At 45.4% G+C, this 288358-nt stretch overlaps 4 long non-coding RNA genes across 4 annotated transcripts; 3 read left to right on the top strand and 1 right to left on the bottom strand.

Moving 5' to 3' along the window:
• Window positions 1-71042: 71042 nt before the first annotated feature.
• LOC139041254 (uncharacterized) lies at window positions 71043-231394 on the top strand. The gene is made up of 3 exons (XR_011496074.1): window positions 71043-71106; window positions 221019-221210; window positions 227629-231394. It is a non-coding gene; the product is annotated as an uncharacterized lncRNA (long non-coding RNA).
• LOC139041257 (uncharacterized) lies at window positions 181367-193121 on the top strand. The gene is made up of 3 exons (XR_011496077.1): window positions 181367-181497; window positions 181682-186315; window positions 189667-193121. It is a non-coding gene; the product is annotated as an uncharacterized lncRNA (long non-coding RNA).
• Window positions 195325-197070, bottom strand: LOC139041260 (uncharacterized). The gene is made up of 2 exons (XR_011496079.1): window positions 196804-197070; window positions 195325-195995 (listed from the first exon to the last, which is right to left on the bottom strand). It is a non-coding gene; the product is annotated as an uncharacterized lncRNA (long non-coding RNA).
• Window positions 200081-207093, top strand: LOC139041242 (uncharacterized). The gene is made up of 2 exons (XR_011496064.1): window positions 200081-200343; window positions 206423-207093. It is a non-coding gene; the product is annotated as an uncharacterized lncRNA (long non-coding RNA).
• Window positions 231395-288358: the final 56964 nt, after the last annotated feature.

The raw sequence follows: 288358 nt of genomic DNA, 5'->3' as shown, positions 1-288358 counted from the left end.
GCATCTTGCTTCCAACTCTTTTGGAAGCTGAGAAACAACTCGCTCTGCACAGTGCTCTAACAGCCTACCGGGAACATCTCTTACAAAGGCCTGTGAAACGCAGTTTCTTTGCAGGCCTGATCTGGCTGAAGTAGATCTTCTGCTCTGGGTGTGATACATTGCCTTAGAGCTGCAAGGCACAAAGTGCTGCCTTCTTGCCAAAGGGTGAGAAGGGCCCCAAAGCATCTTGCTTCCAGCTCTTTGGGAAGCTAAGAAACAACTCGCTCTGCACAGTGCTCTAACAGCCTACCGGGAACATCTCTTACAAAGGCCTGTGAAACGCAGTTTCTTTGCGGGCCTGATCTGGCTGAAGTAGAACTTCTGCTCTGGGATTGCCACATTGCCCTAGAGCTGCAAGGCACAAAGTGCTGCGTTCTTTCCATAGGGGCAGATGGGCCCCAAAGCATCTTTTTTTTTTTTGTTTGTTTATTAATGTTATGATGGATTACAAGCTTGTGAAATTTCAGTTGTACATTTTTGTTAGTCATGTTGTGGGAACACCACTTCCCCCTCCGTGCCCTCCCCCCACCCCCCCTTTTCCCTCATAACCACCGATCAGATCTCCTTCTCAATATACTAATTTCCACCTATGAGTGGAGTCATATAGAGTTCGTCTTTCTCTGACTGACTTATTTCGCTTAACATAATGCCCTCGAGGTCCATCCACATTGTTGTGAAGGGGCCAATGTCGTCTTTTTTTATGGCTGAGTAGTATTCCATTGTGTATATATACCACATCCTCTTTATCCAATCATCAGTTTCTGGGCATGTAGGCTGGTTCCACGTCTTGGCTATTGTAAATAATGCTGCGATGAACATAGGGGTGCAACGGACTCTTGAGATATCTGATATCAGGTTCTTAGGATAGATACCCAGTAATGGGATGGCTGGGTCATAGGGTATTTCTATTTTTAACTTTTTGAGAAATCTCCATACTGTTTTCCATAGTGGCTGTACCAGTTTGCATTCCCACCAACAGTGTATGAGGGTTCCTCTTTCTCCACAACCTCTCCAACATTTGTCGTTCTTGGTTTTGGATGTTTTTGCCAATCTAACGGGGGTAAGGTGATATCTTAGTGTAGTTTTGATTTGCATTTCCCTGATGATTAGCGATGATGAACATCTTTTCATGTGTCTATTGGCCATATTCATATCTTCTTTGGAGAAATGTCTGTTCATGTCCTCTGCCCATTTTTTGATCGGGTTGTTTGTTTTTTTGTTGTTAAGCAGTGTGAGTTCTTTGTACCTATTCTCCTCAAACTGTTCCAGAAAATTGAGAAAGATGGAGAACTCCCTAACACATTCTATGAAGCCAACATCACTCTGATCCCCCAACCTGACAAGGACAACACAAAGAAGGAGAACTACAGGCCGATATCACTGATGAACATAGATGCAAAAATCCTCAACAAAATTTTGGCAAACCGATTACAGCAATACATCAAAAAGATTATACACCATGATCAAGTGGGATTTATACCAGGGACACAGGGATGGTTCAACACCCGCAAGTCAATCAACGTGATACACTACATCAACAAAATGAAAAACAAAAACCACAGGATCATCTCAATAGACGCAGAGAATGCATTCGACAAGATCCAACACCCATTTATGATAACAACCCTCAGTAAAATGGGTATAGAAGGAAAGTACCTCAACATAATAAAGGCCATATATGATAGTCCCACAGCCAACAGCATACTCAATGGACAAAAGCTGAAAGCCATCCCTCTGAGGACAGGAACAAGACAAGGGTGCCCACTTTCACCACTCCTATTCAACATAGTACTGGAGGTGCTGGCCAGAGCAATTCGGCAGGAAAAAAAAATAAAAGGAATCCAAATAGGTAACGAAGAAGTAAAACTCGCGTTGTTTGCAGACGACATGATCTTATACATAGAAAACCCCAAAGAATCCACAGAAAAACTATTAGAAATAACCAACAACTACAGCAAATTAGCAGGGTATAAAATTAACGGGCCCCAAAGCATCTTGCTTCCAGCTCTCTGGGAAGCTAAGAAACAACTCGCTCTGCACAGTGCTCTAACAGCCTACCGGGAACATCTCTTACAAAGGCCTGTGAAACGCAGTTTCTTTGCAGGCCTGATCTGGCTGAAGTAGAACTTCTGCTCTGGGTGTGCTACATTGCCCTAGAGCTGCAAGGCACAAAGTGCTGCCTTCATCTCAAAGGGGCAGATGAGCCCCAAAGCATCTTGCTTCCAACTCTTTTGGAAGCTGAGAAACAACTCGCTCTGCACAGTGCTCTAACAGCCTACCGGGAACATCTCTTACCAAGGCCTGTGAAACGCAGTTTCTTTGCGGGCCTGATCTGGCTGAAGTAGAACTTCTGCTCTGGGTGTGCTACATTGCCCTAGAGCTGCAAGGCACAAAGTGCTGCGTTCTTTCCATAGGGGCAGATGGGCCCCAAAGCATCTTTTTTTTTTTTTGTTTATTAATGTTATGATGGATTACAAGCTTGTGAAATTTCAGTTGTACATTTTTGTTAGTCATGTTGTGGGAACACCACTTCCCACTCCGTGCCCTCCCCCCACCCCCCCTTTTCCCTGGTAACCACCGATCAGATCTCCTTCTCAATATACTAATTTCCACCTATGAGTGGAGTCATATAGAGTTCGTCTTTCTCTGACTGACTTATTTCGCTTAACATAATGCCCTCGAGGTCCATCCACATTGTTGTGAATGGGCCAATGTCGTCTTTTTTTATGGCTGAGTAGTATTCCATTGTGTATATATACCACATCTTCTTTATCCAATCATCAGTTTCAGGCATGCCTTGCATGTGATTCCGAGTATCCGCCAAATGGTTATTGCTTAGCCAACAGGTGATTTTGGCATGTCCGGCAGGCGGGTCCAGCGAGTTGAGCAGGTGGTTCCAGCGTGCTCGTAAGGTGGTTCAGGCATGTCCGGAAGGTGGTTCCAATCTGTCCAGGACGTGGTTCCGGCATGTCTGTCACGTTTTTCAGGCACGTCTGAGGGGTGGTTACGGCATGCACAGCAGGTGATTCCACAGTGTCCGCCAAGTGGTTCCCGCCTAGCCGGCAGGTGTTTCAGGCGGGTCCGGCAAGTGGTTCTGGGGAGTGGATCAGGTGGTTCCGGCATGCTCGGCAGGTGCTTCCGGCATCTCCTGCACGTGGTTCTGGCACATCTGAGAGGTGGTTCTGACATGCCCGGCAGGTGATCCCGGAGTCTGTGGCATGTGGTTCTGGCACATCTAAAAGGTAGTTCTGGCATGACCTGCTGGTGATTCCGGAGTGTCTGGCAAGTGGTTCTGTCATAGCTGGCTGGTGATTTTGGCGTGTCCAGCAGGTGGCTCCCGCAAGTCGAGCAGGTTGTTCTGGCGTGCTCAGCAGGTGGTTCAGGCGGGTCCGGCAGGTGGTTCCGGTCTTTCCAGTAGGTGGTTCCGGCGTGTCCGGCACGTGCTTCTGGCACGTCTGAGAGGTGGTTCCGGCATGCCCGGTGGGTGATTCCATAGAGTCCGCCACGTGGTTCTGGCCTAGCCGGCAGGTGATTTTGGCGTCTCCGGCAGGTGGTTCCGGTGAGTCGAGCAGGAGGTTCCAGCGTGCTCAGCCGGTGCATCCCGTGTCTCTGTCACGTGGTTCTGGTACGTCTGAGAGGTGGTTCCAGCATGCCTGGCAGGTGATTCCGGAGTGTCCGCCAAGTGTTTCTGGCGTAGCCAACAGGTGATTTTGCCGTGTTCGGCATGTGTTTCCGGCGACTCGAGCAGGTGGTTCCAGCGTGCTCGGCATGTGGTTCAGGTGGGTCCGGCAGGTGGTTGTGGACTGTCGTGGAGGTGGTTCCGGCATATCCAGCACGTGGTTCTGGCATGTTTGAGAGGTGGTTCCGCCATGCCCGACAGGTGATTCCAGAGTGTCCGGCAAGTGGCTCTGGTGTAGTCAGCAGGTGATTTTGGCGTGTTCAGCAGGTGGTTCTGGGGAGTGGAACAGGTGGTTCCGGCATACTCGGTAGGTGGTTCCGGCATGTCCGGCACGTTTTTACGGCACGTTTGAGAGGTGGCTCCGGCATACTCGGCTGCTGGTTCCGGCGTGTCCCGCACATGGTTCTGGAATGTCTGAAAGTTGGTTCCGGCATGCCCTGCAGGTGATCCCAGAAAGTCCTCCTAGTGGTTCTGGCGTAGCCCGCAGGTGTTTTTGGTGTGTCCTGCAGGTGGTTCTGGCGAGTTGAGCAGGTGGTTCTGGTCTGCCGGGCAGGTGTTTCCGGTGTCTTTGGCATGTGGTTCTGGAATGTATGAGAGGTGGTTCCAGCATGCTCGGCAGGTCATCCCGGAGAGTCCTCCAAGTGGTTTTGGCATAGCCGGCAGGTGATTTTAGCCTGTCTGGCAGGTGGTTCTGGCGAGTCGAGCGGGTGGTTCTGGTCTGCTGGGCAGGTGTTTCCGGTGTCTTTGGCATGTGGTTCTGGAACGTATGAGAGGTGGTTCCAGCATGCTCAGCAGGTCATCCCGGAGAGTCCTCCAAGTGGTTCTGGCATAGCCGGCAGGTGATTTTAGCCTGTCTGGCAGGTGGTTCTGGCGAGTCGAGCAGGTGGTTCTGGTCTGCTGGGCAGGTGCTTCCGGCGTGTCCGGAACGTGTTTTTGGCATGTCTGAGAGGTGGTTCCGGCATGCCCGGCTGGTGGTTCAGGCGTGTCCATCCAGTGTTTCCAGTCTTTCCAGGACGTGGTTCCAGCATGCCCGGCAGGTGATTCCAGACTGTCTGCCACGTGGTTCTGGCATAGCCGGCAGGTGATTTTGGCATGTCCAGCCGGGGGTTCTGGTGAGGCGAGCTGGTGGCTCCGGCATGCTCGGCAGGTGGTTCTAGAATGTCCGGCGGTGGTTCCGGTGAGTCAAGCAGGTGGTTCCGGCGAGACCAGCAGGTGGTTCTGGTCTGTCCTGGAGGTGGTTCCGGCGTGTCTGGCTCGTGCTTCTTGCACGTCTGAGAGGGTGTGCCGCCATGCCTGGAATCTTATTCCGGCTTGTTCGTCAGTGGTTCTGGCATAGCGGCAGGTGATTTTGGTGTGACCGGAAGGTGGGTCCGGCGAGTCAAGCAGGTGGTTCTGGCGAGTCTGGCAGGTGGTTCCGGTCTGTCCGGGAGGTGTTTCCGGCGTGTCCGGCACATGCTTCTGGCACGTCTGAGAGGTTGTGCTGGCATGCCTGGAACATTATTCCGGCTTGTCCGCCAAGTGGCTCTGGCATAGCTGGCAGGTGATTTTGGCGTGACTGGCAGGTGGGTCCGGCGAGTCAAGCAGGTGGTTCTGGCGAGTCTGGCAGGTGGTTCCGGTCTGTCCGGGAGGTTGTTCCAGCGTGTCTGGCACGTGCTTCTGGCACGTCTGAGAAGTTGTGCTGGCATGCCCAGCAGGTGATTCCAGAGTGTCCGCCAAGTGGTTCTGACGTAGCCCGCAGGTGGTTCCGGCGTGCTCAGCAAGTGGTTCAGGCATGTCCAGCAGGTGGTTCCGGTTTGTCCAGGAGATGGTTCCGGAGTTTCCGGCACCTGTTTCTGGCAGTCCTGAGAAGTGGTTCCAGCATGCCCGGCAGGTGATTCCGGGATGTCCGCCACGTGGTTCTGGCATAGCCGGCAGGTGATTTTTTCGTGCCCAACATGTGGATCTGGCGAGTCAAGCAGGTGCTTCCGGCGTGCTCGGCAGGTGGTTCAGACGTTCCGGTAGGTGGTTGCAGTCTGTCCGGGAGGTGCTTCCAGGGTGTCTGGCACGTGGTTCTGGTGCGTCTGTGCGGTGGTTCCGGCATGCCTGGCAGGTGATTCCAGAGTGTCTGCCAGTGGTTCTGACATAGCCTGCATGTGGTTCCGGCGTGCTCAGCAGGTGGTTCAGGCGTGTCCGGCAGTTGGTTCTGGCAATTCTGAGAAGTGGTTCTGGCATTCCCAGCAGCTGATTCCGGAGTGTCCGCCAAGTGGTTCTGGCATAGCCGGCAGGTGATTTTGGAATGTCCGGCAGGTGGTTCCGGCGTGTCTAGCACATGGTTCTGGCACGTCTTAGATGTGGTTCCGACACGCCTGGCAGGTGATTCCGTAGTGTCCGCCAAGTGCTTCTGGCGTAGCAGCCAGTGATTTTGGCATGTCCGGCAGGTGGTTCCGGCGAGTCGAGCAGGTGCTTCTGGCATGCTCGGCAGCTGCTTCCGGTGTCTCTGGCACGTGTTTCTGGCACGTCAGAGAGGTGGATCTGGCATGCCCGGCAGGTGATTCTGGATTTTTCACCAAGTGGTTCAGGCGTAGCTGGCAGGTGATTTTGGCGTGTCCGGCAGGTGGTTCCGGCAATTCAAGCAGGTACTTGCGGTGAGCTCGGCAGGTGCTTACGGCATCTCTGGCACGTGGTTCTGGTACGTCTGAGAGGTGGTTCCGGCATGGCTGGCAGGTGATTCCGGACTGTCCCCCAGGTGGTTCTGGCATAGCCGGCAGTTGATTTTGGCCTGTCCGGCAGGTGGTTCCAGCGAGTCGAGCAGGTGGCTCCAGCGTGTTCGGCAGGTGTTTCCGGCATGTCCGGCACGTGGTTCTGGCACGTCTGAGAGTTGGTTCCGGCATGCCCGGCAGGTGATTCCAGAGTGTCCGGCAAGTGGTTCTGGTGTAGCCGGCAGTTCATTTTGGCGTGTCCGGCAGGTGGATCCTGCGAGTGGAGCAGGTGGTTCCGGTGTGCTCGGTAGGTGGTTCAGGCGTGGCCGGCAGGTGATTCCTGTCTTTCCAGGACGTGGTTCCAGTGTGTCCAGTACGTGGCGCTGGTACGTCTGAGAGGTGGTTCCAGCATGCCCGGCAAGTGATTCCGGAGTGTCTGCCAAGTGGTTTTGGTGTAGCCAGCAGGTGATTTGGGCATGTCCGGCCGGTGGTCCAGGCTACTCGAGCCAGTGATTCCGGCGTGCTCTGCAGGTGGTTCAGGCATGTCTGGCGATTGTTTCCAGTCTGTCCTGGGCTCGTTCCGGCGTGTCCGACAGGTGGTTCTGGCACATTTGAGATGTGGTTCCAGCATGGCCGGCAGAGGATTCCGAAGTGTCTGCTAAGTGGTTCTGGCGTACCCGAAAGGTGATTTTGGCGTGTCCGGCAGGTGGTTCTGGGTCGTGGATCAGGTGGTTCCGGCATGCCTGGCAGGTGATTCCGGCGTGTCAGGCACATGGTTCTGGCACGTGTGAGAGGTGGTTCCCGAATGCCCGGCAGGTGATTCCGGAGTGTCCGCCAAGTGGTTCTGGCATAGCCGGTGGTGATTTTGGCATGTCCGACAGATGGGTCCAGCAAATCAAGCAGGTGGTTCTGGCGAGTCTGGCAGGTGGTTCCAGACTGTCCGGGAGGTGGTTCCGGTGTGTCCGGCACGTGCTTCTGGCACGTCTGAGAGGTTGTGCCAGCATTCCCGGCAGGTGATTCCAGAGTGTCCGCCAAGTGGTTCTGACATGCCCGCAGGTGGTTCCAGCGTGCTCGGCATGTGGTTCCGGTCTGTCAGGGAGGTGGTTCCGGCATGTCCGGCAAGTGGTTCTGGCACGTCTGTGAGGTGGTTCCGGCATGCCCGGCAGGTAATTCCAGAGTGTCCGGGAGGTGGTTCGGGCATAGCTGGTAGGTGATTTTGGCATGTCCGGCAGGTGGGTCCTGCGAGTCGAGCAGGTGGTTCCGGCGTGCTCGGCAGATGGTTCAGGCATGGCCAGCAGGTGGTTCCAGCGTGTCCGGCACGTTGTTCTGTGACGTCTGAAGATGGTTCCCGCATGCCCGACAGGTGATTCCAGACTGTCCGCCACGTGGTTCCGGCATAGCCGGCAGTTGATTTTGGCGTGTCCGGCAGGTTGTTCCGGCGAGTCGAGCAGGTGGCTCCAGCGTGCTTGGCAGGTGGTTCCGACGTGTCCAGCAGGTGCTTCCGGTCTGTCGGGGAGGTGGTTCCGGCATGTCTGGCATGTGGTTGTGGCACGTCTGTGAGGTGGTCCCGGCATGCCCGGCAGGTGATTCCAGAGTGCCCGGCAAGTGGTTCTGGCATAGCCGGCAGGTGATTTTGGCATGTCCGGCAGGTGGGTCCTGTGAGTGGAGCAGGTGGTTCCGGCGTGATCGGCATGTGGTTCCGGCATGCCCGGCAGGTGATTCCGGACTGTCCGCCACTTGGTTCTGGCACAGCGGACAGTTGATTTTGGCGTGTCTGGCAGGTGGTTCCGGCGATTCAAGCAGGTGGCTCAGGCATGCTCGGCAGGTGCTTCCGGCGTGTCCGGAACGTGTTTCTGGCATGTCTGAGAGGTGGTTCCGGCATGCCCGGCAGGTGGTTCCGGAGTGTCAGGCATGTGGTTCCGGGCGGTCCGGTAGGTGGTTCCGGGGTGTCCGGCACGTGGTTCGGGCAAGTCTGAGAGGTGGTTCCATCATGCCTGGCAGGTGATTCCAGAGTGTCCGCCAAGTAGTTTGGCATAGCCGGCAGTTGATTATGGCGTGCCCAGCTGGTGGTTCCGGCGTGCTCGGGAGGTGGTCGAGGCAGGTCCGGCAGGTGGTTCCGGTCTGTCCGGGAGGTGCTTCTGGCGTGTCCGGCACGTTGTGCCGGCACGTCTGAGAGGTGGTTCTATCATGCCCGGCAGGTGATCCCCGAGAGTCCTCCAAGTGGTTCTAGCATAGCCGGCAGGTGATTTTAGCCTGTCTGGCAGGTGGTTCTGGCGAGTCGAGCAGGTGGTTTTGGTCTGCTGGGCAGGTGTTTCCGGTGTCTTTGGCATGTGGTTCTGGAACATATGAGAGGTGGTTCCAGCATGCTCGGCAGCTCATCCCGGAGAGTCCTCCAAGTGGTTCTGGCATAGCCGGCAGGTGATTTTGGCGTGTCCTGCAGGTTGTTCCAGAGAGTCAAGCAGGTGGTTCCGGCGTGCTCAGCAGGTGGTTCAGGCATCTCCGGCAGGCGGTTCTGGTCTGTCCAGGAGGTGGTTCCAGCATGCTAGGCAAGTAGCTCAGGCGTGGTTGACAGGTGGTTCCAGTGTGTCCTGTAGGTGGTTCCGGCGTGTCTGGCACACCGTTCTGGCACGTCAGAGAGGTGGTGCCAGCATGCCCAGCAGGTTATTCCAGAGTGTCTGCCAAGTGGATCTGGCATAGCCAGCAGGTGATTTTGGCATGTCTGGCACGTCTTTCCGGCTTTTTGGGCTAGTGGCTCTGGCTTGTAAGACAGGTATTTGTGGCATTTCTGATCCCCGGTTCTGACATACTCCACAGGGGGCTTTGTGTTTCTGGCACCTCTTTGAGACATATCCAACAGATGTTTCCAATGTGTCTTTCATGTGGTTGTGCTACGTTTGTAAGCTGGTTCCATCGTGTCTGTTGTGTGCAGCTGGCATGTTGAAGAGGTGGTTCTGCAATGTCAGAATCGTTGTTCCACTGTGTCCAGCAGGTGGTTACAGGTGGTTCTGGCATGCAACGTGGGTGCTTCTGGTGTACCTGTTTGGTCGTTCTGGCATGCATGTGTGGTGGTTTGAGAGTGTGTGGAGGGTGTTTTTGGCATGTCTCCCAGGGTTTTCTGGCATCTAAGGGGCATGATTCCTTTGTATATGTCAGGTGAGTTTGTTCTCAACTTCCTAAAGAGATGGAAGAAAGATGGTCTGTGGCTTGTCACCCCTTGAGGGGTGGAGCAATGCATTGTGCATTCCACTTCTAGAGCAATGGATGGCACGGCTGAGAGTAAATGGGCCGTTCTGACATTGGTGCTTTCTGACACTCTCCCAAACATTGCTCAAGGGTGGTTTGTTAAAAGTGTATTCTCTCTCTCCTCCTCAGCATGTGGAAGCACAGTCATCCGGGCCTCATCCCCATTGCTTAATGGGAAGATGTAGGCATTTCGTCTGAGCTGCCTTGCCAAGGTGGAAATGTGGCAGATGCAGATGTTGCAGATTGGAGAGTTAGGGCTGAAAAGAAATGACGTTCAGCTGCCTTTGTATGAGATGTACCCAGGACACCGTAAGAGCACTGTGGAATGCGACTTCTTTCTCAGCTTCCTAAAGATCTGGAAGCAGGACAGTTTATGGCTTGTCTCCCATTGAATGATGGAGGCTGTGCTTTGTGCCTTACACCTCTAGAAAAATGGATGGCATGGCTGAGAGCAATGTGGACTCTCTGCCATAGGTGCTTTCTGACACCCTTCAGGGGTGGAGCCAGTGACCTGTGCCTTCCACCTCTAGAGCAATGGAGGGCCCGGCTGAGAGCAAATCAGGCTCTCTGACATAGGTGCTTTCTGACACCCTTCAGGGGTGGAACCAGTGCCTTGTCACTTCCAACTCTAGAGCAATGGATGGCACGACTGAGAACAAAGGGGCCTTTCTGACATAGGTGCTTTCCGACACTCTCTCTACCAATGCACAACAGTGGTTGGTAAAAAGCGTTTTGTCTATCTCCTCCTAAGCACATGGACGCTCAATCCTTTGGGACTCAGCCCCGTTGCTTCAGGGGAAGATGTAGGCATTTCGTCTGAGCTAGGGTGGCAAGGTGGAATTGTGGCAGAAGCAGAAGTTCTAACATGTCGAGTTAAGGGCTGGGAAAAAATGGTGTTTGAGCTACCTTTGTATGAGAGTTTCTACGTATGCTGTAACAGCACTGTGGTAAGCGAGGTCTTTCTCAGCTTCCTAAAGAGCTGGAAGCAAGACAGTTTATGGCTTGTCTCCCATTGAAGGATGGAGGCAGTGCTTTGTTCCTTCCACCTCTAGAGCAATGGAGGGCACGGCTGAGAGTAAATGTGCCGTTCTGACATAGGTGCATTCTGAGTCTCTCTGCACCAGTGCACAATGGCGGTTTGTAAAAATCCTATTGTCTGTCTCCTCCTAAGCATGTGGAAGCACAGTCATCCGGGCCTCGTCCCCATTGTTGAAGGGGAAGATGTAGGCATTTCGTCGGAGCCAGGTTGGCAAGGTGGATATGCGGCAGAAGCAGAAGTCCTAAAGTGGCGAGTTAAGGGCTGGGAAGAAATGGCGTTTGAGCTGCCTTTGTATGAGAGGTTCCTGGTATGCTGTAACAACACTGTGGAAAGCGAGTTGTTTGTCAGCTTCCTAAAGAGCTGGAAGCACGACAGTTTATGGCTTGTTTCCCATTGAAGGATGGAGGCAGTGTTTTGTGCCTTCCAGCTCTAGAGCAATGGAGGGCACGGCTGAGAGCAAAGGGGCCTTTCTGACATAGGTGCTTTCCAAAACTCTCTCTACCAATGCGCAACAGTGGTTTGTAAAAAGGGTATTGTCTATCTCTTCCTAAGCAGGTGGATGCTCAATCCTTTGGGACTCAGCCCAGTTGCTTCAGGGCAAGATGTAGGCATTTCGTCTGAGCCGGGTTGGCAAGGTGGAATTGTGGCAGAAGCAGAAGTTCTGAAGTGGCGAGTTAAGGGCTGGGAAGAAATGCCATTTGACCTGCCTTTCTATGTGAGTTTTCCAGTAGGTGGTTCCTGCGAGTCGAGCAGGTGGTTCCAGAGTGCTCGGCAGGTGGTTCAGGCGTGTCCGGCATGTGGTTCTGGTACATTCAGAAGACGGTTTCTGCCTGTCCATTGAGTGCTTGTGGCATGGCCAGGAGTCAGTTCTGGCATGTCAGAGTGATGGTTCTATTGTGTCCGGTGGGTGGTTACAGGTGGTTCTGGCGTGTCCAGTGGGTGCTTCCGGTGTGTCTTGTGTGTCGTTCTGCATGTCTGGTGGTTCCAGAGTTTCTGGCACGTGGTTCCAGCATGGAGGTCAGGCTTTTCCAGCATCCAAACAGCAGGGTTCCCACATATCCAGCAAGTGGTTTCGGCGTGTCCGGCAGGTGGTTCTGGGGAATCAAGCAGGTGGCTCCAGCGTGTTTGGCAGGTGGTTCAGGCGTGTCCAGCCTGTGGTTCTGGTCTGTCTAGCAGGTGGTTAAGGCGTGTCTAACAGATGGTTCAGGTCTGTCTGGGAGGTGGTTCTGGAGTGTCCAGCACATGGTTCTGGCATATCTGAGAGCTGGTTCTGGCTTGCCCAGCATGTGATTCTGGAGTGTCTCTGAAGTGTTTCTGGTGTATCCAGCAGGTGATTTTGGCATGTGAGTCAAGTGGTTCTGGTGTGTCCTGCAGATGCTTCTGGCTCCTACTGGACCTTATTCTCCTGTTTCCACAGTGTCCAGATGATGGTTTCAAAGTGTCCAACAGTTGGTTCCAGTGTTTCAGGCAGGTGGGTCACACATGTCCTGCCTGAATCATTCAGCTAAGGCATGAATGATTGTGCTTCCACATGCTTAGAAGGAGATAGACTATAGGATTTAAATCAACTGATCTTTTGAAGTTAATAAAGAACTTGCTTTCCACAGTGCTATTACAGCATACCGGCCACCGATCCTACTGTGTTTGTACACTGGTGGAGAGAGTGTCAGAAAGCACCTATGTCAGACAGGCCAAGTTTGCTCTCAGCTATGTCTGACGTTGCTCTAGAGATGGAAGGAACAAAACAATGCCTCCATCCCTCAAGGGGAGACGAGCCACAATCCATCTTTCTTCCAGCTCTTTAGGAATCTGAGAAAGAACTCGCTTTCCAAAGTGCTCTTAAAGCATACTGGGAACATCTCATACAAAGGAAGCTGCAATGCTGTTTCTTTAGAGCCCTTAATTCATTGCTTCAGAACTTCTGCTTCTTGGACATTTGCATCTTGCCACCTGGCAAAGACGAAATGCCTACATCTTGTCCTTAAGCAACAGGGTTGAGGATTGAATGATTGTGCTTCCACATGCTTAGGAGGAGACAGACAATAGGCTTTTTGCCAACCACCATTGTGCACTGGTGGAGAGAGTGTCAGAAAGCACCTATGTCAGAAAGGCCCCTTTGCTCTCAGCCATGACCTCCATTGCTCTAGAGGTGGAAGGCACAGGCACGGGCTCTGGCTCCACCAGTCAAGGGGAGACAAGCCACAAACCATCTTGCTTCCAGGTCTTTGAGAAGCTGAGAAAGAACTCGCTTTCCACAGTGATCTTACAGCATCCTAGGAACATCTCATACAAAGGCAGCAGGACGCCATTTCCTTTCAGCTCTTAACGCACCGATTTTGAACTTCTGCTTCTACCACATTTCCACCTTGCAAACCCAGCTCAGACGAAATGCCTACATGTCCCCTTAAGCAACAGGGACCAGGCCCAGATGATTGTGCTTCCACATGCTTAGGAGGAGACAGACAATAGGCTTTTTGCCAACCACCATTGTGCACTGGTGGAGAGAGTGTCAGAAAACACCCATGTCAGAAAGGCCCCTTTGCCCTCGGCCATGCCCTCCATTGCTCTAGAGGTGGAAGGCCCAAGGCACTGACTCTGGCTCCACCACTCAAGGGGTGACAAGCCACAAACTGTCTTGCTTCCAGCTCTTTAGTAAGTTGAGAAAGATCTCACTTTCCACAGTGCTCTTACAGAGTCTGGGGGAACATCTCATACAAAGGCAGCTGAAGGCCGTTTCTTTTCAACCCTTAACTCGCTGATTTTGAACTTCTGCTTCTGCCACATTTCCACCTTGCCAATTCATCTCTGACGAAATGCCCACATTTTCCCCTTAAGGAATGGGGATGTGGGCTGGATGATTGTTCTTCCACATGCTTAGGAAGAGAGAGACAATAGGCTTTTAACCAACTGCCGTTCTGCTCTTCTGTAGAAAGTGTCAGAAAACACATATGTCAGAAAGGCTCCTTTGTTCTCAGTCATGCCCTACCTTGCTCTAGTGGTTGACGGCACAAAGCACTGTCTCCATTTCTCTAGGTGAGACAAGCCACAAACCATCTTGCTTCCAGCTCTTTAGGAAGCTGAGAAAGAACTCACCTGACTTATACAAAGGAACCATGCCCCTTAGACAGCAGAAAACTCTGAGAGACATGCCAAAACCACCCAGTGCACTCTGTCTAACCACCAAACAGTCATGCCAGAACGACCCACCAGACACACCAGAAGCACCCACAGTACATGCCTGAACCACCTGGAACCACCTGCCAGATACAGTGTAACAATGATTCTGACATGGCAGAACCTTCTCTTGGACATGCCGGCAGCACACAACAGACTATCTTCCAAACATAGCAGAACCACATGCCAGACACATTGGAAACACCTGTTGGATATGCTTCAATCAGGTGCCAGATACAATCAAACCACCTGTCAAATACATCAGAACGAGGTGTCAGACATGCCACAAACACCTGTCATAAAGCCAGAACCACCAGGCAAACATGCTGGAACAACCTGCCGGAAATGCCAAAATCACCTGCCAGATACACCGGAACCAGGTCCTGATATGCCAGAACCAATTCCCAGAAAAGTCCAGAACAAGCTGCTGGAAACACTGGACTCAACCACCGGACATGCGGGAATGAAGAGCCAGACACATCGGAGCAAACACCTGAACACTCTGAAAGCACCAACTGTACATGACGGAATCACATCTCGGATACACGGTAGCCACCTGCCGGACATGCCGGAACCACCTTCAGGACATAGCAGAACCACATGCCAAACACACAGGAACCACCTGCCAGACACCATGGAACCAACTGTCAGATACGCCGGAACAAGGCACCCAGTACGCTGAAGCCACCTGCCAAATTGCCAGAACCATGTGCTGGACACACCAGAATCATGTGACGGATACATCAGAAACAGGTCCCACAGAGGCCAAAACCAGGTTCCGACATGCCAGGACCACCTGCTGGACATGCCTGGACCATCTGTCAGTCTTTGAGAACCACCTCCCGGATGCACTGGACACAGGTGTAGCACACGCCAAGACCAGGTGCCAGACAGGACTGACACACCTGCCAGACATGCCAGAACCAGGTACCAGACATGCTGGAACCACCTGCCACACACGGTGAAATCACCTGCCAGATATGCCGGAACCATGTGTTGCACACGCCAGAATCACCTACTGGACATGCTGGCACCACCTGTTGGATATGCTGGAACCAGGTGCCTAATTCACTGAAACTACCTGCCAGACAAGCCAGAACCAGGTGTCGGACATGCCTGTTCAACCCTCAGGACATGGCAAAATCACCTGCATTATACCCCATAACCATGTGCCACACAGAACGGAACTGCCTGCCAGACACGCCAGAGCCACCTGCTGGATACGCCAGACACAGGCACAGCACACTCCAGAACCAGGTGCCCCACACAACTGATCCACCTGCCAGACAAGACTGAACCATCTGCCGGACATGCCAAAACCCCTTCTGGATGTGCCAGAACCATCTGTGGAAAACACCAGAACCACCTGCCACACATGTGTGTCTGGAATACCTGCCAGAAGAACCCAACATTCATGCCAGAACCACCCGCCAGACACTCTGGAACCACCACACAGACATGCAGAACGACCCACCAGACACACCAGATGCACCCACCGGACACAACAGAACCACCTAGAAGCACCCGCTGGACACACTGGAACCATCACTCTGACACGCCAGAACTGACTCCCGGCAATGCCGCAAGCACTCAACAGACAGGCCGGAACCATCTTCCAAATGTACCAGAAAATCATGCCAGACACACAGGAACCACCTGCCAGAAACTTCGGAACCACCTGTTGGATATGCTGGAAGCAGGTGCCTGATACAGACAAACCACCTGCTGAATACGCCAGAACCAGGTGCCGGACATGCCACAAACACATGCCAGACAAGCCGAAACCACCAGCCTAACATTCCAGAACAACCTGTCGGACATGCCAAAATAACCTGCTGGATACACCGGATCCAATTTGAGACTCCGCAACCAATTTCCACAAAAGCCTAGATTAACATGCTGGATATGCCAGAATCACCCACCAGACATGCTGGAACCAACACCTGGACACTCTGAAAGCACCAATGGCACACAACAGAATCAGGTTCCGGAGACACGGTAGCCACCTGCCGGACACGCCAGAACCACCATCAGGACATACTGGAACCACATGCCAAACACACAGGAACCACCTGCCAGAGAGCATGAAACCAACCGTCAGATACATCGGAACCAGGCACCCCGTACGCTGAAGCCACCTGCCGAATATGCCAAAATCATGTGCTGGACACGCCGGAACCATGCGATGGATACGTCAGAAACAGGTCGAGCACAGGCCAGAACCAGGTGCCAGACATGCCGGGACCACCTGCTGGACATGCCTGGACCACGTGCCAGTCTTGTGAGAACCACCTCCAGGATACACTGGAAACAGGTGTAGCACATGCCAAGACCAGGGGCCAGACATGACTGAACCACCTGCCAGAGATGCCAGAACCAGGTGCTGGACATGCTGGAACCACCTGCCAGACACGGCAAAATTGCTTGCCAGATACACTGGAACCATGTGCTGCATACAACCAAATCACCTTCCAGACATGCCAGGACCACCTGTTGGATACGCCGCAACCAGGTGCCTGATTCACTGAAACTACCTGCCAGACAAGCCAGAACCAGGTGTCGGACATGCCTGGACAACCCACCAGACACGGTGAAATCACCTGCATGATACCCCGTAACCATGTGCCACACAGAACGGAACCACCTTCCGGACATGCCAGAGCCACCTGCCGGATATGCCAGAAACAGGCGCAGCATATGCCGGAACCAGGTGCCCCACACGACGGATCCACTTGCCGGACAAGACTGAACCATCTGCCAGACATGTCAAAACCACCTTCTGGATGCGCCAGAACCATCTGTGGCAAAAGCCAGAACCAACTGCCGCACATGTGTGACCCACCTGCCTGACATGCTGGAACCAACTGCTGGAAATGTTGGAACCATCATCTGGACACTCTGGAACCATCCACTACTGATGCGAGAATCAGGTCCAGAATGCACTGGAAGCACCTTCAGGACATGCCAGAACCACCTGACTCACATGGCAAAATCACCTGCCGGATACGCCAGAACCACTTGACAGACACTCCAGAATCACATGCCGGGCATGCCGGAACCACCTCTCAGATATGCCAGAACCATGTGCTGGACATGCCAGAACCACCTCCTGGACAAACCTGAACCACCTGCTTGACTCGCCAGAACCACCTGCCAGATATGCCAGAATCACCTTCTGGATACGCCACTTGGACGCCCGGAAAAACCTGACATCCATGCCAGAACCACCCGCCGGACACTCTGGGACCACCAAACAGACATGCAGAACGACCCACCAGACACACAGGAAGCACCCACCGGACATGCCAGAACAACCTGGAACCACCCACCAGACACACTGCAACCATCACTCTGACACACAGAACTGACTCCCGGCCATGCCACAAGCACTCAAGCAACAGGCCGGAACCATCTTCCGAATGTACCAGAACCACATGCCAGACACAGAGGAACCACCTGCCAGAAACTTCGGAACCACCTGTTGGATATGCAGAACCAGGTGCCAGAAACACTGAAACCACCTGCTGAATATGCCAGAAGGAGGTGCCGGACAGGCCACAAACACCTGCCACACAAGCTGAAACCACCAGACTAATACGCCAGAACAACATGTCGGACATGCCAAAATCACCTGCTGGATACACCAGAACTAGGTCCAGGATACTCCAGAATCAATTTCCGGAAAAGGCTGGATCAACATGCCGGACATGCTGGAAACACCCTCTGGACATGAGGGAACCAACTGCCAGACATGCCGGAACCAACACCTCGACACTCTGAAAGCACTAACAGCACACAATGGAACCACGTGTGAGCCATGTGCCTACCTTGTGCCAGTGGACCCTGAATAATGAGCCAACATCTCTCGACCTTGGTACAGCCTTGCTTGAACCACATGCCATCCGCATCTGAACCACAAGCCAGCCACACCTGAACCACATGTCAGCCACACTGGACTCACACATAAGCCACATGTCAGCCACGTCTGAGCCATGTGTCACCAACACTTGAACCGCCTGTCCCCCATTGCTGCCCCATGCGCCAGCCACACCAGAACCTCACACCAGCCACACCTGAGCCCCATGCCAGCCATGCCTGAACCACGTATCAGGCACACCTGAACAATGTGTGAGCCAAGCCTGAATCACAAGTCAGGCACAACTAAGTCACGTGTGAACCATGCCTGAGTGATGAGTCAGCCACACCTACACCACGTGCAAGACATGCCTGAGTCACGTGTCAGCCACAGCTGAGTCACGTGTCAACCATGCCTAGGTCAAGTGTCAGCGACAACTGAATCACATGCCAGACATGCCTGAATGACCATTGAGCCACACATGAGTCACATTCCAGCCACTCCTGCACCAGACGTCAGCCATGCCTGAGTCACATGTGAGCCAGGGCTGAAGAACATGCCACACAAGCAGCCTGAATCACATTTGAATGACACATGAGTCACGTCATAGCCACACGTGGGCCACATGTCAGCCACGCCTGAGTCACATGTCACCAACACCCAGCATGTTTCACACATGCCTGAGTCACATGTCAGCCATGCCTGAACCACCAGTCACCCATGCCTGAACCACGCATCAGCCACACCTGAACAAAATGCATGCCATGACTGAGACACATGTCAGAAACACCTGAGTCTCGTGTCAGCCATGCCTGAGCCACATGCCAACAATGCCAGAGCCACGTGTGAGCAAGGCTGGAGCAACGCCCCAGCCATTTGTGAGCCTCACCTGAGACGTGTGTTAGCCAGGTGTGACAAACTCCTGAATCATGTGTCAGCCACACCTGACCCCAGTATGAGGAACGCCTGAACTATGTGTGAGCCATGGCTGAGCCATGGGTGAACCACCTGTAAGCCACGCCTGAATCACAGGTGAAACCCTCCTGAAATATATGAGACCTCCGCATGGGCCATGTGTGAGCCACACCTGAGTTACACCTGAACCATGTGTGAGCCTCCCTGAACCATGCCTGAACCACATGTGACACACTCGAGCCACATGTGAAACACGTGTGAAGCACGCATGTTCAATGCTTGAACCACACATGAGGCACATGGGAACCACACATGAAACATGGCTGAGCCATGCGTGAGCCACATGCCAGACACGCTTGAGTATGTGGGAGCCACGTGTCAGCAACGTGTGAGTCACGTGGGAGCCACATATGAACGCCATGTCACCCATATGTGAAGCAAACATCTGCCACGTATGGATACTGTGCGATGAATGCCTGAGTCACGTGTCAGCCATGCCTGAGACATGTGTCAGCCACACTGGAGTCATATTTCACATATGCCTGAGTCACATGTCAGCCACACCTGAATCACCTGCCACCCATGCGTGAACCATGCACTAGTCACCCCTGAACCACACAAAGGCCATGCATGAACCATGTGGGAACCACATCTATGTGACGTGTCAGGCACACCTGTGTCATGTGGCCACCTCACCTGAGTCATGTGCCGGCCACTCCTGAATAACGTGTGTGCCATGCCTGAGTCACGTCTCAGCCATGCCAAAGTCACCTGCCAGCCAGGCCTGAACCAAGTGCCAGTCACACTTGAACCACAGGTCAGCCTCACTTGAAGCACGTGTCAGCCATGCTGGCACAACTTGCCTGCCATCCCTGAACCACGTGCCAAGCATGCCACAAACACATGTGAGCCATGCCTGAGCAACACCACAGCCATGCATGAGCCACACCTGAGCCATGTGTGAGCCATGCATGACAAAAGCCTGAATCATGTGCCAGCCACATGTGAGCCAGTTCTGTGGCATGCTTGCATCACGTGTGAGCCATGTCTGAGCTATGCCTAAATCACGTGTGAAAGTGTCCTCTACCATGTGTGACCCACATGAGTCATGTGTTAGCCACGCCTGAATTACACCTGAACCATGTGTGAGCCACACTTGAACCATGCATGAACCACATGTGAGACACCCTTGAACCACATATGAGCCACATGTGAAACACACATGTCCGATGCTTGAACCACACAGGAACCACAGGGGAGCCACACATGAAACAGCTGAGCCATGCATGAGCCACGTGCCAGCCATGAATGAGTATGTGGGAGCCACATTTCAGCAACGTGTGAGTCACGTGGGAGCCACACATGTATGGCATGTCACACACACGTGAGCACATGTCTGCCACACATGGATAATGTGTGATGAATGCCTGAGTCACGTGTGAGCCATGCCTGAGTCGTGTGTCAGCCATGCATGATTCACGTGCCAGCCACGTATGAACCACGTGTCAGCCATGCCTGTGCCATGTGTCAACTTCAACACACCAAGTGTCAGCCACCCAGGAATCACGTGTCACTGAGGTCTGAACGAAGCATCACACACCACTGGAACACGTGTCACACACACCTGAATCACATGTCACCCACACTAGACTCACACATGAGATGCATGTCAGCCACTCCTGCACCAGGTGTGAGACACGCCTGAGTCGAGTCAGCCACAACTGAAGCACATTCCAGGCACATCTGAATGACATCTGAGCCAAGCATGAGTCACGTTTCAGTCATTCCAGAGCCACGTGTCAACCACGCCTGAGTCACATGTGAGCCATGGCTGAAGCACATGCCAGACAATCCAGAGTCACATTTCAGCCATGCAAAAGTCCCATTGTGACCACACCTGATCCACTTGTCAGCCATGTCTGAACCATGTGTCAGCCACAAGTGAAGCACATGTCAGCCACGCCTTAGCTATGTGGCAACTGCACCACAACCATGTCTCAGCCACACCCGAATCACGTGTCACCGATGCCCAAACCACGAATCCCCCACCCCTGAAACATGTGTCAGACACACCTGAAACACATGTCAGCCAAACCAGAACCACGTGGCAGTCACACCTGTATCAAATGAAAGCCACGCCTGAAGCAAGTTCCTGCCACACCTGAACCACATGGTAGACCCAGAGGAGTCACGTGCCAGTCACGCATGAGCCACATGCCTACCTTGTGCCAGCAGACTCTGAACAATGAGCCAGCATCTCTCGACCTTGGTACAGCCTTCCTTGAACCACATGCCATCCACATCTGAACCACAAGCCAGCCACACCTGAACCACGTGTCAGCCACACTGGACTCACACATAAGCCACATGTCAGCTATGTCTGAGCCATATGTCACCAACACTTGAACCACTAATCACCCATGCCTCAACCACACACTAGCCACACTTGAACCATAGGCCTACCAAGCCTGAAACACGCATCAGTCACACCTGAACAACATGCATGTCGTGCCTGAATCCCATGTCAGGCACGCCTGAGTAATGTGTCAGGCATGCATGAGCCACGTGCCAGTCACCCCTGAACCACCAGAAGGCCATGCATGAACCATGTGTGAACCACACCTATGTCACGTGTCAGGCACTCCTGTGTCATTGCCTGCCTCAGCTGAGTCATGTGTCAGCCACACCTGAATCCCGTGTGAGCCACACCTGAATCATGTCTCAGCCATGCCTATGTCACATGCCAGCCAGGCCTGAACCAAGTGCCAGTCACACTTGAACCACATAGCCTCATGTGAACCATGTGTCAGTCACGCTGGAACCACTTGCGTGCCTTCCCTGAATCTCATGCCAGCCACACCAGAACAATGTGCAAGCCATGCCTTGGCAACACCCCATCCATGCGTGAGCCATACCTGAGCCATGCATGAGCCATTGGTGATAAACACCTGAATAATATGCAGCCACCCCTGACCCATTTCTGAGACACGCCTGGATTACATGTGAGCCATGGCTCAGCTACACCTCAAGCACGTGTGAGCCACACCAGAATCACATGTGAAACCCTCCTGAACCATATGTAACCCACACATGAGTCATGTCTGAGCCACACCTGAATTACACCTGAGCCATGTGTGAGCCACACCTGAACCACACCTGAACTGCAGGTGAGAGACCCTTGAAACACATCTGAACCACATGTGAAGCACACACCTTCGATGCTTGAACAAGACACGAACCACATGTGAGCCACACATAAACCATGGCTAAGCCATGTGTGAGCCAGGTGCCAGCCAGGACTCTGTACATGGCAGCCAAGTGTCAACATGTGAGTCACGTGTGAGCCACACCTGTACATCATGTCACACACACGTGACCACACGTCTGCCATGCATGAATTATGTGCAATGAATGCCTGGGTCACGTGCCAGCCACACCTGAATCAACTATCACCAAAGTCTGAACCACCTGTCATCCACACCTGAGCCATGTGTCAACCACGACACACCAAGTGTCAGCCACACGGAAATTATGTGTCACTGAGGCCTGAGCGAAGCATCACACACCCCTGAAACATGTGTCAGACACACCTGAATCACGTCAGCCACACCAGAACCACATGCAAACCATGCCTGCATCACTTGCCAGTGCATTCCTCCCACGCCTCAACCACATGCCACACCCACCAGAATCACATGCCACTCTTTCATGAACCATGTGTGAGCCATGTGCCCACCGTGTGCCAACCAACCCTGAATAATGAGCCAGCATCTCCTGACCTTGGTCCAGTCATGCTTGAACCACATGTCATCCACTTCTTAACCACATGGCAGACACACCTGAACCATATGACAGCCACACTAAACTCACACATGAGCTACATGTCAGCCACTCCTGCACCAGGTGCGAGACATGCCTCAGTCAAGTGTCAGCCACAGCTGAGTCATGTGCCAGCCACACCTGAGTCGTGTGTCAGCCACAACTGAAGCACATTCCAGACACATCTGAATCACGTTTGAGCCAAGTATGAGTCACATTTCAGTCATTCCTGAGCCACATGTCAACCACACCTGAGTCACATGTCACCAACACCTGAGTCATGTGTCGCACATGCCTGAGTCACATGTCAGCCATGCCTGAAGACCTGACACCCATGCCAGGACCATGCACCAGCCATGACTGAACCACACACTTGCCAACCCTGAAACACGCATCAGCCACACCTGAACAAAATGCGTGCCATGCCTGAATCACATGTCAGAAATGCCTGAGTAATGTGTCAGATGTGCCTTGAGCCACGTGCCAGCCATGCCTGAACCATGTGAAGGCCATGCATGAACCATGTGTGAACCACACCTGCATCATGTCTCAGGCACTCCTGTGCCACATGGGTGCCTCAGCTGAGTCATGTGTCAGCTACACCTGACCCCAGTGTGAGGCATGCCTGAATCATGTGTCAGCCATGCTTGAACCATGTGCCAGTCACGCCTGAGTCATGTGTATACCACCCCTTAGTCACATCTGAGCCACGCCTGAGTCACGTGTCAGCCATGCCTTAACCACGTGTCAGTCACTGCTGAAACATGTCACCCACACCTGAAACACATGTCACCCATGCCTGTCACTGTGAACCATGCCTTAACCACATGTCAGCCACCTCTGATTCATGTGCAAACCATGCCTGAAACACATACAAGCCACACCTGAATTGTGTGCAGGCCACGCCTGAACCATGTGTCAGCTACTCCTGAACCACATGCCAGCCACACCTTAATCACATGCCAGCCATGCCTGAACCACGTGTCAGCCACTTCTGAACCTTGTGTCAGCCACAGCTGGACCTTGTGAGTATGCCTGAACCATGCATCAGCCACACCTGAGCCACACCTGAGCCATGCCTGAACCACATATGTGCCACACTTGAACCACACCTGAACCATGCTTCAACCACACCTAAACCACATGTGAGCCATACCTGAACCACATCAGAGGCCTTGTTCCCATTCAAATACCACAGCGTGGCCCATGCACACTGGCTCAACTCATGCTGCTGTCACTGAACACCAGATGTCACCACTTGACCGTCTACCTCAGCAGATGGACTCCACAGATTCCTGCTTCTGATTTGATGCTTGTGCCACTGATTTTTGAGTTAACAATTCACACCTGTGTCTGCTTGGTGGTGCCAATAAGGTGCCTGTGCCTGCAAGGGAGGCTGGGAGATCCAGCTTCTGACCTCTGCCCAGAGGAGCCTTTTTTTCTGTAAGGAAGACTGGCCCTCAGCTAACGTCTATTGCCAATCTTCCTCTTTTTTCTTGAGGAAGATTGCTGCTGAGCTAACATCTGTGCCTATCTTCCTCTACTTTGTGTGGGATGCTTCCACAGCATGGCTTGATGAGCACTGTTAGGTCTGTGCCCAGGATCCAAAGCTGTGAGCTCCAGGACACTGAAGCAACACGTGTGAACTTAACCACTACAACACCAGACTCGCCCCCAAGCCTAAACTCTTAAGGTGGAAAATTCCCAGCACAAAAGAAGGGTGTTCAATGGTGTCAGGTGGTCAAAAATGTTTGAAGAGTTAGGGAATGAGCAGAGAGATCCAAGATGGTGAGGGCTGAGAAGAGCCCATTTGCTTTTGTAGTTAGGAAGGCTTTGTTCTTGGGGTCCTTTATTGACCGTGGCCAATGCCTCCCCACAGGATTTGAGGCAGCATTATGTTCAAACCTGAGGACATCTGCAAATAGGCCAGAAGCCACGAAAGGAGAGGGGAATGATTGTTCTGCATTCCAGGAAAGCCCCCATGAGGGGAGGCTGCCAGGCTTGGAGCCTGTGGGCTTGGGCTTTCTCAGGATCGGAGGGACTTGGGTGAGTGACTGGCCTGGGGAAAAGAGAAGGGAGGATGAAAAGCCAGGACCCAGTGACACAGTCCCACCCTGGGGGCCCAGGGTTCTCAGGAGGCATTTCCCTTTCCCAGAGCTTGAGGAGCTTCTGAGCTGTGACTGGTGGCTTTTCTCCAATAGGCAGGATGCAAAATATGGCCTGTTGGGATCAAAGAGAAAGCCTCCTCTGCCCACGGGCACAGAATACCCATGCTGACACGGAGCTGGGCAAGAGGAGCAGCTGGGGAAGGAAAGAGGTTTTCTGAGGAAAGAAAGAGAGGCCTGGTCAGCCCGTGTTTGGCCTCAGTTCTGTGCTAAGAACTGTGTGGCACCACAGGAAACAGGACTGGGACCCAGGCCTTCCCTGGAAGGGCTCGGCCTAGTGTCCTCTATGGACAGCCATCCCAGCCATTCAACAAGACTGGGATGTGGAGCTGGGCACAGGGGCTCTGAGAGCACTGAGGATGGAGCATGCCTGTGGTCGGCAGGGTGGGCCAAGCCATTGGGGAGGATATTCCACAGGAGATGCCATAGGCGAGTTAGCTTGGTGCTGCTCGTCTTGCAGGGCAGCAACATTTCCTTAGCTTGGAGGTGAGTTGGGGGAAAGCAAGACGTTTAGGACCAAGCTGGGGTGGGGGCTGGAGCCTACACTGCTCCAGCAGGAATGGAGGGCAGCAAGGGGTTTGCACTTGATCCAGCAGTGGTGGGAAGCTGGTCCAGGTGGGAGCTGAGGACTGCAGGGTCCCTCAGCGGGGGGCATGCTGGAGGAGGCCAGGCCAGTGGGGAGATGGTTGGTGGGATGGCCACGGGAGTCCACACTGTGGATGAAGAGGGGCCTGTGGGTGCCAGGGTGTCCAGGCTGGGCCTTCTTGCCCAGGGGACCTCTAGAGTCTGCTGGCTGCCCTCATTATGCTACTCACGGGCAGGGGGAGGCATGAGCAGCAGGTGATGCCAGGTGCCTCCTGCTGGTGTGTGGAGCACCAGGCAAAGCACGATATCACATCTCATGCATAATCTGCACCCGAGAACAAAATTAGATTGAGAAGTAACTGGAGCCAAAGATTTCCAAAGCATTTCCCGTCAAGAAGCTGTTTGATTGCATGTTTTAATTCTCTGAGTCCTCTTCCCAGGTGAAGTTCATTTTGTGGGGGATAGCTGGAGCAGGAGGAGCTGTGATGGGAGGGGAATGCTGGGGACCTGGTGCCTGGCCAGAAGGGAAAGGAGAGGCCTTCACCACTTGGTGGCCATGAGTCCTCTATGCAGCTTCTTCTCCCAGGTGACCAGGTTCAGACCTCAAAGAACCCTGTGAAGAGGATGTCATTGTCCCCATTTTGTAAACAAGGACACTGAGGGGCAGAAATTACACAACCTGCTGAGGCCACATAAATCATGCATAGTTGGCTGAGGTGGCAAGTGCTGGCCCATTGGACTTTAAAACTCAAGCTGATACCACATAAGGCTGCACAGTGAATATTTCCATTTTTTCACCAGAAGGCTCTGCCTTATTCCTCCTTCTCTTCTTCATTCTCTCCCTCTGTTCTTTGTCCATTGTCAAAGCCCAGGAACTGTGGGGGACAAGGGGCATATCCCCATTTTGCAGATTTGGAAAGCAAGGCTCAGTGAAGTTCAGTCATTTGTTGCAAGCACATAGGGAGGAAACCAGTGACAAATTCTGTGAAGTGTGATTCCTGTGTGTGGTCCCTACCTGGCTGGGACAAGCAGGGTCAATAAACACAAGGATGTGACAACACCCCCTTCCACAATGTGTACATGGCAGGTTTTGAAACAGAAATACCAGGTGTCTGGAGGGAAGCCGGTCTGTTCCATCAGTGCCCGCCCCTCAGCCCCAGCCCCCTCCCGAGGAGGGCCTCCTCCAGCTCCACTCAGAGCCCTGATGACTTCGGGCAGCCTGGGGGTGAGGGTGCTCACACACTTCCAGCTACTCATGGAGGAGAGTATTCTGTTCCTTCCTCAGGACCGTTCATGTCCTGGACTACCGGAAGAAAAAAACAAGAACCAATTTCTTGAGCTTGAGGGGTGTTCTGTGAAGAGAGAGGGAAGAGGCAGGAAAGGAATAGAGAAAACCAGGAAAGAAAATGTGGCAGGGGGCCATGGGGTCCTAGGGCTCAGGCCTGGCTGTGCACGGCCTTCCCGGCAGCCCTCGCCCTTGCAGGGCCTTCTTCACTAGCTTCACTTATATAGGCAACAATTATTCAGTTTTTAATTTTTTTTGTCAAGAAAACTTTTGCTCAGATAAAACCTCTCTGCAAACCCCTTTATGTAAGCCAGTCAGAAGGACGTTCAGTGGCTGAGGGAGCGGGAGTCCCAGAGACCCCAAAAGTCCCCCAGGAGGCCCAGAGGGACCAGGTGGAGCCCCCCTGGCGCCCTGCGCACTGGCTGACCTTCACTGCCCTTCTGGCTCTGGTGCTCCCCAATTCCAAAATGACTTTCAAGCCACACTGACACTGGCTGCTCACAGAACATGGTGTTCTCTTCTAAGCCTGTCTCTCAGGTCCCACCTCTGGGACCCTGGCCCTCACATCTTATGCCCCAGCCAGCCACCCATCTCCTGACCTCGGCCTGTGCCTGAGGAAGCTGTGACCCTGTCCCAAGCACACTGCCCCTCGAGGCTCATCGACTGGTGTGACAGGACCCAACTGTACCGCCTGTTCTTTGCTAATGTGGGACCTTGGGAAGGACATGTCGCCTCTCTGAGCCTCAGTTCACCTGTCTGTGGGCAATAAGATGGTGAATAACCAGCAAAGTGAATCCAGGCCTGACTTGTGCACCTGTTCCCACATGATGCCCCTGGCTCAGTAGAGCATGAAGCACTGTCACTTCTGTGGTCTCATTTGGGGCCCCCAATGGCCCATGAGGGAGGCAGGACAGGGGTGATCCCAGAACTGGTGATGGCTTGCAAGCAGGAGCCCCAAGTCCACTGGTCTCTCGGCAGCATGGGACTGCTGCAGCCTCTCGGCTGGGAGGGCTGGCTCTTCAGCAGCCTGCAGGGCTGGCCACAGCTCAACTGACTGGGCATTCTCTGCAGCACATCCAGTCTCTGTTCTCCCAGAGGGTGCCTCTGCAGGGGCTTGGTTTTCCTTGGCGAGCAGCCCACCTACCTAGCCTGTCTCTCATGTGGGCCTCTCAGCAGTGACCACCCTGCCTGGCTGCTGGGGTGGGGAAACAACTGGTGGAGCGGGGGCTCACATTGCTGGGCCTTCTTGGTTCTAGGCCTGGCTCTCTGTGACACCTACCATCCTGCTGCCCTCTGGACCAGAAGTGGACAGGCCTGGTTTAGGAATTCTGATGGTCCCCAGGCCCTTTGCAGGAGCTCAGAAGCCTATCCAAGGCTTTTCTGGCTGACATACTTAGCTGTTGACCATGTCTTAAAGTAAAAGGGCTGTCAGCCAGACCTAGGCAGAGAGCCCCATGAGGTGCGTTCCTCCCGTCTCTGGTGCTGTTTGATCTCCCCCAGGTGGGTGGCTTGGGATTGGGACTCAGGTTCACAGAGGAGAATGTTCAGAGAAGGCAGGGGACCTGCCTGAAGACACAGTAAGGAGGTGAGTGGCTTTCTGGCTCCCAGTCCTGGGCTGGCTGTGCCTTGGTGGGCCTTCAGACCTGGTCCTCCAGCCCTTGCTAAAGGACCTTACCCCTTAGCATGAAAGGTCCAGTAGGTCCCTCCCATCATGCCTGATGTCATTTCAGACACTGCCTAGGTCCACGCCCCATGAAGGGCCCTGCTCAGTGGACTTTGGTGGTTAAGGGCACAGGCTGCCTGGGTTTCTAGTCATGCCCCCACTGTCCCCAGCCTGAACCATCTTCTGCCTGTGCAACCCTGAGCAAGTTACCTCACCTCTCTCAGCCTCAGTGGCCTCCTCTGAATACAGGTGGTACTGCCAGGCACAGCTAACAGTGGGGAGCACTCCCATGGGCCAGGCACCTTTCCAAGTGCTTCATGGGCACTAACACTTCAGTCCTTTCAAATAGTCTCAGGAGGTGGTGTTATTAGCCCCATTTTATAGAGGAGGAAACTGAAGTTACAAAATAACCAGTAAGTAGCAGAGCTGGGATTGGAATCCTGCAGCAGTTCCCAGAGCCTGTACTCAGCCACCCAACGACAACGATAACAGTAACTAACAATTTCGGCCTCACAGGATTGTTCAGCTGTTAGATGAGGGAGCGTGCATAAGACATGGAGACGAGGCCTGGTGAGTGGCGGAGCTATAGAGCCAGCCTCCGTCACCCATCCTGACCACTCCCTGCCTCCACCGTCGGGTAACCCTCCCAGCATCAGGGTGGATGTGGGGGCAGCAGCATGCACGGAGGACAGGAAGTGGGAGAGTGCAGCACATGCACGTGTGCATGCATGTGGGAAGCAAGGGGGCTGGAAGCCAGGCTCATCCCTACGGTCCTTGTGGTCACCCCACTGGAGCAGGACTAGTGGGGAGACTTCCCCTCCTTCCACACATGAGGAAAGCGAGGCTGGGACCCCTTCCCAGGTCGCTCAGCACATAAGAGGCTGCACTGGACTTTGGGCCCCCATGGGTGGGCTCCATGCTGTGCTCCCAGCTGACAGTGGCCTTTGCTGTGCCAGCAGTGGGAGCCACTCAGGTTTCTCACAGCGGCTTGGTGTGAGCAAGGCCGTGCCTTCAGACTGACCTGGCTGTGCTCTCAGGGGCGCTGTGGAGCACAGTGGCATTCCTGAGTGTTCTCTCTGTGCCAGCCCTGTGCTAGGGACTCTACATGGATTTCTTAATTTAATCCACACAACAGCCCTATGGGGCAAATGGGGTTGCCTTCACTTATGGATGAGAAAACTGAGACAGAGAGGTTAAGCAACTGGCTCAAGTTCACACAGCCAGCAAATGTGGTGCTGGGGTCTGGATCTAGACTGCCAGCCTGTGGCCCTCATCGCTGACTACCGTGTCACACTGCCCACTTTTACAAAGATTTAATGTTTCCCAGTCTGGAAGGTTGCCTTGGGGGAGTGTGATGCATTCTGCATGTTCATTTTCCCTTTAGCAATCATCTGGTTTATGTAGACTCCAACTCTTGGGAAGGAAGACTCAGCTATTGGATTTGGAAAGTGTGTTCTTCATTAGCAATCTGGAGTGGGCAGATGTGATGAGAATACTGTCAGCCCTGTGTTGGGGGGACTGGGTCACCTCCAAGTTTCATTCCAGCCATGGGACCCCATGATTCTGAAACGTCATGAGGCAAAAATACATTGTCAATATTCTCCAGCAAGCTTGAGTTGCACGTGTAGCATGACCAGGAGTGGAGGCGTGGTGGGTCTCCATCAGCGATCTAATCTCCTGGTGGTCTTTTCCATTGTCGTGCACTGTCCCGGGGCTCCACAGGGACCTGTCCTGGACCGAGATGGGCAATTGGGCTTTTCTCCATCTGCTACTTATGATTACATCGAGCCCAACCCACTTTAAAAACACTGGTTTGTCACACAGGTTTCTCAGATAAGAGATGCACATAGTCGTGTTGGAGTGACAGAAGTTCGCCCTCCTGCAGCGACAGCACCCAGGTCCACTTCTGTGAACCGGCATTATTGAACCTCGTGCTGTACAGCGGCGCAGCCTGTGGAGGTCTGTAACAGGCGGCTCGCCCTTCTGCCAAGTGCCTGTGCTGCTGGGGTTTGGACTTCCTATGTTTGAGTATATTGTTTTCCTGTCTCCATCCTTGCTGCTCACCTGTCACTTCTCCTAATGTCAGTATGCCTGGCTCTAGTAGTCTCTTTCCCCCTTCTTATTTTTCTGTTTTCAACCTGCTGGGGGCTGGGAAGCCAAGCCACCGAGCTCGTCGGAACTGTGAGCAAGGGACGGTTGAGCCTGCCAGAGCTGGTGCTCAGAGGGTCTCTAGGGACAGGCTTTGTCCCCATCTTCAGCCACTCACAGTCCGAGTGTCAGGGATGAGTTGCTGGATGGCATGTTTCAGATCAGCGGGACATCACTGTATTTACTGTTCCTGTGAGGGCTGGATGCTGGCAGGGGGAGGTCTGGTGGTACCTGGTGACTGGCAGGAATATGTGACTTGGCCAAGGTGCTCCTGGCATTCTGATCCTGTGTCAGACTTCCCCTGGTGTCTCTGACTGCGAGTATAACAGTGACCATGACATCTCTGAATTCGTGTCTCACACTTTCCCTGGCATCTCTGACTTTGAGTGTAACCCTCACCGTGCACCTCCCACTTCATGTGTCACACTTAACATGGTGTCTTTGACTTCACATGTCTCACTGTCTGTGGCTTCTCTGACATCTGTCACACACACCATGGTGTCACAGAGTTTCTGTGTCATACTACCCCTGGTGTTTCTAACTTCATGTATAACAATCCCCCTGTTGTGTCTGAGATCGTGTGTAACACTTCTGTCATATCTGACTTCATCTGTAACACTCCACCTGGCGTCTCTAACTTCATCAGTCACAATGCCTCTTGCATCTCTGACTTCATGTCGCACTCCCCCAGCATGTGTGACATTGTGTGTCACAATCTGCCTGGCATCTTTGACTTCATGTATAACAATCCACATTCTGCATCTGACTTCGTGTGTCACATTACACCTGGTGTCCCTGAATTTGTGTATCACATCCCCCATGCTGTCTCTGACTTCATGCTTTGCACACCACTCATGTCTCTTAATTCATGTGTGACACTCCCTGTGGCATCTATGAATTCCTCTGTCACACATGCCCTTGTGTTTCTGTCTTCCTGTGTAACACTACCCCTGGCATTTCTGACTTCGTATGTCACACTCCCTCTGGTTCTCAGACTTCATGTGTAGCAGTCCATGTGGCTTCTCTTCAGTCATGTGTAACACTCCCCCATGGTGTCTCTGATTTCCTGTATAACACTCCCTGTGGTGTTCCTGACTTTGTTTGTCACACATTCCATGTCATCTCTAAATTCGTGTGTCACTCTCTCCCTGGTGTCTTCGAGATCTTGTGTAACACTCCACGTGGTGTCTCTCACTTTGTGCTTCACATGCCCCTTGCATCTCTAAAGTCGTGTGTCACAATCTCTGTGGGATTTATGACTTCATCTGTCACACATGCCCTGGTGTTCTGTCTTCCTGTGTCTTCCTACCCCTGGCATTTCTGACTTTGTATGTCACACTTCCCTGGTTCTCAGTCTTTGTGTGTAACCCTCCAGGTGGCAGGTCCTCAGTCATGTGTAACACTCCCCTGTGGTGTCTCTGATTTCCTGTGTAAAACTCTCAGTCACGTTACTCACTTTGTGTGTCACCTCCTCGTGTCATTTATGACTCTAAGTAACACTGCACGTGGTGTCACTGACTTCATATTTAACCTACCCCCAAGGTGTGTCTGATTTCATGAGTAATACTCTCCCTTGTGTCTGTGAATTCATGCATGATGCTTCCCCTGGCCTAATTTACTTCGTGAGTAACACTCATTCAGGCATCTCTTACTTCATGTTTCACAGTCCACCTGGCAGCTCTGATTTAGTATGTAACAGTCCTCATCTCCTCTCTGACGTCATGTTTAACATTCCCCATGGCATCTCTGACTACATGTGTAACACACACCTTGGTGTCACTGACATCATAACAATTCACTTGCTGTCTCTGACTTCATTTGTCACTCTACCTGTGGTTTCTTTAACTTCATTTGTAACATCTCTGACTTCATATGTCATACTCCCCAGTGGTTCTCAGGTTTAGTGTGTAACAGTCCACCTGTTGTCTCTGATTTCGTGTGACACTCTCCTCCTTGTGTCTCTGACTTCTTGAATCAAACTCCCCACAGCATCTTTAAATTCATTTGTAACACTCTCACTGGCATCTCTGAGTTCATGTGAAACCCTCACCCTGCTGTCTCTGACTTTGTGCATAACTGTCTCACTGGCTTTTCTGGGTAACACTACCCTGGTGTCTTTGACATCATTTGAAAGACTCTCCCTGGTGTGTTTGACTTTGTGCCAAATACTATCCAGTGTCATCTTTGACATCGTTTGTAACAGTCCCCCTGCCACCTTTGACATCGTACGTAACACTCCCCATGGCATCTCTGACTTTGTGCAGAACTTCTCCTGTCATCTCTGACTTCATGTGTAACAATCCCTCTGTCATCTCTGACTTCGTGTGTCACACTATCTTCGGCCTCTCTGACATCCTGTGTAACACTCATCCTGGTGTCTCTGACTTTGTGTGTAAAAATCCCCAGTGGTGTCTCTGACTTCAGGTGCAAATCTCCCCCAACTGTCACTGATTTCATATGTAACACTCCCCCTAGCGTCATTGAGTTCATGTGTCACAGTACCACTGTCATTGCTGACTTCATGTGGAATACTGCCCATGTCATCGGTGACTACGTCTTTCACACTTCCCCTGTTGTATTTGACTTTTTGTGTAAAAATTCCCCTGTGGCCCTGACATTGGGTGTCACACTCTTTCTGGCATCTTTGTGTGTCACACTCCCCAAGGCATCTCTTACTTCATGTTTCACAGCCCACCCTGGTGTCTCTGACTTCATGTATAACCATCGTCATACCCTCTCTGACTTCGTGTTTAACTCTACCCATGGCATCTTTGACTCCATGTATAATAAAACACATTTTTGTCTGTGGCTTCTTGTCTAACACTCCACATGCCATCTGTGACTTCTTCTGTCACACTCCCCATGGTGTCTGTGCCTTTGTGTTTCCCAGTCACCCTGGCATTTCTTACTTTGGGTGTAATACTCGCTCTGGTCTTTCTGACTTTGTAACACTCCACCTGGTGTCTTTCACTTTGTGGGTAACACTCCCAATTGCATCTCTATCTTCCTTTCTAACACTCCCACCTGTGTCTCTGAGTTTGTGTGTAACCCTTGATGTGGCCTCTCTGATTTCATGTGTCACATGTCCCATGTTGTCTTTGATTCATGTGTCACTATCTCTCTGGGATCTTTGACTTCTTGTGTAACACAACCCGTGACATCTCTGAATGTGTTTCATACCCCACCTGTTGTCTCTGACTTCATATTTCACACACCCCATGGCATCACTTTCATCATGCATCACACTGTGCTTGTCATCTCTGATTCGTTTTTCACTCTCCCCCTGGTGTCTTTGACTTTGTGTTTAGCACTCCTCTTCTCTTCTCTGACTTCACGTTTCACAATCCCCCTGTCATCTCTGATTTCATGAGTCACTGTCCACCTGGTGTCTTTGACTGTGTGTGTACCACTCCCCATGGAGTCTCTGACTTCAAGTGTAACACTCTCATGTCTATGACATCATGCGTAATACTTCCGCATTGTGTCTCTGACTTCATATGTGAAACTCTCTGTGGCATCCCTGATGTTGTGTGTAACACTACACCTGTCATCTCTTAGGCCTTGTGCAACACTCCCCCTGGCATTTCTGGCTTCATGTGTCACACTCCCCCTGTCATATGTGACTTGTGGTTAACACTCCATGTGGCATCTCTGAATTTGTGTGTAACATACCCCCGTTGCTTCTCTGAATCTGTGTGTCAAAAACTCCAGTCGTCTCTAATATCATGCATCACAATATCCCTGGCAGGTCTACTTCGTGTGTAACACTCCACCTGGGCTTCAGATTTCATCTGCAACACTTCACATGATGTCTTTTACTTCATGTGTCACAGTCCCCTGGAGTCTCATACTTCCTGTTAGAATCCCATTGGCATCTCTGACATTCCCTGTGGCATCTACAACTTCGTGTGTAAAAATTGCTGTGGTATCTCTCTCTTCCTGTGTAACACTCCACGTGGCATCTGTGACTTCATGTGTAACACACCCCTTGGTGTCTTTGACTTCATGTGTCACAGTGCCCTGGCGTCTCATACTTCCTGTGTAACACTAAATGTGGCATCTCTGACTTTGTGTGTAACACTCCCTGTGTTGTCTTTTACTCTGTGTTTTACATCCCACATGGCACTTCTCTCATGTGTAACACTTCCCTGCCGCACCTCAGAAATCATATGTAACATTTTTCATGATGTCTCTGGTTTTGTGTGTCACACTCTGCCTGGTATCTCAGATGTCGTGTGTAACAATCCACGTGGGATCTCTGACTTCCTGTGTCACACTCCATGTGGCCTCAAGCCCCTTATGGTACACACACCCTGACATCTCTGACCCTTAGTATAAAGCTCACCATGGTGTCTCTGACTTCGTGTGTCACAATCTGCCTGTAGTCTCTATCTTTGTGTGTCATACTTCCTGTGGCATCTCTGACTTACCATGTAACACTCCCCATGGTGCCTCTGATTTCATGTCACACTTCCCCTGGCATCACTGACTTGTGTCACACTCCTTGTGGTGTCTCTGACTTCATGTGTAACACTCTTCATGGTGTCTGTGACTTCCTGTGTAATACACCACCTGCTGTCACTGACTTCATTTGTAAGACCCACTGTGGCATCTCTGAGTTCATGTGTCGCACTCAACTCTGCTTCTTGGGCTTCATGTGTAACACTCCCCATTCCATCTCTGATATCGTGTCTCACAATCCCCTGTCTCTGATTTCTTGTGTCACACTCTACCTGGAGTCTTCGACTCTGTGTTACACTCCCCATCATGTATCTGACTTCGTATCTCACAATTCCCCTGTCGTCTTTGATTTCGTGTTTCACACTCTACCTGGCATCTTTGACTGTGTGTAATACTCCCTGTAATGTCTCTGACTTCGTGTGTAACACTCTGTTGTATCTGATTTCGTGTATCAAACTCCACCTGTGGTCTCTGACTTTATGTGTATCACTCCCTCAGTTGTCTTTGACTTCGTGCATAACACCCGCCCATGACATCTTTGACTTTGTGTGTAGCTCTCCCCATGGTGTCTCTGAATTCATGTGTTAAACTCGCCATGGCATCTCTGACCTTGTGCCTAATATTCCCCATATCATCTCTGAATTTGTAACACTCACCCTTGCTTCTCTGACTTCATGTCTCACACTCTCCCTGGCGTCTCTTGGACCATGTGTTACACTCCTAGTGTTGTCGCTTACCTCATATGTACCTCTCACTGTGGTGTTTCTTACTTCATGTGTAACATGCCCCCTTGTCTCTCTGACTTCGTTTGTAACTCTCTGCTTCATGTCTTTGACTTCCTGCATAATACTTCCCAATGGTGTCTCTGACTTCGAGTGTAACACTTCCCATGGAGTCTCTGAATTTTTGTGTTACAGTCTCCCAGTTGTCTCTGACTTCGTGTGTCACAATTCACATGTCATCTCTCACTTCGTCTTTCATACATCCAGTGGCATATCTGACTTCATTCCTAACATTAAACATGTCTCTGACTTCGTGTTTAACACTATACCTGGTTTGGACTGAATGTAACACTACTCAGTGGCATCTATGATTTCATCTGTAACTCTTCCTTTGGTGTCTCTAATTTCCAGTGTCACACTCCCACTATTGTTTCTGACTTCATGTGTAACACTCCCCCTGGTGTCTTTGACTTCCTGCATTACACTTCCCCCTGTCATCACTGACATCATAAGTAAGACTCACCCTGACATCTCTGACTTAGTTTGTAACACTCCTCTTGTCGTATCTGAATAATTGTGTCTCACTCCACCTGTCATTTGCGACTACATGTGTCACACTCTCCTTTGCATCCCTGATTTCATGTGCAACTCTCCACAATGTGTCTGGCTTCCTGTGTAACACTACACGTGGCATCTTTGACATCGTGTGTAATACTCACAGTGGCATCTCTGACTTCATTTCACAATCCACATGGCATCTCTAACTTCCTGTTTCACACTACCACTAGAGTCTCTGATTTTGTTTGTAACCCTACCTGTCTCACCTCTGACTTTGTGTGTCACTCTTCCCCTGATTTCTTTGATTTCATGTGTCACACTTGCCATTAGATCTCTGACTTCTTGTATCATACACACAGTAGTGTATCTGAATTCCTTTGTAACAATACCACTTGTGTTTCTGACTTTGTGTGTCACACTTGCCCTGGCATTTCAGACATCATGTGTCACAGTCCACCTGGTGTCCCTGACTTCCTGTGTCACAGTCCCCCTGATGTTTCTGACTTCATGTTTAACACATCTATTGCCATTTCAGAATTCGTGTGTCACACTTCCCCTTCTGTCTGTGAAATCGGGTGTCACCTTCCTCCTGCTGTCTATAAATTTGTGTGTAACACTCTCACTGGCATCTCTGAATTTGTGTGTAAAATTCTCATGCCATCTATGACTTCAAGTGTAACAGTTGCGCTGTCATGTCTGACTGCATCTGTCACACTCCCACTGTTGTCTCTGACTTTGCAACACTCCCTGTGTCATCTCTGACTTTGTGTGTCACACACTCCCTGGCATCTTTGACGTAGTGTATAACACTCACCATGACATCTGGGATTTCATGTGTCACAATATACCTCTATGTCTAAATTTGTGAGTCATGCTCCCACTGGCATCACTGACTTTGCGTGTAACACTTCCCATCTTGCCTCTGACTTTGTGTGCAATGCTTCCCCTGGCATCTCTGATTTCCTGTTTCACACTCCCCATGGCTTCTCTCACTTCATGTGTAACACACTCCCTGTTGCCTATGACTTCCTGTGTAACACTACACCTTGGGTTTTTGACTTTGTCACACTCCCCTTGATGTCTCAGACTGTGTGTAACACTCCCAGTGTCATCTCAGATTTCGGCTGTAACACTCCTCCTGGTGTGTGCGACATCATGTGTATCACTCCATGTGGCCTCTCTGACTTCGTGTGTCTCAGTCCCCCTGGAGTCTCTGACTACGTGTGTAACTCTCCATGTGACATTTCTGACTCTGAGTCTAACACTCTCCCATGGCCTCTCAGACTTCTTGTGTAATACTCACCCTGGCAGCTCTGATTTCATGTGTCAAACACCCCCTGGTGTCTCTGACTTTGTGTGTAACTCTCATGGTTGCATCTTTTCCTGTGTAATGCTTCCCCTGGTGACTCTGACTTCTTTTGTCACAATCCCCATGGCATCCCTGACTGCATGTGTAACACTTCATGTGGCGTTTCTTCCTTCGTGTGTAACACTACCCAGTGGCTTCTCAGAATTCTTGTGTAACACTCCAGATGTTGTCTCTGACTTCATATGTCACAATACCCCTGGTGTCTCTGACTTCATGTGTTACATTCAGCCTTGCATCTCTGACTTTGTGTATCACACTCCCCATGGCGACTGTGACTTCATGTGTAACAAAACCCATACTACCTTTGACTCTGTGTGACACACACACTGTGGTGCCTCTGATTCCATGTGTCACACTCACACTGGAATCTATAACTTTGTGTGCAACACTCCCAAGGACATCTCAAACTTTGTGTATAACACTCCGTATGGCATCTCTAACTTCATGTTTAAAACTCACTCTGATATCTCTGACTTTGGGCGTAACACTCCCCATTGTTATGTCTGAATTTGAGTCACACACTCCCTGCAGTCTCTGACTTCGTGTGTCACACTCCCCCATGGAATTTCTGACTTCCTGTGTCACACTCCCCCTGGTGTCTTGGAATTCCTTCATCACACACCCCCAGGAGTCTCTGAGATCATGTTTCAAACTTCAGCTGTGGTCTCTGTGTATCATACTCCCCATGGTGGTTGTGACTTGGTGTTTCACACTCCCCCTGTCATATCCTACTTCAGGCATAATCATCCCCCTCCTGTCTGTGGCTTTGTGTGTCATGCTCCCCTTGGTGTCTCTTGTTTCATGTGTAATACTCCAACTGGCCTCTCCAACCTTGCATATAACTCACCCACTGGCATCTCTGAAATCATGTGTAACATTCCCTGATGTGTCTCTGACTTTGAGTGTCACACTCTACATGTCATCTCCATTTTCTTGTGTCACACGCGCCATGGATTCTGACTTTCTATGTAACACTCACCCTGATGTCTCTGATTCATGGGTAACACTCCCCCTGTAGTCTGTGACTTCTTCTGAAACTAGCTGTGAGCTCTGACTTCGTGTGTAACACACTACCATGGTGTCTCAGGCTTCATGCATAACACTCCTCCAGGCATCACAGAAGTCTCGTGTAACATTCTTGCTATCATATCTGACATCTTGCATAACACTTCCCACTGGCGTCTCTGACATCATGTGTCTCACTCTCCTTGGTTTCTTGGACTTCTTGTGTTAAACTCCACATTGTGTCTCTGTCTTCATGTGCCACACCTGCCTGACATCTTGGACTGCATGTGTGACTGTCACCATGGCATCCCTGATTTCATTTGTAAGACTCCCCCTGGTGTCTATGGCTTCCTGTGTAACACCACACATGGTGCAACTGACTGGGTGTGCAACCCCTGGTGTCTCTGACTTCATATGTAACATTCCACGTGATGTTTCTGCCTTTGTGTGCAACACTCCCAAGTGGTGTGTCTGAATTCCTATGTAACAGTGCCCCAGGCATCAAAACTTTGTAACACTCCCTCAGTCATCTCTGTGTGGCACAATACCCCCGTCATCTTTGATTCAGGTGTCACTCTCCCACTGGTATCTTTGACTTCATTTGTCACACTACAGCTTGCATCTCAGAATCTTTGACTAGCAATCACAGTGGCATCTTTGACTTCGTGTGTCTCTCTCCACCTGGTGTCTGAGTTGTTGTATCACACTCCCCACGTCATATCTGATTTCATGTGTAACACACCAGGTAGCATCTCTGACTTCAGGTGACACACTCCCCCTTGTGTTTCTGAGTTCATATTTCACACTCCCGCTGTCATCTATACTTAGTGTGTATCACCTCCCCTGGCATTTCTGACTTCCTGTATAAAACACCACTGTCATGTCTGATGATGTGTGTAGCATTCATCATGACTTCTCTGACTTTGCGTGTAAAACACCTCGTGGTGCCTCTGACTTCGTGTGTCACACTCCCCCTGGATCTTTTACTTTGTGTATAATAATTCATGTGCTGTGTCTGAATTTGTGTGTCACACTCCACCTCGCATCCCTGACTTCATGTATCACACTCCCCCTGGAGTCTTTGCCTCTGTGTCACAGTTCCCATCGTGTCTCTAACATTGTGTTTAACACTCCACATTGCCTCTTTGACTTCTTGCGTAACAGTCCCCCTGGCTTCTCTAACTGTGTTTCCCAGTGACACTGGGTTCTCTGAAATCTTGTGTCACAATCCCCCTGTCATCTCTGACTTCATGTGCAACACTGCACATATAATGTCTCACTTCGTTTGTCACACTCCTCCTTTTGCCTCTGACTTCATTGTAACATTCACCCTGATGTCATTTACTTCATGTCTAACAGATGCACATGGCATTTCTGACTTCATGTTTCACACCACTCCTCTTGTCTCTGTCTTTTTGCATAACACTCTCTCTGCTGTTCTTGACTTTGCCTGTAACACTCCCCCATGGTGTCTCTGACTTTGTGTGTAATGCTCCCACTGGTCTCTGTGACTTCGTGTGTCAAACTCCCCCAGTCATCCCTGACTTGATTTGTCACTCTCCCAGTGGTCCATTTAGGTTCGTGTGTCACTCTTCACCTGGTGACTCTGACTTCATGAGTAACACTCCCCCTTGTGTCTCTGACTTTGTGTGCTACAATCCTTCTGGCTTCTCTGACATCTTGTGTAACACTCCACGTGACCTGTCTGACATCATGTGTCATACTGCCCATGGCATCTTTGACTTTGTAGGTCATAGACCCCTGACATCTCTAAGTTCATTTGTAACAGTCTCTTTGACTTTTCTGACGTTGTGTGTAACACTCCCCTTGGTGTCTCTGACTTCATGTTTAACATTCCCCAGTGGTTTCTCTGACTGTGTGTAACGCTCCCATTGACATCTGACTTATTTTGTCACACTCCACCTGTTGTCCGTGATTTTGTGGGTAACACTCCTCTTTTCATCTGTGACTTCATTTGGAACACTCCCCATGTGGTCTCTGACTTCATGCTTAACACAACTGGCATCTCTGTCTTCACCGTAACAGGTCCCATGGCTTCTTTGATTTTGTGCATAATATTCGCCTGTTGTCTCTGACTTCATCCATCTAACACTCCCTCTGGCATCTCTGACTGTGTGTGTAACACTCCCCCTTGTGTCTCTGACTTCTTAAGTAACACCCCACTCTGTCATCTCTGATTTAGTGCTTAAGTCTCCTCCTGGCAAGTCTGATTTCTTGTGTAACATTCCCCCTGCTTTCTCTGATCTTGTGCATAACACTCCAACATGGCATCTCTTACTGAGTAGCATTCCCCAAAAGCATCTTTAAATTCATGCATAACACTCACCCCCTGGCTTCTCTGACTTCGTGAGTAACACTACACACGGTGTCTCTGACTTGATGTGTAAAACTCCCTGTGGAGTCTCTGACTTCATGTGTAACACATCTCGTGATGCCTCTGACTTCGTGTGTAACATTCACCGTGGCATCTCTGATTTCATATGTAATACTCCCCCTTGTCTCTGACTTCATGTTTCACTCTACCCCGGTTTCTTTGACTTTGTTTGAAACAATCACCCTTCATCTCTGATTTTGTGTGTAACACTCACTCTCTCACCTCTCACTTCAGGTGTCACACTCCACCTGGCTTCTCTAGCTTCATTTGTAATTCTCCCACTGGTGTTTCTGAGTTTGAGTGGCCTCTCTGACTTCGTGTGTCACACTCTGCTTGATATCTCTGTCCAATTGTGTAACAATCACTGAGGTGTTTCAGACTTTGAGGATACCAGTCACTGTGGTACCTCTGAATTCTTCTGGTGTCTCTGACTTTGTGCATCACACTCCAGGTATCATCTCTGACTTCATGTGTAACACATTCACTGGTGTCTCTGACTGGCTTTGTAATACTAACCCTGGTCTTTCTGACTAGTGTCACATGGCTCCTGGCTTCTCATATTTTGTGAGTAACACTCCATGTCATCTCTAACCTCATTTGACACACTCAGACTAGCATCCCTGACTTTGTTTATCACAGTAACCCCCTCATCTCTGACTTTGTGTGTAACACACTTGATGATGTCAGTGACTTCATGTGTCACATTCCCCTTTGTTTCTCAGACTCCATGAATCACACTCACCCTGCTGTTTCTGGCTTTGTGTGTCACACTGCACCTTGGGTCTCTGATTTAGTGTGTCAAAATCCCCCTAATGTCTCTGACATCTTGTATCACACATCCCCTGGCATTGCAGAATTTGTGTGCAACAAACCACATGGTGTTTTAGACTCTGTGTTAAATACCCCTCCTGTCTCTGACATCATGTGTAACATTCCATGTGGCATTTCTTCCTTCGTTTGTAAGATTCCACTGTGTCAGGCCAGAATTTGTGTGTAATACTCTATGTGGTGCCTCTGATTTGGGTGAAAACTCTCTCTGGTGTGGCATACGATGTCAGAGGTGACATTTGGAGAGTGTCACATGAAGTCAGAAGCACCATGAGGATTATTAAACACAAAGCCAGAGATGCCAGAGGGAGTGTTACACAAGAAGACAGGGAGGGCATGTGGAGTGTTACACACAATGTTAGAGAATCCATGAGGACTGTGACACACAAAGTCAAGGACACCAGTGTGAGTGTTACACAGGAAGTCAGAGACACCAGGGGGGTGTTACAGAGGAAATCAAAGACACCATGGAAAGTGAGACACACAAAGTTAGAGATCAGAGGCCATGTGTGACCCACAAAGTCAGAGATGCCAGAACTATTGAGACACATGAAGTCAGAGATGCCAGAGGGGTTGTGACATGAAGTGAGAAATGCCAGGGAGAGTGTTAGGAATGATGTCAATGCCAAGAGGTGCAGTGTTACAAACGAACCCAGAGACTACAGGGGAAGTGTTACAAATGAAGAAGAGACACCAGGGCGAGTGTTACACATGAAGTCAGAGACACACAGGGTATGTTACAATTGAATTCAGAGAAATCATGGCATGTGTTACACACAAAGGCAGAAATGTCATGAGGGTCATTATCCATGAATTCAGAGATGCCAGGGGGAGTGTTATACACGAAGTCACAGTCACCACAGGGACTAAAACATGAAGAATGAGATGTCATTGGAAGTATTACACATTAAGTCACTGATGCCAAAGGAATTGTTGGGAACTCACTGACACCCCTGTGAGTGTTACATGAATTCAGAGATGCCACAGGTGTGTGTAACACACAAAGTCAGAGACACCACATATAGTGTTACCCATGATGTCATAGATGACTTGGGGAGTGTGACACACGAAGTCATAGATGACTTGGGAAGGGTGACACATGAAGTCAGAGATGCCAGTGGCAGAGCAATACAGGAAGTCAAAGAAGACAGGTGGAGTGTTACACACAATGTGAGAGAATCCACAGGGAGTGTGATGCATAATGTCAGAGACACAATGGAAAAGTGTTACACACGGAGTCAGAGATGATGGGATCTGTTACTCACAAAGCCAGAGATACCATGGGGAGTCTTACGCACAGAGGCATCAAATTGAATGTGACACACAAAGTCGGAAGAGAAAGGGAGATTGTGATGCATGAATTCAGAGACGTGAGGGAGAGTTTTACACATGAAGTCAATGACAGTAGGGGGTTAGTGATGCACAATTTCAGAGAGGACAGAGTGTGACACACGATGTTAGAGCTGCCATGGGGGTGTGTTATGCACAAAAACAATGATACGAGGGGGAGTTTTATGCAGCAAGTCAGAGAAGACAAGGGTACTGTGATACACGAAGTAAGGGAAGCCAGGCAGAGTGTGACACAAAGTAAGAAACACCAGGGGTACTATTACATAGGAAGTCAGAGACACCAGGGAGTGTGTTACACACAAAGTAAGAAACACCAAGAGGAGTGTTTTACATGACTTCATAGACGTGCCAGGTAGTGTCACAAATGAAATGGGAGATACCAGGGAGAGTGTTATGAAGTAAGAGACACATGAGGACTCTGACACATGAAGTCAGAGGTGACAGTTGGCATGTGACACACGAAGTCAGAGACACAATGTGGAGTCTTATCCACGAAGTCAGAAATGCTAGGGGGTGTATGACACACAAATTTGGAGACAACAAGTGGAGTGTGACTTGTGAAATCAGAGATGCCATGGAGAGTGTAACATGTGAATATGGAGATCGCAGGGTGAGTGTTACAAACTCAGAGTCCTCAAGGGAGAGTGTTACACAGGAAGTCAACGACAACAGGGAACTGTTACACACCAAGTCAGAGAGGAAGGGGTAGTGTGAGAAACAAAGTCACAGACACCAAGGGGATTGTGACACAGGAAGTCAAAGAGGCCAGTGGAAAGTGGAACATGAAGTCTGAGAAGTGATGTAGATTGTTACACATGAAGTCAGAGATGACAGGAGTAGTGTTACACAGGAAGCCAGAGACACAATCAGGAAATTGACACGAGAAGTCTGAGATGCCAAGGGGAAGTGTGACACACAAAGTCAGTAACACAAGGGGTAGTGTTACACAGGATGTCAGAGACACCAGGGAGTATGTTACACACAAAGTAAGAGATGTCGCATGGTGTGCTACACATCAAGTCAGAGACCCAAGGTGCAGTGTGACACATGAAGTCACAGACAATAGGGGGAGTTTTATAAAGAAAATCAGAGATGCCATGGTGAGTGTGACACACGCACTCTGAGACAACAGGCAGATCGTGACATACAAAGGCAGAGATATAATGTAGAGTGTTACACATGATTTCTGAGAGAACAGGGGAAGTGTGACACAAGAAGTCAGAGGCACAAGGAGCACTGTGACACACAAAGTCAGTGACACCATCTGGAGTGTGAACCACAAATTCAGAGAGGCTAACCAGACTGTTAGACATGAATTCTGAGATGCCAGGGGGAGTGTTACAAATGAAGTCAAAGACATCAGGGAAAGTGTGATACATTAAGTCCAAGAAACCATGGGGAAAGTAACACATGAGAAAAGACAATGTGGGGAGCGTGACACACCAAGTCATAGAGGCCACATGGATTGTTACACATGAAGTCACAGAGGCAAGTGCAAGGGTTACACACGAAGCCAGAGAGGCCACATGGAGCATTACACACAAACTCAAAGATGACAGTGGGAGTGTTACAAACGATTTAGAGAACCCAGGGGGAGTGTGATGCACAAAGTCACACATACCAGTGAGAGAGTGTCACACGAACTCAGAGTCAAGAGTGACACTGTTACACCCTCAGCCTGAGGAAGCATATGGAAATTTTACACATGAAGCAAAAAACACCAAGGGGTGTGTTACGCAGGATGTCAGTGATGCAACAGGGACTGTGACACACAAAATCAAAGACAACAGGTGGAGTGGGACACACGAAGTCAGAGATGCCACAGGAAATATTACACACGGACTCAGAGATGCCAGGGCATGTGTGACAAATGAAGTCACCCATTCAGAAAGAGTGTTACAAATGAAGTCAAAGAAATCAAAGATAGAGTAACAAATGGAGTCATAGATGACAGGTGGTGTGTGACACACAATATCAGAGACCACAGGTGGAGTATGACACACAAAGTCAGTGACCTGAGGAAGAATGTGACTCACAAAGTGAGAGACACCACAGGAGAGTATTATGCATGAAGTGAAACACACCACTGGTGTGTTACACATGAAGTCAGAGAGATCAAGGCTAGTGTTATACATGAAGTCAAAGGTGACAGTGTGACTGTGAAACATGGAGGCAGAGATGCAATGGGGATTGTGACACACGAAGTCAGAGATGGCACATGGAGTGTTAGACAAGAAGTCAGAGACACCATGGGCTGTGTTACAAATGTAGTCAGAGACGCCAGTGAGAGTGTTACACACGAAGTCAGAGAGGCCATGTGAAGTGTGACACATGAAGTCAGAAACGCCATGGGGAGTGTTACACAAAAAGTCACTGATGCCAGGGCAAGTTTCATGCACAAATTCACAGACACCCAGAGAGTATTACTAAGGAATTCAGAGACACCGTGTTGGTGTGCTACACAGGAAGTCAGAGACACCACATGCAGTTTTACCCACAAAGTCATAAATATCATGGGAAGTGTGACACACGAAGTCAGAGATGCTAGGGGGAGGGATACACAAGAAGTCAGAGATGACACGTGGAGTATTACACACAACATTAGCGATGTCATCGTGAGGTTGGCAAGCAAACTCAGAGACACCATCGTGAAGTGTTACACAAGGAGACCTAGATGACAAGGGAGTGCTACGTACAAAGTCGGAGATGCCAAAGGGAGTGTTACACAAAGACACACCAGGTAGAGTGTGACTCACGAAATCAGGGGTATTGTGACACACAAAGTCAGATAAGTGAAGGGGAGTGTTACACATGATGTCCAAGACACCAGGGGCTTTTTGACAGATGAATTCATAGATGACAGAAGGAATGTGACACACAAAGTTAGAGATGCAATGGGCGTGTGCTATGCATGAAAACAATGAGACCTGGGGGAGTGTTACAGACAAACTCAGAGATGAGAGGGGGAGTGTGAACCGCAAAGTCCGAGAGGTCATGCTGAGTGTGACACAAGGACTCAGAGATGCCATGAGGAGTGCTACACACAAAGTCAGAGACAGCACGTGTATTGTTACACACAAAGTCTGACACACCAGAGGGAATGTAACACATGAAGTCATAAATGCCAGTGGGAGTCTTACACATGATGTCAGACACGATGATACTGACCCTGATATCAGTTTCCCCACATTAAACCCAGCATATATGGGGTTAAAACTAAAATACTCATTCCCTGCTTATTCTTTGGCTTCCTGGCTCCAGAACCCTCCATGGAGACAAACACCATCAAGGACAAGCACCTGGACTATCTCCTCCTGCAAAGAGATACAGGCTGGTGGGAAAGCTCAGACCAGCAAGGTCATATGCTCCCCCTCCAGTACCTAAAACCCCAAATAAAAATCCTTCCTTTTAGCTCTTCGGGGAGCTTGGGATTTCAGCATTATCTGCCCTCTCTCCTTTCTCAACACTGTGCAAAAATAAAATTCCTACTTTCTTCCACCATCCCCTGTGTCAGAAATTGGCTTGCTGTGCAACGGGTGAGCGAACTCACTTCAGGTTCAGTAACAACAACAGGGTGAGTGTTATGCATGAAGTTAAAGACACCAGGGGGAGTGTTACACAAGAACTCAAAGACGAATTCAGAGACCAGCAGTGTGTGACACACGAAGTCAGAGATGTCAAGGGAGAGTGACATGCACCAAGTCAAAGGCACCCGAGGGAGAGTGGCACATGAATCCTGAAATGACACAGAACTATGACACACAAAGTCATAGATGCCACAGGGGATTTTTGAGAGTGAAGTCTTTCACACCATGGGGTTTGTGACAAACAAATGAGAGACGCCACTGTAAATGTTTCACATGAAGTCAGAGACAACAGGGAAACTGTTACACGATGTCAGAGATGACACAGGGAGTGTTAGACATGATGTCAAAGAGACAAGGGGGAGTATTACTCAGGCAGTCAGAGTGGCCATGGTGAGTGTGATACACGAAGTCACAGATGAAAGGCCAAGGGTGACACAGAAAGTCAGAGAGCCACCAGGACAGCTACAGAAGATGTCAGAGATCCCTGGGGTAGTGTTATACAAGAAGTCAGAGATTCTAGTAGAAGTGTAGCAAATGATATTATAGACAGCAGAGGGAGCGTGATCCATGAAGTGAGAGATACCAGGGGGATCGTGACACACGATGTCACAGACTACAGTTGGAGGGTTAAACACGAAGTCAGAAATGTCGGGGGTTTGTTACAAACAAAGTTAAAAACAACAGGAGGAATGATATGCGTGAAGTTAAAGACAGCAGGTTGAGTGTTATACGGGAATTCAAATGCACTAGGGTTAGATGGACACATGAAGTCAGAAACGATATGGGGTATGTGACACATGATGTCAGAGATGCCACGTGGAGTGTTACACACTAAGTCAGCGACACCATGGTGAGTGTTACACACAAAGTCCTCATCAACACAGGGATTGTGATACACAATTTCAAAGATGCCAGGTGTTGTGTGACACACAAAGTCAGAGACACCACTGGCTGTGTGACCCATAAAGTCAGTCATGACAGGGAGAGTGTGATACATGAAGGCAGTGTGACACATGAAGACAGAGATACCAACAGGACTGTCACATAAGAAATCTAAGAAGCCAGTGGGAGTGTGAGAAAAGAAGTCAGAAACATCAGGCATAGAGTTACACAAGAAGTCAGAGACATGAGGGAGTGTGAGACACACCAGGTGACAGATGCCACAGGGAGTGTGACACAAAGTCAGAGATGCCAGGGGAAGAGTGACACAAGAAGTCACGGGTGCAATGGGTAGTGTTACACACAAAGAGATGCTGGGGTTGTGGTAAACAAGAAGTTAGAGAGGCCAAACGAATTGTGACACAAAGTCAGAGACATCAAGGTGAGTTGCACACATGAAGTTAAAGATGGCACGTGGAGTGTTACACACAAAGTTCATGATGCCAAGTGGAGGGTGACACATGAAGCCAGAGATGCCATGGGGAACTGTTAGACATGCACAAAGAACTGCCAGGTGGAGCGTTACAAGAATTCAGAGACACCATGAGGAGTGTGACCATGAAATCAGAGACACCAGAGAGAGTGGTATACACAGAGTCAGAGACTCAGGGAGAGAGTGACACACAAATTCACAGATGCCAAGAGGGAGAGTCACACATCTAATCTGAGAGGACCAGAGGTTTGTGACACATGAAGTGAGAGTTGACAGGTGGCGTGAGACACACGAAGTCAGAGACACCAGGGGAAGTGTTACTCACACAGTGAGAGACACCACATATACTGTTACATACGAATTCAGAACACAAGGGGGACTGTGCCACACGAAATGTGTGGTGACAGTGGGAGTGTAACACACAAAATAAAAGATGACATTGTGTGTTACACGCAAAATCAGAGATGCCAGTGGGAGGCTGACATACAAAATCAGTGCTGCCATGGTGAGTATTACACAAGAAGTCCAAGACACCATGAGGTAGTGTTAGCCTCAAAGGTAGAAACACAACATGGAGTGTTATACATGAATTCAGAGATACAAAGGGGGATTATACAACACAAAGTAAGAGACACCACATGGAGTGTTACACACATTGTCACAGACAATGGGAATGTTACACACAACGTCAGAGATGCCACATAGAGTGCTAGACATGACGTTTGAGACAGCAGGTGGAGTGTTACACACAGAGTTAATGACACCAGATAGAGTGTGATAAACGAAGTCAGAGAAGACAAAGGTATTGTAACGCATGAAGTCAGAGACATGAAGTGGAGTGTTATACATGAAGTCACAGACACCAGGGGCTTAGTGACACACAAATTCAGAGATGACATGGGGAGTGTGACACAAATTTAGATATGCCACGGGGGTGTTTTATTCACAAAAATAACAAAAGCAGGGGTAGCGTTTCACACTAAGTCAGAGATAACAGAGGAAGTGTGAAAGATAAAGTCACAGACGCTAGCAGGAGTGTGATACACAAAGTCAGAGATGCCAGGGAGATTGTTACACATGAAGTCAGAGATTCTAGGGAGAGTACAATGTCTGAGACACCAGGGGGAGTGTGACACAAGAACAGAAATGATACATGGAAAGCTACACACGAAGTCTGAGCCAACACTGGAGAATGTTTCATTTGAAGGGAGAAATGCCATGTGGAGTGTTACACATGTAGTCAGAGATGACAGTGGGAGTGATATGCATGGTCAGAGATGACATGGGATGTGTGAAACATGAAACCACAGAAACCAGGAGGAGTATGACACAAGAAGACAGACTCACCAGGCAGAGCCTTACATGTGAAATCAGAGACAACATGGGGAGTGTGATACAATAAGTCAGAGATGCCAGACGGATTCTGACACACAAAGTCAGAGATTCCAGGTGGAGTGTTACAGATGCAGTTAGATTTTCAAGGGGGATTGTAACACACGACATCATAGATACCAATGAAGTCATAGGTGCCAGAAGGAGAGTGACACACGAAGTGATAAACAGCAGGGGGAGTGTGACTCAAGAAATCAGAGACGCCAGTGATAGTGTTATACAAGCAGTCCATGACACGATGGGGGGGTGTTACACACGAAGGCATAAGGGCCATATGGAGTATTAAACATGAAGTCAGACACAGCATGGGGCGTGTACCACACGAATTTCGAGATGCCAGGGGTAGTGTGACATGTGAAGTCAAAGACGGCAAGTGAAGTGTTACACAGGAATTCTCAGATGCCAGGGAAGTGTGATACACGTAATTGGAGATGCCAGGGGAGCATGACACATGAAGTCAGAGATACAATGAAGAATGCTAACATGAAGTCACAGACACCAGGATAGTGTTACACACAAATTCAGAGACACCAATGGGAATTGTTACACCCAAAGTCAAAGACATCTTTGTTGTGACTGTTACAGAGGAAGTCTGAGATGCCAGGGGGATTGTGACACACAAAGTCAGAGATGCCAGTGGGAGTGTTATAGACGATTTCAGAGATGCCAGGTGTTCTTTGACACATGAAGTGACAGATGACAGGGGGAATGTGATACACGAATTCAGAGACACCACGTAGGAGAGTTACACATGAAGTCAGAGATGCAAATTTGGGAATTACACATGAAGTCAGAGACAGCAGAGTGTGTGTTAAATGAAATCAGACACCCCAAGTGAAGTGTTACATAAGGAAGGCAGAGACACTATGGGAAGTGTTACAAATGGAGCCAGAGACACCAGGAGGGTTGTTACACATGAAGTCAGAGATGCCATGTGGAGTGTTACACACAGAGCCAGAGATGCCAAGGGGAGTGTTACACATGAAGTTATTCATGGCACAGGGAGTGTGGCACAAGAACTCAGAGACACAATAGGGAGTGTGACATGAAGTCAGAAAGGCCACAAGGTATGTAACACACTAAGTCAGAGACACAAGGAGTGTGATACACAAAATGAGGGACCCCTGGAGTACTGTGACACACCAAGTAAGAGATGGCATGGCGATTATTATTCATGAAGTCATGATGAAAGATGGAGTGTGACACATGAAGTTACACATGCCAGAGGAAGTGTGACACACAAAGACAGAGACACCAGAGGGATTGACACACAAAGTCAGTGATCCAAGACGGATTGTGACACACGAAGTCAGAAATGCCAGATAAAGTGTTACTGGATGAAGTCATAGATGCCAAGGGAGTGTTACCCAAACTCAGAGAAGACAGCTGGTTTGTTACACAAGAAGTTTGATATTCCTGGGGGAGTGTGACACATGAAGTCAGAGACACCAGAGGTAGCCTTACACAAGAAGTCAGAGACACCAGTGTGTGTGAGAGATGAAGTCAGAGATGCCATGGGGACTGTGGCACACGAAGTCAGAGACACCAGGGGAATTGTGAAACACAAAGTCATAGATGCCAGGGGGAATGTTATACACAAAGTCCAAGATGCCATTGTGAGTGTGCAACAGGAAGTTATAGATGGAAGGGGAAGTATGATGCACCTACTCAAAGAAACAAGGGTGAGTGTGACAAACGGAGTCAGAAATGCCACAGAGCATGTTACACACAAAGCAAACATGCTAGGGGGAGTTTGAGACTTGAAGTCAGGGACACTAGATGGAGTGTGACATGAAGACTGAGAAACCATGGTGATGATACAACCGAAATCTGTGATGTAAGGGAGATTGTGACACAAAGTCAGAAAAACAAGGGGAGTGTGACCCAGGAAGTCAAGAGACACCAGGAAGTGTGTTACACACGGAGTCAGAGACACCAAGGTGAGTGTGACTCATGAAATGAGTGAGAGCAGGGGAAGTATGACATACGAACTTAGAGGTGCCACAGACACAGAGTGTTACAGACAATGTCAGACATGACAGAGGGACTGTGACACACAAAACTGAGCACCAGGCGGATTGTGACACATGAAGTCAGAGACGCCAGGGGGAGTTTGACACATGAACTCAGAGACCCAAGTTGTGTAACAGATGAAGTAGGAGGCAACAGGGGAATTATGACAAACTCAGTGATGCCAAGGGAGAGAGTTATATGTGAAGTCAGAGTTGCCAGGAGGACTGTTACAAAGTCAAAGGAACCAGAGGCCAGGGGAAGTTCAACTCTTGAAGTCTGGGCGACACATGGAGTATTACACACAAAGTCAGAAATGACAATGGGATTCTGACAACAAAGTTAGACACACCAGGCAGATTGTGACACACAAAATCAGAGATGCCACAGTGAGTGTTACATCCAGTCAGAGACACCAGTGTGAGTGTGACACACAAAGTCACAGAGGCCAATGGTAGTGTTGCACGTGAAGTCAGAGTGAATGTTACACATGCAGTCTGAGATGCCAGGCAGTGTGTGACACAGGCAGAGACACAACATGCAGTGTTACACACAAAGTCTGAAATGCCAGAGGGAGTGTGACACATGAAGACAGAGAGGCAAGTGGGGCTGTTACACAAGAAGTCCACATGGGAGTGTTACACTCAAAGGCAGAAAGACCATGTTGAGTGTTACACATGAAGTCAGAGACACGAGGGGGTGTGTACAAAATAAAGTCCAAGACACCCCATGGAGTGTGACAAACGAAGTCAGAGACACCATAGGGAGTTTCAATGAAGTCAAAGAAACCAGGGTTAGAGTGACAAACTAAGTCAGACAGGAGAGGTGGTGTGTGATACCACAGTGGAGTGTGACACACTATTTCATTGCCACCTTGGGGAGTGTGAGACGCCACAGGGGATTATTATGTATGAAGGGAAACACGTCAGGGAGAGTGTTACACATGAAGTCAGAAAGACCGGGGGAGTGTCATGCATGAAGTCAGAGACACCAGGGTGACTGTGAAACACTAAGGCAGAGATGCCATGGGCAGTGTGACCCACGAGGTTAGAGACAGGATGTGAAGTGTTACACATGAAGTCAGAGACACTAGGGGTTGCTACACACAGTCAGAGACACCAGGTTGAGTGTTACCCAGGAAGTCAGAGAGGTCATGTGGAACGTTACATACAAATTCAGAAATGCCACAGGGACTGTGAAACACAAAATAAGCGATGCCATGGGGAGTGTTACATACGATTTCTATGACACCAGGGGAAGTGTTATGCACTAATTTGGAGACACCCAGGGTAGAATTACTCATGAATTCATGGACACCACAGTGGTGTGTTACAACAAAGTCAGAACACCTCATGCAATGTTACCCACAAAGTCATAAATGACATTGGGAATGTGACACACATAGTCAGAGATGTCAGGGGAAGAATCACACAAAAAGGCAGAGACGACAGGTGGGGTGTTACACACAATGTGAGAGGTGACATAGGGAGGTTGAAAAATGAACTCAGGGACACCACGGGAAAGTGTTTTACATGGAGTCAGAGACGATGGACGGAGTGTTACACACGAAGTCAGAGACGCTAGGGAGAGTGTTACACACAGTCAGAGACACCAGATAGATTATGACATGAAATCAGAGAAGATAGGATGATTGTGACACACAAAGTCTGAGATGTGAGGGGGTGTCTTACACATGAAGCCAAAGCCAAGAGTGGCTTAGTGACACAGGAATTCAGATACAACTGGAGGACTGTGACACACAAAGTTAGAGATGCCACAGGGGTATGCTATGCAAGAAAACAATTACACTAGGGGGAGTGTTACACACAAAGTCACAGATGACAGTAGGAGTATTAAACACAAAGTCACAGACCCCACGGGGGTTGTGATGCATGAGGTCAGAGACAACAGGGGAAGTGTGAAACACGAACTGAGAGATACCATGAGAAGGGTGACAATAAGTCAGAGATGACAGTTGGAGTCTTCCACATGAAGTCAGAGATGACAAGGTGAATGTACACACGAATTCAAAGATGTCAAGCGGGAGAGGTACACACAAAGTCAGAGATGCCAGTAGGATTGTTACAAAGTCAGAGAAACCAGTGGTAGAGTGACACAAAAAGTCAGACATGACAGGGTGTTTCTGATACACGAAGTCAGAGAGGACAGGTGGCTTGGGACCCAAGAAGTCAGAGACATGATGGGAAATGTTACTCAGGACACCAGAGATGACATGTAGACTGTTACACGTGAATTCAGAACACAAGGGGAGAGTGACACACGAAATCCATGACACCAGTGAGAGTGGGACACACAAATTAAGAGATGCAATGGTGAGTGGTACACTCAATGTCAGATATGCCAGGGGGAGTGTAACACATGATATCAGAGCCACCACTGTGAGTGTTAAACATGAAATTCAAGATGCCACGGGGGAGTGTTGGACTCAAAGGCAGAAACACCAAACAGAGTGTTACAAATGAAGGCTGAGATACCAGAGAGAGTGTACCACACAGAGTAAGAGACACCACATGGAGTGTTACACAATGTCACAGACACCAGGAGGAGTGTTACACATGAAGTCAGAGATGTGAAGTGGAGTGTTAAACACAAAGTACGAGATGCCAGGCAGAGTGTGACACACGAAGCCAGAGAAACCATGTGGAGTGTGACACAATATGTCTGAGACACCAAGGGAGAGTGTTACACATGAATTCAGAGATGGCAGGGGGAGTGTTACACACAAAACCACTGAAGCCACGTAGTGTCTTACACACAGAGTCAGAGATACCAGGGTGGGTGTTACACAGGATGTCAGAGATGCTACCAGGAGTGTTAAACTCAAAGTCCTTGACACCATATGGATTGTGAAACACAACCTAAGAGAAGCCAGAAATTGTGTGAAACAAGAATTCAGAGACTACAGAGGGAGCATTATGCACTAAGTCAGAGATGACAAGGGGAGTGTGGCACACAAATTCAGAGATACCACAGTAGAGGGTTACTCATGAAGCCAAAGATGTCACATTAAGTGTTCCAACTGAAGTCAGAGACAGCAGGGGTAGTATTACATACAATGCAGGAGAGGACATGGGGAGTGTTATGCATGCCATCTGAGAAACCAGGGAGACTGTGACACACAAATTCAGACATTCCAGGGGGAGTGTAACACACAAAGTCAGTGATGCCTGTAGGAGCGTTATGCATAAAGTCAGAGGTGCCACAGGGCTGTGACACACCAAGTGAGAGACGCTTGTGGGAGTATTATACACGAAATATAGAAAGCAGATGTGATGCACATACTCAGAGATGCCAGGGGGAGTGTGACACACGAAGTAAGAGACGCCAGGGGTGTGCTATGAACGAAGAGAGGCAAGGTGGAGTGTCACAGACGATGTCAGAGATGACAGGGAGACTTTTATGCTCGAAGTCAGAGAGGACATTGGAAATGTGATACATGAATTCAGAGACGCAATGTAGGAGAGTTACACACAAAATCAGAGGTGCCAGGCTGAGAGTTACACATGAAATCAGAGATGGAAGAGGAAGCAGTAAATGAAGACATAAAAACCAAGTGGAGTGCTACACACGATTTCAGAGACACGAGTAGGAGTGTTGCACATGGAGTCAGAGATGCCAGTATGAGTGTTACACACGATGTCAGATGGGGCATGTGAGTTGTTACACACGACATCAGAGAATACAGGGTGTGTGTGACAGATGAAGTCAGACTCCACAGAGAGAGTGACACACTAAGTCAGACACCACAGATCCTGTGTGATATTTGAAGTCATAGACACAACAGGGAATGTTACACACTATGATAGAGACACCACTGGATGTGTGACACACAAAATCTGAGACAACAGGTGGAGTGTGATACATGAAGTCATGGACACCAGACTGATTGTGGCACACGAAGCCAGAGACGCCAGGGGGACTGTGACACATGAATTCAAAGATGCCACCTGGAGTGTTATGCATGAAGTCAGAGATGCCACAGTGGAGTGTAACACATGAAGTCAGAGACACCAGATGGAGTGTTACACGCAAAGTCTGAGACTCCAGGGGCACTGTGACACAGGATGTCAAAGAGGCCGGGGGAGTGTTACACACAAAGTCAGTGATGACCGGTTGAGTGTTATACACAAATTCAGAGCAGAAATGGGGTATTTTTGACACACGAAGTCAGAGATGCCATGAGGGAGTGTTACACACAAAGTCAAAGAAACCAGGGGGATTGTTACATAGGAAATCAGAGATGCCAAGAGTAGTGTGAAACATGAAGTCAGAAACAGGTCGTGTGTGACACTTGAAGTTAGAGACACCACTGGGAATGATACCCATGAAGTCAGGGAAGCCAAAGGGAGTGTTATACATGATGGAAGAGATGCCAATGTAAGTGTTACAAATGAAGTTATAGATGGCAGGCTGAATGTGGTGCATGAACACAGAAACACAAGACAGAGTATGACACACAAAGTCAGAGATGCCACAGGCTGTGTTACACACGAAGTCAGAGATGCCATGTCGAGTGTGGTAAACGAAGTCCGGGACAACAGGCAGAGTGTGATGCATGAATCACAGATGCTGCAGGGAGTGTGACACACGATGTCAGAGTCACCACTGGGAATGTTCCACAAGATGTCAGAGACAACAAGGGAATTGTAACACACGAAGTCAGAGATGCCACAAGGGAGTGTTAGACACGAACTCAAAGACAAGAGGGAGTGTAACTCAGACAGTCAGACAGTCAGAGAAGCCACAGAGAATATGATACACTAAGTCAGAGACCAAAGGTCAAGAGTGACACACCAAATCAGACATGCCAGCAGGAATGTTACACACAAAGTTGAGACGCCTGGGATAGTGTTACAAATGAAGTCAGAGACATGAGTGGTAGTGTAACACAGGAAGTTATAGACAACAGGGGGTGTGTGCTGCACAAAGTCAGAGATGCCACAGTTGCACATGAAGTCAAAGACACTACAAGGAGTTTTACACATGAAGTCTGTGACACCGGGCCAAGAATGATACATGAAGTCAGACAAGCCACAAAAATGGTTAAAAATGAAGTCAGAGACACTATAGGGGAATGTTATACATGAAGGAACAAATGCACATGGAGAGTTACACAAAAATTCAGAGACACCAGGAGGAGTGATACACATGAAGTCTGATATGACAAGATGAGTGAAACAAGAAGGCAGAGATGGCAGGAGGAATGTGACACTTGAAATCAGAGCTGCCAGGGTGAGTGTTTCTCAAAAAGTCCGAGATATCATGGGGGAGTGTTAGACTCAAAGGCAGTTATGCCGTGTGGAGTGTAACTTGAAGTCGGAGATGCCACATGGAGTGTTACACACGATGTTACAGACACCAGTGGTAGTTTTACACAACAAGTCAGAGACACCACATGGAGTGTTAGACACAAAGTTCAAGATGCTTGGCAGAGTGTGACACATGAAGTGAGAGAAGCCACATGGAGTGTGAGACACAATGTCAGAGACACCATGAGGGAGTGTAACACATGAAGGCAGAGACAAAAGGGGGACTGTGACACACAGAGTCAGTGACACCTGGAGGAGTGTGATACACGAAGTCAGAGAGGGCATGGAGATTTTTATACACAAATTCATCATGCCAGGGGGAGTCTGACACACGAAGTCACAGATGCCAGTCTGAGTGTGAGATATGACGTCAGATGTCAGAAGGGTTATAACACACGAAGTCAGAGACACCAGAGGGATTGTGAAACATAAAGTCAGAAACACCAGGGAGAGTGTTACGAATAATGTCAGAGCTGACAAGGGCAGTGTTATGGATGAAATCCCAGACTACATGGGGAGTGTTGCACATGATTAAGTGACATCAGGGTAGGTGTTACACACGAAGTCAGAGACACCATGGAGCATGTTTCACTCAAAGTCAGAGGCCCGAGGGAGGTGTACTACACATGAAGGGAGAAACGTCACGAGGTTTGTTATACAGGAATTCAGAGATGCCTGGGGGAGTGTTAAACACCCAGTCAAAGATTCCAGGTGTGTTACACAAGAAGTCATAGACACCAGAGGGAGTCTTACAAAGGAACTCAGAGATGCCATGGTGAGTGTTACACACGCAGTCCGAGATGCTAGGCAGCATTGACATATGAAGGCAGAGACACAACATGGAGTGTTACACATGAATTCTGAGATGCCAGTGAGAGTATAACACACGAAGTGAGAGACGCCAGGGGGAGTGTGACACATGAAGTCAGAGGTGCCAAGAGGAGTTTGGTGCCCCAAGTAAAAGACGCCAGGGAGTGTTTAACACACAATATCAGAGATGACATCAGGAATGTTACACACAAAGTCAGAGACGCCATGGGGAGTGTTATGCAGGAACTCAGAGAGACTCCACAGAATGTGACACACGAAGTCAGAGACAATAGGTAGAGTGTGAAACTTAAAGCATGAGACAGGTTGGGAATGTTACACATGAAGTCAGAGAAACAGGCAGGAGAGTGACACATGAAGTCAGATACAACATGGGGAATGTGACATATGAAATCAAAGAGTCCAGGGGGAGTTTTACACATGATGTCAGAGATGACAGGGGTAGTGTATCACACAATGACAGACAGCATCGGGTGTGTGAGACCCAAAGTCAGATTTGAAATTTGGGGTGTGATACATGGAGTCAGTGATGCCATGGTGAGCGTGAGGCACAGAGTCAGAGACAACAGCTGGAGTATTTCAGAAAAGTCACTGACTACAAGGGGAGTGTTACACACGAATCAGAGACACCAGCGCAAGTGTTACACAGGATGTCAGAGATTCCACAGGGAATGTGACACATGAAATCAAAGATGACATGTAGAGTGGGACTCAGACTCAGAGATGCATCAGGAAAAGATACACAGGCAGTCAGAGATGACATAGGGGAGTGTGACACATGAAGTATGAGACAACAGGGAGCATGTGATGCACAAAGTCAAAGATGCCAATGGGTGGTGTTATGCAAAAAGCCAAAGGAAACAGGGAGAGTGTTAAACACAAAGTTGGAGGTGCCAAGTGGAGCATTATACAGAAACTCTGAGAAGTCAGTGGCATTCTTACACACGATGTTATAGATGACAGGGGGAATGTGACACAGATACTCAGAGACACCAGAGGGAGTGTGACACATGGAGTCAGAGGCACCACACGTTGTGTTACATACAAAGTCAGAGGCACCAGGGAGAGTGTGATACACAAAGTCAGGGATGCCAGGCAGAGTGTGACTCATGACCTCAGAGATGGCATGTGGATTGTTATACACAAAGTCAAAAATACCTGGGGAATTGTGATACAAGATGTCACAGACTCAAGGGGGAATGTAACACACAAATTCATAGATGCCAGAGGGATTGCGATCCACGTAGACAGAGATGCCAGGTGGACTGTTATAAACAAAGTCAGAGATGCCAGCGGGAGTGTAACACACACTCACAAACAACAGGGGGACTATTATACATGAAGTCTGAGAAAACAGGGGAGTGTGACACACGAATTCAGAAATGCCAGGGGCAGTGTGGCACAGGAAGTTAGAGACATTACGGAGTATGTGAAAGAGGAAGTCAGAGATGCCACAGAATTGTACACACGAAGTCAGAGAAGATAGATGGAGTGTCGCACAGGATGTCAGAGAAGAAAAGAGAAGTGTTACACAGGATGACATACATGTCAGGAGGTGTGTTAAGCATGAAGTCAAAGATGCCATGTGGAGAATTACACATGATGTAAGAGACACCAGGTGGAGTGTTACGCACGAAGTCAGAGATGCCACACAAAGTGTGACACAAGTCAAAGACGCAATTGGGAGTGTTACATATGATGGTAAAGAGGGCAGGGACATTGTGACACATGTAGTCAGAGAAACAAGGGGAAGTGTGACACATGAAGTCACAGATACCAGGAGGAGTGTGACAGACCAAGTCAGAGACACCATAGGGAGTGTGGCACACAAAGCCAGAGATGCCAGGTGGAATTTTACCCATGACATCAGACACGCAAAGGGGAGTGTTACATAAGAACTCAGAGGCAACGAGGAATTGTTACAATAAATCTGAGAAGTTAGGGGGTCTGAGACAGGAAGTTAGAAACAAACACCAGGGGTGGTGTTACAAAGGAAGTCAGGGACAACAGGTAGTGTGTGACACAGAAAATCAGTGAACCCATGAAGTATTACACACAAAGTCAAAGATACCAGGTTGAGTGTTACACAGGAAGTGAGAGACACAACATAGAGTGTTACACAAGTCAGAAACACCAGTGGGAGTATTACACATGAAGTGAGAGAAGTCACATGAAGTGTGAACACAGTCATGGACAACTGCAGGAGTGCTACACACTAAGTCAGAGACGGCATATGGAGTGTTACACATGAAGTCTGAACATCACGGGGAGTGTTATTCATGAAGTCAGAGATGACTCAGTGATTGTTACACATCAAGTCAGTGACCCACCCTGGTGTGTGACGCAAGAAGTCAAAGATGCCATAGGTAGTGTGACACATGATGTCAGAGACGCCGTGGGTTATTTGATGCATGATGTCAGAGATGCCATGTATAGTGTTACACACGAAGTCAGAGACACCAGTGGCAGTGCTATGCATGAAGTCAGAGATGCCTTCGGGAGGGTTACACATGAATTCACAGACCTCATGATGAGTGTGAAACATGAAATCAGAGACACCACAGGCAGTGTTTCAGATGACTTCAGAGAAACCGAGCGTATCGTGACAAATGAAGTCAGAAATGCCACAGAGGGTGTTAAGAAGTAAAAGATGCTACATGGAATTTTAAGGACGAAGTCAGAGACGCCACAGGTAGCTTTACAAATGAAGTCAGAGACACCAAGTCGAGTCTTACACATGAAGTGAGAAATGCCAGGGGGTGTATGACACACGAAGTCAGAGATGCCAGGGGGCATGTTACTCCCAAAGTCAGGGTTGTGAATGGGGCATGTTACATATGAAGTCAAAGACAAAAGGGGAAGTGCTATACGCCAATTCAGAGATGAAGGGGGAGTGTGACACATGAAGCCTCAGATGTCCCAGGGATTGTGACACACAAAGTGAAAGAGGCTAGGGGGATGTGACACATGAAGTCAGAGATGTGATGTGCAGTGTTACACATGAAGTCATAGATGAGAAGGGGAATGTTACACACAATTTCCAAGACACAAGTGGGAGAGTGAGACATGAAGTCTGAGACTCCAGTGGAGTGTGACACACAAAGTCAGAGATGTCAAGGGGAGTTTGACACATGAAGAGAGACCCAAGTTGCCATGTGGTACATGAAGCCACAGATGACAGAGGGAGTGTGACTCAGAGACACCAAGGTGGAGAGATACACATGAAGAAAGAGTTTCCAGGGGGAGTGTTACAAAAAACATCAAAGAAACCAGGGGGATAGTGACAGGAAGTAAAAAATGACAGGGGTTTGTGACACACGAAGTCAGGGATGACAGGAGGGGTGGGTCAGAAGAAGTCAGAGACCCCAAGGAAACTGTTACTCATGAAGTCAGAGATGCCAGATAGAGTGTTACACATGAATTCAGAACACAAGGGGGGGTACGACACAAAATCTGTGAGGCAAGCAGGGGTGTGACACCCAAAGTAATAGATGCAAAGGTGACTGATATACTCTAGGTCAGAGACGCCATGGGGAGTTTGATACAGGAAATCAGAGCATCCAAGGTGAGTGTTACACAAGAAGACCGAGACGCCACAGGGAAGTGCTATACTTGAAGGCAGAAACACCACACGGAGTGCTGCACATGAAGTCAGAGATGCCACGTGGAGCTTTACACAAGATATCACAGACACCAGTGGGAGTGTTATGCAAGAAGTCAGAGATGCCAGGGAGAGTGTTACACACAGAGTCAGAGACTCCAGGTAGAGAATGGTGCACAAAATCAGAGAAGACGAGGGAATTGTGACAACAGTCAGAGACGTGAGGATGAATGTACACGAGAAGTGAAGACACCAGGGGATTAGTGACACATGAGTTCAGAGATGACACAGGGAGTGGAACACAATAATTTAGAGAGGCCATGGGGCTGTTTATGTGCACTAACAAAGATACCAGGGGGAGTGTCATGCAGCAAGTCAGAGATTACAAGAGCAGCGTGAAACATGAAGTCCGAGATGCCAGTGAGAGTTATATACAGGAAGTCAGAGATGGCGTTGGGAATGTTACACATGAAGTTATAGACGGCATGGAGAGTGTGACACACATACTCAGAGACACAAATGGGAGTGTGAAACACGAAGTCACAGATGCCACAGAGTGAGTTACACACGATGTCATACATGACAAATAGAGTGTGATAGACGAAGCCAGGGATGCCAGGCAGAATGTGACACAGGGTTCTGTGACATTACCGAGAGTATTACACATGAAGTCAGATACACCAGTTTGAGTGTAACACACGATGTCACAGATGCCATGTGGAGTGTGACACCCAAAGTCAGAGATGCCAGTGGGAGTATGACATATATAGTCAGAGCCAGCAGGTGGAGTTTTAGACACGACTTCAGAGATGCTAAGGTGAGTGTTACACACATACTCAGAGAACAATGTGGATGGTTACACACAAAGTCTGAGATGCCAGACGGTGTGTGACACACGATGTCAGAAACACCAGGGGTTGTGTTACACGGGGATTCAGAGACACCAGGAAGTGGTTGACACACGAAGTCTGAGACACCCATGAGGAGTGTTATGAACAAAGTTAGAGACAAGAGGGGGAATCCTATACATGAAGTCTGAGACATCAGTTGGAGGGTAACACACGAATTTATAGATGGCAGAGGGAATGTGATGCAAGAGCTCAGAGACACCAGATGAAGTGTGACACAAGAAGTCAGAGACACCATGGGGATTCTGATACGTGATGTCAGGTGCACCAGGTGGAGTGTGACACATGAAGTCAGAGATGACAAGTGGAGGGTTACACACGAATTCATAAGCACCAAGAGGAGTTACACATGAAGGTGCAGATGCCACATGGAGTGTTAAACATGAAATAAGAGAGACCACATGTAGTGATACAGACGAAGTCAGATATGCCAGGGCTAGTGTTACACACGAGCTCAGACACATAAGGGGGATTATTATAAACACAGTCTGAGACACAAGGGGGAGTGTGACACACTAATTCACAAATACCAGGGGTAGTATTACACAGGTAGCCAGAGATACAAGGGTGTGTCTGACAGGTGAATCCAGAGATGCCATGGGCAGTGTGACATATGAAGTCAGAAGTGCCATGGTGAGTGTTACACTCAGAGTCAGAGAAGCCAGTGGGAGTCTGACACAAGAATTCAGAGATGCCAATGTGAGTGTCATAAAAGAAGTCTGAGACACCACAGAGGAGTGTTACACTCAAAGGCAGATAGGCTGCATGAAGTATCACACGTGAAGTCAGAGATAAAAGATGGCGTGTACCACAGCAAGTCTGAGCTGCCAGGGGAACTGTGACATACGAAGTCAGAGAGCCTAGAGGGAGTGTTACACACCAAATGAGAGACTCTAGGTATAATGTGACCCATGGAGTCAGAGATGACATGGGGATTGCTACACACGAAGTGCGAGATGACAGAGGGAGTCTGACACACAAAGTCAGAAATGCCAAGAGTAGTGTTACACAGGAAGTCAAAGACACCAGGCTGTGTGTGACAATGTCAGATATGCCATGGGGAGAGTGACACATGAAGCCATAGAAACAAGGGGAAGTGTTACACAAGAAGTCAGAAGCACTACAAGGTGTGCTACACACAATGTCAGAGAACCAGAGGGAGTGGGACACACAAAGTTAGAGACACCAGGCAGATTGTGAAACAAGATGACAGAGACTCCATGGTGAGTGTTACACAAAAAGTCCAAGGCATCATGGGAGATTCTCACACTCAAACTCAGGAATGTCACATGGACTGTTACACATGAAGTCACAGACACGAGGGTGAGTGTACCACATGATGTCAGAGATGACAAGTGAAGCATTACACACAAAGTTACAGATGGCAGTGGGAGAGTGATGCACGTATCTGAGACACATGGGAGAGTAACACCCATAGTCAGGGATGCAAGGCAAGTATGACAAATGAGGTCAGAGAGGTGTAGGGGAAGAAGACATTTCCGCTTCCCAAATGTGGGTTGTGGGTTCGTCTGGCCGGAGAATGAATCAAATTCACATGAGACAGAATAGCAAGAGAAAATTAAACAAGCTTTATGAAGAACCATGGCCTGGGGCCTTTCTTCCTGAAGGAAGAAAGGGCACCGAAGAAGTGGGGTGCACATAGTGGTTATATACCCCCAAACAGGTGTTTCACATGTGATTGAAATGTCCCTCCCACAATAGTCACAAGATTGCCCTGTCGCAACAGTGCTTGATGGACACAGCAGGTAATGGTCTGCTATCTCGGTGGGCGTAGCAGGAGGCAAGTCTATTGTCTGGAGCTGGGCGGTCACAGGTGAGCCCAGCAATCAGTTCCTAGCCTAAGGAAAGATGCTTAATCCTTAAAGAAATGCCAACGTTGGGAGGGGGAGGGAAGTCAGTTACAGGAGGAAGTCAGTTACCAGACAAGCACAATAAAATGCAGATTTAAGTCCTTGCCTTTGGTATTGATTAAGAGTCTTTAGAGAGAAGGTCATCGTTTTTCTTCTTCCTGGTACAGAGAGGGAGCCACCTTTTACAGATAGAGATTTACCTTACAAATGTAAATGTGTGCTAACAAAGGGCAAGTTCCATTCCTCAGAGCCTCCTTCCCTGTCCCACTTTATCAAAAGCAATCAGCCTCAAATAATCCTGATTCCAAAGAGACATATCTTGGGGTGGCCAATTCCAGGTACCCACAGTCCCGCCTTTGAAACTAAAAGTTTCACAATCCAGAATCTGAGTGGTAGATTGTTTCATCTCACTGAACACATTTCTTAGTCCTGTTAATAGATCAGTCCAGCTAAAGACATTTTAAAAGGCGGCGATGCAGGTGGGCTCCCAAAGTTAGGCCTATATTTTGGAAGCAAGAAATCAGGTATTTGATAAGTATTTCTATGGAAATAAAAGAAGAACAAGGCTAATGGTTGGAGCAAATTATAAACTAGTTCCTGAGTCCAGGAGGCAGCCAGTCAAGAAGACTTCTAGATGTCAGAGTGAAGCCTCTTTAGCAGCTTGAAACATCTCTGATGATGTCATTGGGCAGTCAGGTATCTTTCTGAGTGGCTTACAGGATACGCAGCAACAGACAGAAATCTCTGTTAAGTTTCTATCAAGTTGTCCAGCTTTAGTTAGCAAGGCTTCAGGAAAAAGAACAGGTTCAATTCTCAATGATTCCAAATGAAAATGAGGTAAAAAAAATTGAAAACATTAGTTTGGAGATTTGTAACCAGGTATTTCAGCAGAAGAATTCAGGATCCAGTCCAGTTCACAGGTAGGAAAAAAATCAAAGACAATTAACAGAACTAGGATCTAACATCCACAAATGTGTCTTATAGTTTTTCACTGAAATATAGTTCTTCTCTCTAAAATCACCCTCATTTTTACCAAAGATAGCCAAATTAAGGCTAATTGGTTTGCAAAATAAGTTTAGTTTCAAGAAACTTGGCCCGATTATTTACATAAATGCAGCAAGAATAGCAGTTGATCATATAGGCGCTTAAATCTGCTTTGCTGGAATTTTTTTATGAGGAATCTCAGATTGAACTTTAAAGACCTCTCGAGACCAGGAAAGCCAAGCCAAGGACTTGCCGTCGGATTTTGCCTGCAGTACCTACAGATTTGGGTGGATTCCTCTCTTCTCGAGGTCCCCCAAAATAGTCCAAGGTTCCTTGCACCTACCAGATGAGCAAGCTTCCTTACTTACCAAGTAAGATTGGCAGAATCTCTGTACACAAGGTACCAGGCCCGTATTTCCAAGTGGCTTATTTCCAGAAAGTCAACCTTATTCCTCAAAGGCAGTATTGTCATATCCAAGTCTGTATGTTTCTCTCAAACATGACATTCCAGTCAAAGCCTTGGTAATACAACCAATGTGTCATGTTATAATGAGAACAGATTCTTATTGAACTTATGCAAATAACTATTGTCAACGAAACTAATCCACAACCAATCTGTAAATGAAAATTTGGGTGAGTTTATTCTGAGCTGAAATCTGAGGACCATGGTCCGGGGCCTTTCTTCCCAAAGGAATAAAGGGCACCGAAGAAGTGGGGTGCACATAGTGGTTATATACCCCCAAACAGGGTGTTTCACATGTGATTGAAAAGTCCCTCCCCCAATAGTCACAAGATTGCCCTGTCGGCACAGCACTTGATGAACACAGCAGGTAGTGGGTCTGCTATCTTGATGGGCGTAGCAGGAGGCAAGTCTATTGTCTCGAGCTGGGCAGTCACAGGTGAGTGCAGGAATCAGTTCCTAGCCTAAGGAAAGATGCTTAATCCTTAAGGAGACACCAACGTTGGGAGGGGCAGGGAAGTTGCACCTTTACCTCAAGGGCCTTTGTTCTTGCCATAGGGAAAATCTAAAGTAGATATACAATGCATGCTCAACGGCCACAGTCAGGCCCTTTTGGAAAGACAAGGTCAGGCTGAATTAGGTTTATACCAAATGGCTTCCTCATATTCTCCAATATATCCTACTGCTTGCCATTTTTATTTGTCACTATATTTCCATGAAATAACCATACTCACAAAGAGTTTCCAAATTCTGGAGGGATAAGGTAGGGAGAAAAAGATAAATGTTTCAGTTTGCACACAAAGGTATAATTTCACCAAATTGCTAAGTGATAGTTAGCACAAGAACAAGAGAAAAAGATTTCCTTCAATCTGAGCAAACAAAACATCAAAAATCAGCAATATTTCAAATAAAAGTCATAAAAATTACAATCATCCTCAGTTCATTCAGTCCTGTATAATCAGTTCTTGATCTTAATCTTCTGTTAGCAGTTTTATGAGGTCATCAGTTTCTCCATTAGATTTCTGTAATTTCTTAACCAGAGTTCAGTTCTACCATCTGAAAGTTTATCAGAAAACTGTATTCCAGAGTAAGCGTCAGAGTCCTTTTTATGAATCTCTCTGAAGATGAGACATATTTGCAAAAGCAAAAAGCATCAGAGTAAAACAACTGACTGTAAACAACAAAAGACTCAAAAATGACAATTGACAGAGAAACTTATTATTTCTGTGATATACAACACCTTAAAATAATAATTAGAATTATGGCTGATAGCGAGGACAGATCAGAATTTAGGAATGTTATATAATTTTCAAAACACTTATATCAATAACATTTACCCACATAATACCACCTAAGAAAGATTATCATCACTTTATCTGACAATGCTTCCAATGTAGGTTAACAGACTAAATAAGCCTAATTAGTTTAGAATCTTCCACCTTATAGGAAGAGATCAAATTTCTCTGTGAAGTCCCAGTGGCCCTCTGAAAATCCCCAGAGAAATCCTCTTCCTTCATCCAGGTCAAAAGAGAGCCTTTATTCAGGACCTGAATATTTTTGAGGGAGAAACTTGTCAAAAATATCAAAAGGTTTTAAAACACTTACTTAAAGTAAACAAGATCAAGAGGTTGCTGATTTTGTCATTGTAAAACAAGGGTCACTGAAACAATGCTTCATTATAGTTAACCAAAGTGACAACAGCAAAAAACCTTAATAGAGAGACCTCTGTCTTTTTCTGAACCTAAGAAATTATTTTAACAAACCAGATTCTGTCTTTTCAGAAGACTTAGAGCAGGCCAATAGTTCAAGAAAATTATCCTTTTGAGAGAGAAAGCCAAATTCTAATTTTTGTACCAGTTTACTTTTTCATATTAAAATCAATTTACCTAATTAGATTCATTGCAATCGCAACCAACTTGACCAGGTACAAAATTCTTTTCAGAATTTCTTTCACAAACCTTCTATAACTTTCTTTTTACATTCAGAATTTGTCCCATGCTTTCTTTCTTCCTTTCTAGTACTTTAGGACAAATTTATCTTTCTTAACCCATCAAACAAAATATTTCCATTCTTTATACCCTCTTTACTGAAAACATACATTTTACTTTCCTTGAATACAGAAACATTTTCCTTATTAATTTCCAGTAGCTTAAATTACATGCTAATCAGAACTTTTAACCCTTACAGACCCTAGTGAAAACTAAAAACTAAGCAATTATGAACTGTCTTTTATATGAACATTCTAAACACTTTTCATAATTTCCAGAAACATGCCACTTTACAATAAAACACGAGGCATACTTTCCAATAGACCCAAACGCTTTTAGCCTCCTTGCAATAAGAAGCCAAAAGTAGACAAACTTACATTTAATAATTAATGTCTAATATCTTATTTGGAAATGATGTAGTTACTCAACGAATTTTGTCATTTAAATTAACCTAGCAAAATTTCAAAGTTTCCAGTTAGCAAAAATATTTTGGAAATCATTTTAAATATACATACCATAAACTATAATTATTGCTAAAAATTTATCTATAAACTCTTATTTCATTTATATCTAAATCATTTGTTCCCAATAATGATCTTTAGATTACCCACAAAATCTTTGAGACATTAGAAAAAACTTGCTGTCATTCAAAGCTATCATGCTGACAAATTTGTAACAGGGATAACATAAGCTTTTATTTATTTATTTATTTTAATCTAGTAAACCCAGGCTGCATATTTGCATCATATACAGTGCTAACTCTGGAGGACATATCCCAACATTTTAATCAAACCAACAAACTTAAACTTTCATTAACCAAAGATTAATCCATATCACATTAACTTGAAAGACATTGGATTAATTTCTACTACATTTAGAATTTATGTAAGCGCTTACTTTAAGCCAATTAAACAGAGCTCTTAGTTTTGGCCATATCACCCAGGGCTAAAAATATCACACACATATAGACACACACAGACACAGTGGTTCCACAGCTATTGTTTTAAAAATCACTCCATGAATCTGGTACAATAATATAAAGCTCCCCAGTTGTGAATCTGAATTTTGTTCTGAGCCTTTTTACTAATATTTGTGGAGAATACACTCAAGATGCTAGTTTTTTTTTTCTCGGCAAGGGCAAGCTTATGACCTTTCCCCTCTTTTTTTTTTCAGTCTTAGTAATTAGTGATGGGCTAGATAGTAGTTCCTGGGGCGGGGGGAGATGATAATCCTTTTTGAGATAAAGGAACTGGGTGGAATCTGAACTGCCTCTAGAGCTGTATGTCCAGTCTTGCAAGGACTTTCCAAGGACAGTTGGAAGTTACTGGGTTTAACTTAATGACATTCTAGATCGACCTACCTGTCCAACTACATCACAAAGGCACAGAGAAACTCCTCATGTTTTCTCCAAGCTGGAGTTTCTGGGGCATAACCCATCCAATTGAAAGCGTTTCCAACTAGTTAAAATGCACCCAAGGGGTGAGTCTCTGGGGCTGCTTGAGGCAGGCCCCATGGTAGTAAAGCTGGTGTCTGACTGACAGCAGCCAGAGAAAGGATGCAAAGGCACCTGACTGCAGGCATCAACATAGTTATAAGATCTAGTCAAGTCCCACTTAGCCCAGGGCACTTAGTCCCTGAGCCAGTACAGGTGAGCCAGGCAGGGAAGCAGGAGACAAAGGCCTGGAGCTGGCTAGGGGCTGGGACTCCCTGTGTCTGGGGCTGAGAGTTAAGTACAGAAGGTCCAGGTTCTGGTTAGGTCCACCCTGAACTTAACCTCCACTTGGTGACAAGAGAGGAGGTGACAAACAAAGGAAAAGAGATCAGGCCTCACCCTCATGGCCTTTTCCCCAAGGGTTATCAAGATAGAGGTCACACAGCAGTTCCCGTACTGGGGCACACAACACCATCAGGACAGTTCACAGAATAAATCACAGGTCTCCTGTTGTCATAACTGATTCAGTAGACCACCTAAAATGCTTAAGGAGTCAATCGCCAAGAGAAGGCACGTGGTTGCCGGGGTGGTCAGGCCCGGAAACCAGAGTTGGGACTCCCAGGAGTGGAGCCTTTGACACTTTAAAGATTTCTTGGTTTCTCAATTGCAAAGCTTAAAAGGAGCCCCAAAATGGTCACTGTCACTTTAAGAGAGAGGAAAGAAAAGGGTCCATTACCTTCAAAATCTCCTAAACCTAGGGCAGTATCCTATCCATTCTGCCTGTGGGGTTCCTATAGCAGGGGGCGATAGGGGCGTCCCTCTGCATTACATCCCTTGCACACCTTCCCTATTATGCCTGGCAGTCATAAGTGGCAGGTGAATTGTCCCAAAGATAAAAGAACAGAGAAAGAACAGTGAAGAATTTTTCCGCTGGTCTGGGGGACGTTCTACCCAATTGCATCCTGGAGCCGTTCTCCCAAGAAGGGGTACCCATGCTCAACCAAAGGTTAGAGTTTGGTACTTGCCTTGAACTGGAGTCCCGATTGGGACTTTCACGCAGTTCAGAGAGTGGTCAGGTGCCAGAGGAAGGGACCCCAATCCAGCCTTAGGAAAAGAAACGTTCCATAAGAGTCTTGGAGATTGGCGGCTGTCCAAATGACTTAAGTTGCCGACCCATGCCCATGTAAAATTTGTCTATTAGAGGTAGAGTCAGGAAGGAATGGATTAATTCATTTTCCATCACCCTCAGGCTTAAGGTACTGATTCTCTTCAGGCTGAATGCCACAATTTGCCCCATAGAGTAGCCATGGGCAGCAAACGTGGATTCATACAGCTGTTTGAGAAGGTTCCCAATGGAGCAGTTAATTTAGATCCATCCTTGAAAAAGAGAAAGGCACAAGGAAAACTAGAATTTGAGCTCAAAAGCCGGTGAAGCAACCGGGCTCAGCAAGCCAAGGAGTCAAAAGAAAGACTTCCTGGACTCAAGGTCTGGAAGTAGCACTCCTCTATTCAAATAGCATGGGGACAGGGCCTATGGGCAGTGAAGAGCTGCAGCATGGCAACAGGACCCATGGCCAGGACTTAACAGGTCTTAGTCTAATAATATTGCATAAGGAAGCATTCCCAGAAAGAGGTTTTAAAACATACTCAGGCAAAGTTGATATAACCTCTTCATAAAAAGAAAATCAGCTCAAGAATTCCAACCTTTATAATCTTATCAACACTTAGACCTTTATATTTCACCAATTCAATTATAACCCGAATCAGGGTTTAAACCTAGTTGCCATTTTCTTGTGTTTCCTTTTTAATTTAGCTTTTTTTCATAGATACCAATAAAAATTATCATGAGAGCTCTCACAATTTTTTCCCCAATTTAGAAGTTTTCCGAATTTAAATGATCCATCGTCTGGCCAAATTGACAAGTAGGATCTTAACAGGAACTCAAACAAAGCTTAACCAAGGACAAAGAGGCGTCCCCAAAAGAGATCCAGAAAATTCACTCCAAAAAATAGCCTAAGAAAGTAAAGGCAAGCAACAAAGGTTGAGATGACAAAGGCCCCTTATGCAATTGGGACCTCTTATGACAAACTCCCCAGAGAGCTAACACAGGCGGACAAAGAGAGCCGAGCTTCAAGACATCTAAATTTTCACAGAACCCCAGTCTACTTGACTGGTCGCCAAGATGCGTGCCAGTACATGCATCCTCCAATGGCGGAGATCAGAAAGGTCACAAAGCCAAGCTCTGAAGACATAGAACAAGACAAAAAGCCCAGACAATAGGCTTATAGAGACACCTGTGTCTTATGACAAACAAAAAGACAGAGACAAGGAAAAGTCTATCTCTGGGAGGAAAAGGATCTACAACCAGTGAGTACTCAAATCCTAGAGTCGTTGAATCCGAGAAGCTAGCCTCACCAACATTTTCTCCTGCTAATCTAAATTTAGAAGAGAAAAAAAACTCACCACTCTTGCTTCCATTGGAGCCTGCAGGCAGAGATCCAGGAGACTGACATGGTAATAACTCTTACCTCTTGCCGGCTCTCGTCAGGAGTCCAGGATCTCTCAGCCGCAGCAGTCCAGGAGCAAGCAGTGTCCAGCCAGTGAAATTTCATCCTGCCGACTACACCAAAACTGTAGGGGAGGAAGAGATTTCCTCTTCCCAAATGTGGGTTCGTCTGGCCGGAGAACGAATTAAATTCACATGAGACAGAATAGCAAGAGAAAATTAAAGCTTTATGAAGAACCATGGCCTGGGGCCTTTCTTCCCAAAGGAAGAAAGGGCACCAAAGAAGTGGGGTGCACATAGTGGTTATATACCCCCAAACAGGGTGTTTCACATGTGATTGAAATGTCCCTCCCACAATAGTCACAAGATTGCCCTGTCGCAACAGTGCTTGATGGACACAGCAGGTAATGGTCTGCTATCTCGGTGGGCGTAGCAGGAGTCAAGTCTATTGTCCGGAGCTGGGTGGTCACAGGTGAGCTCACCAATCAGTTCCTAGCCTAAGGAAAGATGCTTAATCCTTAAAGAAATGCCAACGTTGGGAGGGGGAGGGAAGTCAGTTACAGGAGGAAATCAGTTACCAGAGAAGCACAATAAAATGCAGATTTTAAGTCCTTGCCTTTGGTATTGATTAAGAGTTTTTACAGAGAAGGTCATCTCCTTTCTTCTTCCTGGTACAGAGAGGCAGGCAACTTTTACAGATAGAGATTTGCCTTACAAATGTAAATGTGTGCTAACAAAGGGCAAGTTCCATTCCTCAGAGCCTCCTTCCTTGTCCCACTTTATCAAAAGCAATCAGCCTCAAATAATCCTGATGCCAAAGAGACATATCTTGTGGTGGCCATTTCCAGGTCCCCACATTGGTTAAGAAAGATAAATTTGTCCTACTGTACTAGAAGGGAAGAAAGAAAGCATGGGACAAATTCTGAAGGCAAAAAGAAAGTTATAGGTTTGTGAAAGAAATTCTGAAAAGAGTTTTGTACCTGGTCAAGTTGGTTAAGATTGAAATGAATCTAATTAAGTAAATGCGTTTTAATATGAAAAAAGTAAACTGGTACAAAAATTAGAATTTGGCTCTCTCTCTTGAAGGGATAATTTTCTTAAACTCTTAGTCTGCTCTTGATAATGAGATTATAAAAGGTTTTTCCTTCTGAGTAAGTTTACAAAAGATCTATGTTTTGTTGTATCTATGTTTATGTTTCCTACATGCAAAAAGACAGAGGTTTCTCTATTAAGGTGTTCTTTCTGCTGTTGATACCTAAGCATTGTTTCACAGTGAGCATTGTTTAAATAAGTGTTTTAAAAACCTTTTGATATTTTTGACAAGCTTTTCTCTCAAAAAAAATATTCAAGTCCTAAATAAAGGTTTTCCTTCGACCTGAATGAAGGAAGAGAGTTTCTCTGAGGATTGTCAGAGGGCCCCTGAGACTTCACAGAAAAAATTTGCTCTCTCATCCTATAAGGTGGAAGATTCTAAACTAATTAGGCTTAATTTGTCTGTCAAATGTCATTGGAAGCATTGTCAGATGAGCGATGATAATCTTTCTTAAGTGGTATTATATGAGTAAATGTTACTGATATAAGTGTTTTGAAAACTATATAACATTCCTAAAATTCTGATCTGTCCTGGCTATAAGCCGTAATTCTAAATATTATTTTAAGGTGGTGTATATCAGAAATAATAAGTTTCTCTGTCAATTGTCATTTTTAAGTCTTTTGTTGTTTACAGTCAGTTGTTTTACTCTGATGCTTTTTACATTTGCAAATATGTCTCATCTTCAGAGACATTCATGGAAAAGACTCTGACACTTACTCTGGATTACAGGTTTCTGATAAACTTTCAGATCACAGAACTGAACTGGGTAAGAAACTACAGAAATCTAATGGAGAAACTGATAACCTCATAAATCTGCTAACAGGAGATTAAGCTCAGTAATCAATTATACAGGACTGTGTGAACTGATGAGGATGACTATGACTTTTTATGACTTCTGTTTGAAATATTGTTGAGTTTTGATGTGTTGTTTTGTTTTCTCATATTTAAGGAAATCGTTTTCTCTTTTCTCTTGTGCTATGACTTATAGCAATTTGGTGAAATTATACCTTTGTGAGCAAAACTGAAACATTTATCTTTTTCTCCCTACCTGATCCCTCCAGAATTTGGAAACTCTTTGTGAGTATGGTTATTTCATGGCAATACAGTTATTTGCATAAGTTCGATAAGAATGTGTTCTCCTTATAACAGGACACATTGGTTATCTTGCCAAAACTTTGACTGGAATGTCATATTTGAGAGAAACATACAGACTCGGATATAGCAATACTGTGTTTGAGGAATAAGGTTGACTTTCTGGAAATAAAGCCACTTGGAAATATGGGCCTGGTACCTTGCTTTACAGAGAGATTCCAGCAATCTTACCCGGTAAGTAAGGAAGCTTGTTTATCTGGCAGGTGTGAGGAACCTCGGAATATTTTGGGGGACCTCAAGAAGAGAAGAATCCACCCAAATCTGTAGGTACTGAAGGCAAAATCTGACGGCAAGTCCTTGGCTTGGCTTTTCTGGCCTCGAGAGGTCTTTAAAGTTCAATCTGAGATTCCTCATAAAAAAATTCCAGCAAAGCAGATTTAAGAGCCTATATGATCAACTGCTATTCTTGCTGCACTTATGTAAATAACCAGGCCAAGTTTCTTGAAACTAAACTTATTTTGCAAACCAATTAGTCTTAATTTGGCTATCTTTGGTAAAAATGAGGATGATTTTAGAGAGAAGAATTATGCTTCAGTGAGAAACTAAAATACATATTTGTGGATGTTGGATCCTAGTTCTGTTAATTGTCTTTGAGGCTTTTTTTTTCTACCTGTGAACTGAACCGGACCCTCAATTCTGCTGAAATATTTGGTTACAAATCTCCAAATGAATGTTTTCAATTTTCTCCTTCATTTTCGTTTGGAATCATTGAGAATTGAACCTGCTCTTTTTCCTGAAACCTTGCAAACTGAAGCTGAATGACTTAATAGAAACCTAAGAGAGATTCCTATCTGTTGCTGTGTAAGCTGTAAGCCACTCAAAAAGATACCTGAATGCCCGATGACATCATCAGAGACCTTTCAAGCTGCAAAAGATGCTTTGACTCTGACATCTAGAAGTCTTCTTGATTACCTGCCCCCTGGACGCAGGAACTAATTTATAATTTGCTCTAACCATTAACCTTGTTACCTTGCTTCCAACATCACAAGAGAGAGAAGACCAGGACCACAATCTATTGTTTAATTTGGTTTACAAATGAGTCTTACTTAAATGATAAGTGAGGATGTTATCAAACTGGATGTGCTGTCCAGCCTCAAGAATGCCTGCTACTTTCTGTTAACTCTGCTAACTCAGTAAAAGATTTCCTTCTACCGGCTCCAGAAATTGCCACAGAACAAGATAAGCAGATATGAGAGTCAAAAGGGGGAATTTTTGACACCCCCTCGCAGATGTGGCTCGGGCCCAATAAGAAACCCACTCCTTGGGTCACAAGGCCACTTTCCCTTCCTAAGGTACCCTTTGAGGTATGACAATTGGACATTGTCCAAATGCCACCATCTCAAGGATAAATATGTCTTGTAATGATCTGCATGTTCTCACATTGTTTTGAGGCCTTTCCTTGCAGAAGAGCAATGGCTTTAACAGTAGGTAAATTACTATTAGAGAGGATAATTCCTCTTTGGGGAATTCCTACTGAGTTACATAGTGACTGGGGAACTCAAATCTGTTTGTAATGTTTGGCCAATATTGCAGCATTTCCACTGCGCTTACCATCCTCAATCCTCAGGACTGGTAAAACTAATGGCACAACTAGAACTTAATTGACAAGCTTTCAGAAGCATTTACTCGTTGCCAAAAGCTCTTATGCTAGTGCTCTTTGATCTTAGATCTATACTTTTTGTAAACATCGGCTGTCTCCTTTTTAAATAATATAACAGCCTACGCAATTAAATGAAGAAATATATGAACCAGCTTTGCTTAAGGGATGTATTACATTGTTTTCATGGTCTTATTGTGGTGCTTAAAAGAAATGAAAGATTTGTAGCTGATTCTTTCACAGAGAAGTCCCAGAACTTAAGGATCATGGACTGTAACCTGAAGAATTTATTTATTGAAAGAGACATCAAATAAGACTCTTTGCAGCCCTGTTGAAAAGGACCAAACCAGGAGGAGAAGAAGACGACATCTTTTGTAGACAGCTGTCCCAAGACTCCAGACCAGGCCTGTATTCCCAACCTTATATCTCCTCATTTAAACATTTGTTATGCTTAAACTGTATACCTATTTTATAATTTGTTTGAAATGCTATCATACTTAAAGTGATTAATTTGGAATAGACTTGTCTTGAAGGCCAGGAATTTATCAAGTGACTCCTAATGGAACTCAGTGGTTATGTGGAACAAATCTTTGGCCTTGGCTACTGCCTGGATGGCTAAAACACTTCACCCTGAGTTTCCTTTAAAAGCAGGGAAGGAGTCAGGCTGAGTTAAAACCTGGTGTCAGTCTTCCTCTCTTTAAGGCCAAATGGGCTTGTTCAGTGTTCCACTGGTATGGCTATATTTTCAACTATATTTGCTTCTTCTTTGGGGCTAAAAGATGCCATTATTACATTTGGAAGCTCTGACTAAATTTACTCAAGAAGCCCTTAATGATAGTCAAGCAGGAATAACCTTATTCAAATACTGAAATGTGTTTAATGAGAAGGGCTGTCCTTCAAAACAGAATGGCTTTAGACATTATTACTGCATCCCAAGGAGGTACATATACAATCATTCAGACTGGATGCTGTGCTTTGATAGGTCATGAATCTTCCAATGTGTCCTTTCTGCTAAAGCACATGAAGAAGCAGGTGGATGCCTTATGCGATCCTGCACCTAGTTTGGTTTGTTTCGTTGGCTCCCTTTTCAGTATCAGTTCCCTTTTTCAATCCGGATTGGAATTCTTATTTCCATTATTTGGAATCCTTGTACTGGTCATAATATTAAAACTAATTGTTTTCTTTACTCAGTGTTGTAAGAGTAGCATACAAACTAGAGTAGTGATTGCTCTATGGCTTGAGATGGTCAATCTGTCTTATAACCCTGGACAAATTTCCTTTTCTGAAAGGGACTATGACTAAGAATTCACTTCAGACTAATCCTTTTAAAAATTCTGAGTTATTATCGTTACTGTGCTTTTCCTATAATCATATACAATGTAAATGTGAAGTGTCGTAAAAAGCACATATACAATGTTTGCGCAACAATCTAAAATTAATTGGAAATTACATGACATATGAAATGCTTCCTCTGTTAATATACATATAACTCTATGCTTGTCCACTATTTCCCCCAATGTGGACGACTAGGCAAATAAATGAAATAAAAGTCTAGCACCGAGGGACATGATGGACCCAGGGCAGGCAGCAGCCACCCTGGCGCTGAGGGACAATGTTTTGATCATCAATGCTTTCTATCGAAAGATTAGAGATCAAAAGGGGAAAATGACAAATAAAAATGGCAAGCAATAGGATATATTGGAGTATATGAGGAAGTCATTTGGTATAAACCTAATTCGGCCTGACTTTGTTTTTTCCAAAAGGACCTGACCGTGGCTGTTGAGCACGCATTGTATATCCACTTAGACATTTCTTATGGCCAGAACAAAGGCCCTTGAGATAAAGATGTAACTTCCCCGCACATTAGCATTTCCTTAAGGATAAGCATTTTTCCTTAGGCTAGGAACTGATTGCTGCACTCACCTTTGACCACCCAGCTCACCTGTCACCACTCAGCTGGAGACAACAGACTGCCACCCTGTGGCGTTCACTGAGGCAGAAGACCTACCTGCTGCTTCCAGCAATTGCTGTGCTGACAGAGCAGTCTCACGACTATTGTAAAAGGGACATTTCAATCCTATGTGAAACATCCTCCCTGGGGGTATATAACCAGTCTGTGCACCCCACTTCTTTGGTGCCCTTTCTTCCTTCAGGAAGAAAGGCCCCGGGTTATAATCCTCAGATTTAAGCTCAGAATAAACTCACCCAAATTTTCATTTATAGATTGGTTATGGATTATTTTCGTCGACACACGTAACACTCCCAATGGTGTCTCTGACTTTGTGTGTAACACTCCCTTGGCATCTGTGACATCATGAGTAACACTACATGTGGCATCTCTAACTTCATGAATCACACGCTCCCTGGTGTCTCAGAATTCCTGTTTAACACTATTCCTGGTGATTCTGACTTCACAATTCAGATTTCACCTGTGGTCTCTGACTTTGTATGTCACATTCCCCTTGTGTCTCTGTCATCTCATCTCACACTTCACATGGTGACTCTGATGTCATGTGTAACACACCCCTTGGAGTCTCTGATTTCCTATGTCTCAATCTGCTTTTGTCTTGTACTTCCCGTGTAACACTAAATGTGTGTAACACTCCCCCTGCTGTCTCTAACTTCATGTGTAGCACTCCCCCGGCATCTCTGACTTTATGTGTGACACTCCCCCGTTGTCTCTGAGATTGTGAGTCACACTTGCCCTGGCATCTCTGATTTAATGTGTCACACTCCCTTAGCATCTCTGAATTCTTGCATCACTCTCTCAGTGGTCTATCTGACTTTGTGTGTCACACACCTCATGGCATCTCTGAATCATGTCTGACAATCACCCTCTCATCTCTGATTTTGAGTGTCACACTCCACCTGGCATCTTTGACTCTGTGTGTAACACTCCCCATGGTGTCTGTGACTTCATGCATAACACTCCCTATGTCATCTCTGACTTCGTGTGTCACACTCCCTGTGATGTCTCTGAAGTTGTGTGTAACACTCCACCTGTCATATCTGACTTCTTGTGTAACTGTAAGCATGGTCTCTCTGAATTCGTGTAACACTCCCCCTGTCGTCTATGTCATTGTGGATAGCACTTCCCTGTGGGTCTCTTACTTCACGTGTAACACTCAACCTGGCTCCTCTGACATCATGCACAAGACTCCACCTGTCATCTTGGACTTGGTCTGTAACACTACCATTGGTGTCCGTGACTTCACTCTCTCCACACTGTCTTTGTGTGTAACAGTCCCCCGGCATCTCTGACTTTGTGTGTAAAACTGCCCCTGTCGTCCCTGACTTCATGTGTAAACTCCACATGCCATTTCTGCCTTCATGTTAACCCTCCCTCATGGCATTTTGGACTTCATGTGTAACACCCCACTTGGTGTCTCTTAGTTCATGTGTCACACTACCCATGACTTCATGGACTTTGTGGGTAACACTCTCACTGGCATCTCTCAATTTCTGTGTCACAGTCCTCCTGTCATCTATGACATCACCTGTAACACTCCACATAGCCTCTCTGACTTCGTGTGTAAAACAACCCCTGGTTTGCCCTGCTTCATGTGTAACACTCCCACAGTATCTCTCACTTTGTGTGTAACACTACACGTGGTATCTCTGAGTTCATGTGTCACACACCCCCTGACACCTCTGACATCATGTGTAACACTACCAGTGGTGTCTCTGACTTCATGTGTTGCATTCAACCTTTCATCTCTGAGATGGTTTTTCACAGTCCCCATGGCGTCTGTGACATCCTGCATAACATTTCCCTTGGTGTCTTTGACTTCATGCCTAACACTCCCCAGTGGCCTCTCTGACTTCTTGTGCAGCTCTCCCCCTGTTGTCTCTACTTTGTGTGTAACACTCTGATTGACATATCTGATTTCGTGTGTCAAACTCTACCTGTTGTCTATGACTTCATGTGCCATACATACCATGATGTGACTGACTTCGTGTGTAATACTCCCCTATGGTATCTCTGACGTGTGTCACACTCTCACTGTCTTGTGTGACTTCATGTGTAACACTCCCTTTGTTATCTTTCAGTTCATGGGTAGCACTCCTCCATGGCATCTCTCTCTTCATGAGTAAAACTCTCCCTGTTGTCTGTTGACTTTGTATTTAACAGTCACCTGTGACATGTCTGACTTCATGTGTCACACTTGCACTGTTGTCTCTGACTTGCTTGTTACACTCCCCTGGTGTCTTTGACTTCATGCATAACACTGCACATGGTGTCTTTGAATTCATGTGTAATACTCCCCCTGGTGTCTCTGACTTCATTTGTAACATGCTCTGTGGCATCTCTTACTTAGTGTGTAACACTCACCCTGTCACCTCTGAATTTGTTTGTCACAATCCACCTGTCGTCTCTGACTTTGTGTGTCACAGTCCCTGCTGTGTCTCTGACCTGGTATGTCACACTACACCTGTTGTCTCTGACTTCGTGTGTCAGTAACCCCCTGATGTCTTTGACTTCATGTATAAACACTCCACTTGACGTCTCTGACTTTATGCATCACAATGACCCTGTACTCTGACTTTCTGTGTCACATTCTACCTGGAGTATCTGACTCTGTGTAAAACTTCACGTGGGATCTCTGACTTTGTGGATAACACTCCCCCTGTCGTTTCTGATTTCTTGTTCATCATTTCCCAGTTGCATCACTGTCTTCCTATGTCACACTTCTTTTAGTGCCCCTGACGTTGTGTGTAACACTCGCCCTCTAGTCTCTGATTTCTTCTGTAGCTCTCCTCCGACATCTCTGCTTTCAAGTGTAACCCTCCACCATTTGTCTCTGACTTCATGATTCACAATTCCCCTGTTGTTTCTGATTTTGTGTGTTCAGAATCTATTCGGTGTTGATGATTATGTGTGTAACACTCCTCGTGGCATCTGTGACTTCATGTTTAATGCTACCTCTGAAGTCTCTGACTTCTTGATTCACAATCCCCCTGTCATTTATGAATTCGTGTGTAACAATCTATCTAGTGTCTCTCTTTGTGTAACACACCCTCTTGGTGTGTCTGAATTCGTGTGTTACACTATGCCTTCATTTCTGACAGTGGCTAATAATCCAAATTTTGTCTCTGACTTTATTCGTAACACACCTGCTGGCATCTCTGACTTCGTGTGTGACACTCCCCATGGCGTATCTGACTTCACCCATCACAATCATCCTGGCATCTCTGACTTCGTATGTAACTCACCCCCTGGCATCTCAGACTTTGTGTGTAACAATACCCCTTTTGTCTCTGAGTTCGTGTGTAGCACACCACTTGTCATCTCTGTCATCATATTTAAAACTCCACCTGGTATCTTTGAGTTCATGTGTCACACTGTCTTTCATGGCTCTGACTTCATGTGTCATGCTTCCCATAGTGTATCTAACTTCGTGTCACACTTGCTGTGGCATCTCTGACTTTGAATGTCACACATACTTGTGACTCTGACTCCCTGTGTACCACTACACCTGGTGCTTCTGACTTCCTGTGTCACATTCCCCCTGGCATCTCAGAATTCCTGTGTAAAAATCCCACTTGTGTCCTGAGTTCATGTGTAACAGTCCCCTTGCATCACTGACTTTATGTTTAACACTCCAAATCGTATCTTTGACTTCATGTATTATAGTCCTCCTTGTCTCTCTGACCTCGTGTGTAACAATTCACATTACACACCTCCATGACTTTGTTTGTATCATGCTCCTGGTGACTCTGACTACTTTGTCACAAACCCCAGGGCATCTCTGACTTCCTTCATAACACTAGGGGGATTGTGAAGCAGAAAGTCAGAGACACTATGGGGAGTGGTACACACGCAGCCAGAGATGCCAGGGGAAGTGTTACAGAAGAAGCCAGAGAGGGCACATGATAGGTCACAAAGAATGAGAGACTCCAGGGGAACTATGACAGATGAAGTCAGAGAATGCCAGGGGAGTGTTACACACAAAGTCAGTGATGTCTTTGTGAGAGTTATACATGAAGTCAGAGACACCATGGGGTGTTTACACACGAATTCAGAGATGCCAGGTGGAGTGTGAAACACAAAGTCAGGGATGCCATGTGGAGTGTGAGACAAGAATTCAGAGATGACATGGGGTTGTTATACGTGAAGTCAATGATGCAGGGGTTGTGACACACTAAGTCACAGACACCAGTGGGAGTCTGACACATGAAGTCAGAGACACCAGGGGGATTGTTACAAATGCAGTCAAAGAAACCTGGGGTAGAATGACAAACGACATCGGAGATGACAGATGTTTTGGGACACAAGAAATCAGAGACCACAGGTAGAGTGTGACACATGAAATAAATGACACCAAGGAGTGTGTTACTCACAAAATGAGAGACGCCATGCAACAGTATTATGTATGAGGTGAAACACACCAGGGAGAGTGTTAGACACGAATTCAGAGAGAATAGACAAAGTGTTACACATCACATCAGAGATGCCACGGTGACTGTGAAACATGAAGTCAGAGACAGCATGTGGATTATTACACACATAAGAGAAACCAGGGGTTGAGTTACACACAGACTCAGAGATGCCTGGGGGAGTGTTACACACGAAGTCAAAGAGGCAATTTGGGGTGTTACACACAAAGTCAGAGATGATGGGGGACTGTGAAACAGGAAGTAAGAGATGTCATGTGGAGTGTTACACACAAAGTGACTGATGCCAGAGGAAGTGTTACACACAAACTCAGCACCCTGGAGAGTATTACTCATGAATTCAGAGATGACATGGAGGTGTGTTATACACGAAGGCAGAGATGCCAGGTGCAGTGTTACCCATGAAGTCATAGATGACACAGTGGGAGTGAAACACAAAAACAGAGATGTAAGGGTGAGAGATAAGAAGTCAGGGACCACAGGTGGAGTGTTACACAAAATGTGAGAGACACCACAGAGAGATTGACACACAAAGTCAGAGACACCACTAGGAAGTGTTACACTTGAAGCCAGAGATTACAGCGGGAGTGTTATGCATGAAGCGATAGATGCCATGGGAAGTGTTACACAGAGTCATAGACAACAGGTAGAGAGTAACATAAGAAATCGGAGAACACAGGGGGAGTGCAATGCACAAACTCAGAGACATGAGGAGGAGTGTTATATATGACCTCAAAGACACCAGGGGTTTTGTGACACATGAATACAGAGATGACAGAGGGAGTATAACACATGAATTCAGAGACGCAATGGGGGTGTATTATGCATGAAAACAAGGATACCAAGGGGAGTGTTATGCACAAAGTCAGAGACACCATGCAGAGAGTTACACACTAAGTCCAAGATGACATGTGTGTGTAACACACAAAGGGAGAAATGCCACGTGGAGTGTTACACACGTAGTCAGAAACACCACATGGAATGTTATACATGAAGTCAGAGACACCAGAAGGAGTGTTACATGGAGTCAAAGATGCCATGTGGTGTGTTACACAAGAAGTCTGCAACAACAGGGGGAGTGTGACACACGAAGTCAAAGATACCATGGAGGGGTTGGCTTGGTGGTGCAGCAGTTAATTTTGCATGTTCCACTTTGGCAGCCTGGAGTTCACCCGTTCTGATCCCAGGTGCGGACATGACACCACTTGGCAAGCCATGCTGTGGTAGGCGTCCCACATGTAAAGTGGAGAAAGATGGGCATGGATGTTAGCTCAGGGCCAGTCTTCCTCAGCAAAAAGAGAAGGATTGCCAGCAGATGTTGGCTCGGGGCTAATCTTACTCCAAAAAAAAAAAGACTCCAGGGTGAGTTTGACACAGGAATTCAGAGACACAAGTTGCAGAGTGCTACATGAAGTCAGAGACAAAAGGGGGAGTGTGATGGATGACCTCAGAGACACAAGCAGCAGTGTGACACATGAAGTCAGAGACCCCACTGGTTATGTTACACACAAAGTTAGAAACTACAGAGATTGTGTGATACATGAAGTCACAGATGCAAGGCAGAGTGTGACACATGAACTCAGAAGCAAAACAGGGAGTGTGACACATGAAGTCAAGACTACAGGGAGTGTGAAACACAAAATCAAAGACATCATGAAGATTATGATACAAGAAGTCAGTTGCCAGGGGTAGTGTTACACATGAAGCCAGAGATGCAATGGTGTTTGTTACACACAAAGTCAGAGATGCCAGGAGGTGACACATGGAATTAGAGCCACCAGGGTTACTCTTACACAAGAAGACTGAGATGCCACAGGGAAGCATTACACTCGAAGGCAGAAACATCACATGGTGTGTTACAGATGTAGTCAAAGACTCCAGGGGCAGGGACACATGAAGTCAGAGAGTCCACATGGAGTGCTACACATGACGTCACAGACACCTTGGGGAATGTTACAACCAGTCTCTGAGACTACACAGAGAGTGTTACACACGAAGTCTGAGATGCGAGCAGCAACATTAGACATGAAGGCACAAACGTCATGTGGTTTGTTACAAATAGAGTCAGGGACCCCAAGGGTAGTGTTACACACCAGTCAGAGATGACACCTGTGGTATTACACAGGAAGTCATAGACACCAGGTGGAGTCTTACAAATGAAAACAGACGTGTCACGGGGAGTGTTACACAAACTGAAATGTGAAGGAGTATGTGAAACCCAAAGGCAGAGACACAAGGTGGAGTGTTACACACAAAGTCCGAGATGTCAGGGGGAGTGTGACATAGTCATTTGTGAATTTGTATGTCACACACCCCGTGGCATATCTAAGTGTGTGACATTGACAGAGGTGTCTCTGACTTTCTGTGTCACAACACCCTGTCGTCTCTAACTTTGTAACACTCCACCTGGCATCACTGACATCATGTGTAGCACTCCTCCTGGTGTCTCTGACTTCTAGTATGACACTCCTCTTGTCATCTCTGATTTCCTCTATAGCACTCACCCTGGTGTCTTTGACTTTGTTCATAAAAGTTCCATGTGACATCTCTGACGCATGTGTCACACACTCCCTGTTCTCTCTCACTTCCCGTGTAACACTATTCCTGGTGTTTCTGACTTCATGTGCCACACACTCCCTGGTGTCTCAGACTCATGTGTAACAATCCCCTTTGTGTCTCTGGGTTCGTGTGTAACACTCCCCTTTGTATCTCTGACGTCATGAGTAAAATTCCAAGTGACATCTATGACTTCCTCTGTCCTACTCCCTTTGTTGTCTTGACATCATGAGTCACACTGCTCCTGGCATCTGTGACATCATGTCTCACACTCCCCCTTTTTCCTCTGAGTAGGTGCATCACACTCCCCTGCCATCTATCACTTCTTGTGTAACAATACCAATGGTGTCTCTGATTTCATGTCACACTCCATGTGGTTTCTCTTAGTTCATGTGTAACACTCCACGTAGAGTCTGTTTTCGTGTGCAACACTCCTCCTGGCATATGTAATTTCTTGTGTAACACACTACATTTCGCCTCTGACTTCGTGTCTGACAATCCACCTGTCATCTCTGACTTCATGTGTCACACTTCATGTGTCACACTTCATGTGGGATATATGACTTCTTCTGTCACACATACCCTGATGTCTCTGACTTCCTGTGTAACACTACCCCTCCTGATTCTGACTTGCTGTGTCAGACTTCCACTGGTGTCTCAGACTGTGTGTGTAACCACCAAGCATCTCTGAGTTTGTGTGTCACACTTCCTCTCGTGTCTCTGAGTTTGTGCTCACATTCTCCCTGCCATCTATAACTTCATGTGTAACACTCCAACTGCCATCTTAGACATTTTCTATAACACTCCCCCGTTGTCTCTCACTTTATGCATAACACTCCCCATTGGCATCTCTGATTTTGTGTGTCACGCACTCCCTGATGTATGTGACTTCCTGTGTAACACTACCACTGGTGTTTCTGCCTTCATGCGTCACCACCCCTGGCCTCTCAGACTGCGTGTGTAACAGTGCAAATTGTGTCTTTGTGTTCACGTGTAACAATCACCCTGGCATCTCTGATGTCATGTGTGAAACTCCACCTGGCATCTCTGACTTCGTGTGTCACAATCCCCATGGCGCCTGTGACTTCATGCATCAATCTCAACCTGGTGTCTCGGAATTTATGTGGAAGACTCCTCCTGGCATCCCTGACTTCGAGTGTCACATTTGCCTGGCCTGTATGACTTCGTTTGTAAATCACCCCACGATGTCTATGACTTCGTGTGTCACAAGCCCCTTTTGTGTCTCTGAGTATGTGCATCACACTTCCCCGTCATCTATAACTTCCTGTGTAAGATTTCCAATGCTATCTCTATCTTTATATATAACTCTTCCCCTGGTGTCTCTAACTTCAGGTTTAATACTCCACCTGTAGGCTCTGACTTCATGTTTCACACTCCCCCTGTCATCTCTAACTTAGTGAGTAACACTCCCCAAGGTCTCATTATTTCCATGCATAAAACACCCCCAGGCCCCCTCTAAATCCGTGCCATAATGCCCATGTCATCTCTGCATTCGTGTCACTAAACCCATGGTGTCCTTGACTTCATTTGTAACATTTCCCCCTCAACTCTCTGGCTTTGTGCATCACAATCCCCGTCTTTTCTGATTTCATGAGTCACCCACTATCTGGTTCTCTGACTCTGTGTACAACACTTCCCCTGGCTTCTCTGACTTCTTGTGTAACACTCCCCATGGCGTCTGTGACAGCATGCGTAACACTCCATGTGACATCTCTGACTTTGTGTGGTATACTCCCCCTAGTGTCTCTGACTTCCTGTGTGACACTCCTTGTGGCATTTCTGCCTTCATGTCTAACACTGCCTTGTGGCGTCTCAGACTTCTGATGTAATGCTCACCCCGGAGGCTCTGATTTTGTGTGTCAAAATCCCCCTGGCATCTGAGACTTTGAGTGTATCACTCACCGTATTATCTCTTACTTCGTGTGTCACACTCCCACTGGCATCATGGATTTTGTGTGACATACTCTCCATTGTGTTCTGAATTCGTAACAGTTCATGTGGCATCTCTGATTTCATGAGTAACACTTCCCCTGTTGTATCTGACTTCAACAGAAAGACTCACCATGGTGGCTCTGATTTCGTGTGTCACAGAGCCCATGCCATCTCTGACTTCATATTTCACACACACCCTGCTGTCTCTGGCTTCCTGTGTAACACTAACCCTGGTGTTTCTAGCCTCGTGTGTCACCCTCCACTTGGTATCTCAGAATTCGTGTGTAACAACCCCCTAGTGTAGCTGAGTTCATGTGTAACACTCACCCTGGCATCTCTGACTTCTTGAACACTCCATCTGTCGTTTCTGATTTTGTTTCATAATCCCTTTGGCCTCTCCGACTTTGTGTGTCACTGTGTCCCTGCCATCTATAACTTCCTGTGTCACACTTCCACTGACATTTCTAACTCCGTTTATAACACTACCTCTGGCATCTCTGAATTTGTGTGGAACATTCCCCAAGCATCACTGACTTTGAAGATCACACTTGGCCAGTAGTGTCTGACTTCGTGTGTCACATTGCCCCAGTTGTCTCTGACTTGGTGTGCTGTGCTCCCCTTGGTGTCTCTGACTTTGTGTGTCACACTCCCCCTGTCATCTCCGACTTATTGTGTAACACTCACTGTGACATCCCTGACTTCGTGTGTCACAATTCCCCTGGTGTCTCTGACTTCATATTTCCCACTCCCTCTGGCATCTCTGACTTGGTGTATAACAATCCCCAGGCATCTCCAACTTCATGTGTAACACATGCCCTGGTGTTTTTGACTTCCTATGTAACATTACACCTTTTGTTTCTGACTTTGTTTCACACTCCACCTGCAGTCTCAGATTTGGTGTGTAACACACCCCATGGCATCTCTGTCTTCGTGTCACATGCTGCCTATCTTCTTTGAGAAGGCATATCACACTCCACATGTCATCTCAGAATTCATGTGGAACAGCCTCATGGCATCTCTGACTTGGTGTGTCACAATCCTTTTGGCATCAAGGATCTCACCTGTCAAACTCCACCTGGCATCTCTGACATCCACTGTGGAGTCTCACAATTCTTTTGTAACACTCATACTGACATCTCTGATTTCCTGTGTCACACTACCCCTGGCATCTCTGATTTTGAGTATAACACTCATCATTACATCTTGCACTTGTTTCACAATCCACCTGGTGTCTCTGTCTTCATGTGTCACACTCCAACTGCCGTCCCAGACTTCGTGTATCCCACTCCCCACTTCATCTCTGCTTCCTTGTGTAAAATAACTGGTGGCATCCCTGACTTCATGTGTCACTCCTCCCCTTATGTCTCTGTGTTCATGTTTCACACTCCACTTGTTGCTGACTTGGTGTGTCACACTGCAACTTGGGTCTCTGACATCATGTGCCACACTGCCTCTGGCATCGTGGATTTCTGTGGAACACACCATGTGGCGTTTCTGACTCTATGTGTACCATAAACCCTGGAGTCTCTGACTTCTTGTGCAAAACACCACTTGGCGTATCTTTCTGTGTAATGCTCCCTCTGTTGTCTTTCCCTTTGAGTCTAACACTCCCCTGTGAAGTCTCAGACTTCTTGGGTAACACTCACACTGGTGTCTCTGATTTCCTGTGTCACACTACCCCTGGTGTCTCTGACTTTGACTATAATGCTCACCATTGTGTCTCTGACTTAATGTGTGACAATCTGACAGGTGTCTCTAACTTCACGAGTCACACACCCTTGGGCATCTCTGACTCTGTGTGTAACACATCTTCTTGCGCCTCTAACTTCCTGTGTCACAATTCCCCTGGCATCTCTGACTTCACATGTCACACTCCCTTTGGCATCTGGGACATCATGTGTCACACTCTCCTGAAATCATAACTTCGTGTATAACAATCACTGAGCTGTCTCAGACCTTATGTATCACATTACACCTTGTGACTCTGACTTTGTGTGTCACTCACCCTATGACATCATGATTTCATATAACAATCCCCTTGCCACCACTGTATTTATATGTCACTCTCCACCTGGCCTCCCTGACTTCATGTATCAACTCACCATGTTGTCTTTGATTTTGTGTGTAGCACACCCCTTGGCCTCTTTTCTGTTTGTCACATTCCCTCTGGTGTCTCTGAGTTCATGCTTCACTCTCCTTCCACCGACAATAACTTCGTGTTTAAAACATTCCCGCTGGCATCTCTGCCTTCATGAGTATCAATCCCTGTAGCATCACTGACTTCAAGTATCACACACGACTGCAGCTTGAGTGTCTGACTTTGTGTGTCATACTCCCCATTGCATCATCAACTTTGTGTGTAACTCACCACATGGAGTTTCTGACTCCATGTGTAACAATCCAACTGTCATCTCTGAGCTCGTGTGTAACACTCCACATTGCATCTCTGACATCATGTTCACATCCCTCTGGCCTATTTGACTTTGTGTGTGACAGTCCCCATGGCATCCTGACTTCGTGTGTCACACTACCCCTCTCAACTCTGACTTCATGTGTAACACTCCCCATGGTGTCGCTGAATTCCTGTTTCACACTCCACAAAGCATCCCTCACTTTGTGTTCACACTCCCCCTCAAGTGTCTGACTTCACGTTTAAAACTCCCCAAGGTGTCACTGACTTCAGGTGTCACAATCACCCTTTCTTCTATGACCTTTTTGCTAACACTGCACATAGTGTCTCTGAATTCCTGAGTAACACTCTCCCTGGTGTCTGTGAATTTGAGCCTAAAACGAACCCTGGCATCAGTGTCTTTGTGTTTACACTCTCCATGGTGTCTCTGATGTTGTATGTCAAACTCCTGGTGGTATCGCTGTCTTCTTGTGTAACACTTCCCCTGGTGTCTATGACTTCTTATGTAACACTCCCCCAAGATGTCTCCTAGTTCGTGTGTCACACACCCTATGTTGTTTCTGACTTCATGTGTCACACTCTCCCTGGTGTCTTTGACTGCCTGAGTAGCAGTCTCCCATGTGTGTTTTATTTTATTAAACTTTTTTTGGAGGATAATTAGCCCTGAGATTACATCTGCTCCCAATCCTCCCCTTTTTGTTAAGGAAGACTGGCCTTGAGCTAACATCCGTGCCCATCTTCCTCTACTTTATATGTGGGATGCCTGACACAGCATGGCTTGCCAAGAGGTGCCAAGTCTGCACCCAGGATCCAAACTGGTGAACCCCGGGCCACCAAGGTGGAATGTACACACTCAACCACTGTGCCACCAGGCAGGCACCCCATGTGTGTTTTGATTCCTGCCTAACACTCACCTTTGGTGACTCTGATTTTGTGTGTAACACATCCCGTGTCATCTCTGACTCCATGTGTCACACTCGCTCTCATGTCTCTGACCTCGTGTGTGACACTACCCCATGCATCACTGACATTGTGTGCAACACTCCCCCTTGCATCTCTGACTTTAGGTGTTACACTCCACCTGTCATCTTTGACTTCATTTGTCACACTCTCCCTGTTATCTCTGAATTATTTCTAACAATCCACCTGCTGTCTCTGAGTTCGTGTGTGACACTCCTTTGTCATCAATGAATTTGTCTGTAACACACTCCTGGCAGATCTAACATTGTATGTAACACTCCATGTGGTGTCTCTGACCTAGTGTGTCACACTCCACCTTGTGTCCCTGACTTCATGTATCACACTCTGCCTGATGTCCCTGATTTCATGTATCAACTCACTTTGGTGTCTCTGAATTCATGTGTAACTCTCCCAATGGCGTCTATGATGACTTTGTGTGTCACCCACGACCTCTTGTCTCTCAATTCATGTATAGCAATCCCCATGTCATCTCTGACACTGTGTCAGACACCAGCTGTCATCTTTGACTTCATGTGTCACCCGCCTGGTGGCTTCTCTGACTTCGTGCATAACACTCATTCTTTTGTCTTTGATTCCATGCATTACACTCCCCCTGGTCTCAGATTTCATGTGTCACACTACCCCTGGTGTCTCTGACTTCCTGTGCAACACTCCACTTGGTATCTGTGAATTCGTGTCACACACAGCCAATGGCGTCTATGACTTGGTGTGTCACACTCCCCCTGGCAACTCCAAGTTACTGTGTAACACTAACCATGGTACCTCTGACCTCGTGTGTTAGAATGTCTGGTGTCTTTCTCTTCTTGTGTCACATTCCAACTAGCGTCTTTAACATTGCATGCAACACTCCCTGTGGTATCCCTGAGTTCATGAGTCACATTTCCCCTAGTGTTCTGACTTTGTGTGTCACACTTCCCCTGGAATCTCTGACTTCAGTGTCTCACTTCCCCTAGCATCTCTGACTTCATGTGTCACACTCCCATTGGCGTCTCTGACTTCATGTGTAACATACTCCATGATGCCTTTGAATTCGTGTGTAACACTACCCTGGTATTTCTGACTTCGTGGGTCACACACCCAAGGACATGTCAGACTTCATGTGTAACACTCTCTGTGAAGTCTCAGAGTTCGGGTGTAAAAGTCCCCCTGGTGTCTGTTTCATCTTGTTCAGCACTCCATGTGGTTTCTCTGACTTCATCTCACAGGTCCCGTGGATTCTCTGACTTTGAATGTAACACTCCCCTATGGTGTTTTGGACTTCTTGTATAACACTCCCAATGGCATCTCTGATTTCGTGTGTCAAACTCCTCCCAGCGTCTCTGACTTCAAGTGTATCACTCACCCTTGCATCTCTGGCTTTACGTGCAGCACTCCCCCTGGTGACTGACTTCTTGTGACAATCCCCATTGTGTCTCTGACATCATGTTTTACACATCACCTCTGGTCTTGACTTTGTGTGTCACACTCTACATGGCATCTGTGACTTCCTGTTTCACACTCCCCCATCGTATCTGACTTCTGCGTAAAAATCCAATTCTTGCCTCTGAAATAGAGTGTCACCCTCACCATGGTGCCTCTGAAATCATGTGTCACTCACACTGCTTGTGGCAGCTCTGATTTTGTCTCTCACACACCCTGGTGTCCCTGACTTCATGGGTAACACTCCCACATGGCAACTCTGAATTCGTCTGTAACACCCCCCCTGACATCTCTGACTTTGTTTTTCACGGTTTTCCTAGAGACTCTGATGTTGTGTGTGACACTCCACGTGCCCTCTCTGACTTCATGTGTCACACTTTGCCTGGCATCCATGGCTCTGTAACACTCCCCCTGGGTCTCTGACTTCTTCTGTCACATTCCACTTGGCATCTCTGATGTCATGTAACACCTCCACTCCCATGTCTGAATTCTTGTGTAACACCCAATGTGGCGTCTCTGACTTGATGTGTAGCTCTCCTACATGGTGCCTCTGAATTCGTGTATCATACTTCCAATGTCCTTTCTGACTTTGTGTGCCACACTCACCTGGAGTCTCTGAGTTCCTGAGTAACACTCCCTCTGGTGTCTCTGACTTCATGTGTAACACACCGTCATGGCAGCTCTGAATTGGTGTGTAACACTCTCACAGGTATCAATGACCTCGTGTGTAACTCTCCCACTGGTGGCTCTGACATCCTTTCAGTCCCCCTAGAGTCTCTGTTGTCGTGTGTAACACTCCACATTCCTACACTGATTTCATGCTTAACACTCCCCTGGATTCACTGGCTCCATGTGTAACACCCCCTTTGGTGTCTAAGACATTGTGTGTCACAGTTCCCATGGCATCTCTGACTTCCTGCATAACACTACCCCAGGTCTTTCTGACATCTTGAATAACAATCCCCCTGGCTTCTTTGATTTCATTTGTACCATACCTCCTTGGAGTCTTTGATTTCGTGTGCAACATTCCCCCAGACATCAGTGACTTTTTCTGTTACAATCCCCCTGATGTCTCCGAGATCTTTTGTCACAATCCCCCTGATGTCTATAATGTTGTGTGTAACACTCCCTTTGGCCTCTCTGACTTCGTGTGTAACACTCCCACTGGCACCTTTGGTTCTGTGTGTAACCCTTCACCCGTTGTCTAGGACTTCATGTGTAACACTCCATGTGGCATCTCTGTCTTCGTGTGTAACACTCCCCCTGACTTCTCTGACTTCATTTGGAACAACCAACGTGGCATCTCTGACTTCATATGTAACGCATCACCATGGAATCTCTGACATTATGTGTCACAATTCCTGTGGTGTCTCTGACATTGAGGGTAACACTCACCATTTTGTATATGAATTCATGTGTAACTCTCCCCCTGGATTCTCTGACTTCATGTGTCAAACTCCCCCTGTTGTCTCTGATTTCATCTGTCACTCTCCCACTGGTATCTCTGAATCTGTGTGTAAAAATCCCCGTCATCTATGACTTCGTGTGTCACACTTTCCATTGTTTCTCTGAACACGAGTGTCACACTCCCACGTCATCTACAACTTAATGTGTGACAATCCCAATGGCATCTCTGACTTCATGTGTTGCATTCCCCATGGCATCTCTAACTTCAAGTGTCACACATGACCTATTGTCTATGACATCGTCTTTAACAGTCCCCATCGTGTCTCCGACTTTCTGATGTTATGCATAACACTGCACCTGGCGTCTCTGACATTGTGTGTAACATACACCTGTGGTGTGTTTGACTCATGCATAACACTCCCTCACTGTCTTCATGTGTTACACTCCCCCTGGTGTTTCTGACTTCGTGTTTCACAGTACTACTGGCATCTGTGACTTTGTGTGTCACACTCCTCTTGGTGTCTTTGACTTCATGTGTAACATGCTACCTGGTGTCTCTGAAATCCTATGTAACACTACCACTTGTGCTTATGACTTGTGCCTTGAACCCACTGGCATCTCAAATTTTGTGTGTAACACTCCCTCTGGCATCCGTCTTCATGAGTCACACTCTGCCTGGCGTCCCTGACTTTGTGTATCATACTACCCTTGTCGTCTCTGACTTCACATGTAACGCTCTCAGTGGCATTTCTGATTTCATGTTTCACACTCCCCATTGTGTCCCTGAGTTCATGAGTCATACTCCCCATGTTGCCTCTGACTTCTTGTGGCACACTACACCTTGGCTGTCTGGATTCTGTGTCAAACTATGCCTGGTGTCTCTGACTTTACATGTCACAATCCTACTGGCCTCCGGACTTTGTGTGTAACACACCATGTGGAGTTTCTGACTTAGTGTGTAACACTAACCTTGCTGTCTCTGACTTCATGTGTAACACTCCACGTGGCCCCTCTGAGTTTGTTTTGTACACATCTCCTGGTGCCTTTGACTTCATTTGTATCACTCAACATGGCCTTTCTCCTTTTGAGTGTAACACTTAACCATGAAGTCTCAGACATCTTGTGAAGCACTCAAACTGGGGTCTCTGATTTCATGTGTCACACAACCCCTAGAGTCTCTGACTTAGAGCATAACACTCACTATTGCATCTCTGACTTCGTGTTTAACACTCCCTCTGGTGTCTTTGATTCATGTGTTACACTCCACATCTTGTCTGTGACTTCCTGTGTACTGATTCCCCTGGCACCTCTGACTATATGTAGAACACTCCACATGGCATTTCTGCATACATGTGTGACACTTTCCCATGCCATCTCGTACTGCCTGTGTAATACTCCATGTGGCTCATCTGACTTTGTGTGTCTCATTCTGCCTGGCATCTCGGAATTCATGTAAAACACTCCATGTGACATCTCAGACTTGGTTTGTCACTGTCCCCCTTGTGTCTCTGACTTCACATGTAACACTCAATGTGGTATTTCTGCCATCCAGTGTAACACTCTCCAGTCCATTCTCGGACTTCTTATGTAACAAACACACTGGAGTCTCTGATTTCTTGTGTCATACTACCTCCTGAAGTCTCTGATTTTGAATGAAACACTCACCGTGGTATTTCTGACTTCGTGTGTCACAATCCCCATGGCACATCTGACTTCTTGAGTCAGCCTTCCCCTGGCATCTCTGACTTTGTGTGTCACACTCCCCATGGCATCTCTGATTTTGTGTTTAATACACTCCCTGGCTTCCCTGACTTCCTGTGTAACACTAGCCCTGGGATTTCTGACTTGTGTCACTTTCCCCCTCATGTCTCCAATTTTTGGTGTAACACTCGCAGTGGCAATTCTGACTTCGTGTGTCACAGTCGCCCTGGAGACTCTGACATGGTGTATAACACTCCATGTGCATTGTCTGACTTCCTGTGTAACACTATAACTGGTGTCTCTGCCTCCACGTGTAACACTCCCCCTGGCACCATGACTTCTTGTATAACAATCCCCATGCCCTCTGACTTCTTGTGTCACACTCCACCTGGCATCCCTTACTTCGTATATCACAGTATCCTTGTCGTCTCTGACCTCATGTGTAACACACCTGGTGGCATCTCTGACCTTATATGTTTCACTCCCCATTGTGTCTCTGAGCTTGTGTGTCACACTCCCCATGTCGTCTCTGACTTCTATTGTCACAAACCCCATGGTGTGACAGACTTCTTGCACTACAATACCACATGGCATCTCTGAATCCTGTGTCACAAGCCCTGTGTCATCCTCCCCTGGGTGTCTTTGACTTCATGTGCATCACTCCCCCGTGGTGTCATTAAGTTTGTGCGGAATACCCCCCGGTGTCTTTGCATTTGTAAGACTCCCCTTGGCGTCTGTGCCTTTGTGTTTAACACTCCACCTGTAGTCTCTGACTTCGTGTTTTACATTCCCCATCATGTCTCTAAGTTCCTGCATCTCACTCACCCTAGTGTCTCTGACTTCATGTGTTACCTACCTGGCATCTCTAAAATGTCTAACTCTGCCCTTTAGCATCACTGACTTGGTGTGCAACACTTCCCCTGGTGTCTCAGGCTTCATGTGTCACAGTCCCCCTGTAGTCTTTGACATCATGTGTAACATACCACGTCCCATCTCGGACTTCTTCTGTAACACATACACTGGTGTCTCTGGCTTCATGTGTCACACTACCTGTGAATTCTCTGACATCGTGTGTCACACGTGACCTGTCTTTTCTGACTTCCTGTGTAACACTTCCCATTTTGTCTCTAGCTCCATATGTAACACTTACCCTGACATCTCTGACTTGGTAATTAACAATCCACTATGCGTCTCTGACTTCATCGAACACTCTCCTGCCATCTCTTTCTTCCCGTGTAATTCCCAACATCACTTCTATGAACTCGTGTATCACACTCCCAAAGTCGTCTCTGACTTCATGCATAACTTTCCCCTTGTCATCTGTGACATTGTGTGTCACATTCCCCTGGCTTCTCTGAATTTGTGTGTAGCACTCCATCTGGAGTCTCTGACTTTGTGTGTGAAAATCCCCCTTGCATCTTGGTCTTTCTGTGTAATGTTCACCCTGGTGTCCTTGACTGTGTGCATAACACTCCCCATTGGCATCTCTGACTTCATGTGTCACACACTCCATGTTGTCTCTGACTTCCTGTGTAACACTACCCCTGATGTTTCTGTCTTCGTGTGTCAATCACCCCCTGGCATCTCAGCCATCATTTGTAACTATCCAACTTGTGTTTCTGAGTTTGTGTTAAACACTCCCACTTGCATCTCTGATGTTGTCTGTACATCTCCAACTGGTGTCTCGGATTTCATGTCACCACCGCCCTGGAGTCTGTCACTTCATGTGTCACACTCCCCCTGGCATTTGTGACTTCAAGTGACTCACTGCTCCTGGAATTTGTGACCTCGTGTTTCACACTCCCACTTGCATCTCTGACATCGTGTGAAACACTCTTCCTGGCATCTGAGTTCGTGTGCAACACTTCACCTGGTATCCTTGACTTCCTGTATCACAATACCTCTTGTGTGTCTGACTTCATGTGTAACACACCCCATGACATCTCTGACTTCGTGTGTCACACTCTCCTTTGTTTCTCTGAGTATGCTCATCACACTTCCCCTGCCATCTATAACTTCGTGTGTCACACTCACAAGGGCATCTAAGACTTCGTGTATAACACCATCCCAACCTCTGACTTCGTATGTCACACTTCCTCTGGTGTCTCTGATTTCATGTGTCATACTCCCTCTGGCATCTCTGACATCATGTGCGATACACTCCCTGATGTCTCTGACTTCCTGTGTAACATTGCCTCTCGTGTTTCTGACTTCATGTGTCACACTCCCCATGATGTCACAGACATTGTGTGTAACACTGCCTATGCCATCTCAGAGTTTGGGTGTAACACTTTCCTTGGTGTCTGTGACATCGTGTGTAACACTCCATGTGGCATCCATGACTTCATGTGTCATTGTCCCTCTGGAGTCTCTCATTTCATCTGTAACAATCTATGTGGCATTTTGGCCTTTGAGTGTAATACTGCCTCATTGCCTCTCAGACTTCTTGTGTAACACTCAGCCTGGAAGCTCTGATTTTGTGTCTCAAACACCTCCTTGCATTTCTGACTTCAGGTGTAACAGTCATATTTGTGTACCTGTATTCGTGTGTGACACTGCCCCTGGCAACTCTGACTATTTGTGTCACAATCCCCATAGTGTCTCTGAATTTACGTTTCACACTTCACCTCTGGTCTTGATTGGGTGTGTCACATTCCCATGGCATCTGTGACTTTTTGTTTCACAGTCTGCTTGTAGTCTCTGACATCATGCGTAACAGTCTTCATGTCATCTGTCTTTGTGTGTCAAATTCCATCTGGTGTCTCAGATTTGGTGTGTAACACTCTAAGTGGAACCTCTGACCTCGAGTGTCACACTGTCCCTGGAATCTCAGACTTCTTGTGGTACACAACCCCTGGTGTCTCTGACTTCATCTGTAATGCTCCACATGGTCTTTCTGCTTTTGAGGGTAACACTCCCCCTGTGATGTCTCATAATTCTTGTATAACACTCACTGAATTCTCTCATTTCCTATGTCAGACTCTTGCCGGTGTCTCTGAATCTGAGTATAATACTCAATATGACATCTCTGACATCATGTGTCACACTTCCCCTTGCGTCCCTGACTTTGAGTGTAACTCTCATGTTGCTTCTCTGACTTCATATGTCACTCACCCAATATCGTCGCTGAATTAGTGTGTCACTCTCTCCATGGTTTCTTTGAATTCTTGTGTAACCCTCCCCCTGGTGTCTTTACCTTTGTGTGTAATACACCCCTGGTGTCTTTGATTTTGTTTGTAGGACTCCCCTTGGTGTCTCTGACTTTGTGTTTAACACACCACATGTAGTCTCAGACGTCGTGTGACACACTCACTGTCATGTCTCTGACTTCATGTGTCACACTTATCCTGGTGTCTGACATCGTGCAAACAATCTCCATGGCTTCACTGACTTGGTGTGTAACACTAGCCCAGACGTCACTGACTTGGTGTTTAATACTCCCCGTGGTGTCTCAGACTTCATGTGTCACAGTCCCCCTGGAGGCTCTGAGATCATGTGTAACACTCCATGTGCCCTCTCTGACATCTTGTGTAATACACCCATAGGCATCTCTGACTTAGTCTTTCACATTTTACTTGTGGTCTTTGATTTTGTGTGTCCCACTCCCCATGGCATCTGTAAATTCGTGTTTCACACTCACCCTGTTGTCTCCGACATAGTCATAGTGTGTCACACTGCACCTTGGGTCTCTGGCTTCATTTGTCACACTTCCCCAGCAATTTGTACTTCATGTGTACCACAGCATGTGGTGTTTCTGACTCCGTGTCTAACACTCCCCCTGGTGTCTCTGACTTCATGTGTAACACTCCGCATGGCATCTCAGACTTCATGTGGTACACACCTCCTGGTGTCTCTGACTTCTTGTGTAACACCCAACCTGGAATTTCTGCCTTTGAGTGTAACACTCTCCCATGGACTCTCAGACTTCTTTTGTAAGACTCTCACTGGCCTCTCTGGTTTTATGTATCACACTATCCCTGACATCTTTGGCTTCAATTCTAACACTCACCGTGGTGTCTCTGACTGTCTGAGTCACAATCAGCCTGGCATCTCTGACTTCATGTGTAACACTACACTTTGCATCTCGGACTTTGTGTAACACTTGGCCTGCGGTGTCTGACTTCATGTGTATCTCTCAAAGTGGAGCCTTTGACTTCGTAAGTCTCCTACATGGCATCTCTGAATTCATGCATCACACTCCCCATGTCCTTTTTGACTTCGTGTCACAATCCCCTTAGAGTTTCTGACTTCCTGTGTAACACGCCCCCTGGTGTCTGTGACTTCATGCATACCACTCCTTCTGACGTCTCTGACATCATGTGTAACACTCCCCCTTGGCATCCCTGAATTCATGCATAATACTCCCCCAGGCATCAATGACTTCATTTGTCACAGTCCCCCTGGAGTCTATGATATCATGTGTAACACTCCACGTGCCCTCTCTGCCTTCCTGTATAACAATCCCCATGGTGTTCACTAGCTCCATATGTAACACTTCCCCTGTTGTCTCTGACTTCCTGTGTCACACTCCACGTGGTTTCTCTGACTTTGTGTGTCACTAATCCCTTGGTGTCTTTGATGTCATGTGTAACCTTCCCCTGTCTTCTCTAATTTTGTGTGTGACAATCTAACTCGTTTCTCTGACTGTGTATGTAACACTCCCAATGGCATCTCTCACTTGATGTGTAACAGTCCCCCTCCTCTCTCTGACTCTGTGTATAACACTTCTCTGTGGTGTCTCTGACTTCAAGTGTCACACTCCCTCTGATGTCTCTCACCTTGTGTTTAACACTCCACTTATTGTCTCTGACTTCTTGTGTAACTCTCCCCCTGGCTTCTGACTTCCTGTGTCACACTCCCCATGTCGTGTATGACTTCGTGGGTAACACTGCATGTGGTGTCTCTGACTCCATGTGTAACATCCCCAGTGGTGTCTCTGAATTCATGTACAATACTCCCCACTGTGTCTCTGAATTCATGCTTAACATTTTGTGTCATGTCAGTTACATCATCTGTAACACTCCCCGTGGCCTCTTTGACTGTGTGTAACTCTCCCCATGGCATCTCCGACTGCATGTGTCAGACCTCCCTAGGGGTCTCTGACTTGGTATATCATCCACCAGCTGTTGTCTCTGACTTCATTTCTTACTCTACTCCTGGTTTCTTTGACTTTGTAACACTCCCCTTGTCGTTTCTGATTCATGTGTCACACACTCCATGTCATCTCTGAATTCATGTGTCATTCTTTCCCTGGTGTTTGTGAATTTGTGTGTCACACTTCCCCTGGTGTCTTTGACTTCATTTGTAACTCTCCCCTTGGTGACTCTGAGCTTGTGTTTAACTCTCTACCTCTAGTCTCTGACTTCCTGTGTTAAACTCCCCTTCATGTCTTTGATTTCGTGCATCACATTCACCTTGCCATATATAACTTCATATGTAACTCTCCCACAGGCATCCCTGACTTCACGTGTAACACTCCCTCGTGTGTCTCTGACATCATCTGTAACATTCCATGTAGCGTCTCTGACTTCCTGCATAACACTCCATCTGGCATCTCTGGCTTCCTGTATCACATGAATCCTGTTGTTTCTGACATAGTGTGCAACACACCCAATGCCAACTCTTACTTCGTGTGTCACACTCCCCAGTTTGACTCTTAGTTTACACATCACACTCCTCCTGTTGTCTCTGACTTCGTGTAGCACACTACACACTGGGTCTCTGACTTTTGTGCCATGCTCTCCCTATCATCTTTGACTTTGTGCATAACACTTCCCCTGCCATCTCTGGCTTCATGTGTAATTCTTCTACATGGCATCTCTGACTTTGAATGTAACACTCACTGTGGGGTCTCTGACATCATGTGTCACACTTCCCCTTGAATCTCTGACTTTTCGAGTATCACTCACCAGGGCACCTCTGACTTCCTGTGTCACACTTCTGGTGTGTGGGAAGCATTCCCCCAATCTAGCTGCCATTGCCTTGTGACAAGGTCTGGCAATGGAAGGAGAATCGTGCAAGGCACTTCTCCAGGGAACATAATTCTTTAAGCAGAGTCCTTTGTCCTCCTTTCTAAAGCCTATTACTGATTAACGTCTTCCCTCTGTCCTGGAAGCCTTGTAAAAACAGGCAGAACTAGCAATAAACATATCTCAAAGAACAAACAGCAGCCCCCAAGGAGGTGGGGGTCTATAGTCCGTTAATTATATGCTCGCTGCCCTCCTAACTTCTTTGAAGACCCTGAAACTATGTAACCTCTTCCTAAACAATCGATATGTATGCTGCACATCTGGTATGTAGATAACCACCTTTGATTATTACCTTTAGTCACGCACTGCCCCTCACCTATTGTTCCCATGACGACAATAGTTAGACCACCTCGTGTGATTTTTTTCTATATAAGTGTACCCTGTCCCCGAAATAAATTGGACTTGCTTACAACTGCTTCGAGTCTCACGCTAGCACTTACACTTTCGCTGACGCCGTCTCTCCCACGGGACTCTGGACTCTGCCGAGGCTGGACCCTGGCACTGGTGTCTCCGACTTCGTGTGTGACACTGACCATGACATCTCTGACTTAATCTGTCACACATACCTTTTTGTCTCTGACTTCCTGTGTGTAACTATCCCCAGTGTTTCTGAGTTCCTTGTAACACTACCTGAGTTGTTTCAGACTTCCTGTGTCACACACCCCCTGGCACCTCAGGCTTTGTTTGTAACAATCTACCTTGTGTCTCTGAGTTTGTTTGTAACCCTCCCCCTGGCATCTCTGATGTCATGTGTAAAAGTCCACCTGTTGGCTCTGACTTAGTATGTCACACTACCCCTGGCATCTCTGACTTCATGTGTCACACTCCAGATGGAATCAGTGACATCTTGTGTCACTCAACCTGGTGTATCTGACATCGTGTGCAACCCTCCCCTTGGCATCTCTGAAATAATGCCACACTCTGTCTGTCATCCCTGACCTCCTGTATCATGATACCGCTGGCATCAATAACTTTGTGTGTTAACTCAACCAGTGGCGTCTACGATTATGTGGGTCATACCCCCGTTTGTGTCTCTGAGTATGTGCATCACACTTCCCTGCTGTCTAGAACTTCACGTGTAACACTCCCAATGGCATCTCTGCCTCCATACATAACACTCCCACTGGCATCTGTGATTTTGTGTATTAGACACCCCCTGGTATCTGTGACTTTTGTGTTTCACATTCTCCATGTTGTCTCTGACTTGGTCTGTAACACTCCCCATGATATTGTTGTTTTCATGCGTGACACACACCTGGTGCCTCTATAACTTTGTGTGTCACACTCCCCCTGTCATCTCTGAATTCATGTATCACTAACCCCACTGGTCTCTTCGATTTCATGTGTAACACACTCACTCACATCTATGACTTGGTGCATCAGAAACCCCCTGTCATCTCTGATTTTGTGTGCCACAATGTACCTGGTGTCTCTGATTGTGTGTGTAACACTTCCACATGGTGTCCCTAACTTCATGTGTCACGCTCCCTGTGGTGTCTCTAACATTGCGTGTAACACTGCACCTGTCATCTCTGATTTCCTGTGCAACACTCCCTGTGGTGTCGCTGACACCCTGTGTAACACCACCCTGGTGTCTCTGACTTCCTGCATCAGACTCACCCTGGTGTCTCTGACTTCATGTGTCTCACTGTGCCTGGTGTCTTGGACTTCATGTGTAACACTCCACTTGCATCTCTGCCTTCATGTGTTATATGTTGCCTGGCATCTCCAACTGTGTGTGTAGTAATCACTGAGGCATTTCTGATTCCAGTGTCTATGACTTCCTGTGTAGTACCACATCTGGTGTCTGTGACTCGGTGTGTAACAACCCCCCTGGCGCCTCTGACTTTGTGTGTAACAAACCAAGTAACCTTTCTGCATTTGTGTGTAACACCCCTCAGTGTCTTCTTTGACACTGAGTGTAAAACTTGCCCAGGTGTCTCTGATTCATTTGTAACACTCCCTCTGTCGTCTGTGACTTCATCTGTAACACTCCACCTGTCATGTGTGACATTTGTAAAACACCACGTCACATCTCTGACTTCATGTGTAACAAACCAAGTCACCTTTCTGCCTTCATGTGTAACACTCCCTCATGGAATCTCTGATTTTGAGTGTGAGACTCCCCGTGGCATCTCTCACTTCATGTGTCATGTCCCAGATGTTGTCTCTGACCTCGTGTGTCACACTCCCAATGTATTTTGTGTCATTGTGCAATACAATACCTGTCATCACTGACATCGTGTGTCACTCTCCCACTTCTGTCTGTGACTTAGTAACACTCTCCCTGTCATCTTTGACTTCATGTGTAACACTACACGTGGCATCTCTGACTTCATATGTCACCTTCCCCTAGCCCCTTTGACATCATGTGTCACAATCCCCAGAGCATCTCTGACTTTGTGTGTCACACTCCCTCTGGCATCTCTGACTTCATGTGTGACACTCCCCATTATGTCTCTGACTTCCTGTTTCACCATCCACAAGGGCTCCCTGACTTCGTGTATCACAATCCCCCTGGCATTTCTGACTTCATGTTTCACATTCTATGTTGTGTCTGCCTTTGTCTGCCACACGCTGCCTCGCATCTGGGACTGTGGGTGTAACACTCACCATGGCATCTCTGACTTCCTGTCTAAGAAGCAATGTGATGTTTCTGAATATGAGTGTAACACTCCCCTGTGACATCCTTACTTAGAGTGTAACATTCCTCACAGAGTCTCTGACTGTGTGTAGCACTCACCCTGGTGTCTCTGATCCATGGGTAACATACCCCATGTAGTCTGTGACTTCATGAATAACACTCCACATTTAGTATCTGACATTGTGTGTAACACTCCCCCTTGTGTTTCTGGCTTCATGTGTAAGACTCCCCATGGCACCTCAGACTTCATCTGTCATGCCCCAAATGTCTCTAACTTTGTGCATCTAACTCCCAATATTGTCTGTCTCATCGTGTGATAAAATACCCCTGTCATCATTGACATACTGTGTAACACTACTCCTGGTGTCTTTGACTTCGTGGATAACACTCCTCCTTGGCATCTGTAAATTAGTGTGTCACATGCCCCTTGTTGTCTGTGACTTTTCATGTCATTCTCCCACTGGTGTCTCTGAAGTTTTGTGGAACAATCCCCCGTTGTCTCTGATTTTGTATGTGACACTCCCCCTGGCATCTCAGACTTCGTATATAGCAGTTCCCATGGCATCTCCGCTTTCATGTGTCACACTCCCCCTTGCGTTTTGGACTTCGTGTATGACACTCCCAATGTCTTCTCTGACTTTGTACGTAACACTCACCATTTCATCTCTGAATTTGTTTGTCACACATCCCTTGGTTTCTCTGACTTCATGTGCAACACTCCTCTGCCATCTCTGATTTCATGTATTACACCCAACATGGTGTCTCTGACTTCGTGCATAACTTTCCTGGATGATGTCTCTGAATTCATGTATCACAGTCCACATGTCATCTCTGACTTCGTGTGAAACACTCCTACAGTTGTCTCTGACTTCATGTTTAACACCCCACCTGTAGGTTCTGACATCGTGTGTCACACTACCACTTGTGTTTCTGATGTCAAAAAACACACTCACCCTCCGGTCTATAACTTCATATGTAATGCTCATATTGGTGTCTTGGGCTTCGTGTATAACACTCCACATGGCATCTCTGACTTCAAGTGTCACATTCCCCCTGGAGTGTCTGACTTCATGAATAACACTTCCCTGTGTTTCTCTGACATGGAGTCTCTCACTCCCCATGGCCTCTCTGACATCATATGTAACACTCAACCTGATGTCTCCCACTTTGTAACATTCACTGTGGCATCTCTGACTTTGTATATCACAATCTATCTAGCATCTCTAAATTTGTATGTCACACTCCCCTTGGTGTCTCTGACTTTGTGTGTAACACTCCCCATGTGCCTCTAAATCCGTGTGTCAAACATCCTGTGGCATCACTGACTTCATGTTTATTGCACAAAAAGTTATAGATTGCAGAGGGAGTGTGACACATGATGTCTGAGGATCCACAGTGAGTGTTACCCACAAAGTCAGAGATGCCAGGGGTAGTGTTATGTATAATGCCATAGACACCAGGGAGAGTGTGATACATGAAGTCAGTCATGCCACATGGAGTGTTAGACACAAAGTCAGAGATGCCAGGAAGACTGTTACACACAATGTCAGAGACATCCAGGGGATTGATATCGCTGATGTCAGAGACACTAGGGTGAGTATGACACTTGACATCAGAGATTCCATGTGTACTGTTATACACAAAGAGAAACAAATTTCAGTGGTACACATGAAGTAAGAGATGCCTGGAGAAGTGTTACAAATGAAGTCATAAACACTAGAGGGATTGTTACACAGGAAGCCAGAGATGCATTGTGGAATGTTACATACGAAGTCAAAGACTAAAGGTCAGGTGTGACACAGGAAGTCAGAAATTCACTGGGGAATGTTAGGCAATGTCAGAGATGTTTGGGGGATTGTTGCACACGAAGTTATAGAGGATAGGGTGAGTGTGATGCATGAAGTCAGAGACAGGGTAAGGAGTGTGACACACGAAGTCAGAACCTACAGGTGGAGTGTTAAACACAAAGTCAGAGATGCCAGGGGGAATCTGACAAAGTCAAAGACACGAGGGGAAGTGTTACACATGAAGTTAAAGACATCAGGTGGGGGTGTTACATAAGAATTAAAAGACACTGGGGTGAGATTGATACACGAATTCAGAGATGACATGGCAGGGTGTGACACAAAAAGTCAGAGAATACAGGGGAAGTGTGAAACACGAAGTCACAGACACCATTTTGAGTGACACACACCAAGTCAGAGACAAGAAGGGGACTGTGACATGAAGTCAGGGATGCCAGGGGAAGTTTTACACATGTAGACAATGACAACGGGGAAAGAGTGACACACAAATTCAGAGACGGTATGGGGTGTTATAACACAGAAAGTCAGAGATGCCATGGGTGAGTGTTACATAAGAAGTCAAAATACTGGGGAAGTGTTACACACAAAGACAGTGACACCACAGGGAGTGTGACACGTTAAGTCTGAGATGCAACTGGACTGTGACACACAATGTCAGAGATGCCACAGGCAATATTACACACAGTCTTGCCACATCAGGCATTGTGTGAAATATGAAATAATAGATGTCAGAGGCAGTGTTATGTACTTGGTGTCACTGACACCAAGGGAAATGTTATGCACGAATTCACAGATACCAAGAGGAGTATTACTCACAAATTCAGAGACACCACGTGCAGTGTTACCCACGAAGTCATAGATGAAATAGGATGTGTGACACAAGATGTCAGAGACGTGAGTGGGAGAGTTACACAAAAAGTCAGAGATGAGAGAGGGAATGTAACACACAACATCAGAGACACCACAGGGAGTGTGACACAGGAATTCACAGATGCCATGGGGAAGTGTTACACACGAAGTCATAGATGACAAGTGGTGTGTTATGCATGAAGTCAGAGACATGAGAGGGAGTGTGACACATGGAGTCACTGATGCCAGAGGGAATGTTACAGACCAAGTCAGAGCACAAAGATGAGTCAGAGCACACTAATTCAGAGATGCCAGTGGCACTGTGACACAAAGAGTCAGAGAGGCCAGGGGCAGTGTTACACAAGAAGTCAGTGAGACCCTGGAGGATCTTTCACCCAAAGTCAGAGACACCATGGAGGTTATTACATGCAAAGTCAGAGATGCCAGGGTGAGTGTCACACAGGATGTCAGAGACACCAAAGAGTGAGTGACACATGCATTCAGAGATGATGTGTCAAATGTGGCACACAAAGTCAGAGATGCGACAGGGAGAGTTACAAATGACATCAGAGGTGCCAGAGGGATTGTTATGCATGAAGTCAGAGAGATAATGGGCACTTACGCACAAAGTAAGAGACACCATGCGGTGTGTTACACACAAAGTCATAGACGACATGGGGACTTTTACACATGAAGTCAGATATGCCACGTGTTAGTGTCAGGTATGAAGTAAACAAAACCAGGGGGAGTGTCCCACAGGACGTCAGAGAGACCAGTGGGAGTGTTAAGCACAAAGTCTGAGACCACAGGGGTTATATTATGCAGGAACTCAGAGACATCTGGGGATGTGTTAGACATGAGGTCTGTTATGCAAGTGGGAGTGTTCCACATGAAGTCAGAGACAACAGGGAGAGTGTTACCCAAGAAGTCAGAGATGCAATGGGGAGTGTGATACATGAAGTGAGGGACGCCAGGTGGAGTGTGACACATGAAGTCAGAGATGCCAGGGGAAGTGTTAGAGAAAAAGTCAGATTCCAAGTGGAGTGTTACACGTGAACTGAGACTTCAGGTGGATTGTGACAGACGATGTCTGAGACACCAGGGTGTGTGACAAATGAAGTCAGATATGCCAGGGGTACTGGTATACAGGAAGTCAGAGACACCAGTGTGTTTATGACCTAAGAACTCAGATGCCACAGGGAGTGTGACAAAGTCAGAGATGCCGGGAGAAGTCTGAGACACAAAGTCAGATGTGCCACGTGGAGTGTTATACCCAAAATCAGAGATGCCAGAGGGACTGTCACACATGAAGTTATACAGGCCAGCCATATTGTGACACACGAAGTCAGAAACAGAATGGTGAGTGTTACACTTGAAGTCAGAGATGCCAGAGGGAGTTTGACACATGAAATCAGAACCATCGTGGTGAGTGTTACACAAGAAGTCTGATGTGCCACAAGGGAGTGTTAGAATCAAAGGCACAACCACCATGCTCTGTTACACATGAAGTCAGAGATGCCAGGGGGAGTGTACCCGACTGAGTTAGAGAAGCCACGTGGAGTGTGATGCAAGATGTCCAAAATGACATAGAGGTGTGTTACACATGAAGGCAGAGAAGGCAGGGGGAGGGTTACACTCGACATCACTGAAGCTACATGGAGTGTTACACACAAAGTCAGAGACAACAGGGAGAGTGTTACACGTGAAGTCAGGGATGCCATGTGGAATGTTACACATGAAGGCAGAGACACCAGTGAGATTGTTACACAGGAAATCTCAGACTCCACTTTGTAGTTTTCCACACAATGATAGGAATGCCACATGGAGTATTACACATGAAGCCAGAGACACCAGGGTGTATGGCACAGATGAAATTAGAGAGATCACATGAAGTGTTACACATGAAGTCAGAGACACCAGGGGTGTTACACACGAAGCCAGAGATGCCATGTGGGGTGCTACAGAAGAAGACCGAGGTGCAAAGGGGGAATGTTAACACACAAAGTCAGACGCAAAAGGAGGATTGTGAAACACAAAGTCGGAGATGCCAGGGGGTGTATGATACACAAAGTCAGCAATGCCAGGTCAAGTGTGACGCACGAAGTCATATGCCATGGGGAATGTTAACACAATGTCAGAGATGTGTTATACATGAAGTCAGAAATGCCAGTGGGAGAGCTACACATGAAGTTATAGACGGCAGAGGGTTTGACAAATGACCTCAGAAACACAAGGGGGAGTGCTGCACACGAATTCAGATATGCTACCAGGTGTGTTATAAGAAGACATCAGATATGCCAGAGGGTGTGTGATACATGAAGTCAGAGACCTCAAGCAGAGTTTGACACACTATTTCACAGACACCATGGGGAAGTGTTACCCAGGGAATCAGAGAGATGAGGGTGAGTGTCACACTCAAAGTCAAAGGTGCCATCAGTACTGTTACACACAGAGTCAGAAACACCAGGTAGAGTGCGACACACGAAGTCAGAGATGACAAGTTGATTGGGACAAAAGAAGTCAGAGACATGAGGGGAAGTGTTACTCACAAAGTCAGAGATGCCATGTAGAATGTTACACACTAATTGAGAACAAAAGGGAGAGTGAGGCACACGAAATCTGTGACACCATGACAGTATGACATATGAAGTAAAAGACATGAGAGGGAGTGTTACACAAGCACTCAGAGACCCAGTGGGAATGTTATATGAAGTCAGAAAGGCGACATGGAGTATTGCACACGAAGTCAGAGACACCAGGGAGACTGTGACACAGAGTCAGAGATGACAGGGGAAGTGTTACACATGAAGTCACAGACACCAGAGGGAGTGTTTTACACGAAGTGAGATGTGCCACGGGGTGTGTTACACACACAGTGAGAGACAACAGAGTGGAGTGTTATGCACGAAGTCAAAGACGCCAGGAGGAGTTTTACATATGAACTCAGTGACTCCATGCGGTTATTTACAAATCAATTTACAGACACTGGGGGGAGTGTCATGCACAAAGTCTGAGACGACTGAGGGAGTGTTACACAAGTAGTTAGAGATGATAGGGAGAGTATTACACACAAAGTTAGAGACACAAGCGAGAGAGTTATACATGAATTCAGATACAAAGGGGGAGTGTGATGCACAATGTCAGAGATGCCACAGGGATTGTGATTCACAAAGTCAAAGATGCCATGGGTGTGAGTCACACACTAAATCAGAGACGACACGTTGAGTGTTACACATGAACACGGAGATGGCAGCAGCAGTGTTACTCATGAAGCCAGAGACGCCAAGGGGAGTATTACACATGAAGACAGAGACACCAGACGGGGGTATTACACACTAAGGGAGAAATGCCACTTGGAGTGTTACACAAAATGTCAGAGATGCCAGGAGGAGTGTTACACACGTAATCATATACGATAGGGTGTATGTTACACATGAAAGTAAAGATGGCAGGGAGAGTGTGATATATGAAGTCAGAGAGGCCACATGGAGTGTTAAACATGATGTCAGGACTCCAGGGGAACTGTGGCACATGATGTCAGAGATGCCAGGGCATGTGTTACACATGAAGCCAGTAATACCTGGGGGAGGGTTACACGTGACATCAGAGATACCACAGGGGAGTGAAACACAGGAAGTCACAGAAGTCAGTGGGATTATTACTCAAGAAGTCAGAGAAACCAAGGGAGTGTTACGGAGGAAGCCAGAGATGCCATGGGGAGTTATACACATGAAGTCAGAGAGGCTACGTGGAGGTTTTCACACGAACTGAGTTATGCCAGAAGGAACATTACAAACGAATTCAGAGACACAAGGAGGTGTTTGGTGCATGATGTCAGAGATACCATGGGGAGGGTGTCACAAGAAATCAGAGAAAACGGGAGACTTTTACACACTAAGCCAGAGAAGCCATGGGGCAGTGTGACAAATGAAGTCAGAGATGCCAGGGGCAGTGTTACAAAGTCAAAGAAATCACAGGTAAAGTGGCAAATGAAGTCAGAGACAAGAGGTGGTGCGTGACTTATGAAGTCAGAGGCCACAGGTAGAGTGACTCACGAAGTCACCAACACAAGGGGGATTGTTATTCACAAATTGAGAGATGCAATGGTGGAGTATTACACACAAAGTGAAACACGCCAGGGGGACTGTTACACATGAAGTCAGAGAGACAAGGGGGAGTGTTATGCACAAAGCCAGAGACTCCAGGGTGTCCGCGAAACACGAAGACAGACGCCATGGGAAGTGTGACACAAAAAGTCAGAAATGGCACATGAACTGTTACACATGATGTGAGTTACACCAGGGGGTTTGTTACACATGGAGTCAGAGATGGCAGGGGGAGTGTGACACATCAATTTAGAGAGGTCAAAGGTGAGAGTTACACACGAAGTCAGAGTTGCCAGGTGAAGTGTCACAAATGAAATCAAAGAAACTAGGGGTAGAGTGACACATGAAGTCAGAGATGACAGAATTTTGTGACACGAAGTCAGAGATGAGGGTGACATGTGACACAAGAAGTCAGAGATAACAGGGGAAGTGTTAATCACGAAGTCAGATACACCATGTAGACTGTTTCACAGGAATTCAGAACACAGGGCTAGTGTGATATAAGAAATTCATGATGTAAGTGGGAGCATGAAACGCAAAGCAAGAGATGAAATGTGGAGTGTTACACTCAAAGTCAGAGATGCCAGGGGGAATTTGACAGATGAAATCAGAACTGTCAAGGTGATTGTCACACAAAAAGTCCGAGAGGACACACAAGAGTGTTAGACTCGAAGGCAAAAATTCCACGTGGAGTGTAACACATGAAGTCAAAGACAACACAGTGAGTGTATCACACAAAGACTGAGACGCCACATGGAATGTTACACATGATGTCATGGACCTTAGGAGAAGTATTATGAAAGACATCAGAGATGTCAGGCGGTGTGTTACACGGAGAGTCAGAGACACCAGGTATAGTATGACACACAAAATCAGAGGCGGCAGGGGCATTGTGAATTATGAAGTAAGAGACGAGAGGGGGAGTGTTGCACATGAAGTCAAACACCTGAGGGTTTTAGTGACACACAAATTTAGAGAAGATATGGGGATTGTGATACACAAAGCTACAGAGGCCACGGGGGTGTTTTATGCATGAAAACAATGATACCAGGGGGAGTACTAGTCACCAAGACAGAGATGACAGGGAAAGTGTGAAACACGAGGTCACAGATGCCAGTAGGAGTGTTATACAGGAAGCCAGAGATGGCATTGTGACTGTTACACACGAAGTTATAGATGGCAGGGAGAGTGTGACGCACATACTCAGAGATATAAATGGGAGGTTGACGCACGAAGTCTTAGACTCCATGGGGTGAGTTACACTTGAAGTCATACATGCCAGGGGGAGTGTGATACAGGAAGTCAGGGATGCTAGGGGGAATGTGACACACAAATACCAAGACACCATGTAGAATGTTGCACACGAAGGCAGATACACCAGGTTGGGTGTGACACACAAAGTCAGAGATGCAATGTGGAGTGTGTCACAGTTTGTCAGAGATGCAAAGGGGTGTGCTATGCACATGCACAATGTCTGAGACACCAGTGGAAGTGTGACACAGGAAGTCAGAAACACGGGGTAGTGTTGCACAGGAAGTCAGAGGCACCATAGTGTGTGTGAAAAAGTCATAAATGCCATGGGGAGTGTGACACATGAAGAAAGAGGCAAAGGTTAGTGTGAAACAAGATGAAGAGACAGCAGGGGGAGTTTTACACAAGAATTCAAAGACACCAGGGAAAGAGGGACACAGGAATTTAGAGATAACATGGGGTATGTGACAAATGAAGTCAGAGACACCACGAGGGTGTGATACACATGAAATCTAAGATGACATGGGGGAGTGTGACACATGAAAGCAGAAATGCCAGGTGGAGTGTTACACTCAAAGTCAGAGACACAAGTGGAACTGTTACACCAGATGTCCTTGATGCCATAGGGATTTTGACACATGAAGTCAGACACCAGTGGGTGTGTGATGCACAAACTCAGAGAAGACAAGGGGAGTGTTACACAAATTGAGAGATGACATAGGAAGCGTGATACAATTCAGAAACACCATATAGGAGAGTTACACACGAGGTCAGAGACATCGTGTTGTGTGTTACACATGAAGTCAAAGACAGCAGCGGTTGCTTACACACAAAATCAGAGATGCCAAGTAGTGTGTTACGAATGAAGACAGAGACAACAGGGGAAGTGTTACACATGAAGTCAGGGAAGCCACATGGAGTGGTACACGTAATGTTAGAGACACTAGGGAGACTGTGAAAAGCAAAATCAGAGATGCCATTGGGAGTGTGATACATGAACACAGAGATGCCAGTTGGAGAGTTACACATGAAGTCAGAGACAAAAGGAGGATTGTGATAGAGGAATTTACAGATGCCACCTAAGAGAGTTACACACGAATTCAGAGACACCAAATTGGGTGTTACACATGAACTCAGAGATGGCAGTGGAATGTTACACACAAAGTCAGAGACACCTGTGGAAGGGTAACACGTGGAACCAGAGACTCCAGGACGTGTGCTACAAATGAAGTTAGAGAGGGCACATGTAGTTTACCACATGATGTGAGAGATGCCATGAGACTATGAAACACGAAGCCAGAGATGCCAGTGTGAGTGTTACACACGAAGTCAGTGATGCCTGGGGTAGTGTTACAATGAAGTCAGAGACATCACGAGGATGTGTTACACATGTAGTCAGGGATGCCAAGGGGAGTGATTTGCATGACATCTGAGATGCCACAGGGAGTGTGACACACGAAGTCATAGATGCCACCAAGAATATTATACATGAAGTCAGAGAGGCCAAGGTGAAAGTTATACACTGACACAGATGCCAGTGGGAGTGCTACATATGAAGTTATAGACAACAGTGGAATTGTGACCCATAAACTCAGAGACACTAGAGGAAATGTGACACACAAAGTCAAAGATGCCATGTTCAGTGTTACAAAGTCAGAGATGCCAGAAGGAGTGTGATATATGAAGTCAGGGATGAGAGACAGAGTGTGACATGAGAAGACAGCATGAGGATTATTACACATGAAGTCATGATGACAGGGAGAGTGTGACACATGAAGTCACAGACACCAGGGTTACTGTGACAAATGAAGTCAGATATGCCAGAGGGATTGTGACACATGAAGTCAGAGATGCCATGTGGAGTGTTACAGAAGAAGTCAGAGTTGCCAGGGGAGTGTTACACACGAACTCAACACCAAGGGGAGTGTGATACAGGACGACACAGACACCATGCAGAGTGCTACACTCGAAATCAGAGACACCAGGGGTAGTGTTATAGACCAAGTCAGAGATGCAAGGGAAGTCAGAGACACCATGTGGATTGTTACACATGAATTCAGAGACATCAGGGGGAGGGTCACAGATGACATCAGAGACTACAGGTGGAGTGTTAAAACATGAAGTTAGAGACACAAGGGGGAGTGTTACAAACAAAGTCAAACATACCAGGCAGAGTGTTATGAACGAAGTTAAAGACACCAGGGGGAGTGTTATGCATGAAGTTAAAGACAGCAGGTGGAGTGTTACACACGAAGTCAAAGACACCAGGGAGAGAATTACACCCAAAGTCAGAGATGATATGGGGTGTGTGAACACGAAGTCAGAGAAGCCATAGAGGAGCGTTTTGCAAGAAGTCAAAGGCACTAGGCAGAGTTTTATGGGTAAAGTCAGTGATGCCACAGGAGGTGACACACAAAGTCAGAGATGAAACGAGGAGTGTGACACAGGAAGTGAGAGACGCCATGGGGAATATTACACACCATCTCAAGACACAACACAGAGAATGTGAAACATGAAGAGGCACAAGGGGGCGTGTTACATCCTTAGTCACTGACGCCAGTGAAAGCATTAACGTGAAGACATAGACCACAGGGGTCTGAAGTGTGACACATGACCTCAGAGACGCCAGTGGCACTGTGACACACAACGTCAGAGTCGCCAGAGGGAATGTCACACACGAAGTCAGTAAAGCCTGGGGGAGTCTTGTGCCCAAATTCAGAGACACTATGGTGGATTGTTAGGCACGAAGTCAGAGATGCCAGGGAGTGTGTTATGCATGATGTCAGAGATGCCAATGAGGTTGTTACATACAAAGTCAGAGACGACTGGTTGAGTGTGACACACAAAGTCAGATACGCCATAGGGAGAGTTACACATGAAGTCAGATACAACAGGGAGATTGTTATGCAAGAAGTCAGAGGGGACAGGGGGAGTTACACAAGAATTCCGAGAGGTAATGGGGACTGTGATAAATTGAAGTCATGGAGAGCAGGAAGAATGTGATACACGAAGTCAGAGACACTATGTGGAGTGCTCCACATGAAATCAGGGATGCGACTCAAAGTATTACAGACAGAGTCAGAGATGCCAGGGGAAGTGTTACACACAAGCTCAGAGACACAAAGTGGATTGTTACACATGAAGTTTGAAATGCCAGGAAGAGTGTGACACACAAAGTCAGATTCGCTGGGGGGAGTATTAAACAGTAAGTGTGAGACACAAGGGTTTTTGTGCCAGACAGAATCAGAGACACCCCGAGGAGTTTGACACACGAAGTCAGATTCGCCAGGGGTAGTGTTAAACAGTAAGTCTCAGATAGTGCTTTTGTGCCAGATGAAATCAGAGACACCACAAGGAGTGTGACATACAAAGTCAGAGATGACAGGGTAAGTATGACAGATGAAGTCACAAGTACCACAGGGAGTGTTACACACAAAGTCTGAGACGTCAGAGGCAGTGTGGACACACAAAGTTAGAGATGACAGGAAGATAGTGAAACATGAAATCAGAGATGCCAGTGTGAGTGTTACAAAAGAAGACCCACACTCCACATAGCAGTGTTACATTTGAAGGTAGAAAGGCCACGTTCTGTATTACACGTGAAATCCGAGACACCAAGGGGTGTGTACCACATGAATTCTGACACACCACATGGATTGGTACACACAGAGTCAGAGACACCAAAGAGAATGTTACACAAGAAGTAATAGAAGGCACATGGAGTGTTTCACACGAAGTGCAAGATGCCATGGGGGAGTGATAATTACCAAGGAATAAATGCCATGTTGAGTTTTACACAAGAAGTCAGAGACACCAGAGGGAGTGTTACACAAGGAGTCAAAAATGCCGCATGATGTGTTACACACAACGTCCACGATGCCAGGGGAGATTTGACACACGTAGTCAGAGATGCAAGGTGCAGTGTGCCAAATGATTCCAGAGACTACACGGGGAGTGTGATGCAAGATCACAGAGACACAAGGGGTTCCATGACACATGAAGCAAGTGATGCCACTGAGTGTGTTATCCATGATGTCAGAGCAGGCCCAGCAAGTGTTACTCACGAAATCTGAGACGTCAGTGTGTTGCACAAGATGTCCGAGACTCCACGGGGTACTGTTACACTCAAAGGCAAAAAGACCTAGAAGACTGTTACAAATGAAGTCAGGGAGAATGAGGGTGTGTACCACACGAAGTCTGAAGGGCCATGTGGAGTGTTACACATGAAGTCAGAGACACCAGGGGGAGTGTTACTCACAAAGTGCAAGATGACACATTGAGTGTGAACCTTGAATTCAGACACCACAGGGAATGTTACACACAAGGTCATAGATGCCAGGGGGAGTGTTATGCACGAAATCAGAGAAGCCAGTGGGAGTGTTACACATGAAGGTATAGTGGCAGAGGGAGTGAGATGCATGAACTCAGAGTCAAAAGGGGGAGTGTTACAAAAGAAGTCAGAGACACCATCAGGTTTGTTACACCCGAGGTCATAAACACCAGAGGGAAGGTGATACATGCAGTTAGTGATGCCAGGCTGAATGTGACACATGAAGTCAGATACACCACAGTAACTGTTAGACATGATTTCTGAGTCACCAGGGAGAGTGTTAGAAATGAAGTCATAGACACCAGGGGAAGTGTGACACATGAAATCAAAGATATCAGGGGGAGAGTGAGACATGAGTCAATGATGACAAGGGACGTGTGACACACGAAGTCAGAGAGGCCATGTGGAGAGTTTCACAGGAACTCAGAGATGCCAGTGTGAGTGTTAAAAATGAATTTAGGGACACTAGGGAGAGTTTGATGCACAAAGTCAGAGACACTAGGGGGAGAGTATCACACAAAGTCAGAACAACAGGGAGACTGATACACACTAAGCCAGAGAAGTCAGGGGGGAGTGTGCAAAACGAAGTCAGAGATGCCAGGGGGAGTGTTACAAATGAAGTCAGAGATGCCACAGGGTGTTTTACACATTAAGTCAGAGACACAATTGTAAGTGTTACTCACAAGGTCAGAGATGACAGGGTGAGTGTTACACATGAATTCAAAGATGCCACAGGGAGGGTGATACAGGACATCACAGATGGCAGGCAGAGTGCTACACGAGAAGTCAGAGATTCCAAGGGAGTGTTACACAGGAAGTCAGAGACACCACGTGTAGTGTGACAGATGAAGTCAGAGAAGCCAGAAGCCAGGGGCAGTTTGACACCTGAAGCTATAGACGGCAAAGGGAGTGTGATGCACAAACTCAGGTACACTATGGGGTGTGTAACACAGGAAGTCAGAGACTCCACCAGGTGTGTTAGACATGAAGTCAAATATATCAGGGGGTGTGATACACGAATTTAGAGATGCCAGGTGGAGTGTGACAAAAGAAGACAAAGATACCACAGTGGGTGTCAGACACAAATTCTCCAGATGGAGTGTTACAAACGAAGTAAAAGACACCAGCGGGAGTGTTACACACGATGTCTTAGACACCAGAGCAAGGGTGACAAGCGAAGTCAGAAACACAAGGGGTAATGTTGCACAAGATGTCAGAGATACCAGGGAGTGTGTGACACACGAAGTCAGAGATGCCAAGGAGAGTGTGACACACAAAGTCACTGATGACAGGGAAGTGTTACATTGGAAGTCAGAGACGACAGGGCTAGTGTGGCACATGAATTCAGAGTCACGGGTGGGACTGTGACACAAGAAGTCAGAGACACCAGGGGGAGTGTTACACATTAAGTCAGTGATGGCTGGGGAGTCTTGTGCCTGAAGTCAGAGATACCATGTGGGATTGCTACACATGAAGTCAGAGTCTCTAGGGGCTGTGTTACACATGAAGGCAGAGATGACAGGGGGACTCTGAAACATGAAGTAAAGTGCCATGGGTGTGTTGCACAGGAAGTTAATGATGCCAGGTGAAGTGTTATGCACAAATTCACAGACACCAGGAGGAATATTACTCACGAATTCGGAGATACCACATGGGTGTGCTACACACCAAGTCAGAGACACCACATGCAATTTTAATCATGAAATTATGGATGACATGGAGTGTGACAGACAAAATCAGATGCTGGGAGAGGGTTACACACAAAATCAGAGATGCCATGTGGAGTGTAACACACCATGTCATGAAACATGAATTCAGAGATGCCCCATAGCAGAATTACACACTAATTCAGAGACGCCACTTTGGGGGTTACACATGAAGTCAGAGATGGAAGGGGGAGTGTTACACACGAAGTCTAAGATGTTCAGAAGCATGTGACACAAGAAGTCAGAAATGCCATGGGCAGAGACACCAGTGTGTATGTCACTGATGAAGTCAGAGATGCCACCTGCAGTGTGACACAAGAAGTCAGATACACAAAGTGAAGTGTGACACACAAAATCAGAGGCACGATTGACAGTGTTATACACAAAGTCCGAGATGATGGTAGTGTGACACTCGAAGTTAGAGATGGAAGGGGCAATGTGACACACATACTCAGATAAACAAGGAAGAGTGTGTCAAATGAAGTCAGAGATGCCAAGGGGATTGTAACATACAGAGTCAAAGACGTCAGGGGAAGTGTGACACATGAAGTTAGAGGTGCCACAGAAAGTGTTACCCATAAAGTCAGAGACAACAAAAGGACTCTCTACACGAAGTTAGAGACGCCATGAGGATTTGTTACACACACGAAGACATAAACACCAGGGGGAGTGTTACACACAAACAGAGAGAAGGAGGGTGAGTGTTACACACAGAGTCAGAGACACCATAGGAAGTGTGAGAAATGAACAGAAAGACACTAGTGGGAGTGTTAGGCACGAAGTTAAGAGACAAGGTGTAGTGTTAGACATGAAGTCAGAATCACCATGTGGCGTGTGACAGGAGAAGTTAGAGTCAGCACAGGGAGTGTTACAAATGAAGTCAAAGATGCAGCCTGGAGTATTACACAAGGAGTCAGGGACACAAGGTGGAGCATTACCTGAGACATCAGACACCAGGGAGAGTGGTACACACAAAGTCATAGGCGACAAGGGGAGTGCAACACACGAAGTCAGAGACACCAGTGGGACTGTGAGACACTATGTCAGAGACGCCTGGGGGAGTGTTAAATATGATGTCAGTGATCCCTGGGGGAGTCTTGCACCCAAAGTCAGAGACACCACAGGGGATTGTTATGCACAAAGTCAGAGATGCCAGGGACAGTGTTATGCAGGATGTCAGAGACTCCAAGGAGCGTGTGACACACGAAGTCAGAGATGACTGGTAGAGTGAGACACTCAAAGTCAGAGACGCCACAGGGAGCACTACACATGAAGTCAGATACAACAGAGGGATTCTTATGCACAAAGTGAGAATGAACAGGGGAAATTTACACACGAAGTGAGAGAGACCATGTGGAGTGCTACACACAAAGTAAGAAATGCCAAGTGGAGTGTGACACACAAAGCCAGAGATGCCAGGTAGATAGTGAAACAGGAAATTAGAGACGCCAGTGTGAGTGTTACACAAGAAGTCCCAGACTCCATGAGGGAGTGTTACATTGGAAGGCAGAAAGACCATGTTGCATGTTACACATGAAGTCTGAGACATGAGAGAGTGCGTACCACATGAAGTCCAAGATGCTATGTAGATTGTTACACACTAAGTCAGAGACACCAAGGAGAGTGTTACACATGAAGTCATAGATGGCACGTGGAGTGTTTCACATGAAGTCTGAGGCACCACAAGGGATTAATACACATGAAGGAAGAAATGTCACTTGGAAAGTTATACTCGAAGACAGAGACACCAGGGCATGTGTTACCCCCAAAGTAGAGACGTCACATGGAGTGTTACACATAAAGATCAGAGACACCAGGGGGAGTGCTACACACAGAGTCAGAAATGCCATGTGGTATGTTACATAAAAAGTCCGTGACACCAGGGGTAGTGTCACACACAAAGTCAGAGATGCCAGATGAAGTCTGACACACGAAGTGATAGACCCAAGGTGCAGTGTGCCACAAAGTCAAAAATCACATGGGAAATGTGACACACGATCTCAGAGACACAAAGTGTTGTGTGACACACAAACTCAGAAAAACCACCTGGTATGTTACACCCAAAGTCAGAGATCACCCGGGGAGTCTTACACAGGATATCTGAGATGTCAGGGGGAATGTTACACAGGAAATCTGAGATGTCAGTGTGAGTGTTAGGCAAGAAGTCCGACACTCCACGGGGACTGTTACACTCGAAGGCAGAAAGGCCACGATGACTGTTACAAATGAAGTCACAGACACCAGGAGATATGTGCCACACCAAGACTGAGAGGCCATGTGGATTGTTACACTCAAAGTCAGAGACATCAGGGGTGTGTTACACATGAAGTCAGAGACTCCATGTGCAGTGTTACACAACAAGCCTGAGATGACAGGTTGAGTATGACCATTGAGTCAGACATCATGGGGAATCTTACACACAACATCAGAGACACGAGGGGTAGTGTTATACATGGAGTCAGAGACAACAGTGGGAGTGTTACACAAGGAGTTATACACGACAGAGGGAGTGTGATGCATGAACTCAGAGTCACAAAGGAGAGTATTACACAAGAAGTCAGAGATACCACTGGGTGTATTACACACGAAGTCAGAAACACCAGGGGGAAAGTGATACATGAAGTCAGTGACTCCAGGCTTAATATGACACACCAAGTCAGAGACGACAAGTGGGGTTTGACTCATGAGGGCAGCTATGCCAGGAGGAGTGTTACTCATGAAGTGAGAGATGCCACCGTGGAGTATTATACACGAAGTGAGACATAACATGGGGAGTGTTACACACCAAGTCAGAGGGCCCAGGGTGAATGTAATACATGAAGTAGAGATGCCAGGGTGACTGTGAAACACGAAGGTAGAGATGCCATAGGAAATGTGACACACAAAGTCAGAGATGGCATGTTGATTGTTACACATGACATCAGTGACACCAGGGGGTGTGTTACACATGGTGCCAGAGATGCCATGGAGAGCGTTACACACGAAGTCAGAGAGGCCATGAGGAGTGTGACACAGGAAGTCAAAAATGTCAGGGGCATTGTGAAACACAAAGTAAGAACTGCTTTGGGAGTGTTACACACGAAGTCACTGATGCCAAGGGAACTGATATGCACAAATACACAGACACCAGTGGGAGTATTACAAAATCAGTGAAGCCATGGGGATGTGTTACACACGAAGTCGGAGATGCCTAATGCAGTGTTACCCAGGAAGACATAGATGACATGAGGAGTCTGACACGCAAAGTCAGAGATGCCAGAGGGAGAGTTACACCAGAAGTCTCAGACAATAGGTGGAGTATTACACACAACATGAGATGTCACAGGGAGTGTGACACATGAAATCAGAGGCACAATGGGGAGTGTTACACACAAAGTAGGAGATGCCAGAGGGAGTGTGACACATGAAGTTAGAAACGCCAGGTGGACTATGACACACGATATCAGAGATGCAACAGTGAGTTTTACACTCAAAGTCAGGGTCGCCAGAGGTATTGTGACATAAGAAATCAGAGACACCAGTGTGAGTTTACACAAGAAGTCCGAGACTAAATGGGGGAATTTTACAAAAGCAGAAAGGTGATGTTGAGTGTTACGAAGTAAGACACGCTGGGGGAGTGTTGCACATTAAGTCAAAAATGCCACATGGAGTGTTCCAAAAGAAGTCCAAGACACCACAAGGGAGTGTTACACATGGTGGAAGAAATGCTACATGCAGTGTTACACACAAAGTAAGAGACAGCAGGGGAGTGTTACACATGGAGTCAGAAATGCCACATGGTGTGTTACACATGAAATCAACGATGCCAGGGTCAGTGTGATACACGAAGTCAGAAATGATTGGTCGAGCATGACACTCGAACGCAGAGATCCCACTGGGATCATTACACACGAAGTCAGAGATGCCAAAGGGACTATACAGATGATGTCAGAGATGACAGGGAGAGTATTACACACAAACTCAAAGACAACATGGGGAATGTGATACACGAATTCAGAAATGCCATGTAGGAGAGTTACAAACAAAGTCAGAGACACCATATTGGTTGTTAAATATGAAGTCAGAGACGCCAAAGTGATTGTACAGATGATGTCAGAGATGACAGGGGGAGTGTTACACACAAGGTCATAGACGCTACAGGGAGTGTGACACAGGAAGTCAACAATGTCATGGGAAGTATGACACCCGAAATCAGAGGCATCACCGCGTGTTACATACAATGTCAGAGATGAAAGGGGTAGTGAGAAACAAGAAGTTAGAGACAGGAAGCAGATTCTGACATGATGTCTGAGATGCCATGGTGAGTGTTACACAGGAAGTCAAAGACACCACATGGAGGGTTACACACAAAGTTCGTGGTGCCAGGTGGAGACTGACAAACAAAGTCAGAGGAGCAAAGGGAGGGTTACACACGATGTCAGTCTTCAGGGGGACTGTGACACACAAAGTCACAAATGCCAGTGGGAGTATTACACACAATGTTTGTGAAGCCAGGGGAGTGTGACGCAAAAAGTCAGAGACACCAGGGGGAGTGTTACACATGAAGTCAGAAATGGCCCTGGAGTGTTATACATCAAGTCTGAAATGTCTCAGGAGAGTGTCACACATGAAATCAGAGACACCAAGTGGAGTGTGAAACGTGAAGTCAGAGACACTAGGGACAGTGATACACACGAAGTCAGAGATGAAAGGGGGAGTGTGATGCATGAACTCAGAGAAACAAGGGGGAGTGTGACATATAAATCAGAGACATCACTGGGTGTGTTACACACGAAGTCAGAGGAAACAGGGCTAGGGTTACACACGAAGTTGGTGACACCACAGGGAGTATTAAACAGGAAGCCTGAGATGCCAGGAGGAGTGTGACACAAAACCGAATACCCAGGGCTAGTGTTACACAGGCAGTCAGAGATACGAGTGAGTGTTATTACACATGAACTCAGAAGTGCCAAGGGATATGTGACACATGAAGTCAGAGACATGAGAAAAGTGTGACTCATGGTGTCAGAATTGCCAAAAAGTGTGTTACACACAAAATCAGAAATGCCAGGTGGATTGTGACAGATGAAGTCAGAGATGCCAGGGGGATTTTTCTATACGAAGTCAGAGACACGGTGGTGAATGTTGCTCTCTACGTTGGAGATACCAGGCTGTGTGTGACAAAAGAAGTAAGAAATGACAGGTCGAGTGTGACCTATCAAAGTAAGACACCATGTGGAATATTACACAGGTCAGAGACGCCATGGTGAGCATTAAACATGAAGTCAGAGAGGCCAGGGGGACTGTGAAACAAGACATTAGACATGCCACGGGGAGTGTTACACACAAAGTCACTGATGCAAGGGGATAGACCTACACACGTATTCAGAGACACCTTTGTGTATATTACTCAGGAATCCAGACAGGCCACTTGGGTGTGTTACACACGATGTCAGAGACTCCACGTGACGTTTTACTCTCGAACTCATAGAAGAAATTGGGAGTGTGACACACGAAGTCAGAGACTACAGGTGGACTTTTAAAAAGGAAGTCAGAGATGCCAGGGGAAGTGTTACACACCCAGTCATAGATGCCATGTGTGGCACTACACAGGAAGTCATAGACACAAAGTGGAGTGTTACAAATGAAATCAGAGATGTGATAGTGTGTGTTACACACACAGTTTGAGATGCCAGGCAGCATGTGACACATGAAGGCAGAGACACAGCATAGAGTGCTACACACAAAGTAAGAGAGTCCAGAGGTATTGTGACACAAGACATCAGAGATGCCAGTATGAGTGCTACTCATGAAATCAGAGAGGTCTCGGGGAGTGTGACACACGAATTCAGAGATGTCACTGGGTTGTTATGCATGAATTCTGAGAAGCCAGGGGGAGTGTAATGCAATAAGTCAGAGACACAAGTGTGAATGTTATGCAGGAAGCCAGAGATGCCACAGGGGGTGTGACACATGAAGTCAGAGAAGCCAGGGACTGTTAAACACCAAGTCAGTAACAACAGAGGGAGTGTGACAAATGAATTCTGAGATGCCAGGAGAGTGTTACACACGAAGTCAGAGATGCCACAAGGGTTGTTGCACATGAAGTCCAAGACGTCATGGGGAGTGTGAGAAATGAAGTGAGAGATGCCACATGGGGTGTGACACAGGATGTCTGAGAAGCCACAGGGAATGTTTACACACAAAGGTAGAAACACCACGTGGAGTTTTTAACGTGAAGTCAGAGAGGCCATGGGTTGTGTCATACACAAAGTAAGAGATGCCACATGGAGAGTTACATACGATGTCACAGACACCAGGGGCAGTGTTACACAAGAGGTCAGAGATGCCATGGGGAGTGGGACACACAAAGTTAGAAAAGCCAGGTGTATTGTGACACATGAAATCAGAGATCCCACAGATATTATTACACACTAAGTCAGAGACGCCATTGGTAGTGTGGCAGAGGAAGTCAGAGGTACAATTGGGAGTGTTGCACACAAAGTCAGAAACATCAGGGATAGTGTGACACAGGAAGTCAGAGACAACAGGTTGAATGTGACCCTCAAAGTCACAGACACCGTAGGGAATGTTACACACAAATTCAGAGATGTCAGGGGGAGTGCTACACACGAAGTTATAGATGACAGGGGTAGCGTATCACACAAACTCAGAAACACAAGGGGAAGTGTGACACATGAAGTCAGAGAAGCCACCAGGTGTGTTGCACAGTAAGTCATAAACACCAGGGAGAGTGTGATATACAAACTCAGAGATGCTAGGTGAGGTGTGACACACAAATACAGAGATGACAGGGGTACTGTTACACTGGAAGTCAGAGATACAAGGGAGTGTTTTACACACGAAGTAAGAGATGCCATGCGAAGTGTGATACATGAAGTCAGGAACACCATGGGGAGAGTGACACATGTAGTCAGAGATGCAATGGTGAGTGTTACACACAAAGTCAGAGATGTGAGGGGTACTGTGAATCATGAAATTAGAGATGCCAGGTGGATTGTGACACATGAGGTCAGAGATGCCATGTGGAATGTTAGACATGAAGTTTGAGATGCCTGGTGGAGAGACGCATGATGTCAAAGATGCCACACGTTGCTTTATACACGAAGCTAGAGAAGCCAGTGGTAGTGTGACACACAAAGTCAGGGACACCAGCTGGAAAGTGACTCACCAAGTCAGAGGTACAAGGTGATGTGTGACACGTGATGTCTAGGATTCCATGGCAGAGTGTTACAGATGAAAGCAGAAACGCCATGTGGAGTGTTACACATTAAGTGAGAGACACCAGTGGGAGTATCCCACAGGAAGTCACAAATGTAACATGGAGTGTTACACACAAAGTCAGAGACACTAAGGGAAGGGTTACACAACAAGTCAGAGATGCCACTGGGACTGTGACACACAAAATCAGAGGTGACACAGGAAGTGTTACTCATGAAGTCAAAGACGCCAGGGGGAGTGTTACACACAAAGTCAGAACTGAGTGGGGGTGTGTTATGCATGAATTCAGAGATACCAGGTGGAGTGATACACACAGAGTCCGAGATGCAAGGGGTAGTGTTATGCAGGAAGTCAGAAAGACCAAATGGAGTGTTAGACTAGAAGAAAGAGAAGCCAGGGTGTGTGGGGCACAGGAAGTCAGAGACACCAAGGGGAGTGTTGCACACAAAGTCAGAGGTGACAGTTGGTGTGTGACACATGAAGTCAGAGACGTCATGGGGAATATTACCCACAGACTCAGAGACACCAGGGGCAGTGTGACACACGACTTAAGAGATGCCAGGGGGAGCATTACAAATGAAGTCAAAGAAATGAGGGGTAGAGTAAAAAACAAAGTCCACAGGGGGAGTGTGATACACTAACTCACTGACACCAGGTGGAGTGTTAGTCACAGGAGGAAAGACACCACATTGGAGTATTATGCACAAGGTGAAACACACCAGAAAGAGGTTACACACAAAGTCAGAAAGACCAAGGTGATTGTCACACATGAAGTCAGAGACACCAGGGTGACTGGGAAACACGAAGGCACAGACACCATGGGGAGTGTCACAGAAGAAGTCACAGATGGAACGTGGAGTGTTACACAGGAAGTCAGAGAAACAATATGTTGTATTACACATGAACTCAGAGACGCCATGGGTAGAGTTACACATGAAGTACAAGAGGATATGATGAGTGTTACACTTGATTTCAGAGATGCCAGGGGAATTGTGAAACACGAAGTAGGAGATGCCATGGGGAGTGTTACATACGAAGTCACTGATGCCAGAGGAAACGTTATGCGTGAATACACAGACACTCCTCTGAATATTACTCACAAATTTAAAGACGCCACATGGGCTGTTACACACAATGTCGCAGAAACCAGGGGTAGTGTTACACAAGTCAGAGATGCTACATGGAATGTCACATATGAAGTCCTCGACATGGTGGGTATTGGGACACAAAGTCAGAGATGCCAGGGGTGTGTGACACAAGAAGTCAGAGATGCCGCCTGGAATGTTATACAAGAAGTCAGAGAGGCAAAGGGAAGAGTTAGACAAGAAGTCAGAGACATCACAGGAAGTGTTACACATGAAGTCAGAGACACCAGGGTGACTGTTACAGACAAAGTCAGAAATGCCACAGGGAGTGTTACACACGAAAGCAGACACAGCATGGGGAGTGTTACACATGAAATCAGAGACATCAGGTGTATTGTGACACACAAGAGCAGAGAACACTGGAGGAGTGTGACACAAAGTCAGAGACACCAAGGGTGTTTTTACAAATGAAGTCAAAGACACCAGGGGGAGTATTTCACACAAAGTCAGAGAGGCCAGGGGACATGTTAGACATGAAATCAAGATGGCATGGGAAGTGTTACACGTGAAAACAGAGTCACCAGGGCAATCGTTACACGCAAAGTCAGAGATGCCACAGGGAATGTTACACATGAAGTCAGAGATGGCAGTGGGACTGTGAGACATGAATCCAGAGACGTCAGTGGGAGTATTACACAACTAGTCAGAGATGCCTGGGGAGTTTTACACATGAAGTCACAGATGCCACGGGAAAAGTTTTACACACAAAGGAAGAAATAGCACGTGTAGTTTTACACACAAAGTCAGAGACACCTGAGGGAATCTTATACATGAAGTCAGAAAAGCCATGTAGTGTGCTACACAAAAATTCTGTGATGCCAGGGGCACTATTACAGACAAAGTCAGAGATGCCACAGGGCAGTGTTAGGCACAAAGTCAAACACACAGGGGGACTGTTAATCAGGCATTCAGAGACCCCACAGTGAGTGTGACACTGGAAGTGACAGTTGAAAGATCGAGTATGACATGGGAAGTCACAGATGCCACCTGGAATGTTACACCTGAAGTGAGAACACATGTAGGAGTGTAACACAAGATGTTATAGATAGGAGGGGAACTGTGACACATGCAGTCTGACACACCATAGGGAGAATTACACTGGAATTCAGAGACTACAGGTGGAGTGTTAAACACGAAGTCAGAGATGCCAGGGCAAGTGTTACCCACCAAGTCAGAGACGCCGTGTGTGGTGTTACAGGAAGTCAGACACCAGGGGGAGTGTTATAAAGAAAATCAGAGATGCCATGATATTACACATGCAGTTCAAAATGCCAGGAAGTGTATGACACATGAAGGCAGAGACACATTGTAGAGTGTTACACACGAAGTCCAAGAGGCCAGGGGGAATGTGACACAAGAAGTCAGACATGCCAGTGGGAGTGTTACACACGAAGTCAGAGATACAGGGGGAGTTTTATGATTTCAGGGATGCCATGGGGAGTGTTACGCATGAAGTCAAATTCACCAGGTGGAGTGTAACGCACGAAGTCAGAGAAACCAGGGCAAGAGTTACACACAAACTCAAAGACACCAGGGAGAGGGTGACACACGAAGTCAGAGACCAAATGGGGTGTGTGACAAAGTCAGAGATGCCACATGGAGTGTTACATACAGAGTCCGGGACAACATGGGGGACTGTTACATGGGGCCTGGGGGAGTTTTACATATGACGGCAGAAACGCAATGTGGAGTGTAACACAGGAAGTTAGAGACGCCATTGGGAATGTGCCACATGAAGACAGATACACCAAGTGTGTTGTGCATGAATTCAGAGACACCAAGTGTAGTGTGACACACGAAGTCAGAGATGATAGGTCAAGTGTGAACCTTGAAGTTAGAGACACCATGGGGAATGTTACACACAAATCCAGACACCCCAGGTAGAGTGTTATACACAAAGTCAGAGACTCCACTGGGAGTGTTGGACACAAAGGTATAGACGGCTGAGTCAGTGTGATGCATGAATTCAGAGACACAAGGGGTAGTGTGTTACATACAGCATCAGAGATGCCTCCAGGAGTGTGGCACACAAACTCAGAGACACCAGAGGAAATGTGACAAACGAAGTAGAGCTGCCACAGGAAGTGTACCAAAGTCAGAGGTGACAAAGGAAGTGTGACACCTGAAGTTAAAGATGCCAGGCAGATTGTGACACACAAAATTAGATGTGCCACAGTGAGTGCTACATGCAAAGTCAGAGACGTTAGGGGTAGGGTGAAACAGGAAGCTAGAGATGCCAGGTAGATTGTGACACACAAAGTCAGACACATCATGGAGTCTTACACTCAACGTGAGAAACATCTGGGGAAGTTTGACACACGATATCAGAGATGACAGTGTAAGTGTTACATAAGTTGTCCAAAACTCCAAGGATGAGTGTTACACTCAAAGGTGGAAAGGTCTTGTGGAGTGTTACACATGAATCAGAGACACCCGGGGGTGTGTACCAAAGTCTGAGGTGCCCCATGAAGTGTAACACACGAAGTCAGCGATATCAGGTGGAGCATTACACAAAGTCCAAGATAACACAGGGCAGTGTAATACACAAAGGAAGAAATGCCATGTGGAGTGTGACACAGGAAGTCAGAGACAACAGGTGAAGTGTAACGCATGAAGTCAGAAACCCCAGGGGGCATGGGCAGTGTTAGACACAAAGTCCGAGATTCCAGGGCTTGTGTGACACACAAAGTCTGAGAATACAGGGGGAGTGCTACACATGAAGTCAGCAACACCAGATGAAGTGTGACACACGATGTCAGAGACGATGGGGGTAGTGTGATGCATGAACTCATAGACCAAACAGGAAGTGTGACACGGACGTCACAGACGCCACTGGGTGTGTTACAAACAAACTCAGAAATACCATGGGGAGTGTGATACGTGACGTTAGGGATGCCAGGCACAGTGTGACACACGAATTCAGAGCAGCCACAGGGAGTGTTAGAAACGAAGTCAGAGACACAAGGGCGAGTGTGACACACGAAGTCAGAGACACCAGGGGAAGAGTGATACACGAAGTCAGAGGTGCTATGGGGAATGTCACACACGAAACCCATTATGCTGTGCTGAGTGTAACACAGGAATACAGAGACACAATGGTGGAATGCCACAAGAAGGAAGAAATGCCTCATTGAATGTTACACACAAAGTCAGAGGCCCCAGGAGGAGTGTTACACGTGAAGTTATAGACACCACTGGAATTGTAACACACGAAGTCAAAGAGGCCAGGTTGGGTGTTACACCTGAACTCAGAGATGCCAATGGGAACATTACAAACGAAGTTAGAGAAGCCAGAGGGAGTGTGATGCAAGAAGTCAAGAGTCAAGAGGGAGAGTGTCGCATGAAGTCAGAGACAGTGGGGGACTGTTACACACAAAGCCTGAGTAGCCACAAGGAAATGTTACCCACCAAGTCGAAGACATCAGCAGCAGTTTGTGCAAGAAGTCAGAGACCACAGTTGGAGTGTGACACAGGAAGTAAGAGATGTCATGGGGCATATTACACACAGCCTCAGAGATTCAAGGGGAAGTGTGACATGAAGTCAAAGATGGCACAGGGATTGTTATATACAAAATCATGATACCAGGGGAATCGTGACACACGAAGTCAGTGATGCCAGGGGAGTGTTACACACGAACTCAGAGACACCATGTGGAGTGTGATATATGAAGTCAGAGATGAAAGCTTGAGCATGACACATGAAGTCAGAGACAACAGGGGGAGTGTTGCACACAACATCACAGACACTAGAGTGTGAGACACAGGAAGTCAGAGCCACCAGGGGTAGTGTGACACACGAAGTCAGAGACACAAGGGCAATGTTACACATGAAGACAGATACACCATGTAGAGTGTTCCAGACGACATCCGAGATGCCAGGCAGAGTGTGACAAACATAGTCAGAGATGCCATGGGGAGTGTTACAAAGTTAAAGAAACTAGGGGTAGAGGGACAAATGAAGTCAGAGACGACAGAGGCAGTGCTACACAAGAAATCAAGATGCCATGTGGAGTGTTAAACACAATGTCACAGACTCTAGGGAGAGTGTTACACACAAAATCAGAGATGACACATGGAAAGTTACACACAAAGTCCGAGACAACACAGGAGAATGTTTCATCTGAAGATAGAAGCACCATGTGGAGTGTTACACACGTAGTCAGGGACGACAGTGGGAGTGATACATACAAAGTCAGAGACGACATGAGGTGTGTGAAACATGAAGACACAGAAACAAGGAGGAGTGTGACACAAGAAGAGTCATCATGCAGAGTGTTACACAAGAAATTCGAGAGGACATGGGGAGTGTGATACAAGAAGTCAGAGACGCCAGAGGGATTGTGACACACAAAGTCAGAGACGCCAGGTGGAGTGTTACAGACAAAGTCAGATTTGCAAGGGGAACTGTAACACACGAGCTCATAGGTACCAAGGAAATTGTTACCCACGGAGTCAGAGATGCCAGGGAGAGTGTGACACACAAAGTGATAGACGGCAGGGGAAGTGTGACACAAGAAATCAGAGATGCCAGTGGGAGTGCTATACAAGCAGTCCAAGACATCATGGGGGAGTGTTACACATGAAGACAGAAAGGCCACCTGGAGTATTACACATGAAGTCAGACAGCGTGGGATGTGCACCACATTAATTCTGAGATGTGAGGGGTAGTGTGACACATGGAGTCAGAGACGCCAGTGGGAATGTTACACACCAAATCAACAACGCCAGGTGAAATATGACAAACGAAGCAAGAGACACCATGGGTATTGTGACAAAAGAAGTCTGAATCACCATGGGGAGTGTTAGACATGAAGTCAAGATTACATGTGAGTATGAAACACGAAGTCATAGACACCATGGAGATTGTCACAAAAGAAGTCAGAGTCACCAGGGGTAGTGTTACACAAGGAGTCAGAGATGCAACAGTTTGAGTGTTACAGTCAAAGTAGAGACAGCAGGAGTTGTTGGACACTCGAAATCAGAGCTGCCAGTGTTAGTGTTACACAAGAAGTCTGAGACGCCATGGAGGAGTGTTAAACTGGAAGGCAGAAATGCCACATGGAGTGTTACACATGTAGTCAGAGACTCCAGGGGACCATGACACACGAAGTCAGAGATGCCACGTGGAATCTTACAAACGATGTCACAGACATCAGGGGGAGTGTTACACCCAAACTCTGAGATGATATAGGGAGTGTTCTACGTGATGTCTGAGACTCCAAGGGCAGTGTGACACAAGAATTCAGAGATTACAGTGGGACTGTGACACACGAAGTCAGAGAAACTACCAGATGTGTTAGACATGAAGTCAAATATGTTGAGGGTGTGATACACAAATTCAGGGATACCAGGGGGAGTGTGGCAAAAGAAGTCAGAGACACCCCAGTGAGTGTCAGACACGATTTCTGAAACTCCAGTGGGAGTATTACAAACGAAGTAGAAAACACCAGGGGGAGTGTTACACACAGTCTGAGACACCAGGGCGAGGGTGACACACGAAGTCAGACACACAAGGGGTAGTGTTGCACAGGATGTCAGAGACACCAGGGAGTGTGTGACACACTAAGTTAGTGACGCCAATTGGAGTGTGACACGCAAAGTCACTGATGACAGGGGAAGCGTTACACTGGAAGTCAGAGACAACAGGGGGAATGCGACACGTGAATTCAGAGTTGCCAGTGAGACTGTGACACAAGAAGTCAGAGACGTCAGGTGGAGTGTTACACACTAAGTTAGTGACAGCTGGGAGAGTTTTGTGCCTGAAGTCAGAGACACCATGAAGGATTATTGCACATGAAGGCAGAGATGCCATGGTGAGTGTTACACTGGATGGCAGAGAGGCCAAGGGAGTGTTACACACGAAGTCAGAGACACCATGGGGAATGTCACACACGAAGTCAAAGACAGCACTTGGAGGTTTACACACAAAGTCCGAGAGGCCACTGGGAATGTGACACACGAAGTCAGAGGCACCAGGGAGACTGTTACACACGAAGTCAGAGAAACCAGTTGGAGTGTGACTCACAATGTCAGAGACGACAGGATGAGTGTTATGCACGAATTCAGAGATGACGAGGGAGTGTGAAACACTAAGTCACAGAAGCCAAGGGGAGTGTTACACACGATTTCAGAGATGCCATGGGGACTGTCATACATGAATTTAGTGACGTCACATAGGAGAGTTACACATGAAGTCAGAGATGCCACAGTGTGTGTTACAGATGAAGTCAGAGATGGCAGGTGGAGTTTGACATATGAAGTCAGATATAACAATTGGAGTGTTATACACGAAGTCAGAGAGACCAGGTGAGTGTTACACACAAAGTCATTGATGTCACCAGTTGTGTGACACACAAAGTAAGAGATAACAGATGGAGTATTACACATGAACTCACAGATGCCATGGGGAGTGTTACACACTAATTCAGAGATGCCACGGTGCAGTGTTGTGCATGAAGTCAAAGACATGTGTTGGAGTGTTATACACACAAAATTCGAGACATGAGTGCAAGTGTTACACACGAAGTCAGAGGTGCCACATGGAGTGTTACACATGAAGGCAGAGTCACCAGTTGGACTGCCACACAGGAAATAACAGATGCCACGGATGAGTATTGTGCACAAATTTACAGACAACAGGGAGAGTGTTATGCATGAAGTCAGTGACACCAGAGGAGTGTCACATGCAAAGTCAAAAAAGACAGGTGGATTATCACTGATGAAATCACAGACACCACAACTAGTGTACCACAAAGTCAGATACGCCAGGGGGAGTGTTACACATGATGTCAGAGATGCCAGGTAGAATGTGACACATGAAATCAGAGACAACATGGGGAGTGTGAAACAAAAAGTCCAAAATGCCATGTGGAGTGTGACACACAATGTCAGAGACGCCACTTAGACTTGACACACAAAGTCTGAGATGACTTGGGGGAGTGTTAAACTAGAAGGCAGAAATGCCATGCTGAGTGTAACACATGAAGTGACAGACACCATGATCAGTGTTACACAGAATGTAACAGATGCCACTTGGAGTGTCACACATGATGTCAAGGATGCCAGGGGAAGTGTTACATAGACAGAAAGAAACACCAGGTATCTTGTGATATACAAACACACTGAACACAGGGTGATTGTGATGCATGAAGTCAGAGACGACAGGGAGTTAGTGACACCTGAATCCAAAGACAGCTGGGGGAGTGTGACACACGAAGTCAGAGAAGCCACGGGGGGGTGTTCTGCATGAAAACAATGATACCAGGGGGAGTGTTATGAGCAAAGTCTGAGACAAGGGGGATTGTGAGACACAAATTCAGAGACACCAAGGGGGAGAGCTACACATGATGTCAGAGATGCCAGGAGCAGTGTTACAAGTGAATTCAAGGAAACCATGAGAAGAGTGACACATAAAATCAGAGACGACAGGAGATTTGGGACATTTGTCAGACATGACAAATTGCGCAGGACACAAGAAGTTAGAGACGCCAGGGGAAGTCAAACATGGCAGGAGGAGTGTTACATGCGAAGTCAGAGAGACCAGGGGGAGTGTTACAGCTGAAGTCAGAGACAACAGAGTGAGTGTTACACATGAAGGCAGAGACGCCATGGGGAATATGACACATGAAGTCAGAGGCAAAACCTTGTATGTGACAGTTGAAGTCAGAGGTGCCGGGGGAATGTTGCAAATGAAGTCAGAGGTGCCAGAGGGACTGTTATACACAAATTTATAGACAGCAGAGGGAGTGTGATGCACATACTCAGAGACACACGTGGGAGAGTGACACATGAAGTCAGAGTGGCCACAGGGTGTATTACACACAAGTTAAACAGAGCAGGGGTAGTGAGATCCACGAAGTCAGTGACACCAGGAGGAGTGTGACACACAGAGTCAGAGACACCACTGGGAGTGTTACACACGAAGCTCATGATGCAAGGTGGAGAGTGACACATGAAGTTTCAGATGCCATGAGGAGTGTTATACATGAAGTCAAAAACACCACAGGGAGTGTTACACATGAAGGAAGAAACGCCAAGTGGAGTGCTACACATGACATCAGAGACGATGGGGGAGTGTGACACACAAAGTCAAAGATACCAATGGGAGAGAAACACGTGAAACAAAGACAACAGGGGAGTGTGACACACAACGTCAGTGAAGTCACTCAGATTGTTTCACACAAATTCATAGATAACAGGGCAGTGTCACACATGATTCCAGAGAGGGAACATGGAGTGTTACACACGAACCCAGAGTCACCAGTGGGAGAGTTATGAATGAAGTTAGAGAAGCCAGGGTGAGTGTGATGCATGAAGCCTGAGACACCGTGAGAAGAGTGTCACAAAAAGCCAGAGACAACAGGGGGACTGTTAAACACTAAGCCAGAGAAGCCACAGAGGAGAGTTATCCACGAAGTGAAAGACCCAGGGGGAGTGTTGTCCTGGAAGTCAGAGATACAATGGTGAATACTACACACAGACTCTGAGATGCCAGGGGGAATGTGACACATGAAGACACACACCTAGGGGACTGTTACAAAGGAAGGCAAAGAAACCAGAGGTAGAGTGGCAAATGAAGTCAGAGACGACTGGTGGAGTGTTAAACATGAAGTCAGAGATGCCAGGGGTAGTATCACAAATGAAGGCAAAGACACCAAGGGAGGTGTTATGCCTGATGTTAAAGCCCAGGGGGAGTGTTATACAAGAATTCAACAAAACATGGGAGCAAGTGACAAAGGAATTACCACCTACTGTCAAATTGCATTCAGCAGGGACCTATTTCTTTCCATGACAGAGAGACTCTGTCAGTATGCCCTGAACTGCCAAGCTAGAAAAGTCCAATTCAAGAGATCCTTGGGAGCTGTAAGCAAGCGTTTTAGGTCAAACTCTCCTCTCATGCATTGGATGTCATAGATATTTTGACCCTGTTTCTAAGTCTAAAAAGGCCTCAAAGACTGGCCCTGTGGCCGAGTGGTTAAGTTCGCGTGCTCTGCTGCAGGCAGCCCAGTGTTTCATTGGTTCGAATCCTGGGCGCGGACATGGCACTGCTCATCAGACCACGCTGAGGCAGCGTCCCACATGCCACAACAAGAAGAACCCACAACGAAGAATATACAACTATGTACCGGGGGGCTTTGGGGAGAAAAAGTAAATAATAAAAATCTCTAAAAAAAATAATTAAATAAATAAATAAAAATAAAAATAAAAATGCCTCAAAGAAGATCTTCCTTAGCTCCAAAGGTTAAGCCGGGTTCCACAAGACCTCTCTTTCTAGGAGACAGAGTCTCTATCGGTAAGCTGTGAACTGCGATTTTGAAAAGGCAGTTTCAAGATGATCTTTCCCATCTGCAAGCAGGAGTTATTCTACACAGAGGTCTCTCCTGTCACGGATGGTACAGACACCCTGTCCTAGCTAGAGAGGAAAGATTTAAAAATCTGAAAGGAAATCTTTCCATTAGAGGCATGGCAAACTGTGTTCAGTAATGCCTTCTCTCTTTCTATGTGGGAGAGACCCTTTCAGTGTGCCTTGAACTGCAAAGTTAGAAAAGTCACTTTTCTAGATGATCTTAAGCTGCTCAAAGGGAGAGTTTTAGTCCACCCTCTTCTTTCAAGGACCGGATGTCACGGATATCTTGTCACTGCTGTAAAGTCCAATGTCGCTGCATGGAAGATGTTCCTTTCCGCCTAATGCGACGCTGCATTCAGTGAGGCCACCTTCCTATGTGAAAGAGCCCCTGTCTGGACGAAGCGAACTGCAAAGTTTGGAAACTCATTTTTCAAGATGGTCCTAAAGAGCTGCAAGCAAGAGTTTTTGCCTGCAGTGTTTTCTCATTGAATGGATGGTATAGATGGTCTGTCCTGGCTATAGGGAAAAGGTTTTAAAACTCAAAAGGAAGATGTTCCTTACCTGCTGTTGGCCAGCTGTGTCCAGCAAGGCCTTCTTTCTTTCCCTGTGAGTCCGAGACTGTCAGTTTGCCGTGACCTGCAAAAATTGCAGTCACTTTTCAGGATGATCCTAAAAATCTACCAACATCACATGTTCTCCACACTCTTCTTTCCTTGAGCAGATATCATGGATATTCTGTCCCGGCTGGAGGGGAAAGTTTTAAAAGTCTGAACAGATGATGTTCCTTAACGGCCACTGGCACACCGAGTTCTGCCTGAGTGTTCCTTCTTCATATGTAAATCAAAGCCTCTATGATACTGATGTGGATTAAGGCTGCCCCAGCTAGAGGAGCCCAAGGTGACCTGGCCGACATGCCAAACTATGTGACCCAGTGGACTTTTTTGATGGTATGAATTAGGACTGCTCCAGGGAGACAGGCACAGGGCATCCTCACCTGCATGCCAATCTATCTAAAGGGCCAGATTCGTATCTAAAGTTGTATGACCACACAATAACCGGACCCCATCTGCACTGAAATCATTTAATGACTTTTTACATCGTCTTTTCTTCTACCAGTAAAAATAAGTCACGTACCCATGCTTATAAAATTAGCCCTAACCCTCAACTCAGGGCAGCAGCAGGAGCTCTGACTGCCCATGGGCCCTGTCCCCATGCTCTTCCACACTATTCTCTAAATAAAAGAGCACTACTGCCAGATCTTGAGAGTCCATGAAATCTTTCTTTCAACTCCTCAGCTCACCAACCCCGCATCAGAGAGAACAAATGTTTTCTGGAGCCCCTTGACCTATGAAACAGGATGAAAAAATACTTGTGTTTCTTTCTGTATGTACCAAAATGTTCTTTTCCCCTCTAGGGAGGGACAGGCTATATAAGTTAGGGGCCTCAATAAGCTGGGAAAAAGATAAAGTAGAGATCCAAGACCCAAAAAGTTGGGGAGTTGAGCTTATGGCCCTATTACAGGATACACCAGCACCTGAGATGGAAGAGATTCCCCTAAATGTTTTAAGTTGAGCTAACTCAGAATTATAGGCACAAGGACAGGTGGAGTGAGCAGCCAGTGCCATCTCAGTTAAGGCAAAACTGAAGCAGGTAGATTGCTGGCCCCGGGTAAAACAATACCCCTCGAAACCAGAAGCCATAAAGATGAATATTTCTTATGATCAATACGTTTTTAGAATTGGGGAATGTAGATTTGTTCAAGACTGTAGTGCTGTCAATGCTGTACAGTACTGTATTTATAATAATAAATATCTTCATTTTGTTTCCGGGACAGTGCTCCAAAAACTTTTGTAATTTCCCATATAGGAGCCATAGAAGCATATTTTGTTATAATAATTACTTTAGTCCTCGGTTCCTGAAATAACTCCAGAGCAATAAAGGGGAAAGAGGTGCTTTTTGTTATTCCTAACAAGGCCCTTTCAACCACACCTGCATTTATGCTAATAAGGTGACATTTGGAAAACCCCTAAGGGTGGGGGCTGGTGTGTGGGAAAATAGGGAAACCTATTGTGTGATTCGGGGTTGGAATTTTCAGCCCCATCCCCCTCTCCACAAGTCCAGGATGAGGAGAGAGGCTGAAGATTGAGTTCCATTGCCAAAGGCCAATGACATAATCAACTGTGCCTATGTGGGGGGGTTCCATTAAAACCTAAAGGGATGGGCTTCAGAGAGCTTCTGGGTTGGTAAACACTCAGGGAGATTTGGGGAGAGTGGCATGCCCAGAGAGGGTCTGGGATCTCCACAGCCCTGCCCCATGTATTTTACGCTATGCACCTCTTCTATCTGCCTGCTAAATAAAATGTTTTCCTGAGCTCTGTGAGCTGCTCTATCAAAGTAATCAAACCCAACAAGGGGCTGTGGGAACATCTGCTCTGTGGCTGGTTTGTCAGAAGCACAGGTGACAACCTGAACTTGCAATTGGCATCTAAATTGGGAGGGAAAAGGTAATCCTGTGGGACTGAACTCTTAACCTGTGGGATCTGATTCTATCCCCAGGTAGTGTCAAAACTGAGTTAAAATGTTAAACTTCTTAGCCAGTAAGGGATATAAAGTGTCTAAAGGGAAGGCACAAATATCTCAAGAGACTGTAAAGTACTCGGGGTTCATCATTTCAAGGGGACAACACAGCCTTCCCCTAGAGAGGAAAATGGTAATACGTCAACTTGCTTCACCAAAAACTTATAGGCAGCTCTGAGGATTCTTGGGGATGGCTGGCTTTTGCTGCATTTAGATCCCTAACTTTGATTTAATTGCTAAGCCTCTCTAGGATACACTACCAGGGCCAGAAATAGACCACTTTGAATGGGATAAGCTATGTCACCAAACTTTCAATAAGCTTAAAACTTGCTAATGGAAGCATCTACACTGGCCTTACCAGACCTGAACAAAACATTTGACCTATGTGTCTGTGACAGACAGGGAGTAGCTACAGGACTGCTAACCCAAATGCTGAGAACTCCTAAAGGCGTGGTAGCCTATTACTGTGGCAAAATGATGACTCCCATGCTTGAGAACTGTAGCTGCCATCTGCCTATTAATCAACAATGCAGAAAAAGTGATGATGGGGCAAACTTTGACTGATGTGGAACCCCCATCAAGTCTCTAGCCTACTGATGTCGACAAAAATAATCCATAACCAATCTATAAATGAAAATTTGGGTGAGTTTATTCTGAGCTTAAATCTGAGGATTATAACCCAGGAGAGTCTTTCCACAAAGGAACAGAGCACTCCAAAGAAGTGGGGGTATACAGGATGGTTATATACCCTCAAAGAGTATGTTTCACGTATGATTGAAATGTCCCTTACAATAGTCACAAGGCTGCTCTGTCAGCACAGTGACTGATGGAAGCAGCAGATAGGCCTGCTGTCTCAGTGAACCCCGCAGGGTGACAGGTCCATTGCCTCGAGCTGGGCGGTCACAGATTAGCGCTGCAATCAGTTCCCAGCCTAAAGAAAGATGCTTAATCTTTAAGGAGATGCCAACATTGGGAGGGGGTTGGAAGATGCACCTTTATCTCAAAATGTCTAAGCAGATATACAATGCATGCTCAATGGCCACAGTCAGGCCCTTTTGGAAAAACAAAGTCAGGCCGAATTAGGTTTATACCAAATGGCTTCCTCATATACTCCAATATATCCTATTGCTTGCCATTTTTATTTGTCACTAGAGACTAAAGGACATCTCTGGCTATCCAAGAATAGAATACTACAATATCAAGCTATGCTGTTAGGGTCCCCTTGGATTTCTTAAAACCTTGTCATACCTTAAACCAAGCTACCCTGCTCCCTGATTCCAAGGGGCCTATTACCCATGCTTGCCCAGAAGTGATTGATCAGGTTTACTCTAGCCACAGAGATCTCCAGGTTGAACCATCGCCTAATGCAGAGGAAGTATGATTTGTAGATGGGAGCACCTTCATGAGTAACAGATAAGGAAGAGCAGGTTATGCAGTAGTGTCTCTGCATGCAACCATAGAAGCCAAGGGGCTGACACTGGTCACCTGGGCCCAAAAGGCAGAAATAATTGCATGAATCAGAGCTTTGGAATTGGGACTAGAAAAAACAATAACAATATACACAGGCCCTAAATATGCTTTCTCTGTAATTCATGCTCATTGCAAAGAAAGAGGACTTTGTAATGGCAGCAGTAAAAGATATCAGACGTGAGCCAGAGATCCTCTGGTGCACGGCCCCAAAGAAGTATCTGTGGCCATTGTAAAGGCCATCAAAGTGGGGAATCAGAGCATATAAAAGGGAATGATTTGGCAGATGCAGCTGCAAAAAGGGCTGCTATATCAGGAGAGCTTCTCCAATTATCATTAATTCCCATTCTACCCTTCTATGAATTTACACCAGTGTAAATTCCCCTGACTAAGTAAGGGAAGCCACTACACAGGGTTACCTGTGGTCCCCAATAGTCAAGAGCTGGATGATGAACCCATGAGGGAAGATTTGGGTGCCCAAACAGCTTGGGGGCTCCTTAAGAGTGCTCATGATTCTACCCATTATGGAAAAGAAACCTTATATACCTATGGCTGACAAAGGTCATAAGCACCCCAGGTATAAAAGAACTTATTGAAAACAATAACTGGACAGTGCATTTATTGCCAGAAGAATAATGCATAAACCAGACCTCCTGTACCTCCCCTGGCCAAAGAAATGTAAATTGGGGGAACTTTAGTGGGGGAAGACTGGCAAGTTGATTTTACTGTTATGTCCATGGCCACTGGAGGGTACAAATTCTTCTTGGTGTTTGTGGATAAATTCACTGGATGCATTGAAGCCCTTCCTTGTAGGTCAAAAATTGTGAATGTGGTAATAAAAGTGTTAAAAGAAATAATTGCCCATTTGGGGTAGCCTAGATCAATTCAGAGTGACAACAGGCCAACTTTTATATGAAAAATAACCTCCAAAGTAGCCAGAGTTTTAAAAATTAAACGGAGGGCTACATGCTGCAAAGAGACCACAACTTCTGAAAAAACTGAGTGGGCCAATCAAACTTTAAAGAAAACGTTAGCAAAACTGGGCCAAGAGATGCAGGAAAATAGGCTAAATTACTGCCAATAGCCCTCACTCAGATAAGGGCAGTTTCAAAAGGCAAACTGAAGCTTAGCTCCTTGGAAATCACCTATGGGGGGCTGTTCTCTAAAGACTCAGATTCACTACAAACCCAGACAAAGAGGTTTCCATGGCAATCAAACACATAACCAAACTGAAGCAGGTGGTAGAAGTACTCAATAAATATGGAAACTTCTGACTTCCCTTGTCCATGGAGGTCAAACTCCACCCATATGAGCCAGGAGATTGGGTCTTCCTTAAAACAGTGAGTTGTCCCAAGTTGAGCTAAATCCTATTTGGGTAGAGTCTTGGTTGGTGTTACTAACCACACACTCTTCCCTAAACTAAGGAGTCGCCCCTTGGATCCACCACACAGGAGTTAAAAGTGCGCCCACGCCTGAACATTAAGAGAGGTCATCACAGACACTTGATGACTCGGAGTTTTCCTGGAAACCCCTCTCTGTTTTGAACCTCTCGTTTTGGTGACACTATACAGATTAGTAATGACTCCCTACTCACCTCAGGCTCTTCCCTGGATCCTAGCCAACCCCACACCAATTAGGGATGGTATGCTTCTAAGGAGGTGGCATGTTCCTAGGCAGCAAGACTAGGTCCATCAGAGAAGGATAGACAACTCATTAACCAGATTATAAAGAACTGGTGGAATCGGGGGCAAGTATGCCAGATCCTAAACATATACTAAACACATTGAGGGCATAAAATTACAGGTGGTTGTTATGAACAACTTGGGGCTATGCCTGTGGTGAGCCATAAACCTATTTGAGAGTAGCTGGAAATTCAGCTCCTCTTCTGGTCCCTATGACAATGCCCAAGCTCAGCAGTCACAGAACATGGACCTTCGACCTGTGCCCCTCAAGAACAAGGTGCAGGATTAAACCAGAGGAGGGATTTGTGTCACCGACTAGTTACCCTGTGAAACTCAAGGGTGGGTATGGATATTTTAACTGTTTTTCCAAGTTGTTACTGTTCCTTATGTTAAGGAGATGCAATCACCAAGCTCCCTGAATCAGACCAAGCCTCATCACAAAAGAAATGCCTATGACCTTTGCCTTATTTTTAACGCTAAGATCTCTCCAGGAGGAGCTTAGGCCTTATTACCATAGCCTACAGTGTATGTGGAAGCATGTTTTCAAACTGAGCCTGTGCAAGGAAATACCCATCTCTCCCTTTTAACTATTCACTTCTTATCTGAAATAAATGTCCCTTCTTCCCTTTGTTCAGGGAGGCCATGACTTGGGAGATGATTCTTCATAGTCACCTATTTGCTGCAAATGTACCTTAATTTGTGAGATAAATACTTCTGATGGAGAGCCTGATTTAACTCACCAGGAGCAAACCCATATTGGTTTGGTAAAAAAGGGAATCCTGAGAATAAAATAACAAAGATGGAGGTACCACACTCCCTGATTTCAAAATATACTACAAAGCTATAGTAATCAAAACAGCACTGTAGTGGCACAAAAAGAGACACACAGATCAATGGAACAGAATTGAGAGCAAGGTAAATAAACCCACACATCTATGGACAGCTAATTCTTAACTAGGGAGCAAAGAGCATACAATGGACAAAGGAAAGTCTCTTCAATCAATGGTATGGGGAAAACTGGACAGCCACCTTCAAAAGGATGAAAGACCATTATCTTACATCATACACAAAAATTAACTCAAAATGGATTAAAGGACTTGAACGTAAGACCTGAAACCATAACACTTTGAGAGGAAAACATAGGCACTATCCTCTTCAACATCGATCTTAGCAGTGTATTTTCAAATGCCATGTCTGAACAGGCAAGGGAAACAAAAGAAAAAATAAACAAATGAGAGTATATCAAACGAAAAAGCTTCTGTACAGGAAAGGAAACCATCAACAAAATGAAAACTCAACCTGAAAATTGGGAGAAGATATTTTCAAACTCATGCTTATCACATATATGGTATGAGTAGTTAATATCCAAAATATATAAAGAACTCATACATCTCAACAGCAAATAAACTAAAAACCCAACTCAAAAATGGGCAAAAGACATTTCTCCAATGAAGATATACAGATGGCCAGCAAGCACAAGAAAACATGTTCACCATCACTAATTATCAGGGAAATGCAAATGAAAACTATCATGAGATATCAACTTATGCTCATCAGAATGGCTATAATTAACAAAAAAGGAAATAAGAAGTATTGTGGAGGATCTGGAGAAAAGTGAACTCATATCCAGCTGGTGGGAGTGCAGCCACTATGGAAAACATTATAGAGATTCCTCAAAAAATTAAGTATAGTAGTTCAGTATGATCCAGCTAGTCCACTGCTCGGTATTTTTGCAAAGAACATGAGTAGGTAAAGACATATTCACCCTTATGTTCACGGCAGCGTCATTCAGAGTAGCCAAAACTTGGAAGCATTTAGGTGCCTGTTAAGAGATGAATGGGGGCCAGCCCAGTGGCACAGCAGTGAAGTTCACACATTCCGCTTTGGTGGCCTGGGGTTCACCAGATAGGATCCCAGGTGTGGACATGGCACTGCTTGGCAAACCATGCTGTGGTAGGCATCCCACATACAAAGTAGAGGAAGATGGGGATGGATGTTAGCTCAGGGCCAGTCTTCCTCAGAAAAAAGAGGAGGATTGGTGGCAGATGTTAGCTCAGGGCTAATCTTCCTCAAAATAAAAAAAAAAAAGAGAGACAAATGGATAAAGAAGAGGTGGTATATATACACAATGGAATACTACTCAGCCATGAAAGAGAATGATATCTGGCCATTTGTGACAACATGGATGGAACTTGAGGGTATTATGCTAAGTGAAATAAGTCACAGTGAGAAAGTCAAATACCGTATGATCTCATTCCTATATAGAAGATAAAAATGAGAACAAAGACATAGAGACAGAGATTGGATTGGTCCTTACCAGAGGTTAGGAGGGAGGCAGGAGGGTAAATGGGGTAATTACACACTTGGGTATGGTGATTCATTGTAATTAGCCTTTGGGTGGTGAATATGATGTAAATTACACCAAAATCGAAGGATAATCATGTACACTTGAAGTTTATATAATGTTATAAACCAATGTTACTGCAACAAATAAATAAAAAAGGAATGAATATGGTAAAGTTGCAGGATGCAAATCAACATGAAGACATATGTTAGGTTTCTATACAATAACAAGGAATTTGCTGAAAGAGAAATTGCAAATGCAATCCCATTTACAATTGCAGCAAAAAGAATAAGCCACCTCGGAAGAAACTTCTCTAACGAGATTAAAGAACTTTGCATTCAAAATCGTAAAACATTGTTGAAAGAAATGGAAGACGCAAAGAAATGGAATGATATTCCATGCTCTTGGATTGGAAGAATTAACATAGTTAAAATGTCCATACGTCTTAAAGCAATCTACAGGTTCAATGCAGTCCCTACCAAAGTTCCAATCACATTTGTCACAGAAATAGAACAAAGAATCCTAAAATTTATATGGCACAACAAGGGACCAAAAAGACCCAAAGGAATCCTGAGAAAAAAGAACAAAGTTGGAGATATCACACTCCCTGATTACAAAATATACTACAGAGCTATAGTAATCAAAACAGCACTGTACTGGCACAAAAGCAGACACACAGATCAACGGAGTAGAATCACGAGGGCAGAAATAAACCCACATATCTATGGACAGCTAGTTTTTCACAAGGGAGCAAAGAACATACAATTGACAAAGGAAAGCCTCTTCAATAAATGGTGTTGGGAAAACTGGAGAGTCACTTGCAAAAGAATGAAAGTAGACCATTGTCTCACACCGTATACAAAAATTAACTCAAAATGGACTATAGATTTGAATGTAAGACCTGAAATCATGAAAATTCTAGAAGAAAATAAAAGCAGTACTGTATTTGACATCAGACTTAGCATTATATTTTCAAGTACTATGTCTGACCGGGTAAGAGAAACAGTAAAAAAATAAAATAAACAGATGGGACTACATCAAACTAAAAAGCTTCTGCACAGCAAAGGAAACCACCAACAAAACAAAAAGACCACCTAACAATCTGTAGAATATATTGGCAAGCCATATATCTGATAAGAGGTTAATATCCAAAATCTATAAAGAACTCATGCATATAAACTAGAAAAAATTGAAAAGCCCAATAAAAAAATGGGCAAAAGACATTTCTCCAAAGAAGATATACACATGGCCAACAGGCACATGAAAAGATGTTCAACGTAACTAATTATCAGGGAAATGCAAATGAAAACTACGATGAGATATCACCTCATGCCCGTCAAAATGCCTATAATTAGCAAGACAGGAAATAAGTGTTGGAGAAGATGTGGAGAAAACAGAATTCTCATACACAGCCAGTGGGAGTTCAAACTGGTGCAGCCACTATGGAAAAACTTTGGAGATTTCTCAAAATAATTATGAGTAGAACAACCATACGATGCAGCTATTCCAACAAAGGATATTTACCCAAAGAAGATGAAAACATGAACATGTCAATATGTATGCACCCCTATGTTCATGGAAGCATCATTCACACTAGCCAAGACTTTGAAGCAAACAAGGTTCCTGTCAAGGGCCAATAAGTAAAGAAGATGTGGTATACAACTAGACAGACACACAACTAAAACTGCACGACTATGTACCTAGGGGTTTTGGAGAGAAAAAGGAAAAATAAAATCTTTAAAATAGAAAAAAGGAGATGTGGTATATATACACAATGGAATACTGTTCACCATAAAGAAGGATGAAATCTGGCCATTTTGTGACAACATGAATGGAACTTGAGGGTCCACTGTGCTAAGTGAAATAAGTCATAGTGTGGAAGTCAAATATTGCATGATCTCATTCATAAATAAAAAACAATAAACAAACACATAGAGACAGAGATTAGATTTGTGCTCACCAGAGGGTAAGGAGGGAGGAAGGATGGTGAAGGGAGTGATGAGGAACATGTGTATGGTGATGGGTTGTAATTGCCCTTTGGGTGGTGAGCATGATATACTCTACACAGAAATCGAAATATACTGATTTACACCTCAAATTTACATAACGGTGTAAACCAATGTTACCACAATAATGAATGAATGAATGAATAAAACAAATAAATAAATAAGAAACGAATATGGTAAAGTTGTAGGATACAAAGTTAACGTGCAGAAATCAGTTGCGTTTTTAAACACTAACAAGGAAGTAGCAGAAAGAGAAATTAAGAAATAAATCCCATTTACAATTGCAGCAGAAAGAATAAAAAACTTGGGAAGAAACTGAACCAAAGAGGTAAAAGACTTTTATACTGAAAATGATAAAACGTTGTTCAGAGAAATAGAAGAAGACACAAAGAAATGGAATGGTATTTGGTGCTCTTGGATTGGGAGAATTAACACAGCTAGAATGTCCATACTCCCTAAAGCAATCTACAGATTCAATGCCATCTTCATCATAGTTCCAATGACACTTGTCACAGAAATAGAACAAACAATCCTAAAATTTATATGGCACAACAAGATTCCAAACAGCCAAGGGAATCCTGAGAACAAAAAACAAAGCTGGAAGTATCACACTCCCTGACTTGATGTAAGTTGAAGAGATTGGAAACATTGGCTGAGCCGGTGGCTGGTGTCTCTGATGAGCTCCTGTGGCTCATCTTTGATCTGAAAGTCACTGACATGCTTCCCATTCTCCCCTACATCCCTAATCCTGCCGTCTCCTTCCATAGGTCTCAGGGGTGGGAAAAGCATTAAGCCCCAACATCCACCTCCTTCAACTCTTCCTGGCACTTTTGGCAAATATCAGCCCAATAATGACATTGACCATGGCCAAGCTCCCTGCTGAGCACTTTCATTCATGATCACCTCATTTAAATCCCATAGAAGCCTCCATGAGGTGGATAAAATGAACATTCCTGTTGTTCAGATGGGGCAACTGAGGCTCAGAGAAGTGAAGCAAATGGGCCAAGAAGTGCACATGGGTTTGAATCCAGGTCTCTGAGGGATGGGTGGAGAAACTAGGACATCCACACAGGGGAAGAGGGGCATCATGGGACACAGAGCTATCTTGGAATCTTTCTAAACTTCAGTTCCTTTGTCTTTAACATGGGGATAATCATAATAATACTTTCCACCACAGTAATGGTGAGAGAATGTGTAAGTCACTTCTCAGAAGTGCTCAGTAGGTGTTCATTATTGTCGCTGTTACTGCTTCTATTCCCAACTCCAGGAAGCCTTTTCTTTCTGGTCAGGATCTCTTTCCCAGCCTGGGAGAAGAGACAGCCAGATAACCCCGCACTGCTTGTCCCTAGGTCTCTGGCTGTATAAAGCAGGACCTCAGGAGTTCCCTTGGTCTCTGTCTCTAGTTTGGACTACATGTTGGCCACCATCCAGGCACTGTTCTCCTCCAATCTGGACCACCTCATGGTGAAGCAAGTGCTTTTAGACAACATCCTGAATGCCTCATCCCACTGCCTGGGTGCAACTTAACTGGTTGTTGATGTGCACGTGACAGGTGCTAGATGGGGTCTGGTTTCATGGCTCGAAGAGATGGGTCTGTGAGGAAGGATGGGTTTTCTCAGTAGCAATGTAATGGATGGAGGCTCTGGAGGTGAAAGGGGGTCTATCTAGATACCCATGGAAGTGTGCCATCCAACAGGAGGCAGGAAGACGACGTCAAGCAACTGCACCCAAGGGAATGGTTATTATTACACATCAATTTTTCCAACTCAAAACGTGAAGGATCCTGAGTTGACTTCTTAGGTTCCTTAGTTATGAGTCATGCATTGTTTCATTCTCATTCATTTATTCAACAAATACTTAAGGGGAGTAAATAGGCACTGATGGTACATTTTGATGGTTGCTATAATCAGAGAATTTCAAGAGCCTGTGGGAACCTAAAGGAGGGACACACAGCCATGTCTTGAAAAGTTTTCTGAGGAAGTGATGAGGAAACAGAGATGTGATGTGGAACAGGACCTAGAAAGGGGGAAGAGATGGGGAGTGGTGCTGCATGTGTCTATAACCTAGAGAGAAAGATCAGGGCATATTTGGGGAAGCTGTTAGAAGTTTAGTGAGGCTGAACCATACAGTTTGACACAGGAGAGGTGACAGTTGAGGCTAAAGGTGTGGGCAGGGTCTTTGGGCACTGGAATAGTTCATGGGGGGACACTACACATTCAGAGTCCTGCTTTTGAAAGCTCACCTTCTAAGTGATGTTTGGAGAGTGGATTGGGAGGGGGAAGAGGACCAGAGGCAGAAAGCCCCATTATGAACCTAGGTCAGAAAAGGTATGTGACAGATGCCCACTGGGATGATCAGCAACTGCACTTATTGACTATGCCCCCCAAGAGGCCCAATCTCCTCTTCCCCCATCCTAGTGAACTTTCATAATTCTTGGTTGAGAGTTGGACAGGTAGACATATGAATGGGTTCAATGTGGGCAGGGAGATGAAGGGTCTTCTGCAGCCCACCCTTAAAAACCCAGCTCAGGTCATGTTGCCAGGAATAAGTGGACCTGGCTGGAATGACGTCTTTGTTAAAATCGTCTCCTGATCGAGGAGTTTTATACTTTCTGTTTATTCTAGGAGTGGAGGCACCATTTCAGCTACTGACAGACAAGCCAAGAAGCGATCCCAGTCACCAGCATTTCCAGCTGAATTTCACTGTCACCAACCTACTCTATTCCCAGGACATAACCCAGCCAAGCACCACCAAACACCAATAGAACAAGAGAAGTATTAAGGATGCGGTGAGAATGGAGTTGCTTGGCCACTCTGTTCTCATGTAAGGACTGACCTTTGGGCACTGTGTGGTCAGAGTTTGACTTTTCTTAACAATTCATGAAGACACGTCCTTATTCCTGTTTTACAAATTAAGAAATAGGCACTGAGAGTTTCAATAGCTGGCCCAGGGTCACATAGCTAAGTCATAGCCTGGAACAAGACATCCTTTGGTACACATACCTGGTCTAGTGTTCATTGAGACAAGAAAAAATAAATGGGGAAATTCATTCAGTAGCTGAAAACTCTCAGAGGCCACGGAGCCTGGGATTCTGACCTCGGCAATATTGCCGTGTCTTTCAGCTCAACCAGCTCTTCTGAAATAGCAGTGGCAGGAGCTATTTTTCTGACTGTTAAGTTTTAGCATTCAGTTGAGTTTCAACTCAGGACCTAATGACTCTGGGAAGTTCTCCTTCTGTAAAAGTATTCCCATTCCATAGTCTCTCAGTTCCAGCTATTATGGAAGAGAATCCTTGGAATATAGAACTGTTACCTAAAATCCAGCTTCTTCCTAAACCAGTGAGCCCAACAGGTTTAGAACCTCAAGGAAGCCTGTGTAAACTCAGAAGTCATGGAGGTACCTAGTGCTGGGAGCCATGGAATATAGTGTGTAGGAATCATGCCTTAGTCAAGATTCATGGAAGATGGGGGCCTAGAACCAGTTGATTTAGGATCCAGCAGTCTAACTGTGCTGTTCAGTAGTGTATCCACTAACCACATGAGGCAATTTAAGTTTTTATACACCTGTTGGGATAGATTCACATAGCGTGTATTCATCTGCTTATCTCTTAGGATTTCCTATATATGATATGTCATCTGCAAAAGGAAATAGTTTTACACCTTCCTTTCTAACCTGGATGTCTTTTATTTCCCTTTCTTGCCTAACTGCCCTCATTAGAACCTCTAGTACAATGTGGTTACCACATGAGATGAGGGCAGACCTTGCTGTCTTGTCCCTGGTATTAGGGGGAAATTTTCAGTCTTTCACCATTGAGTATGTTGTTAGCTGTGGGCTTTCCAAGGATGATATTTATCAGGATGAGAAAATTACTTTCTATTCCTAATGTGTTGAGTGATTTCTTTTTTAATCCTGAAGGATTTGTATTTTGTGAAACCTATATTCCATGTGTGTATTGAGATTATGTGGTATTTGTCCTTTACTCTATTAATATGGCATATTACGTTAATCAATTTTTCAGATAAACCAAACTTTCAGCTAAAGGTGAGGGATTAAGACCTTCTCAAGTCTTTCCTGGTTATGCACAGAGCCCTGCACACTTACAGCCTTCTAGATAACCACAAATCCACTGGAGCTTTCCAAAGCCCCCTATGGACATTTCATTCCCACAATTTTTCTTTTATGCTTCTGCTCACCTCTTGCCTGCCTCAACTGGTATAGCTCACTCAGGCCTCTGAAATGTAAAACACTTACCACTGATGTTTTTTCTTCAAGTGCTCTGGGCTAAAGCTTTCCTTACTGAGCAAGCTCTGAGTCAACTACAGAGAAGCCCTGAGAGTGAGGCTTTTTCAAGGAGCTGCCAGACAGGTCAAATAGTGACAGTTCATTGGGGATGGGTCTTTTGGGAGCTCCAAATCCATTATGGCTGCTAAGGTGTTGGTTTTCAGAGCGACCATGGTTCTGCGACTGATGGTTTTCAAAGTTATTGAGAATACTGTGAGGGCAGGATGGGAATAGTGCAAGTTATAATGCCACAGAGCTTACTCGCTTCACCAAGAATCAAGTTTTTCTTAACCAAACAGTCCTCAGATTGCTGTAAGCCTTTGGTTCATTTCTAGACTTCTGAAAATATTGATTTTGACCATTTTGACCAGTCTTCTCTCTTTTTTTTTTTTTTTGGATTTTCAGAAATCCTTTCTCCAACATTTCCCTGTGACTACTTATTTATAAATCAATTACTTTAAAGTGCATGAGAAATTTAGCTCCTTGTCCATGCCCAGTAGGCACATTTTAACTGCTCAATAACAATATAGGACTAATAATGACTGTATTGGGTAGGGCAGACAAATGTTCACATCCTTACAGAAAGTTCTCTTGAACAGGACCTAGAACCTAGAATCAGGGTAGAATTCCAGACACACTTATGCATCCCTTGTGCCCTTCTAGGTCTGTCCCCACAGTAACCACACTGGGGGACCGTCTGTGTAACTTCTCACCATTGATGTGGAGACTGGACAGAGTTGCCATCTGTGAGGAATTCCTGTGACTGATGCAGAATGGTACCCAGCTACAGAGCCTTACCCTGGACAAGATCAGTATCTTTGTGGATGGGAAGGCTTCCTGGTCACTGGGGCTGGAGTAGGTTTCCAACTTCTAAACCTGAGGTTGTTCCTGGGAATCTGGAGGACTGGAGCAGAGAGAGCATGGAAACTTCTCAGGCTAGTGGGAGGTGGCATAGGCCCCCAGGCTTTACCTACCATTGAGGGAGAGAAAAGGAGACCCAGTGGAATATAAGAGGCCTTCTCCTAGACAGCTCTGTGAGCTCAGGCTAGTCACCTCCCCTCTCTGGACTCTGTTTCCTTATCTCTGCACTGAAAGCCACTTGGCCAGTTGGTCAGTGAGGGCCTCTAGCTGTGTGTGACCCAGCATTGACAAGTGTGGCAGGGTGGACCTGTTTCCACATCTATAGGCTGTATAAAAATAGGAATGAGCCTGATTTGGCCCACAGGCTGTAGTTTGCCAAGTCCTGCTCTAGATCAGCACCATGAACTCGAGCTTTCTGCAATGATGGAAATGTTCTATATCTGTGCTGTCCAGTGCATAACTACCTGTGGCTATCGAGTACTTGAAGTTACATTATTGTGACTAGGTTTTATGATTACGGATTTCTAATGGTACTGAGGTACCAGATTTTTAATTTTACTTAATTAAAATTAATTTTAACTTAAAAAGGCACTTGTTGTAACTCCACATTGGATGACACATTGGCTGGAGAGAGGTCGCACAAGTACAGGGACCTGAAACCCTCCCCCCATGTACAACAGGTGCTGTGTGTCCAAACCCTCCTGGAGTTTATGTTGCAGTTGGTAACAACAATGATAGGTGATTGAAAATTATAAATTAGGTGATGCGAACCAATCCATGATTGGGAGTGGTAATCTGAGAAGGCTTCTTGGAGGAAATTACAAGAGAATCCTTAAAAAGTAGTATAAAACAACTCAGTAAAGGAGAAGAGGATGAATATTTTTCTAGGCAGAGGAGAAAGCGTTTGAGTGAGAATTTACAAATTTAGAGAGCTCCCATGGGCTTGCCAGTTATGATGACCCATTGTTCCCACGACCATCATGAGATGGCCAGGCCCAATTTCAGTTCTCCGTGCCCAGAGGTATAAGTTTGATTTAATTTGTTACTCTCTTGTCGTGCGATAGTGGCCTTGAATATGTAGCAAAATTCCCTGATTTTTCAGAGGTGCAAAATGGGGTTGAAACCCCACGATGTCTACTTAACTTTAGTATTTCAAGGAAAATATCCATTTTCATTGAAGCAAGGGTGGCAAGTGTTAATAATTTACACATTGGAAGAAACATTGTTTTAATTGGCTAAAATATACATTGTTAAATCTAGGTGATGGATGTTCCTGATATTGTTCTACTTTTCTGTGTTTGAAAAGTTTTACTTAAAAAAGTAAACTACACATGCATTCTCCATTCCATTCACTTCCAGGGTATTCTCTCAACAGAAATGGTGCCTTGACTGACAGTTCTAGTCAACCTCAAGGAAGCCCCAGCCCAGGGTGGGGAGGGAATTTCTTGATGCTCTGACCCATAAAAGATAACCATGCAAACAGGGCCTTGGGTGATGATGAAAGTTGGCCAACCCATGTCAAGGAGTGTTGCAACACAGTGAGGGGTCAGCAGCAGCCCTGGGGGAATTACAGGAGGTTCCTCACACCAGGAATTGTCTGCCCATATCTCCCCTTCTAGACCATCGTTCTCATTTGATTGGCAGGATTCATGGTGCTCATCACATGTCTGATCTGCTGTCTCCTGGTAAGCAAGGAAGTGTTGTTTGTCTTCTTACTTTTGGGTTGTAAGAACTCTTTATATTTATAAATACATGTGCTTTGCTAGGAATATGTTTTGTTTTCTCCCATTGACCACTTGGTATGCAGAGCTCCTTTAGAGCTTAAATTAATAGTGAAATTATCTACCTGACTCTTAGTGACTCACTCCCACATCCCAGATATTTCCATCAACCCAAATGGTCTTGTGCAAAAATAAATAACTCAGAAAACATATCCACCCCCCACCAATTCCTGATTTCCAGTTTTTACTCAAATGCTCATACAATAGATACTCTTTCCTCAAGATTGGAAGTGATGCCAGATCACCACATCCTCACCTTCATTTCTCTTCTCCTCTTCATTCTCCTCTCCTATCATCCCAGGATTCCATGGGCTATGATCTCAATAATTCCCTTGGAATGATCCAAACTTTGTTACTGCTCATATCTGTCTTGTAAAACTTCAAACCCAGAAGATCCTGGTTATCTGCCATGCCTTACCTGCTGCTGGTCTTATGTTAACTGCTGAGAAAAGCACATAACATATGTTGGTACCACTATATATCCAATATCACCTACCTCAGCTGGGAATTATCCATAAAGCCTGGACATTTTACTTTCTTTTTATGTGTCAGTAATTTACTCCTTGATTTTCCACACAGCCTGTTTTTAATATTCCCCACTTTCCTTATTCCTTCATACATATTCAAAGTCACTTAAATTTCCTCATATTTCACAGAGAAATTGCAGTCTATAACTCCTTCTCTGTAGTGGTGAACCATTGAGAAAAGGTCATCTATATTATGTGTGTCTGTCCCACCACCTCCTCAGACCCCCCACACTCCATCTGCCCTCACTATTCTATGGGTGATTCCCTTGGTAAGGCCATACTGACTCCTTTCTTACTAGACCCAAGAGAAACTTTTCATTATTCATCCTACGTGATGCTTAAATGGAAATCTTTTAAGTATGTTTGCAACAACTTAGAGATGTGAATCTTATGTTACAACTGTGAAGGTTATAATATCTCAATACATAGAATATATATCTGAAAAGATTCAAGTTACAAATGGAGATTATGCTACAGCTGGAAGGTGCAAACTGGATTTGTGGAACCAATAAAAAATCCCAGAATGTAAACTCTCTCATTATTAATTTTTATATAGATTGCATGCGCGAATGATAATATCATGGTTACCATGGGTTAAAATATACTATTAAAATTAGGTTCAGCTGTTTGCTTTTATTTTCTTAAATGTGACCACTAGAAAGTTTTGATTTTACGTTATAGAGTGTTAATGCTACTATTGGACAGCACCAGTGAAGCAATGAATGAAAATAAAGCACAGAGAAAGTGGTTAGGGGGACCGGCCCAGTGGTGCAGTGGTTAAGTTCGCACATTCCGCTTCTTGGCAGCCTGGGGTTCACCGGTTCGGAACCCGGGTGTGGACTTGGCACCGATCTGCAAAAGCCATGCTGTGGTAGGCATTCCACATATAAAGTAGAGGAAGATGGGCATGGATGTTAGCTCAGGGCCACTCTTCGTCAGTGAAAAGAGGAGGATTGGCAGTAGTTAGCTCAGGGCTAATCTTCCTCAAAAAAATGTGGTTAGGGAACATTTTTCCCAAGAAAAGGAGTATACGCTGGCCCACACTGCAAGAGGCAGTAAACACTCTCATTCTCACACACACACACACACACACAAAATGAAACAAATGTCATCCTAGAGTCCCACCACTACTTCTCAAGTGGCATGAAGTTGCGCTCCTACATAGTCCTAAATGTACTAATCTCAAGAAAGTAATCAGAAATCAAGATAATTTACCAATTAGGAAGATCTAAAACCAGAGTCTAAGGGTCAAAAATTTCTTTGTGAATTTTCCATCAATGGCTTCTGTTATTAATTCAATATGCTAGGGAGACTCTTTCAAGGAGAGTTGTTTTAAAACTCACTTTTTCTTTACTATGTAAATATATACAAGATATGTAAAGAATAATTGAATTACACCAGCCAATCAATGAAAAGGAGATGATAGAATACAAACATCACTACTATAAATCACTATTGGATTAGCGAATTGGTCAGGGTACAGATGACGTTGGATTAATTTGGACCTCTTTAGGATGATTCTGATTTCATGAACCATCATATTGCAGGTATTATGCTAGGAACTATGAAATAGCCATCCCCCCACACACAATTTAACTATCAAGGCCCACCAGCAGGACCAGTCCTTGCTGACAACTCTCCTGACTCCACCCCTCTGTCAACACCTGGGGAGTTTTACACAAATCCCACCCTGTCACTGCATGCTTCTACCTGCCACAGGCCAGGGAAACATTTCTAGAAAGCTCATGCTCTGTGCATGCCCAGATCTGGGGATGACACTTGTCATTAGTGTGAAGAAAAGGATCAGAGTGCAGACCCTGTGAGCTGCAGCAATTAGGACAAGGACTGGGGTTGGTGACAGAGAGAAGAGAACCTTTAGAGGGTATCATCACTATGGTCCAAGAAGCCCCAGTGATTCCTGGATAGACTCAAAGAAGACGCTTAAGGACAGAACACATAGGTTTGGGTGTGGTTCTGCTTGGGAATGCCTGTAGGATGACATATGTGACAGTGGTAAAGCATTCAACAGTGCTGTTCATTCTTTTATTCATTGTATGTCATGGAGTGCTTTCTACTTATATCCGGGCACTAGCCTCACCCTCTGGAGCTTATGAACAGGGTCAGAAGATTTTTTTAATTTTATTTATAATGCATAGATACAGTGCTTATGATATGCTAGGTGTTCCAAGCATTTTACAGACATTAACTCCTATAATACTTGGCATGATTTTACAAAGTGGGTGCGCTTATCATTATTGCCAACTGACAGATGAAGAAACTGAGGCACCAATGACATAGTAATTTGCCCAATACACATATCTAGTAAGTGACTGCGCTGAAATTTGAGCATGAGATGTTTGCTCCATTTTCTATGCTCCTAATAATGATATTTGCCCTCCAAAGACTTCACACATTGAAAAGATTTGATCAACTTATCCATTTTCTTGGTATATTCAATAGCCTAGTTTATCTGTTTGAAAAATATAATAGCTGCATAGAAACTATTGCACATACACACCCAAATTACTTCTAACAATATCCCCTGTCCTTGAAAATTAATACAGAGAACACTTCAAAACATTTCTTGCCCAGGCTGGGCGGTCTCTGAGGAAATCCCAGTGTTACTCTAATAAGCCAAGGGCAGGCTAGGAGTTGGGTCTCAGGGGAAAGGTGACTTCAGAAGTTACCACTCAATTACAAAATAGATGGGTAGGTCTCAGCAGTAACTGAATTCAGGATCTGGTGGAGTTTCAATCTGGCGCTTGTTTTCTGGCTTGGGTTTAAGGGCTGGTGCTGCATTACAGGGAGAGGGGATGGATCACTGTGTTCTTGGGGAAACCAGACCCATGAAAGAGAAGAAATGATGGTTTTCTTTCACAATGGACTTGTAGTGAGAAAAATTGGGCCTGGAAGAGATAATTGTGTGCTCAGTGTGACCAGAAGGAATTGCACCTGCTTCCGCCAAAGCAGACAGCCCTTCCACATGAACACATCTTATGTAAATAAGACCAAGAAGGAGGAAATAATTTAATGTTCTTCTGGATGTGAAATGTGTGATGGTAGAGATCTGCCTAGAAGGTTCCAAAAAGCCTCACTGAGGTGACATTCGCTGTGACCAGAGTGACAAGGGTAAGCCAGCCCTGCCTTTGCTGGGAAGAGTTCGTGTGTCAGGGAGAAGGCTCCACTGGTGAAGAAACTCACAGGAAGAAGTGAGTTTAACCAGAGGAGGTCAGAAAGGCAGCAGTGTGGCTGGAGGGATCCTGAGAGGAGAGAGCAGGGGAGAAAGGATGGCAGGGCCAGATCCCGGGACCTGGTAGACTATTTCCTTTTACTCTTTGACAACATTGCTCTAAAATCTTGCACCTATAAAGCACAAATATTTAATATCTTATAACTTCTGTGTCCCAGGCTTCAGGCATGGCTTATCTGGGTGCCTCTACCTCAAGGTCTCTCTGAAGTAGGGGCACCAGTTACTATTGAGGCTCAACTGGGGGAGAATTTGATCCCAAGCTCAACACTCACAGGAGTGTTGTCAGAATTCATTTGGACTGACAGTCTGAGTTCCTATCCTTCTGTTGGCTGGGCGCTCCCTCAGGTCTCTCCTATGGAGCCTCTACATAGGGCAACTGAAAACATGGGCATTTGCTTTTCCATTTGCAGAGATAGACAGAGAGAGAGAGAAAGATGGAAACAGGGAGAAGGAAAGAGGGAGGGAACTCAAGAAAGCAAATAAGAAGGAAGTGACAGAGTTGAAAACTTGGACATGGTGGCCAACCCCATGGCTGAGTGATTAAGTTCACACACTCCATTTTGGGCACAGGGTTTTACCAGTTTGGATCCTGGGCACAGACATGGCACCACCCATCAAACCATGCTGAGGGGGCGGAGCAAAATGGCGGAGTGAGCTGACCCGGGATTCTCTCCCCTCCAAAATACAACAAAAGATTGGAAGAACTGAATTTCAGAGAATAAACATAATGCCAGCTCATTAGAGACCTACAATACCAAGAAGGAGGAGATCATAAACCTAGCTTTACACCTTCAGAGGTGCCGGAACGGTAGGAGGGAACATCGCTCCCTCCCCTAGAGTCTGTGGCGCGGGTCGAGAAGGAGCAGGGGAGGGGCCGCACGACCAGGGGATCATCCAGGACTCCTGCCGCTGATTCAGTGGAGACCTGCTGAAGGGGGGGAAAGCTTCCATCCACGGGAACCCTATAAATCAAGGGCCTTGGGAGACCAGAGAACAGAACTGATCTGAACCCAGACCGGCACGTGTGAGTAACAGCCCCTCCCCCACAGCAAAGCCAGTGGGTGCAGCCATCTTGCCCCAAGGCAGAGAGCTAACATGCCGCTCTCGACCCCCATCTAGTGGCGACAGGCTGTAACTGCAACTGAATTCTACCACCATGAGAAAAAACCGCTCCTCTACCATCCAGCAATTTATAAAAGCCCCAGACCAGAAGGAAAACAATAAAAACACAGAATTAAGTCCTGAGGACTTGGAATTAGGTAAACTAAGTGATAATGAATTCAGAGCAGCTATAATCAAAAAACTCAATGAGGTAGAGAGAAAGATAGAGAAACAAGCCGAGTTCTGGAGTTGCTTCACAAAAGAGATTGAAATCATAAAGAAGAATCAAACAGAATTAGCTGAGATGAAAAACACAATGGACCAGATAAAACAGAATATGAATTCCCTGAATGCCCGTGTAGACAATATAGAGGAGCAAATCAGCATAATCGAGGACAGACAGGCTGAATGGCACCAGACAGAGGAAGAAAGAGAACTAAGAATTTAAAAAAATGAGGAAAATCTCCGAGTGATAATGGATTCAATGAGGAGTAAGAACATAAGGATCATAGGAATTCCCGAGAATATGGAAAAGGAAAATGGAGCAGAAAGTGTGCTTAACGAAATTATTGAAGAGAACTTCCCAAATCTAGGGATCAACGGAGAAATGTGTGTAGAGCAGGGTTTTAGATCTCCTAGATTTGTCAATGTAAAAAGACCCACCGCAAGGCACATAATAGTAAAGTTGGCAAATAGGAATGATAAGGAAAGAATACTCAGGGAAGTAAGGGAAAAAAGAGAATAACCTATAAAGGAGCCCCTATCAGACTGTCAGCGGATTTCTCTACAGAAACCTTACAAGCTAGGAGAGAATGGAGTGATACATTCAAAGCTTTAAAGGATAAAAACCTTCAGCCAAGAATACTCTACCCAGCAAGAATTTCCTTCAGATATGAGGGAGAAATTAAATCTCTTCCAGACAAACAAAAGTTAAGGGAATTTGTAACTAAAAGCCCTCCATTACAAGAAATCCTCAAGAAGGCTCTCATACTTGAAAAAAGAAAAAAGGGAGAAAGGGGACACAAGCCACAGACTAGGGAGACCGATGGAGAGAACCAGAACAGGATAGCAAATATTCAACTATAGCATTAGGGTAAAAATAAGGAAACTACCAAAACAAGGACGATCTTAGCACTCTAACTACAAATTAATAAGACGAGTTGGAATAAAAAATGAAAATAATTATTTAGGAGGGGAAGAGCAAAGGGTCTAAATCAGTATTGGTCAAGTAAGTAAGAGACCACCAGAGAATAGACTATATTATACACGAGATTCTAAATACAAACTTCAAGGTAGACACTAAAATAAAGTACAGAACAGAGTCACCAATCATAGATAAGGAAAAATCTAAGAAACCCAGCATAAGAAATCGCAGTATTAAATGGATAGTCTAAAGCACACAGGAAAAGAAACACAGGAAAAAAGATAATGAGCGACAGATTGACAGCATTAAGTCCACATGCATCAATAATCACTCTCAATGTGAATGGATTGAACTCTCCAATAAAAAGACACAGAGTGGCAAAATGGATTAAAGAACAAGATCCAACAATTTGTTGCCTCCAGGAAACACACCTCAGCCCCAAGGACAAACACAGACTCAGGGTGAAGGGGTGGAGGACAATACTTCAAGCAAATAGCAAGGAAAAAAAAAGCAGGTGTTGCAATTCTCATATCAGACCAAGTGGATTTCAAAATAAGACAGGTAAAGAGAGACACAGAGGGACAATATATAATGATCAAAGGGACACTTCATCAAGAAGAAATAATGCTTATAAATATCTATGCACCCAACACAGGAGCACCAAGATTCATAAAACAACTATTAACAGACCTAAAGGAAGATGTTAAAAACAACACAATAATAGTAGGGGACCTCAACACCCCACTCACATCAGTGGACAGATCATCCAGACAAAAAATCAACAAGGAAATAGTGGAGCTGAATGAAAAACTAAAACAATTGGACTTAATACACATATATAGATCACTCCACCCTGAAGGAGCTGAATACACATTCTTCTCAAGTGCACATGGAACATTCTCTAGGATAGACCATATGTTGGGAAACAAGGCAAGCCTCTACAAATTTAAAAAAAATTGAAATAATAACAAGCATCTTCTCCGATCATAGTGCTATAAGGCTAGAAATTAATTACAAGAAAAAAGTTGAGAAAGGCACAAAGATGTGGAGACTAAACAACACACTAGTGAACAAGCAATGGATCATTGAAGAAATTAAAGAAGAAATAAAAAAATACCTGGAAACAAATGAAAATGATAGCATGCCATACCAACTCATATGGGATACAGCAAAAGCTGTATTAAGAGGAAAATTCATCACAATACAGGCACATCTTAACAAACAAGAAAAATCCCAAATAAGCAACCTTAAAGCACACCTAACTGAACTAGAGAAAAAAGAACAAATGAAGCCCAAAGTCAGCAGAAGGAGAGAAATAATACAAATCAGAGCAGAAATAAATACTATTGAAACGAAAAAGGCAGTAGAAAGGATCAATGAGACAAAGAGCTGGTTTTTTGAGAAGATAAATAAAATTGACAAACCACTAGCCAGACTTACAAAGAAAAAAGGGAGAAAGCTCAAATAAACAAAATCAGAAATGAGCGAGGAGAAATAACAACAGACTCTGCAGAAATACAACAGATTATAAGAGAATACTACAAAAAACTATATGCCAACAGAATGGATAACCTAGAGGAAATGGATAAATTCTTGGACTCCTACAGTCTCCCAAAGCTCACTCAAGAAGAGGCAGACAATTTGAACAGACCAATCACAAGGAAAGGAAAAACATCCCAAAGAATAAAACCCCAGGACCAGATGGCTTTCCTGGGGAATTCTACCAAACTTTCAGAGAGGATTTAATACCCATCCTTTTCAAGCTATTCCAAAAACTTAGGGAAGATGGAACACTTCCTAACACATTCTATGAGGCCAACATCACGCTGATACCAAAACCTGACAAGGACACCACGAAAAAAGAACTACAGGCCAATATCACTGGTGAACATAGATGCAAAAATTCTAAACAAAATTTTGGCAACCAGAATTCAGAAATTCATCAAAAGAATCATACATCAGGATCAGGTGGGATTCATACCAGGGACACAGGGATGGTTCAACATCCGCAAATCAATCAACGTGATACACCACATCAACAAACTGAGGAATAAAAACCATATGATCATCTCAATAGATGCAGAGACGGCATTTGACAAGATCCAACAGTCATTTATGATAAAAACTCTGAACATAATGGGCATAGAAGGAAACTACCTCAACATAATAAAGACCATATACGACAAACCCATAGCCAACTTCATACCCAATGGGCAAAATCTGAACCCCATCCCCCTGAAAACAGGAACGAGACAAGGATGCCCTCTATCACCACTCTTATTTAACATAGTACTGGAGGTCCTGGCCAGAGCAATCAGGCAAGAAAAAGGAATAAAAGGAATCCAAATAGGGAGGGAAGAAGTGAAACTCTCGCTGTTTGCAGACGACATGATCTTATATATAGAAAACCCCAAAGAATCCATTGGAAAACTGTTAGAAGTAATCAACAACTACAGCAAAGTTGCAGGGTATAAAATAAATTTGCATAAATCAGTAGCATTTCTATACTCCAGTAATGAACCAACAGAAAAAGAACTCAAGAATACAATACCATTCACAATCGCAACAAAAAGAATAAAATACCTTGGGGTAAATTTAACTAAGGAAGTGAAGGACCTATATAATGAAAATTACAAGGCCGTTCTGAGAGAATTGGATGACGACATAAGGAGATGGAAAGACATTCCATGTACATGGATTGGAAGAATAAACATAGTTAAAATGTCCATTCTACCTAAAGCAATCTACAGATTCAACGCCATCCCAATCAGAATCCCAATGACATTCTTTACAGAATTAGAACAAAGAATTCTAAAATTCATATGGGGAAACAAAAGACCCCGAATTTCTAAAGCAATCCTGAGAAAAAAGAACAAAACGGGAGGCAACACAATCTCTGACTTCAAAACATACTACAAGGCTACAGTAATCAAAACAGCATGGTACTGGTACAAAAACAGGTGCACAGATCAATGGAACAGAATTGAAAGCACAGAAATAAAACCACACATCTATGGGCAGCTTATCTTTGACAAAGGAGCTGAGGGCATACAGTGGAGAAAAGAAAGTCTTTTCAACAAATGGTACTGGGAAAACTGGAAAGCCACATGTAAAAGAATGAAAATTGACCATTCTTTTTCACCATTCACCAAAATAAACTCAAAATGGATCAAAGACTTAAAGGTGAGACCTGAAACCGTAAGGCTTCTGGAAGAAAACGTAGGCAGTACACTCTTTGACATCAGTATTAAAAGGATCTTTTCGGACACCATGCCTTCTCAGAGAAGGGAAACAATAGAAAGAATATACAAATGGGACCTCATCAGATTAAAGAGCTTCTTCAAGGCAAATGAAAACAGGATTGAAATAAAAAACAACCCACTAACTGGAAAAAAATATTTGCAAGTCATATATCTGACAAAGGCTTAATATTCTTAATATATAAAGAACTCTCGTAACTCAACCACAAAACATCAAACAACCCAATCAAAAAATGGGCTGGAGACACGAACAGACATTTCTCCAAAGAAGATATACAGATGGCCAATAGACACATGAAAATATGCTCATCATCGCTGATCATCAGGGAAATGCAAATCAAAACTACACTAAGATATCACCTTACACCCGTCAGAATGACAAAAATATCTAAAACTAATAGCAACAAATGTTGGAGAGGTTGCGGAGAAAAGGGAACCCTCATACACTGCTGGTGGGAATGCAAACTGGTGCAGCCACTATGGAAAACAGTATGGAGATTCCTCAAAAAACTAAAAATAGAACTACCATATGATCCAGCCATTCCACTACTGGGTATTTATCCAAAGAGCCTGAAGTCAGCAATCCCAAAAGTCCTGTGCACCCCAATGTTTATTGCAGCACTGTTTACAATAGCCAAGATGTGGAAGCAACCTAAGTGCCCATCAACAGACGAATGGATAAAGAAGATGTGGTACATATATACAATGGAATACTACTCAGCTGAAAAACAGAACAAAATCATTCCACTTGCAATAAAATGGATGGACCTTGAGAGAATTATGTTAAGTGAAATAAGCCAGCGAGAGAAAGATAATCTGTGTATGACTCCACTCATATGAGGAATTTAAAACTATGGCCCAAGAACAGTTTAGTGGATACCAGGGGAAAGGTGGGGTTGGGGGTGGGCACAAAGGGTGAAGTGGTGCACCTACAACATGACTGACAAACATTAATGTACAATTGAAATTTCGCAAGATTGTAACCTATCAATAACTCAATAAAAATAATAATAATAATAAAAAAGCCATGCTGAGGCAGCATCCCATGTAGCACAACCAGAATGCCCTACAACTACAATATACAACTATGTACCAGGAGACTTTTGGAGAATAAGCAAAAAAAAAAAAAAAAAGATTGGCAACAGATGTTAGCTCAGGTGCCAATCTGAAGAAAACAAAAACTTGGACATGATCCCATCACCTTGGCTGTATTAAGTTGTTCAGAAGCCAGTAACTAACCACATCATCGTTACACGAGGATATGCACACCAGGAGGCAGGAAGCATTGGGAGCCATTGTGGAGGCTGCCCAACACATAGGCCAACATGAGGCACTTGGGTCCATAAAACAGGGGACTCTGGAAGGTTTAATGCCAGTGGATGATATTAGATGAATATCTGAATTTCATCTAATTTCAACACTTTAAAGATGCAGGACTGAATATGAGGCCTGGAGAGGCAGTGAATTTCCCAAGATCACACAGCTGAAACCCAGGCCAGCTTTGAGAGATAGTCTGTGGTATATCCCACGCTTTCTTGTAATTATTTCATCCGTAAGTTTGTGCATCAGACACATGTGATGCTAGCCCACAGGTGTTGTAGATGTGATCTCATATACACCTAACCATGTGCCTAGGTAGTAGTTTTGAGCATCATCACCATTGTGCAGGTTGAGAGAGTGGGGAAGCCCTGAGAGGCACAATGGCTTTTCCAGGACACAGAACTGGTAGAAAAAAGGAGGTCTAAATTCAGTTCTGCCTCCTCAAAGCTGGAGCCCTGGTTTCATCCCCAAGGAGCTGAGGGCAGGGTTGTGATGGATATTTGTGTACAGTTATGGAGATGACATGGGCAAGGAGGATGAGCAGTCAAGAGCCCATAAGGCTCAATGCCTAAGCACAATGCCTTGGGAACATAACACAATCTCTGCCTGTTTAGCACTCAGCAGAGTACTGTCCGTTTGTGCATTCAGCACAGTGGCTGGTGAGCACTCAGCATAACGTCTGCATGTTGAGCACTCAGCACTGTGTCTTCCTGTGAGAAATAGAAATGGCAAGCAATAGGATATATTGGAGTATATGAGGAAGCCATTTGGTGTAAACCTAATTTGGCCTGACTTTGTTTTTTTCCAAAAGGACCTGACTGTAACTGTTGAGCATGCATTGTATATCTGCTTTAAAACATTTACTATGGCAAGAACAAATGGCCTTAAGATAAAGGTGCAACTTCCCCCCACATTGGCATTTCCTTAAGGATAAACATCTTTCCTTAGGCTAGGAACTGATTGCTGTGCTCACCTTTGACCACCCAGCTCACCTGTGACCACCCAGCTCAAGACAGCAGGCCTGCTACCCTGCTGTGTTCACCAAGACAGCAGACCTACCTGCTGTTTCCATCCATCACCATGCCGACAGAGCTGTCTCACGACTATTGTAAAAGGACATTTCAATTCTATGTGAAACATCCTGTTTGGGGGTATATAACCACTCTGTGCACCCCACTTCTTTGGTGCCCTTTCTTCCTTTGGGAAGAAAGGCCCTGGGCCATGGTCCTCACATTTTAGCTCAGAATGAACTCACCCAAATTTTCATTTATAGATTGGTTATGGGTTATTTTCGTTGACACCTGTGAGAACTCAACACTGTGCATGGTGCTCACTCAGCCTAGTGCCTGCCTGGTGAGCACTCAGCATAATGCCTGCATGGTGAGCTCTCAGCACAGTGCCTGGTGAACATTCACAAAGCTCATGCCAGGTGAGTGATAAGCACAGTGTCTGCCTGGTGAGCATTCAGCACAGTGACAGCCAGGTGAGTACTCAGCATAGTGCCTACATTGTGAGCATTCAGCAGAGAGGCTGGTGAGCAGTCAGCACAGTTCCTATCTGGTGAGGACTCATCATATTGCCTGTCAGGTGAGCACTCAGGACAGTACCTGGTCAACACTCAGCAGACTACCTGCCTGTGCAGCACTCAGCAAAGTGCTTGGAGAGCACTCAACACGGTGCTTCATGAATGCTCAGCACTTCTCATATTTGTATTCCTAGCCCTGGCACCTCCATTCCAAGGTCTCTTTCTCTGAGGCCACCAACAGAGTTCTTCCTCAGGCACCTCTGCTACACATTTCCTATGAGGGGAAGAGGGAAAGATTTGAAGACACTTTTTCCCTCTCTGACTCAGTACCCCACACTTCTTCACTCCTATCTCATCCCTCCTAGCCCCCAGCATCCAGAGAAAAAAAATTGAACCCTTTTGTCTGGGGCTCTCCAAACAGTGAGATGACCCACATATCTGTGCTGATCCACATGACCCTCAACCAGTGAGCCATTCCGTGGGAGAAAATTAAATAGGAGGAGACTAAAATTCCAGTTCTAGTTTCTTGCTTATACCATCACAGTAAGTGGTTAAAGGCTTAACTCCTTCATTTTGAGTTTGTTGTTTTAACCAGTCACTCTGACACCTGGCAGTTCAGCTGTCTCTCTCTCAGCCCAGCTGATCTCCTGACACTAGCTTTATATAATTGTGTTACAAGATTCAGGAGGATAAAAGACAAGTTTAAATGCTCTGGTGGAAGGGCTGGCCCCGTGGCAGAGTGGTTAAGTTCATGCGCTCCACTGCAGGTAGCCCAGTGTTTCGCTGGTTTGTAATCCTGGGTGCGGACATGGCACTGCTCATCAAACCACACTGAGGCAGCATTCCACATGCCACAACTGGAAGGACCTACACTGAAGAACATACAACTATGTACCGGGGGGCTTTGGGGAGAAAAAGGAAAAAAATAAAATCTTTAAAATAAATTCTGGTGGAGAAGTGGAACATATCTTTAAAAAAGACAAAGTAAATTTGGAGAAATGAAAATAAAAATTCTAAAACTGACAAGTAAAATAATATTAAGAAGTCAATTGATGTGTTTGAAAGTGCACATCTTAGAGACAGCTAAGGAAAAATTAAGAAGCAGGATAGATTGTTGGAAAGAAATCCAGAATAAAGTCTAAAGAGGCAAAATTTTGAAGAAGAGAGAGAGAGTCCATGAGAATGAAATAGAAATAATTCTAAAATGCATTCAGCTATTACCACAGGTTAAAGGGACAAATGGGCAGCAGCAAGATTGAACTGAAAATGACTAAGCATTTTTAAGCTGATGAATGATTACTCCATAGAGACAGAAGCTCAGTGGATCAGAAGCACAATAAAAAACAAATTCCACATCTACAGTGATTATAATAAAATCACAAAAAAGAGAGGAATGAAAAGACAAAGAGAAAACCTGAAAGCAGTCAGGAGCGGGCAAAAACAAGGAGAGGAGGAAATAAGGAAAGAGAGAAAGAACAAATTCAACTGATATCTCATTTTTCAACAGCAAAAATGGGAGCCGGATCACAGTGGGGAAAAAATAGCTTTAATGTGCTGAAACAATACAATGACAAACCCAAGAACTGTAAACAAAACGATAATATCTTTTGAAAAAACTAGAAAACAAAAACGTTTCTAGAAAAACAAAAACTGAAATTTATCATTAACGTATTGTGGGAGAGCAGAATTTGCTAACATAAAATGTGTATTTTTGGCTTGATTATTTTTAAGAACTAAAGACCAAGAAGATCATTTGACTTTCCCCCTAACTTCCTAAAGGAATTTAAGATAGAAGGCCTGTTCCAGGAAGGAGCTCTCACCATAGATAACTATAGAGTAATATGTATTAGGTGTGGTAGACAGAGAGGAGCCTAGCAAGGCCCATTTGATCAAAACCCTCCTCATGTCCCACTGTCTCCGCCAAACATGGCAAACATTTGATGACCAAACATTTGCTTTTCCTTCTCTTATTGAATTGCCTCCCTCCCCTTTGAAGTCTCAAAGCACTACCCACAAAACGCTCATTTGTCTTTAGCTGTAGTATTTAAGGTATTTAAGGTATTTAAGGTGGTGGCTCCAGCCATTTTGGGGAATTACTCAGTTTTCCTGGGCTTCTCCCATGTATACATGTTCTTAACTTTCTTTGATTTTCTCCTGTTATTCTTTCTCATGTCAATTTAATTCTTAGACCAGCAAAGAAGAACCAAGAAGGAAGAGGAAAATTTCTTGCTCCCCTAAAATATCAAATTAAAGGATAATAGTGAAGGATATTTTTTGAGAGAAAGGGAGGAAATCTCAGGATTGAGAAGTAGGAACAACTTAGGAACAACAAAATTAATAAATATGTGGGTAGCTCAAAATAAATAATCTATAAAACAATGATAATATGTGATAGGCTTCAAATATATATTTTCATATATTACATTTATAGTTTTATAGTTATATGAAAATTTCAGCACACAACAATAATAATCTAGAAGTCAGAAAGAGGTAAATGGGATTCTTGCACTCTCTGGGTAGAAGGTATAAACACTAATTAATGTTAGACCTTGATAAACTAGGGTAGCCACTAAGGTAATAGGAAAAATATTTACTCCTCTGAGAAGAGAGAGCACACAAGAACGAGAAGGGAGTATTACTAGAGATGTGGTGGAGGAGCAGGAGCAGGAGGAGGGAGAGATAGGGGGAGGGAATCCAGGAGAGAAGGGGTGTCTGGAAATCCAGAGGAAAGTGTTTCAAGAAGGAAGGAGTGTTCAATTGTATAATCGGTGTCAAATGCAGCTGAAAGGTTGAGTGAGATAAAAGCAAAAACTTTAGCTTGAATTTAGCAAAATGGAAATCATTGGTGACCTGGAAAAAGCCATTTCAGTGAAGTGGTGTGGAGAAAACTCCTGAATTGGTTCAGGAGAGAACCTGAGGAGAGGCAGCTTGAATGGAGCAGAGAAACAGAATGGGAAATGGAGAGGAATCTCGGGTCAAAGGAGGTCTGCCTGTTTAACACACATTAGGGCATGTTTGTTGGCAAGGAATCATCCCAGATAGAGGACTACAGCACTCTGAGATGCAGCCTGAAAGGACTTCCCAGCCCAACTTTACTCAAAGTTACCACTTTAGGTCAAGATGGTGGCATAGGCAGACTCTGAACTCACCTCCTCCCGTGGACACAACAAATCTACAACTACTCTTGGAAAAATTACCCCTAAGAGAGAACTGGAAACTGGATAAAAAGAACCCCCACAAAAAGGGACAGGGCTGACTGAGGTGGAAGAGGCAGAAGTTCCTTTCTGGAGAGAAAAAGACCACCTTCTAGCAGAGATGCTTCACGGCCAGCTGGGAGCAGCCTTAAGCCTAGCCTCCCCAGGCACCTGCAGCAAGAGCAACACGAACAGAAGGGCACATATAGCACACAGAGGGGACACTCCTGCAACATTTGGAACTGGTGATGAGAGGGAAGCAAACTGCTGGACCTCATAAGGCATCTCTTACATAAGCCCACCTCTCCAAGATCAGGAGATGTAGCTGGCATACGTGATACATAGATATAAGCACAGAGAAAGAGGCAAAATGAGGAGATAAAGGAATACATTCCAAGTAAGGAAACAGGATAAAACCCCAGAAAAAGAACTAAATGAAACAGAAATAAACTACCTGACAAAGAGTTCAAACAAAGAGTCATAAGGATGCTCGTTGATCTTGGGAGAAGAACTCAGTGAGAACATCAACAAAGAATTGGAAAATATAAAAAAGGATCAATCAGAAATGAAGAATGCAATACAACAAATGAAACCTTCACTAGAGGGACTCAATAGCAGAGTAGATACAGAAGAATGGATCAGCAAGATGGATGAAAGACTAGAGGAAATCACACAAGCTGAACAGATAAAAGAAAAAAAATTTTAAAAGAGTGAGGGCAGTCTAAGGGACCTCTGGGACAACATCTAGCATACTAATATCTGTGTTATAGGTGTCCCAGGAGAAGAGAGACAAAGGGGCATAAAATCTATTTGAAGAAATCATAGCTGAAAACTTTCCTAACCTAAGGAAGGAAACAGACATCCAAGTACAGGAAGCACAGAGAGCACCAAATAAGAGAAACCCAAGGAGGCCCACATCAAGACACATTATAATTGAAAGGTCAAGAATTAAAGATGAGAGAGAATCCTAAAAGCCACAAGAGAAGGGCAACAAGTTACATACAGAGGAAACCCCATAATGCTATCTGCTGACTTCTCAGCAGAAACTTTTCAGGCTAGAAGGGCGCAGAACAATATATTTAAAGTGCTGAAAGGAAAAAAACCTACAGCCAAGAATACTCTACCCAGCAAGCTTATCACTCAGAATGGAAGGAGAGATATTTTCCCAGACAAGCAAAAGCTAAAGGAGTTTATCAGCAAGAAACTAGTTTTACAAGAAATGCTAAAGGGACTTGCTTAAGTGGAAAAGATAAGACCACAAATAGGAACAAGAAAATTAATTTTTAAAAAAGCAATAAAATCAGTGGTAAAGGCAAATGTAAAACAAATGTAGCAGCTGATATGAAGGTCAAAAGACAAAGGTATTAAAATTACCTCTTTCCATGATAAGAGGGTAATGGATACACATGCACCAAAAAAGTGGTTAGATATGATATCAAAAACAGAAAATATGGGATGAGGAGAGTAAAAGAGTAGAGCTTTTAGGGCCAGCCCAGTGGTGCAGTGGGTAAGTTCACATGTTCTGCTTCAGTGGCCCTGGGTTTACCAGTTCAGATCCCAGGTGTGGACCCATACACCACTTGTCAAGCCATGTTGTGGCAGGCGTCTCACATACAAAGTAGAGGAAGATGGGCATGGATGTTAGCTCAGGGCCAGTCTTCCTCAGAAAAAGAGAGGAGGATTGGCAGCAGATGTTAGCTCAGGGCTAATCTTCCTCACACACACACACAAAAGAGTAGAGCTTTCAGCAAGAGGTCAAATTAAAGAGACCAGCAACTCAATATTGATCATGATACATGTAGGCTATAATATATGAACCTCGTGATGATGACAAACCAGAGACCTATAATACACGAATAATTAATAGAACGGAACCCAAACATAATACTAAAGAAAGCCATCAAACTATAAGGGAAGAGAGCAAGAGAAGAAAGGAACTGAGAAGAATTACTAAAATACCCAGAAAAAAAGCAACGAAATGGCAATAAGTACCTTCTTATCAATAGCTACTTTAAATGTCAATGGACTAAATGCTCCAATCGAAAGGCATAGGGTGGCTCATTGGATAGAAAAGTCAGTGGATACAGAGGAAATTATTAATAAATGCTATTTTGTATCAAGAAAGAAAAAGTACCAGCTCTAAGAGATAACACGAACACCTTCCCTGTTAGCTCTTTCAAGAACGCGTTTAAGATAAAAGCAGTGCCCATGCCCACAAGTTCCTTTAGCTCATTATCAGAGCACTGCACACTATTTGTTGACCTTCACTGGAAGAATGGCTGCAGTGGACTTGCCGGGATGAGTTCTCTTACATATGAAGGGGGATCAGAATAAATAGTCTTAGTTGCAAAACGATATATTCTCCTGGTAAGAAAATAGATTCTTCATCATAGTAAATGTGGTGGCCACAAGATCATACCAGCTACAGGGAGCAGAACTGACCAATGGCCCCAGCCGCTGCTCTGAAATCCATCACTTCTTTGTGCTGAGGCCACGCCTCCCACAAGCTCTTCCCAGCCCATTACTGAGCTCAGCAGGGATAGCTTGGCTGCCCTCTTCCTGAAAGATGTGAGCTGCAGGGTTCCTCTATTGGTTGACTTTGGTTCAAGGTTGTCCCCCCTTTCCTCAAGTCAGACCTCTATTACAGTGTGAGAGCCCTGCCAGCTTCTCTAACTTCTACCACAATTTCTCTCTGAAATATTTCCCTGCCAAAATCCTTGTCATCTCTTGGAGGATCCAGATTTTCTTTAAGCAAAACAAGAAAATACTCAGTTTTCAAAAAATTTTTGCATCTATAATAACATCTATTCCTTATAAATATCCAATACATTACACAAAATGGAAATTGTAACCCCCACAGTTTGGATGAGGAAACGAGTTAAGTGATTTAGCCACGGTCCATTACCTTATTTTTGTTCAGTAGCTTCTCCATTTCCTAGTCTTCCATGATCAGTGTTCAGAAAAGAACTTTGAGTCTGCTTTCCCTTTTGATTAGTATTTCCCTACTATGGATAACAATAACACCTATAGTTTACTAAGCAGGCACTGTGTAAGCACTTTGCATATATTCAATTTTTCATTTAATCCTCACAACAACTCAGGGAGGTAGATACATCCCCCTTTATATATATGTGAGGAAATAGCTCCCAGGAATCAAGTGACCTGCTCAGGTCACTCACCTACTAAGCAGAAGGCCTAGGACCAGCCCCTGACTCTAAATCTAGTGCCATTAGCACTTATCATAACACGTCATATCTGTCAGCATTTTACTAAGCACACCTACATTCATTAGGAAGTGGGATGGGCACCCACCAGCAACTCCCCCTGCAGAGGTCTGGAGATGACAAGAGCCAGGGAAAGGAGGAGGTGGTGATAGGAGGTGACAAGGTACAGGCAAAGGTGAAGATGAGTAACCTTCTCCCAACTGCTCCATCTCAGGTTGCAGAAGAGTTGCTCATGGCCACCTGTACTCCAAGGGGTCTTATTTCAAAGAAAGTATGGGGGGAAGTAAGCTTTTATTTAAGAGGTTGCAGCAATTATTTTCGCAAATAATTCTCATAAAAATGTTAGGAGATGGGACCCAGCTCCCTCCCACCTGCCAGCCATGGAATGGGGAAGAAAGTATTAGACACTCAAGCTTCTCCATGGTCCAATCTTTAGCCTCCTCTCCAGCTTCATCTCCCCTCATACTCTGTTTTACTTGATGCTTCAATACAGCAGCATCCTTACCGTGCTGTCACATATCACTGTACATTCAGTCATGAAGTTCACTGTCTAGTTCACCCTTACTTCCCTTCCCTTGGCGAACTCTTACTCATTTCTCCACATCTCAGCTCAGCCACCATATACTTCAGGAAGTCTTGCTCAACAACCGAATTGAGAACTCCCAGAGGACACCTCCTCTGTGTTCCCCTATCCTACCCTCAGTGCTTACCTTGCCTCAACATTTCCCTTATTACGTGAGATTATCTCACACTAGAGATACAAACAAAATTTTCTCCTTAAAACCTCACTCATACCACATCACTCTGGCCCATAAAGTGCTTCAAGAGGCATCCTATGGAAGGTAAGAGAAGATACAGGTCCCATGCTCTGACCTTTAAGGCCCTAAATGGCCTGGTCCCTGACCTTCTCTCCAAACTCCTCCTTTGTCCTTGCTTACTGTGATGCCACTGTCTGTTTTCAGATCCATCACCCTGCCAAACCGTCTCATGCCTTAAGACTTATTTCCTGAGCTCTTAGCACAGTTGTTCCTTTTTATTCTCCAGGGCTTTGCTTGAAAGTTGCCTTCTTACAGGCACCTTCCATCTCCACCTCTAGAACTGTCATCCTTTCCCACTGTTCCCTATTTCTTTTCTTCACTGAAACCACAGAATTTTATAATTAAGATATTTATTGACTTATTCATTTATTGTTTTCTTGTTATTTAAATCTCTAATTTAGTGGAAAACACACCGTCAACTCTTCATGCTACTGGAAAGCACAATCCAGACTTTTTAATCTGTATCCTTCCAGGGTGTTTGGTGCACTGTTACATCCTCAAACGTGCCAAGTAAATGAATGAGCAAGCAAAGTTCAGGAATGACATAAAAAGAGAGGGAATTACAAAATAGCAGAGATTTAAATAAATTAAATATTAGTGTTAGTTTCCATAATAACTTGCATTGAGGGAACTCTGAGTGCTTTAAAAACACTAATTTACACTCTGCTCACAGGAAGAACTCATTATCTCTAACTTACGAGCAAAGAAAGTCAGCCAAATGAAGCGACTTTTCCAAAAGGAATATAATGCATTAAATAGGGAGCTTGGTCTAAACTCTGAATAGCTTTATTTTATACCCTGTCTTGTTCCCAAAGGATTTTCGATGGCTTTGAAAGACACAGACAGTTACACAATTTAGAGTGTTCACAAAAACAAAACAAGCCAGTTGCTCAGGAGAAGCACGATTATTCCTGGTACAAGGTCTGAAAGAAACTTCTTTCTTGGGTCCACACAAAGGACAGAAAACCACATCCTCAATCACATCCTCCAGGCAAGGAAGCAGTGGGGCTCACGGGGTTGTTTGCGGCACTCCTCAGTGTGGGCCAATGGCGCGGGGCCAAGGCTCAGATCCACAGAGCAATTCTCCAAGGAATCAGATCAAGACAGCCCAGGTGTGCAATTCTCTGATGGCCTGTCTTAATCCAAAAAGAACATCTGGAGATTCTGGAGGAATCATTTAACAGCACACTCTTCATACGCTGGGCTCTGTGAATTTTACTTTTCACCCAAAAACTTCTAATAAGTACTACCTAACAGTGAAATTGAATGTGACAAGCATCTGGAACACGGTCAATGTTGTGTAACAATGAAGATTTCCATCTGATTTATCAGTCAGATGACCTGGGGAAGGGTATATTAGCTAAGGTGTAGGTTAAGCTGTTCTAACAAAGAGACCCCAAAATACAGTGACCTAGATAAAACCACACTAACATTTTGGGAAAAAACACTGGGAACTTCTGGTCCTGTTGCCTGTGTTAACTAGGCCAAGAGGCCCATGGTGGGTAAGGAGGTCCTGTGGACCCACTGAGTGGGGCCTCAGAGAAGGGGCTTAGGGGGTCACTTACTGGGCTTCTGCGTTTCCTGTCTATAGTGCAGGAATTAGAGCTGTCCACTGTGATGTTTCCTCCTTTTAATACTATGGCTGGGGCTGTTCTTCTATGAGGCATGACCAAAGTGTAGACCCCTCAGCCAGGAGTTCTCCACTGTGAGGGTTCCAGCAGCCCGACCAGATGGAGGGGATGGAGGGAAAGGTGGCTTTGAAAATGCAAGTTCCACCTACCCGGGTCCCAGTATTTCCATTTTAGCCACTGAGCTTTTATCAGCCAGGGAGCTTTTGCTGGGTTTCAAGCTGCCTCAGGAGCCCTCAGGAGCCGGCCTCAGGCGCCATTAATTAAACCCGCTTTAGCCCGGCAGCATGGCTGCAGGGTCAGAGTGTGGAGGATGCCGGGAGGAAGGGGAGGGTCGTGAAGAAGGAAGGGGAGGGCCGTGAAGGAGCACAGAGCGTGGTGGGCGTGGGGAGGGGTGTGGGAAGGGGTGTGAGGGGAGGGGCTTGAAGGAGCGCAGAGCGTGATATGCGTGGTGACGGGCATGATGGAGGAAAGGGTGGATACATCGGTGCCTTCCTAAGAGCTGTAAGCAGCAGTGACTGTGACTCCTTTCAGCCCTCAGGCCATGGAGCAGTGGGCCTTTTGCTGCAATTTGCGCTTGCCCTGAATCTTTGGGGTGGGGCCTTCAGCCTGGGTGAGGCGTGAAGGGGGCGTTCCTGACGCCACAGGCGTCCAAGTCTTATGGCAGGCACCACTGTCACGCTCAGACTTCTCAGACTTGGTCTCAGGCTCACCTGCTGTCTCTATGGGGCGGCTGTGGACTCTTCAGGTGGGTCGGACTCACTTTGGGGGGCTCAGAGCTGGGGTGGGGTGAGCACAGCTCAGCAGGCAGGGGATGAGGGGCAGGGTGGGGGATGGGGTGGAGGGTTCTGTGGCCATTTGGGGTCTCCTGGAGTGACCATATACAATTGAGAGGCTGCTGTTACCTGTTATCAGATGCATAGGACTAAACTAAATGATAGCGGATGCTTGGAGGTCCCAGAGAAAATTCACAATGGAAGCCTCACTGCAGGTGGGGCAGGCTAGGGCCATCCTTCTGTATAGAAGTATCAGGGAACCTTGGGTTGTGTTTCTGGACCATCTGTCCTTCTACCTTGTAGTGAACACAGGGAATGTGTACAGATAAGAGACAGAGGCTGTACCTGCCGATCCGGGTTCTCTAAGTCTGTTCCATTCTGCAGAATGGTCAGCATGGCTTCATTCAAATAACATACTTATTACTTATATGCATTGAGTGTTTGATGCAAAAGAAGTGCTTTGCAAATTAGCTCATTGGGTTGGTCAACATTTGTAAGAGGTTGTTAAACCATTTCACAAAGGAGAAAGGTAAGGTTCCTATAGGGGAAATGTTTACACATAATCACAGTTATATGTCACAGGCAATTGATATTGCCTGCTGTGTGATGAGTCTGTGATTCACTTTAAATTGGTGAGGAGAATCTAGTTATGTATTCTTAAGTTGACAACCAATAAACTGTATTAAGCGTGCCAGTCTGTAAATGAGATTTACCATATTATTGCACATCGTGTGATATTCCTTAATAATGAAGCTAGTATGTATTAAGGCTGTGTACAGACTGTATATACGTTTGCGGTTATGCAAGAATAACACATGCCAGATCAGCACAGGGAAGCGTTTGGCTAGAACCCCAAAGAGGACTTCAGCTTTATATACCTACAGCCTCATTTCCCCAACTCTATCATGTCAACTTTCTGCCCCTGGACTCTGGTAGAGATGTCCCTGTCTGAACCAGAATGTCCACAATGTTTTAGGAATCAGCGACCTTCATGGATGTGGTTCTGGGCTTCACCCAGGAAGAATAGGCCTTGGTGGGCGCATCCTGGCAAAAGCTACACAGAGATGTGATGCTGGAGAACATCATTCATCTTCTCTCTGTTGTTGAGTCTGTCAATAAGGATTTATTTACTCAACAAGTATCCAGAGAAGTTTCCACATATCATGCTCCCCTCAGCTCTCATTTTTATTCTTTCATAACACAACTACGAGAAGGTAACTCTGTTTATTGATTTAATGACATGTAGTTTGCCCCTTCACTAGAATATAGTCTTCTTGACCACAATTTTATGTCTTTGTTGCTGCTCTATTGCCAGCACCCAGAACAGTGCTGAAAACTCAATGGATTTTTTTTAATAACTAAAAAATAAGATTAAACAGTTCCTAAGTAATTATTCTGTTCTAAGCAGTAAGCCCAAAGTTTGAGGCCACAGTAGAAAAAACCACCAGGCAACATAAATTTAGGTTATTCTGGATTAACTAGAAACATTTAATTCCTCATTTGTTGAAAACACTGGGAATCTTTACTCTGTGAGCTTGCTCATGCACATCCACGAGTTCCTCAATGCTTTTGGCTTGGTGTCATGGTGTTCCTCCTGCTCTGCTCAAGGACTTACAAGGTTTTCTTCAATGCTCACTTAGTCGTTCATTGAGATCCTGTCCTTTACTTGAGGAATATGTATGGTTCCTAAAAGACAGTTCAAAATTCAAGTGGCTTTTCCCCATGAACAGGGTGGCAGGTCTGCAAATAAGACAGAATTTCCCATTGGAGCAAGGAGAGGAGTTGTGGAGGGAAGAAAGGGGATTCCCACAAGGCCTGAGGCTGGGTAAGCTCCAGGCATGTGTGTTCACTATGAGGAAAAGCCTAGTCAGTGAGGGATCAGGACCTTGGTAATGCCAACTGCAGATTTCCTTAAGTCCATGGTCTTTTCAGGAAAGTATGGGAATCCAGTGGGGAAAAATTCTCAATGTTGTCATTATTCCTAGCATTTATCAATGTCTTTTATTCATAGTTTATGTCCTCTTTGGATTGAAAGTTTCATATTGTGAACTTTGCCCTCATCCCTTCCCCTTGATGATTTCTTCTCTCATAACCTTACCAAAATCCGTCTTAGTTTTCTCTTCAATCTTGAGAACATTTTGTAATTGACAGTGCCCTAAAACATGTTTCTAGACACTAGTGCATTGCTCCATTTCACATTCTTGCCCTGTGTAAGGGTCAATATTTGCCTTGCATGCTGTACAACACTTTGGTTCCCTAATGCCTCTTGAGAAATTTATTTTTTAATTGACTTTAGGCAGGAGAAGTAACCTTTAAAACCAAGAAATGGTACCTATACCAGGAAGGATCCATCTAACTGCACAGTGATGGTAAGTTTCTTGGGTTGAACCCTGGTCCCCTACGTTAGAGGCCTGGGAATGGGATGATTACTAGTAAAGCACAATAACGGGACTATAATTTGAGTTGGGAGTAAGTGCCATCCCAGCAGAAAGTTTTGCATAATTTTAATTTAGGAAAGATATTGACCTGAGCTCAGAGCTACAACCTGAGTTCTTATAAAAGGAAAATTGTATAAACACGGCTCAAATACCTAGTCTATGAAACACAATGATGTTACAAAATTAACCAACTGTACAGTTGAGGTGTTATAAAGAGGAAATCTCTGGGCTGGTCCAGTGGCACAACAGTTGAGTTCACACGTTCCACTTCAGTGGCCCAGGCTTCACGAGTTTGGATCCCCAGTGCAGACATGGGACCACTTGGCAGGCCATTCTATGGCAGACGTCCCACATATAAAGTAGAGGAAGATGGACACAGATGTTAGCTCAAGGCCAGTCTTCCTTAGCAAAAAGAGGATTGGCAGCAGATGTTCGCTCAAGGCCAGTCTTCCTTAGCAAAAAGAGGATTGGCAGCAGATGTTAGCTCAGGGCTAATCTTCCTCAAAAAAAACAAAACAAAACAAAAGAAGAAGAAATCTCAATGCATGCAAGAGAGTAACACACCGTGCATATGTAACTTACATAGGGAAGGTTTTTAACCAGGAACTATGACTGACTGATTAGCCTAGAATTCATACATAGAGAAAAGAACAAATGAACGTCTGTGGGCAGTCTTTTAAGTGCCTCTTATCTCCTCCAATAAGCAGAAATCTCACGTTGGGGAAGAACCCATTGAACAGAACTAGTGTGAGATGTTTTCACTCACAGATTCACAGTGACTTAACATATGTGAAGTCACGTGGGCCCAGGAGGCCCACCTCTGTAAGCTGTTGGACCAACTGAGGCAGCAAAGCCATGAGGAAACACTGAAGTTTCACCTGGAAAATACCCAAGATATTCTCCAGAACATGAAATACTGGTAGGCAGACCAGATTCAAAAAGACAGAAGGGGATGGCCTGAAATCCATAATTAACGTCAGATGAAGCCTGCTTAGGAGCCCAGGGGTGTGCCCAGGAAGTTCAAGATGAAAATCTTGCCTCTAACTTTGGAGAATGTTGTGGACTTTGCTGCTCTGTTCTCAGCCAACTCAGGAGGTTCCAGGGAGAATTTTGATCTGAATAACTTATGGAGGGAGGTTTCAAGGTCATGTAATTTAAACAAGTGCAGTCAAAGAGATGGCTGTAAGTGAGGAAAGCAGGGCTCCTGGAGTGGTGAGAGTCACTAGGCCAGATGGGAGAGATGGGGGGCTGGGGAGGGTGTGGGTACACCAACGATGCACTCCTCGGGTCCCCAAGATGCCAGATGTCTGGGAAGCAGCTGCCACCATGGCCTTTACTGCTGCAGCCACCGCCAGTGCCATTTTCCCAACCACCAAGAACACCACCACAGTAGGCTGGACAGGGAAGTAAGAAGTAGGTTCCAAATTCACCACTGTGGTCTCAAATCTGGACGTGGGAATGTTGGGATTGGGTCTGATAGGAGTCGTTGGGCAAGAGGAATTATCCTGAGGCAGGGGCATGAAGATCCCTGAGCTCCTCTCCAAGTGTCATTTGTTGTATTTGCCTCTGTTGAGCTGAGGTGGATCCCTGCCCCAGAGGTGACCAGAGTCAGCCCACTCCACATGCCACACCACAGGGGGCGCCACCCCACCCAATGCATCCCAGGAGGTTGTGGGACACCACCCCCCGCTGCTGGTGCCCTTGCACCGGCTGCTGCCAAGTTCATCATCCTCCCTCAGGAGCCCGGCCTGGGCTGGAAGGAGCCAGAATGTGGAGGGGCTGAGACACAGTTTGGGCACACTAGCTGCCTGGCAGCCTCCTGCTCCAACCAGGCTGATGACAACTGCCAGGGTACTTTCAGGTCTCAGGGCCCTTTTCCCCATCGTAGACCCCAGACAGAGACTCATCCCAGGAAGCTGGAATGGCTGGCCTCCTTAAGACAAAGCAGGCTCCTACAGAGGATACACCTCTCCCCGTGCCCTGCCACAGTGCACCCAGGGAGATGGCCAGGGGAAGGCCTGCCTTGGCCCTTAGTCATGGATTTCTCTCAAGAGTAGAGCTCTGGGCAGCAGGAGGGCATGGCTTTAGTGACTCCAGAGTGAAGGGAGGTGCCTGCCCCTGGAAGGGCAGGCCTGCCAATTTCCCCACTATTTCCACAGGGGGCGTGGCATGCCTAGTGTGGCCAAACTCCTTTGGCTAGCATTGTGAGCCCTGTTGACTTGTCAAACATTTACTGCTCCCTGTGTTGAAAAGTTCCTTCCTGATGGGAGGCCTTGTTCTGTCAAACAATAAAGGAGGCCCCGGATGATCAGCATGCAGGAGGGATAGCCTTGCCCTGCCCCCTGGCTCCTGATGGGCAAAGAGGGGCAGAAAGCTATTTTCAAAGGATGGGAGTGGGACCTGAGCAGAAGGGGAGAAGGGGATGTGAGACACAGTTGTAGAAGTTGGGAATCCCAGTTCACCAGCAGCTGCACCCAGCCACCACCAGTGGGCTCCCCCACACTTTCAGTGCCACAAGGACCTGTCCCTCAGCAAGCCCAAGGGCCTTTCTGAGGCCAGTCACCTTTGCTGTGCATGCGTAGATAGAAAGGAGGGTTTTCCCTCCATGGAGTGGCGCTTCCAGAGTGCTAACAGTCAATAAGACCCATGGGATTTGTCAGTCAGTTGGGGAGGGGCGGGTGCACCCACCATCCTCTCTTCATTTTCCTGAGATCCTAGATCTGGTGAGAGTCACTTGAGGTTTCCATGAAATTAGTGGAGTTCTCACTGTGTTGTAGGGGATCTTGTTGAGGTAATGGCTGGCCTCTGTGATATCGGGTCTTGGTGAGGTCAGAGGGGGGTCTCTATAATGTCACTAGAGGTTTCTTGGAGGTCATGGGAGTTCTTTGTGTGTTCAGGGAGTTCTCTGTGAAATCAGGAGACCTCACTTTGAGGGAAGAGGGGTTCACTATGAGGTCAGTGGAGGTCTCTGGGTGGTCAGACAAGTCTCTGTGTGGGCATGGGATGTCTCTGTGTGGTCAAGGGGAGTGTCTAAAGTGTCAGGGGATGACTCTGTTAGGTCAGCTGAGATCTCTGTCTGTCAGTGAGGGCAGAAGGGGTCTCTATGAGGTCAGAGGTGGTCTCTGTGAGGTCACGGTGTTACCAAAATCAAAGTGGGTTGAATCCTTGCGAGTTAAGTTGGCATGAGCACACTAAAGCTATTTGGGGACATAAACCTTCCCTCGTTTGTTTGTCTTCCAGCCCTTGACTATTGGGGGCAACTGAGAATGCTGTGTAGTAGCTTCCCTCACTTCATCTGTAGTAAGTTCACAGAAGGTGTCAGTTCACACAAGGGCAGTGTGGAAATTAATGGTAACTAGAGAAGCTCTCCTGATGGAGCGGCCATTTTTGCAGCTGCAGCTGCCACGTTATGTCCTTTGAAGGGCTTTACCATGGATCCCAGCTACTTTCTGGGGGACCTGTACCACTTCTAACAGTTTAAGCATCTCTGGCCCATGTTTAACGTCCATGATTCACTCTGGAGACCTCTGTGGCTGGAGGTCACTTCTGGGCAAGCATGGCTTAAAGACCCATTGGAATCAAGGAAAAGGGCAGCAGAGTTTAAGATATGACAGGATATTAAAGAAATCTGAAGGGTCTCTGGCATCATATCTTGATACTGAAGTATTCTATTTTGGGATAGCCAGAGGCCTCATCAGTCACTGGTAGACTAGAGAATTGATGTAGGAGTCCAAACCCTCATAGGTAGGTCCATAGCCGATTTTTTTGCTTTCTTGATTAACAGGCAGATGGCAGCTACTGCTCTCTTGGGGGCTACACTTTAACCACGGTGTCCAGCTTGCCCCACTCAAAAGCGTCCGTTTATGGTCGCCGTAGTTTATCAGAGAAGCTGATAGCCCTGCATCCAATGTAAAGAATCCAAGGAAGAAAAAACAGAGCCATCCCTTTAGACACATCATATCCCTTACAGGTCAAGAAGCTGAACATACTTAGCTCACATCTGACTCTATCCTCCTGGGGATAGAATCACACCCTGCAGGATTACCCTTCTCCCCGCCCCCATTTTCGATGCCAATTGCAAGTTCGGGTCGTGACCTGTGCTCCTGACAAAGCGGCCGCGAGACCGCAGGTTCCCACCACCCCCTCCCTGGGTTTGAGGGCTCTGATAGAGCGGCTCACACAACTCGGGAGAACCTCTCCCTTCTGAACAGCCACAGGGAAGAGGTGCATAGAGCAAAACATGTGTGGCAGGGAGGAGGAGCTCCCGGGGCCTCTCTGGGTGTGCCACTCTCCCCGAACCTCCACGTGTTCGCCAACGCGGCAGCTGTCTGAGCACCGTCCTTTCGCAGTCTGACGGAGACTCCATCGCCTGGGCATAGTCGATTACGGTCATTGGCCGTTGGCTACTCAGCGTGACCTTCAGCCCCTCTTGCCCCCGCCCCCACCCCAGGGCTGGGGGTGGGGATGGGGACGGGGACAGGCCTGAAACTTCCAAGGCCCGAATCGAATCGCACAGTTGGTTTCCCCGGCACCCAGCCCCCACCCTTAGGGCTTCTCCAACACTCACCTCGTTAACACCAGTTCAGGTGGCGTTGAAAGGGGCTTGTTAGGAATAACACCAGACAAACCACTTCGCCTTTCTGGCTCTGGACTCGTTTCAGGAACTGAGCCCTAAAGTAATTCTCCTAACCAAAGATGCGCCATGTGGCTCTCGTATGGGCAATCACAGGACTTTTAGGCACTCGGTGCCAGAAACCAAGGGAAGGCATTTACTGTTATAGCCCCAGGAGCGCACAGCATTGAGAGCACTAAGGTCACGGGCAAAGCTAGATTCCCCTGTTCTGAAAACTTACTGATTCCGGGAAAGCTTCCTCTTTATGGCTTCTGGCTTCAAGGGGCATATGTTTTACCCGGGGCCAGCCACCTACCTGCTTCCGTTTTACCTTTCCTGGCGTGGCACCAGCTGCTCACTCCACCTGTCCTTGGGCCCATAGTTCCGAGTTAGCCCTGCTTGAATCATGTAGGGGAATCTCTCGCTTCTCAGGGGCTGCTGTATCCTGCAAGAGGGCCATCAGCTCACCTCCCCCACTTTTTGGCGCTTGGAGCTCGGTTTTCTCCTGTTCCCGGCCTGTGGAGGCCCCTAACTCACAGCGCATGTCCCTCCCTAGAAGGGGGTGGGGAACGGGGCATTCTGGTACACACAGTGAGGAATCCTTCAGCAGTCTGGACCCTGTTTCACAGGTCCAGGGCTCCAGACGTCTTCCGGTCTCTCCCTTTCCTGAGACCTCCTTCAGTTCACACTTTCCTTCAGAAAGGTTTCCCTTGTGGGCATTCCACACCAAGAACACGGCTCCACTAGGGAGCAAAGATTCAGCCTGCTCTCCTCCTTCCTGCCGAGGTCACCGGGGCCTCCCGGAGCCAACCGGGGGAGGGGGCTGTCCCTCAGCCCCATCACGTCTCATCTGTGGTCAAGGGAAACTGCCACGGCTCGGTCTTCTTCGATCCCTTCCCTCCCTGGGGACGGTTCGGACAATCCTGCCACCAACGCCCTTCCTCTTGGCAGTCCGCACACCGATTAGCCCCCGACATTGTGGGTGGCCTCCTGGCCCCTCGGTGGGGGCCGGGGTTACTCACCCATGGCATATGCCCCCTCTCCCTCAGGATACCTTGAGGAGACTGGCGGGCCACAGCGAGCAGGGCGGCCTGCCTTTTCATCATCTTGTCTTCCTTTGCATCCTCAGCTTCAAGTCGGTTATGGAGCACCCTCCGTGCAGCCACTCGTAGCTGTGCGGGACTGGTAGCAGGACGGATCGCCAACTTTTGGAGTTTCCCACGGGTGTCTGGAGCACTTCTGAGATCTGAAACACGGATTCGGGATCACTGTACTGCCCCGGGCCTCCAGGTCCCAGTTTGTGTATCGCCTGAGGCAGTCCTGCGGCCTCTGGAACAAAGTGTGTGGGTGTGGTGGGGTGGGGGTGGGGGGGGTGGGCGCGGGGCGGGGAGGGGCGGCTCGGCTTTCCCCAGGGCCCTATTGGACCTGTCTGAATTTAGGCCATTTAATGGGTGGCCGGCTTACTCTTTTCATGGCTTTCAGAAGCAGACCCCGACAATATCCTCCCTTTCCTCCATCCCCAGGATCATTGGGATTTCACCCTGCCTCGCTCTCTGGCACAGCCTGTCCACCAGGCCTGCGGATGTCCGATCCTGGGTCATCTGCCTTACCCGCTTGTTCCCTGGCTTCGAACGGAACGGATGACTTTGCCTCAGGCATGCTAACCTTCTCCTCCAGAAGCCCACAATTCGTATGGGGTGAGAATTCATATGGAGTAAGTATAATAATATTGCTCATAATGTTATTTTTATTATTAATAGCTAACAATTATATAGTGCTTCCTATATTCCAAGCAATATTCTAAGTGCTTTCTCAATGTTAACTCTTTGAATCCTTGCAATTCCCCCATGAGGTAGGTATTATTTCTTTCAAATGAGGAAACTGAGGCACCAGAGAGAGGCTAAAACCAATATGTAACTGATAAATGAATTCCTCGATAAGGCTGAGTAAATGCAGGCTCTTTGTGTTCGGAGTCTTGGCTCTTGATACTCTATACCTGTTCTCCTGCAAGTCCTATGAAACTCAGAAGCTTGTACCGTGGTGGTGAGGCACAGGGGCTTTAAGCACACTGCTGAGTTCCAGAGCTGACTCCACCCTTGGCTTGGTAGTGAAAACAGTCCTGGATTTGAGAAGCTCAGTATCTACTGCCCTCTCCTCTAGGACCCAGTAGAGGTGGGGGATACAGATGCAAATGTTGGGAGACTTTTAAGTTCTAGGGGCAGGTTGTATCCAAAGAAGCTGAGGGCCTGCAGGTAACTTCTCCTCGCCAGTTTAGCACCTCCCCTACCCCTTCAGCCCCCATCCATGCAGAAAGGCAGCATGAGCCTGGAATCACTCAGGCCTAGATGGAAATCCTGGCTCTGAAATGCACTGGCTTTGGGTAACAACTTAGGCTTCATGATCAAGAAGGTAAAATCAGAGGAAGATGGTGCTGTTGAGTGAGCATCCCAGCAGCTGAGTTAAACGGTAACCAAAATGACTGCCTGACTCAGGGGCATAAGGCTTTAATGCACACACACTTCACATGTCCCAGGCACAGGCTAGACATTCTACACGGCTCCTCCCTTTTCATACTCCCAATAGCCCCAGGAGTTGTGTTGTTCTATACCCACTTCACAGATGAATAAACTGAGGTTCAGAGACCTTAAGTAAGTTGTACCAAAAGTTGGGCTTCTTTGAATCCTTGTTACCATTATGGGCTTAACTGTATCCTCCCAAAATTCATATGTTGAAGACCTAACACTTAGCACCTCGGAAGGTGATTGTATTTGGAGACAAGGACTTTAAAATGGTGATTAAGTTACATGAGGCCATTAAGGTGGAGCCCTAATCCTGTCTGACTGGGGTTCTTGTAAGAGGAGGAAATTTGGAATCACAGGGAGACATCAGGAATGCGCTCACACAGAGGGAAGAACATGTTAGCACAGTGAGAAAGTGGCCATCCACAGGTCCCCTACTATCAGCACATAATCAGGAAGGGCAAAGAGGTTTTCTGGTGCCATTTTGTCCCGAGGCTTTATCTCATATTTCGTAACTCCTAGCAGCTCTGAAAAATAAATGTTATGAATGTGGAAATATCAATGGATCTGGGACTTTTTCTTGCATTATTGTCATTTCTCAGAGGATCAGAAGATGTCATAGGCATAAGCCTGTCTCTCCTAAGAAGGCCTGGAAAGAAATTACAGAAAGTGTAGAAGGCAGGAGCTACTTCTACTATAGCTCATTTCCAGATTCGGGCTAATATCAGATCTTCATTGGATTATTAATGTTTCTTGAGAGTGCAGCTTCATCAAATTTCTCTTCCCTGCCTGGGCCTTCAGCAGCTGATACGGTCATCAGCTGTCTAGCTTGTGGCCCTGCATACCTATGCCTTACCTATTCATATGTCCAAAGTGACATGAAGCTCAGGACGCCATATTTTCTGATTTATGGTATCATTTTTGGAAAAGTTTTATGAGGTATAAACAAAGCAAACTAGTTAAAAATCTAACAATCCTTTTTATTTGAAGAGAATAAGATTATATGCCATTAGAACTCCTCTGCAAAACCCAGGACATATATCTCACAACTTGCTTGACATTTTTTTTTAAAGATTTAATTTTTTCCTTTTTCTCCCCAAAGCCCCCCGGTACATAGTTGTATATTCTTAGTTGTGGGTCCTTCCAGTTGTGGCATGTGGGATGCTGACTCAATGTGGCTGGATAAGCGGCGCCATGTCCGCACCCAGGATCCAAACTGATGAAACACTGGGCCACTTGCAGCAGAGCACGCTAACCTAACCACTCAGCCACGGGGCTGGCCCCCTTGCTTGACTTTTGATAGGTAAGAAGGAGATAGAAATTCTTACCAGTGGCTATCTGGTTGCTAGAAACAGAAACTGCCTTTTGTTAACATAAGCAAAAGAAATATCTTTAAAGGCTATGGAATGACATATAAAATTGAGGGAAAATAGAACTTCAGGAAGAACCAGAACCAAAAAATAATGAGAGATACAGAGACAGAGATAGAGAGTGGGGGGGAAGGGAAGAAGGGAGGGAAGGATGGGTGGAGAAAGTGATAGAGTTAATTGAACAAGGTGGCCACAGCATAGGCTAAGGGAGGGGATGGGAGATTGACAGTAGTCCGTGATCCCAGAGAAGAATGTATTTATATACAAATGGAGGAAGGATACTGGACAAGCAAGTATAAGTGATTTTCACTAACAAAGCATTCCTAAATTACTCATAAGCATTACGTGACTCCCTGATTGTCACATGCACAAGTATTGCTCCATGAAATTCCTGCTTGGGGACTTCACCAAATGTCATCTATTTACACTCAACACCCATTTCCATCTCCTTGTACATTCTTTCTTGTGTTGCAGTACTTCCCATACTTGAGAGGGCTAAAAAGAACGTTTCCAAAACTCCCTTGATGCCACGGTTCCAGAATTGATTTAAGTTCCATCAATGTAATGCAGTTGCATGAGATTTGAAAGGCAGAAGGGGTAGTGAAGGGCAGCAGGGACATTTCGTATATTTATTTTCCGGCATTAGTAGGAACTCCAGGCCCTGGCAGGCATCAGTTTTTCCAGTGGCCAAAAGGCACTTTGCACTGCCTAGTCACCAACCTCATGGTCAGGGGCACGGAGACATCAGCCAGAATTTCCTGCAGTTCCCCCATCTCTGGACTACATCTGCTGAGGCCTGACCCTGAGCCTGAGCCTAGCAGCAGACACCAAACTCCATTCTACTAGCCCTTGCAATAATTCTGTGGATGTCTAATTTCCTATAGTAAAGCCCTTTCTAGTGGAGATACTTAAAGTAGTTTCTGTTTCCTGCATGCACCCTGAATGATACAAGTATCAAAAAGCTCCTTCAGTATCAATTTAATTTCCAGCTTTATTGCACCTTCTTTCAGTGCAATGATATGGTTCACCCATCTTATGGCTCCTTTCCTTGCACAGATGACAGAGTTTTCTTGAGTAATTGAGCAGAGCTTCCTCTGACTTTCCTACAGGTGAGTTGAGTTATTTTGTTCCTTGAGATCACTCCCATTTCCCAGAACTATTGTTGACTATGCTGCTTAGCTTCAGTGGTTTCTTTGTTGTGTTTCATCTCATTACTCCCAGAAATGTAGATGCCTCACCAGTGAAGAAAGACTAGGAGTGATGATTGCCTTGATGGCTGTTCTTTTAGGCCAGTTGGATCATAAAAGGCATACTTCTCCAAATATTATTATATCATGAAGCATTCTCTGGTGATAGCCCTTTGATAGGTACACTTATGGAAGAAGTTAGAGTTGGTATTATGCATTAGAATTTCAGTCACATAGTCCCTTGGATCTAGGAATCCCAAAGCTAGGGACTTATGTTACTGATATCTCACAAAAAATCCTCTCAGATTTACATATAAGTTTAGTGCAGGAATTTTTTTTGGTAAGTGTTTTTAAAAATGAAAACAGCAAAACGATCATTCAGGGACCATTTAATTGAATTACAGTATATTCAATTGATAAAAGTATTCAGCTGTAAAATAACATGGTTGGCCCAATACAGGAACATTTCCAAGATGTAATATTAAGTGAAATGATAAGGATGAATTGCACAAAATATTTAGCATTTAGCAAGTTTTAAGTATGACAGGTGAAAAAATATGCATTGGTGTCAACTACACATCAACTGTTCACTAATTCCCCTTGGGATCAAAATACTAGGTTCTGAGGGTTTAGAGTGGGGGGGTGGTATATCATTTTGTGTTTCAGTGGAGAAAGAGAAACATTACCAGGTATTTCAAACAGAGGGAATTTACAACAGGGGATTGTGGGTTGGTTATGCCAGGATTGGACGACTGAGAATGAGGGTATTCATTTCCTAAGGCTGCTGTAGCAAATTACCACAAACTTGGAGACTTAAAATAATAAGCATGAATGAAAAAAGAGAATGAAATATACAAAAAGAAGTGTATATGAGACATATAGGAAATGCTGACAATACTCAGTACACATGTAATCAACGTTTCAGAAGGACAGGAGGAAGAGAACGGAGCTAAAGCAATATCTGAAACAATTATGGCTGAGAAATTTCCAAAAGTGATAGAAGACTTCAAGCCACAGATCCAAGAAATGCTATGGATTCCCATGAAGACAAATACAAAACATTTAGAGCCCACCAAACATGGTATGGTCTAAGGTCTAAAGGGGTATTTCACAATAAGGAAGTGTGGGCCCAACTTTGCATCTCTTCATTGTGGGGCCTGTGAGTGAGGGAGAGGAAGAAGCAGCAATCATGGAGCAGGGCTATAGCATGGCTGCTGATGGGGGATAATTAGGAGGGAATGAAGGTGGCCTCAGAGGCTCATTGATCCCCTCAAACATTGCTTGAAGACCTGTAACTCAAGATTTGACAGAAAAATGGCTAAGAGTTTGCCTTCCCTTTTATCAAGGAAAAAAAATAGCTATAGTAATTCTTACTTACAACTACTTATACAAAGGGACAGAAAACCCAACTCAGTGGGTATAGACCATGAAGAGATTTTGTTTTATGTAAGTGCAAAGTCTGGCAGCAGCAAGCCTTACAGGTGTGGGTTGATCTAACCATTCAGGTGTCAAAATCAAGGATCTGCTTTCATTCTGGCTCTCTGTTCTGCTTTACTTGGTGTTGGCATAATCTCTAGGCTCTACGTGGTAGTCCTCCAACTTCTCCAGGTGGGCACTCCTCTGCAATAGCAAAATAGCCATGGCAGCTATGTCATCATATCTGTACAGCTCCCTCTTTTGGTAGGTCCTTCTAGGAAGGAGAGAACATTACTAGCTAAGAAATTATAGCAGATATCTCCTCTCACCTCTGAGGCTCAGATTGAGTCTTATGCCCATCTTTGAACCAAGATCGTGATTGAGATACCACGTTAGTCTTCAACTAAGCAGAGACCAGGTTTAGAGTTGGAATTGGGGGTTAATACTACCAAACCACAGCACTGGGATGGGGGAGGAGTGGTCTCCACAAAGCAAAATATAGTTGCTAACAGTAGAAGTGGGTAATCACCAGAGGAGGAACAAATGCTGAAAGCCAAAAAAAAAAAAAAAAAAAAAATTAACTCAAATCACATGGCATGACACTTGACCCACTTCTCTTCCCTTTTCCTCCTGGGTTAGCTCGGCTCTGTTCTCAACTGTTGCTTGAATGCACCAAACACCACGCCCTTGAGGCCTTTGCTCTCCCCAGAGCTTTATCCTGGAATGCTCTTTCCTCAGACATTTGCTTGGCTTTCTCCCTTGTTTTTCTATTCACGGCTCTATTTAAATGTCACTTCAAAGAGGCCTTTGGTGAATTCCCTATCAAAAATAGCAACTGCATTTCTATATACCCCCATAATTGGCTTTGGTTGTGTTTATAGCATTTATCACTATTTGACATTATTTTATGTCTCTCTTTGTCCTCACCACTGGAACGCACTCTCCCTGAGAAGATTCTCTCTTGCTCATTGTTGTATCGTGGTGCCTAAAACAGTGCCCAGCATGTAGTAAACATTAAACAAATGTTTGTTGAATGAATGAATGCGTTAGAATCCAAGACCTAACCCCACTTCTGTAATCTTAAGCAGGGAACTGAAGCCTTTATTGCCTCTGTTACCTTATCTGTCAAATGGAGATGCTTTCTACCACAGAGCATTATTCTTCAAGTAAGAAAATGTGTGGGAAATGTCTGGCATGTACAGATCTTTGATATATATTATTCTCACAAACATATATATTGATGTATATATATATATATATATATATATATATATATTCTCACAAAGCTTCATTCAGTGGACCCAATGAGGCCAGAATCCTTTATTTAAATCAGTTGTTATCGACCCTGGTGTCACTTTAGGATTACCGAGGGAATTCTTCACAGGTGCTGAGCTTGGTTCTCACCCTGAGTCTCTTATTTAATTGGCCTGGTGTGACGCCCAATCATTGGCAATTTTTAAAGCTCCCCAGCGGGGTCTAATATGCAGCCAGTGCTCAAGACCACTAGTTTCTAGTCATTGGTGGGCTGATGGCAGGGCTGGATGTGTAACCATCAGACTCATGGAAGCATTGTAAAACCTGGCCCTTCCAACACCTGGAAATCTCTAGAAGCCAGCTTGGCTTATTTTCTCCAGTACAAACCTTCAACTGGCAGACTACACAGATGATCCTTCCCACTGTGTTAGAAAGAAAAAACATCAGCCCTGCCTCAGATTTCTCAAATGATTTTTACATGTGCAAACCATGACCTGTTTCCACGCTTGTAGATGTTAGGGGGGAGAAAGGGAAGCTTAAAGGAGACCAGGGAGACTAGTGTGTATTTTCTTCTAAAGAAACTTTTAAAAGTGCAGAGAAACTGGCCTGGGACAGGGTCTAGGATCTAGATCTTATACTAACAGGGATGATGCATGTGAACAGTGCCCAGGACAATTCCTGGCCCATCGTAATTAGTGTTCAATTAAGCAAACTAGACTTGCCTAAGGTGTTATGATAATAATGACACAACAAACAATGAATCCTTTTTTTGAGCATCTTCCCTGTGTTAAGTATTTTAGGTAGGTAATTTTTTATCTCTACAACATTACGGTAAATCACTGGTTTTCTCCCCTTTCACAACTGGCAAAATTAGGATCTGAAAGCTTGCAGCTGGGAGAGGGAAGACTCAAGATTAGCATTCAGGGCTGACACCAAAGTTCATCTTCCTGCCTGTATACTCTATACTGTTTCTAGAATCCCCTTAACTCTCAAACTCTATGACTCGGAGCAACTTGGACCTTTTTCACCTGCAGTAAACAGAAAGCTTTTCCTTCACTTAAAATAATGTAAATAGTGATAAATGCTAGGAATACAACCGAAGCCAATTGTGGGGGTACTGGGTTAGAGATGCTGTTCAAACCTCATCCCATTCAGACCCTCTGACTATTGATAGGAGAGGGAAAGTGGAAGAGAGAGGTTTTGCCTGATCTTTGAGGCATACACCTGTGTGGAGAGAGGGGGCAGAAATGCCTGGTTTTCTGTTAAGAGGTAGGGCCATGGGAGGAAGCTGCTGCCCACTCCTCAAACTGTGCAAGTCCTCCTGATTCAGGGCAGTTCTACAGGCTCTTGTCTCTGCTTATCTGGAACTCTCTGCTCCTTGTGAACACCCACCATCACCTTTGCCTAGAAATTCCTATTCACCCTTTGGATCCACAGTTTAAGTGTCACTTCCTCCAAGAAGCCTCCTCTGGTTCTCCACCACTCCCACCCCTACCCTAAAACAAAATATTTTCACATCTTCTTTTGTTGTGTTTATGGTAGTTTGTAATTAAATAATAATTTTGAGTAATTGTTTAGCGCCTACCTCCCCTTTGTCAGCTCCATCAGGGCAGGAACCAGATCTTTCTGATCTACCTCCATATCCCCATCGCCTAACACAGTGCCAAACACATAGAAGGGCCTCAACATTTTATTTGCCTGGCTGTAAGTGTTACAATGAAGAGACCAAACTTAACCCTTCCATTTTTTCTATCTTTCTCAGGAAACAGAGGAAAGGGAACCTCTGCCACTCCAGTGCAGCCTGACATTCCTGAGATGACTCAAGACACAACTAAACAAATGGTATGCACCTGGGTATGTGGAGCTTGAGGAAGAGCTTCACTCATCTTTCACCTTCTATTCTCTGATGCTGGGTAGGGTCCTCCTTTCTGGTTTTTTTTTTTTTTGGTGTTGTTCATTTATTTTTTTAATGATTGGCCCTGAGCTAATATCTGTTACCAATTTTTTGTTCTTCTTCTCTCAAAATTCCCCTAGTACATGGTTTTATATTCTAGTTGTAGGTCCTTCTGCTTCTGCTATGTGGATGCTGCTTCAGCATGGCTTGTTGAGATCCATTCCCAGGATCTGAACTGGTGAAGCCCTGGGCTGCTGAAGCAGAGCATGTGAACTTAACCATTCGGCCACGGGGCTAACCCCCCCTTCTTGGTTTTTGGTTTCCACCCACCACCGTGATGTCAGACTCTCTTTGACTTTGAGAATCTCCTCTGGCAGAGAAGGGAGGTAGAAACCTCTTCAAGTGTGGGGTGGTTCCTGCCTTAGCTGATATCGCTGCAGAAACCTCTCTCCACAACCTGGTCATGGGCTTGGCACCTGCCGCAAGAAATTGGACCTGTAGCATGTGCAATGGTTCTGAAGCCTGTGACCAATCCTCCCACTGCCATCAAAATAAAGGGTGGTTCTGAGACCTATTTCAACTTTTTTTTTAAAGATTTTATTTTTTTCCTTTTTCTCCCCAAAGCCCCCGGTACATAGTTGTATATTTTACTTGTGAGTCCTTCTAGATGTGGCATGTGGGATGCTGCCTCAGCAAGGTTTGATGAGCAGTGCCATGTCCGCACCCAGGATTCAAACCAACGAAACACTGGGCCACCTGCAGTGGAGCGCACGAACTTAACCACTTGGCCACAGGGCCAGCCCCCTATTTCAACATCTTAAATTCAGCTTCCAGAGACTGAGGGTGACCTTTTCCCCAGACACCACATTTTAAAATGTAATGGGCTCTTTGATTTTGCAAACAAAATCTTGCAAGCAGTTAAATTACATTTTTAATATTCCCAGCACTTAGCCAGGAAAAGATGCAGACAGAATTGAAAAGCATCCTGAGGTTTTCTGTCGTTGTTTTTATTTAAATGCCCAGATTAGACCATAATTCATCTCAAAATGGCAGGAGGCCTCTTCAGGCACTTCACACTTCAAAATGTCTTAGAAAATCATGTCAATTTTGGCAAGCCTCTTGCCATGCCAGAAACAACAGCAGATGCTTTTCTCCTTGAGTATCATCTATTGTGAATCAGATTATTAAAAAATACACCTTGCTCTTTTATTTTTGCCACTGTTTTGAGGATTTTATGGCATCTCTGCAGTAATTGATTTGTGTCACATTCCTGCATAAGTAGCATTCATTGTCCCACTTTTTAGAAGGGGGAATTGAAGCAGAGGTGTGGTAAACCAACTTTCTTATGATCCCGGAGAAACTCACTCATTCATTCACTTGTTCATTCAGTAACCATGTCTTGAGAACCAGCTATGCCCTGGTCACTAACCAGACCTTGAGGATACATAAACGACTATCTCACAGGCCAGTCTCCAGATCTCTGGTAGAAGAGAGAGTCAATAAATGATTACAACATTCCACGATAAGTGCTGAGGTGGATAAAGGGGCCACAAAGAATCGCCCCTCAGCCAGCTTGTCTGTAAGAGAAGGCTTCCCACAAGAAGTGAAATATGAGTCAAATCTTGAAGGATGAGTAGGACCCCAACCATCCAAGGCCTGAGTGGCAAGAAGGGCTTTTACAGCAGAGGGAGCAGCATGCACAAGGCACAAAACAGCTTCGTGTTTTCTGGTTTTAGGTGGTTGGAGAAAAAGATGTATATGTGGGATTGAAAGAAGATAGGCAAGAACGAGAACGAGAACAGTCTTACATGCCAATCACGGGACGTGGACTTCCTCCTGACACAGTGGGACGAAAACAGTATAGAGTGTGTTAGTACTCACTCACTTACTTAGTTCAGCCTAATTCAGGTTCATACAAATTCCCCCTTTCCCTGTCTTTAGTGGTCAAAGAGAGTGTTGATCTATCTGAAGAAATATAAAATTATTAAAATCACTTTTTCAGATCCAAGGACCTCTTTGAACTGTCTAAAGTCATCCTGCATGCAAATGTGCATTTGCCTGGGTAGATTATCTAAAGCCTTCGTTGGATTTCTCAAGTGATCTAAAGCTCTAAAAAGTATAAGAATCACTACTCTGTTTATTTTATGAAAACTTTCAGCCCTTCCCAAAGTTGATTTTATCCAAGTAGAATTCTTTTATATCAATCTCTTAAAATTTACTGGTTGCTTGTTATCCATGTGGGTACCATATCATGTACCATTCTATTATTTCAAACAAAACAATTCTTCACATTTCCCAGCAGCAGGTTAATCCATGTTTGTTAACCAACTAAAACTGGACTTCTAATCTCAATTACTATTCTTTAGACCTATGGGATTTTCATACTTTCTATGTGAGAAGTTTGAGACAAAGGTACTATATTGGAGAAATACAGGTATTTGAATGTTGGGGGAAGCACAGATGATTTTCAAAAGTTAGAGTCATAATTCTATGGTGAGTTAGTTAAGATTATTTGGATTGAAATTAAGAGAAGAAACTCTACTAAATTTATTGGAAGGAGAGAGAAGCGTATTATGCTACCTAAGGTTAGAAATGTAACAAGTAACAGTGAAGTAAAATCAGGGACTTGAACTTCATCATGACGTCCTATATCTTTTCTCTTCTCTCTGCTGTTAGCTTCATTCTCCCTCTCTCTCTCTCTGTCCGTCTCTATCTTTCTGGACAGATCAGCCTTTTCTCATTTCCAGTACACAGTGTGTAAAACCCGTGAGAGTTCCTACCTCTCACACAGAATGATCTCTGTTTGTATATCCCTCTGTCTTCATCTCTCACAAATCGTTCCAAAATCACTGAACAATGAGTGCATTGGTCCCTTTGCATTAGATACCCAGTCCTGCACTGTACACTTAGATATGGCTGTTCTGTCCCTAACCATATGGCTCGGCAGGAGAGAAAATTCCTGGAAAAATGAAGTTGTGAAGATCAAACAATGGATGCCACTCTGTACATGGTAGGTGACAGAATGCCTGTCATGGCTGCCGGGACTAGGTTGTCCATTATTCTAAAAACATCTCTATTTTGCAGTAGACATGAGATTAGGATGCCAAACTGAGCTAGACATAACCTCTACATCTCCTTATAGTTCTGTGTCTACCATTCACTGCCTGATCTCAGTAAGTCACTTCCACTCTCTGGGCCTCGTCTTCCTTAGTTAAATTAACAGGACAGACAGAACTAGAAGTTCTTTATGGTCCATTACAAGGAGCCCATGAGCCTAAGACAACGTCACTATTCTTTCAGTCATTCTTTGTCAAGAACCTCAGGCTCATTGTCCAGAGGTTATTCCGTGAAGTTATAAGCAATTCCTGAAGACCCTCCTCCATGAATCCCACTAGTATAGAACGTCAAGAAAAATCTCAACCAGTTACAAAAACCTTTTCTTTGTGAAAATCAGAAATGCAAACTGATTAAAGTCATGATTTCACCCTTCTCTTAAAAACATAGAAAACATTCAACACAGTAATTTACATCCTGGAAGGCTTCACAGATGTAGTCCTATAGCACTCAGGACTTGAAACCCATCCTCCAAGCTTTACAAAGCCAGACATTACAGTAAATCTCGCTAGCTGTATGGCCTCATCTTTGGCCAAGAGACTGGAGAAGATCTAGGTGGTGAATGTGTTGCCAGTGAGATAGTTGTGTTGTTTTGGTAGAAAACTCTAGAAGAGGATCTGCAGCCAGAAAACCCTACTGCTGAGACTTCAGCCTCCAAAGATCCCCCAAGCTCTTTGAAAATCAGGCCAGTCTCACAGCCTTTCCTGAACCCAGTGATGAAGAACGAGTCTGAAGAATCGGAGACATGGATCAAAAGGTTCAGGAAGCTAGAAGATGCCCTATACTTGTGTGATCTGAATAATGCAGGTGAAGTGCGAAGCTTAAAGCTAATAAACTTCTGTTTGTGTTTTAGTCTGAAAGTGGTGATCTCATTTTCTTTCACTTGTTAACAAACACAATTTGTATATAACCCACGTGCCTGGCACTGTGCTGGGCGCAGTCAGGGAATACAAAGATGGATCAGATGTGTAACCTCCACCAGGTTGCTTAAAGTTTCTCTGTGTCTCTGGAGGAATCCACTTCACCACCTGGGTCTAACCCACAGTCCAATCTTGCAATTCCCTTGATTGACATTTTCAGCATGCTTGCTAACAGACTGAACTCCAAACTTCTTAGCAAAGCAAAACCTGATCCTTGTCTACCTGACCAGTGTCTTCTCCTTCAGTTGCTATTCTCTCAGCATACCCTATCCTGTCAGAGTCAACAACGTGCCTTCCTCAAATGTGATTTCTCCTGTGGCCATGCCCTCCATCTGTGCTGTCTGCCTCTCCTTTACCTACCTCACCCCCTCCCAACTCCCCGTCTTGTCCAACTGGCTAATTAATGCCTAAACATATTTTACGTTGGAACTCCACTCCACTCCTCTGAGACTCCACAGACAGATCTAGGCCAACCTTTATCTGATCACTTAGAGTTCATTAACATCCAGTATCATATTTGATATATTGTATTTTTTCAATCGAGGGCTTGTTACTATCTCACCAGTAGACTATATTCCCTTTTTATCCCCAGCATCTTGTGCAATTCTGTTCAACACTTTTTTTGAGGCAATAAGTAAATAAATAAATGTACATAAATAACTAAATCCAAGATGGGAGGTGATAAATGCCATTAGGGTGTGCTACGTGGGCATTCAGAGAAAGGAGGTTCCTTCCCATAAGGTGATCAGGAAGTCTCTGGTAATATGGGACTGATCATTAGAGATCAAGCGCAGTTTGTATACAAAGGGATGAAATGGAGCGCCCTCTCTGGCAAAGGTGCAGGTTAGCCAAGCAAAGTTATGTATGAAGCTCAAGGCAAGGAGTTTGCTTTGTATAAAATGTAAGGACTATTAAGAAGAATATCAAACGGTAGAAGATGGGACCAGATCCAGGAGGATCTTAGATGCCAGACCTGGAGATGAAGATTTCATTCAAAGATAGTGAGTAGTAGTGAGGGTTTCTAAGCAGGGGAGTGGTATGATCAAGTTGTACTCCAGAAAGTTGGTGTTTCTGTGCAGAATGAAGGAGAAATTGAAAGCAGGAAAAGGAGGAAGGAGGCTATCGGAGTGTCCAACTGAGAGAGAATGTAATCCAGAACCAGGTCAGAGGCCTGCAGAAGGGAGGAGCACATACAAAAGCACATGGGCTGAAATTGTTGTACTTAATCACACGCTGTGGCTCGTGAAGACTTAGTGTCCCCTATGTGGCTCTGGAAACATGAAACTTGTAGAAACAGAGATAAGAGTGGTTGTTTTCAGGGGACAGGGGGAGATGTTTAAAGGGTACAAACTTTCAGTTTTCAGATGAATAAGTTCTGAGGATCTAGTGTACAGCATGGTGAGGCTAGTTAATGTAGGGGAGGAAGACATTTCCTCTTCCCAAATGTGGGTTCGTCTGGCCGGAGAATGAATTAAATTCACCTGAGACAGAATAACAAGAGAAAATTAAACAAAGCTTTATGAGGAACCATGGCCCGGGGCCTTTCTTCCCGAAGGAAGAAAGGGCACCAAAGAAGTGTGGTGCACAGAGTGGTTATATATCCCCAAACAGGGTGTTTCACGTATGATTGAAATGTCCCTTTTACAACAGTCACGAGCCTGCTCTGTCAGCACAGCCCTTGATGAAGGCAGATAGGTCTGCTGTCTCAGTGAACGCTGCGGGGTGGCAGGTGTGTTGCCTCGGGGCTGGGGGATCACAGATGAGCGCAGCAATCAGTTCCTTGACTACAGAGAGGGAGGCACCTTTACAGATAGAGATTTACCTTACAGATGTAAATGTGTCCTAACAAAGGGCAAGTTCCACTCCTCAGAGCCTCCTTCCCTGTCCCACTTTATCAAAAGCAATCAGCCTCAAATAATCCTGATGCCAAAGAGACATATCTTGGGGTGGCCAATTTCAGGTCCCTACAGTCCCGCCTTTGAAACTAAAAGTTTCACAATCCAGAAGCTGAGTGGTAGATTGTTTCATCTCACTGAACACATTTCTTAGTCCTGGTAATAGATCAGTCCAGTTAAATTCATTTTAGAAGGTGGCGACGCAGGTGGGCTCCCAAAGTTAGGCCTTTATTTTGGAAGCAAGCAATCAGGTGTTTAAGAAGTATTTCTATGGAAATAAAAAGAAAAACAAGGTTAATGGTTGGAGCAAATTATAAACTAGTTCCTGAGTCCAGGAGGCAGCCAGTCAAGAAGACTTCTGGATGTCGGAGTGAAGCATCTTTAGCAGCTTGAAATGTCTCTGATGATGTCATCAGGCATTCAGATATCTTTCTGAGTGGCTTACAGCTTACACAGCAGCAGACAGGAATCTCTCAAGTTTTTATCAAGTCATTCAGCTTTAGTTTGCAAGGCTTCAGGAAAAAGAGCAGGTTCAAATCTCAATGATTCCAAATGAAAATGAGGAAAAGATTGAAAACATTAGTTTAGAGATTTGTAACCAGATATTTCAGCAGAAGAATTCAGGATCCAGTCCAGTTCACAGGTGGAAAAAAACCCTCAAAGACAGTTAACAAAGCTAGGATCTAACATCCACAAATGTGTCTTATAGCTTTTCACTGAAACGTAGTTCTTCTCTCTAAAATCACCCTCATTTTTACCAAAGATAGCCAAATTAAGACTAATTCGTTTGCAAAATAAGTTTAGTTTCAAGAAACTTGGCCCAATTATTTACATAAGTGCAGCAAGAATAGCAGTTGATCATATAGGCTCTTACATCTGCTTTGCTGAAATTTTTTATGAGGAATCTCAGATTGAACTTTAAAGACCTCTCGAGGCCAGGAAAGCCACGCCAAGGACTTGCTGTCAGATTTTGCCTACAGTACCTACAGATTTGGGTGGACTCCTCTCTTCTTGAGTTCCCCCAAAATATTCCAAGTTTCCTTACATCTGCCAGATAAGCAAGCTTCCTTACTTACCGGGTAAGATTGCCATAATCTCTATACACAAGGTACCAGGCCCATGTTTCCAAGTGGCTTTATTTCCAGAAAGTCAACCTTATTCCTCAAAGGCAGTATTGTCATATCTGAGTCTGTACGTTTCTCTCAAATATGACATTCCAGTCAAAGCCTTGGTAATACAACCAATGTCCTGTTATAAGGAGGACAGATTCTTATTGAACTTATGCAAATAACAATATTGCCATGAAACAACCATACTCACTCACTTACTAGGTTTCCAAATTCTGGAGGGATAAGGTAGGGAGAAAAAGATAAATGTTTCAGTTTTGCTCATAATGGTATACTATCAGTAAATTGCTGTAAGTCATAGTCAGCCTAAGAGAAAAGATTTCCTATATCTGAGGAAACAAAACAAAAACAAACATCAAAAGAATCAACAATATTTCAAATAAAAGTCATAAAAAGTCATAATCATCCTCATCAGTTCACACAGTCCTGTATAATTGATTACTGTGCTTAAGCTCCTGTTAGGAGGATCTATGAGGTTATCCGTTTCTCCATTAGATTTCTGCAATTTCTTACCCAGTCCAGTTCTGTGATCTGAAAGTTTATCAGAAAACTGTAATCCAGAGTAAGTGTCAGAGTCTTTTCCATGAATGTCTCTGAAGATGAGTGTATTTGCAAAAGCAAAGAGCATCAGAGTAAAACAACCGACTGTAGGCAACAAAAGACTTAAAAATGACAATTGACAGAGAAACTTATTATTTCTGATATACAACACCTTAAAATGATAGTTAGAATTATGGCTGATAGCCAGGACAGATCAGAATTTTAGGAATGTTATCTAATTTTCAAAACACTTATATCAGTAATATTTACCCACATAATACCACTTAGGAAAGATTATCATCGCTTATCTGATAATGCTTCCAATGTAAATTAAGCTACCAAGGAAGCCTAATTAGTTTAGAATCTTCCACCTTACAGGAAGGGAGAACAAATGTCTCTCCGAAGTCCCAGGGGCCGTCTGAAAATCCACAGAGAAATCCTCCCCCTTCTACCAGGTTAAAAGACAGCCTTCATTCGGGACTTGAATATTCTTGAGGGAGAAGCTTGTCAAAAATATCAAAAGATTTGAAAACACTTGTTCAAACAACGCTCACTGTCAGACAATGCTCAGGTGTCCATTTAAAGTGACAACAGAAACAATCAAAAGTCTTGAGTGACCTCAGTCATTATACTAACAAAACCGATTTGTCTTTTATGTAGACTTACTCAAAGGAACACCTTTTATAACCTCTTTATCAAGAGCAGACCAAAAGTTCAAGACAATTATCCTTTGAGAGAAAACCAAATTTTAATTTCTGTACCACTTTACTTTTTCATATTAAAACCCATTTACTTAATTAGATTCATTTCAATCTTAGCCAACTTCACCAGGCATAAAACTCCTTTCAGAATTTCTCCTTCACAGACCTTCTACAACTTTCTTTTTGCCTTCAGAATTTGTCCCAAAGTCTTTCTTTTTTTTTTTTCCACCTAGTACTTTAGGACAAGTTTATCTTTTCTTAACCCATCAAACAAAAATATTCCATTCTTCATACCTTCTTTACTAAAAATTTACACCTTACTTTCCTTAAATACAGAGCTGTTTTTCTTATTAATTTCTAGCAGCTTTAATCACATATATTAGAACTCTTTAACCTTTAACAAACCGTAGGAAACACGAAAATGGTAAGCAATTATGAATTGTCTTTTATATCAGCCTTCTAAACACTTTTCATAATTTCTAGAAACACCCCACACTTTACAGTAAAAGACCCAAAGACTTTTAGCCTCTCTGCAATAAGAAGGCAAAAGTAGATAAACTTAGATACGTCTGGCAATAATGTTTCAGTGTTCTATCCAATCCAAAAATGACCCAGATACTCAGATTTTTTATCATTTAACTTAACTTGGCAAAACTGAAGATTGTTACCAAAAAGAATTTCGAAGCTGTTTTTTTTCCCCAAGTATACAAACCATAAAACAGTTATTGTATCCACTTTTATCTATTTAAATCATTTGTTCCCAACAATTATATTCAGATTACCTACGGAAACCTCATGAGACATCAGACAAAACTGATCATTTATATCTGTTATTTTGCTGACGAATTTCTAACAGACAACCTGAGCTTATTTGACTAGTAAACACAGGCTTGCATGCCTGCATCATATGCAAATACCTACAACTCTTGAGGGCATGCATTTTCAATCAAACCAACAACTTAAACTTTCATTAAGCAAAGATTAATCTATGTCATGTTAACTTGAAAGACATTTGGGTTAATACTTCTTAGAGAAACTTTTTTGTAAGTGTTTACTTTAAGTCAAAGGAATAGAGCTCTTTAGAAATTGTACCATCTGGAGGTAAAGTATCACACATTTGTAACATATATAGATACAGACAGACATATAGAACAAAGATTTTCCTTAGATTTGATTTAGGTGTTGTCATAGCAGACCACGGTGAAAAAACTTGTTTTCCCAGTTTTTTTTTTTTCCTTTCTCTCTTTCTTTCTTTCTTTTCGCCTTAGCAATCTGGCTTGGGATACCCCCTTTGTTAAGCAATTGCAATCACAGCACGAAGCCAACCAGAGTCTGGAGGAAAGGCTGCAAATTCGGGAACTGATTCGGGCCTTTTCAGAAGCTCAATTTCCCGTGTCTCTTTTGATTTTCTTTTGTTATTGTGGGGACCTGGAATTGGCCACCCCAAGATATGTCTCTTTGGCATCAGGATTATTTGAGGCTGATTGCTTTTGATAAAGTGGGACAGGGAAGGAGGCTCTGAGGAGTGTAACTTGCCCTTTGTTAGGACACATTTACATTTTTAAGGTAAATCTCTATCTGTAAAGTTGCCTCCCTCTCTGTACCAGGAAGAAGAAAGGAGATGACCTTCTCTCTAAAAACTCTTAATCAATACCAAAGACAAGGACTTAAAATCTGCATTTTATTGTGCTACTCTGGTAACCTCCTGGAACTAACTTCCCTCCCCCTCCCAACGCTGGCATTTCTTAATGATTAAGCATCTTTCCTTAGGCTAGGAACTGATTGCTGAGCTCACCTGTGACCGCCCAGCTCCAGACAATCGACTTGCCTCCAGCTACGCCCTCTGAGACAGCAGACCACTACCTGCTGTGTCCATCAAGCACTGTGCCGACAGGGCAATCTTGTGACTATTGTGGGAGGGACATTTCAATCACATGTGAAACACCCCGTTTGGGGGTATATAACCACTCTGGCACCCCACTTCTTGGGTGCCCTTTCTTCCTTCTGGAAGAAAGGCCCCGGGCCATGGTTCCTCATAAAGCTTTGTTTAATTTTCTCTTGCTATTCTGTCTCATGTGAATTTAATTCGTTCTCCAGCCAGACGAACCCCTATTTGGGGAGAGGAAATGTCCTCCTCCCCTACAGTTTTGGCGTAGTTGGCAGGCTGAAATTTCCCTGGCTGGACACTGCTTGCTCCTAGACTGCTGCGGCTGAGAGATCCCAGACCCCTGACGAGAGCCGGCAAGAGGTAAGAGTTCTTACCACATCAGTCTCCCGGATCTCTGCCTGCAGAGTCCAAAGGAAGCAAGAGTGGTGAGGTTTTTGCTCTTCTAAATTTAGATTAGCAGGAGAAAATGTTGGTGGGGCTAGCTTCTCGGATTCAGCGACTCTAGGATTTGAGTACTCACTGGTTGTAGATCCTTTTCCTCCCAGAGATAGACTTTTCCTTGTCTCTGTCTTTTTGTTTGTCATACAACACAGGCATCTCTATAAGCCTGTTGTCTGGGCTTTTTGTCTTGTTCTATGTCTTGAGAGCTTGGCTTTGTGACCTTTCTGGTCTCCGCCATTGGAGGATGCATGTACCGGCATGCATCTTGGCAGCCAGTCACATAGACTGGGGCTCTGGGAAAGTTTGTCTTGAGAGCTTGGCTCTCTTTGTCTGGCTGTGTAAGCTCTCGGGGAAGTTTGTCATAAGAGGTCCCAACTGCTTTCATAAGGGGCCTTTGTCGTCTCAACATTTGTTGCTTGCCTTTACTTTCTTAGGCTATTTTTGGGAGTGAACTTTCTGGATCTCTTTTGGGGACGCCTCTTTGTCCTTGGTTAAGCTTTGGTTGAGTCGCTGTTAAGATCCTACTCGTCAAATCAGCCAGACGATGGATCATTTAAATTCGGAAAACTTCTAAATTGGGGAAAAAAATTGTGAGAGCTCTCATCATAATTTTTATTGGTATCTATGAAAAAAAGCCAAATTGAAAAGGAAACACAAGAAAATGGTAACTAGGTTTAAACCCTGACTCAGGTTATAATTGAACTGGTGAAATATAAAGGTCTATGTGTTAAGATTGTAAAGGTTGGAATGCTTGAGCTGATTTTCTTTTTATGAAGAGGTTATATCAACTTTGCTTGAGTATGTTTTAAAGCGTCTTTCTGGGAATGCTTCCTTATGCAATATTATAAGACTAAGACCTGTTAAGTCCTGGCCATGGGTCCTGCTGCCATGCTGCAGCTCTTCACTGCCCATAGGCCCTGTACCCACGCTATTTGAATAGAGGAACGCTATTTCCAGGCCTTGAGCCCAGGAAGTCTTTCTTTTGACTCCTTGGCTGCTGAGCCAGCTTGCTTCACCAGCTTGGGAGCCGAAGTTCTAGTTTTCCTTGTGCCTTTCTCTTTTTCAAGGATGGGTCTAAATTAACTGCTCCATCGGGAACCTTCTCAGACAGCTGTATGAATCCATGTTTGCTTGCCCATGGCTACTCTATGGGGCAAATCGTGGCATTCAGCCTGAATAGAATCAGTACCTTAAGCCTGAGGGTGATGGAAAATGAATTAATCCATTCTTTCCTGACTCTATCTGTAATAGACAAATTTTACATGGGCACGGGTCGGCCACTTAAGTCATTAGGATGGTCGCCAATCTCCAAGACTCCTGTGGAAGGTTTCTTTTCCTAAGGCTGGATTGGGATCCCTTCCTCTGGCACCTGATCACTCTCTGAACTGTGGGTAAGTCCCAATCAGGACTCCGGTTCAAGGCAAGTACCAAACTCTAACCTTTGGTTGAGTATGGGAACCCCTTCTTGGGAGAATGGGTCCAGGATGCAATTGGGTAGAATGTCCCCCAGACCGGAGGAAAAATTCTTCACGGTTTTTCTCTGTTCTTTGATCTTTGGGACAACTCACCTGGCACTTAACGACTGCCAGGCATAATAGGGAAGGCATACAAGAGATGCAATGCAGAGGGATGCGCCCCATCATCCCTTGCTATAGGAACCCCACAGGCAGAACAAGTAGGATGCTGCCCTAGGTTCGGGAGATTTTCAAGGTAATGGACCCTTTTCTTTCCTCTCTCTTAAAGTGATAGTGACCATTTTTGGGCTCTTTTTGAGCTTTGCAATTGAGAAACGAAGAAATCTTTAAAGTGTGAAAGGCTCGACCTCTGGGAGCCCCCACTCTGGTTTCTGGGCCTGATCACCCCAGCAACCACGTGGGGTGCCCTCTCTTGGCGATCGACTTGTTAAGCATTTTAGGTGCCTACTGAATTGGTTATGACAATAGGAGACCTGTGGTTTATTCTGTGAACTGTCCTGATGGTGTTGTGTGCCCCTGCACGGGAACTGCTGTGTGACCTCTATCTCGATAACCCTTGGGGAAGAGGCCATGAGGGTGAGGCCTGATCTCTTTTCCATTGTTCTCCAGGCCTTTGCCTCCTGCTTCCCTGCCTGGCTCACCTGTGCTGGCTCAGGGACTAAGTGCCCTGGGCTAAGTGGGATTTGACTAGATCTTATAACTATGTTGATGCCTGCGGTCAGGCACCTTTGCACCCTTTCTCTGGCCTTGTCAATTGGACACCAGCTTTACCACCATGAGGAATGCCTCAAGCATCCTAAGAGACTCACCCCCTGGGTGCATTTTAAAGTTGGAAACGCTTTCAGTTGGATGGCTTATGCCCCAGAAACTCCAGCTTGGAGAAAACTTGAGGAGTTTCTCTGTCCCTTTGTGATGTAGTTGGACAGGCAGGTCAATCTAGAATGTCATTAAGTTAAACCCAGTAACTTCCAACTGTCCTTGGAAAATCCTTGCAAGACTGGACATACAGCTCTAGAGGCAGTTCAGATTCCACCCAGTTCCTTTATCTCAAAAGGATTATCATCTCCCCTCTCCAGGAACTACTATCTAGACCATCACTAATCCTAAGACTGAAGGAAAAAAAAAAGAGGGGAAAGGTCATAAGTGTGCCCTTGCTGAGAAAAAAAATCTAGCGTCTTGAGTGTCTTCTCCAGAAATATTAGTAAAAAGGCTCAGAACAAAATTTGGATTCATAACTAGGGAGTTTTGTATTGTACCAGATTCATGGAGTGATTTTTAAAACAATTGCTGTGGAAGTGCTGTGTCTGTGTGTGTCTATGTGTGTGTGATATTTTTACCCCGGGTGATATGGCCCAAACTAAGAGCTCTGTTTAATTGGATTAAAGTCAGCGCTTACATAAATTCTAAATGCAATGGAAATTAACCCAATGTCTTTTAAGTTAAGATGATATGGATTAATCTTTGGTTAATGAAAGTTTAACTTTGTTTGTTTGATTGAAAAGGCATGTCCTAAAGAGCTGTCAGTATTTGGATGTGATGCAAACATGCAGCCTGGGTTCACTAGTCAAAAAAGTTCATGTTTTCTGTTAGAAATTTGTCAGCATAATAACTTTAAATGATAGCTGTTTGTCTAATGTCTCAAAGTTTTTGTGGGTAATCTAAACATAATTATTGGGAACAAATGGTTTAGATATAAATGAAATAAGAGTTTATAGATAACTTTTTTTAGCAATAATTGTAGTTTACGGTATGTGTATTTAAAATAACTTCCAAAATCTTTGGTAACTTGAAATTTTGAAGTTTTGCTAGGTTAATTTAAATGATAAAATTCGTTGAGTAACTAGATCATTTCCAAATAAGATATTAGACATTAATTATTAAATGTAAGTTTATCTACTTTTGGCTTCTTATTGCAAAGAGGCTAAAAACATTTGGGTCTATTAGAAAGTATGCCTTGTGTTTTATTGTGAAGTGGAATGTTTCTAGAAATTATGAAGTGTTTAGAATGCTGATATAAAAGATAATTCTTAATTGCTTAGTTTTTAGTTTTTTACTATGGTCTGTAAGGGTTAAAAGTCTAATTAACACATGTAATTAAAGCTACTGGAAATTAATAAGGAAAATGCTCTGTATTCAAGGAAAGTAAAATGTGTGTTTTTAGTAAAGACGGTATAAAGAATGGAAATATTTTGTTGGATTAAGAAAGATAAATTTGTCCTAAAGTACTAGAAAGTAAGAAAGAAAGCATGGGACAAATTCTGAATGTAAAACAAAGTTATAGAAATTCTGAAAAGAGTTTTGTACCTGGTCAAGTTGGTTAAGATTGAAATGAATCTAATTAGGTAAATGGGTTTTAATATGAAAGAGTAAACTGGTACAAGAATTAGAATTTGGCTTTCTCTCTAAAAATGATAATTTTCTTAAACTCTTCGTCTGCTCTTGATAAAGAAATTATAAAAGGTTTTTCCTTCTGAGTAAGTTTCCAGAGGAAGATCTATGTTTGGTTAAGATAATCTCCTATGCAAAAAGACAGAGGTCTCTCTATTAAGGTTTTTCTTTTTTTTGCTGTTGATACCTGAGCATTGTTTCACAAATGTTTTAAAACCTTTGATATTTTTGACAAGCTTCTTCCTCAAAAATATTCAAGTCCTGAAATAAAGGCTTTCCTTTGACCTGGATGAAGGAAGAGGATTTCTCTGGGGATTTTCAGAGGGCCACTGGGACTTCACAGAGAAATTTGCTCTCTCTTCCTATAAGGTGGAAGATTCTAAACTAATTAGGCTTATTGGTCTGTTAAATTACATTGGAAGCATTGTCATATAAGTGATGATAATCTTTCTTAGCTGGTATTATGTGGGTAAATGTTATTGATATAAGTGTTTTGAAAATTATATAACATTCCTAAAATTCTGATCTGTCCTGGCTATCAGCCATAATTCTAACTATCATTTTAAGGTGTTGTATATCACAGAAATAACCAAGTTTCTCTGTCAATTGTCATTTTTAAGTCTTTTGTTATTTACAGTCAGTTGTTTTACTCTGATGCTTTTTGCTTTTGCAAATATGTCTCATCTTCAGAGGGATTCATAAAAAGGACTCTGACACTTACTCTGGAATACAGGTTTCTGACACACTTTCAGATCACAGAACTGAACTGGGTAAGAAAGTACAGAAATCTAGTGGAGAAACTGAAGACCCCATAAAACTGTTAACAGAAGATTAAGATCAAGAACTGATTATATGGGACTGAATGAACTGAGGATGATTATAATTTTTTATGACTTTTGTTTGAAATATTGTTTTTGATGTGTTGCTTTGTTTTCTCAGATTCAAGGAGATCTTTCTGTCTTTTTCTCTTATGCTAACTATGACTTACCAATTTGGTGAAATTATACCTTTGTGAACAAAACTGAAACATTTATCTTTTTCTCCCTACCTGATCCCTCCAGAATTTGGAAACCTAGTAAGTGAGTGAGTATGGTTGTTTCATGGCAATATTGTTATTTGCATAAGTTCAATAAGAATCTGTCCTCCTTATAACAGGACATTGGTTGTATTACCAAGGCTTTGACTGGAATGTCATATTTGAGAGAAACGTACAGACTCAGATATGACAATACTGCCTTTGAGGAATAAGGTTGACTTTCTGGAAATAAAGCCACTTGGAAACATGGGCCTGGTACCTTGTGTATAGAGATTATGGCAATCTTACCCGGTAAGTAAGGAAGCTTGCTTATCTGGCAGATGTAAGGAAACTTGGAATATTTTGGGGGAACTCAAGAAGAGAGGAGTCCACCCAAATCTGTAGGTACTGTAGGCAAAATCTGACAGCAAGTCCTTGGCGTGGCTTTCCTGGCCTCGAGAGGTCTTTAAAGTTCAATCTGAGATTCCTCATAAAAAATTTCAGCAAAGCAGATGTAAGAGCCTATATGATCAACTGCTATTCTTGCTGCACTTATGTAAATAATTGGGCCAAGTTTCTTGAAACTAAACTTATTTTGCAAACGAATTAGTCTTAATTTGGCTATCTTTGGTAAAAATGAGGGTGATTTTAGAGAGAAGAACTACGTTTCAGTGAAAAGCTATAAGACACATTTGTGGATGTTAGATCCTAGCTTTGTTAACTGTCTTTGAGGGTTTTTTTCCACCTGTGAACTGGACTGGATCCTGAATTCTTCTGCTGAAATATCTGGTTACAAATCTCTAAACTAATGTTTTCAATCTTTTCCTCATTTTCATTTGGAATCATTGAGATTTGAACCTGCTCTTTTTCCTGAAGCCTTGCAAACTAAAGCTGAATGACTTGATAAAAACTTGAGAGATTCCTGTCTGCTGCTGTGTAAGCTGTAAGCCACTCAGAAAGATATCTGAATGCCTGATGACATCATCAGAGACATTTCAAGCTGCTAAAGATGCTTCACTCCGACATCCAGAAGTCTTCTTGACTGGCTGCCTCCTGGACTCAGGAACTAGTTTATAATTTGCTCCAACCATTAACCTTGTTTTTCTTTTTATTTCCATAGAAATACTTCTTAAACACCTGATTGCTTGCTTCCAAAATAAAGGCCTAACTTTGGGAGCCCACCTGCGTCGCCACCTTCTAAAATGAATTTAACTGGACTGATCTATTACCAGGACTAAGAAATGTGTTCAGTGAGATGAAACAATCTACCACTCAGCTTCTGGATTGTGAAACTTTTAGTTTCAAAGGCGGGACTGTAGGGACCTGAAATTGGCCACCCCAAGATATGTCTCTTTGGCATCAGGATTATTTGAGGCTGATTGCTTTTGATAAAGTGGGACAGGGAAGGAGGCTCTGAGGAGTGGAACTTGCCCTTTGTTAGGACACATTTACATCTGTAAGGTAAATCTCTATCTGTAAAGGTGCCTCCCTCTCTGTAGTCAAGGAACTGATTGCTGCGCTCATCTGTGATCCCCCAGCCCCGAGGCAACACACCTGCCACCCCGCAGCGTTCACTGAGACAGCAGACCTATCTGCCTTCATCAAGGGCTGTGCTGACAGAGCAGGCTCGTGACTGTTGTAAAAGGGACATTTCAATCATACGTGAAACACCCTGTTTGGGGATATATAACCACTCTGTGCACCACACTTCTTTGGTGCCCTTTCTTCCTTCGGGAAGAAAGGCCCCGGGCCATGGTTCCTCATAAAGCTTTGTTTAATTTTCTCTTGTTATTCTGTCTCAGGTGAATTTAATTCATTCTCCGGCCAGACGAACCCACATTTGGGAAGAGGAAATGTCTTCCTCCCCTACATTAACTAGCCTCACCATGCTGTACACTAGATCCTCAGAACTTATTCATCTGAAAACTGAAAGTTTGTACCCTTTAAACATCTCCCCCTGTCCCCTGAAAACAACCACTCTTATCTCTGTTTCTACAAGTTTCATGTTTCCAGAGCCACATAGGGGACACTAAGTCTTCACGAGCCACAGCGTGTGATTAAGTACAACAATTTCAGCCCATGTGCTTTTGTATGTGCTCCTCCCTTCTGCAGGCCTCTGACCTGGTTCTGGATTACATTCTCTCTCAGTTGGACACTCCGATAGCCTCCTTCCTCCTTTTCCTGCTTTCAATTTCTCCTTCATTCTGCACAGAAACACCAACTTTCTGGAGTACAACTTGATCATACCACTCCCCTGCTTAGAAACCCTCACTACTACTCACTATCTTTGAATGAAATCTTCATCTCCAGGTCTGGCATCTAAGATCCTCCTGGATCTGGTCCCATCTTCTACCGTTTGATATTCTTCTTAATAGTCCTTACATTTTATACAAAGCAAACTCCTTGCCTTGAGCTTCATACATAACTTTGCTTGGCTAACCTGCACCTTTGCCAGAGAGGGCGCTCCATTTCATCCCTTTGTATACAAACTGCGCTTGATCTCTAATGATCAGTCCCATATTACCAGAGACTTCCTGATCACCTTATGGGAAGGAACCTCCTTTCTCTGAATGCCCACGTAGCACACCCTAATGGCATTTATCACCTCCCATCTTGGATTTAGTTATTTATGTACATTTATTTATTTACTTATTGCCTCAAAAAAAGTGTTGAACAGAATTGCACAAGATGCTGGGGATAAAAAGGGAATATAGTCTACTGGTGAGATAGTAACAAGCCCTCGATTGAAAAAATACAATATATCAAATATGATACTGGATGTTAATGAACTCTAAGTGATCAGATAAAGGTTGGCCTAGATCTGTCTGTGGAGTCTCAGAGGAGTGGAGTGGAGTTCCAACGTAAAATATGTTTAGGCATTAATTAGCCAGTTGGACAAGACGGGGAGTTGGGAGGGGGTGAGGTAGGTAAAGGAGAGGCAGACAGCACAGATGGAGGGCATGGCCACAGGAGAAATCACATTTGAGGAAGGCACGTTGTTGACTCTGACAGGATAGGGTATGCTGAGAGAATAGCAACTGAAGGAGAAGACACTGGTCAGGTAGACAAGGATCAGGTTTTGCTTTGCTAAGAAGTTTGGAGTTCAGTCTGTTAGCAAGCATGCTGAAAATGTCAATCAAGGGAATTGCAAGATTGGACTGTGGGTTAGACCCAGGTGGTGAAGTGGATTCCTCCAGAGACACAGAGAAACTTTAAGCAACCTGGTGGAGGTTACACATCTGATCCATCTTTGTATTCCCTGACTGCGCCCAGCACAGTGCCAGGCACGTGGGTTATATACAAATTGTGTTTGTTAACAAGTGAAAGAAAATGAGATCACCACTTTCAGACTAAAACACAAACAGAAGTTTATTAGCTTTAAGCTTCGCACTTCACCTGCATTATTCAGATCACACAAGTATAGGGCATCTTCTAGCTTCCTGAACCTTTTGATCCATGTCTCCGATTCTTCAGACTCGTTCTTCATCACTGGGTTCAGGAAAGGCTGTGAGACTGGCCTGATTTTCAAAGAGCTTGGGGGATCTTTGGAGGCTGAAGTCTCAGCAGTAGGGTTTTCTGGCTGCAGATCCTCTTCTAGAGTTTTCTACCAAAACAACACAACTATCTCACTGGCAACACATTCACCACCTAGATCTTCTCCAGTCTCTTGGCCAAAGATGAGGCCATACAGCTAGCGAGATTTACTGTAATGTCTGGCTTTGTAAAGCTTGGAGGATGGGTTTCAAGTCCTGAGTGCTATAGGACTACATCTGTGAAGCCTTCCAGGATGTAAATTACTGTGTTGAATGTTTTCTATGTTTTTAAGAGAAGGGTGAAATCATGACTTTAATCAGTTTGCATTTCTGATTTTCACAAAGAAAAGGTTTTTGTAACTGGTTGAGATTTTTCTTGACGTTCTATACTAGTGGGATTCATGGAGGAGGGTCTTCAGGAATTGCTTATAACTTCTCCACGGAATAACCTCTGGACAATGAGCCTGAGGTTCTTGACAAAGAATGACTGAAAGAATAGTGACGTTGTCTTAGGCTCATGGGCTCCTTGTAATGGACCATAAAGAACTTCTAGTTCTGTCTGTCCTGTTAATTTAACTAAGGAAGACGAGGCCCAGAGAGTGGAAGTGACTTACTGAGATCAGGCAGTGAATGGTAGACACAGAACTATAAGGAGATGTAGAGGTTATGTCTAGCTCAGTTTGGCATCCTAATCTCATGTCTACTGCAAAATAGAGATGTTTTTAGAATAATGGACAACCTAGTCCCGGCAGCCATGACAGGCATTCTGTCACCTACCATGTACAGAGTGGCATCCATTGTTTGATCTTCACAACTTCATTTTTCCAGGAATTTTCTCTCCTGCCGAGCCATATGGTTAGGGACAGAACAGCCATATCTAAGTGTACAGTGCAGGACTGGGTATCTAATGCAAAGGGACCAATGCACTCATTGTTCAGTGATTTTGGAACGATTTGTGAGAGATGAAGACAGAGGGATATACAAACAGAGATCATTCTGTGTGAGAGGTAGGAACTCTCACGGGTTTTACACACTGTGTACTGGAAATGAGAAAAGGCTGATCTGTCCAGAAAGATAGAGACGGACAGAGAGAGAGAGAGGGAGAATGAAGCTAACAGCAGAGAGAAGAGAAAAGATATAGGACGTCATGATGAAGTTCAAGTCCCTGATTTTACTTCACTGTTACTTGTTACATTTCTAACCTTAGGTAGCATAATACGCTTCTCTCTCCTTCCAATAAATTTAGTAGAGTTTCTTCTCTTAATTTCAATCCAAATAATCTTAACTAACTCACCATAGAATTATGACTCTAACTTTTGAAAATCATCTGTGCTTCCCCCAACATTCAAATACCTGTATTTCTCCAATATAGTACCTTTGTCTCAAACTTCTCACATAGAAAGTATGAAAATCCCATAGGTCTAAAGAATAGTAATTGAGATTAGAAGTCCAGTTTTAGTTGGTTAACAAACATGGATTAACCTGCTGCTGGGAAATGTGAAGAATTGTTTTGTTTGAAATAATAGAATGGTACATGATATGGTACCCACATGGATAACAAGCAACCAGTAAATTTTAAGAGATTGATATAAAAGAATTCTACTTGGATAAAATCAACTTTGGGAAGGGCTGAAAGTTTTCATAAAATAAACAGAGTAGTGATTCTTATACTTTTTAGAGCTTTAGATCACTTGAGAAATCCAACGAAGGCTTTAGATAATCTACCCAGGCAAATGCACATTTGCATGCAGGATGACTTTAGACAGTTCAAAGAGGTCCTTGGATCTGAAAAAGTGATTTTAATAATTTTATATTTCTTCAGATAGATCAACACTCTCTTTGACCACTAAAGACAGGGAAAGGGGGAATTTGTATGAACCTGAATTAGGCTGAACTAAGTAAGTGAGTGAGTACTAACACACTCTATACTGTTTTCGTCCCACTGTGTCAGGAGGAAGTCCACGTCCCGTGATTGGCATGTAAGACTGTTCTCGTTCTCGTTCTTGCCTATCTTCTTTCAATCCCACATATACATCTTTTTCTCCAACCACCTAAAACCAGAAAACACGAAGCTGTTTTGTGCCTTGTGCATGCTGCTCCCTCTGCTGTAAAAGCCCTTCTTGCCACTCAGGCCTTGGATGGTTGGGGTCCTACTCATCCTTCAAGATTTGACTCATATTTCACTTCTTGTGGGAAGCCTTCTCTTACAGACAAGCTGGCTGAGGGGCGATTCTTTGTGGCCCCTTTATCCACCTCAGCACTTATCGTGGAATGTTGTAATCATTTATTGACTCTCTCTTCTACCAGAGATCTGGAGACTGGCCTGTGAGATAGTCGTTTATGTATCCTCAAGGTCTGGTTAGTGACCAGGGCATAGCTGGTTCTCAAGACATGGTTACTGAATGAACAAGTGAATGAATGAGTGAGTTTCTCCGGGATCATAAGAAAGTTGGTTTACCACACCTCTGCTTCAATTCCCCCTTCTAAAAAGTGGGACAATGAATGCTACTTATGCAGGAATGTGAAACAAATCAATTACTGCAGAGATGCCATAAAATCCTCAAAACAGAGGCAAAAATAAAAGAGCAAGGTGTATTTTTTAATAATCTGATTCACAATAGATGATACTCAAGGAGAAAAGCATCTGCTGTTGTTTCTGGCATGGCAAGAGGCTTGCCAAAATTGACATGATTTTCTAAGACATTTTGAAGTGTGAAGTGCCTGAAGAGGCCTCCTGCCATTTTGAGATGAATTATGGTCTAATCTGGGCATTTAAATAAAAACAACGACAGAAAACCTCAGGATGCTTTTCAATTCTGTCTGCATCTTTTCCTGGCTAAGTGCTGGGAATATTAAAAATGTAATTTAACTGCTTGCAAGATTTTGTTTGCAAAATCAAAGAGCCCATTACATTTTAAAATGTGGTGTCTGGGGAAAAGGTCACCCTCAGTCTCTGGAAGCTGAATTTAAGATGTTGAAATAGGGGGCTGGCCCTGTGGCCAAGTGGTTAAGTTCGTGCGCTCCACTGCAGGTGGCCCAGTGTTTCGTTGGTTTGAATCCTGGGTGCGGACATGGCACTGCTCATCAAACCTTGCTGAGGCAGCATCCCACATGCCACATCTAGAAGGACTCACAAGTAAAATATACAACTATGTACCGGGGGCTTTGGGGAGAAAAAGGAAAAAAATAAAATCTTTAAAAAAAAAGTTGAAATAGGTCTCAGAACCACCCTTTATTTTGATGGCAGTGGGAGGATTGGTCACAGGCTTCAGAACCATTGCACATGCTACAGGTCCAATTTCTTGCGGCAGGTGCCAAGCCCATGACCAGGTTGTGGAGAGAGGTTTCTGCAGCGATATCAGCTAAGGCAGGAACCACCCCACACTTGAAGAGGTTTCTACCTCCCTTCTCTGCCAGAGGAGATTCTCAAAGTCAAAGAGAGTCTGACATCACGGTGGTGGGTGGAAACCAAAAACCAAGAAGGGGGGGTTAGCCCCGTGGCCGAATGGTTAAGTTCACATGCTCTGCTTCAGCAGCCCAGGGCTTCACCAGTTCAGATCCTGGGAATGGATCTCAACAAGCCATGCTGAAGCAGCATCCACATAGCAGAAGCAGAAGGACCTACAACTAGAATATAAAACCATGTACTAGGGGAATTTTGAGAGAAGAAGAACAAAAAATTGGTAACAGATATTAGCTCAGGGCCAATCATTAAAAAAATAAATGAACAACACCAAAAAAAAAAAAAACCAGAAAGGAGGACCCTACCCAGCATCAGAGAATAGAAGGTGAAAGATGAGTGAAGCTCTTCCTCAAGCTCCACATACCCAGGTGCATACCATTTGTTTAGTTGTGTCTTGAGCCATCTCAGGAATGTCAGGCTGCACTGGAGTGGCAGAGGTTCCCTTTCCTCTGTTTCCTGAGAAAGATAGAAAAAATGGAAGGGTTAAGTTTGGTCTCTTCATTGTAACACTTACAGCCAGGCAAATAAAATGTTGAGGCCCTTCTATGTGTTTGGCACTGTGTTAGGCGATGGGGATATGGAGGTAGATCAGAAAGATCTGGTTCCTGCCCTGATGGAGCTGACAAAGGGGAGGTAGGCGCTAAACAATTACTCAAAATTATTATTTAATTACAAACTACCATAAACACAACAAAAGAAGATGTGAAAATATTTTGTTTTAGGGTAGGGGTGGGAGTGGTGGAGAACCAGAGGAGGCTTCTTGGAGGAAGTGACACTTAAACTGTGGATCCAAAGGGTGAATAGGAATTTCTAGGCAAAGGTGATGGTGGGTGTTCACAAGGAGCAGAGAGTTCCAGATAAGCAGAGACAAGAGCCTGTAGAACTGCCCTGAATCAGGAGGACTTGCACAGTTTGAGGAGTGGGCAGCAGCTTCCTCCCATGGCCCTACCTCTTAACAGAAAACCAGGCATTTCTGCCCCCTCTCTCCACACAGGTGTATGCCTCAAAGATCAGGCAAAACCTCTCTCTTCCACTTTCCCTCTCCTATCAATAGTCAGAGGGTCTGAATGGGATGAGGTTTGAACAGCATCTCTAACCCAGTACCCCCACAATTGGCTTCGGTTGTATTCCTAGCATTTATCACTATTTACATTATTTTAAGTGAAGGAAAAGCTTTCTGTTTACTGCAGGTGAAAAAGGTCCAAGTTGCTCCGAGTCATAGAGTTTGAGAGTTAAGGGGATTCTAGAAACAGTATAGAGTATACAGGCAGGAAGATGAACTTTGGTGTCAGCCCTGAATGCTAATCTTGAGTCTTCCCTCTCCCAGCTGCAAGCTTTCAGATCCTAATTTTGCCAGTTGTGAAAGGGGAGAAAACCAGTGATTTACCGTAATGTTGTAGAGATAAAAAATTACCTACCTAAAATACTTAACACAGGGAAGATGCTCAAAAAAAGGATTCATTGTTTGTTGTGTCATTATTATCATAACACCTTAGGCAAGTCTAGTTTGCTTAATTGAACACTAATTACGATGGGCCAGGAATTGTCCTGGGCACTGTTCACATGCATCATCCCTGTTAGTATAAGATCTAGATCCTAGACCCTGTCCCAGGCCAGTTTCTCTGCACTTTTAAAAGTTTCTTTAGAAGAAAATACACACTAGTCTCCCTGGTCTCCTTTAAGCTTCCCTTTCTCCCCCCTAACATCTACAAGCGTGGAAACAGGTCATGGTTTGCACATGTAAAAATCATTTGAGAAATCTGAGGCAGGGCTGATGTTTTTTCTTTCTAACACAGTGGGAAGGATCATCTGTGTAGTCTGCCAGTTGAAGGTTTGTACTGGAGAAAATAAGCCAAGCTGGCTTCTAGAGATTTCCAGGTGTTGGAAGGGCCAGGTTTTACAATGCTTCCATGAGTCTGATGGTTACACATCCAGCCCTGCCATCAGCCCACCAATGACTAGAAACTAGTGGTCTTGAGCACTGGCTGCATATTAGACCCCGCTGGGGAGCTTTAAAAATTGCCAATGATTGGGCGTCACACCAGGCCAATTAAATAAGAGACTCAGGGTGAGAACCAAGCTCAGCACCTGTGAAGAATTCCCTCGGTAATCCTAAAGTGACACCAGGGTCGATAACAACTGATTTAAATAAAGGATTCTGGCCTCATTGGGTCCACTGAATGAAGCTTTGTGAGAATATATATATATATATATATATATATATATATATACATCAATATATATGTTTGTGAGAATAATATATATCAAAGATCTGTACATGCCAGACATTTCCCACACATTTTCTTACTTGAAGAATAATGCTCTGTGGTAGAAAGCATCTCCATTTGACAGATAAGGTAACAGAGGCAATAAAGGCTTCAGTTCCCTGCTTAAGATTACAGAAGTGGGGTTAGGTCTTGGATTCTAACGCATTCATTCATTCAACAAACATTTGTTTAATGTTTACTACATGCTGGGCACTGTTTTAGGCACCACGATACAACAATGAGCAAGAGAGAATCTTCTCAGGGAGAGTGCGTTCCAGTGGTGAGGACAAAGAGAGACATAAAATAATGTCAAATAGTGATAAATGCTATAAACACAACCAAAGCCAATTATGGGGGTATATAGAAATGCAGTTGCTATTTTTGATAGGGAATTCACCAAAGGCCTCTCTGAAGTGACATTTAAATAGAGCCGTGAATAGAAAAACAAGGGAGAAAGCCAAGCAAATGTCTGAGGAAAGAGCATTCCAGGATAAAGCTCTGGGGAGAGCAAAGGCCTCAAGGGCGTGGTGTTTGGTGCATTCAAGCAACAGTTGAGAACAGAGCCGAGCTAACCCAGGAGGAAAAGGGAAGAGAAGTGGGTCAAGTGTCATGCCATGTGATTTGAGTTAATTTTTTTTTTTTTTTTTTTTTTGGCTTTCAGCATTTGTTCCTCCTCTGGTGATTACCCACTTCTACTGTTAGCAACTATATTTTGCTTTGTGGAGACCACTCCTCCCCCATCCCAGTGCTGTGGTTTGGTAGTATTAACCCCCAATTCCAACTCTAAACCTGGTCTCTGCTTAGTTGAAGACTAACGTGGTATCTCAATCACGATCTTGGTTCAAAGATGGGCATAAGACTCAATCTGAGCCTCAGAGGTGAGAGGAGATATCTGCTATAATTTCTTAGCTAGTAATGTTCTCTCCTTCCTAGAAGGACCTACCAAAAGAGGGAGCTGTACAGATATGATGACATAGCTGCCATGGCTATTTTGCTATTGCAGAGGAGTGCCCACCTGGAGAAGTTGGAGGACTACCACGTAGAGCCTAGAGATTATGCCAACACCAAGTAAAGCAGAACAGAGAGCCAGAATGAAAGCAGATCCTTGATTTTGACACCTGAATGGTTAGATCAACCCACACCTGTAAGGCTTGCTGCTGCCAGACTTTGCACTTACATAAAACAAAATCTCTTCATGGTCTATACCCACTGAGTTGGGTTTTCTGTCCCTTTGTATAAGTAGTTGTAAGTAAGAATTACTATAGCTATTTTTTTTCCTTGATAAAAGGGAAGGCAAACTCTTAGCCATTTTTCTGTCAAATCTTGAGTTACAGGTCTTCAAGCAATGTTTGAGGGGATCAATGAGCCTCTGAGGCCACCTTCATTCCCTCCTAATTATCCCCCATCAGCAGCCATGCTATAGCCCTGCTCCATGATTGCTGCTTCTTCCTCTCCCTCACTCACAGGCCCCACAATGAAGAGATGCAAAGTTGGGCCCACACTTCCTTATTGTGAAATACCCCTTTAGACCTTAGACCATACCATGTTTGGTGGGCTCTAAATGTTTTGTATTTGTCTTCATGGGAATCCATAGCATTTCTTGGATCTGTGGCTTGAAGTCTTCTATCACTTTTGGAAATTTCTCAGCCATAATTGTTTCAGATATTGCTTTAGCTCCGTTCTCTTCCTCCTGTCCTTCTGAAACGTTGATTACATGTGTACTGAGTATTGTCAGCATTTCCTATATGTCTCATATACACTTCTTTTTGTATATTTCATTCTCTTTTTTCATTCATGCTTATTATTTTAAGTCTCCAAGTTTGTGGTAATTTGCTACAGCAGCCTTAGGAAATGAATACCCTCATTCTCAGTCGTCCAATCCTGGCATAACCAACCCACAATCCCCTGTTGTAAATTCCCTCTGTTTGAAATACCTGGTAATGTTTCTCTTTCTCCACTGAAACACAAAATGATATACCACCCCCCCACTCTAAACCCTCAGAACCTAGTATTTTGATCCCAAGGGGAATTAGTGAACAGTTGATGTGTAGTTGACACCAATGCATATTTTTTCACCTGTCATACTTAAAACTTGCTAAATGCTAAATATTTTGTGCAATTCATCCTTATCATTTCACTTAATATTACATCTTGGAAATGTTCCTGTATTGGGCCAACCATGTTATTTTACAGCTGAATACTTTTATCAATTGAATATACTGTAATTCAATTAAATGGTCCCTGAATGATCGTTTTGCTGTTTTCATTTTTAAAAACACTTACCAAAAAAAATTCCTGCACTAAACTTATATGTAAATCTGAGAGGATTTTTTGTGAGATATCAGTAACATAAGTCCCTAGCTTTGGGATTCCTAGATCCAAGGGACTATGTGACTGAAATTCTAATGCATAATACCAACTCTAACTTCTTCCATAAGTGTACCTATCAAAGGGCTATCACCAGAGAATGCTTCATGATATAATAATATTTGGAGAAGTATGCCTTTTATGATCCAACTGGCCTAAAAGAACAGCCATCAAGGCAATCATCACTCCTAGTCTTTCTTCACTGGTGAGGCATCTACATTTCTGGGAGTAATGAGATGAAACACAACAAAGAAACCACTGAAGCTAAGCAGCATAGTCAACAATAGTTCTGGGAAATGGGAGTGATCTCAAGGAACAAAATAACTCAACTCACCTGTAGGAAAGTCAGAGGAAGCTCTGCTCAATTACTCAAGAAAACTCTGTCATCTGTGCAAGGAAAGGAGCCATAAGATGGGTGAACCATATCATTGCACTGAAAGAAGGTGCAATAAAGCTGGAAATTAAATTGATACTGAAGGAGCTTTTTGATACTTGTATCATTCAGGGTGCATGCAGGAAACAGAAACTACTTTAAGTATCTCCACTAGAAAGGGCTTTACTATAGGAAATTAGACATCCACAGAATTATTGCAAGGGCTAGTAGAATGGAGTTTGGTGTCTGCTGCTAGGCTCAGGCTCAGGGTCAGGCCTCAGCAGATGTAGTCCAGAGATGGGGGAACTGCAGGAAATTCTGGCTGATGTCTCCGTGCCCCTGACCATGAGGTTGGTGACTAGGCAGTGCAAAGTGCCTTTTGGCCACTGGAAAAACTGATGCCTGCCAGGGCCTGGAGTTCCTACTAATGCCGGAAAATAAATATACGAAATGTCCCTGCTGCCCTTCACTACCCCTTCTGCCTTTCAAATCTCATGCAACTGCATTACATTGATGGAACTTAAATCAATTCTGGAACCGTGGCATCAAGGGAGTTTTGGAAACGTTCTTTTTAGCCCTCTCAAGTATGGGAAGTACTGCAACACAAGAAAGAATGTACAAGGAGATGGAAATGGGTGTTGAGTGTAAATAGATGACATTTGGTGAAGTCCCCAAGCAGGAATTTCATGGAGCAATACTTGTGCATGTGACAATCAGGGAGTCACGTAATGCTTATGAGTAATTTAGGAATGCTTTGTTAGTGAAAATCACTTATACTTGCTTGTCCAGTATCCTTCCTCCATTTGTATATAAATACATTCTTCTCTGGGATCACGGACTACTGTCAATCTCCCATCCCCTCCCTTAGCCTATGCTGTGGCCACCTTGTTCAATTAACTCTATCACTTTCTCCACCCATCCTTCCCTCCCTTCTTCCCTTCCCCCCCACTCTCTATCTCTGTCTCTGTATCTCTCATTATTTTTTGGTTCTGGTTCTTCCTGAAGTTCTATTTTCCCTCAATTTTATATGTCATTCCATAGCCTTTAAAGATATTTCTTTTGCTTATGTTAACAAAAGGCAGTTTCTGTTTCTAGCAACCAGATAGCCACTGGTAAGAATTTCTATCTCCTTCTTACCTATCAAAAGTCAAGCAAGGGGGCCAGCCCCGTGGCTGAGTGGTTAGGTTAGCGTGCTCTGCTGCAAGTGGCCCAGTGTTTCATCAGTTTGGATCCTGGGTGCGGACATGGCGCCGCTTATCCAGCCACATTGAGTCAGCATCCCACATGCCACAACTGGAAGGACCCACAACTAAGAATATACAACTATGTACCGGGGGGCTTTGGGGAGAAAAAGGAAAAAATTAAATCTTTAAAAAAAAATGTCAAGCAAGTTGTGAGATATATGTCCTGGGTTTTGCAGAGGAGTTCTAATGGCATATAATCTTATTCTCTTCAAATAAAAAGGATTGTTAGATTTTTAACTAGTTTGCTTTGTTTATACCTCATAAAACTTTTCCAAAAATGATACCATAAATCAGAAAATATGGCGTCCTGAGCTTCATGTCACTTTGGACATATGAATAGGTAAGGCATAGGTATGCAGGGCCACAAGCTAGACAGCTGATGACCGTATCAGCTGCTGAAGGCCCAGGCAGGGAAGAGAAATTTGATGAAGCTGCACTCTCAAGAAACATTAATAATCCAATGAAGATCTGATATTAGCCCGAATCTGGAAATGAGCTATAGTAGAAGTAGCTCCTGCCTTCTACACTTTCTGTAATTTCTTTCCAGGCCTTCTTAGGAGAGACAGGCTTATGCCTATGACATCTTCTGATCCTCTGAGAAATGACAATAATGCAAGAAAAAGTCCCAGATCCATTGATATTTCCACATTCATAACATTTATTTTTCAGAGCTGCTAGGAGTTACGAAATATGAGATAAAGCCTCGGGACAAAATGGCACCAGAAAACCTCTTTGCCCTTCCTGATTATGTGCTGATAGTAGGGGACCTGTGGATGGCCACTTTCTCACTGTGCTAACATGTTCTTCCCTCTGTGTGAGCGCATTCCTGATGTCTCCCTGTGATTCCAAATTTCCTCCTCTTACAAGAACCCCAGTCAGACAGGATTAGGGCTCCACCTTAATGGCCTCATGTAACTTAATCACCATTTTAAAGTCCTTGTCTCCAAATACAATCACCTTCCGAGGTGCTAAGTGTTAGGTCTTCAACATATGAATTTTGGGAGGATACAGTTAAGCCCATAATGGTAACAAGGATTCAAAGAAGCCCAACTTTTGGTACAACTTACTTAAGGTCTCTGAACCTCAGTTTATTCATCTGTGAAGTGGGTATAGAACAACACAACTCCTGGGGCTATTGGGAGTATGAAAAGGGAGGAGCCGTGTAGAATGTCTAGCCTGTGCCTGGGACATGTGAAGTGTGTGTGCATTAAAGCCTTATGCCCCTGAGTCAGGCAGTCATTTTGGTTACCGTTTAACTCAGCTGCTGGGATGCTCACTCAACAGCACCATCTTCCTCTGATTTTACCTTCTTGATCATGAAGCCTAAGTTGTTACCCAAAGCCAGTGCATTTCAGAGCCAGGATTTCCATCTAGGCCTGAGTGATTCCAGGCTCATGCTGCCTTTCTGCATGGATGGGGGCTGAAGGGGTAGGGGAGGTGCTAAACTGGCGAGGAGAAGTTACCTGCAGGCCCTCAGCTTCTTTGGATACAACCTGCCCCTAGAACTTAAAAGTCTCCCAACATTTGCATCTGTATCCCCCACCTCTACTGGGTCCTAGAGGAGAGGGCAGTAGATACTGAGCTTCTCAAATCCAGGACTGTTTTCACTACCAAGCCAAGGGTGGAGTCAGCTCTGGAACTCAGCAGTGTGCTTAAAGCCCCTGTGCCTCACCACCACGGTACAAGCTTCTGAGTTTCATAGGACTTGCAGGAGAACAGGTATAGAGTATCAAGAGCCAAGACTCCGAACACAAAGAGCCTGCATTTACTCAGCCTTATCGAGGAATTCATTTATCAGTTACATATTGGTTTTAGCCTCTCTCTGGTGCCTCAGTTTCCTCATTTGAAAGAAATAATACCTACCTCATGGGGGAATTGCAAGGATTCAAAGAGTTAACATTGAGAAAGCACTTAGAATATTGCTTGGAATATAGGAAGCACTATATAATTGTTAGCTATTAATAATAAAAATAACATTATGAGCAATATTATTATACTTACTCCATATGAATTCTCACCCCATACGAATTGTGGGCTTCTGGAGGAGAAGGTTAGCATGCCTGAGGCAAAGTCATCCGTTCCGTTCGAAGCCAGGGAACAAGCGGGTAAGGCAGATGACCCAGGATCGGACATCCGCAGGCCTGGTGGACAGGCTGTGCCAGAGAGCGAGGCAGGGTGAAATCCCAATGATCCTGGGGATGGAGGAAAGGGAGGATATTGTCGGGGTCTGCTTCTGAAAGCCATGAAAAGAGTAAGCCGGCCACCCATTAAATGGCCTAAATTCAGACAGGTCCAATAGGGCCCTGGGGAAAGCCGAGCCGCCCCTCCCCGCCCCGCGCCCACCCCCCCCACCCCCACCCCACCACACCCACACACTTTGTTCCAGAGGCCGCAGGACTGCCTCAGGCGATACACAAACTGGGACCTGGAGGCCCGGGGCAGTACAGTGATCCCGAATCCGTGTTTCAGATCTCAGAAGTGCTCCAGACACCCGTGGGAAACTCCAAAAGTTGGCGATCCGTCCTGCTACCAGTCCCGCACAGCTACGAGTGGCTGCACGGAGGGTGCTCCATAACCGACTTGAAGCTGAGGATGCAAAGGAAGACAAGATGATGAAAAGGCAGGCCGCCCTGCTCGCTGTGGCCCGCCAGTCTCCTCAAGGTATCCTGAGGGAGAGGGGGCATATGCCATGGGTGAGTAACCCCGGCCCCCACCGAGGGGCCAGGAGGCCACCCACAATGTCGGGGGCTAATCGGTGTGCGGACTGCCAAGAGGAAGGGCGTTGGTGGCAGGATTGTCCGAACCGTCCCCAGGGAGGGAAGGGATCGAAGAAGACCGAGCCGTGGCAGTTTCCCTTGACCACAGATGAGACGTGATGGGGCTGAGGGACAGCCCCCTCCCCCGGTTGGCTCCGGGAGGCCCCGGTGACCTCGGCAGGAAGGAGGAGAGCAGGCTGAATCTTTGCTCCCTAGTGGAGCCGTGTTCTTGGTGTGGAATGCCCACAAGGGAAACCTTTCTGAAGGAAAGTGTGAACTGAAGGAGGTCTCAGGAAAGGGAGAGACCGGAAGACGTCTGGAGCCCTGGACCTGTGAAACAGGGTCCAGACTGCTGAAGGATTCCTCACTGTGTGTACCAGAATGCCCCGTTCCCCACCCCCTTCTAGGGAGGGACATGCGCTGTGAGTTAGGGGCCTCCACAGGCCGGGAACAGGAGAAAACCGAGCTCCAAGCGCCAAAAAGTGGGGGAGGTGAGCTGATGGCCCTCTTGCAGGATACAGCAGCCCCTGAGAAGCGAGAGATTCCCCTACATGATTCAAGCAGGGCTAACTCGGAACTATGGGCCCAAGGACAGGTGGAGTGAGCAGCTGGTGCCACGCCAGGAAAGGTAAAACGGAAGCAGGTAGGTGGCTGGCCCCGGGTAAAACATATGCCCCTTGAAGCCAGAAGCCATAAAGAGGAAGCTTTCCCGGAATCAGTAAGTTTTCAGAACAGGGGAATCTAGCTTTGCCCGTGACCTTAGTGCTCTCAATGCTGTGCGCTCCTGGGGCTATAACAGTAAATGCCTTCCCTTGGTTTCTGGCACCGAGTGCCTAAAAGTCCTGTGATTGCCCATACGAGAGCCACATGGCGCATCTTTGGTTAGGAGAATTACTTTAGGGCTCAGTTCCTGAAACGAGTCCAGAGCCAGAAAGGCGAAGTGGTTTGTCTGGTGTTATTCCTAACAAGCCCCTTTCAACGCCACCTGAACTGGTGTTAACGAGGTGAGTGTTGGAGAAGCCCTAAGGGTGGGGGCTGGGTGCCGGGGAAACCAACTGTGCGATTCGATTCGGGCCTTGGAAGTTTCAGGCCTGTCCCCGTCCCCATCCCCACCCCCAGCCCTGGGGTGGGGGCGGGGGCAAGAGGGGCTGAAGGTCACGCTGAGTAGCCAACGGCCAATGACCGTAATCGACTATGCCCAGGCGATGGAGTCTCCGTCAGACTGCGAAAGGACGGTGCTCAGACAGCTGCCGCGTTGGCGAACACGTGGAGGTTCGGGGAGAGTGGCACACCCAGAGAGGCCCCGGGAGCTCCTCCTCCCTGCCACACATGTTTTGCTCTATGCACCTCTTCCCTGTGGCTGTTCAGAAGGGAGAGGTTCTCCCGAGTTGTGTGAGCCGCTCTATCAGAGCCCTCAAACCCAGGGAGGGGGTGGTGGGAACCTGCGGTCTCGCGGCCGCTTTGTCAGGAGCACAGGTCACGACCCGAACTTGCAATTGGCATCGAAAATGGGGGCGGGGAGAAGGGTAATCCTGCAGGGTGTGATTCTATCCCCAGGAGGATAGAGTCAGATGTGAGCTAAGTATGTTCAGCTTCTTGACCTGTAAGGGATATGATGTGTCTAAAGGGATGGCTCTGTTTTTTCTTCCTTGGATTCTTTACATTGGATGCAGGGCTATCAGCTTCTCTGATAAACTACGGCGACCATAAACGGACGCTTTTGAGTGGGGCAAGCTGGACACCGTGGTTAAAGTGTAGCCCCCAAGAGAGCAGTAGCTGCCATCTGCCTGTTAATCAAGAAAGCAAAAAAATCGGCTATGGACCTACCTATGAGGGTTTGGACTCCTACATCAATTCTCTAGTCTACCAGTGACTGATGAGGCCTCTGGCTATCCCAAAATAGAATACTTCAGTATCAAGATATGATGCCAGAGACCCTTCAGATTTCTTTAATATCCTGTCATATCTTAAACTCTGCTGCCCTTTTCCTTGATTCCAATGGGTCTTTAAGCCATGCTTGCCCAGAAGTGACCTCCAGCCACAGAGGTCTCCAGAGTGAATCATGGACGTTAAACATGGGCCAGAGATGCTTAAACTGTTAGAAGTGGTACAGGTCCCCCAGAAAGTAGCTGGGATCCATGGTAAAGCCCTTCAAAGGACATAACGTGGCAGCTGCAGCTGCAAAAATGGCCGCTCCATCAGGAGAGCTTCTCTAGTTACCATTAATTTCCACACTGCCCTTGTGTGAACTGACACCTTCTGTGAACTTACTACAGATGAAGTGAGGGAAGCTACTACACAGCATTCTCAGTTGCCCCCAATAGTCAAGGGCTGGAAGACAAACAAACGAGGGAAGGTTTATGTCCCCAAATAGCTTTAGTGTGCTCATGCCAACTTAACTCGCAAGGATTCAACCCACTTTGATTTTGGTAACACCGTGACCTCACAGAGACCACCTCTGACCTCATAGAGACCCCTTCTGCCCTCACTGACAGACAGAGATCTCAGCTGACCTAACAGAGTCATCCCCTGACACTTTAGACACTCCCCTTGACCACACAGAGACATCCCATGCCCACACAGAGACTTGTCTGACCACCCAGAGACCTCCACTGACCTCATAGTGAACCCCTCTTCCCTCAAAGTGAGGTCTCCTGATTTCACAGAGAACTCCCTGAACACACAAAGAACTCCCATGACCTCCAAGAAACCTCTAGTGACATTATAGAGACCCCCCTCTGACCTCACCAAGACCCGATATCACAGAGGCCAGCCATTACCTCAACAAGATCCCCTACAACACAGTGAGAACTCCACTAATTTCATGGAAACCTCAAGTGACTCTCACCAGATCTAGGATCTCAGGAAAATGAAGAGAGGATGGTGGGTGCACCCGCCCCTCCCCAACTGACTGACAAATCCCATGGGTCTTATTGACTGTTAGCACTCTGGAAGCGCCACTCCATGGAGGGAAAACCCTCCTTTCTATCTACGCATGCACAGCAAAGGTGACTGGCCTCAGAAAGGCCCTTGGGCTTGCTGAGGGACAGGTCCTTGTGGCACTGAAAGTGTGGGGGAGCCCACTGGTGGTGGCTGGGTGCAGCTGCTGGTGAACTGGGATTCCCAACTTCTACAACTGTGTCTCACATCCCCTTCTCCCCTTCTGCTCAGGTCCCACTCCCATCCTTTGAAAATAGCTTTCTGCCCCTCTTTGCCCATCAGGAGCCAGGGGGCAGGGCAAGGCTATCCCTCCTGCATGCTGATCATCCGGGGCCTCCTTTATTGTTTGACAGAACAAGGCCTCCCATCAGGAAGGAACTTTTCAACACAGGGAGCAGTAAATGTTTGACAAGTCAACAGGGCTCACAATGCTAGCCAAAGGAGTTTGGCCACACTAGGCATGCCACGCCCCCTGTGGAAATAGTGGGGAAATTGGCAGGCCTGCCCTTCCAGGGGCAGGCACCTCCCTTCACTCTGGAGTCACTAAAGCCATGCCCTCCTGCTGCCCAGAGCTCTACTCTTGAGAGAAATCCATGACTAAGGGCCAAGGCAGGCCTTCCCCTGGCCATCTCCCTGGGTGCACTGTGGCAGGGCACGGGGAGAGGTGTATCCTCTGTAGGAGCCTGCTTTGTCTTAAGGAGGCCAGCCATTCCAGCTTCCTGGGATGAGTCTCTGTCTGGGGTCTACGATGGGGAAAAGGGCCCTGAGACCTGAAAGTACCCTGGCAGTTGTCATCAGCCTGGTTGGAGCAGGAGGCTGCCAGGCAGCTAGTGTGCCCAAACTGTGTCTCAGCCCCTCCACATTCTGGCTCCTTCCAGCCCAGGCCGGGCTCCTGAGGGAGGATGATGAACTTGGCAGCAGCCGGTGCAAGGGCACCAGCAGCGGGGGGTGGTGTCCCACAACCTCCTGGGATGCATTGGGTGGGGTGGCGCCCCCTGTGGTGTGGCATGTGGAGTGGGCTGACTCTGGTCACCTCTGGGGCAGGGATCCACCTCAGCTCAACAGAGGCAAATACAACAAATGACACTTGGAGAGGAGCTCAGGGATCTTCATGCCCCTGCCTCAGGATAATTCCTCTTGCCCAACGACTCCTATCAGACCCAATCCCAACATTCCCACGTCCAGATTTGAGACCACAGTGGTGAATTTGGAACCTACTTCTTACTTCCCTGTCCAGCCTACTGTGGTGGTGTTCTTGGTGGTTGGGAAAATGGCACTGGCGGTGGCTGCAGCAGTAAAGGCCATGGTGGCAGCTGCTTCCCAGACATCTGGCATCTTGGGGACCCGAGGAGTGCATCGTTGGTGTACCCACACCCTCCCCAGCCCCCCATCTCTCCCATCTGGCCTAGTGACTCTCACCACTCCAGGAGCCCTGCTTTCCTCACTTACAGCCATCTCTTTGACTGCACTTGTTTAAATTACATGACCTTGAAACCTCCCTCCATAAGTTATTCAGATCAAAATTCTCCCTGGAACCTCCTGAGTTGGCTGAGAACAGAGCAGCAAAGTCCACAACATTCTCCAAAGTTAGAGGCAAGATTTTCATCTTGAACTTCCTGGGCACACCCCTGGGCTCCTAAGCAGGCTTCATCTGACGTTAATTATGGATTTCAGGCCATCCCCTTCTGTCTTTTTGAATCTGGTCTGCCTACCAGTATTTCATGTTCTGGAGAATATCTTGGGTATTTTCCAGGTGAAACTTCAGTGTTTCCTCATGGCTTTGCTGCCTCAGTTGGTCCAACAGCTTACAGAGGTGGGCCTCCTGGGCCCACGTGACTTCACATATGTTAAGTCACTGTGAATCTGTGAGTGAAAACATCTCACACTAGTTCTGTTCAATGGGTTCTTCCCCAACGTGAGATTTCTGCTTATTGGAGGAGATAAGAGGCACTTAAAAGACTGCCCACAGACGTTCATTTGTTCTTTTCTCTATGTATGAATTCTAGGCTAATCAGTCAGTCATAGTTCCTGGTTAAAAACCTTCCCTATGTAAGTTACATATGCACGGTGTGTTACTCTCTTGCATGCATTGAGATTTCTTCTTCTTTTGTTTTGTTTTGTTTTTTTTGAGGAAGATTAGCCCTGAGCTAACATCTGCTGCCAATCCTCTTTTTGCTAAGGAAGACTGGCCTTGAGCGAACATCTGCTGCCAATCCTCTTTTTGCTAAGGAAGACTGGCCTTGAGCTAACATCTGTGTCCATCTTCCTCTACTTTATATGTGGGACGTCTGCCATAGAATGGCCTGCCAAGTGGTCCCATGTCTGCACTGGGGATCCAAACTCGTGAAGCCTGGGCCACTGAAGTGGAACGTGTGAACTCAACTGTTGTGCCACTGGACCAGCCCAGAGATTTCCTCTTTATAACACCTCAACTGTACAGTTGGTTAATTTTGTAACATCATTGTGTTTCATAGACTAGGTATTTGAGCCGTGTTTATACAATTTTCCTTTTATAAGAACTCAGGTTGTAGCTCTGAGCTCAGGTCAATATCTTTCCTAAATTAAAATTATGCAAAACTTTCTGCTGGGATGGCACTTACTCCCAACTCAAATTATAGTCCCGTTATTGTGCTTTACTAGTAATCATCCCATTCCCAGGCCTCTAACGTAGGGGACCAGGGTTCAACCCAAGAAACTTACCATCACTGTGCAGTTAGATGGATCCTTCCTGGTATAGGTACCATTTCTTGGTTTTAAAGGTTACTTCTCCTGCCTAAAGTCAATTAAAAAATAAATTTCTCAAGAGGCATTAGGGAACCAAAGTGTTGTACAGCATGCAAGGCAAATATTGACCCTTACACAGGGCAAGAATGTGAAATGGAGCAATGCACTAGTGTCTAGAAACATGTTTTAGGGCACTGTCAATTACAAAATGTTCTCAAGATTGAAGAGAAAACTAAGACGGATTTTGGTAAGGTTATGAGAGAAGAAATCATCAAGGGGAAGGGATGAGGGCAAAGTTCACAATATGAAACTTTCAATCCAAAGAGGACATAAACTATGAATAAAAGACATTGATAAATGCTAGGAATAATGACAACATTGAGAATTTTTCCCCACTGGATTCCCATACTTTCCTGAAAAGACCATGGACTTAAGGAAATCTGCAGTTGGCATTACCAAGGTCCTGATCCCTCACTGACTAGGCTTTTCCTCATAGTGAACACACATGCCTGGAGCTTACCCAGCCTCAGGCCTTGTGGGAATCCCCTTTCTTCCCTCCACAACTCCTCTCCTTGCTCCAATGGGAAATTCTGTCTTATTTGCAGACCTGCCACCCTGTTCATGGGGAAAAGCCACTTGAATTTTGAACTGTCTTTTAGGAACCATACATATTCCTCAAGTAAAGGACAGGATCTCAATGAACGACTAAGTGAGCATTGAAGAAAACCTTGTAAGTCCTTGAGCAGAGCAGGAGGAACACCATGACACCAAGCCAAAAGCATTGAGGAACTCGTGGATGTGCATGAGCAAGCTCACAGAGTAAAGATTCCCAGTGTTTTCAACAAATGAGGAATTAAATGTTTCTAGTTAATCCAGAATAACCTAAATTTATGTTGCCTGGTGGTTTTTTCTACTGTGGCCTCAAACTTTGGGCTTACTGCTTAGAACAGAATAATTACTTAGGAACTGTTTAATCTTATTTTTTAGTTATTAAAAAAAATCCATTGAGTTTTCAGCACTGTTCTGGGTGCTGGCAATAGAGCAGCAACAAAGACATAAAATTGTGGTCAAGAAGACTATATTCTAGTGAAGGGGCAAACTACATGTCATTAAATCAATAAACAGAGTTACCTTCTCGTAGTTGTGTTATGAAAGAATAAAAATGAGAGCTGAGGGGAGCATGATATGTGGAAACTTCTCTGGATACTTGTTGAGTAAATAAATCCTTATTGACAGACTCAACAACAGAGAGAAGATGAATGATGTTCTCCAGCATCACATCTCTGTGTAGCTTTTGCCAGGATGCGCCCACCAAGGCCTATTCTTCCTGGGTGAAGCCCAGAACCACATCCATGAAGGTCGCTGATTCCTAAAACATTGTGGACATTCTGGTTCAGACAGGGACATCTCTACCAGAGTCCAGGGGCAGAAAGTTGACATGATAGAGTTGGGGAAATGAGGCTGTAGGTATATAAAGCTGAAGTCCTCTTTGGGGTTCTAGCCAAACGCTTCCCTGTGCTGATCTGGCATGTGTTATTCTTGCATAACCGCAAACGTATATACAGTCTGTACACAGCCTTAATACATACTAGCTTCATTATTAAGGAATATCACACGATGTGCAATAATATGGTAAATCTCATTTACAGACTGGCACGCTTAATACAGTTTATTGGTTGTCAACTTAAGAATACATAACTAGATTCTCCTCACCAATTTAAAGTGAATCACAGACTCATCACACAGCAGGCAATATCAATTGCCTGTGACATATAACTGTGATTATGTGTAAACATTTCCCCTATAGGAACCTTACCTTTCTCCTTTGTGAAATGGTTTAACAACCTCTTACAAATGTTGACCAACCCAATGAGCTAATTTGCAAAGCACTTCTTTTGCATCAAACACTCAATGCATATAAGTAATAAGTATGTTATTTGAATGAAGCCATGCTGACCATTCTGCAGAATGGAACAGACTTAGAGAACCCGGATCGGCAGGTACAGCCTCTGTCTCTTATCTGTACACATTCCCTGTGTTCACTACAAGGTAGAAGGACAGATGGTCCAGAAACACAACCCAAGGTTCCCTGATACTTCTATACAGAAGGATGGCCCTAGCCTGCCCCACCTGCAGTGAGGCTTCCATTGTGAATTTTCTCTGGGACCTCCAAGCATCCGCTATCATTTAGTTTAGTCCTATGCATCTGATAACAGGTAACAGCAGCCTCTCAATTGTATATGGTCACTCCAGGAGACCCCAAATGGCCACAGAACCCTCCACCCCATCCCCCACCCTGCCCCTCATCCCCTGCCTGCTGAGCTGTGCTCACCCCACCCCAGCTCTGAGCCCCCCAAAGTGAGTCCGACCCACCTGAAGAGTCCACAGCCGCCCCATAGAGACAGCAGGTGAGCCTGAGACCAAGTCTGAGAAGTCTGAGCGTGACAGTGGTGCCTGCCATAAGACTTGGACGCCTGTGGCGTCAGGAACGCCCCCTTCACGCCTCACCCAGGCTGAAGGCCCCACCCCAAAGATTCAGGGCAAGCGCAAATTGCAGCAAAAGGCCCACTGCTCCATGGCCTGAGGGCTGAAAGGAGTCACAGTCACTGCTGCTTACAGCTCTTAGGAAGGCACCGATGTATCCACCCTTTCCTCCATCATGCCCGTCACCACGCATATCACGCTCTGCGCTCCTTCAAGCCCCTCCCCTCACACCCCTTCCCACACCCCTCCCCACGCCCACCACGCTCTGTGCTCCTTCACGGCCCTCCCCTTCCTTCTTCACGACCCTCCCCTTCCTCCCGGCATCCTCCACACTCTGACCCTGCAGCCATGCTGCCGGGCTAAAGCGGGTTTAATTAATGGCGCCTGAGGCCGGCTCCTGAGGGCTCCTGAGGCAGCTTGAAACCCAGCAAAAGCTCCCTGGCTGATAAAAGCTCAGTGGCTAAAATGGAAATACTGGGACCCGGGTAGGTGGAACTTGCATTTTCAAAGCCACCTTTCCCTCCATCCCCTCCATCTGGTCGGGCTGCTGGAACCCTCACAGTGGAGAACTCCTGGCTGAGGGGTCTACACTTTGGTCATGCCTCATAGAAGAACAGCCCCAGCCATAGTATTAAAAGGAGGAAACATCACAGTGGACAGCTCTAATTCCTGCACTATAGACAGGAAACGCAGAAGCCCAGTAAGTGACCCCCTAAGCCCCTTCTCTGAGGCCCCACTCAGTGGGTCCACAGGACCTCCTTACCCACCATGGGCCTCTTGGCCTAGTTAACACAGGCAACAGGACCAGAAGTTCCCAGTGTTTTTTCCCAAAATGTTAGTGTGGTTTTATCTAGGTCACTGTATTTTGGGGTCTCTTTGTTAGAACAGCTTAACCTACACCTTAGCTAATATACCCTTCCCCAGGTCATCTGACTGATAAATCAGATGGAAATCTTCATTGTTACACAACATTGACCGTGTTCCAGATGCTTGTCACATTCAATTTCACTGTTAGGTAGTACTTATTAGAAGTTTTTGGGTGAAAAGTAAAATTCACAGAGCCCAGCGTATGAAGAGTGTGCTGTTAAATGATTCCTCCAGAATCTCCAGATGTTCTTTTTGGATTAAGACAGGCCATCAGAGAATTGCACACCTGGGCTGTCTTGATCTGATTCCTTGGAGAATTGCTCTGTGGATCTGAGCCTTGGCCCCGCGCCATTGGCCCACACTGAGGAGTGCCGCAAACAACCCCGTGAGCCCCACTGCTTCCTTGCCTGGAGGATGTGATTGAGGATGTGGTTTTCTGTCCTTTGTGTGGACCCAAGAAAGAAGTTTCTTTCAGACCTTGTACCAGGAATAATCGTGCTTCTCCTGAGCAACTGGCTTGTTTTGTTTTTGTGAACACTCTAAATTGTGTAACTGTCTGTGTCTTTCAAAGCCATCGAAAATCCTTTGGGAACAAGACAGGGTATAAAATAAAGCTATTCAGAGTTTAGACCAAGCTCCCTATTTAATGCATTATATTCCTTTTGGAAAAGTCGCTTCATTTGGCTGACTTTCTTTGCTCGTAAGTTAGAGATAATGAGTTCTTCCTGTGAGCAGAGTGTAAATTAGTGTTTTTAAAGCACTCAGAGTTCCCTCAATGCAAGTTATTATGGAAACTAACACTAATATTTAATTTATTTAAATCTCTGCTATTTTGTAATTCCCTCTCTTTTTATGTCATTCCTGAACTTTGCTTGCTCATTCATTTACTTGGCACGTTTGAGGATGTAACAGTGCACCAAACACCCTGGAAGGATACAGATTAAAAAGTCTGGATTGTGCTTTCCAGTAGCATGAAGAGTTGACGGTGTGTTTTCCACTAAATTAGAGATTTAAATAACAAGAAAACAATAAATGAATAAGTCAATAAATATCTTAATTATAAAATTCTGTGGTTTCAGTGAAGAAAAGAAATAGGGAACAGTGGGAAAGGATGACAGTTCTAGAGGTGGAGATGGAAGGTGCCTGTAAGAAGGCAACTTTCAAGCAAAGCCCTGGAGAATAAAAAGGAACAACTGTGCTAAGAGCTCAGGAAATAAGTCTTAAGGCATGAGACGGTTTGGCAGGGTGATGGATCTGAAAACAGACAGTGGCATCACAGTAAGCAAGGACAAAGGAGGAGTTTGGAGAGAAGGTCAGGGACCAGGCCATTTAGGGCCTTAAAGGTCAGAGCATGGGACCTGTATCTTCTCTTACCTTCCATAGGATGCCTCTTGAAGCACTTTATGGGCCAGAGTGATGTGGTATGAGTGAGGTTTTAAGGAGAAAATTTTGTTTGTATCTCTAGTGTGAGATAATCTCACGTAATAAGGGAAATGTTGAGGCAAGGTAAGCACTGAGGGTAGGATAGGGGAACACAGAGGAGGTGTCCTCTGGGAGTTCTCAATTCGGTTGTTGAGCAAGACTTCCTGAAGTATATGGTGGCTGAGCTGAGATGTGGAGAAATGAGTAAGAGTTCGCCAAGGGAAGGGAAGTAAGGGTGAACTAGACAGTGAACTTCATGACTGAATGTACAGTGATATGTGACAGCACGGTAAGGATGCTGCTGTATTGAAGCATCAAGTAAAACAGAGTATGAGGGGAGATGAAGCTGGAGAGGAGGCTAAAGATTGGACCATGGAGAAGCTTGAGTGTCTAATACTTTCTTCCCCATTCCATGGCTGGCAGGTGGGAGGGAGCTGGGTCCCATCTCCTAACATTTTTATGAGAATTATTTGCGAAAATAATTGCTGCAACCTCTTAAATAAAAGCTTACTTCCCCCCATACTTTCTTTGAAATAAGACCCCTTGGAGTACAGGTGGCCATGAGCAACTCTTCTGCAACCTGAGATGGAGCAGTTGGGAGAAGGTTACTCATCTTCACCTTTGCCTGTACCTTGTCACCTCCTATCACCACCTCCTCCTTTCCCTGGCTCTTGTCATCTCCAGACCTCTGCAGGGGGAGTTGCTGGTGGGTGCCCATCCCACTTCCTAATGAATGTAGGTGTGCTTAGTAAAATGCTGACAGATATGACGTGTTATGATAAGTGCTAATGGCACTAGATTTAGAGTCAGGGGCTGGTCCTAGGCCTTCTGCTTAGTAGGTGAGTGACCTGAGCAGGTCACTTGATTCCTGGGAGCTATTTCCTCACATATATATAAAGGGGGATGTATCTACCTCCCTGAGTTGTTGTGAGGATTAAATGAAAAATTGAATATATGCAAAGTGCTTACACAGTGCCTGCTTAGTAAACTATAGGTGTTATTGTTATCCATAGTAGGGAAATACTAATCAAAAGGGAAAGCAGACTCAAAGTTCTTTTCTGAACACTGATCATGGAAGACTAGGAAATGGAGAAGCTACTGAACAAAAATAAGGTAATGGACCGTGGCTAAATCACTTAACTCGTTTCCTCATCCAAACTGTGGGGGTTACAATTTCCATTTTGTGTAATGTATTGGATATTTATAAGGAATAGATGTTATTATAGATGCAAAAATTTTTTGAAAACTGAGTATTTTCTTGTTTTGCTTAAAGAAAATCTGGATCCTCCAAGAGATGACAAGGATTTTGGCAGGGAAATATTTCAGAGAGAAATTGTGGTAGAAGTTAGAGAAGCTGGCAGGGCTCTCACACTGTAATAGAGGTCTGACTTGAGGAAAGGGGGGACAACCTTGAACCAAAGTCAACCAATAGAGGAACCCTGCAGCTCACATCTTTCAGGAAGAGGGCAGCCAAGCTATCCCTGCTGAGCTCAGTAATGGGCTGGGAAGAGCTTGTGGGAGGCGTGGCCTCAGCACAAAGAAGTGATGGATTTCAGAGCAGCGGCTGGGGCCATTGGTCAGTTCTGCTCCCTGTAGCTGGTATGATCTTGTGGCCACCACATTTACTATGATGAAGAATCTATTTTCTTACCAGGAGAATATATCGTTTTGCAACTAAGACTATTTATTCTGATCCCCCTTCATATGTAAGAGAACTCATCCCGGCAAGTCCACTGCAGCCATTCTTCCAGTGAAGGTCAACAAATAGTGTGCAGTGCTCTGATAATGAGCTAAAGGAACTTGTGGGCATGGGCTCTGCTTTTACCTTAAGTTCGTTCTTGAAAGAGCTAATGGGGAACGTGTTAGTGTTATCTCTTAGAGCTGGTACTTTTTCTTTCTTGATACAAAATAGCATTTATTAATAATTTCCTCTGTATCCACTGACTTTTCTATCCAATGAGCCACCCTATGCCTTTCGATTGGAGCATTTAGTCCATTGACATTTAAAGTAGCTATTGATAAGAAGGTACTTATTGCCATTTCGTTGCTTTTTTTTCTGGGTGTTTTAGTAATTCTTCTCAGTTCCTTTCTTCTCTTGCTCTCTTCCCTTATAGTTTGATGGCTTTCTTTAGTATTATGTTTGGGTTCCGTTCTATTAATTATTCGTGTATTATAGGTGTCTGGTCTGTCATTAGCACGAGGTTCATATATTATAGTCTACATGTATCATGGTCAATATTGAGTTGCTGGTCTCTTTAGTTTGACCTCTTACTGAAAGCTCTACTCTTTTGTGTGTGTGTGTGTGAGAAAGATTAGCCCTGAGCTAACATCTGCCATCAATCCTCCTCTCTTTTTCTGAGGAAGTCTGGCCCTGAGCTAACATCCATACCCATCTTCCTCTACTTTATATGTGGGACGCCGCCACAACATGGCTTGACAAGCGGTGCATTGGTCCACACTTGGGATCTGAATTGGCAAATCCCGGGCCACTGAAGCAGAACATGTGAACTTAACCACTGCACCACTGGGCTGGCCCTAAAAGCTCTACTCTTTTACTCCCTTCATCCCACATTTTCTGTTTTTGATATCATATCTAACCTCTTTTTTTCTGCATGTGTATCCATTACCCTCTTATCATGGAAATAGATAATTTTAATACTTTTGTCTTTTGACCTTGATATTAGCTGCTACATTTATTGTATATTTGCCTTTACCAGTGATTTTATTGGTTTTTAAAAAGTAATTTTCTTATTCCTATTTGTGGTCTTATCTTTTCCATTCAATCAAGTCCCTTTAGCATTTCTTGTAAAGCTAGTTTCTTGCTGATAAACTCCTTTAGTTTTTGCTTGTCTGGGAAACTATCTTTCCTTCCATTCTGAGTGATAAACTTGCTGGGTAGAGTATTATGGCTGTAGGATTTTCCTTTCAGCACTTTAAATATATCGCGCCACTCCCTTCTAGCCTGTAAAGTTTCTGCTGAGAAGTCAGCAGATTGCATTATGGGGTTTCCTCTGTATGTAACTTGTTGCTCTTCTCTTGTGGCTTTTAGGAGTCTCGCTCATCTTTAATTCTTGACCTTTCAATTATAATGTGTCTTGGTGTGGGCCTCCTTGGGTTTCTCTTATTTGGTGCTCTCTGTGCTTCCTGTACTTGGATGTCTGTTTCCTTCCTTAGGTTAGGAAAGTTTTCAGCTATGATTTCTTCAAATAGATTCTCTGCACCTTTGTCTCTCTCTTCTCCTCCTGGGACACCTATAACACAGATATTAGTATGCTAGATGTTGTCCCAAAGGTCCCTTAGACTGCCCTCACTCTTTTTAAATTTTTTTCTTTTATCTGTTCAGCTTGTGTGATTTCCTCTGGTCTTTCATCCATCTTGCTGATCCATTCTTCTGTATCTAGTCTGCTATTGAGTCCCTCTAGTGAAGGTTTCATTTCTAGTATTGTATTCTTCATTTCAGATTGATTCTTTTTTAAATTAAATTATTTTTTAAAAGATTTTTTTTTCCTTTTTCTCCCCAAAGCCCCCTGATACATAGTTGCATATCCTTCAATGTGGATCCTTCTAGTTGTGGCATGGGGGACGCTGCCTCAGCGTGGTTTGATGAGCAGTGCCATGTCCGCACCCAGGATTTGAACCAACAAAACACTGGGCCGCCTGCAGTGGAGCATGCGAACTTAACCACTCGGCCACGGGGCCAGCCCCCGATTGGTTCTTTTTTATATTTTCCAATTCTTTGTTGATGTTTTCACTGAGTTCTTCTCCCAAGGTCAACAAGCATCCTTATGACTCTTTTTTCAAACTGTTTGTCACATAGGTAGTTTACTTCTGTTTCATTTAGTACTTTTTCTGGGGTTTTATCCTGTTTCCTTACTTGGAATGTATTCCTTTATCTCCTCATTTTGCCTCTTTCTCTGTGCTTATATCTATGTATCATGTATGCCAGCTACATCTCCTGATCTTGGAGAGGTGGGCTTATATAAGAGATGCCTTATGAGGTCCAGCAGTTTGCTTCCCTCTCATCACCAGTTCCAAATGTTCCAGGAGTATCGCCTGTGTGCGCTATATGTGCCCTTCTGTTTGTGTTGCTCTTGCTGCAGGTGCCTGGGGAGGCTAGGCTTAAGGTTACTCCCAGCTGGCCGTGAAGCATCTCTGCTAGAAGGTGGTCTTTTTCTCTCCAGAAAGGAGTTTCTGCCTCTTCCACCTCAGTCAGCCCTGTCCCATTTTGTGGGGGTTCTTTTAACCCAGTTTTCAGTTCTCTCTTAGGGTTAATTTTTCCAAGGGTAGTTGTAGATTTGTTGTGTCCACGGGAGGAGGTGAGTTCAGAGTCTGCCTACACCACCATCTTGACCTAAAGTGGTAACTTTGAGTAAAATTGGGCTGGGAAGTCCTTTCAGGCTGCATCTCAGAGTGCTGTAGTCCTGTATCTGGGTTGATTCCTTGCCAACATCCATGTACAAACATGCCCTAATGTGTGTTAAACAGGCAGACCTCCTTTGACCCAAGATTCCTCTCCATTTCCCATTCTGTTTCTCTGCTCAATTTCAAACTGCCTCTCCTCAGGTTCTCTCCTGAACCAATTCAGGAGTTTTCTCCACATCACTTCACTGAAATGTCTTTTTCCAGGTCACCGATGATTTCCATTTTGCTAAATTCAAGGTTAAGTTTTTGCTCTCATCTCACTCAACCTTTCAGCTGCATTTGACACCGATTATACAATTGAACACTCCTCCTTCTTGAAACACTTTCCTCTGGATTTCCAGACACCCCTTCTCTCCTGAATTCCCTCCCCCATCTCTCCCTCCTCCTGCTCCTTCTCCTCCACCACATCTCTAGTAATACTCCCTTCTCGTTCCTGTGTGCTCTCTCTTCTCAGAGGAGTAAATATTTTTCCTATTATCTTAGTGGCTACCCTACTTTATCAAGGTCTAACATTAATTAGTATGTATACCTTCTTCCCACAGAGTGCAAGAATCCCATTTACCTCTTTCTGACTTCTAGATTATTATTGTTGTGTGCTTAAATTATCATATAACTATAAAACTATAAATGTAATATATGAAAATATATATTTGAAGCCTATCACATTTTATCTTTGTTTTATAGATTATTTATTTTGAGCTACCCACATATTTATTAATTTTGCTGTTCTTACGTTGTTCCTACTTCTCCATCATGAGATTTCCTCCCTTTCTCTCAAAAAATATCCTTCACTATTATCCTTCAGTTTGATATTTTAGGGGAGCAAGAAATTTTCCTCTTTCCTCTTGGTTCTTCTGGCTGGTCTAAGGATTAAATTGACATGAGAAAGAATAACAGGAGAAAATCAAAGAAAGTTAAGAACATGTATACATGGGAGAAACACAGGAAAACTGAGTAATTCCCCAAAATGGCTGGAGCCACCACCTGAAATACCTTAAATACTTCAGCTGAAGACAAAAGAGGGTTTTGAGGGTAGTGGCTTGAGACTTCAAAGAGGAGGGAGGCAATTCACTAAGAGAAGGAAAAGTAAGTGTTTGGTCAACAAATGTTTGTCATGTTTGGCAGAGAGTGTGGGACATGAGGAGAGTTTTGATCAAATGGGCCTTGCTAGGCTCCTCCCTGTCTGCCACACCTACTACATATTACACTATAGTTATCTATGGTGAGAGCTCCTTCCTGGAACAGGCCTTCTATCTTAAAATCCTTTAGGAAGTTAGGAGGAAAGTCAACGGATCTTCTTGGTCTTTTGTTCCTAAAAATAATCAAGCCAAGGGGCTGGCCCCGTGGCCAAGTGGTTAAGTTTGCACGCTCCACTGCAGGCGGCTCAGTGTTTCATTGGTTCGAATCCTGGGTGCGGACATGGCACTGGTCATCAAGCCACTCTGAGGCAGCATCCCACATGCCACAACTAGAAGGACCCACAATGAAGAATATACAACTATGTACTGGGGGCTTTGGGGAGAAAAAGGAAAAAATTTTAAAAATCTTAAAAAAAAATAATCAAGCCAAAAATGCACATTTTGGGGTAGCAAATTCTGCTCTGTGACAACACATTAATGATAAATTTCAGTTTTTGTTTTTCTAGAAATGTTTTCGTTTTCTGTTATTTTCCAAAAGATATTTTTGTTTTCTTTACAGTTCTTGAGTTTGTCATTCTATTGTTTCAGCACATTAAAGCTATTTTTTTCCCACTGTGATCCAGCTTCCATTTTTGCTGTTGAAAAAAGAGATATCTGTTGAATTTGTTCTTTCTCTCTTTCCTTATTTCCTCCTCTCCTTCCTGTTTTTGCCCCCTCCTGACTGCTTTCAGGTTTTCTCTTTGTCTTTTCATTCCTCTCTTTTTTGTGATTTTATTATACTCACTGTAGATGTGGAATTTGTTTTTTGTGTTGTGCTTGTGATCCACTGAGCTTATTGTCTCTATGGAGTAGTCACTCATCAGTTTAAAAATGCTTAGTCATTTTCAGTTCAATATTGTTGCTGCCCATGTGTCCCTTTAACCTGTGGTAATAGCTGAATGCATTTTAGAATTATTTCTATTTCATTCTCATGGTCTCTCTCTCTCTTCTTCAAAATTTTGCCTCTTTGGACTTTATTTTGGATTTCTTTCCAACCATTTATCCTGCTTATTAATTTTTCCTTAGCTGTTTCTAAGATGTATACTTTCAAACACATCAGTTGAGTTCTTAATATTATTTTACTTGTCAGTTTTAGAATTTTTATTTTCCTTTCTCCAAATTTACTTTGTCTTTTTGAAAGTTTATCTTCCACTTCTCCACCAGAATTTTTTTTAAGATTTTATTTTTTTCCTTTTTCTCCCCAAAGCCCCTCGGTACATAGTCGTATATTATTTGTTGTGAGGCCTTCTGGTTGTGGCATGTGGAATGCTGCCTCAGCATGGTTTGATGACCAGTGCCATGTCTGCACCCAGGATTACAAACCAACGAAACACTGGGCCACCTGCAGCAGAGCACGTGAACTTAACCACTCGGTCAAGGGGCCAGCCCCTCCAACAGAATATTTAAACTTGTCTTTTATCCTCCTGAATCTTGTAACACAATTATATAAAGATAGTGTCAGGAGATCAGCTGGGCTGAGAGAGAGACAGCTGAACTGCCAGGTGTCAGAGTGACTGATTAAAATACAAACCCAAAATGAAGGAGTTAAGCCTTTAATCACTTACTGTGATGGTATAAGCAAGAAACTAGAACTGGAAATTTAGTCTCCTCCTATTTAATTTTCTCCCATGGAATGGCTTACTGGTTGAGAGTCATGTGGATCAGCACAGATATGTGGGTCATCTCACTGTTTGGAGAGCCCCAGACAAAAGGCTTCATTTTTTTCTCTGGATGCTGGGGGCTAGGAGGGATGAGATAGGAGTGGAGAAGTGTGGATTACTGAGTCAGAGAGGGAAAAAGTGTCTTCAGGTTTTTCCTCTTCCCTTCATAGGAAATGTGTAGCAGAGGTGCCTGAGGAAGAACTCTGTTGGTGGCCTCAGAGAAAGAGACCTGGGAATGGAGGTGCCAGGGCTAAGAATGCAAATATGGGAAGTTCTGTGTGTTCATGAAGCACCGTGTTGAGTGCTCCCCTAGCACTTTGCTGAGTGCTCCACAGGCAGGTAGTCTGCTGAATGCTGACCAGGTACTTTGCTGAGTGCTCATCTGACAGGCAATATCCTGAGTCCTCACCAGATAGGAACTGTGCTGACTGCTCACCAGCCTCTTTGCACAATGCTCACAGTGTAGGTACTATGCTGAGTACTCACCTGGCTGTCACTGTGCTGAATGCTCACCAGGCAGACACTGTGCTTATCACTCACTTGGCGTGAGCTTTGTGAATGTTCACCAGGCAATATGCTGAGAGCTCACCATGCAGGCCTTGTGCTGAGTGCTCACCAGGAAGGCACTCGGCTGAGTGAGCACCATGCACAGTGTTGAGTTCTCACAGGTGTCAATGAAAATAATCCATAACCAATCTATAAGTGAAAATTTGGGTGAGCTTATTCTGAGCTAAAATGTGAGGACCATGGCCTGGGCCCTTTCTTCCCAAAGGAAGAAAGGGCACCAAAGAAGTGGGGTGCACAGAGTGGTTATATACCCCCAAAAAGGATGTTTCACACAGGATTGAAATGTCCTTTTACAACAGTCGTGAGACTGCTGTGTCGGCATGATGATTGATGGAAACAGCAGGTACGTCTGCTGTCTCAGTGAACACAGCAGGGTGGCAGGTCTGCTGTCTCGAGCTGGGTGGTCACAGGTGAGCTGGGTGGTCAAGGGTGAGCACAGCAATCAGTTCCTAGACTAAGGAAAGATGCTTACCCCTAAGGAAATGCCAATGTGGGGGGAAGTTGCACCTTTATCTTAATTAAGGCCATTTGTTCTTGCCATAGTAAATGTTTTAAAGCAGATATACAATGCGTGCTCAATGGCTGTGCTCAGTCCCTTTTGGAAAAAACAAAGTCAGGCCAAATTAGGTTTACATCAAGTGGCTTCCTCATATTCTCCAATATATCCTATTGCTTGCCATTTCTATTTGTCACAGGAAGGCACAGTGCTGAGTGCTCATCATGCAGGCGTTATGCTGAGTGCTCACCAACCACTGTGCTGAATGCTCAAATGGACAGCACTCTGCTGAGTGCTAAACAGGCAGACATTGTGTTGTGCTCGCAAGGCATTGTGCTGAGGCATTGAGCCTTCTGGGCTCTGACTGCTCATCCTCCTTGCTCATGTCATCTCCATAACTGTACACAAATATCCATCACAACCCTGCCCACAGATCCTTGGGGATGAAGCCAGGGCTCCAGCTTTGAGGAGGCAGAACTGAATTCAGACCTCTTTTTTTCTACCAGTCCTGTGTCCTGGAAAAACCATTGTGCCTCTCAGGGCTTCCCCACTCTCCCAACCTGCACAATGGTGATGATGCTCAAAACTACTACCTAGGCATATGGTCAGGTGTATATGAGATGACATCTACAACACCTGTGGGCTAGCGTCACATGTGTCTGATGCACAAACTTACAGATGAAATAATTACAAGAAAGCGTGGGATATACCATGGACTATCTCTCAATGCTGGCCTGGGTTTCAGCTGTGTGATCTTGGGAAATTCACTGCCCCACCAGGCCTCATATTCAGGCCTGCATCTTTAAAGGGTTGAAAGTAAATGAAATTCAGATATTCATCTAATGTCATCCACTGGCATTAAACCTTCCAGGGTCTCCTGTTTTATGGACCCAAGTGCCTCATGTTGGCCTATGGGTTCTTCACAATGGCTCCCAATACTCCCTGCCTCCTGGTGTGCATATCCTCATGTAACCATGATGTGGTTAGTTACTGGATTCTGAACAACTTAATACAGCCAAGGTGACGGGATCATGTCTAAGTTTTTTGTTTTTTTAAGATTGGCACCTGAGCTAACATCTGTTGCCAATCTTTTTTTTTGCTTATTCTCCAAAAGTCCCCTGGTACATAGTAAATGTTTTTGGGTGTGTATGTGCAATAGTTTCTATGCAGGTATTATATTTTTCAAACAGATAAGATAGGCTATTGAATACACCAAGAAAATGGATAAGTTGATCAAATTTTTTCAATGTGTGAAGTCTTTAGAGAGCAAATATCATTATTAGGAGCATAGAAAATGGAGCAAACATCTCATGCTCAAATTCTACCACAGTCACTTACTAGATATGTGTATTGGGCAAATTACTATGTCGTTGGTGCCTCAGTTTCTTCATCTGTCAATAATGTCATCTTGCAATAATGATAAGTGTAGCCACTTTGTAAAGTCATGGAGAGTATTAAAGGCGTTAATGTCTGTAAAATGCTTGGAACACCTAGCATATCATAAGCACTGTATCTATGCATTATAAATAAAATTAAAAAAATCTTCTGACCCTGTTCATAAGCTCCAGAGGGTGAGGCTAGTGCCCGGATGTATGTAGAAAGCACTCCATGACATACAATGAATAAAAGAATGAACAACACTGTTGAATGCTTTACCACTGTCACATATGTCATCCTACAGGCATTCCCAAGCAGAATCACACCCAAACCTATGTGTTCTATCCTTAAGTGTCTTCTTTGATTCTATCCAGGAATCACTGGGGCTTCTTGGACCCTAGTGAAGATTCCCTCTAAAAGTTCTCTTCTCTCTGTCACAAACCCCAGTCCTTGTCCTAATTGCTGCAGCTCACAGGGTCTGCACTCTGATCCTTTTCTTCACACTAAGGAGAAGTGTCATCCCCAGATCTGGGCATGCACAGAACATGAGCCTTGTAGAAACGTTTCCTGGCCTGTGGCAGGTAGAAGCATGCAGTGACAGGGTGGGATTTGTGTAAAACTCTCCAGGTGTTGTCAGAGGGGTGGAGTCAGGGGAGTTGTCAGCAAGGACCGGTCTTGCTGGTGGGCCTTGATAGTTAAACTGTGTGTGGGGTGGGGATGGCTGTTTCATAGGTCCTAGCATAATACCTGCAATATGATGGTTCATGAAGTCAGAATCATCCCAATGAGGTCCAAATTAATCCAATGTCATCTGTTCCCTGACCAATTCGCTAATCCAGTAGTGATTTATAGTAGTGATGTTTGTATTCTATCATCTCCTTTTCATTGATTGGCTAGTGTAATTCAATTATTCTTTACATATCTTGTATACATTTACATAGTAAAGAAAAAGTGAGTTTTAAAAGAACTCTCCTTCAAAGAGTCTCCCTAGCATATTGAATTAATAACAGAAGCCATTGATGGAAAATTCACACAAAAAATTTTGACCCTTAGTCTCTGGTTTTAGATCTTCCTGATTGGTAAATTATCTTGATTTCTGATTACTTTCTTGAGATTAGTCTATTTAGGACTATGTAGGAGTGCAACTTCATGCCACTTGAGAAGTAGTGGTGGGACCCTAGGATGACATTTGTTTCATTTTGTGTGTCTGTGTGTGTGAATGAGAGTGTTTACTGCCTCTTGCAGTGTGGGGCAGAGTACACTCCTTTTCTTGGGAAAAATGTTCCCTAACCACTTTTTTTTTTAGGAAGATTAGCCCTGAGCTAACTACTGCCAATCCTCCTCTTTTCACTGAGGAAGAGTGGCCCTGAGCTAACATCCATGCCCATCTTCCTCTACTTTATAGGTGGGATGACTACCGCAGCATGGCTTTTGCAGATCATTGCCATGTCCACACCCGGGTTCCAAACCGGTGAACCCCAGGCTGCCAAGAAGCGGAACATGTGAACTTAACCGCTGCACCACCCAGCGGGCCCCCCTAACCACTTTCTCTGTGCTTTATTTTCACTCCTGCCTTGACCGGTGCTGTGCAATAGTAGCATTTACACTCTATAACATGAAATCAAAACTTTCTAGTGGCACATTTAAGAAAGTAAAAACAAACAGCTGAACCTAATTTTAATAGTATATTTTAACCCATTATAACCATGATATTATTCGTGATGCAATCTATATAAAAATTAATAATGAGAGAGTTTACATTCTGGGGGGTTTTATTGGTTCCACAAATCCAGTTTGTACCCTTCAGCTGTAGCATAATCTCCATTCGTAACTTGAATTTTTTCGTATATACATTATATTATAACGTTGACAGTTGTAACAAGATTCACATCTCTAAGTTGCTGGAACCATGCTTAAAAGATTTCCATTTAAGGATCACGTAGGATGAATAATGAAAAGTTTCTCTTGGGTCTAGTAAGAAAGGAGTCAGTGCGGCCTTACCAAGGGAATCACTCATAGAATACTGAGGGCAGATAGAGTGTGGGGGATCTGAGGAGGTGGTGGGACAGAGACACATAAGATAGATGATCTTTTCGCAATGGTGCACCACTACAGAAAAGGAGTTATAGACAGCAATTTCTCTGTGAAATGTGAGGAAAGTTAAGTGACTTTGAATATGTTGGAAGGAATAAGGAAAGTGGAGAATATTAAAAACAGGCTCTAAATTACTGACACATAAAAAGAAAGTAAAATGTCCAGGCTTTATGGATGCTTCCCAGTTGAGGTAGATGATATTGGATATACAGTGGTACCAACATATGTTATGTGCTTTTCTTAGCAGTTAACATAAGACCAGCAGCAGGTAGGGCATGGCAGATAACCAGGATCTTCTGGGTTTGAAGTTTTACAAGACAGATATGAGCAGTAAGAAAGTTTGGATCATTCCAAGGGAATTATTGAGATCATAGCCCATGGAATCCTGGGATGATAGGAGAGGAGAATGAAGAGGAGAAGAGAAATGAAGGTGAGGATGTGGTGATCTGGCATTATTTCCAATCTTGAGGAATGAGTATCTGTTGTATGAGCATTTGAGTAAAAACTGGAAATCAGGAATTGGTTGTGGGCGGATATGTTTTCTGAGTTATTTATTTTTGCACAAGACCATTTGGGTTGATGGAAATATCTGGGATGTGGGAGTGAGTCACTAAGAGTCATGTAGATAATTTCACTATTAATTTAAGCTCTAAAGGAGCTCTGCATACCAAGTGGTCAATGGGAGAAAACATTTGCGAAACATATCCCTAGCAAAGCACATGTGTTTATAATATACAAAGAGCTCTTACAACCCAATAGTAAGAAGACAAGCAACACTTCCCTGCTTGCCAGGAGACAGCAGATCCGGCATGTGATGAGCACCATGAATCCTGCCAAGCAAATGAGAACGATGGTCTAGAAGGGGAGATATGGGCAGACAATTGTTCCTGTGAGCCACCTCTTGTAATTCTCCCAGGGCTGCTGCTGTCCCCTCACTGTGTTGCAACACTCCTTGACATGGGTTGGCCAACTTTCATCATCACCCAAGACCCTGTTTGCATGGTTATCTTTTATGGGTCAGAGCATCAAGATATTGCCTCCCCACCCTGGGCTGGGGTTTCCTTGAGGTTGACCAGAATTCTCAGTCAAGGCACCATTTCTGTTGGGAGAATACCCTGGAAGTGAATGGAATGGAGAATGCATGTGTGTTTTACTTTTTTAAATAAAACTTTTCAAACACAGAAAAGTAGAACAATATCAGAAACATCCATCACCTAGATTTAACAATGTATATTTTAGCCAAGTGAAACAATATTTCTTCCAGTGTGTAAATTCTTAAAACTTGCCACCCTTGCTTCAATGAAAATGGATATTTTCATTGAAATATTAAAGTCAAGTAGACATCGTGATGTTTCAACCCCATTTTGCACCTCTGAAAAATCAGGGAATTTTGCTACATATTCAAGGTCACTATCGCACGACAAGAGAGTAACAAATTAAATCAAACTTATACCTCTGGGCACGGAGAACTGAAATTGGGCTGAGTCACCTTATGATGGTCGCAGGCAGAATGGATCATCATACCTGGCAAGCCCATGGGATCTCTCTAAATTTGTAAATTCTCACTCAAACGCTTTCTTCTCTGCCTAGAAAAATATTCATCCACTTCTCCTTTACTGAGTTGTTTTATACTCATTTTTAAGGATTGTCTTATAACATAATTTCCTCCAAGTAGCCTTCTCAGATTACCACTCCCAATCATGGATTGCTTCACGTCACATAATTTATAATTTTGAATCACCTATCATTGTTGTTACCAACTACAACATAAACTCCGGGAGAGTTTGGACACACAGCACCTGTTGTGCATGGGGGGAGGGTTTCAGGTACCTGTACTTGTGCAACCTCTCTCCAGCCAAATTCTTATAGATGTGTTGTCCAATGTGGAGTTGCAACAAGTGCCTTTTTAAATTAAAATTAATTTTAATTAAGTAAAATTAAAAATCTGGTACTTCAGTACCGTTAGAAATTGGTAACCATAAATCCTAGTCACAATAATGTAACTTCAAGTACTCGATAGCCACAGGTAGTTATGCACTGGACAGCACAGATATAGAACATTTCCATCTTTGCAGAAAGCTCTAGTGCATGGTGCTGATCTAGAGCAGGACTTGGCAAACTACAGCCTGTGGGCCAAGTCAGGCTCGTTCCTATTTTTATACAGCCTATGGATGTGGAAACAGGTCCACCCTGCCACACTTGTCAATGCTGGTTCACACACAGCTAGAGGCCCTCACTGACCATCTGGCCAAGTGGCTTTCAGTGCAGAGATAAGGAAACAGAGTCCAGAGAGGGGAGGTGACCAGCCTGAGCTCACAGAGCTGTCTAGGAGAAGGCCTCTTATATTCCACTGGGTCTCCTTTTCTCTCCCTCAATGGTGGGTAAAGCCTGGGGGACTATGCCACCTCCCACTAGCCTGAGAAGGTTCCATGCTCTCTCAGCTCCAGTCCTCCCGATTCCCAGGAAAAACCCCAGGTGTAGAAGTTGGAAACCTACTCCAGCCCCAGTGACCAGGGAGCCTTCCCATCCACAAAGACGCTGATCTTGTCCAGGGTAAGGGTAAGGCTCTGTAGCTGGGTACCATTCTGCGTCAGTCACAGGAATTCCTCACAGATGGCAACTCTGTCCAGTCTCCACATCAATGGTGAGAAGTTACACAGACGGTCCCCCAGTGTGGTTACTGTGGGGACAGAGCTAGAAGGGCGCAAGTGATGCACAAGGGTGTCTGGAATTCTACCCTGATTCTAGGTCCTGTTCAAGAGAACTTTCTCTAAGGATGTGAACATTTGTCTGCCCTACCCAATGCAGTCATCATTAGTGCTATGTTGCTATTGAGAAGTTAAAATGTGCCTTTTGGGTGTGAACAAGGAGCTAAATTTCTCATATATTTTAATTTAATATAATTGATTTATAAATAATTAGTCACAGGGAAATGTTGGAGAAAGGATTTCTGAAAATACAAAAAAATGAGAAGACTGGTCAAAATGGTCAAAATCAATATTTTCAGAAGTCTAGAAATGAACCAAAGGCTTACAGCAATCTGAGGACTGTTTGGTTAAGAAAAACTTGATTCTTGGTGAAGAGAGTAAGCTCTGTGGCATTATAACGTGCACTATTCCCATCCTGTCCTCACAATATTCTCAATAACTTTGAAAACCATCAGTCGCAGAACCATGGTCGCTCTGAAAACCAACACCTTAGCAGCCATAATGGATTTGGAGCTCCCAAAAGACCCATCCCCAATGAACTGTCACTATTTGACCTGTCTGGCAGCTCCTTGAAAAAGCCTCACTCTCAGGGCTTCTCTGTAGTTGACTCAGAGCTTGCTCAGTAAGGAAAGCTTTAGCCCAGAGCACTTGAAGAAAAAACATCAGTGGTAAGTGTTTTACATTTCAGAGGCCTGAGTGAGCTATACCAGTTGAGGCAGGCAAGAGGTGAGCAGAAGCATAAAAGAAAAATTGTGGGAATGAAATGTCCATAGGGGGCTTTGGAAAGCTCCAGTGGATTTGTGGTTATCTAGAAGGCTGTAAGTGTGCAGGGCTCTGTGCATAACCAGGAAAGACTTGAGAAGGTCTTAATCCCTCACCTTTAGCTGAAAGTTTGGTTTATCTGAAAAATTGATTAACGTAATATGCCGTATTAATAAAGGACACATACCACATAATCTCAATACACACATGGAATATAGGTTTCACAAAATACAAATCCTTCAGGATTAAAAAAGAAATCACTCAACACATTAGGAATAGAAAGAAATTTTCTCAACCTGATAAATATCATCCTTGAAAAACCCACAGCTAACAACATACTCAATGGTGAAAGACTGAAACTTTCCCCCTAAGACCAGGGACAAGACAGCAATGTCTGCCCTCATCTCATGTGGTAACCACATTGTACTAGAGGTTCTAATCAGGGCAGTTAGGTAAGAAAAAGAAATAAAAGGCATCCAGGTTGGAAAGGAAGGTGTGAAACTATTTCCTTTTGCAGATGACATATCATATATAGAAAATCCTAAGAGATAAGCAGATGAACACACGGTATGTGAACCCTATCACAACAGGTGTATAAAAACTTAAATTGCCTCATGTGGTTAGTGGATGCACTACTGAACAGCACAGTTAGACTGCTGGATCCTAAGTCAACTGGTTCTAGGCCCCCATCTTCCATGAATCTTGACTAAGGCATGATTCCTACACACTATATTCCATGGTTCCCAGCACTAGGTACCTCCATGACTTCTGAGTTTACACAGGCTTCCTTGAGGTTCTAAACCTGTTGGGCTCACTGGTTTAGGAAGACACTGGATTTTAGGTAACAGTTCTATATTCCAAGGATTCTCTTCCATAACAGCTAGAACTGAGAGACTGTTGAATGGGAATACTTTTACAGAATGAGAACTTTCCAGAGTCATTAGGTCCTGAGTTGAAACTCAACTGAATGCTAAAACTTGACAGTCAGAAAAATAACTCCTGCCACTGCTGTTTCAGAAGAGCTGGTTGAGCTGAAAGACACGGCAATATTTCCGAGGTCAGAATCCCAGGCTCCGTGGCCTCTGAGAGTTCTTTTTTTTTTTTTTTTTAATTTTTTTTTTTTATTAATGTTATGATGGATTACAAGCTTGTGAAATTTCAGTTGTACATTTTTGTTAGTCATGTTGTGGGTACACCACTTCCCCCTCCGTGCCCTCCCCCCACCCCCCCTTTTCCCTGGTAACCACCGATCAGATCTCCTTCTCAATATACTAATTTCCACCTATGAGTGGAGTCATATAGAGTTCGTCTTTCTCTGACTGACTTATTTCGCTTAACATAATGCCCTCGAGGTCCATCCACATTGTTGTGAATGGGCCAATGTCGTCTTTTTTTATGGCTGAGTAGTATTCCATTGTGTATATATACCACATCTTCTTTATCCAATCATCAGTTTCTGGGCATGTAGGCTGGTTCCACGTCTTGGCTATTGTAAATAATGCTGCGATGAACATAGGGGTGCAACGGACTCTTGAGATATCTGATATCAGGTTCTTAGGATAGATACCCAGTAATGGGATGGCTGGGTCATAGGGTATTTCTATTTTTAACTTTTTGAGAAATCTCCATACTGTTTTCCATAGTGGCTGTACCAGTTTGCATTCCCACCAACAGTGTATGAGGGTTCCTCTTTCTCCACAACCTCTCCAACATTTGTCGTTCTTGGTTTTGGATGTTTTTGCCAATCTAACGGGGGTAAGGTGATATCTTAGTGTAGTTTTGATTTGCATTTCCCTGATGATTAGCGATGATGAACATCTTTTCATGTGTCTATTGGCCATATTCATATCTTCTTTTGAGAAATGTCTGTTCATGTCCTCTGCCCATTTTTTGATCGGGTTGTTTGTTTTTTTGTTGTTAAGCAGTGTGAGTTCTTTGTATATTATGGAGATTAACCCTTTGTCGGATAAGTGGCTTGTAAATATTTTTTCCCAATTAGTGAGCTGTTTTTTTGTTTCAATTCTGTTTTCCCTTGCCTTGAAGAAGCTCTTTAGTCTGATGAAGTCCCATTTGTTTATTCTTTCTATTGTTTCCCTCAACTGAGGAGTTACAGTGTCCGAAAAGATTCTTTTGAAACTGATGTCAAAGAGTGTACTGCCTATATTCTCTTCCAAAAGACTTATTGTCTCAGGCCTAATCTTTAGGTCTTTGATCCATTTTGAGTTTATTTTGGTGTGTGGTGAAAAAGAATGGTCGATTTTCAATCTTTTGCATGTGGCTGTCCAGTTTTCCCAGCACCATTTGTTGAAGAGACTTTCTTTTCTCCATTGTAGGCCCTCTGCTCCTTTGTCGAAGATTAGCTGTCCATAGATGTGTGGTTTTATCTCTGGGCTTTCAATTCTGTTCCATTGATCTGTGCACCTGTTTTTGTACCAGTACCATGCTGTTTTGATCACTGTAGCTTTGTAGGGATTGTGATTCCGCCGGCTTTGTTTTTCTTGCTCAAGATTGCTTTAGCAATTCGTGGTCTTTTGTTCCCCCATATGAATTTTAGGATTGTTTGTTGAATTTCTGTGAAGAATGTTTTTGGGATTCTGATTGGGATAGCATTGAATCTGTATATTGCTTTGGGTAGTATGGACATTTTAACTATGTTTATTCTTCCAATCCATGTGCAAGGAATGTCTTTCCATCTCTTTATGTCATCGTCAATTTCTTTCAAGAAAGTCTTGTAGTTTTCATTGTATAGATCCTTCACTTCCTTGGTTAAGTTTATCCCAAGGTATTTTATTCTTTTCGTTGCGATTGTGAATGGGATAGAGTTCTTGAGTTCTTTTTCTGTTAGTTTATTGTTAGTGTATAGAAATGCTACTGATTTATGCACGTTAATTTTATACCCTGCTACTTTGCTGTAGTTGTTGATTATTTCTAATAGTTTTTCTGTGGATTCTTTGGGGTTTTCTATGTATAAGATCATGTCGTCTGCAAACAACGCGTGTTTTACTTCTTCGTTACCTATTTGGATTCCTTTGATTTTTTTTTCCTGCCGAATTGCTCTGGCCAGCACCTCCAGTACTATGTTGAATAGGAGTGGTGAAAGTGGGCACCCTTGTCTTGTTCCTGTCCTCAGAGGGATGGCTTTCAGCTTTTGTCCATTGAGTATGATGTTGGCTGTGGGTCCATCATATATGGCCTTTATTATGTTGAGGTACTTTCCTTCTATACCCATTTTACTGAGGGTTTTTATCATAAATGGGTGTTGGATCTTGTCGAATGCTTTCTCTGCATCTATTGAGATGATCATGTGGTTTTTGTTTTTCATTTTGTTGATGTAGTGTATCATGTTGATTGACTTGCGGGTGTTGAACCATCCCTGTGTCCCTGGTATAAATCCCACTTGATCATGGTGTATAATCTTTTTGATGTATTGCTGTAATCGGTTTGCCAAAATTTTGTTGAGGATTTTTGCATCTATGTTCATCAGTGATATCGGCCTGTAGTTCTCCTTCTTTGTGTTGTCCTTGTCAGGTTTGGGGATCAGAGTGATGTTGGCTTCATAGAATGTGTTAGGGAGTTCTCCATCTTTCTCAATTTTCTGGAACAGTTTGAGGAGAATAGGTATTAAGTCTTCTTTGAATGTTTGGTAGAATTCTCCAGAGAAGCCGTCTGGTCCTGGACTCTTGTTTTTGGGGAGGTTTTTGATTACCGTTTCTATTTCCTTACTTGTGATTGGTCTATTCAGATTCTCCATTTCTTCCTGATTCAGTTTGGGGAGATTGTAGGAGTCTAGGAATTTGTCCATTTCTTCCAAGTTGTTCAATTTGTTGGCATATAGTTTTTCATAGTATTCTCTTATGATCTCTTGTATTTCATTGGTATCTGTTGTGATTTCTCCTCTCTCATTCCTGATTTTATTAATTTGCGCTTTCTCTCTTCTTTTCTTGGTGAGTCTGGCTAGGGGTTTGTCAATTTTGTTAATTCTTTCGAAGAACCAACTCTTTGTTTCATTGATCCTTTCTATTGTCTTTTTTGTTTCAATATCGTTTATTTCTGCTCTTATTTTTATTATTTCCCTCCTTCTACTGACTCTGGGCTTTGTTTGTTCTTCTTTTTCTAGTTCTGTTAGGTGTCGTTTGAGGTTGCTTACGTGAGCTTTTTCTTGTTTAGTGAGGTGAGCCTGTATTGCGATGAATTTCCCTCTTAGGACTGCTTTTGCTGCATCCCAAATGATTTGGTATGTCGTGTTCTCATTTTCATTTGTCTCCAGATAATATTTGATTTCTTCTTTAATTTCTTCAATGATCCATTGTTTGTTGAGAAGCGTGTTGTTTAGTCTCCACATTTTTGCACCTTTCTCTGCTTTTTTCTTGTAGTTGATTTCTAGTTTAATAGCGTTATGATCAGAAAAGATGCTTGATATTATTTCAACTCTCTTGTATTTATTGATGTTTGCTTTGGTTCCCAAAATATGGTCAATCCTTGAGAATGTTCCATGTGCACTTGAGAAGAATGTGTAACCTGCTGTTTTTGGATGAAGTGTTCTATATATATCTATTAAGTCCATCTGGTCTAATTTTTCATTTAATTCTATTATTTCCTTGTTGATTTTCTGTCTGGATGTTCTGTCCATTGGTGTTAATGGTGTGTTGAGGTCCCCTACTATTATTGTATTGTTGTTGATGTCTTCTTTTAGTTCTATTAAGAGTTGCTTTACAAATTTTGGTGCTCCTGTGTTGGGTGCGTATATATTTATAAGTGTTATGTCTTCTTGGTGGAGAGTCCCTTTTATCATTATATACTGTCCCTCTTTATCTTTCTTTATCTGTTTTGCTTTGAAATCTACCTTGTCTGATATTAGTATAGCGACACCTGCTTTCTTTTGTTCATTATTAGCTTGGAGTATTGTTCTCCATCCCTTCACTCTGAGTCTGTGTTTGTCTTTGGGGCTGAGGTGTGTTTCCTGGAGGCAGCATATTGTTGGATCTTGTTCTTTGATCCATCCTGCCACTCTGTGTCTTTTGATTGGGGAGTTCAATCCATTTACATTTAGAGTGATTATTGAGACGTGGGGGCCTACCACTCCCATTTTGTGTCTTGTTTTCCGGTTTTCTTCAGTTTCCTTTGTTTCTCGTCCCATGGTTTAATCTGTTCTGATGTAGAGCTGCTACTCTCTGTTGTTGTCCTTCTACTTATCTCCTCTGCTCTTGGTTTTGTAGCCCCTTTCCTTTCTTGGATTTTTCAGGAATGAGGGTTTTCCTGAGGATTTCCTGAAGAGGAGGTTTTGTGGCAATGAACTCCCTTAATTTTTGTTTGTCTGGGAAAGTTTTTATTTCTCCATCGTATTTGAAGGATATTTTCGCTGGGTAGAGAATTCTCGGCTGTAGATTTTTGTCCTTCAGATTTTTGAATATATCATTCCACTCTCTTCTAGCCTGTAAAGTTTCTGCTGAGAAATCTGCTGATAGCCTGATGGGGGTTCCTTTGTAGGTTAGTTTCTTTTGCCTGGCTGTCCTTAATATTTTCTCCTTGTCGTTGACTTTTGCTAGCTTCACTACTATATGCCGTGGAGTTGGTCTTCTTGCATTGATAAAGTTTGGAGATCTATTGGCTTCTGTCACCTGAAGATCCATCTCCCTCACCAGATTTGGGAAGTTCTCAGCCATTATTTCTTTGAATAGGTTTTCTGCCCCTTTCTCCTTCTCTTCTCCCTCTGGTATACCTATAATCCTTACGTTGCATCTCCTAATTGTGTCTGATAATTCTCGGAGAGTTTCTTCATTTCTTTTAAGTCTTGCTTCTCTCTCCTCCTCTGCCTGCAACAATTCTATATTGCCATCTTCCAAATTGCTAATTCTTTCCTCCATATTATCGGCCCTACTGTTCAGAGCATCTAGATTTTTCTTAATCTCCTCTATTGTGTTCTTCATTTCCAATATTTCTGTTTGGTTCTTCTTTATCGTATCAAACTCTTTTGTGACATAGCTCCTGAACTCGTTGAGTTGTCGGTCAGAATTCTCTCTTAACTCATTGAGAATCTTAATGATGGCTGTTTTGAAGTCATCGTCATTTAGGTTATACATCTCATTTTCTTTGGGATTGTTTTCTGTGTATTTGTTGCTTTCTTTCTGTTCTGGAGATTTAATGTATTTTTTCATATTGCTTGATGTTGTTGATTTGTGCCTCCGCATGTAGATAGAGTTTAGTTGCTCCTTTCATTTGTTTCAGCTGCTGCGGTGGGAGGAGCAGCTGTTTATATTTCACCAACCAGGAACCCTGTCCGTAGTTGCTAACTGGGCCTGGGCCCCTCTTCGTAGCCACAGTGGCCCTTTGGATTCCCTCCTCTGCTGTGGGGGCCGTCACAGGGGGGCTTCAGGCTGCAGGTGCCTACTGTTGCAGCCCACCTAGATGTGCTCTCTCCTTGGGGTCTGCAACGGTGTTATGGGCTTTTCCAGCAGCCAGGGGTGGGATCACTTATATTTGTCGCTCCGTTGCTGTCGGCACCCACCAAATCTCACTTGTCCTCTATAGGTCGCAGGAGAGCTATTGGCATCTTCTACAGTCTGTGGTTAGTACACCTAGTTATGCTGCTTTTGCCCTGGGGTCTTCCAGCCTTGTGGCTGGCGGCTGGGTGCCTTCTACTGGTGCTGTGCAGAGGCTTTCCCTAAGGCTGCTGTGAGCCTGTAGGGTTTCCCCCTAGGCTACTAAGCTGGGTCTCTGGAACTCTCTCCAGCCCCAGTCCTCTCCGAGATCTCCGGCAATCCCTAGACCCACGGGGCGGGCAATGGCAGCTGGGGGTCGCCCCGCCCTCAGGGCTTCTCTCCTGGCCTCTCCCGGAGCCGTGAATGCTGGGCGTGGCCCCTCTGCCAATGGCAGACAGAGAGTTTTGTCTGCTGCCTGGGCGGAGCTCCGGCGCTTCCCCTCCGGGTCGCAGGACCGACCTTTTGAAAGTTCCCCCCGCCCCGGTCTTCTCCGAGATCTCCGGCAATCCCTAGACCCACGGGGCGGGCAATGGCAGCTGGGGGTCGCCCCGCCCTCAGGGCTTCTCTCCGGGCCTCTGCCGGAGCGTGAATGCTGGGCGTGGCCCCTCTGCTAACCGCAGGCAGAGGGTTTTGTCTGCTGCCCGGGCGGAGCTCCGGCGCTTCCCCTCCGGGTCGCAGAACCGGCCTTTGAAAATTCCCACAGCCCCGGTCCTCTCCGAGATCTCCGGCAATCCCTAGCCCCACGGGGCGGGCAACAGCAGCTGGGGGTCGCCCCGCCCTCAGGGATTCTCTCCGGGCCTCTCCCGGAGCCGTGAATGCTCAGCGTGGCCCCTCTGCTAATGGCAGACAGAGACTTTTGTCTGCTGCCCGGGCGGAGCTCCGGCGCTTCCCCTCCGGGTCGCAGGACCGGCCTTTGAAAATTCCCCCCGCCCCGGTCCTCTCCGAGATCTCTGGCAATCCCTAGTCCCACGGGGCGGGCAACGGCAGCTGGGAGATCTCCGTGCCCTCCATGTCTCTCTCTGGGACCCTCCAGGCGCCCCGAGCACCAGGCTGGATCCCCCCGCCAATGGCGGGGAGAGACTCTCCCCGCGGGCTCAGGTGTGCAACTCCAAAGTTTCCCTCTGCGTTTAGGAGTAATTGCAGGGGGTTTAGGTAGGGTTCTGGTCACCTGTTTCCACCGTCGCTCCTCTGTTGTGTTCTCGCTCCTGCCCTAGACGTGCGTGGATCCTCTGGGGGCGTCCGTTGGAAGAAAGCCGCTTGCGGGTACCAGGCTGCCCGTCGGGGTCAGAGAGCCCTCACCTATTTCCACATCCTCCCGGAGGAAAGTCCATCCGCCTTCCGATGTATAGTCGCGTGGGTGTCTCAGACGTCCTGAGATGCTGTCTGGATATCCTTTGTCAAGCGTTAAGTGTCCAAATAATTGTAGACTCGAAGGGCGAGAGACAAAGAGGACTACTCACGGCGCCATCTTGAGAGTTTTAAGCTACTGAATGAACTTCCCCATTTACTTTTTCTTGTCTCAATGAACACTAGACCAGGTATGTGTACCGAAGGATGTCTTGTTCCAGGCTATGACTTAGCTATGTGACCCTGGGCCAGCTATTGGAACTCTCAGTGCCTATTTCTTAATTTGTAAAACAGAAACAAGAACCTGTATCCATGAATTGTTAAGAAAAGTCAAACTCTGACCACCCAGTGTCCATAGGTCAGTCCTTATATGAGAACAGAGTGGACAAGCATCTCCATTCTCACCGCACCCTCCATACTTCTCTTGTTCTATTGGTGTTTGCTGGTGCTTGGCTGGGTTATGTCCTGGGAATAGAGTAGGTTGGTGACAGTGAAATTCACCTGGAAATGCTGAGGACTGGGATCGCTTCTTGGCTTGTCTGTCAGTAGATGAAATGGTGCCTCCACTCCTAGAATAAATAGAAGGTATAAAATTCCTGGATCAGGAGAAGATTTTAACAAAGACGTCATTCCAGCCAGGTCCACTTATTTCTGGCAACATGACCGGAGCTGGGTTTATTTTTTTAAAAAAGATTTTATTTTTCCTTTTTCTCCCAAAGCCCCCCAGTACATAGTTGTGTATTTTTAGTTGTGGGTTCTTCTAGCTGTGGCAGGTGGGATGCCTCCCCAGCATGGCCCGATGAGCAGTGCCATGCCTGCGCCCAGGACCCGAACTGGTGAAATCCCTGGCCCCCAAATCAGAGCATGCGAACCCAACCACTCGGCCACCGGGCCGACCCCTGAGCTGGGTTTTTAATGGTGGGCTGCAGAAGGCCCTTCACCTCCCTGTCCACATCGAATCCATTCGTATGTCTACCTGTCCAACTCCCAACCAAGAATTATGAGAGGTCACTAGGATGGGGGAAGAGGAAATTGGGCCTCTTGGGGGGCATAGTCAGCAAGTGAAGGTGCTTGTCACCCCAGTGGGCATCTGTCACATACCTTTTCTGACCTAGGTTCCTAATGGGGCTTTCTGCCTCTGGTCGTCTTTCCCCTCCCAATCCATTCTCCAAACATCACCTAGAAGGTGAGCTTTCTAAAGCAGGACTCTGAATGTGTAGTGTCCCCCCATGAACCATTCCAGTGCCCAAAGACCCTGCCCACATCTTTAGCCTCAACTGTCACCTCTCCTGTGTCAAACTGTACGGTTTGGCCTCACTAAACTTCTAACAGCTTCCCCAAATATGCCCTGATCTTTCTCTCTAGGTTATAGACACATGCAGCACCACTCCCCATCTCTTCCCCCTTTCTAGGTCCTGTTCCCCGTCACATCTCTGTTTCCTCATCACTTCCTCAGAAAACTTTTCAAGACATGACTGTGTGTCCCTCCTTGAGGTTCCCACAGGCTCTTGAAATTCTCTGATTATAGCAACCATCAAAATGTACCATCAGTGCCTATTTACTCCCCTTAAGTATTTGTTGAATAAATGAATGAGAATGAAACAATGTATGACTCATAACTAAGGGGCCTAAGAAGTCAACTCAGGATCCTTCACGTTTTGAGTTGGAAAAATTGATGTGTAATAATAACCATTCCCTTGGGTGCAGTTGCTTGACGTCGTCTTCCTGCCTCCTGCTGGATGGCACACTTCCATGGGTATCTAGATAGACCCCCTTTCACCTCCAGAGCCTCCATCCATTACATTGCTACTGAGAAAACCCATCCTTCCTCACAGCCCCATCTCTTCGAGCCATGAAACCAGACGCCATCTAGTACCTGTCACGTGCACACCAACCACAAGTTAAGTTGCACCCAGGCAGTGGGATGAGGCATTCAGGATGTTGTCTAAAAGCACTTGCTTCACCCTGAGGTGGTCCAGATTGGAGGAGAACAGTGCCTGGATGGTGGCCAACATGTAGTCCAAACTAGAGACAGAGACCAAGGGAACTCCTGAGGTCCTGCTTTATACAGCCAGAGACCTAGGGACAAGCAGTGCGGGGTTATCTGGCTGTCTCTTCTCCCAGGCTGGGAAAGAGATCCTGACCAGAAAGAAAAGGCTTCCTGGAGTTGGGAATAGAAGCAGTAACAGCGACAATAATGAACACCTACTGAGCACTTCTGAGAAGTGACTTACACATTCCCTCACCATTACTGTGGTGGAAAGTATTATTATGATTATCCCCATGTTAAAGACAAAGGAACTGAAGTTTAGAAAGATTCAAAGATAGCATTGTGTCCCTTGATCCCCCTCTTCCCCTGTGTGGATGTCCTAGTTTCTCCACCCATCCCTCAGAGACCTGGATTCAAACCCATGTGCACTTCTTGGCCCATTTGCTTCACTTCTCTGAGCCTCAGTTGCCCCATCTGAACAACAGGAATGTTCATTTTATCCACCTCATGGAGGCTTCTACGGGATTTAAATGAGGTGATCATGAATGAAAGTGCTCAGCAGGGAGCTTGGCCATGGTCAATGTCATTATTGGGCTGATATTTGCCAAAAGTGCCAGGAAGAGTTGAAGGAGGTGGATGTTGGGGCTTAATGCTTTTCCCACCCCTAAGACCTATGGAAGGAGACGGCAGGATTAGGGATGTAGGGGAGAATGGGAAGCATGTCAGTGACTTCCAGATCAAAGATGAGCCACAGGAGCTCATCAGAGACACCAGCCACTGGCCCAGCCAAAGTTTCCAATCTCTTCAACTTACATCAAGTCAGGGAGTGTGATACTTCCAGCTTTGCTTTTTGTTCTCAGGATTCCCTTGGCTGTTTGGAACCTTGTTGTGCCATATAAATTTTAGGATTGTTTGTTCTGTTTCTGTGACAAGTGTCATTGGAACTATGATGGAGATGGCATTGAATCTGTAGATTGCTTTAGGGAGTATGGACATTCTAGCTGTGTTAATTATCCCAATCCAAGAGTATGGAATACCATTCCATTTCTTTGTGTCTCCTTCTATTTCTCTGAACAATGTTTTATCATTTTCAGTATAAAAGCCTTTTACCTCTTTGGTTCAGTTTCCTCCCAGGTATTTTATTCTTTCTGCTTCAATTGTAAATGGGATTTATTTTTTAGTTTCTCTTTCTGCTAATTCCTTGTTAGTGTATAAAAAAGCAACTGATTTCTGCATGTTAATTTTGTATCCTACAACTTTACCATATTCATTTCTTATTTCATTCATTCATTCATTCATTCATTATTGTGGTAATGTTGGTTTACACCGTTATGTAAATTTGAGGTGTAAATCAGTACATTTCGATTTCTGTGTAGAGTATATCATGCTCACCACCCAAAGCCCAATCACAATCCATCACCATACACATGTGCCTCATCACTCCTTTCACCATCCTTCCTCCCTCCTTACCCTCTAGTGACCACAAATCCAATCTCTGTCTCTATGTGTTTGTTTGTTGTTGTTTTTTTAAAGATTTTATTTTTCGTTTTTCTCCCCAAAGCCCACTGGTACATAGTTGTATATTCTTCATTGTAGGTCCTTCTAGTTGTGGCATGTGGGATGCTGCCTCAGCATGGTTTGATGAGCAGTGCCGTGTCCGCGCCCAGGATTCGAACCAACGAAACACTGGGCTGCCTGCAGCGGAGCGCGTGAACTTAACCACTCGGCCACGGGGCCAGCCCCTTGTTTATTGTTTTTTATTTATGAATGAGATCATGCAACATTTGACTTCCATACTATGACTTATTCCACTTAGCACAGTGGACCCTCAAGTTCCATCCATGTTGTCACAAATGGCCAGATTTCATCCTTTTTTATGTTGAACAATATTCCATTGTGTATATTTACCACATCTCCTTTTTTATTTTAAATATTTTATTTTTCCTTTTTCTCCCCAAAGCCCCCAGGTACATAGTTGTGCATTTTTAGTTGTGTGTCCGTCTAGTTGTATACCACATCTTCTTTACCAATTGGCCCTTGATGGAAACCTTGTTTGCTTCAAAGTCTTGGCTATTGTGAATGATGCTGCCATGAACATAGGGGCGCATACATATTTACATGTTCATGTTTTCATCTTCTTTGGGTAAATACTCTTCATTGGAATAGCTGGATCGTATGGTAGTTCTACTCATAATTATTTTGAGGAATCTCCAAACTGTTTTCCGTTGTGGCTGCACCAGTTTGCACTCCCACCTGCTGTGTATGAGAATTCTCTTTTCTCCACATCTTCTCCAACACTTATTTCCTGTCTTGCTAATTATAGGCATTTTGACGGGCATGAGGTGATATCTCATCATAGTTTTCATTTGCATTTCCCTGATAATTAGTCACGTTGAACATCTTTTCATGTGCCTGTTGGCCATGTGTATATCTTCTTTGGAGAAATGCCTTTTGCCCATTTTTTGATTGGGCTTTTCCATTTTTTCTAGCTGATATGTATGAGTTCTTTATAGATTTTGGATATTAACCTCTTATCAGATATATGGTTTGCCAACATATTCTAGCGATTGTTAGGTTGTCTTTCTGTTTTGTTGGTTTCCTTTGCTGTGCAGAAGCTTTTTAGTTTGATGTAGTCCCATCTGTTTATTTGTTCTATTGTTTCCCTTGCCCGGTCAGACATAGTACTCGAAAATATACCGCTAAGACCGATGTCAAAGATGGTACTACTTTTAATTTCTTCTAGAATTTTCATGGTTTCAGGTCTTACATTCAAATCTATAGTCCATTTTGAGTTAATTTTTGTGTACCGTGTGAGACAATGGTCTACTTTCATTCTTTTGCAAGTGGCTCTCCAGTTTTCCCAACACCATTTATTGAAGAGGCTTTCCTTTTTCCATTGTATGTTGTTTGCTCCCTTGTCAAAAACTAGATGTCCATAGATGTGTAGGTTTAGTTCTGCCCTCGTGAGTCTGCTCCATTGATCTGTGTGTCTGTTTTTGTGCCACTACAGTGCTGTTTTGATTACTATAGCTCTGTAGTATATTTTGTAATCAGGGAGTGTGATATCTCCAACTTTGTTCTTTTTTCTAAGGATTCCTTTGGGTCTTTTTGGTCTCTTGTTGTGCCATATAAATTTTAGGATTCTTTGTTCTATTTCTGTGACAAATGTCATTGGAACTTTGGTAGGGATTGCATTGAGCCTGAAGATTGCTTTAAGATGTATGGACATTTTAACTATGTTAATTCTTCCAATCCAAGAGCGTGGAATATCATTCTATTTCTTTGCATCTTCCATTTCTTTCAACAATGTTTTAACTTTTTGAGTGCAAATTTCTTTCACCTCATTGGAGAAGTTTCTTCCCAGGTGGCTTATTCCTTTTGTTGCAATTGTAAATGGGATTGCATTTGCAATTTCTCTTTCAGCAAATTCCTTGTTATTGTATAGAAACCTAACATATGTCTTCATGTTGATTTGCATCCTGCAACTTTACCATATTCATTCCTTTTTTATTTATTTGTTGCAGTAACATTGGTTTATAACAGTATATAAATTTCAAGTGTACATTATTATCCTTCGATTTTGGTGTAAGTTACATCATATTCACCACCCAAAGGCTAATTACAATGAATCACCATACCCAAGTGTGTAATTACCCCTTTTCCCCTCCTGCCTCCCCCCTAACCTCTGGTAACGACCAATCCAATCTCTGTCTCTCTGTCTTTGTTCTCATTTTTATCTTCTATATAGGAATGAGATCATATGGTATTTGACTTTCTTACTGTGACTTATCTCACTTAGCATAATACCCTCAAGTTCCATCCATGTTGTCACAAATGGCCAGATTTCATTCTCTTTCATGGCTGAGTAGTATTCCATTGTGGAGTAGTATTCCATTGTGTATATATACCACATTTTCTTTATCCATTCATCTCTTTTTTTGTTTGAGGGAGATTAGCCCTGAGCTAACATCTACCACCAATCTTCCTCTTTTTGCTGAGGAAGACTGGCCCTAAGCTAACATCCATGCCCATCTTCTTCTACTTTATATGTGGGATGACTACCACAGCATGGCTTGCCAAGCAGTGCCATGTCCCCACCTGGGATCCTAACTGGTGAACCGCAGGCCACCAAAGAGGAACATGTGAACTTAACTGCTGGCCCCCATTCATCTCTTAATGGGGACCTAAATGCTTCCAAGTTTTGGCTACTCTGAATGAAGCTGCCATGAACATAAGGGTGAATATGTCTTTACCTACTCATGTTTTCATGTTCTTTGCAAAAATGCCCAGCAGTGGACTGTCTGGATCATACTGAACTACTATACTTAATCATACTTCTTATTTCCTTTTTTGTTAATTATAGCCATTCTGATGGGTGTAAGTTGGTATCTCATGATAGTTTTCATTTGCATTTCCCTGATAATTAGTGATGTTGAACATCTTTTCTTGTGCTTGCTGGCCATCGGTATATCTTCATTGGAGAAACGTCTTTTGCCCATTTTTGAGTTGGGTTTTTCGTTTATTTGTTGTTGAGATGTATGAGTTCTTTATATAATTTGGATATTAACAGCTCATACTGTATATGTGATGAGCACGAGTTTGAAAATATCTTCTCCCAATTTCCAGGTTGACTTTTCGTTTTGTTGATGGTTTCCTTTGCTGTACAGAAGCTTTTTTGTTTGATGTACTCTCATTTGTTTATTTTTTCCCTTGCCTGGCCAGACATGGTACTTGAAAATACACTGCTATGATCGATGTTGAAGAGGATAGTGCCTATGTTTTCCTCTAGAAGTGTTATGGTATCAGGTCTTACATTCAAGTCCTCTAATCCGCTTTGAGTTAATTTTTGTGTATGATGTAAGATAATGGTCTTTCATCCTTTTGAAGGTGGCTGTCCAGTTTTCCCCATACCATTTATTGAAGAGACTTTCCTTTGTCCATTGTATGCTCTTTGCTCCCTAGTCAAAAATTAGCTCTCCATAGATATATGGGTTTATTTACCTTGCTCTCAATTCTGTTCCATTGATCTGTGTGTCTGTTTTTGTGCCACTACAGTGCTGTTTTGATTACTATAGCTTTGTAGTATATTTTGAAATCAGGGAGTGTGGTCTCTCCATCTTTGTTATTTTATTCTCAGGATTCCCTTTTTTACCAAACCAATGTGAGTTTGCTCCTGGTGAGTTAAATCAGGCTCTCCATCAGAAGTAGCCATCTCACAAAGTAAGGCATATTTTCAGCAAATAGGAGACTATGAGTAATCATCTCCCAAGTCATGGCCTCCCTGAACAAAGGGAAGAAGGGACGTTTATTTCAGATAAGAAATGAATATTCAAAAGGGTAAGGTGGGTATTTCCTTGCACAGGCTCAGTTTGAAAACATGCTTCCGCATACACTGTAGGTTATGGTAATAAGGCCTAAGCTCCTCCTGGAGAGATCTCAGCCTTAAAAATAAGGCAAAGGTCATAGGCATTGCTCTTGTGATGAGGCTTTGTCTGATCCAGAGAGCTTGGTGATTGCATCTCCTTAACATAAGGAACAGTAACAACTTGGAAAATCAGTTAAAATATCCATACTCACCCTTGAGTTTCTCGGAGTAACTAGTCGGTGACACAAATCCCTCCTCTGGTTTTATCCTGTGCCTTGTTCTTGAGGGGCACAGGTCGAAGGTCCATGTTCTGTGACTGCTGAGCTTGGGCATTGTCATAGGGACCAGAAGAGGAGCTGAATTTCCAGCTACTCTCAAATAGGTTTGTGGCTCACCACAGGCATAGCCCCAAGTTGTTCATAACAACCACCTGTAATTTTATACCCTCAATGTGTTTAGTACATGTTTAAGATCTGGGCGTACTTGCCCCCAATTCCACCAGCTCTTTATAATCTAGAAACTGAGTTATCTATCCTTCTCTGATGGACCTAGTCTTGGTGCCCAGGAACATGCCACCCCCTTAGAAGCATACCATCCCTAATTGGTGTGGGGTTGGCTAGGATCCAGGAAAGAGCCTGGGGTGAGTAGGGAGTCATTACTAATCTGTATAGTGTCACCAAAGCAAGAGTTTCAAGACAGAGTGGTTTGCAGGAAAACTCCGAGTCATCAAGTGTCTGTGATGACCTCTCTTAATGTTCAGGCGTGGGTGTCTTTTTAACTCCTGTGTGGTGGATCCAAGGGGAGACTCCTTAGTTTAGGGAAGAGTGTGTGATTAGTAACACCAAGCGAGGCCCTACCCAAATAGGACATAGTAGATCTTGGGACAAACCGCTTTTCCAAGTTTTAAGGAAGACCCAATCTCCTGGCTCATATGGGTGGAGTTTGACCTCCATGTACAAGGGAAGTCAGAAGTTTCCATATTTATTGAGTTCTTCTACCACCTGCTTCAGATTGATTATGTGTTTGATTGCCATGGAAACCTCTTTGTCTGGGTTTGTAGCGAATCTGAGTCCTTAGGGAACAGCCTCCCATGGGTGATTTCCAAGGGGCTAAGCTTCAGTTTCCCTTTTGAAACTACCCTTATCTGAGTGAGGGCTATTAGCAGTAATTTAGCCAATTTTCCTGCATCTCTTGGCACAATTTTGCTAATGTTTTCTTTAAAGTTTGATTGGCCCACTCAGTTTTTCCAGAAGTTGTGGTCTCTTTGCAGCATGTAGGCTTCCACTTAATTTTTAAAACTCTGGCCACTTTGGAGGTTATGTTTCATATAAAAGTTGGCCTGTTGTCACTCTGAATTGATCTTGGCAACCCCAAATGGGCAATTATTTCTTTTAACACTTTGTTACCACATTCGCCCTTTCTGACCTACAAGGAAGGGCTTCAATGCATCCAGTAAATTTATCCACAAACACCAAGAGGAATTTGTACCCTCCAGGGGCCATGGACATAACAGTAAAATCAGCTTGCCAGTCTTCCCCCACTAAAGTTCCCCAAATTTGCATTGCTTTGGCCAGGGTCGGTACAGGAGGCCTGGTTTATGCATTATTCTTCTGGTGATAAATGCACTGTCCAGTTATTGTTTTCAATAAGTTCTTTTATACCTGGGGTGCTTATGACCTTTGTCAGCCATAGGTATATAAGGTTTCTTTTCCATAATGGGTAGAATCATGAGCACTCTTAAGGAGCCCCCAACCTGTTTGGGGACCCAAATCTTCCCTCATGTGTTTATCATCCAGCCCTTGACTACTGGAGACCACTGATAACCCTGTGTAGTGGTTTCCCTGACTTCATCAGGGGAATTTACACTGGTGTAAATTCATAGAAGGGTAGAATGGGAATTAATGATAATTGGAGAAGCTCTCCTGATATAGCAGCCCTTTTTGCAGCTGCAGCTGCCAAATCATTCCCCTTTATATGCTCTGATTCTCCACTTCGATGGCCTTTACAACGGCCACAGCTAGTTCCTTGGGGCCATGCACCAGAGGATATCTGGCTCAAGTTTGATTTATCTTACTGCTGCTGTTACAAAGTCCTCTTTCTTTACAAATGGCTCCATGAGCATGAATTACAGAGAAAGCATATTTAGGGTCTGTGTATATTGTTAGTATTTTTTCTAGTCCCAATTCCAAAGCTCTGATTGATGCAATTATTTCTGCCTTTTGGGTCAAGGTGACTGGTGTCAGCCCCTTGGCTTCTATAGTTTCATGCAGAAACACTACTGCATAATCTGCTCTTCCTTGTCTGTTACTTACGAAGGTGCTCCCATCTACAAATTGTACCTACTCTGCATTAGGCAATAGTTCACCCTGGAGATCTCTGTGGGTAGAGTAAACCTGATCAATCACTTCTGGGCAAGCATGGGTAATAGGCCCCTTGGAATCAAGGAGCAGGGTAACTTGGTTTAAGGTATGACAAGGTTTTAAAGAAATCTGAGGGGACCCTAACAGCATAGCTTGATATTGTAGTGTTCTATTCTTGGATAGCCAGAGATGTCCTTTAGTCTCTAGTAGGCTAGAGACTTGCTGGGGGCTCCAGATCAGTCAAAGTTTGGCCCATCATGACTTTTTCTGCATTCTTGATTAATAGGCAGGTGGCAGCTACAGTTCTCAAGCATGGGAGTCATCATTTTGCCACAATAATAGGCTACCACGCTTTTAGGGCGTCTCAGCATTTGGGTTAGCACTCCTGTAGCTACTCCCTGTCTGTCACAGGCACATAGGTCAAATGTTTTGCTCAGGTCTGGTAAGGCCAGTGTAGGTGCTTCCATTAGCAAGTTTTAAGCTTATTGAAAGTTTGGTGACATAGCTTATCCCATTCAAAGGGGTCTATTTCTGGCCCCTGCAGCTTATCCTAGAGAGGCTTAGCAATTAATCCAAAGTTAGGGATCTAAATGCAGCAAAAGCCAGCCATCCCCAAGAATCCTCAGAGCTGCCTATAAGTTTTTGGTGAAGCAAGTTGACGTATTACCATTTTCCTCTCTAGGGGAAGGCTGTGTTGTCCCCTTGAAATGATGAACCCCGAGTACTTTACAGTCTCTTGAGATATTTGTGCCTTCCCTTTAGACACTTTATATCCCTTACTGGCTAAGAAGTTTAACATTTTAACTCAGTTTTGACACTACCTGGGGATAGAATCAGATCCCACAGGTTAAGAGTTCAGTCCCACAAGATTACCCTTTGCCTCCCATTTTAGATGCCAATTGTAAGTTCAGGTTGTCACCTGTGCTTCTGAGCAACCAGCCACAGAGTAGATGTTCCCACAGCCCCCTCATTGTGTTTGATTATTTTGATAGAGCGGCTCACAGAACTCAGGAAAACATTTTACTTAGCAGCCAGATGGAAGAGATGCATAGAGTAAAATACTTGGGGCAAGGACCTGGAGCTCCCAGACCCTCTCTGGACATGCCACTCTCCCCAAATCTCCCTGGGTGTTTACCAACCCAGAAGCTCTCTGAAGCCCATCCCTTTGGATTTTAATGGAGACCCCCCTACATAGGCACAGCTGATTACATCATTGGCCTTTGACAATCGAACTCAATCTTCAGCCCCCTCCTCATCCTGGACCTGTGGAGAGGGGGATGGGGCTGAAAATTCCAACCCTGAATCACAAAATAGCTTTCCCTATTTTCCCACACACCAGCCTCCACCCTTAGGGGCTTTCCAAATGTCACCTTATTAACATAAATTCAATGTGGTTGAAAGGGTCTTGTTAGGAATAACAAAAGACACCTCTTTCCCCTTTATTGCTCTGGAGTAATTTCAGGAACTGAGGACTAAAGTAATTATTATAACAATATATGCCTCTATGGCTCATATATGGGAAATTACAAGAGTTTTTGGATCTCTGTGCCAGAAACAAAATGAAGATATTTACTATTATAAATCCAGTACTGTACAGCATTGACAGCAGTATGGTCTTGAACAAACCTACATTCCCCAGTTGTAAAAACGTATTGATTATAAGAAAGATTCATCTTTATGTCTTCTGGCTTCGGGGGGTATTGTTTTACCCAGGGCCAGCAAACTGCCTGCTTCAGTTTTACCTTTACTGACATGGCACTGGCAGCTCACTCCACCTGTCCTTGTGCCTATAATTCTGAGTTAGCTTAACTTAAAATATTTACTGGAATCTCTTCCTTCTCAGGTGCTGGTGTATCCTGTAATAGGGCCATAAGCCCAATTCCCAAACATTTTGGATCTTGGATCTCTATCTTTTTCCCAGCTTATTGAGGCCCCTAACTTAGATAGCCTGTCCCTCCCTAGAGGGGGAACAAGGCATTCTGATACATACAGAAAGAAACGCTTAAGTATTTTTTATCCTGTTTCATATGTCAAGGGGCTCCAGAAAACTTTTGGTCTCCCCTTTGCCTGATACACCTTTGAGGCTACATCTTTAACTTTTTGAAAGGTTTCTCTTTTTGGTATTCAGCACCGAGAATGTGGCTCCAGTATTGACCAAAAATTTTAACATGTTCTCCTCCTACTGCCAAGGTCAACCCTAGAACCAACTGGGGAGCCACATGGCCCTGTCACGTCTCATCTGTGGTCAAGAGAAGATGCCGTGGCTTGGTCTTGTTCAATCTCTTCCCTCTCTGGCGATGGTTGGAACAGTCGTGCTGCCAATGCCCTTCCAGTTTGCAGTACACACACCCAAATTTGTTGGTGGCTTTCTGGTCACTGGTTGGGGGCTGAGGTCACTCACTCCTTCTCTTCCTCAGGTTACATTGAAAGGACTTGAAGGGAGACACCTAACAAGGTGGCTTGCTTTTTCATCTTCTTGTCTTCCTCTTCGTGATCATCAGGATCATTGGGAATCCACACAGCATCGGTCTCTGGCACAGGCTGTTCACTAAGCCTGCCAATGGCTGATCCTGGGTCATATTCATTATATGCTTCTTCGCTAGCATTTAATAGAACAGCTGACTTTTTCTCAGCCACAAGCAGAGTAAATAACACTGTTCGAATATCTGACAAGACACGGCTCAGAGCAAAAGTTCTAATGCAGCGAGGTCAGGGCTGGAAAGAAACTGCGATTCAGAGGCCTTTGTAGGAGATGTTAACGGGAGGCTGGAAGAGCACAATGGAGAGTGAGCTGTTTCTTAGCTTGCCACAGAGCTGGAAGCCAGACGCTTTGGGGCCTGTCTCCCCTTGAGGAGACAAGGCAGGACTTTGTGCTTTGCAGCTCTAGGGCAATGTAGGACACGGCAGAGCCAAAGTTCTACTTCAGAGCGATGAGGGCTGGGAAGAAACTGCATTTCACAGGCCTTTGTAAGAGATGTTCCAGGGAGGATGGAAGAGCACTGTGGAGAGCGAGCTCTCTATGAGATTGCCAAAGAGCTGGAAGCCAGACGCTTTGAGGCCTGTCTACCCTTGAGGGGACAAGGCAGGACTGTGTGCCTTGCAGCTCAAGGGCAATGTACCAGACGGCAGAGCAGAAGTTCTACTTCAGCCAGATCAGGCCTGCAAAGAAACTGCGTTTCACAGGCCTTTGTAAGAGATGTTCCCAGTGGCTGGAACAGCACTGTGCACACTGAGTTGTTTCACAGCATCTCAAAGGGCCGTAAGGAAATGCTTTGGGGCCTACCTTCCCATTTGGGAACAAGGCAGGACTTTGTGCATTGCAGCTCTAGGTCAATGTAGCACATGGCAGAGCAGAAGTTCTCCTTCAGCCAGATCACGCCTGCAAAGAAACTGCGTTTCACAGGCCTTTGTAAGAGATGTTCCCGGTAGGCTGTAAGAGCACTGTGCAGAGTGAGTTGTTTCTTAGCTTCCCAAAGAGCTGGAAGCAAGATTCTTTGGGGCCTATCTCCCCCTTTGGAAACAAGGCAGGACTTTGTGACTTGCATCTCCTGGGCAACGCAGCACACGGCAGAGCAGAAGTTCAACTTCAGCCAGATCAGGGCAGCAAAGAAATTGCGTTTCACAGGCCTTTGTAAGAGATGATCCTGGTAGGCTGAAAGAGCACTGTACAGAGCCAGTTGATTCTGAACTTCCCAAAGAGCTGGAAGCAAGAAGCTTTGGGGCCTATCTCCCCCTGGCAAACAAGGCAGGACTTTGTGCCTTGCAGTTCAAGGGCAATGTACCAGACGGCAGAACAGAAGTTCTACTTCAGCCAGATGAGGACTGCAAAGAAACTGCGTTTCACAGGCCTTTGTAAGAGATGTTCCCGGTAGGCTGTAAGAGCAGTGTGCAGAGCCAGTTGTTTCTTAGATTCCCAAAGAGCTGGAAGCAAGACGCTTTGGGGCCTATCTCCCCCTTTGGAAACAAGGCAGGACTTTGTGACTTGCATCTCCTGGGCAACGCAGCACACGGCAGAGCAGAAGTTCAACTTCAGCCAGATCAGGGCAGCAAAGAAATTGCGTTTCACAGGCCTTTGTAAGAGATGATCCTGGTAGGCTGAAAGAGCACTGTACAGAGCCAGTTGATTCTGAACTTCCCAAAGAGCTGGAAGCAAGAAGCTTTGGGGCCTATCTCCCCCTGGCAAACAAGGCAGGACTTTGTGCCTTGCAGTTCAAGGGCAATGTACCAGACGGCAGAACAGAAGTTCTACTTCAGCCAGATGAGGACTGCAAAGAAACTGCGTTTCACAGGCCTTTGTAAGAGATGTTCCCGGTAGGCTGTAAGAGCAGTGTGCAGAGCCAGTTGTTTCTTAGATTCCCAAAGAGCTGGAAGCAAGACGCTTTGGGGCCTATCTCCCCCTTTGGAAACAATTCAGCACTTTGAGCCTTGAAGCACGAGGGCAACGTAGCACACCCAGAGCAGAAGAACTACATCAGCCAGATCAGGCCTGCAAAGAAACTGCGTTTCACAGGCCTTTGTAAGCGATGTTCCCGATAGGCTGTAAGAGCACTGTGCAGAGCGAGTTGTTTCTTAGCTTCCGAAAGAGCTGGAAGCAAGATGCTTTGGGGCCTATCTCCCCCTTTGCAAACAAGGCAGGACTTTGTGCCTTGCATCTCCTGGGCAATGCAGCACACGGCAGAGCAGAAGTTCAACGTCAGCCAGATCAGGGCAGCAAAGAAAATGCGTTTCACAGGCCTTTGTAAGAGATGTTCCAGGTAGGCTGTAAGAGCACTGTGCCGAGCGAGTTGTTTCTTAGCTTCCCAAAGAGATGGATGCAAGATGATTTGGGGCCTAACGCCCCCTTTGGAAACAAGGCAGGGCTTTGGGCCTTGAGTCTCTAGGGCAATGTAGCATACCCAGAGCAGGAGTTCTACTTCACCCAGATCAGGCCTGCAAAGAAACTGCGTTTCACAGGCCTTTGTAAGAGATGATCCCGGTAGTCTGTAAGAGCTCTGTGCAGAGCGAGTTGTTTCTTAGCTTCCCTAAGAGCTGGAAGCAAGACGCTTTCGGGCCTATCTCCGCCTTTGGAAACAATTCAGCACTTTGTGCCTTGAAGCTCAAGGGCAACGTAGCACACCCAGAGCAGAAGAACTACTTCAGCCAGATCAGGCCTGCAAAGAAACTGCATTTCACAGGCCTTTGTAAGAGATGTTCCCGGTAGGCTGTAAGAGCACTGTGCCGAGCGAGTTGTTTCTTAGCTTCCCAAAGAGCTGGAAGCAAGATGCTTTGGTGCCTATCTGAGAACTTTCTAAACAATTCAGCACTTTGTGCCTTGAATCTCTAGGGCATTATAGCACACGGCAGAGCAGAAGTTCAACGTCAGCCAGATCAGGGCAGCAAAGAAAATGCGTTTCACAGGCCTTTGTAAGAGATGTTCCAGGTAGCCTGTAAGAGCACTGTGCAGAGCGATTTGTTTCTTAGCTTCCCAAAGAACTGGAAGCAATATGCTTTTTGGCGTATCTTTCCCTTTGGAAATAAGGCAGGGCTTTCAGCCTTGAAGCTCTAGAGCAATGTAGCACACCCACCGCAGAAGTTCTACTTCAGCCAGATCAGGCCTGCCAAGAAACTGCGTTTCACAGGCCTTTGGAAGAGATGTTCCCAGTTGTCTGTAAGAGCACTGTGCAAACTGAGTTGTTTCTTAGCTTCCCAATGAGCTGGAAGCAAGATGCTTTGGGGCCTATCTTCCCCTTTGGAAACAAGGCAGGGCTTTGAGTCTTGAAGCTCTAGGGCAATGTAGCACATGGCAGAGCAGAAGTTCTACTTCAGCCAGAGGAGGCCCAGAATGAAATTGCGTTTCACAGGCCTTTGTAAGAGATGTTCCCGGTAGGCTGTAAGAGCACTGTGCAGAGCGAGTTGTTTCTTAGCTTCCGAAAGAGCTGGAAGCAAGATGCTTTGGGGCCTATCTCCCCATTCGCAAACAAGGCAGGACTTTGCGCCTTGCATCATGTGGGCAATGCAGCACAGGGCAGAGCAGTAGTTCAACGTCAGCCAGATCAGGGCAGCGAAGAAAATGCGTTTCACAGGCCTTTGTAAGAGATGTTCCAGGTAGCCTGTAAGAGCACTGTGCAGAGCGAGTTGTTTCTTAGCTTCCCAAAGAGCTGGATGCAAGATGATTTGGGGCCTATCGCCCCCTTTGGGAACAAGGCAGGGCTTTGCGCCTTGAAGCTCTAGGGCAATGTAGCATACCCAGAGCAGGAGTTCTACTTCACCCAGATCAGCTCTGCAAAGAAACTGCGTTTCACAGGCATTTGTAAGACATGTTCCCAGTAGGCTGTAAGAACACTGTGCAGAGCGATTTGTTTCTTAGCTTCCCAAAGAACTGGAAGCAATATGCTTTTTGGCGTATCTTTCCCTTTGGAAACAAGGCAGGGCTTTCAGCCTTGAAGCTCTAGAGCAATGTAGCCCTCCCACAGCAGAAGTTCTACTTCAGCCAGGTCAGGCCTGCAGAGAAACTGCGTTTCACAGGCCTTTGTAAGAGATGTCCGCAGTAGGCTGAAAGAGCACTGTGCAGAGCGAGTTGTTTCTTAGCTTCCCAAAGAGCTGTAAGCAAGACGCTTTGGGGCCTATCTCCGCCTTTGGAAACAATTCAGCACTTTGTGCCTTGAAGCTCAAGGGCAACGTAGCACACCCAGTGCAGAAGAACTACTTCAGCCAGATCAGGCCTGCAAAGAAACTGCGTTTCACAGGCCTTTGTAAGAGATGTTCCCGATAGGCTGTAAGAGAACTGTGCCGAGCGAGTTGTTTCTTAGCTTCCCAAAGAGCTGGAAGCAAGATGCTTTGGTGCCTATCTGAGAAGTTTCTAAACAATTCACCACTTTGTGCCTTGAATCTCTAGGGCAATATAGCACAGCCAGAGCAGAAGTTATACTTCAGCCAGATCAGGCCTGCAAAGAAATTGCGTTTCCCATGCCTTTGTAAGAGATGTTCCCGGTAGGCTGTAAGAGCACTGTGGACAGCGAGTTGTTTCTCAGCTTCCGAAAGAGCTGGAAGCAAGATGCTTTGGGGCCTATCTCCCCATTCGCAAACAAGGCAGGACTTTGCGCCTTGCATCATGTGGGCAATGCAGCGCACGGCAGAGCAGTAGTTCAACGTCAGCCAGATCCGGGCAGCGAAGAAAATGCGTTTCACAGGCCTTTGTAAGAGATGTTCCAGGTAGCCTGTAAGAGCACTGTGCCGAGCGAGTTGTTTCTTAGCTTCCCAAAGAGCTGGATGCAAGATGATTTGGGGCCTATCGCCCCCTTTGGGAACAAGGCAGGGCTTTGCGCCTTGAAGCTCTAGGGCAATGTAGCATACCCAGAGCAGGAGTTCTACTTCACCCAGATCAGCTCTGCAAAGAAACTGCGTTTCACAGGCATTTGTAAGACATGTTCCCAGTAGGCTGTAAGAACACTGTGCAGAGCGATTTGTTTCTTAGCTTCCCAAAGAACTGGAAGCAATATGCTTTTTGGCGTATCTTTCCCTTTGGAAACAAGGCAGGGCTTTCAGCCTTGAAGCTCTAGAGCAATGTAGCCCTCCCACAGCAGAAGTTCTACTTCAGCCAGGTCAGGCCTGCAGAGAAACTGCGTTTCACAGGCCTTTGTAAGAGATGTCCGCAGTAGGCTGAAAGAGCACTGTGCAGAGCGAGTTGTTTCTTAGCTTCCCAAAGAGCTGGAAGCAAGACGCTTTGGGGCCTATCTCCGCCTTTGGAAACAATTCAGCACTTTGTGCCTTGAAGCTCAAGGGCAACGTAGCACACCCAGTGCAGAAGAACTACTTCAGCCAGATCAGGCCTGCAAAGAAACTGCGTTTCACAGGCCTTTGTAAGAGATGTTCCCGATAGGCTGTAAGAGAACTGTGCCGAGCGAGTTGTTTCTTAGCTTCCCAAAGAGCTGGAAGCAAGATGCTTTGGTGCCTATCTGAGAAGTTTCTAAACAATTCACCACTTTGTGCCTTGAATCTCTAGGGCAATATAGCACAGCCAGAGCAGAAGTTATACTTCAGCCAGATCAGGCCTGCAAAGAAATTGCGTTTCCCATGCCTTTGTAAGAGATGTTCCCGGTAGGCTGTAAGAGCACTGTGGACAGCGAGTTGTTTCTCAGCTTCCGAAAGAGCTGGAAGCAAGATGCTTTGGGGCCTATCTCCCCATTCGCAAACAAGGCAGGACTTTGCGCCTTGCATCATGTGGGCAATGCAGCGCACGGCAGAGCAGTAGTTCAACGTCAGCCAGATCCGGGCAGCGAAGAAAATGCGTTTCACAGGCCTTTGTAAGAGATGTTCCAGGTAGCCTGTAAGAGCACTGTGCCGAGCGAGTTGTTTCTTAGCTTCCCAAAGAGCTGGATGCAAGATGATTTGGGGCCTATCGCCCCCTTTGGGAACAAGGCAGGGCTTTGCGCCTTGAAGCTCTAGGGCAATGTAGCATACCCAGAGCAGGAGTTCTACTTCACCCAGATCAGCTCTGCAAAGAAACTGCGTTTCACAGGCATTTGTAAGACATGTTCCCAGTAGGCTGTAAGAACACTGTGCAGAGCGATTTGTTTCTTAGCTTCCCAAAGAACTGGAAGCAATATGCTTTTTGGCGTATCTTTCCCTTTGGAAACAAGGCAGGGCTTTCAGCCTTGAAGCTCTAGAGCAATGTAGCCCTCCCACAGCAGAAGTTCTACTTCAGCCAGGTCAGGCCTGCAGAGAAACTGCGTTTCACAGGCCTTTGTAAGAGATGTCCGCAGTAGGCTGAAAGAGCACTGTGCAGAGCGAGTTGTTTCTTAGCTTCCCAAAGAGCTGGAAGCAAGACGCTTTGGGGCCTATCTCCGCCTTTGGAAACAATTCAGCACTTTGTGCCTTGAAGCTCAAGGGCAACGTAGCACACCCAGTGCAGAAGAACTACTTCAGCCAGATCAGGCCTGCAAAGAAACTGCGTTTCACAGGCCTTTGTAAGAGATGTTCCCGATAGGCTGTAAGAGAACTGTGCCGAGCGAGTTGTTTCTTAGCTTCCCAAAGAGCTGGAAGCAAGATGCTTTGGTGCCTATCTGAGAAGTTTCTAAACAATTCACCACTTTGTGCCTTGAATCTCTAGGGCAATATAGCACAGCCAGAGCAGAAGTTATACTTCAGCCAGATCAGGCCTGCAAAGAAATTGCGTTTCCCATGCCTTTGTAAGAGATGTTCCCGGTAGGCTGTAAGAGCACTGTGGACAGCGAGTTGTTTCTCAGCTTCCGAAAGAGCTGGAAGCAAGATGCTTTGGGGCCTATCTCCCCATTCGCAAACAAGGCAGGACTTTGCGCCTTGCATCATGTGGGCAATGCAGCGCACGGCAGAGCAGTAGTTCAACGTCAGCCAGATCCGGGCAGCGAAGAAAATGCGTTTCACAGGCCTTTGTAAGAGATGTTCCAGGTAGCCTGTAAGAGCACTGTGCCGAGCGAGTTGTTTCTTAGCTTCCCAAAGAGCTGGATGCAAGATGATTTGGGGCCTATCGCCCCCTTTGGGAACAAGGCAGGGCTTTGCGCCTTGAAGCTCTAGGGCAATGTAGCATACCCAGAGCAGGAGTTCTACTTCACCCAGATCAGCTCTGCAAAGAAACTGCGTTTCACAGGCATTTGTAAGACATGTTCCCAGTAGGCTGTAAGAACACTGTGCAGAGCGATTTGTTTCTTAGCTTCCCAAAGAACTGGAAGCAATATGCTTTTTGGCGTATCTTTCCCTTTGGAAACAAGGCAGGGCTTTCAGCCTTGAAGCTCTAGAGCAATGTAGCCCTCCCACAGCAGAAGTTCTACTTCAGCCAGGTCAGGCCTGCAGAGAAACTGCGTTTCACAGGCCTTTGTAAGAGATGTCCGCAGTAGGCTGAAAGAGCACTGTGCAGAGCGAGTTGTTTCTTAGCTTCCCAAAGAGCTGGAAGCAAGACGCTTTGGGGCCTATCTCCGCCTTTGGAAACAATTCAGCACTTTGTGCCTTGAAGCTCAAGGGCAACGTAGCACACCCAGTGCAGAAGAACTACTTCAGCCAGATCAGGCCTGCAAAGAAACTGCGTTTCACAGGCCTTTGTAAGAGATGTTCCCAATAGGCTGTAAGAGAACTGTGCCGAGCGAGTTGTTTCTTAGCTTCCCAAAGAGCTGGAAGCAAGATGCTTTGGTGCCTATCTGAGAAGTTTCTAAACAATTCACCACTTTGTGCCTTGAATCTCTAGGTCAATATAGCACAGCCAGAGCAGAAGTTATACTTCAGCCAGATCAGGCCTGCAAAGAAATTGCGTTTCCCATGCCTTTGTAAGAGATGTTCCCGGTAGGCTGTAAGAGCACTGTGGACAGCGAGTTGTTTCTCAGCTTCCCAAAGAGCTGGAAGCAAGATGCTTTGGAGCCTATCTCCCCCTTTGGAAACAAGGCACGGCTTTGGGCCTTGAAGCTCTAGGGCAATGTAGCACACCCAGAGCAGAAGTTCTACTTCAGGTAGATCAGGCCTTCAAAGAAACTGCGTTTCACGGGCCTTTGTATGAGATTTTACCTGAAGGATGTAAGAGCACTGTGCACAGCGAGTTGTTTCATAGCTTCCCAAAGAGATGGAAGCAAGTTGCTTTGGGATCTATCTCCCACTTTGGACACAAGGCAGGTTTTTGTGACTTGATGCTCTAGGGCAATGTAGCACACCCAGAGCAGGAGTTCTACTTCAGCCAGATCAGGCCTGCCAAGAAACTGCTTTTCACAGGCCTTTGTAAGAGATGTTCCCGGTAGGCTGTAAGAGCACTGTGCAGAGAGAGTTGTTTCTTAGCTTCCGAAAGAGCTGGAAGCAAGATGCTTTGGGGCCTATCTCCCCCTTCGCAAACAAGGCAGGACTTTGTGCCTTGCATCTCCTGGGCAATGCAGCACACGGCAGAGCAGAAGTTCAACGTCAGCCAGATCAGGGCAGCGAAGAAAATGCGTTTCACAGGCCTTTGTAAGAGATGATCCCGGTAGTCTGTAAGAGCTCTGTGCAGAGCGAGTTGTTTCTTAGCTTCCCTGAGAGCTGGAAGCAAGACGCTTTGGGGCCTATCTCCGCATTTGGAAACAATTCAGCACTTTGTGCCTTGAAGGTCAAGGGCAACGTACCACACCCAGAGCAGAAGAACTACTTCAGCCAGATCAGGCCTGCAAAGAAACTGCGTTTCACAGGCCTTTGTAAGAGATGTTCCCGATAGGCTGTAAGAGCACTGTGGACAGCGAGTTGTTTCTCAGCTTCCCAAAGAGCTGGAAGCAAGATGCTTTGGAGCCTATCTCCCCCTTTGGAAACAAGGCACGGCTTTGGGCCTTGAAGCTCTAGGGCAATGTAGCACACCCAGAGCAGAAGTTCTACTTCAGATAGATCAGGCCTTCAAAGAAACTGCGTTTCACGGGCCTTTGTAAGAGATGTTCCCAGTAGTCTGTAAGAACACTGTGCAGAGCGATTTGTTTCTTAGCTTCCCAAAGAACTGGAAGCAATATGCTTTTTGGCGTATCTTTCCCTTTGGAAATAAGGCAGGGCTTTCAGCCTTGAAGCTCTAGAGCAATGTAGCACACCCACCGCAGAAGTTCTACTTCAGCCAGATCAGGCCTGCCAAGAAACTGCGTTTCACAGGCCTTTGGAAGAGATGTTCCCAGTTGTCTGTAAGAGCACTGTGCAGACTGAGTTGTTTCTTAGCTTCCCAATGAGCTGGAAGCAAGATGCTTTGGGGCCTATCTTCCCCTTTGGAAACAAGGCAGGGCTTTGAGTCTTGAAGCTCTAGGGCAATGTAGCACATGGCAGAGCAGAAGTTCTACTTCAGCCAGAGGAGGCCCAGAATGAAATTGCGTTTCACAGGCCTTTGTAAGAGATGTTCCCGGTAGGCTGTAAGAGCACTGTGGACAGCGAGTTGTTTCTCAGCTTCCGAAAGAGCTGGAAGCAAGATGCTTTGGGGCCTATCTCCCCATTCGCAAACAAGGCAGGACTTTGCGCCTTGCATCATGTGGGCAACGCAGCGCACGGCAGAGCAGTAGTTCAACGTCAGCCAGATCAGGGCAGCGAAGAAAATGCGTTTCACAGGCCTTTGTAAGAGATGTTCCAGGTAGCCTGTAAGAGCACTGTGAAGAGCGAGTTGTTTCTTAGCTTCCCAAAGAGCTGGATGCAAGATGATTTGGGGCCTATCGCCCCCTTTGGGAACAAGGCAGGGCTTTGCGCCTTGAAGCTCTAGGGCAATGTAGCATACCCAGAGCAGGAGTTCTACTTCACCCAGATCAGCTCTGCAAAGAAACTGCGTTTCACAGGCATTTGTAAGAGATGTTCCCAGTAGGCTGTAAGAACACTGTGCAGAGCGATTTGTTTCTTAGCTTCCCAAAGAACTGGAAGCAATATGCTTTTTGGCGTATCTTTCCCTTTGGAAACAAGGCAGGGTTTTCAGCCTTGAAGCTCTAGAGCAATGTAGCACACCCACCGCAGAATTTCTACTTCAGCCAGATCAGGCCTGCCAAGAAACTGCGTTTCACAGGCCTTTGGAAGAGATGTTCCCAGTTGTCTGTAAGAGCACTGTGCAGACTGAGTTGTTTCTTAGCTTCCCAATGAGCTGGAAGCAAGATGCTTTGGAGCCTATCTCCCCCTTTGGAAACAAGGCACGGCTTTGGGCCTTGAAGCTCTAGGGCAATGTAGCACACCCAGAGCAGAAGTTCTACTTCAGATAGATCAGGCCTTCAAAGAAACTGCGTTTCACGGGCCTTTGTATGAGATTTTCCCTGAAGGATGTAAGAGCACTGTGCAGAGCGAGTTGTTTCATAGCTTCCCAAAGAGATGGAAGCAAGTTGCTTTGGGATCTATCTCCCACTTTGGACACAAGGCAGGTTTTTGTGCCTTGATGCTCTAGGGCAATGTAGCACACCCAGAGCAGGAGTTCTACTTCAGCCAGATCAGGCCTGCCAAGAAACTGCGTTTCACAGGCCTTTGTAAGAGATGTTCCCGGTAGGCTGTAAGAGCACTGTGCAGAGAGAGTTGTTTCTTAGCTTCCGAAAGAGCTGGAAGCAAGATGCTTTGGGGCCTATCTCCCCCTTCGCAAACAAGGCAGGACTTTGTGCCTTGCATCTCCTGGGCAATGCAGCACACGGCAGAGCAGAAGTTCAACGTCAGCCAGATCAGGGCAGCGAAGAAAATGCGTTTCACAGGCCTTTGTAAGAGATGATCCCGGTAGTCTGTAAGAGCTCTGTGCAGAGCGAGTTGTTTCTTAGCTTCCCTGAGAGCTGGAAGCAAGACGCGTTGGGGCCTATCTCCGCCTTTGGAAACAATTCAGCACTTTGTGCCTTGAAGGTCAAGGGCAACGTACCACACCCAGAGCAGAAGAACTACTTCAGCCAGATCAGGCCTGCAAAGAAACTGCGTTTCACAGGCCTTTGTAAGAGATGTTCCCGATAGGCTGTAAGAGCACTGTGGACAGCGAGTTGTTTCTCAGCTTCCCAAAGAGCTGGAAGCAAGATGCTTTGGAGCCTATCTCCCCCTTTGGAAACAAGGCACGGCTTTGGGCCTTGAAGCTCTAGGGCAATGTAGCACACCCAGAGCAGAAGTTCTACTTCAGATAGATCAGGCCTTCAAAGAAACTGCGTTTCACGGGCCTTTGTAAGAGATGTTCCCAGTAGTCTGTAAGAACACTGTGCAGAGCGATTTGTTTCTTAGCTTCCCAAAGAACTGGAAGCAATATGCTTTTTGGCGTATCTTTCCCTTTGGAAATAAGGCAGGGCTTTCAGCCTTGAAGCTCTAGAGCAATGTAGCACACCCACCGCAGAAGTTCTACTTCAGCCAGATCAGGCCTGCCAAGAAACTGCGTTTCACAGGCCTTTGGAAGAGATGTTCCCAGTTGTCTGTAAGAGCACTGTGCAGACTGAGTTGTTTCTTAGCTTCCCAATGAGCTGGAAGCAAGATGCTTTGGGGCCTATCTTCCCCTTTGGAAACAAGGCAGGGCTTTGAGTCTTGAAGCTCTAGGGCAATGTAGCACATGGCAGAGCAGAAGTTCTACTTCAGCCAGAGGAGGCCCAGAATGAAATTGCGTTTCACAGGCCTTTGTAAGAGATGTTCCCGGTAGGCTGTAAGAGCACTGTGGACAGCGAGTTGTTTCTCAGCTTCCGAAAGAGCTGGAAGCAAGATGCTTTGGGGCCTATCTCCCCATTCGCAAACAAGGCAGGACTTTGCGCCTTGCATCATGTGGGCAATGCAGCGCACGGCAGAGCAGTAGTTCAACGTCAGCCAGATCAGGGCAGCGAAGAAAATGCGTTTCACAGGCCTTTGTAAGAGATGTTCCAGGTAGCCTGTAAGAGCACTGTGAAGAGCGAGTTGTTTCTTAGCTTCCCAAAGAGCTGGATGCAAGATGATTTGGGGCCTATCGCCCCCTTTGGGAACAAGGCAGGGCTTTGCGCCTTGAAGCTCTAGGGCAATGTAGCATACCCAGAGCAGGAGTTCTACTTCACCCAGATCAGCTCTGCAAAGAAACTGCGTTTCACAGGCATTTGTAAGAGATGTTCCCAGTAGGCTGTAAGAACACTGTGCAGAGCGATTTGTTTCTTAGCTTCCCAAAGAACTGGAAGCAATATGCTTTTTGGCGTACCTTTCCCTTTAGAAACAAGGCAGGGTTTTCAGCCTTGAAGCTCTAGAGCAATGTAGCACACCCACCGCAGAAGTTCTACTTCAGCCAGATCAGGCCTGCCAAGAAACTGCGTTTCACAGGCCTTTGGAAGAGATGTTCCCAGTTGTCTGTAAGAGCACTGTGCAGACTGAGTTGTTTCTTAGCTTCCCAATGAGCTGGAAGCAAGATGCTTTGGAGCCTATCTCCCCCTTTGGAAACAAGGCACGGCTTTGGGCCTTGAAGCTCTAGGGCAATGTAGCACACCCAGAGCAGAAGTTCTACTTCAGATAGATCAGGCCTTCAAAGAAACTGCGTTTCACGGGCCTTTGTATGAGATTTTCCCTGAAGGATGTAAGAGCACTGTGCAGAGCGAGTTGTTTCATAGCTTCCCAAAGAGATGGAAGCAAGTTGCTTTGGGATCTATCTCCCACTTTGGACACAAGGCAGGTTTTTGTGCCTTGATGCTCTAGGGCAATGTAGCACACCCAGAGCAGGAGTTCTACTTCAGCCAGATCAGGCCTGCCAAGAAACTGCGTTTCACAGGCCTTTGTAAGAGATGTTCCCGGTAGGCTGTAAGAGCACTGTGCAGAGAGAGTTGTTTCTTAGCTTCCGAAAGAGCTGGAAGCAAGATGCTTTGGGGCCTATCTCCCCCTTCGCAAACAAGGCAGGACTTTGTGCCTTGCATCTCCTGGGCAATGCAGCACACGGCAGAGCAGAAGTTCAACGTCAGCCAGATCAGGGCAGCGAAGAAAATGCGTTTCACAGGCCTTTGTAAGAGATGATCCCGGTAGTCTGTAAGAGCTCTGTGCAGAGCGAGTTGTTTCTTAGCTTCCCTGAGAGCTGGAAGCAAGACGCTTTGGGGCCTATCTCCGCCTTTGGAAACAATTCAGCACTTTGTGCCTTGAAGCTCAAGGGCAACATAGCACACCCAGAGCAGAAGAACTACTTCAGCCAGATGAGGCCTGCAAAGAAACTGCGTTTCACAGGCCTTTGTAAGAGATGTTCCCGATAGGCTGTAAGAGCACTGTGGACAGCGAGTTGTTTCTCAGCTTCCCAAAGAGCTGGAAGCAAGATGCTTTGGAGCCTATCTCCCCCTTTGGAAACAAGGCACGGCTTTGGGCCTTGAAGCTCTAGGGCAATGTAGCACACCCAGAGCAGAAGTTCTACTTCAGATAGATCAGGCCTTCAAAGAAACTGCGTTTCACGGGCCTTTGTAAGAGATGTTCCCAGTAGTCTGTAAGAACACTGTGCAGAGCGATTTGTTTCTTAGCTTCCCAAAGAACTGGAAGCAATATGCTTTTTGGCGTATCTTTCCCTTTGGAAATAAGGCAGGGCTTTCAGCCTTGAAGCTCTAGAGCAATGTAGCACACCCACCGCAGAAGTTCTACTTCAGCCAGATCAGGCCTGCCAAGAAACTGCGTTTCACAGGCCTTTGGAAGAGATGTTCCCAGTTGTCTGTAAGAGCACTGTGCAGACTGAGTTGTTTCTTAGCTTCCCAATGAGCTGGAAGCAAGATGCTTTGGGGCCTATCTTCCCCTTTGGAAACAAGGCAGGGCTTTGAGTCTTGAAGCTCTAGGGCAATGTAGCACATGGCAGAGCAGAAGTTCTACTTCAGCCAGAGGAGGCCCAGAATGAAATTGCGTTTCACAGGCCTTTGTAAGAGATGTTCCCGGTAGCCTGTAAGAGCACTGTGGACAGCGAGTTGTTTCTCAGCTTCCGAAAGAGCTGGAAGCAAGATGCTTTGGGGCCTATCTCCCCATTCGCAAACAAGGCAGGACTTTGCGCCTTGCATCATGTGGGCAATGCAGCGCACGGCAGAGCAGTAGTTCAACGTCAGCCAGATCAGGGCAGCGAAGAAAATGCGTTTCACAGGCCTTTGTAAGAGATGTTCCAGGTAGCCTGTAAGAGCACTGTGCAGAGCGAGTTGTTTCTTAGCTTCCCAAAGAGCTGGAAGCAAGATGCTTTGGAGCCTATCTCCCCCTTTGGAAACAAGGCACGGCTTTGGGCCTTGAAGCTCTAGGGCAATGTAGCACACCCAGAGCAGAAGTTCTACTTCAGATAGATCAGGCCTTCAAAGAAACTGCGTTTCACGGGCCGTTGTAAGAGATGTTCCCAGTAGTCTGTAAGAACACTGTGCAGAGCGATTTGTTTCTTAGCTTCCCAAAGAACTGGAAGCAATATGCTTTTTGGCGTATCTTTCCCTTTGGAAACAAGGCAGGGCTTTCAGCCTTGAAGCTCTAGAGCAATGTAGCACACCCACCGCAGAAGTTCTACTTCAGCCAGATCAGGCCTGCCAAGAAACTGCGTTTCACAGGCCTTTGGAAGAGATGTTCCCAGTTGTCTGTAAGAGCACTGTGCAGACTGAGTTGTTTCTTAGCTTCACAATGAGCTGGAAGCAAGATGCTTTGGAGCCTATCTCCCCTTTGGAAACAAGGCACGGCTTTGGGCCTTGAAGCTCTAGGGCAATGTAGCACACCCAGAGCAGAAGTTCTACTTCAGATAGATCAGGCCTTCAAAGAAACTGCGTTTCACGGGCCTTTGTATGAGACTTTCCCTGAAGGATGTAAGAGCACTGTGCAGAGCGAGTTGTTTCATAGCTTCCCAAAGAGATGGAAGCAAGTTGCTTTGGGATCTATCTCCCACTTTGGACACAAGGCAGGTTTTTGTGCCTTGATGCTCTAGGGCAATGTAGCACACCCAGAGCAGGAGTTCTACTTCAGCCAGATCAGGCCTGCCAAGAAACTGCGTTTCACAGGCCTTTGTAAGAGATGTTCCCGGTAGGCTGTAAGAGCACTGTGCAGAGAGAGTTGTTTCTTAGCTTCCGAAAGAGCTGGAAGCAAGATGCTTTGGGGCCTATCTTCCAGTTTGGAAACAAGGCAGGGCTTTGTGCCTTGCATCTCCTGGGCAATGCAGCACACGGCAGAGCAGAAGTTCAACGTCAGCCAGATCAGGGCAGCGAAGAAAATGCGTTTCACAGGCCTTTGTAAGAGATGATCCCGGTAGTCTGTAAGAGCTCTGTGCAGAGCGAGTTGTTTCTTAGCTTCCCTGAGAGCTGGAAGCAAGACGCTTTGGGGCCTATCTCCGCCTTTGGAAACAATTCAGCACTTTGTGCCTTGAAGCTCAAGGGCAACGTAGCACACCCAGAGCAGAAGAACTACTTCAGCCAGATGAGGCCTGCAAAGAAACTGCGTTTCACAGGCCTTTGTAAGAGATGTTCCCGATAGGCTGTAAGAAAACTGTGCAGAGCGAGTTGTTTCTTAGCTTCCCAAAGAGCTGGAAGCAAGATGCTTTGGAGCCTATCTCCCCCTTTGGAAACAAGGCACGGCTTTGGGCCTTGAAGCTCTAGGGCAATGTAGCACACCCAGAGCAGAAGTTCTACTTCAGATAGATCAGGCCTTCAAAGAAACTGCGTTTCACGGGCCTTTGTAAGAGATGTTCCCAGTAGTCTGTAAGAACACTGTGCAGAGCGATTTGTTTCTTAGCTTCCCAAAGAACTGGAAGCAATATGCTTTTTGGCGTATCTTTCCCTTTGGAAATAAGGCAGGGCTTTCAGCCTTGAAGCTCTAGAGCAATGTAGCACACCCACCGCAGAAGTTCTACTTCAGCCAGATCAGGCCTGCCAAGAAACTGCGTTTCACAGGCCTTTGGAAGAGATGTTCCCAGTTGTCTGTAAGAGCACTGTGCAGACTGAGTTGTTTCTTAGCTTCCCAATGAGCTGGAAGCAAGATGCTTTGGGGCCTATCTTCCCCTTTGGAAACAAGGCAGGGCTTTGAGTCTTGAAGCTCTAGGGCAATGTAGCACATGGCAGACCAGAAGTTCTACTTCAGCCAGAGGAGGCCCAGAATGAATTTGCGTTTCACAGGCCTTTGTAAGAGATGTTCCCGGTAGGCTGTAAGAGCACTGTGCAGAGCGAGTTGTTTCTTAGCTTCCGAAAGAGCTGGAAGCAAGATGCTTTGGGGCCTATCTCCCCATTCGCAAACAAGGCAGGACTTTGCGCCTTGCATCATGTGGGCAATGCAGCACAGGGCAGAGCAGTAGTTCAACGTCAGCCAGATCAGGGCAGCGAAGAAAATACGTTTCACAGGCCTTTGTAAGAGATGTTCCAGGTAGCCTGTAAGAGCACTGTGCAGAGCGAGTTGTTTCTTAGCTTCCCATAGAGCTGGATGCAAGATGATTTGGGGCCTATCGCCCCCTTTGGGAACAAGGCAGGGCTTTGCGCCTTGAAGCTCTAGGGCAATGTAGCATACCCAGAGCAGGAGTTCTACTTCACCCAGATCAGCTCTGCAAAGAAACTGCGTTTCACAGGCATTTGTAAGAGATGTTCCCAGTAGGCAGTAAGAACACTGTGCAGAGCGATTTGTTTCTTAGCTTCCCAAAGAACTGGAAGCAATATGCTTTTTGGCGTATCTTTCCCTTTGGAAATAAGGCAGGGCTTTCAGCCTTGAAGCTCTAGAGCAATGTAGCACACCCACCGCAGAAGTTCTACTTCAGCCAGATCAGGCCTGCCAAGAACCTGCGTTTCACAGGCCTTTGGAAGAGATGTTCCCAGTTGTCTGTAAGAGCACTGTGCAGACTGAGTTGTTTCTTAGCTTCCCAATGAGCTGGAAGCAAGATGCTTTGGGGCCTATCTTCCCCTTTGGAAACAAGGCAGGGCTTTGAGTCTTGAAGCTCTAGGGCAATGTAGCACATGGCAGAGCAGAAGTTCTACTTCAGCCAGAGGAGGCCCAGAATGAAATTGCGTTTCACAGGCCTTTGTAAGAGATGTTCCCGGTAGGCTGTAAGAGCACTGTGCAGAGCGAGTTGTTTCTTAGCTTCCGAAAGAGCTGGAAGCAAGATGCTTTGGGGCCTATCTCCCCATTCGCAAACAAGGCAGGACTTTGCGCCTTGCATCATGTGGGCAATGCAGCACAGGGCAGAGCAGTAGTTCAACGTCAGCCAGATCAGAGCAGCGAAGAAAATGCGTTTCACAGGCCTTTGTAAGAGATGTTCCAGGTAGCCTGTAAGAGCACTGTGCAGAGCGAGTTGTTTCTTAGCTTCCCAAAGAGCTGGATGCAAGATGATTTGGGGCCTATCGCCCCCTTTGGGAACAAGGCAGGGCTTTGCTCCTTGAAGCTCTAGGGCAATGTAGCATACCCAGAGCAGGAGTTCTACTTCACCCAGATCAGCTCTGCAAAGAAACTGCGTTTCACAGGCATTTGTAAGAGATGTTCCCAGTAGGCAGTAAGAACACTGTGCAGAGCGATTTGTTTCTTAGCTTCCCAAAGAACTGGAAGCAATATGCTTTTTGGCGTATCTTTCCCTTTGGAAACAAGGCAGGGCTTTCAGCCTTGAAGCTCTAGAGCAATGTAGCCCTCCCACAGCAGAAGTTCTACTTCAGCCAGGTCAGGCCTGCAGAGAAACTGCGTTTCACAGGCCTTTGTAAGAGATGTTCGCAGTAGGCTGAAAGAGCACTGTGCAGAGCGAGTTGTTTCTTAGCTTCCCAAAGAGCTGGAAGCAAGATGCTTTGGTGCCTATCTGAGAAGTTTCTAAACAATTCAGCACTTTGTGCCTTGAATCTCTAGGGCAATATAGCACAGCCAGAGCAGAAGTTATACTTCAGCCAGATCAGGCCTGCAAAGAAATTGCGTTTCCCATGCCTTTGTAAGAGATGTTCCCGTTAGGCTGTAAGAGCACTGTGGACAGCGAGTTGTTTCTCAGCTTCCCAAAGAGCTGGAAGCAAGATGCTTTGGAGCCTATCTCCCCCTTTGGAAACAAGGCACGGCTTTGGGCCTTGAAGCTCTAGGGCAATGTAGCACACCCAGAGCAGAAGTTCTACTTCAGATAGATCAGGCCTTCAAAGAAACTGCGTTTCACGGGCCTTTGTATGAGATTTTCCCTGAAGGATGTAAGAGCACTGTGCAGAGCGAGTTTTTTCATAGCTTCCCAAAGAGATGGAAGCAAGTTGCTTTGGGATCTATCTCCCACTTTGGACACAAGGCAGGTTTTTGTGCCTTGATGCTCTAGGGCAATGTAGCACACCCAGAGCAGGAGTTCTACTTCAGCCAGATCAGGCCTGCCAAGAAACTGCGTTTCACAGGCCTTTGGAAGAGATGTTCCCAGTTGTCTGTAAGAGCACTGTGCAGACTGAGTTGTTTCTTAGCTTCCCAATGAGCTGGAAGCAAGATGCTTTGGGGCCTATCTTCCCCTTTGGAAACAAGGCAGGGCTTTGAGTCTTGAAGCTCTAGGGCAATGTAGCAGACCCAGAGCAGAAGTTCTACTTCAGCCAGAGTAGGCCTAGAATGAAATTGCGTTTCACAGGCCTTTGTAAGAGATGTTCCCGGTAGGCTGTAAGAGCACTGTGCAGAGCGAGTTGTTTCTTAGCTTCTGAAAGAGCTGGAAGCAAGATGCTTTGGGGCCTATCTCCCCATTCGCAAACAAGGCAGGACTTTGCGCCTTGCATCATGTGGGCAATGCAGCACACGGCAGAGCAGAAGTTCAACGTCAGCCAGATCAGGGCAGCGAAGAAAATGCGTTTCACAGGCCTTTGTAAGAGATGATCCCGGTAGTCTGTAAGAGCTCTGTGCAGAGCGAGTTGTTTCTTAGCTTCCCTGAGAGCTGGAAGCAAGACGCTTTGGGGCCTATCTCCGCCTTTGGAAACAATTCAGCACTTTGTGCCTTGAAGCTCAAGGGCAACGTAGCACACCCAGAGCAGAAGAACTACTTCAGCCAGATCAGGCCTGCAAAGAAACTGCGTTTCACAGGCCTTTGTAAGAGATGTTCCCGATAGGCTGTAAGAAAACTGTGCAGAGCGAGTTGTTTCTTAGCTTCCCAAAGAGCTGGAAGCAAGATGCTTTGGAGCCTATCTCCCCCTTTGGAAACAAGGCACGGCTTTGGGCCTTGAAGCTCTAGGGCAATGTAGCACACCCAGAGCAGAAGTTCTACTTCAGATAGATCAGGCCTTCAAAGAAACTGCGTTTCAAGGGCCTTTGTAAGAGATGTTCCCAGTAGTCTGTAAGAACACTGTGCAGAGCGGTTTGTTTCTTAGCTTCCCAAAGAACTGGAAGCAATATGCTTTTTGGCGTATCTTTCCCTTTGGAAATAAGGCAGGGCTTTCAGCCTTGAAGCTCTAGAGCAATGTAGCACACCCACCGCAGAAGTTCTACTTCAGCCAGATCAGGCCTGCCAAGAAACTGCGTTTCACAGGCCTTTGGAAGAGATGTTCCCAGTTGTCTGTAAGAGCACTGTGCAGACTGAGTTGTTTCTTAGCTTCCCAATGAGCTGGAAGCAAGATGCTTTGGGGCCTATCTTCCCCTTTGGAAACAAGGCAGGGCTTTGAGTCTTGAAGCTCTAGGGCAATGTAGCACATGGCAGAGCAGAAGTTCTACTTCAGCCAGAGGAGGCCCAGAATGAAATTGCGTTTCACAGGCCTTTGTAAGAGATGTTCCCGGTAGGCTGTAAGAGCACTGTGGACAGCGAGTTGTTTCTCAGCTTCCGAAAGAGCTGGAAGCAAGGTGCTTTGGGGCCTATCTCCCCATTCGCAAACAAGGCAGGACTTTGCGCCTTGCATCATGTGGGCAATGCAGCACAGGGCAGAGCAGTAGTTCAACGTCAGCCAGATCAGGGCAGCGAAGAAAATGCGTTTCACAGGCCTTTGTAAGAGATGTTCCAGGTAGCCTGTAAGAGCACTGTGCAGAGCGAGTTGTTTCTTAGCTTCCCAAAGAGCTGGATGCAAGATGATTTGGGGCCTATCGCCCCCTTTGGGAACAAGGCAGGGCTTTGCGCCTTGAAGCTCTAGGGCAATGTAGCATACCCAGAGCAGGAGTTCTACTTCACCCAGATCAGCTCTGCAAAGAAACTGCGTTTCACAGGCATTTGTAAGAGATGTTCCCAGTAGGCAGTAAGAACACTGTGCAGAGCGATTTGTTTCTTAGCTTCCCAAAGAACTTTAAGCAATATGCTTTTTGGCGTATCTTTCCCTTTGGAAACAAGGCAGGGCTTTCAGCCTTGAAGCTCTAGAGCAATGTAGCCCTCCCACAGCAGAAGTTCTACTTCAGCCAGGTCAGGCCTGCAGAGAAACTGCGTTTCACAGGCCTTTGTAAGAGATGTTCGCAGTAGGCTGAAAGAGCACTGTGCAGAGCGAGTTGTTTCTTAGCTTCCCAAAGAGCTGGAAGCAAGATGCTTTGGTGCTTTGCTGAGAAGTTTCTAAACAATTCAGCACTTTGTGCCTTGAATCTCTAGGGCAATATAGCACAGCCAGAGCAGAAGTTATACTTCAGCCAGATCAGGCCTGCAAAGAAATTGCGTTTCCCATGCCTTTGTAAGAGATGTTCCCGGTAGGCTGTAAGAGCACTGTGGACAGCGAGTTGTTTCTCAGCTTCCCAAAGAGCTGGAAGCAAGATGCTTTGGAGCCTATCTCCCCCTTTGGAAACAAGGCACGGCTTTGGGCCTTGAAGCTCTAGGGCAATGTAGCACACCCAGAGCAGAAGTTCTACTTCAGATAGATCAGGCCTTCAAAGAAACTGCGTTTCACGGGCCTTTGTATGAGATTTTCCCTGAAGGATGTAAGAGCACTGTGCAGAGCGAGTTGTTTCATAGCTTCCCAAAGAGATGGAAGCAAGTTGCTTTGGGATCTATCTCCCACTTTGGACACAAGGCAGGTTTTTGTGCCTTGATGCTCTAGGGCAATGTAGCACACCCAGAGCAGGAGTTCTACTTCAGCCAGATCAGGCCTGCCAAGAAACTGCGTTTCACAGGCCTTTGGAAGAGATGTTCCCAGTTGTCTGTAAGAGCACTGTGCAGACTGAGTTGTTTCTTAGCTTCCCAATGAGCTGGAAGCAAGATGCTTTGGGGCCTATCTTCCCCTTTGGGAACAAGGCAGGGCTTTGCGCCTTGAAGCTCTAGGGCAATGTAGCATACCCAGAGCAGGAGTTCTACTTCACCCAGATCAGCTCTGCAAAGAAACTGCGTTTCACAGGCATTTGTAAGAGATGTTCCCAGTAGGCAGTAAGAACACTGTGCAGAGCGATTTGTTTCTTAGCTTCCCAAAGAACTTTAAGCAATATGCTTTTTGGCGTATCTTTCCCTTTGGAAACAAGGCAGGGCTTTCAGCCTTGAAGCTCTAGAGCAATGTAGCCCTCCCACAGCAGAAGTTCTACTTCAGCCAGGTCAGGCCTGCAGAGAAACTGCGTTTCACAGGCCTTTGTAAGAGATGTTCGCAGTAGGCTGAAAGAGCACTGTG

This window comes from Equus asinus, chromosome 1, assembly GCF_041296235.1.
Source record: "Equus asinus isolate D_3611 breed Donkey chromosome 1, EquAss-T2T_v2, whole genome shotgun sequence".
NCBI lineage: Eukaryota > Metazoa > Chordata > Mammalia > Perissodactyla > Equidae > Equus > Equus asinus.
This window is presented reverse-complemented; position numbering and strand designations above follow the sequence as displayed.